The sequence below is a fragment of the Heterodontus francisci genome, chromosome 44, assembly GCF_036365525.1.
Source record: "Heterodontus francisci isolate sHetFra1 chromosome 44, sHetFra1.hap1, whole genome shotgun sequence".
NCBI lineage: Eukaryota > Metazoa > Chordata > Chondrichthyes > Heterodontiformes > Heterodontidae > Heterodontus > Heterodontus francisci.
Window position 1 is genome coordinate 21,225,649 of NC_090414.1, and position 288,358 is coordinate 21,514,006.

At 50.1% G+C, this 288,358-nt stretch overlaps 5 protein-coding genes across 13 annotated transcripts in view; 2 read left to right on the forward strand and 3 right to left on the reverse strand.

The window, feature by feature from the left end:
* Positions 1-2,586: 2,586 nt before the first annotated feature.
* Positions 2,587-13,176, reverse strand: LOC137356001 (solute carrier family 35 member F4). The gene is made up of 6 exons (XM_068021701.1): positions 12,959-13,176; positions 10,365-10,584; positions 9,262-9,387; positions 8,274-8,466; positions 7,495-7,584; positions 2,587-2,870 (listed from the first exon to the last, which is right to left on the reverse strand). The coding sequence occupies exons 1-6, from the start codon at positions 13,174-13,176 to the stop codon at positions 2,587-2,589; spliced, it is 1,131 nt and encodes a 376-aa protein (XP_067877802.1).
* Positions 13,177-30,310: 17,134 nt separating this feature from the next.
* On the reverse strand, positions 30,311-35,330 carry LOC137356002 (potassium channel subfamily K member 1-like). Its single transcript, XM_068021702.1, has 3 exons — positions 35,006-35,330; positions 32,487-32,882; positions 30,311-30,811 (listed from the first exon to the last, which is right to left on the reverse strand). Exons 1-3 carry the CDS (start codon positions 35,328-35,330, stop codon positions 30,546-30,548), a joined length of 987 nt encoding a protein of 328 aa, XP_067877803.1. The 3' UTR covers positions 30,311-30,545.
* A 5,558-nt stretch (positions 35,331-40,888) lies between these two features.
* Positions 40,889-117,754, reverse strand: LOC137356061 (mitogen-activated protein kinase kinase kinase 11-like). Its single transcript, XM_068021819.1, is given in 11 exon segments — positions 40,889-41,870; positions 41,872-42,121; positions 44,201-44,797; positions 44,994-45,085; positions 54,568-54,721; positions 54,945-55,067; positions 56,949-57,189; positions 57,728-57,903; positions 58,667-58,815; positions 59,876-60,056; positions 116,045-117,754. Coding segments are annotated over 11 exon segments (3,036 nt in total). The 5' UTR covers positions 116,790-117,754; the 3' UTR covers positions 40,889-41,542.
* Positions 117,755-125,878: 8,124 nt separating this feature from the next.
* Positions 125,879-184,779, forward strand: LOC137356058 (pecanex-like protein 3). Of its 4 annotated transcripts, none has more exons than XM_068021803.1 (35): positions 125,879-126,139; positions 131,223-131,428; positions 132,807-132,912; positions 133,349-133,388; positions 134,064-134,153; positions 135,517-137,007; positions 138,500-138,629; positions 140,277-140,446; positions 143,224-143,320; positions 144,074-144,209; positions 145,733-145,893; positions 147,554-147,707; positions 149,065-149,097; positions 149,873-150,044; positions 151,927-152,037; positions 152,364-152,455; positions 153,735-153,844; positions 154,912-155,017; positions 155,535-155,627; positions 160,472-160,622; positions 163,335-163,476; positions 164,387-164,564; positions 166,197-166,305; positions 167,746-167,875; positions 168,343-168,401; positions 170,571-170,786; positions 171,405-171,658; positions 172,842-173,072; positions 173,913-174,016; positions 174,707-174,857; positions 175,075-175,305; positions 175,962-176,236; positions 177,487-177,671; positions 178,239-178,681; positions 179,622-184,779. In XM_068021803.1, the coding sequence occupies exons 1-35, from the start codon at positions 125,987-125,989 to the stop codon at positions 179,808-179,810; spliced, it is 6,699 nt and encodes a 2,232-aa protein (XP_067877904.1). In that variant the 5' UTR covers positions 125,879-125,986; the 3' UTR covers positions 179,811-184,779. The 4 variants fall into 4 exon arrangements, with proteins under 4 accessions (XP_067877904.1, XP_067877905.1, XP_067877906.1 ...); XM_068021804.1 differs by having other exon boundaries at positions 174,710-174,857; XM_068021805.1 differs by lacking the exons at positions 132,807-132,912; positions 133,349-133,388; positions 134,064-134,153 and having other exon boundaries at positions 126,009-126,139.
* An 18,191-nt stretch (positions 184,780-202,970) lies between these two features.
* Positions 202,971-288,358, forward strand: part of sipa1 (signal-induced proliferation-associated 1) — a 153,401-nt gene continuing 68,013 nt past the window's right edge. For 3 of the 6 annotated variants that reach the window (XM_068021812.1, XM_068021813.1, XM_068021807.1), the window contains exon 1: positions 267,526-267,740. The gene's annotated coding sequence lies outside the window, so the exon portion shown is untranslated. Of the gene's footprint in view, positions 203,145-267,525; positions 267,752-268,132; positions 268,232-288,358 lie in introns of those variants that run through there. The other 3 variants (XM_068021808.1, XM_068021810.1, XM_068021809.1) reach the window with 3 other exon arrangements.

A 288,358-nucleotide genomic window follows, 5' to 3' on the forward strand; every position in this document is an offset into this window, starting at 1 on the left:
TAATTAAAGCTTCTTCACAAAAATGCACATTTGTTGTTGTTTTGATTAATAGTAAGATAAATTTTTAATGCCTTTATCTTTCCAAAATTGTCTCACCGCGCCCCCCCCCAACCCCCCCCCCCACCATGTAAGACAAAAATTGTAATGTGCCCCCTCACATGAAAAGGTTGGACACCCCTGGTATAGAAGCAGCACTCTGTGGGGGAAAGGACTAAAGTTCAGGAGAGGTTTGTGGGGGCAGCAGCAACTGGTCCATCAGCCCACGCTTGAAGGAGCCTGGTGGCCGGGGGCGGGGGGGTGGTGGTTGGTGCTTTCAGCAGTAATTCTCAGTCAGAAGAGAAAAGGCTTGGAGCCTAGACATACGTAAGAACATAAGTAATAGGAGCAGGAGTAGACTTCCCGATCCTGCTCCGCCTTTCAATAAGGTAGTGGCTGAACTTCTACCGCAAATCCACCTTCCCGCCCTTCCCCCATAATCCCTCGATTTCCCTAGAGTCCAAAAATCCATTGATTTCAGCCTTGAATATACTCAACGGCTGAGCATCCACAACCCTCTGGGGGTTAGAGAATTCCACAGATTCTCATAACCTTCTGAGTGTAGAAATTCCTCCTCCTCCCAGTCTTAAGCGATTCATCCCTTATCCTGAGACTAGGGCGGAGTGTACATGGGTTGTGGGAGGAGATTGAATGGGTGGGTAGAGTCCATGGTGAGGTAGAGTGTGCATGGGAGGAGGTTCAGTAGAATGAGAAGCCTGGTGTAGAAATTAATTGGATTAGTCATTGGCTCTCGCCACTTACACTATAGGTACTTATATCTGTAATCCAATATGTATCAAGCCAACATCAGCATCCGCTCAAAATAACACCCAGAGCCTCTGCTGTAATGAATGTTTTATTTGATTTAAAATGATAAAGCTGTTGTTCCAAAGGTACAGTGTCTGAGTATTTCACATATGGTAATAGTCTTTGTACTACATATCTACCTTTACAGATTCAGTATTTCCCCACCAGTCTCGAGGCAGAGGATGTTTTTTTGGAAGCAGTAACTCTAGTGGATAAGAGGCCATGGGCCCTTCTTGCTCGTGCTGAATTTAGACTGCTGTTGGTGTCTGGTTTTACGCAGTTCCATTCCCCTGCTTTCTCCCCAGAACCTTTTCCTATTTCTTCTTTGACTATCTAGTTCCTTTTCTGTAGTTCACGACCACTTGGGACAAATCGCACCACTTTCTCTTCCCAACTGTGTGGAGAGGTTTCTTCTGATCTGCTGTCTCGTGCATCTTGTGCCTCTCTTAATATCACAGCCTCTCGGTTGCAATTTGCCTCCCAACAGTGATTATTTATATTTATTTTGGCCCATTCCTGTTATCTAACAGTGCACAATAATTTTATGATATTAACTGGAGTTATAGTACAAACCCATTCACAGTTTACAAACCCATTCAATTTATACACCCATTCACAAAAGACAGACCCCATTCATGTTTCATTCGTGGGACATGGTAGTCCATTCAGTCCTAGGACATTGAGTGAAATACTTTTGATCATGGCATTGTGGGGGTTCTAGGGCTCTCTGCCTAACCAGTCGGGAAGAACATACATTGAACTAATATAAATTACTAAGAATCTTTGAGTGTAAAATGCATTTACTCCCAAAACTGGAAATCTGCATTACACCCAAATACTAAAACATATCTAAAATCCAGTTAGAAACAGGAGGAGGACATTCAGCTCCTCGACATTGTTCCACCATTCAGTTTGATCATGGTTGATCTGCACCCTAACTCCGTAACCCTTAACACACTTGCCTAACAACAATCTGACAGTAATGCAAAAAGAAAAGGCTGGAAATACTCGGCAGGTCTGGCAGCATCTGTGGAGAGAGAAACAGAATTAATGGTTGAAGGTTCTGATGAGAGGTCATCGACCTGAAACCTTAACTCAGTTTCTCTCTCCACTAACCTGCTGAGCATTTCCAGCATTATTTTTTTTTTTTTGGTTTCTGTTTCAGATTTCCAGCATCTTCAGTAATTTGCTTTTGTAAAAATCTAACCATCTGTTTTGAAATTTTCAATTGTCCCCCGTCCCCAGCCTCAACAGCTTTTTGGGGGAGAGAGTTCCAGATTTCCACTCCCTTTTGTGTGATGAAGTGATTCCTGACATTACCTCTAAATGGCTTGGCTCTAATTTTAGTTATGCCCCATCCCCGTTCTGGGCTCTCCCCACTTGAGGAAATAGTTTCTGTCTTAGCGACCCTGTTGAATCCAATAATCATCCTAAATATCTCGATTAGATCACCGCTTGTTCTTCTACATTCAAGGGAATACAAGCCGAGCCTAGGCAACCTAACCTCACAAATTAATCCTGTTAATTCTTCCTAGGTTTGAAGTACACTCAAAAATTTATGGGAACAAGTTTTTTTTTAAACATCTGGAGGTTCTGTGAAAGAAATGCCCATATAGTGCACATGAATTCTGCCAGAAATATCAAGCCTGGTATTCTCCCCCCCACACCCCCCCCCCCCCCCCGCCACCGCCCCATAGGAAGGAGGCTCTCTTCCCCATTGTCATGAGTGAGACCCCATGGTCTCTATGCTGCGGGGAAATCCCTTGTCTCCGAGCATCTCAGATCAGAGACCGAGGAGCCCATTCCGGCCACTCTGGTTCGACCTCCCGCCTGCGACCCGCCCTCGGCGCTTTCTGGCCCTGGCTCCTCCTTCACCGTCTCCCCTCTGAGCTTGGTCAGCAGCTCCAGGCTGATTGAGTCCCACTCCTCCGGTAGCAGCAGCAGCAAGAAAGCAATGCAAAGGACAAGCAGGGCGGCCAGTCTCACGTTGCCAAGGCCCAGCACCACGCCACGGTAAACATCGGTGGCTGCGGAGGAAAAGGGAGAGAGATGGCAGTGAACGAAAGTCATAGAATTACCGGCCAACTGGTCTACTGGGTCATTCCCCCTTCAATCATGCTTGGAGACCACACCACTGTAAGTGACTAGGATTGACTTTCTGCTCACGATTTCTATTTTGTAACTATCCTCCACTCACTGAATTTGCCAGTGAAATTACCTGCTTTTATGGGGAGACTTTAAATGTAGTTTCATTCATGAGTTCCGTTTGCTGTAGTTCGTAGAGACTCTTTTTAAATGGACTCTGTAGATTGTTTGCTGTAGTGCGCCATTTAAATAGACTCTGTAGACTGTTTGCTGTAGTGCGCTGTTAATTAGGCTCTGTAGATTGTTTGCTGTAGTGCGCTGTTAATTAGGCTCTGTTCAAGTTAGCGTTCAAGTCCTCTGAAGAAGGAATTTTCCTCCACACAAGATCAGGGGGCAAGTTGTTCAACCTTGCCCGTCTAAGAGCGAAGTCCAAAGTACGGAAAGTCCTCCTCAGGGAACTCCTCTTTGCTGATGATGCTGCTTTAACATCTCACACTGAAGATTGCCTGCAGAGTCTCATCGACAGGTTTGCGGCTGCCTGCAATGAATTTGGCCTAACCATCAGCCTCAAGAAAACGAACATCATGGGGCAGGACGTCAGAAATGCTCCATCCATCAATATTGGCGACCACGCTCTGGAAGTGGTTCAAGAGTTCACCTACCTAGGCTCAACTATCACCAGTAACCTGTCTCTCGATGCAGAAATCAACAAGTGCATGGGAAAGGCTTCCACTGCTATGTCCAGACAGGTCAAGAGAGTGTGGGAAAATGGCGCACTGACACGGAACACAAAAGTCCTGTATCAGGCCTGTGTCCTCAGTACCTTGCTCTATGGCAACGAGGCCTGGACAACGTATGCCAGCCAAGAGCGACGTCTCAATTCATTCCATCTTCGCTGCCTCCGGAGAATACTTGGCATCAGGTGGCAGGACCGTGTCTCCAACACAGAAGTCATCGAGGCGGCCAGCATCCTCAGCTTATACAAACTACTGAGTCAGCGGCGCTTGAGATGGCTTGGCCATGTGAGCCGCATGGAAGATGGCAGGATCCCCAAAGATACATTGTACAGCGAGCTCGCCACTGGTATCAGACCCACCGGCTGTCCATGTCTCCGCTATAAAGACGTCTGCAAACGCGACATGAAATCCTGTGACATTGATCACAAGTCGTGGGAGTCAGTTGCCAGCGTTCGCCAGAGCTGGCGGGCAGCCATAAAGATAGGGCTAAATTGTGGCGAGTCGAAGAGACTTAGTAGTTGGCAGAAAAAAAGACAGAGGCGCAAGGGGAGAGCCAACTGTGCAACAACCCCGACAAAACAAATTTCTCTGCAGCACCTGTGGAAGAGCCTGTCACTCTAGAATTGGCCTTTATAGCCACTCCAGGTGCTGCTTCACAAACCACTGACCACCTCCAGGCGCATATCCATTGTCTCTCGAGATAAGGAGGCCCAAAAGAAAAAGATTGTTTGCTGTCGCGTGTTGTTAAATAGACTCTGTAGACTGTTTGCTGAAGTGTGCTATTTAAATAGACTCTGTGGACTGCTTGCTGTAGTGTGCTATTTAAATAGACTCTGTAGACTGCTTGCTGAAGTGTGCTATTTAAATAGACTCTGTGGACTGCTTGCTGTAGTGCGCTGTTTAAATAGACTCTGTAGACTGCTTGCTGTAGTGCGCTATGTAAATAGACTCTGTAGACTGCTTGCTGTAGTGCGCTATTTAAATAGACTCTGTAGACTGCTTGCTGTAGTGTGCTATTTAAATAGACTCTGTAGACTGCTTGCTGAAGTGTGCTATTTAAATAGACTCTGTGGACTGCTTGCTGTAGTGCGCTGTTTAAATAGACTCTGTAGACTGCTTGCTGTAGTGCGCTATTTAAATAGACTCTGTAGACTGCTTGCTGTAGTGTGCTATTTAAATAGACTCTGTAGACTGCTTGCTGTAGTGCGCTATTTAAATAGACTCTGTGGACTGGTTGCTGTAGTGCGCTATTTAAATAGACTCTGTGGACTGCTTGCTGTAGTGTGCTATTTAAATAGACTCTGTGGACTGCTTGCTGTAGTGTGCTATTTAAATAGACTCTGTGGGCTGCTTGCTGTAGTGTGCTATTTAAATAGACTCTGTGGGCTGCTTGCTGTAGTGTGCTATTTAAATAGACTCTGTGGGCTGCTTGCTGTAGTGCGCTATTTAAATAGACTCTGTGGGCTGCTTGCTGTAGTGCGCTATTTAAATAGACTCTGTGGACTGCTTGCTGTAGTGTGCTATTTAAATAGACTCTGTGGGCTGCTTGCTGTAGTGTGCTATTTAAATAGACTCTGTGGGCTGCTTGCTGTAGTGCGCTATTTAAATAGACTCTGTGGACTGCTTGCTGTAGTGCGCTGTTTAAATAGACTCTGTGGACTGTTTGCTGTAGTGTGCTATTTAAAAAGACTCTGTAGACTGTTTGCTGTAGTGTGCTATTTAAATAGACTCTGTAGACTGTTTGCTGTAGTGTGCTATTTAAATAGACTCTGTAGACTGTTTGCTGAAGTGCGCTATTTAAATAGACTCTGTGGATGGCTTGCTGTAGTGTGCTATTTAAATAGACTCTGTAGACTGTTTGCTGAAGTGCGCTGTTTAAATAGACTCTGTAGACTGTTTGCTGAAGTGCGCTATTTAAATAGACTCTGTGGACGGCTTGCTGTAGTGTGCTATTTAAATAGACTCTGTGGACTGCTTGCTGTAGTGTGCTATTTAAATAGACTCTGTAGACTGCTTGCTGTAGTGTGCTATTTAAATAGACTCTGTGGACTGCTTGCTGTTGTGTGCTATTTAAAGAGACTCTGTAGACTGCTTGCAGTAGTGCGCTGTTTAAATAGACTCTGTGGACTGCTTGCTGTAGTGTGCTATTTAAATAGACTCTGTGGACTGCTTGCTGTAGTGCGCTATTTAAATAGACTCTGTGGACTGCTTGCTGTAGTGTGCTATTTAAATAGACTCTGTGGACTGCTTGCTGTAGTGTGCTATTTAAATAGACTCTGTGGACTGCTTGCTGTAGTGTGCTATTTAAATAGACTCTGTGGACTGCTTGCTGTAGTGCACTATTTAAAGAGACTCTGTAGACTGCTTGCTGTAGTGCGCTATTTAAATAGACTCTGTAGACTGCTTGCTGTAGTGTGCTATTTAAATAGACTCTGTAGACTGTTTGCTGTAGTGTGCTATTTAAATAGACTCTGTGGACTGCTTGCTGTAGTGTGCTATTTAAATAGACTCAGTGGACTGTTTGCTGTAGTGTACTATTTAAATAGACTCTGTGGACTGTTTGCTGTAGTGTGCTATTTAAATAGACTCGGTGGACTGTTTGCTGTAGTGTGCTATTTAAATAGACTCGGTGGACTGTTTGCTGTAGTGTGCTATTTAAATAGACTCTGTGGACTGTTTGCTGTCGTGTGCTATTTAAATAGACTCGGTGGACTGTTTGCTGTAGTGTGCTATTTAAATAGACTCTGGACTGTTTGCTGTCGTGTGCTATTTAAATAGATTCTGTGGACTGTTTGCTGTAATGTGCTATTTAAATAGGCTCTGTGGACGGTTTGCTGTGGTGTGCTATTTAAATAGATTCTGTGGACTGTTTGCTGTTGTGTGCTATTTAAATAGACTCTGGACTGTTTGCTGTAGTGCGCTATTTAAATAGATTCTGTGGACTGTTTGCTGTAGTGCGCTATTTAAATAGGCTCTGTGGACTGCTTGCTGTAATGTGCTATTTAAATAGACTCTGTGGACTGTTTGCTGTAGTGTGCTATTTAAATAGACTCTGGACTGTTTGCTGTAGTGTGCTATTTAAATAGGCTCTGTGGACTGTTTGCTGTGGTGTGCTATTTAAATAGATTCTGTGGACTGTTTGCTGTAGTGCGCTATTTAAATAGGCTCTGTGGACTGCTTGCTGTAATGTGCTATTTAAATAGACTCTGTGGACTGTTTGCTGTAGTGTGCTATTTAAATAGACTCTGTGGACTGTTTGCTGTAGTGTGCTATTTAAATAGATTCTGTGGACTGTTTGCTGTCGTGTGCTATTTAAATAGACTCTGTGGACTGTTTGCTGTAGTGTGCTATTTAAATAGATTCTGTGGACTGTTTGCTGTCGTGTGCTATTTAAATAGGCTCTGTGGACTGCTTGCTGTAATGTGCTATTTAAATAGACTCTGTGGACTGTTTGCTGTAGTGTGCTATTTAAATGGACTCTGGACTGTTTGCTGTAGTGCGCTATTTAAATAGACTCTGTAGACTGCTTGCTGTAGTGTGCTATTTAAATAGGCTCTGTGGACTGTTTGCTGTAGTGTGCTATTTAAATAGGCTCTGTGGACTGTTTGCTGTAGTGCGCTGTTTAATTAGTTTGCTTAGTAAATAAACACTGTTTGCTGTGAAATGGACTGCTTTCTGTGAGTTCTGCTGTAAGTCAGGAGCAAGAACCAGGGCTGATTCTCCCCTCTCCCTAACCCAGGGAGTACAAGGCCAATCACAGCCCCAACTGATGTCCGATATCTCACTCGACACATGCCGCACTATGAGGGCGACGGCGGGGTAGCCTTACCAGCGTTCACAGGTATGCTCAGGAAGACTCCCAGCGACACCAAGGCGGGGAAGGTTACGGCAACTCCGCAGTTGACAAGGACGTTGAACACTGGAAGAGAAAATAAAACAGAGATCTTGGATCAGTACACTGATCCACCAAATCACCTGACACCCAGGGCTACCATTACAGCTTGCAGGAGCAACACAAGACTCTCTACACTGTCCCCCATCAAACACTCCCAGGACAGGTACAGCACGGGGGTTAGATACAGAGTAAAGCTCCCTCTACACTGTCACCATCAAACACTCCCAGGACAGGTACAGCACGGGGTTAGATACAGAGTAAAGCTCCCTCTACACTGTCCCCATCAAACACTCCCAGGACAGGTACAGCACGGGGTTAGATACAGAGTAAAGCTCCCTCTACACTGTCCCCATCAAACACTCCCAGGAGAGGTACTCCAATAGTGCATGACTGTGACTATTTTACATTTCCCACACCAGCTATCATGAGGTCTCCGAATGAGTTGCTCCGTTGGTGCTATTTTATGGAGCAGACCAGGGCCCCCAGCAATTTTGCCTACACCTCTCACAGCCAGCAGTGAGGAAGGGGTTCATTATATCAGTCAGTGGCGGAGGCGGCTGATCTACCATGCCAGGCAGACCCAGTATCGGGCAATGGGCATCTTTTTGGCTATACCACCCCACATGGATGGCTGAGGGTTTGACCCTACACTGGGTGGCAGGAGGAAGGCGGAGGAAAGGCTACCGGCGCCCGAGGTGAGTGTGCACACCTACCTAAGAGGAGAGCAGCCAGCCCGCACAGTTGATCCCAGGGCAGGTCCCTGGCAGAGGGCCAGTGCTCCACCCTGGTGACGTACAGGACGACAGAGACCCAGGTGAAGAAGAGGAGGTTGAAGGTGCCCAGTGCAGTGAGGAAGAGTGTCACTTCCCCGAACCTCACGCTGCCGAGCAGGAGCTTAAACAGGACCTGTGGGCCGAGGGGAGAGACGTAGAGCGTTAACTCGGGACTAACAACAGCCGTTCTTCACCCATCTTGATGCCCTTTCGGCATCATGCCCACTCTGGTACCCCGTCCCGATTGGCTACTCCTAGAACCAGGAGGAGGTCATACAGCCCCTCAAGCCTACTCCGTCATTGCCGAACTACACCTCAAACTCCATCTTCCTGCCTTGGCACCGTAACCTTTCCTGTCTCAGCCTAATGTCTGTACACTTGCTCATCAGGAGCAGGAACACTGATTCACTGTTGATCCAGGGTCACTGCGGCCAACTGTAACAATGCCCCCACCCCCTCTCCAGCCTCCCACCATGTGCCTTCCCGGCTGAGGTCAACTCTCGAGTCTGAGTCAGGAGGTCGTGGGTGCAGAGACTCGAGCATGCAATCCAGGCCGACACTCCCAGTGCAGTAACGAGGGAGTGCTGCACTGTCGGGGGTGCCATCTTTCAGATGCCAGACTAAACCGAGGCCCCCGTCTGCCCTCTCGGGCTGACGTAAAAGATCCCCCGGATACTATTGACAGAAGAGCTGGGGGCGGGTGCCGGGGGGTTCTGCCTCAACCAACACAAAACACCAGATAATCTGGTCATTTACCTCATTGCTGTTTATGGGATCTTGCTGTGTGCATAATTTGGCTGCCTCATTTGCTACATTACAACCTCAAAGGAAAAGGCATTTTGGGGGGGGGGTGTGCTGAAGTTGTGCCAGGTGCTATGCAAATGCAAGTCTGTCTTTTTAAATCAGTCCCCCCGGGGGGGGGCCTTACCTTGTAAAGTGCAGAGGTGGACGCAGATCCCACGACCAGCGCCACGCCCACGATGGAATCGCGGCGGAACCCGTCGGCGTAAGCGATCATCACGATCCCGGTAATGGACAGGATCACTGCCACAATCTGCGCAGAGCAGAGCAACGAGAGAGTGATTCCACCTCCTCGATGAAGGTGCAGCGAGAGCAACCAAACCAATTTGTCTTCTTCGGACCAATCATGCAGCACAGCGGAAGGCCATTAGGCCCATCATCCCTGTGCCAGCTCTGTGAAACAGCTACCCAATCAGTCCTGCTCACCCCCTGCTCCTTCCTCTTAACTCTGTACATTTTTCCATTTGAAATATATACATCCAATTCTCTAAAACTTACTATTGAATCTACTTAGATTTACATAGAATTTACAGCAAAGAAGCAGACCATTCAAATCTAAGCCAGTGTTTCTGCTCCACACAAGCTTGATCTAACCCTATCCTTTCTCCCTCATGTGTTTATCCAGCTTCCCCTTAAATGTATCGATACTATTCACCTCAACCACTCCCTGTGGTAGCGAGTTCCACATTCTCCCCACTCTCCGGGGAAAGGAGTTTGCTCTTGGATTTCTGCCCAAGTATCCCCTTTCGAAACCCACTCCAGAGTGCTCTGAGCAGCAAGCTGACCCTCCCAGTGCCAGTACTGAAGGAGTGCTGCACTGTCAGAGGTTCTATGTTTCCGATAAGGCGTTAAGCCTCCCCCCCCCACCCCCCACCCCCCACCCCCCCACTTCAGGTGAACCTTTGACATCCATCTGAGAGGGTGGATGGGGCCTCGGTCTAGTATCGCATCTGAAAGACAGCACCCGCAACAGTGCGGCACTCCCTCAGTACTGCACTGTGTACTTGAGTCTTTGCAGTGGGACTTCTGACCCAGGCTTGAGAGTCAGGCTCCCTCCCCTCGGTCTGTATCAACTTCATCCAAGGGCCGGTGCAGCACTGGGAGCTTCAGTCAGCCCGGATGATGGGCTCAAACCTCTGGAGTGGGTCTCAACCCCACAGCCTGCTGACTCAGAGGCAAAAGAGGACTACCCACTGAGCCAAGTCTGACATCACAGGAGCACAGCCTTACCCGGACTCCCATAAACCTGTCCTTCAGCACAATCCAGGAGAGCAGGAAGACGAAAGCTTTGTTGCAGCAGAAGAGAGCAGAGGTGTCAGTGGTGCTGATGTTCCTCAGTGCCATTAAGTACAAGTAGTTAGACAGCATCCAGAGGATGTTGAAAGGGGCTGTCTGCTTAAGGAGGCTCCTGAGAGAGAAAACATCCTCACGTAGAAAATGACTGCATTCACTGTGGACAGGAAAACAAACAGTTTGGTTAACAGTAGTGTTTTCGTTATGTTCCTGGACTAATAGCTCCAGAGGCCTGGACACTGAGTTCAAATCCCACCAGAGGCAATGAGTGGAACTTGAATTCTGTTTTTTTAAAAAAATGATAAATAAAAGGCTGGTGTCAGCTGTTGGATTGTCATTTAAAAAGCCAACTGATTTACTAATCTCCCTGCAATTAAGGCAGTCGTGTTTGGTCCCACGGGGAGGGACTCTGCTCCAGTCTCGGGTGCTTGTACGCATGGCTCTTGGGACTGCTCCATAATCACCGGGCCATCTCCCTTCACTGCCTGTCCGATCTGGGCTTATCTGTTCGGCAGCCAATAATGCGATTTGCAGACTTTGTAAGATTTCTATAAGAGGATTTTGCAAATGGAATTAAAGTTCTACCTGCTCGGGGGCTGATCATGGGCGAGTGGGGCCCACCGGGGGCAAACTGGTCTGAAGGAGGTTGTCTTGTCACTGTGGTGTAATGACAGACAACCATATCCCTCAAATCCCACCTACCCTCCTTCTCCCCATATCACTCAACCCCACCGACCCATCTTCTCTCCATATCCCTCAAATCCCACCTACCCTCCTTCTCCCCATATCACTCAACCCCACCGACCCATCTTCTCTCCATATCCCTCAAATCCCACCTACCCACTTTCTCCCCATATCCAAAAACTCCACCTACCCACCTTCTCCCCATATCCCTCAACCCCACCTACCCACCATCTCCCCATATCCCTCAACCCCACCTACCCACCTTCTCCCCATATCCCTCAACCCCACCTACCCACCTTCTCCCCATATCCCTCAACCCCACCTACCCACCTTCTCCCCATATCCCTCAACCCCACCTACCCACCATCTCCCCATATCCCTCAACCCCACCTACCCATCTTCTCCCCATATCCCTCAATCCCACCGACCCACCCTCTCCCCATATCCCTCAACCCCACCGACCCATCTTCTCCCCATATCCCTCAATCCCACCTACTCACCCTCTCCCCATATCCCTCAATCCCACCTACCCACCCTCTCCCCATATCCCTCAATCCCACCCTCTCCCCATATCCCTCAATCCCACCGACCCACCTTCTCCCCATATCCCTCAATCCCACCGACCCACCTTCTCCCCATATCCCTCAACCCCACCGACCCACCTTCTCCCCATATCCCTCAATCCCACCGACCCACCTTCTCCCCATATCCCTCAATCCCACCGACCCACCCTCTCCCCATATCCCTCAACCCCACCGACCCATCTTCTCTCCATATCCCTCAAATCCCACCTACCCACTTTCTCCCCATATCCAAAAACTCCACCTACCCACCTTCTCCCCATATCCCTCAACCCCACCTACCCACCTTCTCCCCATATCCCTCAACCCCACCGACCCATCTTCTCTCCATATCCCTCAAATCCCACCTACCCACCTTCTCCCCATATCCCTCAACCCCACCTACCCACCTTCTCCCCATATCCCTCAATCCCACAGACCCATCTTCTCCCATTATCCCTCAATCCCACCGACCCACCCTCTCCCCATATCCCTCAACCCCACCGACCCTTCTTCTCCCCATATCCCTCAATCCCACCGACCCACCCTCTCCCCATATCCCTCAATCCCACCTACCAACCTCGCTATATCCCTCAACCACACCCACTCAACCATATCCCACAGTCCCAACTATCACCTTCTCTCTATATCCCTCAATCCTACCTACCAACCTCCCCTAAATCCCTCAATCCCACCCATCCACCATATCCCTCAATCCCACCTACCAACCTCCCCCTATCCCTCAATGACACCTACCCACCTTCTCTCTACATCCCTCAACCTTACTTTTCCCCACAAACCTCAATCCCACTGACCGTCCTTCTCTCTATATACCTCAACCCCACTTCTCTCCAAACCCCTCAAACCCACCTTCTCTCTATTTCCCATAATCCCACCTACCACCTTCTCCATATATCCCTCATTCACACCTTGTTTCCTTGTCCTGTTACCACCCTCTTTTACCTTGCACCGTCATCCCTTTTGTCATCTAACCACCTCCACCTTCACTGTTTCCCCGCATCCATTTCTCCCTGGCTCTGCACTTGCTTAAAAGCTGTTCAGTCTCTTAACATCTACCAGTCCTGATGAAAGGTCCTGGACCCGAAAGGTTGACCCTCCCCCACAGATGCTGCCTTAACCTGCCGAATATATTCCCCCAGAAATTCCTGATCTCCTTTCAGATTTCCAGCCTCAGCGAGCCACATTTTGCCAGTTTTCACCGCAGCCAGACGCTTCGAAGCCCTGTTGTAAGCACCTCCCCCCCAGCCGCCTGGAGCCGCCCCTCACCTGAACTGTTTCAGCGGCGACCTCCTCTCTCTCGAGGTCAGCAGGCGGCTGACGCAGTACATGGGGAAGAGCAAGAGGTTCCAGCTGGTCGAGTGCCAGGCTATGAAGAACGGAGCGTCAAGGTCCCTCAGCGCCGCCTTCGCCAGCTGCGTCGTGCCTGCCCAGGAGGCCGCCAGGCAGGCCGCCAGCGCCAGGCCACGCAGCAGCCTCCCCAGCATGGCGGGAGGGCAGGGTCCCTGGCAGGGTGCCACACGGTCCTCGCCGACCTTCAGCTCCCCCACTGGCGCCATGTGCATCGAAGCTTCCAGAGTCTGCTCATTGCCTTTGATGGGGCGGTGGGGAAGATAAGGGGAGAGTGGTGAGTTGGGTCAGATTCACAGGTCTGTGTCAAGTGTTACATTTTGGCCAGGTAAATGAGCAAAGGCGATTTAAACTAAATAGTACAATTTTAAAAGGGATGTAGGAACAGAGACCTGGGACATATATACATACAAATCCTTGAAGGTGGCGGTAAGTTCAATAAGGTAGTTATAAAGAATCCTCCGCTTTAATAATAGAGGCATAGAGTATAAACACAAATCATAGTGAACCTTTCTAAAACACTGGTTTGGCCCCAGCTGGAGAATTGTGTCCAATTCTGGGCACTGCACTTTAGGAAGGATGTCAAGGGTGCAGAGGAGATTTTTCAGGATGGGACCAGGGACGAGGGACATCAGTTACACAGAGAGACCGGGAGAAGCTGGCATTGTTCTCCTTAGAGCAGAGAAGGTTAAGGGGAGATTTAATCGAGGCGTTCAAAATTTATGAGAGGTTTTGTTCAAGTAAATCAGGAGAAGCTGTTTCCGGTGGCGGGAGGGTCGGTAACCAGGGGGACACAGATTGAAGATAATTGGTAAAAGACCCAGAGGGGGGAGACGAGGAGAATTTTTTTTTTTACGCAGCCAGTTGTCGCGATCTGGAACGCACTTCCTGAAAGGGCGGTGGAAGCAGATTCAATAGTAACTTTCAAAAGGAGAAGCGGATGAATACTTGAAAAGGAGAATGGCTATGGGGGAAAGAGCAGGGGGGCAGTGAGACTGATTGGACAGATCTTCCAAAGTGCTGGCACAAGCACGATGGGACGAATGGCCTCCTCCTGTGACATATGATTCTATGCTTAGAAATAATGGATCCGATCTAGCTCATGCTATTTAGTGGGTGGCACACACTCTCTCTCTCTCTCTCTCTCTCTCTCTCTCTGAGAGACCCACTCGAGAGACACGAGCACAGAGTCCAGGCTGACACTGAAGGAGTGCTGCACTGCCGGAGGTGCCGCCGCTCGGATGAAACATTAAACCGAGGCTCTCGGGTGGGTGTAAAAGATCCCTCGGCCACGATTGCACAAAGAGGAGGAGTAGGGGAGGTGGCGGGGGGGTGGGGGTGGGTATCCCGGTTTCCCGGGGCCAACATTTATCACTCAATCAACATCACTAGAAAAGAACAGATGACCTGGGTCGTTACCTCATTACTGTTCATGGGATCTTGCTGTGCGCAAATTAGCTGCTGCCTGTCATGGGCTGCAAAGAGCTCTGAGATATCCTGAGGTGGTGAAAGACGCTATAGAAATGCACTTGCTTTCTTTCCAAATAGCGGGCAGGGGGTTTTAATGCCGGTGGATTCAGCCGTGCCTTCCCGTGTTGCACAGCGACTACTGCCGGTTTTATTCAGAATAAAACCCCTCTGTGCCCTCTTTCAAATAATTTTCGCTGACAGTTGCCCCCCCCCCCCCCTTCCCCCCATCGATTTGTAATCAAATCGCACCTTTTTAATTGGGATTGGGGGAGGAGGGGGAAGAGTTTGAATTAGATTGGCCGTTCCTTCAAGTCCCACCCCCGTGCTGAAAGGTCCCTCGCTGTGCAACGCCCCCGATTCGAGGATCCCTTACCTTCTGCGCGAGTCAGTGACAGCACGGGACTGTTGCACGCTGTGAGAGGGACGACCCTTGCCGTGTGTTTCTTCATTCTGCACAGATCGCCTTCAGCAGCGCGGTTTCCCCCTCCCACTGCGAGCTCGAGCTGGCTAAGTCTCCATGTCAGATTGTCCTAAAAAAACGCTTATCTTCCAGCTCTGGAGACCCTTAAAAGGGCAATGCCCCCCTCCCCACCAGCTCCCCCCTCCCCACCTCCCCCAACCGAGCCTTCATCTCGCAACGCATAACTGAGTCCCAATTTGATGGGCAACCACCCTCAGTCAGCATTCCTCCCATGCAAGTGGGACGCACCGACACTTAATATCCGTGGTAGAGACTGATCACACTTGGACATTGATGTTGAATCTGCATATCCCAGATCACGACTGCTTGCTGTGCAAAATATTGTTTCCTCATCTCTCCTCTGGTTCATGTTGCCGATCAACTTAAATCTCCTTCCTCTGGTTACTGACCCTCCTGCCACTGGAAACAGTGTCTCCCTATTTATTCTTATCAAAACCCCTCGCAGTTTTGAACGCCTCCAGTAAATCTCCCCTCAACCTTCTCTGCTCCAAGGAGAACAAGCCCGGCTTCTCCCAGTCACTCCACATTAACTGAAGTCCCTCAGCCCTGGTACCATTCGGGTAAATCTCCCTCCGCACCCTCTCCAATGAGATGCTTCCTAAAGTGTCAAGACACAGCACTCAAACTGGGGCCGAACCACTGTTGTATAAGGTTTAAGCATAACTCTCTTGATTTTGTACAAGATCTCCCGTATGTTTTTAAAACGGCCTACCGACTTGTCCTGCCACCGTCAAAGATTTTTTGGATGTGAATCCCTCGGGACCTCTCCCTTTTTAAAAAAAAAACAGCCCATTCCCTAACTGTGATATTAACGAGCTCAGCGACAGCTTTTACAGTGTTTCCAGTACTCACTGATATCCGGGTTGCACGGGCAGTGCCTGTATTATCCAGAGATCCTTAATATCTGCACCTCAATGATGGAGAGACTTTTGGAGGAACAAGGCATGGGATACCTGCAGATCCTTTCATAGTATCATCCCCAGGCAGTTGATGTCGGAGAATCTCCTTGGACTGAACCCCGACAGTCTCCTCATCATAAAAGTACAAGGATTGATCAGATCAATCCAATAAATATCAGCCAACCATTTCCAATGGAAAATGGAGATGGACTGCAGATAACCTGCTGTACCTGTCCTGGGAGTGTTTGATGGGGACAGTGTAGAGGGAGCTTTACTCTGTATCTAACCCCGTTTTTTTTTGTTTTTTTTTTTTGTTTGATGGGGACAGTGTAGAGGGAGCTTTACTCTGTATCTAACCCCGTACTGTACCTGTCCTGGGAGTGTTTGATGGGGACAGTGTAGAGGGAGCTTTACTCTGTATCTAACCCCGTATGTCAGAAATGCTCCATCCATCAATATTGGCGACCACGCTCTGGAAGTGGTTCAAGAGTTCACCTACCTAGGCTCAACTATCACCAGTAACCTGTCTCTAGATGCAGAAATCAACAAGCGCATGGGTAAGGCTTCCACTGCTATGTTCAGACTGGCCAAGAGAGTGTGGGAAAATGGCGCACTGACACGGAACACAAAAGTCCGAGTGTATCAGGCCTGTGTCCTCAGTACCTTGCTCTACGGCAGCGAGGCCTGGACAACGTATGCCAGCCAAGAGCGACGTCTCAATTCATTCCATCTTCGCTGCCTTCGGAGAATACTTGGCATCAGGTGGCAGGACTATATCTCCAACACAGAAGTCCTTGAAGCGGCCAACATCCCCAGCTTATACACACTACTGAGTCAGCGGCGCTTGAGATGGCTTGGCCATGTGAGCCGCATGGAAGATGGCAGGATCCCCAAAGACACATTGTACAGCGAGCTCGCCACTGGTATCAGACCCACCGGCCGTCCATGTCTCCGTTATAAAGACGTCTGCAAACGCGACATGAAATCGTGTGACATTGATCACAAGTCGTGGGAGTCAGTTGCCAGCATTCGCCAGAGCTGGCGGGCAGCCATAAAGACAGGGCTAAATTGTGGCGAGTCGAAGAGACTTAGTAGTTGGCAGGAAAAAAGACAGAGGCGCAAGGGGAGAGCCAACTGTGCAACAGCCCCAACAAACAAATTTCTCTGCAGCACCTGTGGAAGAGCCTGTCACTCCAGAATTGGCCTTTATAGCCACTCCAGGCGCTGCTTCACAAACCACTGACCACCTCCAGGCGCGTATCCATTGTCTCTCGAGATAAGGAGGCCCAAAAGAACCCCGTACTGTCCCTGTCCTGGGAGTGTTTGATGGGGACAGTGTAGAGGGAGCTTTACTCTGCATCTAACCCCGTTCTGTACCTGTCCTGGGAGTGTTTGATGGGGACAGTGTAGAGGGAGCTTTACTCTGTATCTAACTCCGTTTTTTTTTTTTCTTTTTTTCTTTTCTTTTCAAGGTGGCCTTTATACCCCAGGCCCCTTTTATATTTTTCACGTCGAGGGGGCCTTTATTCCTCAGGCCCCCCTTTATATACATATTTACAGTTTTAAAATAACTTTATTAAAAACAGATAAATAAACAAAAAGCTCAAATTAAAATGCCATTCTCGGCGTCGACGATGCACTCCAGTCCCTGCGGTGCCCACCGGTCGCGGAAGGCCTCAAGCGCACCGGCGGACACCGCGTGCTCCTCCTCCAGGGACACCCAGGCGCGAACGTAACCGCGGAAGAGGGGCAGGCAATCGGGGAGGACGGACCCCCCCGACGGCCCGCAACCTGGACCTGTGAATTGCCACCTTGGCCAGGCCCAGGAGCAGACCGACGAGGAGATCCTCCTCCCGGCCCAAGCCCCTCCGCACCGGGTGCCCAAAGATCAGGAGCGTGGGACTGAAGTGCAGCCAGAATTTGAGGAGCAGCCCCTTCAGATACTCAAATAGGGGCTGCAACCTCGCACACTCCGTATAAACGTGGAACATGGACTCGTCCAGGCCGCAGAAAGTACAGGTGGCCTGGGAGTCCGTGAACCTACTTAAAATCCTATTGCACGGGACTGCTCTGTGCAGCACCCTCCACCCCAGGTCCCCGATGTAAAGGGGGAAGACTCCCGCGTAGAGAGACCTCCATCGGGGTTTCCCCTCGCCGCCAGATGGCAACACGGACCACCAGGGCGTGTCCGGCCGGCTGACGAGGGCGAGGAAGTGGAGAGTGTGCAGGAGCAGCCCGTACAGGAAACCCCTCCGCGCCGATTGGAATGGCATGGAGGGAATTTCCGAGAGGCGGCTCGGGTTGTGCGGGACCAGCTCCCGAGGGGGGTTTCGGGGCCTGGGTCCGATGAACAGTTCCGGCCGAGCGGGAGTCAGCTCGGCCGGGAGCGGTCCGCACGGAGCGTCCCCGGAGTCGGCCGCCCAGACAGCCGAGGCGCTCTCCTCCGCCGTCGGGGGAGCGCCCTGACTGGAGGCGACCATGTTCCAGACTCGGAATAGATCCCGGTAAAAGACAGGCAACTCCCTCAGAGAGGCGCGGCTAACGGACTCCACCGGGAGCTGCGTGTCGTCTTGAAGGCAGTGACACTGGCGGAAAAAATACGTCACCAGCGCACACCATCTGGGAGGACGCTCGACGTACAGGTATCTCTGCAGGGTCCGAAGGCGGAGAGTCGCAGCCTGGGTGCGGATGCACACCAGCGACTGGCCGCCCTCCTCAATCAGGAGACTCAGGACCGCGGCAGAGACCCAGTGGTTCCTCTTACCCCAGAAGAAATCGACGAGTTTCTTCCGGATCTTGTTGGCAAATGCAGGGGGCGGGGCCAAAGTGATACCACAACATGGAGGCCACCAGTTGGTTTATGACCAACGCTCGGCCCCTGTAGGAAAGCACTCGGAGCAGTCCTGTCCAGCGCCCCAGCCGAGCGGTGACTTTCGCCTCCAACTCCTGCCAGTTTGCCGGCCAGGCTTCCTCAGCGGGGCTACCTCCCAGGTAGAGGAGGTGCGTGGTGCTCCACGCAAAAAGTGTCATCTCCTCCGGCAGGGAGTACACCCACCACTGACCCACCAGGAGTCCGGAACATTTCTCCCAATTGATCCTCGCGGAGGACGCTGCAGAAAAGGTCTGCTGGCAGTCGCGCATCCTCCGCAAGTCAACGGGATCTGTGATTGCGAGGAGCATGTCGTCGGCGTAAGCCGAGAGGACGACCCGCATGGCCGGCTCGCGCAGAGCCAATCCCGTCAACCTCCTGCGAAGCAGACACAGGAAGGGCTCCACGCAGATGGTGTACAATTGGCTGGACATGGGGCATCCCTGACACACTCCTCTCCCAAAGCGAAGGGGCGCCGTCAAGGACCCGTTAACTTTGACTAGACACTCTGCGGTGGCATATAAAAGTCGGACCCGGGCCACGAAATGCGGCCCGAGTCCGAAAGCGCGCAGAGTCCCGAAAAGGTAATCGTGATCCACCCTGTCAAACGCAATCTCCTGATCGAGGGAGAGAAAGGCGACCGACTGACCAGTCCTCTGGGAAAGATGGATCAGGTCCCGGACCAGGTGGATGTTGTCCTGGATGGACCGGCCCGGGACCATGTAGGACTGGTCGGGGTGGAACATGTGGGCCAGCACGGAGCCCAGGCGGGTAGACAGAGCCCGGGCAAAGATCTTATAATCCGTGCTGAGGAGGGAGACCGGATGCCAGTTTTTAAGCAGGCGGAGATCGCCCCTCTTCGGCAGCAGGACGATGACCGCCCTGTGCCACGAGAGGGGCATCTCCCCGGTCGCCAGGCTTTCCCCCAGGACCCGCGCGTAATCGTCCCCCAGGAAGTCCCAGAACGCCCTGAGGAACTCCACGGTCAACCCATCCAGCCCTGGGGATTTGCCCCTTGAGAGCTGGTGGAGGGCGCCAGTCAGCTGGACGGATCCAGAGAGAACAACGCACTGTAATAAGTACGGACCAGGAGGCCCATTCCCTCCGGATCCGTGATGGAGGATCCGTCGTCGGCCAGCAGCTCAACGAGCTGCTTACGGACCCCCCGCCATTTTTCCAGCGAGTAGAAGAAGGGTGAGGCGCGGTCCAAATCTTCCAGGATCTGGATCCGCGACCTCACGTACGCGCCTCGGGACCCTATGAGCTGCAGGTCCCTCAGCGCGCCCTTCTCTTTGTACGCCTGCCACAGGGCCGGGTCCGCGACGGCATGACCGAGGCGGGACTCCAAGTCGAGCACCTCCCTCTCAAGGCGCCCGATCTTGGTTTCCCGCCTCTTGGTCGACCCCTTCGCGTACTCCTGACAGAAGACGCGGATGTGAGTCTTGCCCACATCCCACCATAGCCTCAAGGAGGGGAAGCCCCCCTGCTTCCTTTTCCAGTCGGCCCAGAATCGACAGAACGAGTCCCGAAATCGCTCGTCCTCCAGCAGCCGGTTGTTAAAGTGCCAGTACGCGGACCCCGCCCGCGTGCGGAGCGGAGTAAACTCCGCCCACACCAGGCGGTGGTCCGAGCACGGCACCAGCCGCATGGAGGCCGCCGAGACGCGGGAGACGTACGCCTGCGAAATGTAGAGGCGGTCGATTCGCGACCCCCCTCCTCCAGACCTCCACGTGAAGGCGCTGGAGTCGGGATGGAGATTCTGCCAGACGTCCACCAAGTTAAGGGAGCTGATCAGTCCCCTCAACTTCTCCACCGACGCTTGGCCGCGCTGGGGACCGGAGCGATCCCCCACCTCGAGGGTGCAGTTAAAATCCCCCCCGAGGATGATTCACTCGCCGCTATCGATGGAGCTCAAGAGAGCGGACACTTCTTCAAAGAAGCGCGCTTGCAATGCGCCGGGCCTGGGCGCGTACACGTTCACAAAGTGGAGCGGCACGCTACCCAGGCAAACGGCAGGGTGGAGCAAGCGGCCCGGCACTAGCTCCTTGACCCCCAAGATCTCCGGCTGAAAGGTCGGGGCCAACAAGATAGCCACCCCACTAGAAATAGGGGTGAGGTGACTCATGTAGACCCCACCCTGCCACTCCAGGAGCCAGGTGGCTTCGTCTCCCGGAACGGTGTGGGTTTCCTGCAGAAAGCTCACCGCATATCTCCCTTCCCTAAGGACTGAGAGATTGTGAAATCTGCGGTGAGCCCCTCTGCTGCCGTTGATGTTGAGGCTGGCTATGGTTATCTTCATGTCAAAGGTACTTAAAACCCGTCACAAACACCTCACTGTGAGGAGGGAGTGGAAGTGCACCTGGCCCTCCACTCCCCCAGCAACCCATTGAGGAACACATTAAAACGGCGCCTCTCAACCAGTTTCACGTCCGAGCGCTTGCCCGCTTTCTTCAGGGCGGCATGGACGGACTGGATGATCAGCGCCAGATTCGACCAACGGTCGAGGGCCAGCTGAACTTTATTGCGGCAACCCCTGCAAGCCGCGAGGAAATCCCGGAGTTCCGCCGTGGGGATGAGAGGAGATTCGGTGGGAGGCACGAGGGACTCCACCACCTCACTGGCGATGGAATCAAGGTCATCCTCCGTGCCCAACACCGAATCCCCATCCTCCTCCGGGTCATCACCGCCAGCGGCCGACACATCCACCACACACTGTGGGGCGGACGTCCCGGCCACGCCAACTGGTCCTGCCTCCGTCATGATCCCACCCCCAGGATCGATGGCGGAGGAGTCCTCTCTGGGTTCTGTTATGAAACTGGAGCCTGTGGGTGCCAGCAGTTCAGGACCCCCCTCCACCTCCGCCCCCAGGCCAATGTGTGGTCCAGGGGGGACAGAAGTTCTCGACTCCGGAAATCCAGCCGGAGCCCAGACCGGAGGCAGAGGGAGGAGGCTACCTCCCACTCCGCCAGCACCCACAGGCCCAGCAGATGGGGCAGCATTCTCAGTTATAACTGGGTCGGGTGTCTCCTGGTTGGTGGTGGACTCCAGCTGGGAGGCCCGACCCTCTGGGGCCTCGCCCTCCCCTTCATTCAGGGCACCCGACCCAGTAGCAGTGGCGGAATGGGCGACGTCCCCAGGCTCCCCCACCACAAGCAGGGCCCCACTTACTCCTTCAGGAGGGGCCTCAAGTACCGGGGCCTTCCCCTCCCCTCCATCCTGAGGAATAGAGCGCTCCTGCCCGGACTTTGCAGCCTTGGTGGTGGCGGTAGGGGAAACCTGGGGACCCGAAACAGGAGACAGCTCCCCTCCAACAGATGGGCCCTGCGCCTCAGGGGCCCTTGTTACCTCTGTGGAGGGGTGCCTTCTCTTTTTCCCAGTTGTGTGCGGAGGCTCAGAGACCTCCATATCATCAGAGGCCTCCACCTCCACACTCTCCTTTTTTTTAAATTCACCCTGGGCCTGAGCCCAGCCCTGGGGCAAGTTGACTTCCCGAGATCGGGCCTTGGGCTGAGCTCAGACTCGGGTAGTGTCACGGTGTCCAGGGGACGCGCCTCTCGATGTTTATTTCTCCTCCGCGCCTTCCTTCCACTTGGACGGTCACCCCCCTCCCTGCCGGAGGCCGTGAAGCCCACAGCCTCCGGTACCGACTGAATGGTATCTGGTGGTGGTGTAGGGGGGGTGGGAGGAGGTGCAGCGTCGCCACCCCGGGCCGCCGAGTTGGAGTTGGCAGCCGGGAGGTTGGGGCAGTTCTTATGAACATGCCCCACCCCCTTACAGACATGGCACCGCACCCCGTCCAAGGTCCAAAAGATGCGGTTGGCCGTCCCCTGGAATTCTACATAAAAGTGGCCCTCTGTCACCTCCTCCCGCGCCAGCTGCATGAATAACTGGCGGCGGAAGGAGTACACGTGTCGGAGGCTGTTCTCCCGAAGACCGAGCGGGACTGGGGTGAGCCCCGTCTTTACCTCCCCCAGATGGTGCAGGTGGGGAAGGAGGAGCTCACCAGGAATGAAGGGCGGGACATTGGATAGAATGAGCCTTTGCGCAGTGGCCTCCAGGGGGTCCACTGGCAGAAAGGTCCCGCCCACGGTGAGCCCCTTGCTCAGAGCCAGGGACACCGCCCGCTCGGTCTTCAGGAAACACACTGCCTTCCCGTACAATTTAGAGGCTGCAACAATGGCCGAAGGGCCGACAACCTCGGCCATTGCTTTCACGCATGCCTCTATAGTCATGTTCGGGTGGACGTAGCTCTTGACTCCATGCTTCGATGTTAATAAAGCAAACGGTGACGGGGCAACAGGTGCAGCTGCAGCAGCATATGAACGGGAAGGCCCCGCCACCGGCGAAGAGGGGCTTGCCATGGGGTCGCAGAGCTACGCCCACCTCCAAGAAACAAAGCACATGACAGTTTTCTTAAACACAAACAATATGATGGGGGAGGGGGGGATGGGAATAGAGGAGGATAGGGCTGAAAAGGACAAGGAGAGGAGAGGATAGGTGGCCGAGTGATGGAAGAGAGAGAACAGCTGCAAGGATGTTACACTTCAATTGGTGGTTGGAGCACCTTCCTGCAGAGTCGACACTCCACTCTTCCAGTTAGAGGAGGGTTCTTCGCCCGGGTTGGTTGGAGCCGCCCGGTTCTCTCCCTTTTCTGTTGTTGTATAAGGATTTTCTTCAGCCGGGCAGCTCCAGCCGTCCCGAGCCACACAGTTGGGGGTGGGGAGGGAGCCCCTTTTGTGCAGGATGGCAGATAAACACAAGACCAAATACAAGGGCTCCCTATAGAATTTGGCAGCCCCACCCCTGGATCTTCCGGTGCCTTCTCCCTCCCCCAACAGTCCAAACAACCAACAGTTCTCTGGTGCTCCAACACCCACCTCTCCAAAATGACTTGCAGGTCTTCTTAATCGTTGAAAAAGTGCAACAGTTCCTCAGCAAATGCAGCTGTCTCCACTCTATAGTCACCTCTTTGCAGTTATTCCACTCTCCTCTCCCCAGTTGCTGCAGCACAGGTGCAGCTGCTCCCCCTGATTGCTGGCAGGAAGTGCTCCAAAATTGCCCAGCCAATCCCAGTGCTGTACCTGTCCTGGGAGTATTTGATGGGGACAGTGTGGAGGGAGCTTTACTCTGTATCTAACCCTCTGCTGTCTCTGCCCAGGGAATGTTTGATGAGACACAAACTGTCACATTCTCACACAAGGCAACTAGAGTCACTGCCTTGTGAATCCGAGTGCGGCCAATTTCCACCCCCTCCCCCCCACCCCCCAAACCCCACACACCTTTCCCAGGGGGCTTGGAGACCAACTGCAGTCTGGGTTGTGATCGCTCAGTGGACACAGGCTGGGAGGGGATCGAACCTGGGACATTCGGGTGGTGCAATGCCCACTCCGAGCCACTGGGCATGGGGCAGTCACATTCTCAAGGAGGCAGACTGATCCCCACTGGTCTGAATTTTTAATTAATTCTCAGGTACTTAGTTTATTGCTTCAGTCGCCATTGGAAACGCTCGTGGCTTTCTTGCGAAGTTGCAGGTTATTTTTAGAACACTGCACTGTTGGTTTCATTCTTGGCCTGAAGCAAGCTGGGGCAGCTGCTCCTCTCTCTGGCCGAGATATATCAAGGGGAGGGGGGGGCTCCGTCTGACCTCTGACCCAAAGGGACAAAACAATTGAGCTCCCCGTCCGAAGGACAGGCCTCGTCACCATGTCCCTCAGAACTTCTGCAGGCACCTACCATAAATGGAAGTCATTGGGCGTTTGTGGGTCCCTTTCGGGCCCTGTGTTTGGTTTGGTGCCAAACTCAGCTTGTCTCCGTTACTATCAATCCCATCCGACTCTTCTCAAGAGATGTTCAAGCTCCCACTCCAGAGGCCTGAGCACACAATCCAGGCTGAGGGAGTGCTGCACTCTCAGAGGCACACCTTTCAGGATGAGACGTCAAACTGAAGCCCCTTCTGACCTCTTGGGTGGGTACAAACCACTCCATGGCCACTATTTTGAAGAAGAGCGGGGGGAGGTCTGCCCGATGTACCGGGGCCAATAATTATCCCTTTCGTGTGCGAGAGTGTGGGTTGTGCATCTGGGAGGGAGAGGGCACGATGAGAGAGTGATATATCACCACTGCAAGACAGTGTGACCAAGCCATATTCACAGTGTTTGAAACTGAGAAATTCCGGAGCGCAGGGGACCAGATGCTTGCAGATTCCAGCTGACCTCATTAAAATGCGTAACACTTACTGCCGTTTAATTCCCCAAGTGGTTACTGCTGACATTATTGAGGTGCTGGGATGGTCCTTTGAACCCAACACTGTGATGCAGTCAATAACGCGGGTAATGGGGAGGGGTTACTGAGTGACATTGTGAGGGAGAGGGGTTACTGAGTGACAGTGTGAGGGAGAGGGGTTACTGAGTGACAGGGTGAGGGAGAGGGGTCACTGAGTGACATTGTGAGGGAGAGGGGTTACTGAGTGACAGTGTGAGGGAGAGGGGTTACTGAGTGACATTGTGAGGGAGAGGGGTTACTGAGTGACAGTGTGAGGGAGAGGGGTTACTGAGTGACAGTGTGAGGGAGAGGGGTTACTGAGTGACAGTGTGAGGGAGAGGGGTTACTGAGTGACAGGGTGAGGGAGAGGGGTTACTGAGTGACAGGGTGAGGGAGAAGGGTTACTGAGTGACAGTGTGAGGGAGAGGGGTTACTGAGTGACAGTGTGAGGGAGAGGGGTTACTGAGTGACATTGTGAGGGAGAGGGGTTACTGAGTGACAGTGTGAGGGAGAAGGGTTACTGAGTGACAGTGTGAGGGAGAGGGGTGACTGAGTGACAGGGTGAGGGAGAAGGGTTACTGAGTGACAGTGTGAGGGAGAAGGGTGACTGAGTGACATGTGAGGGAGAAGGGTGACTGAGTGACAGGGTGAGGGAGAGGGGTTACTGAGTGACAGTGTGAGGGAGAGGGGTTACTGAGTGAGTGTGAGGGAGAGGGGTGACTGAGTGACAGTGTGAGGGAGAGGGGTTACTGAGTGACAGTGTGAGGGAGAAGGGTGACTGAGTGACAGGGTGAGGGAGAGGGGTTACTGAGTGACAGTGTGAGGGAGAGGGGTTACTGAGTGAGTGTGAGGGAGAGGGGTTACTGAGTGAGTGTGAGGGAGAGGGGTGACTGAGTGAGTGTGAGGGAGAGGGGTTACTGAGTGACAGTGTGAGGGAGAGGGGTTACTGAGTGACAGTGTGAGGGAGAAGGGTGACTGAGTGACTGTGTGAGGGAGAGGGGTTACTGAGTGACAGTGTGAGGGAGAAGGGTGACTGAGTGACTGTGTGAGGGAGAGGGGTTACTGAGTGACAGGGTGAGGGAGAAGGGTTACTGAGTGACAGTGTGAGGGAGAGGGGTTACTGAGTGACAGTGTGAGGGAGAAGGGTGACTGAGTGACTGTGTGAGGGAGCGGGATTAACATCTGTAAACATAGAAAATTACGAAACAGGAGCAGGAGGAGGCCATTCGGCCCTTCGGGCCTGCTCCGCCATTCAAAAAAGATCATGGCTGATGGCCTAATTCTAATTCAGTACCTTGTTCCCACTTTCTCCCCATATCCCTTGATCCCTTTGGCATTAAGAAATATATCTATCTCCTTCTTGAATATATATAATAATTTGGCCTCCACTGCCTTCTATGGTAGAGAATTCCACAGGGTTGCCACCCTCTGTGTGCAGAAATTTCTCCTCATCTCGGTTCTAAATGGCATACCCCGTATCCTGAGACTGTGACCCCTGGTTCTGGACTCTCCAGCCATCGGGAACATCCTCCCTGCATCTAGCCTGTCTAGTCCTGTTAGAATTTTATAGGTTTCTATGAGATCCACTGTCATTCTTCTAAACTCTAGTGAATATAGGTCTAGTCGACCCAATCTCTCCTCATACATCAGAGATACAGTCAGTAAAACAGGGTGCCGGGGGGAGAGGGGTTACTGAGTGACAGTGTGAGGGAGCTGGATTAACATCAGTAGAGATACAGTCAGTAACACAGGGTGCTGGGGGGAGAGGGGTTACTGAGTGACAGTGTGAGGGAGCTGGATTAACATCAGTAGAGATACAGTCAGTAACACAGGGTGCTGGGGGGAGAGGGGTTACTGAGTGACAGTGTGAGGGAGTTGGATTAATATCAGTAGAGATACAGTCAGTAACACAGGGCGCCGGGGGGAGAGGGGTTACTGAGTGACAGTGTGAGGGAGCTGGATTAACATCAGTAGAGATACAGTCAGTAACACAGGGTGCTGGGGGGAGAGGGGTTACTGAGTGACAGTGTGAGGGAGCTGGATTAACATCAGTAGAGATACAGTCAGTAACACAGGGCACTGGGGAGAGAGGGGTTACTGAGTGACAGTGTGAGGGAGCTGGATTAATATCAGTAGAGATACAGTCAGTAACACAGGGCGCTGGGGGGAGAGGGGTTACTGAGTGACAGTGTGAGGGAGCTGGATTAACATCAGTAGAGATACAGTCAGTAACACAGGGCACTGGGGAGAGAGGGGTTACTGAGTGACAGTGTGAGGGAGCTGGATTAACATCAGTAGAGATACAGTCAGTAACACAGGGCACTGGGGAGAGAGGGGTTACTGAGTGACAGTGTGAGGGAGCTGGATTAACATCAGTAGAGATACAGTCAGTAACACAGGGCACTGGGGAGAGAGGGGTTACTGAGTGACAGTGTGAGGGAGCTGGATTAACATCAGTAGAGATACAGTCAGTAACACAGGGCACTGGGGAGAGAGGGGTTACTGAGTGACAGTGTGAGGGAGCTGGATTAACATCAGTAGAGATACAGTCAGTAACACAGGGCACTGGGGAGAGAGGGGTTACTGAGTGACAGTGTGAGGGAGCTGGATTAACATCAGTAGAGATACAGTCAGTAACACAGGGCACTGGGGAGAGAGGGGTTACTGAGTGACAGTGTGAGGGAGCTGGATTAACATCAGTAGAGATACAGTCAGTAACACAGGGCGCTGGGGGGAGAGGGGTTACTGAGTGACAGTGTGAGGGAGCTGGATTAACATCAGTAGAGATACAGTCAGTAACACAGGGCACTGGGGAGAGAGGGGTTACTGAGTGACAGTGTGAGGGAGCTGGATTAACATCAGTAGAGATACAGTCAGTAACACAGGGCGCTGGGGGGAGAGGGGTTACTGAGTGACAGTGTGAGGGAGTTGGATTAATATCAGTAGAGATACAGTCAGTAACACAGGGTGCTGGGGGGAGAGGGGTTACTGAGTGACAGTGTGAGGGAGTTGGATTAATATCAGTAGAGATACAGTCAGTAAAACAGGGTGCTGGGGGGAGAGGGGTTACTGAGTGACAGTGTGAGGGAGTTGGATTAATATCAGTAGAGATACAGTCAGTAACACAGGGTGCTGGGGGGAGAGGGGTTACTGAGTGACAGTGTGAGGGAGTTGGATTAATATCAGTAGAGATACAGTCAGTAACACAGGGTGCTGGGGAGAGAGGGGTTACTGAGTGACAGTGTGAGGGAGCTGGATTAACATCAGTAGAGATACAGTCAGTAACACAGGGCGCTGGGGGGAGAGGGGTTACTGAGTGACAGTGTGAGGGAGCTGGATTAATATCAGTAGAGATACAGTCAGTAACACAGGGCGCTGGGGGGAGAGGGGTTACTGAGTGACAGTGTGAGGGAGCTGGATTAACATCAGTAGAGATACAGTCAGTAACACAGGGTGCTGGGGAGAGAGGGGTTACTGAGTGACAGTGTGAGGGAGCTGGATTAACATCAGTAGAGATACAGTCAGTAACACAGGGTGCTGGGGAGAGAGGGGTTACTGAGTGACAGTGTGAGGGAGCTGGATTAACATCAGTAGAGATACAGTCAGTAACACAGGGCGCTGGGGGGAGAGGGGTTACTGAGTGACAGTGTGAGGGAGCTGGATTAATATCAGTAGAGATACAGTCAGTAACACAGGGCGCTGGGGGGAGAGGGGTTACTGAGTGACAGTGTGAGGGAGCTGGATTAACATCAGTAGAGATACAGTCAGTAACACAGGGTGCTGGGGAGAGAGGGGTTACTGAGTGACAGTGTGAGGGAGCTGGATTAACATCAGTAGAGATACAGTCAGTAACACAGGGTGCTGGGGGGAGAGGGGTTACTGAGTGACAGTGTGAGGGAGCTGGATTAACATCAGTAGAGATACAGTCAGTAACACAGGGTGCTGGGGGGAGAGGGGTTACTGAGTGACAGTGTGAGGGAACTGGATTAACATCAGTAGAGATACAGTCAGTAACACAGGGTGCTGGGGGGAGAGGGGTTACTGAGTGACAGTGTGAGGGAGCTGGATTAATATCAGTAGAGATACAGTCAGTAACACAGGGTGCTGGGGGGAGAGGGGTTACTGAGTGACAGTGTGAGGGAGCTGGATTAATATCAGTAGAGATACAGTCAGTAACACAGGGTGCTGGGGGGAGAGGGGATACTGAGTGACAGTGTGAGGGAGCTGGATTAATATCAGTAGAGATACAGTCAGTAACACAGGGTGCTGGGGGGAGAGGGGATACTGAGTGACAGTGTGAGGGAGCTGGATTAATATCAGTAGAGATACAGTCAGTAACACAGGGCACTGGGGGGAGAGGGGTTACTGATTGACAGAGTGAGGGAGCTGGATTAAATTCAGTAGAGATACAGTCAGTAACACAGGGTGCTGGGGGGAGAGGGGTTACTGAGTGACAGTGTGAGGGAGCTGGATTAAATTCAGTAGAGATACAGTCAGTAACACAGGGTGCTGGGGGGGAGGGGTTACTGAGTGTCAGTGTGAGGGAGCTGGATTAACATCAGTAGAGATACAGTCAGTAACACAGGGCGCTGGGGGGAGAGGGGTTACTGAGTGACAGTGTGAGGGAGCTGGATTAATATCAGTAGAGATACAGTCAGTAACACAGGGCGCTGGGGGGAGAGGGGTTACTGAGTGACAGTGTGAGGGAGCTGGATTAACATCAGTAGAGATACAGTCAGTAACACAGGGTGCTGGGGGGAGAGGGGTTACTGAGTGACAGTGTGAGGGAGCTGGATTAACATCAGTAGAGATACAGTCAGTAACACAGGGTGCTGGGGGGAGAGGGGTTACTGAGTGACAGTGTGAGGGAGCTGGATTAACATCAGTAGAGATACAGTCAGTAACACAGGGTGCTGGGGGGAGAGGGGTTACTGAGTGACAGTGTGAGGGAGCTGGATTAATATCAGTAGAGATACAGTCAGTAACACAGGGTGCTGGGGGGAGAGGGGTTACTGAGTGACAGTGTGAGGGAGCTGGATTAATATCAGTAGAGATACAGTCAGTAACACAGGGTGCTGGGGGGAGAGGGGATACTGAGTGACAGTGTGAGGGAGTTGGATTAACATCAGTAGAAAGACTGAGGGTGCTATCAATACTGGGTGATAGCAGTTTCCGTGAGGAGAATGGAGCGTCATCAGGGTAATATTTATTATTTATATATATATATATTTTCATACAATATTGAATTTTTTTTTAAGATAAAGGCTGTAGGTTATGTTTGAGAAACGGTGGACAAGCAAGTCACAGACAATGCTCAGCACACAGAAAAGTAAGAAGGCTCGCAGGCCACGAGAATGGGACTTGACAGAAGCTTTCCCCAGGTGTGGCACCGTCAGGAGTCCCTGCATCCCACTCTCAGCCGCCCAGTCTTCACTTTAGCTGCAGGTGTGAGGAGTTGGGAAAAGGATGCAATCTGGATGGCTTGCATGGTGTTGTTCGAAGGGCCACAGTGGACTAGGCTGGGTCTCATTGTTCAGCTGAGAGCTCTGCTGCCTTGCCAGTCGAAGCCACCTCCGGACCTCTGCACCCTTTGCCTCTATTGCCATCATGTTCAGGGCAGCCCGCGGCGTCTAAATTCGAGGCGGTGATGACCACTTCCTGCTCACTGACGCCCAGATTGAGCTCCTTATGCGGGTGGTCCATGATGATGTGGACAAAATACTGCAGCTCCTGGAGTTTGTAGAAGGTCTCAAGCATCACCAGCAGAGCGACCAGCCCGATCACCAGGTAGCCTGCACATGGGCAAAGGCACAAGGTCAGTTAGGCAATGCCAGGACCATTTAACCAACCACCTCCCCTTCAAACACTCCCAGGACAGGTACAGCACGGGGGTTAGATACAGAGTAAAGCTCCCTCTACACTGTCCCCCATCAAACACTCCCAGGACAGGTACAGTACGGGGGTTAGATACAGAGTAAAGCTCCCTCTACACTGTCCCCCATCAAACACTCCCAGGACAGGTAGGTACAGAGACACAGAGTATGGCTCAATTGGAAGAAGGAAAAGGAGGTCTCCCGATGCCTTCGCCAACATCCCTCCCTCGTCCAACAAACAAACAGATCAGCTGACGAATGCTCGGCCTGGGATCTTCCTGTGCACTAAAGAGGCTGGTGCTTTTGCCGACATTAAAACAGTCACTGCAACTGCAATGTACCTAAATCTGCTTTGAAACATTTCTGGGAGATACAAGTTGGTCTTACATAAACACTGCTAATTGCATGGCCCTGTAACCCAGGAAGAAAATAGGCCTAATTTTAGGCTCCTTCCAGACTGTCCCATTTCAGGAACATTGACCATTTTTCCACAGAGAGAGTAAATAAATAGGGAGTTACATTTAAGGGCAACACTTTAAAGCAAAGTGTATTCTTACAAATGTAAAAAAAACTAAAACAGAGGCAGTTAAAAAGCTGAGCTTTTTTGATACTTCACCAAAAAACTGCAAACAACAAGCAATTTATTAACCTGTGTTGACAAATAATACATAGCTTTTGCTCACTGTACCAGAGGGTCCCTTGTCCCGGGCACCAGCTAGAATTATCTGGTTTAGATTGTCCCCTAGGGGCTGTGGACAGAGGGGTAGACAACAGAGGCAGTCTTTAAACAGAGGGATCCCAGGCTCAGAAATTTAGCATTCAGGACTATTTTGTTTGCCAAGTATGGTTAACCATTGATGTGAGGAGTTGTTAAGCATTTATTATTTTGGTATGCAAAGGCAGGTTGTACTGACTGAATGAAGTGAGTCTGGTCATTTGTTCAGTTCACCTTTAAAAAGTTTGGAGAGGGCACAAATATCCAGTTCAGACCACAAGGGCGTACTATTATTAAGACTTTTTGGTTTACATTATTGGGCAATATGGGGGCACTCCTGAACATAAGATTGTCAGACCACTTATGAGAGTGAGCAGCAGAGCAGAGACAACTTATGGCAAGAGATAAAAGAAAGACATGTAATTTAATGGGTGCCTTCCACGACCGTAGGACATCCCAAAGTGCTTTAGAGCCATACGTTTGCAGTGTTATGATGTAGGAAACGCGACAGCCAATTTTCACACAGCAAGATCCCACAAACAGCAATGAGATAATGATCAGATAATGTGTTTTTCAGCGAGGCTGGTTGAGGGATAAACGTTGGTCCAGGACAACGGGGGCGAACTGCCCCTGCTCTTCTTCAATGTGCACGTGAGAGGGCAGACAGGGACTTTGGTTTAACATCTCACCTGAAAGAGGGCACCTCTGAGAGGGCAGTGCTCCCTCAGTACTGGCACTGGGAATGTCAGTCTGGATTACAGGCTCAAGTCTTTCTGACCTTCTGACTCGAGAAATGCAAGTGTGCCGTGGCTGATATAAAGACGGACTTTTCTAAAAATGCAACAAGGGACCTCTATTCTGAGTGGCTGGAAGACTCACATGAGATGCCGACCTTGTAGAGGTGTTGAAGACTAGGGTAGCGGGACTTTCCCGGGACGTAGTCCCCGAGGCCGATTGTGCTGAGGGAGATGAAGCAGAAGTAGAGAGATTCCAGATAGTCCCAGTCCTCCTCCAAAGCCATGAATGCTGCTGCTGGGATCAAGAAGAAACAGCTGACAACAATGCTCCCGATCACAATTGCGTGGATCCATGCTGCAAGGTGCAGAGAGAGGCCACATTGACTGTGGATATAGGAAATGGGCGCCCAGTGCACATAGAACATGAGCCGCTGCACGAAGCTGGTGAGGAGCAGGAGGGTGACGGGGATCCCCAGCACAGAGTACAGCATGCAGAAGGTCTTCCCTCCATTCGTCAAGGGAACACTGTGTCCGTAACCTAGAGACAACCAGAAAATAATAGTGGCGACAGTTTAGGAAGGACTTGCACCTTTCAGCACCTCAGGAAGTGTTTCACAGCCAGTGTAGCACCATCGAACAGTAATCACTGTTGGAATCATACATAAGAGAAGGCCATTCAACCCATCATTTCCCTGCTGGCTCGTTGAAAGTGCTATCCAATTAGTCCCACTCCCCTGCTCGTACTCCACAGCTCTGCAAATATTTCCTTTTCAAGTAAAGTCAGAAACACGCCACTCAATCAGCCCTCAGCAAGGTCCGACAAAAAGTACTGAGATTAATTCACAGCACAGAAACAGGCCATTCAGCCCATCCGCTCCATGCTGCTGTTTCTACCCCACAAGAGCCTCCTCCTACTCCCTCTCCATCTCACCCCATCAACATCTCCTTCTATTCCTTTCTCCCTCATGTGTTTAACCAGCTGCCCCTTAAATGCATCGACTCCATTCACCTCAGCCCACTCCCTGTGGCAGCGAGTTCCACATTCTCCCCACTCTCTGGGGAAAGAAGTTTCTCCTGAATTCCCGGTTGGTTTTATTTGCGACTATCGACGGCCACTAGTTCTGGTCTCCCCCAACAAGTGCAAACAGCTTTTGTGATGTTGATTGAGGGCTGAATACTGGCCAGGACATTGGGGTTGGTTGGCAGTGGTGGTGGGGGGGGGGGAGGTGGTGGTGGTGGTTAGACTGGGTGCAATCAGGAGCCCACAGAAAACATAACACAGGAGGAGGCCATTCAGCCCATCAAGCCTGCTCCTCCATTCAATTAGATCATGCTTGTTCTATATCTCAACTCCATTGACCTGTCTTTGTTTCATATTCCTTGGAAGAGAGTTCCCGATTTCCACTCCCCTTTGTGTGAAGAAGTGTTTCCTGACATCACCGCTGAACGGCCCTGGCTCGAATTTTAAGGTTCTGCCCCCTTGTTCTGGACTCCCCCGACCCACCAGAGGAAATCGTTTCTCTCCATCGACCCTATCGACTCCTTTAATCATCTTAAACCCCTCGATTAGATCAACCCCTTCATCTTCTATACTTGAAGGAATACAGGTCTAGTCCATGCAGCCTGTCCTCGGAATTTAACCCTTTTTAGCTCCAGTATCATTCTGGTGAATCTGTGCTGCACCCCCTCCAAGGCCAATATATCCTGGGTAGAATCATACAGGCCATTCGACCCATCGTGTCTGTGCTGACTCTTTGAATCAGTCCCACTCCCCCCTATCGCCCTGTAAATTTCTCCTTTTCAAGTATTTATCCAATTCCCCTTTTGAAAGTCACTATTGAATCTGCTTCCACCACCCTTTCAGGCAGCGTGTTCCAGATCACAACAACTCACTGCGTTAAAAAACATTCTCCTCATCTCCCCCCTCTGTATTTGTTAAATCTGTGCCTCTGACTACAGACCCTCCTGCCAATGGAGACAGTTTCTCCCCATCTACGCTTATCAAAACCCCTCATGATTTTGAATCTCACTCTTAACATTCTGTGCTCAACGGAGAACAGTCACTTCAATCCTGGTATCAAAGCTTGTGCGCAAAAGTCAAACCCATCACCTTTTGATTCGGAGCAAACTGAGATAAGCAGAGACCCAGGGGAATCGATCCTTCCCAGTCAGGTCAAGAAATACCATAGATAGAGAAGAAGTTCGCTAAACTGGGGAGGAGTAGAGGGGGTAAGAGAGAGAGAGAGAGAGGAGAGAAAGACAAGGGTGAGTGAGAGGGTGGGAGAGACTGAGGGCAGAGAGTGGGGTGAGAGAGAGGGGAGCTGGGTGTGAGAGAAAGAGAGGGAGCAGGAGAGAGCGGTGAGAAGGAGAGGGAATGAAAGAGAATGGATCGGAGAGAGAGAGAGAGAAGGGGGTGTGAAAGAGAGGGAAATAGGGGGGTGGGAGAGAGGTGTTGCAAGATAGTGGGGGAGAGAGAGAGAGAGAGAGGGCAGGGGCTGAGAATGAGGGGAAAGAAGGCATAGGAGAGGGGAGCAAGGGAGAGAAACAGGGTAGGGGAGAGAAGGGGTGAGGGAGAGAAGGGGTGAGATGTAGTGGAGTAGTAGAGAATGGGGGGGGGGGGGGGGAAAGAGAGGAGAGAGAGAGAGACTGCACTATTCTTACCAGTCGTGGTCAGTACAGTGCTGACAAAGAACAGAGAGGAGGAGAGGTCCCAGTTCCGATCATCAGATGCATTCCCCAAGGCGGAGATGCCATAGTTACTGGCTGTCACTACTCTCTGCAGGAAAAGGTCCAACTCCAGCTCCTCCAGGCACTCGTGTTCCCGCAGAAACTTGGACTTGAGAGCGTCGATGTCTCTCCTCATCTGGATTTCCCAGGGCAGCTCCAGAGCAGAGAAAACGAAGGTGCCGAAGAGGGCGTAGGCAATGAAACAGATCATCAGCATCCAGAAATAGGACTTGCTGCATCTCCGGGAGACCTCAACCATGGCTGGAGGGGGGTGGGGGGGGAGCTCTCACAGTCCGGAACTCTTCCTTCGGCCCCAGGTGGGTTGTCTTGGAAGTCCTGGCTTAAACCCCATAGCAGAGGATTGACGAGGATCTGCAATCGGGGTTTGGCCCCATCTCCCTCACCAGTCAGAAGGGACCTGGATTTTTTTTATTGGGATGGGTGGGTGGGTGGGGGGGAGAGAAAAAAATGTTTTGTCAACTTTGGGAGAAGTTCCATAAAAGTTTTCTTGCTCCCCCCCCCTCCCCCTCCTCTGTTTTTCTCTCTCTTCTGGCGTCTCTGAGGGACGTCACAAAGAGACAAGGTCAAATACATTGGCAAGTGTTCGGAGAGATCAGAGATAGACAAGTGGCGTTCGGTTCTCCTGCTCTGTCCAGCCAGGGCACAAACACGCTGACCCTATGTCCAGGATTGTGCTGGTGTCTGCAGGAATTGAGGATCCAGCTCCTGACAACATTGCTGGGGTTAACAAGGGAGATAAGAGCATTTAAAAGCAGGAAGAAAAATTAATAACACCCCCCCCCCCCACCCCCCACCACCTCTCTGTTTAGTTAGATTGGCAGAGGCCATTCAGCCCTTCGAGCCTGTTCTACCATCCAATTTTTTTTTCCCATGGCTGATCTGTATTATGACTCCATAAGAAATAGGAGCAGGAGTGGGCCATTCGGCCCGTTGAGCCTGCTTCCCCCCATTCGATAAGATCATGGCCAATGTTCTACCTTCCTGCACTACCCCCCAATGCCCAAAAGTGTATCGATCGCAGTCTTGAAAATGCTCAACGACTGAGCACTCCACAGCTCTCCGGGATTAGAGAATTCCAAAGATTTACAACCCTTTAAAGTGGAGGAATTTCTCCTCACCTCAGTCCTAAATGACTGACTGCTTTCTTCTGAGACTGGGACTCTGTGTTCTAGCTTTGCCAGCCCAGCCACTTAAAAATGTTAAACGTTTCAAACAGGTGCACCGCTCCTTCTTCTAAGCTCCAGGGAATACAGGCCTCCTCTACTCAATATCTCCTCCTAGGTCAATTCGCTTATCCCAGAGGTCAGTCTGGTGAACATTTGTTTCGCCCTCTCTAGGGCAAGTCTGTCCTTCCTTTGGTAAGGAGATCAAAACTGCACACATTACTGCAGGTGTGGCCTCACCAATGCCTTGTATATTTTTTATTAGTTCCTGAGATGTGGGCATCGCTGGCTAGGACAGCATTTATTGTATAATTGTAGTAAGACTTCTTCACTCTTATACTCCAATCCCTTTGTAACAAAAGCTAACACACCATTTACCTTCCTAACTGCTCACCGTATCTACATGTTAACTCCATCTACCTGACTTGGTTATAAGCATGTTGTCTTTGCCATGCCCTCCAGGCTTGGGTTATCAACTCTGGTAGGATGCATTTCTGCAGATTTAATTTTTTTTTTCTCTCTCTCCCGATTCACTCTCTAGCAGCGCCGTGGAGATTAATTCCTGGAGATTCCATAGCTCCCCTTTTTACCAGGGCAGTTTTCTGAAGCTCGTGTTTTAACAGGCCGTCATAAAAATAACACAGGGTTGAACTGGCCAGTGTCAGGGTCAAGAGGAAGTCTTCCGATGGGACTCTATAACCAGTTGTTTGAGCCATTCAGTGATGGAAAGGTGATTGGCAGGTCAGCAGCCTCTCAACGGGGGCTGCGTGTTTCTATGTTGGGTGCCCTCATATCCGGCCAAGGTTACAACTTTTGTACCAAAAAAGTTATGGTGCAAAAAAGGATTACGTGAACTTTTTCCCTGGTGGTGCCCACTGCCTCATATCCTGGGTCAGCTGGTTGTGGGTTCATGTCCCACACCAGAGACTTTGAGCACAAAATTCAGGTCGACACACTCAGTGCTGAGGGCGTGCTGCACTGTTAGAAGTACCATCTTTCAGAGGAGCCATTAAACCGAGGTCCCATCTGCTTTCTCAGATGGACGTAAAAGATTCCGTGACCCCCGATTGGAGGGAGGCAGAGTGGGGGGGGGGGGGGCGTGCAGTTCCTCCTGGGGTCAATATTTTTCTTTCAAACAGATGATCCAGTCACCCACTTTCTCATCACTGTTTGTGCGAGCTTTCTATGTGTGACTTGAGAGTCATACTTCATACATTACCACAATGACTACACTTTGGAAACTCTGGAGGTCGTGAAAGGTTTCTGTACAAACTCAAGTCCTTTCTGCATTCTCACAGGTCAACAGGAGTGATTGGCACAGCTGTGAGATCGTGGAGGGGCAGGTTCAGGACCACGGATGGAGATATATTACCATTCATTAGATTGGTCTGAATGAACATTAGCTGACCCCCCGCACCATTGCTCATGGTTGCGGTGCACAGATAGATAGAACTGCGTTTTAACCTAGTTTCCCTTTAAGGCCATTCCTTGAATACTCCCCCCAAAAAAACAGGTGGGAGGATAGTGTCGGAAAAGATGCACCCTGTGCTCATTTACAGGTTAATCACTGAGGGATAGTTTTATAGACTGACAGGTGCTTGTAACTTCCAGGTTACTCATATTGGAGAGCAGCTAAGTTATCATCAAGGTCAGACAAAAACATTAGTTGGCTTACTTCCTGAGTTTTTAATCCTTTGGAGTAATGCTCCCTCTACAGCACGGGCTTAGATACAGAGTAAAGCCCCCTCTACACTGTCCCCATCAAACACTCCCAGGACAGGTACAGCACAGGGGTTAGATACAGAGTAAAGCTCCCTCTACACTGTCCCCATCAAACACGCCCAGGCCAGGTACAGCACGGGGGGTTAGATCCATCAAGCACTCCTATGGTAGGTACAACAGTTCTAATAAAAGGTCATCGACCAGAAACATTAACCCCCCCGTTTTTCTCTCCCCACTGTAAGTGCCTGACCTGCTGAGTATTTCCAACATTCTCTGTTTTTATTTCAGATTTCCAGCAGTTTTCAGATAGCGACAGGGAATTCAGTACTGCAGAAAACATGGGATCAGAGATGCAAGGGTATGAGGTTGCTCTGGCTACATATATCGGTCAGGGAAGAATTAATTCCCATGGAAACGATAGTTACCCTGTCCAGCAATCTGTTCCCATAGCAACACAGAAATTCCTGTCAATCGTTATCTCTATCCTGGAGATACCCCCACTTTTTCAAACAGTAATTTAGTCATTAACAGATAGCTTTGTTGTTGTTTTGCTTTTCTCTGCAGTTTGGAGGCTGTCCTGATTCATCCTTTTAGATCATTTCCAGCCTTCAGCCAAAGCAACTTGTCATCCCATTACTTTCCTCCTAATTTCTCCCCCTTCTATTCACCCTCCAAGGTACCAAGTCTCATTTGGGTGCAGTCTGCACTAGCACTGGCGGCTCTCCAGTATCTCACCTACCTGACTGTTATCCATCAAACAGCCCCCGACCAGGACTGTTACCAGCATACTCAACTCAGAGGGGTGCATCGCCCTCAACTAGACACACACGTGTATTCACAGCCACGTTCACCCCGATGTATAATCACACAACACACACAGCACCCAGCATGTCTCCACATGTCCCAAGAGAGATTGAGATACACCAGACGATGTACAGATATCTCCTTGAGGAAAATAGGACTGAGACACAGTAACTAGCATACAGATATCTCCCTAAGAGGGGACTGAGAGACACCAGTCAGTGTACAGATTCCCCTCTCTCTCAGGAAGGTATGAGAGACACAGTCAGTGTACAGATATCACCCTGAGAAAGAGGGGACTGAGAGGCACCAGTCAGTGGACAGATATCTCCCTGAGAGAAAGAGGGACTGAGACACACCAATCAGTGTACAGATATCACCCTGAGAGAGAGAGAGGGACTGAGACACACCAATCAGTGTATAGATATCACCCTGAGATAGAGACTGAGAGACACCAGTCAGTGTACAGATATCTCCCTGAGAGAGAGGGACTGAGACACACCAGTCAGTGTACAGATATCACCCTGAGAGAGGGGGGACTGAGACACACCAGTCAGTGTACAGATATCTCCCTGAGAGAGAGGGACTGAGACACACCAGTCAGTGTACAGATATCACCCTGAGAGAGGGGGGACTGAGACACACCAATCAGTGCACAGCTATCACCCTGAGAGAGAGAGGAGACTGAGAGACACCAGTCAGTGTACAGATATCACCCTGAGAGAGAGAGGGACTGACAGACACCAGTCAGTGGACAGATATCTCCCTGAGAGAAAGAGGGACTGAGACACACCAATCAGTGTACAGATATCACCCTGAGAGAGAGAGAGGGACTGAGACACACCAATCAGTGTATAGATATCACCCTGAGATAAAGACTGAGAGACACCAGTCAGTGTACAGATATCTCCCTGAGAGAGAGGGACTGAGACACACCAGTCAGTGTACAGATATCACCCTGAGAGAGGGGGGACTGAGACACACCAGTCAGTGTACAGATATCTCCCTGAGAGAGAGGGACTGAGACACACCAGTCAGTGTACAGATATCACCCTGAGAGAGGGGGGACTGAGACACACCAATCAGTGCACAGCTATCACCCTGAGAGAGAGAGGAGACTGAGAGACACCAGTCAGTGTACAGATATCACCCTGAGAGAGAGAGGGACTGACAGACACCAGTCAGTGTACAGATATCACCCTGAGAGAGAGAGGGACTGAGAGACACCAGTCAGTGTACAGATATCACCCTGAGAGAGAGAGGGACTGAGAGACACCAGTCAGTGTACAGATATCACCCTGAGAGAGAGAGGGACTGAGAGACACCAGTCAGTGTACAGATAGCACCCTGAGAGAGAGAGGGACTGAGAGACACAAGTCAGTGTACAGATATCACCCTGAGAGAGAGAGGGACTGAGAGACACCAGTCAGTGTACAGATATCACCCTGAGAGAGGGACTGAGAGACACCAGTCAGTGTACAGATATCACCCTGAGAGAGAGAGGGACTGAGAGACACCAGTCAGTGTACAGATATCACCCTGAGAGAGAGAGGGACTGAGACACACCAGTCAGTGTACAGATATCACCCTGAGAGAGAGAGGGACTGAGAGACACCAGTCAGTGTACAGATATCACCCTGAGAGAGAGAGGGACTGAGAGACACCAGTCAGTGTACAGATATCACCCAGAGAGAGAGAGGGACTGAGAGACACCAGTCAGTGTACAGATATCACCCTGAGAGAGAGAGGGACTGAGAGACACCAGTCAGTGTACAGATATCACCCTGAGAGAGAGAGGGACTGACAGACACCAGTCAGTGTACAGATATCACCCTGAGAGAGAGAGGGACTGAGAGACACCAGTCAGTGTACAGATATCACCCTGAGAGAGAGGGGGACTGACAGACACCAGTCAGTGTACAGGTATCACCCTGAGAGAGAGAGGGACTGACAGACACCAGTCAGTGTACAGATATCACCCTGAGAGAAAGAGGGACTGATCTCTCCCTAAGCAGTAGACCCCCCTACCCCCATTCCTGAACCTGGTAAGACATCTAACCTCATCGTCCAGAATACAGACACCTAAAGAAAAAATGTCAGCAGAGCGATATTGGAAGAATTTATTTAATAATTTTATTTTTTTTAAACCTCTTTTAAAAACTTTAATTTCCCTAAAAAATAACATATGCTCAGACAGGTCTGGCTCCCGACAGCCGGCGTGTCCTGTTCGATCCCATCGCCCTTCACCCGACCGCGAGGCACCCGAAAGAGACAGGGAGGGTGACATCGCCCCCACAGCTGCTGCCTCGGCGGAGGAGCCTGCTCGATCTACGTCCTCAGCAGTATTTGCACTTAGAAACGGTACAGAGTTCATGTGAGAAAGAATCTCTCGCCAGCAGGCCAGTCCCCACCTCTCCGAACACCACTTCCCACTGAACCACACCTGCTTCCCCACCCCAGCCCCCGGTCAGTTGACGTGACCCGACTCTGGAGTTGCCAACCCTCCAGGCTGGCCCTGGGAGTCCACAGGAATGAAAGATTAATTTCCAGGACATTGCTGTGAACAGAATCGTGGACGGTGGGGAGTGGGGGGGAGGGGGAATGGTATTACAAAATAGGTGTGTGTTTTTCTGATATCCGTTCTTTTATTCAGTAGAAAATGGATGTTCGACCGGGTGGGGCAGTTGGAGGAGCAAGGCCTTGTGGTTCAATCCTCCAGGAATTCGGCCAAGCACAGTTGGTGACACCCCTCCCACCGCAGACCCTACACTGATTTGCCCCCGTCCCGGCTTGGGGGGGTTGTCTCTTTGGTCCATATTTCTGTATCCAAGTCAATCAGGCTCTCATCTTTGGCTCCCTGCAACAGTAATGGCAGCTGCTTCATGGCAGGGTCGAAGGTCAGTCCAGAGAACGGGCAGCTCGAGAAACCAGCTCTTTCCACTGCGGCGCTGAAGGGGTCGGAGGTCGGAGGGGGGAAGGGGCAGAAGGCGGCGTCCCCCGTGGCGAAGGGGTTGTTGGGCCCCGGGGGGCAAAGCCGTATGGAGGGCGCTGCGCCCCGGCGGGGGCTGGCGAAGGGGTTCCTGGGGTGGGGGGGCCCTCAGCCCCGGCGTGCTGAAGGGGTCAGGGGGAGGGTCGGTCGCAGTCCGGCCCGGGTCGCCCGTGCCGGCCGAGACGAAACTCCAGGGGTCGATCCTGGCTCGTGTCTGGCAGGGCCGAGGTCGGGGGACGGCGCTGGTTTTGGAATGCTCCGCCTGGTGCCAGGGCTTGTGATGGGGACGGCCAGGGGCAGACGGAAATCCAACGCCGTCCTGATCCTGCACGTTTCCGGAAGCGAACACGTTTCCTGAAAGGAACAGAGAGAACGTAAGAAACGGGAGCAGGAGTCGGCCATTCGTGTTTACTCTGCCATTCAACAAGATCACCTACCTCAACTCCACCTTCCTGCACCCATCCCCAAATCCCTTCATTCCCAAACATCTATCAATCTCTATCTTGAATGTACTCAATGACTGAGCATCCTCAGCTCCCTGGGGTAGAGAATTCCAAAGATTCACAACCCTCCGAGTGAAGGAATTTCTCCTCATCCCAGACTGAAATGGATGACCCTTTATCTGGAGACTGTGGCACCTCCCCTCGTTCTAGACCCTCAAGCCCGGGTGGGGGGGGGGGGGGGGGGGGGAGAAACAGCCTCTCAGCATCTACCCTGTCAAACCCCTTAAGAATTTTATATGTTTCAATGAAATCACCCCTCATTCTTCTGAACGCCAGAGAATATCGGCCTCGTCTACTCAATCTCTCTTCGTAGGACAATCCCCTCATCCCAGGAACCAGTCTAATGAACCTTTGTTTCACCCTCACCAATGCCCAGTATAAGTGTAGTAAGATTTCATTCCTCTTATTTCCAGTCGCATTGTACCAGAAGCTAACATACCATTTGCTTTCCTAATTGCTTTCTGTCCCTGCATGAGAGAGGGGGAGGGAGATGTGACTCGGGCTGACTGGCGGCCACTGCAGATTAGTTTTCCAGCTTCTCCCCCATCCCCTCTTGAAGTCCCACAGGTGTCGGGGTGGCTCCACTACCTCACCCTAGTGAGCAACCTCCGTGTGTAAGCCCAGATGGTGAGTGGCCGTCGGCTATTTGACCCATGGAGGTCATCGCAGCCCACTGCCTTCACTCAACGTGCTGGCTTTCCAGCAGTTCCCACTGGGACTTGGTCCCCGAGGCAGAATCACCCCGACCCAAACCAAGCTAAGAAGCTTCTGCTATTTTTGCTGTTCTGCAGTATTCTGCTGTTTGTGCGATTGGACGCCTGTGACCAGTGGTGTACCGCTGGGATCGGTGCTGGGACCCTTGCTGTTTGTAGTGTACGTTAATGATTTAGACGTGAATATAGGAGGTATGATCAGTGAGTTCGCAGATGACACAAAAATTGATGATGTCGTAAATAGTGAGGAGGAAATCCTTAGATTACAGGACGATATAAATGGGCTGGTAAGATGGGCGGAGCAGTGGCAAATGGAATTTAATCCTGAGAAGTGTGAGGTGAAGCATTCTGGGAGGACTAATACGGCAAGGGAATATACAATGGATGATAGGACCCTAGGAAGTACAGAGGGTCAGAGGGACCTTGGTGTACTTGTCTATAGATTACTGAAGGCAGCAGCACAGGTAGATAAGGTGGTTATGAAGGCATATGAGATATTTGTCTTTATTAGCCGAGGCATAGAATATAAGAGCAGGGAGGTTATGATGGAGCTGTATAAAACACTAGTTAGGCCACAGCTGGAGTACTGTGTACAGTTCTGGTCACCACACGATAGGAAGGATGTGATTGCACTGGAGAGGGTGCAGAGGAGATTCACCAGGATGTTGCCTGGGCTGGAGCATTTCAGCTATGAAGAGAGACTGAAAGGCTAGGGTTGTTTTCCTTCGAGCAGAGAAGGCTGAGGGGGGACCTGATTGAGGTATACAAAATTATGAGGGGCATTGACAGGTTAGATAGGAAGAAACTTTTTCCCTTAGCGGAGGTGTTAATAACCAGGGGGCATAGATTTAAGGTAAGGGGCAGGAGGTTTAGAGGGGATTTGAGGAAAAATTTTTTCACTCAGCGGGTGGTTGAAATCTGGAACACACTGTGTGAAGAGGTGTTAGAGGCAAGAACCCTTACAACATTTAAGAAGTATTTAGATGAGCACTTGAAAAGCCATAGCATACAAGGCTATGGGCCAAGTGCTGGAAAATGGGATTAGAATAGATAGGTGCTTGATGGCTGGCACGGAAACGATGGGCCGAAGGGACTGTTTCTGTGCTGTATAACTCTCTGCTTATAGCTTCACTTGACACCAATGGGCATGCAATACAATGGCTGAGGCCCAGTTTGTGGCATAGCCCAGAGATCCGGTTACCATCGCGGTCTCTTACCTGTGGTCTCGGCGCAGCTCTCCGTTAGCCTCTCCCCGTTGCCGTGTTTCCTGTCCCTTCTCGGGGTCACCGGGGGTCCCAGCAGCAACTCGCCAGCCATTGGCGGGGCCTGACCTTCAACCTGACCTCCCTCCAAACTGACCGACAGGCCCGGCCAGCCGGCCCCGGCTCGGTCACGGTCACCGCCCCCGGCGGGGACCTCGGAGCCCGTCGAATCGATGAGCGTCCCGGTGGAGTTCAGGCCGGCAGGGAAACAGATCAGGTCGCCGGGCTCGCTGCTGTCGTCTGTCCGGGCCTTCTTGCAGTGCCTGACGTGTGGCGAGCTCTGGTTGCTATGGGAACCGCCCGGCGTCCCGGTGTCAGCCTCCCTGGCGTCGAGCAGGTGCAGCCTCCCCAGGTCACATCCCAGCCCGACTGACGCAAGCACGGCGGCGCTGCCTAGCAACGCCCCTCCCATGCTCTTAAGTTGGCATCGCTGGGGCCCCTCCGAATCGTCACCAGTGCCGGCGTCCTTGTACCGATTGTTGCTGGCGTGAGGTAGGTTATCGGCAGGACTGTGGTCGATGGTGACAAGGTCTCCATTCTTGGCATGGTCACCTGCACACAATACAAGGCAACAGGGCATCAGTCCCAGGTTTTCAAAAGAATGAAAGAGGGGTCAAAGTTTGACCTGGATAGGAGTGAGTCAGCCTCCTGTTATAGGCCCAGTGTAGACTCCATTATAATCAGCGCTCCCCTGGCCCATCTCTCCCGTCGTGCACCCTCGCTAGACTTAAACTCATCCTTCACATACCTGAGATAGTGTCTGCAATCAAGTTTGCTAAGGAGGGGGTTGGCCCTTCATCCCCAGTCTCTGCGTTCCACACATCCGGTCGAAGTCTTAGCCTGAAGATGAAATACTTTAGTTAAACTCAACACCGTAAACTTAACCGAGTCTCATCACCACCAAATGTCTACAAAATGATACCAGTCACCCCAACACCACGCCTCTAAAAGGGGCACCGAGGCCGGGTAAGCAAAACACGACCAGCCCTCCACTCGTTCGGTCGGTGTACAAATCGGGGTCGAGACATAGGAAAATAGGAGCAGGAGTAGGCCATTCGGCCCTTCGAGCCTGCTCCGCCATTCATTATGATCCTGGCTGATCTTCCAACTCAGTAACCTGTTCCCGCTTTCGCCCCATATCCTTTGATCCCTTTATACCCAAGAGCTATATCTAACTCCTTCTTGAAAACATACAATGTTTTGGCCTCAACTGCTTTCTGTGGTAGCGAATTCCACAGCCTCACCACTCTCTGGGTGAAGAAATTTCTCCTCATCTCAGTCCTGAAAGGTTTACCCCGTATCCTTAGACTATGACCGCTGGTTCTGGACTCCCCCACCATCGGGAACATCCTTCCTGCATTTACCCTGTCAAGTCCTGTTCGAATTTTATAGGTTTCTATGAGATACCCCCTCACTCTTCTGAACTCCAGCGAATATAATCCTAACCGACTCAATCTCACCTCATACGTCAGTCCCACCATCCCAGGAATCAGTCTGGTAAACCTTCGCTGCACTCCTTCTATAGCAAGAACATCCTTCCTCAGATAAGGAGAGGAAAACTGCACACAATATTCCAGGTGTGGCCTCACCAAGGCCCTGTATAATTGCAGCAAGATATCCCTGCTCCTGTACTCGAATCCTCTCGCTATGAAGACCAACATACCATTTGCCCTTTTTACCGCCTGTTGCACCTGCATGCTTACCTTCAGCGACTGGTGTACAAGAACACCCAGGTCTTGCTGCATATTCCCCTCTCTCAGTTTATAGCCGTTCAGATAATAATCTGCCTTCCTGTTTTTGCTACCAAATCTGCCATGCATTAGCCCACTCACTCAACTTGTCCAAATCACTCTGAAGCCCCTCTGCATCCTCCTCACAACTCACCCTCCCACCCAGTTTTATGTCATCTGCAAATTTGGAGATATTACATTTAGTTCCCTCATCTAGATCATTAATATATATTGTGAATAGCTGGGGTCCTAGCACCGATCCCTGCGATACCCCACTAGTCACTGCCTGCCATTTGGAAAAGGACCCTTTTATCCCTACTCTTTGTTTCCTGTCCGCCAACCAATTTTCTATTCATCATAATACATTACCCCCAATCCCACAGTTTTACACTCTAACCTCTTATGTGGGACTTTGCCGAAAGCCTTCTGAAAGTCCAAATAAACCACATCCACTGTCTCCCCCGCATCAGCTCTACTAGTTACACCCTCGAAGAATTCTAGTAGATTTGTCAAGCACGATTTCCCTTTCGTAAATCCATGCTGACTCTGCCCGATTCTACCACTGTTCTCCAAGTGCTCTGCTATAAAATCTTTGATAATGGACTCTAGAATGTTCCCCACTACCGACGTCAGGCTGACTGGTCTATAATTCCCTGCTTTCTGTCCACTTCCCTTTTTAAATAGTGGGGTTACATTAGCTACCTTCCAATCTGTAAGAACTGTTCCAGAGTTTATAGAATCCTGAAAGATGACCACCAATGCATCCACTATTTCTAGGGTCACTTCCTTAAGTACTCTGGGATGTAGGTTATCAGGCCCTGGGGAATATATCGACCTTAAATCCCATCCCATTCAATTCAATCCCCAACACCATTTCTCTACTAATACTGATTTCCTTCAGTTCCTCCCTCTCACTAAACCATGTGTTCCCCAACATTTCTGGTATGATATTTGTGTCGTCCTTTGTGAAGACAGAACCAAAGTATGCATTTAGTTGGTCAGCTATTTCTTTATTCCCCATAATAAATTCCCCTGTTTCTGACTGTAAGGGAGCTACATTTGTCTTCACCAATCTTATTCTCTTTACATACCTATAGAAACTTTTACAGTCAGTTTTTATGTTCCCCGCAAGCTTGCTCTCAAACTCTATTTTCCCCTTCTTAATCAATCCCTTGGTCCTCCTTTGCTGAATTCTAAACTGCTCCCAATTCTCAGGTCTGTTGTTTTTTCTGGTGAATTTGTATGCCTCTTCCTTGAATCTAATGCTATCTCTAATTTCCCTTGTAAGCCATGTTTTGGCTACCTTTCCCGTTTTACTTTTGCGCCAGACAGGAATAAACAATTGTTGCAGTTCATCCATGCACTCTTTAAATGTTTGCCATAACCTATCCACCGTCATCCCTTTAAGTAACGTTTCCCAATCCATCATAGCCAACTCGTGCCTCATACCTTTGTAGTTTCCTTTATTAAGATTCAGGACCCGAGTCTCAGAATCAACTACGTCACTCTCCATCTTGATGAAGAATTCTATCATATTATGGACGCTCGTCCCCAAGAGATCTCGAACAACTAGATTGTCAATTATTCCTCTCTCATTACGCAATACCCAGTCTAGGATGGCCTGCGGTATTGTGACTAATTTGATTTGCCCAATCTATATGCAGATGAAAGTCACCCATAATTAGAGATGTTCCTTTATCGCATGCATCTCTAATTTCCTGTTTAATGCCATTCCCAACATCGCCACTACAGTTTGGGGGTCTATATACAACCCCCACGAATGTTTTTTGCCCCTTAGTGTTTCTCAGCTCCACCCATACAGATTCCACATCGTCAGAGCTAATATCTTTCCTCACTATTGTGTTAATTTCCTCTTTAACCAGCAATGCAACTCCACCGCCTTTTACTTTTTGTCTGTCCTTCCTAAATACTGAATACCCCTAGATGTTCATTTCCCATCCCTGGTCACCTTGCAGCCATGTCTCCGTAATCCCGACTATATCATACCCATTTACATCTATTTGCGCGATTAATTCATCCACTTTATTGCGAATGCTCTACGCGTTAAAGCACAAAGCCTTAAGGCTTGTCTTTTTAACATTACTTGTCCCCTGCCCCCTATTTTTCACTGTGACCCTGTTTGATTCTGGCCCTTGATTTCTCTGCCTATTACTTTTCTTATTCCCCTGTCTTTTGTTCTTGTCTTTGATCCCCCCCTCCTCTGACTCCTTGCAAAGGTTCCCATCCTCCTGTCATTTTAGTTTAAACGCTCCCCAACCACTCTCGCAAATACTCCCCCCAGGACATCAGTCCCAGTCCTGCCCAGCTGTAACCCGTCCAGTTTGTACTGGTCTCACCTCCCCCAGAACCGATCCCAATGCCCCAGGAATCTAAAACCCTCCCCCTCACACCATCTCTTCAGCCACGTATTCATCCGATATATCCTGCTATTTCTACTCTGACTAGCACGTGGCACTGGTAGTAATCCTGAGATCACTACCTTTGAGATCCTACCTTTCAACTTACTTCCTAGCTCCCTATATTCTGCTTTTAGGACCTCCTTTTTTTAAGATTATCATTCATGGGGAGAAGTTGTCAGAACCAGTGCTGATCCTGTCCAAAATGAATCACAGGGATGCAAACAGCAGAAGAATTCTTTTGCCTAACTCTCCCAGCTTAGGTACAATAGAGAATAAAGCTCCCTCTACACTGTACCCCATCAAACACTCCCCAGGACAGGTACAGCACGGGATTAGATACAGAGTAAAGCTCCCTCTACACTGTCCCCATCAAACACTCCCCAGGACAGGTACAGCACGGGATTAGATACAGAGTAAAGCTCCCTCTACACTGTCCCCATCAAACACTCCCCAGGACAGGTACAGCACGGGATTAGATACAGAGTAAAGCTCCCTCTACACTGTCCCCATCAAACACTCCCCAGGACAGGTACAGCACGGGATTAGATACAGAGTAAAGCTCCCTCTACACTGTCCCCATCAAACACTCCCCAGGACAGGTACAACATGGGGTTAGATACAGAGTAAAGCTCCCTCTACACTGTCCCCCATCAAACACTCCCCAGGACAGGTACAGCATGGGATTGGCTGCTCTCTGATTGGGTGCCTCAATGAGGTGCTGCAGCCAGTTGCTGGAGGTGCTGCTGGAGAGCTGAGGAGCGAACTGCAAAAACTTTGAACAACTTTTGCAGCAGAGGAGGAAAGACTTTGGAATTAGCCTGTATTTCGAGGTGGGTGTCGAGCACCAGACTTTTATTTCAATTGGACTGTTGTGGGAGGTAGAAAAGGGCGGAATAACAAGGGGTGGGAGCTGTACAGTTCTGTAGGGAGCTGTGCAATTGCATTGGAGTACACAAGGAAGCTCCCTCCCCACCCCAATTGCCCAGCCTGGGTTAGCTGAAGCTGCCTGGTTATAGAGACAGAAGGATCTAGCTGGTGCCTGGGCAGCTTTCGGCTGACCCAGGTGAAGACCCCTCCCACAACCACAAGCAGAAGACCAGGAGTGGTTAGAGTGCTCAAAGTACCATCCTTTAAGGAAAAAAGGCAAAGTCATTGCTTGCAGCCTGTCTTTCCCCTTTCCTGTATACTCTCAGCCTCTCCCCAAACCTACTAGCTGCTTTTTCTTGGAAACGTTTGTTTGTTTGCCTGCAATTTGGGGGTGGGTTTGGCTCTTGAACCCATGGCAAGCCCATCATCACTGGTGGCGGGGCCCTCTCTTACCTATGTGGCTGTAGCCTCTGTGGGTGCCCGCGTGACCCCGTCACCTTTGAAATTAATTACATCGAGCCATGATATAGAGCTATCCCCACCCCAATATGTCTATAGAGGCCTATGTAAAAGCAATGGCCGAGGTTGTCAGCCCCTTGGCCATTATGGCAGCCTCAAAAATGTACGGGAAGGCTGTGTTCTTCCTGAAGACCGAGCGGGCCGTGTCCCTGGCCCTGAATAAACGGCTCACTGTGGGTGAGGCTTTTCTGCCGGTGGACCCTCTAGGGGCCACTGCGCAGCGGATAATGTTATCAAACGTCCTGCCCTTTATTCCCAGTGAGCTCCTCCTTCCCCACCTGCACCATCTGGGGGAGGTGAGGTCGGGGATCACCCCAGTCCGGCTTGGTCTTCGGGAGCACAGCCTCCAACATGTCTACTCCTTCCGCCGCCAGCTATTTGTGCAGCTGGCACGATGGTGGTCTTGGAGGGCCATTTCGATGTAGAGTTCCAGGGGACGGCCTACCGCGTCTTCTGGACCTCGGTCGGGGCGCGGTACCATGTCTGCAAGGGGGTGGGGCATGTTCTTAAGAACTGCCCCAACCTCCCGGCTGCCAACTCCACGTCTGCGGCCCAGGTTGGCGCCACTGCACCTCCTCCCACACCTCCTACAGACACTGCTCAGTCGGTTCCGCAGGCTGTGGTTTTCACAGCCTTCAGCAGGGAGGGGAGTGCCCATCCGAGTGGAAGGAAGGCGCAGGGGAAAGATAAACACCGAGAGGCGCGTCCCCTGGACACCATGACACAACCCGAGCCTGAGCTCAGCCCAAGGCCCGTTCCTGGGGAATCCACCTGTTCCAGGGCTGGGCTCAGGCCCAGAGTAACAAAAAAAAAAGAGGAGGGTGCGGAGGCGGAAGCCTCTGATGACATGGAGGTCATCCCTAGTGGGAAAAATAGGAGAAGGTATCCCTCCACAGAGGTAACACAAAGCCCTGAGGTGTAGGGCCCATTTGATGGAGGGGAGTTGTCTCCTGTTCCCCCTACCACCACCACTAACTCTGTAAAGTCTGAGCAGGAGCTCCCTACCCCTCAGGATGGAGGGGAGGGGGAGATCCCTGTTCACATGGCCCCTTCGGGGGGAGCCAGTGGAGCCCTGCTTGTGGTGGGGGAGCCTGGGGACGCCTCCCATTCTGCCACTGGGTCGGGTGCCCTGAGTAGGGGGGATGGCAAGACCCCAAAGGGTCGGCCCTCCCAGCCAAAATCCACCACCAACCAGGAGACACCCGACCCGGTTATAATTGAAAATGCTGCCCCATCTGCTGGGCCTGTGGGTGCTGGCGGAGCAGGAGATGGCCTCCTCTCTCCGCCTCCGGTCTCAGCTCCAGCTGGATTTCCGGAATTGGGAATTTCTGTCTCCCGTGGACGTTCATTGGCCTGGAGACGGAGGTGGAGGGGGGTTTCTGGACTGCTGGTAGCCACAGGCTCCAGTTCCATTCTAGAACCCAGAGAGGAGGACTCCGCCATCGATCCTGGGGGTGGGATCGTGACGGAGGCGGGACCAGCTGGCGCAGCCGGGACGTCTGCCCCACAGTGTGTGGTGGGTGTGTCAGCCACTGGTGGTGACAACCCGGACGAGGATGGGGATTCAGTGTGGGACACGGAGGACGATCTTGATTCCATCACCAGTGAGGTGGTGGAGTCCCTCTTGCCTCCCACCGAATCTCCTCTCATCCCCACGGCGGAACTCCGGGATTTCTTCGCAGCTTGCAGGGGTTGCCACGAAAAAGCTCAGCTGGCCCTCGGCCGTTGGTCAAATCTGGCGCTGATCATACAGTCCGTCCGTGCCGCCCTGAAGAAAGCGAGCAGGGTGCGGGTGTGAAACTGGTTGAGAGGCACCCATTTAATGTGTTCCTCAATGGGTTGCTGGGGGAATGGAGGGCCAGGTGCACTTCCACTCCCTCCTCACAGTGAGGTGTTGGTGACGGGTTTTAAGTACCTTTGACATGAAGATAACCATAGCCAGCCTCAACATCAACGGCAGCAGGGGGTCTCACCGCAGATTTCACAATCTCTCAGACCTCAGGGAAGGGAGATACGCGGTGAGCTTTCTGCAGGAAACCCATACCGTTCCGGGAGACGAAGTCACCTGGCACCTGGAGTGGCAGGGTGGGGTCTACATGAGTCACCTCACCCCTATTTTTAGTGGGGTGGCTATCTTGTTGACCCCGACTTTTCAGCCGGAGATCTTGGGGGTCAAGGAGCTAGTGCCGGGCCTCTTGCTCCACCTTGCCGTTTGCCTGGGTAGCGTGCCGCTCCACTTTGTGGACGTGTACGCGCCCAGGCCCGGCGCGTTGCAAGCGCGCTTCTTTGAAGAAGTGTCTGCTCTCTTGAGCTCCATCGATAGCGGCGAGTGCATCATCCTCGGGGGGGATTTTAACTGCACCCTCGAGGTGGGGGATCGCTCCAGTCCCCAGCGCAGCCAAGCGTCAGTGGAGAAGTTGAGGGGACTGATCATCTCCCTTAACTTGGTGGACGTCTGGCGGAATCTCCATCCCGACTCCAGCACCTTCACGTGGAGGTCTGGAGGAGGAGGGTCCCGAATCGACCGCCTCCACTTTTCACAGGCGTACGTCTCCCGTGTCTCGGCGGCCTCCATGCGGCTGGTGCCGTGCTCGGACCACCACCTGGTGTGGGCGGAGTTCACTCCACTCCGCACGCGGGCGGGGTCCACGTACTGGCACTTTAACAACCGGCTGCTGGAGTACGAGCGATTCCGGGACTCATTCCGTCTATTCTGGGCCGGCAGGAGAAGGAAGCAGGGGGGCTTCCCCTCCTTGAGACTATGGTGGGATGTGGGCAAGACTCACATTCGTATTGTCTGTCAGGAGTACGCGAAGGGGTCGACCAAGAGGCGGGAAGCCGAGATCGGGCGCCTTGAGAGGGAGGTGCTCGATTTGGAGTCCCGCCTCGGTCATGCCGTCGTGGACCCGGCCCTGTGGCAGGCGTACAAAGAGAAGAAGGGCGCACTGAGGGACCTGCAGCTCATAGGGTCCCGAGGTGCGTACGTGAGGTCGCGGATCCAGATCCTGGAAGATTTGGACCGCGCCTCACCCTTTTGTGGGAGGACCTGCCAAAGGTCAGCGCCGAAGGATTGGAGGCTCCGCTCACGTTGGCGGAGCTGACTGGCGCCCTCCACCAGCTCTCGAGGGGCAAATCCCCAGGGCTGGATGGGTTGATCGTGGAGTTCCTCAGGGCGTTCTGGGACGTCCTGGGGGACGATTACGCGCGGGTCCTGGGGGGAAAGCCTGGCGGCCGGGGAGATGCCCCTCTCATGGCGCAGGGCGGTCATCGTCCTGCTGCCGAAGAGGGGCGATCTCCGCCTGCTTAAAAACTGGCGTCCGGTCTCCCTCCTCAGCACGGATTATAAGATCTTTGCCCGGGCTATGTCTACCCGCCTGGGCTCCGTGCTGACCCACATGATCCACCCCGACCAGTCCTACACGGTCCCGGGCCGGTCCATCCAGGACAACATCCACCTGGTTCGGGACCTGATCCATCTTTCCCAGAGAACTGGTCTGTCTGTCACCTGTCTCTCCCTGGATCAGGAGAAGGCGTTCGACAGGGTGGATCACAAATACCTTTTCAGGACTCTGAGTGCATTCGGACTCGGGCCGCATTATGTGGCCCGGATCCGACTTTTATACGCCGTTGCAGAGTGTCAAGTCAAAGTTAGCGGGTCCTTGACGGCACCCCTTCGCTTTGGGAGAGGAGTGTGTCAGGGATGCCCCATGTCCGGCCAATTGTATACCATCTGCGTGGAGCCGTTCCTGTGCCTGCTTTGCAGGAGGTCATTGGAGGTCTGCGCGAGCCGGCCATGCGGGTCGTCCTCTCGGCTTACGCCGATGATGTGCTCCTTGCGGTCACAGATCCCGTTGACTTGCGGAGGATGCGTGACTTTTTCTGCTGCGTCCTCTGCAAGGATCAACTGGGAGAAATGTTCCGGTCTCCTGGTGGGTCAGTGGCGGGTGGACTCCCTGCCGGAGGAGTTAACACCTTTTGCGTGGAGCACCACGCACTTCCTCTATCTGGGAGTCCATGTTAGCCCCGCTGAGGAAGCCTGGCCGTCAAACTAGCAGGAGTTGGAGGCAAAAGTCACTACTCAGCTAGGGCGTTGGACAGGACTGCTCCGAGTGCTTTCCTACAGGGGCTGAGCGTTGATCATAAACCAACTGGTGGCCTCCATGCTGTGGTACTGGTTGGTCACTTTGGCCCCGCCCCCTGAATTTGCCACCGAGATCCAGAAGAAGCTGGTCGATTTCTTCTGGGGCAAGAGGAAACACTGGGTCTCTGCCGCGGTCCTGAGTCTCCCGATCAAGGAGGGCGGCCAGTCGCTGGTGTGCATTTGTACCCAGGCTGGAGGCCTTCCGCGACCGGTGGGCACCGCAGGGACTGGAGTGCATCATCGACGCCGAGAATGGCATTTTAATTTGAGTTTTTGTTTTATTTATCTGTTTTTAATAAAGTTATTTTAGAATGTATATAAAGGGGGCCTGAGGAATAAAGGCCCCCTCGACATAACATACATAAAAGTGGCCTGGGATATATGTAAAAATAAAACTAGGTTAGATACAGAGTAAAGCTCCAAAAGAAAAAAAAATGGGTTAGATACGGAATAAAGCTTTCAACATGGTTTAACCCAAGTTCAGAAGATTATCTAGTCCTGCATAGAGGTGACAGTTTTATTCTCAATTCCCTTCCTGTCTGGTTCCTTGCCCGCCCTTGCATCCCAAACACTCAGTCCCTCTCCCTGAAGCTCTCCTACTTAGTTCCAAATATTCCCCATTGTTTCCCCACAGGGAATTCCCACCTTCCATTGGCTGGTACTTCCCAGGGTTTTGCCAAGTTGTTTCCCCAGTTACGCCCTGGTCTCCTCTCTCCTTTCCCACATTCTTCCCCATCGGAATTTTCGGGGCCCCAGGCCGAATGCCGGCTCCATGCTCCGTTGGGCTCGATGGGAATCACTGCAAGGGAATGAGGGAAAAGAGATCGTCAATGGTGGGGAGAGAGCGTGTGCGTGAGAGAGAGAGAGAGAGAGAGAGAGAGAGACACACACAGATTCCAGAGGAAACGGGGTACAATGATTCTCAGAGAAGCTATGAATTGAGGGCGACAGAGCGAGAGAGAGAGATGATTATTCCGTCTCTGGGTTGATCAGGAGCTGGAATTTTTCCGTGCACTGCTTACACTGAATTGCCCTCAGGCGCGGGACGAAGGACGAGATGGTGGGTGACCCGGAGCCGACTTCAAACAAGCCCTTCTTCTTGTTGAGCACTGGAGAGGCCTGCACCGTGAGCTTGTGCTGGAAATCTGTTTCGGAAGATCACCAGGAGGTTCAGTGAGAATCCATGCATGTCAGTTAAAGGGACAGTCATCATTAAACAGGCTGTTAAAGGAACAGGCTCCAACACCGGGACTCATTACCTCCAAAGGCAAGTTCCAATTTCAGCCGAATCGGCAGAATTGACCAGTACTGAGATCAGTCCACTGGACCACGCTTGGACTACTGACTGATCGGCTGACGGGAAAGTGGCCGTGGTTTGGTACTGACTGATCGGCTGACGGTAAAGTGGCCGTGGTTTGGTAGTCACCGATCGGCTGACGGGAAAGTGACCGTGGTTTGGTATTGACCGATCGGCTGACGGGAAGGTGGCCGTGGTTTGGTACTGACCGTTCGGCTGACGGGAAAGTGGCCATGGTTTGGTACTGACCGTTCGGCTGACGGGAAAGTGGCCATGGTTTGGTACTGACCGTTCGGCTGACGGGAAAGTGGCCATGGTTTGGTACTGACCGTTCGGCTGACGGGAAAGTGGCCATGGTTTGGTACTGACCGTTCGGCTGACGGGAAAGTGGCCATGGTTTGGTACTGACCGTTCGGCTGACGGGAAAGTGGCCATGGTTTGGTACTGACCGTTCGGCTGACGGGAAAGTGGCCATGGTTTGGTACTGACCGTTCGGCTGACGGGAAAGTGGCCATGGTTTGGTACTGACCGTTCGGCTGACGGGAAAGTGGCCATGGTTTGGTACTGACCGTTCGGCTGACGGGAAAGTGCCAATGGTTTGGTACTGACCGTTCGGCTGACGGGAAAGTGCCAATGGTTTGGTACTGACCGTTCGGCTGACGGGAAAGTGCCAATGGTTTGGTACTGACCGTTCGGCTGACGGGAAAGTGCCAATGGTTTGGTACTGACCGTTCGGCTGACGGGAAAGTGCCAATGGTTTGGTACTGACCGTTCGGCTGACGGGAAAGTGCCAATGGTTTGGTACTGACCGTTCGGCTGACGGGAAAGTGCCAATGGTTTGGTACTGACCGTTCGGCTGACGGGAAAGTGCCAATGGTTTGGTACTGACCGTTCGGCTGACGGGAAAGTGCCAATGGTTTGGTACTGACCGTTCGGCTGACGGGAAAGTGCCAATGGTTTGGTACTGACCGTTCGGCTGACGGGAAAGTGCCAATGGTTTGGTACTGACCGTTCGGCTGACGGGAAAGTGCCAATGGTTTGGTACTGACCGTTCGGCTGACGGGAAAGTGCCAATGGTTTGGTACTGACCGTTCGGCTGACGGGAAAGTGGCCATGGTTTGGTACTGACCGTTCGGCTGACGGGAAAGTGGCCATGGTTTGGTACTGACCGTTCGGCTGACGGGAAAGTGCCAATGGTTTGGTACTGACCGTTCGGCTGACGGGAAAGTGCCAATGGTTTGGTACTGACCGTTTGGCTGACGGGAAAGTGCCAATGGTTTGGTACTGACCGTTCGGCTGACGGGAAAGTGCCAATGGTTTGGTACTGACCGTTCGGCTGACGGGAAAGTGCCAATGGTTTGGTACTGACCAATCGGCTAACGGGAAGGTGGCCGTGGTTTGGTACTGACCAATCGGCTGCCAGGAAGGCGCCCGTGGTTTGGTACTGACCAATCGGCTAACTGGAAGGCACCTGTGGTTTGGTACTGACCAATCGGCTAACTGGAAGGCGCCCGTGGTTTGGTACTGACCAATCGGCTAACTGGAAGGCACCTGTGGTTTGGTACTGACCAATCGGCTAACTGGAAGGCACCTGTGGTTTGGTACTGACCAATCGGCTAACTGGAAGGCGCCCGTGGTTTGGTACTGACCAATCGGCTAACTGGAAGGCACCTGTGGTTTGGTACTGACCAATCGGCTAACTGGAAGGCACCCGTGGTTTGGTACTGACCGATTGGCCGGCTGATGCGTTGACCATCTTTCACCTTCAGCTTGTTCTTCTTGAAGGTACCTCTCCTCTTCTTCACGTTGGGTTTCTCTGCGTTCATCTGGTAGATGAGGAGGCTGAGCTCCCGCTCGAAGACATCCAGCTCCCACTGCGCCAGGGCGTGCTCCCGCTGACGCAGCGACTCCTCGTGCGACTTCTGCTGCAGGGCCGCCCGCTTCAGCTCTTCCTCCCGGCACAGCAGCTCCTGGAACACAAAGTGGGGTGAGGGAGGATGGGGTCTAATGCAGAGCCAAGACCCCCTCTCCCCTGTCCCATGCTGCCGTCGGACTCCAACGCCTCCCCCAACCCCCAGCAAAGGCTTCGTGTCTCACTGGCGCCCGGGACCCTCTGTACCTGACCCCATTCCGTGCCAGTCAGATATTCCGTGGAGCGCATCACGGGCCAATGTTGCTACAACACTGATGTGCATTTATATAGCGCCTTTTTAACTGTGGAAGCCCCCCAGGCCCCCCACTTTTGATAGCAGCGTTAGTTTGCTGACTGGTTCCGCTGGTTAGTTGTATGCAGTCCACCCCTCCCTCCTTCCCCCCACCCCCTCCTTCCCCCCACCCCCACCCTCCCCCCCCCCACCCCCCTCCCTCCTTCCCCCCACCCCCCTCCCTCCTTCCCCCCACCCCCTCCCTCCTTCCCCCCACCCCCCTCCCTCCCCCCCCCACTCCCCTCCCTCCCCCCCCCCACTCCCTCCCCCCCCCCCCCACTCACTCTTCCAGCCCTCCCTGTACCTTCTCCTTGGCCCTCAGCTCGTTGAACATGCTCTGGATTTCCAGTTTCCAGTCATCCTGCATGGAGTGGAAGGAATCCTGTGGCATCTCCAGCAGCACCTGCTCTTCAATGGCTGTCAGCTGCTCCAAGATGGAGGTAAACAGCGGCCGGTGGTGAGGGTCTTCGTCCCAGCATTCTATTGGGGGGGGGGGGGGGGGGGGGGGGGGGGGCGGTGGGCGGTGGTTGCAGAGGGAGAGGAGAATAAGAATCGCTCGGGAGTACATCAAACAACAACAACTTGCATGGATAAAAGCACCTTTAATGCAGTACAACCTTCCACGGCAATGCATTATCAAACAAGAGGTGACCAGAGGCTTGGTTTTACACAGCGTCTTAAAGGAGGAGAGAGAGAGAGGCGGAGAGGTTTCGGGAGGGAATTCCAGAGCTCAGGGCCCCCCAGGCAGCTGAAGGCACGGCCGCCAATGGTGGAGCGATGGGAAATCGGGGGGACGGACATAGAGGCCGGAATTGGAGGAGCGCGGAGATCTCGGAGGGTTGTGGGGGCTGGGTGAGGTTACAGAAATTGTGAGGCGGGGGGTCGAGCGATTTGAACACGAGGATGAGATTTTTAAAAAATCGAGGCGTTGCTAGACCGGGAGCCAGTGTAGGTCAGCGAGCACAGAGGGGGTGATGGGTGAACGGGACTCGGTGAGAGTTAGGACACGGGGGGGGGGGGGGAAAGCAGAGCTTTGGATCAGCTCAAGCTTCTGCAGGATGGAAGACAGCAGGTTGTACTTTACAGCCTGCCCGTCTCACAGAGCCTCCTGTGCACACACCGTACACAGCTCCGAGCGCTGGTCACAGAGAGCGGGATAATCCCCGCCACCGACACAAGAACTGGGAGTCTGCCACCCATTTAACACAAGTACCACTGAACAGTCAGCAGCTCATCCACTCACCTGTCATGAGCTGAGCGAAAGGTTCTGGGCAGGTCGAGGGAATGGGGAGTGTCAGCTTGTTGACAGCAACTCCGTAGGCCACTGCAAGCCCGTCGATCCCTCTGTAGGGGACCTCTCCCGTTAGCAGCTCCCACAGCAGCACCCCGTAACTGCGGAGAGAACAACAGGCAAGCCATCAACAAGATACACTTTAAAAGAGCTGCATAAATGCAAGTTGTTTGATGTAGTAAAACGTCCCCGAGGTGCTTCCCAGGAGCGTAAATCAGACACAATTTGACACCGAGCCACATAGGGAGATATTAAGGACAGGCGACCAAAAGCTCGGTCAAAGAGTTCAGTTTAAAAGAGCATCTTAAAGGAGGAGAGGGGGAGGCGGAGAGGTTTAGGGAGGGAATTCCAGAGCTTACGGCCCCCAGGCAGCTGAAGGCAGGGCCGCCAATGGTGGAACAAAGGAAGTCGAAGATCCCCAAGAGGCTGGAATGAGACTGAATACTGAACTTGTTTGCAATATCGGGACACCCAATGCAGCACATAACACCCCGAGCAGGGCCACCTACAAATGCAACATCACTGCCTTGCTTTTCTCTACAGCGACCTGACATTTCACTCATTCTCATCCTATCCTCGAGTGTGCTAGCTTGGGTCCGTCAGTCTTGCTCTCACCCCCCCACCCCCCCCCCTCTCCCTCATGGGTTCAAGCCTCACTCCAGAGAAATCAAACCCCATAATCCAGGCCAAGGCTCCCAAATGCAGTATCGAGGGAGCACAGCACTGCCCAAGGTACTGTCCAAAGCCCCTTTTGGCTGGGCTATTAGAAGAGGGGGCAGGGAAGTTCTCCTCGGAGCCCCTGGGGCCAATGTAATCCGCACAACCAAAGCACCAGCAGATTAGCCATGAGATTGGCGCCTGTACTATTTGTGGGATCTTGCTGTGTTAAAAATGGCTTCACAGTAAATGTCAGTGCTCTTTGAAGTGTCGGAGATAAAGAAACATTGACCCGGGACACTGGAGGGAAGAACTCCCGTTCCAATAGTGGCTGTGGGTTCTTTGGCGTCCACCTGAGAGGCAGATGGGGGTGGGTGAGCCTCGGTTTAATGTTTCCTCCGCAGTACTCCCTCACTGTGAGCATCAGCCTGAATCACGGAGCAGGGTACGAACCCATGACGTCAGGTGCCGAGGAGGAGGGGATAACCCGCGCTGATAGCTCACCTCCACACATCACTTCCCTTAGAGAAAGTGGAGGTCTTGATCACCTCGGGGGCCATCCAGGCATAGGTGCCGGCTGTGCTCATCTTGGTCGTCTTGTGCCACTCTCGCGCCAGGCCAAAGTCGGTGATCTTCAGCACGTTGCATTCCATGTTGTCATCTTCAATGGGCTGTAACAGTAGAACTGGAGACACAAAGTGGAGCGATTGTCAGCAGGCTGTGACTAGTGGGGTACTGCAGGGACCAGTGCTTGGGCCCCAGCTGTATAAAATCAACGATTTGGATGTGGGGACCAAATGTAATATTTGCAAGTTCATGGCTAACGCAAAACTAGGTGGGAATGTGAGTTATGGGGAAGATGCAAAGAGGCTTCAAGGGGATTTGGACAGACTTACTGAGTGGGCAAGAACGTGGCAGATGGAATATAATGTGGAAAAATGTGAAGTTATCAATTTTGGTCGGAGGAACAGATGTGCAGAGCCCTGAATGGTAAGAGATTAGAAAGTGTACAAAGGGTGTCATCAATAAGTGACTGAAAGCTAACGTGCAGGTGCAGCAAGCAATTCAGAAGGCCAATGGTATGTTAGCCTTTATCGCAAGAGGATTTGAGTACAGGAGCAGTGAAGTCTTCCTTCGATTCTATCGAACCTTGGTTAGACCGCAGCTGGAGTACAGTGTGCAGTTTTGGTCCCCTTACCTTAGGGTGGATATTATTGTCATAGAGGGAGTGCAACGTAGGTTCACCAGACTTGTTCCTAGGATGGCGGGACTGTCCTACGAAGAGAGATTGGGGAAACTGGGCCTGTATTCTATAGAGTTTCGAAGAATGAGAGGTGATCTCATTGAAACCTACAAAATACTAAGCTGAGATGTTTCCCCCTGGTTGGGGAGTCTAGAACCAGGGGACACAATTTCAAAATAAGGGGGAAGCCACCTAGGACAGAGATGAGGAGAAATTTCTTTACTCAGAGGGTTGTGAATCTTTGGAATTCTCCACCCCAGAGGGCTGTGGAAGCTCAGTCATTGAGTATGTTTAAAGCAGAGATTAACAGATTTCTAAATACCAATGACATAAAGGGATATGAGGATAGTGTGGGGGGAAAAGGCATTAAAGTGGATGATCAGCCTTGATCATATTGAATGGCGGAGCATGCTCGATGGGCTGAATGGCCTGTTCCTATCTTCCTGCCCCCCTGACCACCACCCCCCAACCCCATGGCTCCTAGAGACACTGACTCTCACTGGAAATGGGTTGCACCTCACCTAGAGTGGCCATTCTTCACGTACGAGTCCAGACAGTGACCACTTGGAGGATATCCAACCGTGTTAGGCATCACCATCAAAGCCAATCTTGGACTCACTCGCGCTTGGCCTCTTTTGGCTGGCCATCAGCAGGGGGGAACCCCTGTCTTTTTTTTCTGAATAATATAAACCTTTATTCATCCTCCCTTTCCCTCATCCGGCCAGGACACGCCAAGGTTAACTTCAGTTTCAGGGAGCAGAAATGAAAATTTTAAAAGTTGCAGCCAGCGCAGTTTGGTGTTCCGCCACCAGGTGTCTGTCACAGTCCCACGTCCTGCAGCCGCACCAACTCCAAGCCGGCATGTCCTGAACGACCCCAAGAACAGGAGGAGGCCATTCAGCCCCTCGGGCCTGTTCCAGCATTCAACCTCTCCTTCATATCCCTCGAGATCCATTACTCAACAAAAATGAGTTAACGACTGCATTTAAACATCACAGATGGTCCCTTTCTCTCTCCTCTGTTTCTGTTTTTTTCCCCACTGCTCCCCTTCTGTTCATCTCTTCCCCCCCACCCCTCTCTTTTTTTTTTTATCTCTTGCTCCCAGTCATTCTTTCTTGCACCTTTTCCCCCATCCCAGTGTCTCACTCTCTTCCCCCACTCCCTGTTCTGACTGATGCAGGCCAACAGGAAACTGACACGGGCCCCAAAAACTCAGGCATATCCAAGGGCGAGCCTGCAACGTGTGAAAACACGTACCAACACGGGAGCCTTGCAACTTAAACCGGCATTCCTTCAACGTGCATCAGGAGACAGAAGGCACCAGCGCACGCAAGTTAGAAGGGAGTACAAATGATTTAATTCTTGCAGAGTCTGGGGAGGGGGTGGGGGGGTGGGGGGAGCCCCCGCAAAAACATGTCCATTTTTGACACATTACTCAGTTAAATTCCTCAGCGTTTTGGAACCTGAGGGCACGGACTTGACAGTTTTTAAACTCAGATAACCAAAGGCACACGCTGGATTGTACCGCAGTCTGCTCTCAATTGGGATTGAGTATAGGGGATGATGTTTTTGAGGTGTTTAAGATGATTAAGTGATTCTATAGGGTCGCTAAACTACTTCCTCTGCTGGGGGGAGTCCGGGGGTGAGAACGAGGGGGCTGAAATGAGAGCCAGGGCCGTTCAGGGGTGATGTCAGGAAACACATCTTCACACAAAGGGGAGTGGGAATCTGGAACTCTCTCCCCCCAGCGGTGGGAGGTCAATGAATAGTTTCAAACTGAGATTGACTGATTTTTGTTGGTTAAAGGTCTTAAGAATTATGGAAGCAAGGCAGTTAGATGGAGTTAAGATACAGATCAACCGTGATCCACTGAATGGTAGAACAGGCTTGAGGGACTGAATGGCCTGCTCCTGTATTCTTTGGGAATGAATCTCTACTCCTCATGTGATGAAACTGTTCCAGATATTCTGGCACTTTATTTAAAAAAAAATTAATTTGGCCTCTCCTCACCTCCCTCTCTCCTTTACCCAGCTTTCTACCTCCCTCCCCTTCACACCCCTCTACCCCACTCCTCTCCTTCTACCTGCTGTTGCCAAACTTGCTGCTGTTTGTCACTGATTCCACACACCCAGGCCTACAATACCCAGCATCGGCAGCCACTTCAACAGTCAGACGGGCTGCGCCACGGGTTACAGGACAGGCAAAACGCTGCTGCTTGGCATGTTTATTGGTTCGATGGCACCTGACAGTGTCTGAAGAGGGAGTTTCAGTCAAACAGGCAGAGTGAGTTTCAGTCAGCTCCGGTCCTGCCCTAAAGGGGATTCCAAGCTCCACAAATAGATCTGGCAAACAATTACTTCCTGTTTTTCTCCCTGAAGGAGGAAGGATTTAAAAAGTCACCGCAGAGGGAGCAAGAATGGGAACATCACCAACGTCTGTCACAGTATAACACTGGGGTACAGTACTGGTGGGTACAGGTCTGTCACTGGATAACACTGGGGTACTGTACTGGTGGGGACAGGTCTGTCACTGTATAACGCTGGGGTACAGTACTGGTGGGGACAGGTCTGTCACTGCATAACACTGGGGTACAGTACTGGTGGGGACAGGTCTGTCACTGTATAACACTGGGGTACAGTACTGGTGGGGACGGGTCTGTCACTGTATAACACTGGGGTACAGTACTGGTGGGGACGGGTCTGTCACTGTATAACACTGGGGTACAGTACTGGTGGGGATAGGTCTGTCACTGTATAACACTGGGGTACAGTATTGGTGGAGACAGGTCTGTCACTGTATAACACTGGGGTACAGTACTGATGAAGACAGGTTTGTCACTGTATAACATTGGGGTACAGTACTGGTGGGGACAGGTCTGTCACTGTATAACACTGGGGTACAGTACTGGTGGGGACAGGTCTGTCACTGTATAACACTGGGGTACAGTACTAGTGGGGACAGGACTGTCACTGTATAACACTGGGGTACAGTACTGGTGGGGACAGGTCTGTCACTGCATAACACTGGGGTACAGTACTGGTGGGGACAGGTTTGTCACTGTATAACACTGGGGTACAGTACTGGTGGGGACAGGTCTGTCACTGTATAACACTGGGGTACAGTACTGATGGGTACAGGTCTCTCACTGTATAACACTGGGGTACAGTACTGGTGGGTACAGGTCTGTCACTGTATAACACTGGGGTACAGTACTGGTGGGGACAGGTCTGTCACTGTATAACACTGGGGTACAGTACTGGTGGGGACAGGTCTGTCACTTCATAACACTGGGGTACAGTACTGGTGGGGACAGGCCTGTCACTGTATAACACTGGGGTACAGTACTGGTGGGTACAGGTCTGTCACTGTATAACACTGGGGTACAGTACTGGTGGGTACAGGTCTGTCACTGTATAACACTGGGGTACAGTACTGATGGGTACAGGTCTGTCACTGTATAACACTGGGGTACAGTACTGGTGGGTACAGTTCTGTCACTGTATAACACTGGGGTACAGTACTGGTGGGTACAGGTCTGTCACTGTATAACACTGGGGTACAGTACTGGTGGGGACAGGTCTGTCACTGTATAACACTGGGGTACAGTACTGGTGGGGACAGGTCTGTCACTGTATAACATTGGGGTACAGTCCTGGTGGGGACAGGTCTGTCACTGTATAACACTGGGGTACAGAACTGGTGGGGACAGGTCTGTCACTGTATAACACTGGGATGCAGTACTGGTGGGGACAGGTCTGTCACTGTATAACACTGGGATGCAGTACTGGTGGGTACAGGTTTGTCATTGTATAACACTGGGATGCAGTACTGGTGGGTACAGGTTTGTCACTGTATAACACTGGGGTACAGTACTGGTGGGTACAAGTCTGTCACTGTATAACACTGGGATGCAGTACTGGTGGGGACAGGTCTGTCACTGTATAACACTGGGATGCAGTACTGGTGGGTACAGGTTTGTCACTGTATAACACTGGGGTACAGTACTGGTGGGTACAGGTCTGTCACTGTATAACACTGGGGTACAGTACTGATGGGGACAGGTCTGTCACTGTATAACACTGGGATACAGTACTGGTGGGGACAGGTCTGTCACTGTGTACACTGGGTACAGTACTGGTGGGGACAGGTCTGTCACTGTATAACACTGGGGTACAGTACTGGTGGGGACAGGTCTGTCACTGTATAACACTGGGGTACAGTACTGGTGGGGACAGGTCTGTCACTGTATAACACTGGGGTACAGTACTGGTGGGGACAGGTCTGTCACTGTATAACACTGGGGGTACAGTACTGGTGGGGAAAGGTCTGTCACTGTTTTACACTGGGGTACAGTACTGGCGGGGACAGGTCTGTCCTGTATAACACTGGAGTACAGTACTGGTGGGGACAGGTCTGTCACTGTATAACACTGGAGTACAGTACTGGTGAGGACAGGTCTGTCACTGTATAACACTGGGGTACAGTACTGGTGGGGACAGGTCTGTCACTGTATAACACTGGGGGTACAGTACTGGTGGGGAAAGGTCTGTCACTGTTTTACACTGGGGTACAGTACTGGTGGGGACAGGTCTGTCACTGTTTTACACTGGGGTACAGTACTGGTGGGGACAGGTCTGTCCTGTATAACACTGGAGTACAGTACTGGTGGGGACAGGTCTGTCACTGTATAACACTGGAGTACAGTACTGGTGAGGACAGGTCTGACAAACTATGTACAATTCGAGTGAATAGATTAAGAGTTTTGGAAGGAAGCATACTGGAACGTTAAGTAGGATTTCTCCCATCATGAACTGAGTGATATTTAAGTAATCTATCTCCTGAACTGCTGCCACATCTGATGCCATATCACCAGTCTGTCATCATGCAAACCTGACACATTCCCTTCATTTATTTCCGGGGCACAAACCTGCTACTCTATCATTAACCATCAGCTCCCTTGTTCCCGATATTATCATGAGTATGCTGTTAGCAACACTGTGACATATCCCACTCTGGACACCAGTACTGAGGGAGTGCTGCACTGTCTGAGGCGGGTCTTTCAGATGAGACGTTAAACCGAAGACCCCGGTCTGCCCTCTCGGGTGGGTGTAAAAGATCCCACGGCCACTATTGGAAGAAGAGCAGGGGAGTTCTCCCCGGTGTCCTGGGGACAATATTTATCCCTCAACCAACATCACTAAAAACAGGTGATCTGAGTCATTATCACATTGCTGTTGTGTGGGATCTTGCTGTGCACAAATTGGCAGCTGTGTTTCCTACATTACAACAGTTACTGCACTTCATTGGCTGTGAGGGTATTTGGGACGTGCTGAAGTTGAAAGGCGCTGTAGAAATGAAAGGTTTTTTTTTTGTAAAAAGCATGAGGAGGATGGGGAGAACAACTAGAAGAAGAGAGCGTTGGCCCTCTCCTAAACTCTCTTCACAGACTGGGAGCACTGTCTGGCCTTGTGTGACTGTCTGTCTCGAGGAGGGGAGGGGAGGGGGAGCCAGCTGAACAAGGGGAGACGCCTGGCCAATTGGAGAGACGCTGAGCAGCCGGGATAACAATGAGTGTCTTTATCAGCCTCTGACCCTGATCATCGCCTGCAGCAGGAACCCACGGCCACGTGACAGCCGCCCCAGCTTCCTGCCCTGACCGCAAGACACGTCGTAAAGGGCAACTGGCATCCCCAGGCTCTCCCCTCCCCTTCCCTTCCCCCAACCCCTACTCCGGCCTGAGGTCCGAGGGGGAGGACTTGGGAGTTGCAGTGGTCTGGAAATTCAACCGTGGGAGGCGGCCGCTGAGTATCTGGATCGGGAAGGCCAGGACCTGTTGGGGAGATGTCGCACGCCTCGGGCTCAATGAAGGACTCCACCCCCCCACCCCCACCCTGACCTCTGCCCCAGCCTCCACCAACCCAAGCCCCCAATAATCTGCCGACTGCAACTGTAGTGGGGGGGAGGGGGGAGGGGCGGGGGGGGGTATCCAATGCGGGCTACCTCAAGTCAACAGCACAATCAGGCAGAGTCAAGCCCTCCTCTCTGCACCCCAAGGCCAAATAGCTCAACGTCACGTACAAAGGGCTGGGCTTGTGGGGGTGGGGGAGGGGCTTGAAGGGGAGCTACGGAAGCAGGTTAGCATCTGCAGGAATGGGGAGGGCAGAACATGATGATGATGATGAATACTTTCAGGCCTTCCTTATAGGCTGCGGCGCCCGACCCCATTGCCTCTGACAGGTCACCCCCGGTTTGTGGCAGGGGACCCTCCCACGCCTCAGCCACAGGAATCCACAACAGGAAGCGAGGAGGAAATGAAGAAACAAAGTCAGGGCGTTCAGGGCGGTGGGGGTTGGTTCGGCTGCTGCTTTGTTCAGCTCAGCTAGCGAGGGTCGGAGGTCAAAGCCAAACAAAGGCCGTTCCTTCCTGTCAGAGCAACACACAGCTTCACGCTGGTTGGACTGTGTACAATTGCTGCTCTCTGTGTCTGTGTGTGTACCTCACACTCACTTACACACACACACGCCAAAACAGTAGACAACAAGCTATGGTTTTTTTTTTGTATTGAAACATCGCATCCCCCTCCCCTCAGCTTCTTTCTGGGTGCCCGTCACTGATGCTGTATTTACACAGCTTCCAGCTACAGTTCTGTTGTATTCTTCCAAATCTTTTCTTTGGCTGTGGGTGTGAATTCACTCCTGGACTCAGGAGAGGGCAGGGGGGGGGGGGGGGGGGGGGGTGGGGGGAGGAGAAATAAAAAACACACAGGGTTCCTGCTTCTGATCGTTATCAGAGACTGCGCGGGAGATTGTGTGTCAGCATTGAGACAGGAAATGTTTGGTTATCTTCCCTCAGACTGACAAATCTTCATCTTCTCCACTCCTCTGGATCTCACCCCCGTTCTGTACCTGTCCTAGGAGTGTTTGATGGGGACAGTGTAGAGGGAGCTTTACTCTGTATCTAACCTCGTGCTGTACCTGTTCAGGGAGTGTTTGATGGAGACAGTGTCGAGGGTATCTAACCCCCGTGCTGTACCTGTTCAGGGAGTGTTTGATGGGGACAGTGTAGAGGGAGCTTTACTCTGTATCTAACCCCGTACTGTACCTGTCCTGGGAGTGTTTGATGGGGACAGTGTAGAGGGAGCTTTACTCTGTATCTAACCTCGTGCTGTACCTGTTCAGGGAGTGTTTGATGGGGACAGTGTCGAGGGTATCTAACCCCCGTTTTTTTTTTTTTTTTACTCTGTATCTAACCCCCCCGTACTGTACCTGTCCCTGGGTATGTTTGATGAGGACAGTGTAGAGGGAGCTTTACTCTGTATCTAACCCCCCGTACTGTACCTGTCCTGGGAGTGTTTGATGGGGACAGTGTAGAGGGAGCTTTACTCTGTATCTAACCCCCCGTACTGTACCTGTCCTGGGAGTGTTTGATGGGGACAGTGTAGAGGGAGCTTTACTCTGTATCTAACCCCCGTGCTGTACCTGTCCTGGGAGTGTTTGATGGGGACAGTGTAGAGGGAGCTTTACTCTGTATCTAACCCCCGTGCTGTACCTGTTCAGGGAGTGTTTGATGGGGACAGTGTAGAGGGAGCTTTACTCTGTATCTAACCCCCGTGCTGTACCTGTTCAGGGAGTGTTTGATGGGGACAGTGTAGAGGGAGCTTTACTCTGTATCTAACCTCATGCTGTACCTGTTCAGGGAGTGTTTGATGGAGACAGTGTCGAGGGTATCTAACCCCCGTGCTGTACCTGTTCAGGGAGTGTTTGATGGGGACAGTGTAGAGGGAGCTTTACTCTGTATCTAACCCCGTACTGTACCTGTCCCGGGTGTGTTTGATGGGGACAGTGTAGAGGGAGCTTTACTCTGTATCTAACCCTGTTCTGTACCTGTCCTGGGAGTGTTTGATGGGGGACAGTGTAGAGGGAGCTTTACTCTGTATCTAACCCTGTTCTGTACCTGTCCTGGGAGTGTTTGATGGGGGACAGTGTAGAGGGAGCTTTACTCTGTATCTAACCCCGTGCTGTACCTGTCCTGGGAGTGTTTGATAGGGGACAGTGTAGAGGGAGCTTTACTCTGTATCTAACCCCCGTACTGTACCTGTCCTGGGAGTGTTTGATGGGGGACAGTGTAGAGGGAGCTTTACTCTGTATCTAACCCCCGTACTGTACCTGTCCTGGGAGTGTTTGATGGGGACAGTGTAGAGGGAGCTTTACTCTGTATCTAACCCGTGCTGTACCTGTCCTGGGAGTGTTTGATGGGGACAGTGTAGAGGGAGCTTTACTCTGTATCTAACCCCGTGCTGTACCTGTCCTGGGAGTGTTTGATGGGGGACAGTGTAGAGGGAGCTTTACTCTGTATCTAACCCTGTTCTGTACCTGTCCTGGGAGTGTTGTTTGACAGGGATATTTATTTCCTCTGTTATATTGAGCAGAAACCATTTAGAAACCAGTGGTTGGTAACCGTGAGTTGTGGTTTGGGCAACAGCTCGACAGCAGAAAGCTATCGATATCTAGTCGGGAGCCGAACTGAACTCCTGACAATGTTGAAACGGATTCAGCCAGGTTCAGTCTTTCTAATGCAGCAGCCCCCAGTTACGGGACAAACTCTCCCAGATCTATTTATAGGCCAGGATGGTCAGTGAAAACTTAAAACAAATAAATTGGATGTTGGTGAACACAAAGGCAACCTTTATTTAAAGTGCTTGTTTGCCAAACTTGATTTCCCCTTGCAGATCAGATGCACTTCCTGCCATTGTTAACATGGTGTTGCACTGTTAGGGTCTCACTGCAAGGGTGGGTTGTTGGAAATTTTCCACCCAGGAGGTGGAGGCCTGTGTTTTTTTTTCCTTCCCATTCTTCGTTGCCCAATTAAAAAGGGGCTTGCTTCCTCTCCTGAATGCCTGGGGGAAGAGCAAAAGCGTGTGGGTCAATCCTCCAAGGTGGGCCTCAGGCTCCTCTTCGGTCGAGGCCTGCTGATAGGCCTCAGGCCTAAACCTTGCCTGTAATGGCGCCAACACTTTGGAAGCTCCAGGACTGCAGCTTTCATCACGTCACACCCACCCACCGCCGCACCCAACCACCGCCGCAGCCCCCCCACCTCCCCCTGCTGAGGGGGGTTTGGGGGTGGAAATCGATCTTTATTTCCTGCAAACTCCAGGGCAATCCTGGGGGAGTTGGTAGGCCTATCCTCTAGGCCCGAACTGAGGTCAAAAACCACTGAGATTGCGGGTGGGGGAATTTTAAAACAAAAAGAGACAACTCCCCGGTAATCAAACATGCAATCAAACGCACATCACCACAAACCCGAGCCCTCGGGCGGCACCGACGGCAGATTGCTTCTGTACTTTAACAGAGAAGCTGGACTGTGACAGGCAACTGACAAAAATAGCATCAGTGCAACACCCTCCTGAAAGCGGTTAGAGATTCGCAGCCTCAACAGCAGCCAGTTCGAGGGGAAAAAGCCACACACCCACAGTCTCATTCTCCTCAACCAGTAAACAGTCCACAATCTTTCCCTGGGATTAACTTGCTGCATCCCCTCGTTCCGCTTGCAGTCCCCCAGGATTGATTTTCTCCTCCTCCTGTTCCTTCCCCTGTCACTCCTCCATCTAATTCCTTCTTTTCTGTTCTCACCTCCTTAACCCTCCCCTCCCTACCACCACCATCTGGTCCCAGATTTTACATTTTGCCTCAGATGGGTCCTCGAGCTCGACAGGGCACTCATTACTGAGACCACAAAAGTGCATATCCAATTTCTACGTAAATCTCTGGATAACACTAGGATACAGTACTGGTGGGTACAGGTCTGTCACTGCATAACACTGGGGTACAGTACTGGTGGGTACAGGTCTGTCACTGTATAACACTGGGGTACAGTACAGGTGGGGACAGGTCTGTCACTGTATAACACTGGGGTACAGTACTGGTGGGTACAGGTCTGTCACTGTATAACACTGGGGTACAGTACTGGTGGGGACAGGTCTGTCACTGTATAACACTGGGGTACAGTACTGGTGGGTACAGGTCTGTCACTGCATAACACTGGGGTACAGTACTGGTGGGGACAGGTCTGTCACTGTATAACACTGGGGGACAGTACAGGTGGGGACAGGTCTGTCACTGTATAACACTGGGGTACAGTACTGGTGGGTACAGGTCTGTCACTGTATAACACTGGGGTACAGTACTGGTGGGGACAGGTCTGTCACTGTATAACACTGGGGTACAGTACTGGTGGGGACAGGTCTGTCACTGCATAACACTGGGGTACAGTACTGGTGGGTACAGGTCTGTCACTGTATAACACTGGGGTACAGTACTAGTGGGGACAGGTCTGTCACTGTATAACACTGGGGTACAGTACTGGTGGGTACAGGTCTGTCACTGTATAACACTGGGGTACAGTACTGGTGGGGACAGGTCTGTCACTGTATAACACTGGGGTACAGTACTGGTGGGTACAGGTCTGACACTGCATAACACTGGGGTACAGTACTGGTGGGTACAGGTCTGTCACTGTATAACACTGGGGTACAGTACAGGTGGGGACAGGTCTGTCACTGAATAACACTGGGGTACAGTACTGGTGGGTAAAGGTCTGTCACTGTATAACACTGGGGTACAGTACTGGTGGGTACAGGTCTGTCACTGTATAACACTAGGATACAGTACTGGTGGGTACAGGTCTGTCACTGTATAACACTGGGGTACAGGACTGGTGGGTACAGGTCTGTCACTGTATAACACTGAGGTACAGTACTGGTGGGTACAGGTCTGTCACTGTATAACACTGGGGTACAGTACTGGTGGGTACAGGTCTGTCACTGTATAACACTGAGGTACAGTACTGGTGGGTACAGGTCTGTCACTGTATAACACTAGGATACAGTACTGGTGGGTACAGGTCTGTCACTGTATAACACTGGGGTACAGTACTGGTGGGTACAGGTCTGTCACTGTATAACACTGGGGTACAGTACTGGTGGGTACAGGTCTGTCACTGTATAACACTGGGGTACAGTACTGGTGGGTACAGGTCTGTCACTGCATAACACTGGGGTACAGTACTGGTGGATACAGGTCTGTCACTGTATAACACTGGGGTACAGTACTGGTGGGTACAGGTCTGTCACTGCATAACACTGGGGTACAGTACTGGTGGATACAGGTCTGTCACTGTATAACACTGAGGTACAGTACTGGTGGGTATAGGTCTGTCACTGTATAACACTGAGGTACAGTACTGGTGGGTACAGGCCTGTCACTGTATAACACTGGGGTACAGTACTGGTGGTGACAGGTCTGTCACTGTATAACACTGAGGTACAGTACTGGTGGGTACAGGTCTGTCACTGTATAACACTGGGGCAGAGTACAGGTGGGGACAGGTCTGTCACTGTATAACACTAGGGTACAGTACTGGTGGGTACAGGTCGGTCACTGTATAACACTGGGGTACAGTACTGGTGGGTACAGGTCGGTCACTGTATAACACTGGGGTACAGTACTGGTGGGGATCGGTCTGTCACTGTATAACACGGATACAGTACTGGTGGGGACAGGTCTGTCACTGTATAACACTGGGGTACAGTACTGGTGGGTACAGGTCTGTCAGTGTATAACACTGGGGTACAGTACTGGTGGGTGCAGGATTGTCACTGTATAACACTGGGATACAGTACTGGTGGGTACAGGTCTGTCACTGTATAACACTGGGATACAGTACTGGTGAGGACAGGTCTGTCACTGTATAACACTGGGATACAGTACTGGTGGGTACAGGTCTGTCACTGTATAACACTGGGGTACAGTACTGGTGGGTACAGGTCTGTCACTGTATAACACTGGGGTACAGTACTGGTGGGTGCAGGATTGTCACTGTATAACACTGGGATACAGTACTGGTGGGTACAGGTCTGTCACTGTATAACACTGGGATACAGTACTGGTGAGGACAGGTCTGTCACTGTATAACACTGGGATACAGTGCTGGTGGGTACAGGTCTGTCACTGTATAACACTGGGATACAGTACTGGTGAGGACAGGTCTGTCACTGTATAACACTGGGGTACAGTACTGGTGGGGAGAGGTCTGTCACTATGTAGCACTGGGGTACAGTACTGGTGGGTACAGGTCTGTCACTGTATAACACTGGGGTACAGTGCTGGTGGGTACAGGTCTGTCACTGTATAACACTGGGATACAGTACTGATGGGTACAGGTCTGTCACTGTATAACACTGGGAAACAGTACTGATGGGTACAGGTCTGTCACTGTGTAGCATTGGGGTACAGTACTGATGGGTACAGGTCTGTCACTGTATAACACTGGGGTACAGTACTGGTGGGGACAGGTCTGACACTGTATAACACTGGGGTACAGTACTGGTGGGTACAGGTCTGTCACTGTATAACACTGGGGTACAGTACTGGTGGGGACAGGTCTGACACTGTATAACACTGGAGTACAGTACTGGTGAGGACAGGTCTGTCACTGTATAACACTGGGGTACAGTACTGGTGGGGACAGGTCTGTCACTGTATAACACTGGGGTACAGTACTGGTGGGTACAGGTCTGTCACTGCATAACAATGGGGTACAGTACTGGTGGGTACAGGTCTGTCACTGTATAACACTGGGGTACAGTACAGGTGGGGACAGGTCTGTCACTGTATAACACTGGGGTACAGTACTGGTGGGTACAGGTCTGTCACTGTATAACACTGGGGTACAGTACTGGTGGGTACAGGTCTGTCACTGTATAACACTAGGATACAGTACTGGTGGGTACAGGTCTGTCACTGTATAACACTGGGGTACAGTACTGGTGGGTACAGGTCTGTCACTGTATAACACTGAGGTACAGTACTGGTGGGTACAGGTCTGTCACTGTATAACACTGGGGTACAGTACTGGTGGTGACAGGTCTGTCACTGTATAACGCTGAGGTACAGTCCTGGTGGGTACAGGTCTGTCACTGTATAACGCCAGGATACAGTACTGGTGGGTACAGGTCTGTCACTGTATAACACTGGGGTACAGTACTGGTGGGTACAGGTCTGTCACTGTATAACACTGGGGTACAGTACTGGTGGGTACAGGTCTGTCACTGCATAACACTGGGGTACAGTACTGGTGGTGACAGGTCTGTCACTGTATAACACTGAGGTACAGTACTGGTGGGTACAGGTCTGTCACTGTATAATACTGGGGTAGAGTACAGGTGGGGACAGGTCTGTCACTGTATAACACTGGGGTAGAGTACTGGTGGGTACAGGTCGGTCACTGTATAACACTGGGGTACAGTACTGGTGGGTACAGGTCGGTCACTGTATAACACTGGGGTACAGTACTGGTGGGTACATGTCTGTCACTGTATAACACTGGGGTACAGTACTGGTGGTGACAGGTCTGTCACTGTATAACACTGAGGTACAGTACTGGTGGGTACAGGTCTGTCACTGTATAACACTGGGGCAGAGTACAGGTGGGGACAGGTCTGTCACTGTATAACACTAGGGTACAGTACTGGTGGGTACAGGTCGGTCACTGTATAACACTGGGGTACAGTACTGGTGGGTGCAGGTCGGTCACTGTATAACACTGGGGTACAGTACTGGTGGGTACAGGTCTGTCAGTGTATAACACTGGGGTACAGTACTGGTGGGTACAGGTCTGTCACTGTATAACACTGGGGTACAGTACTGGTGGGTACAGGTCTGTCACTGTATAACACTGGGGTACAGTACTGGTGGGGACAGGTCTGTCACTGTATAACACTGGGGCACAGTACTGGTGGGTACAGGTCTGTCACTGTAGAACACTGGGGTACAGTACTGGTGGGGACAGGTCTGTCACTGTATGACACGGATACAGTACTGGTGGGTACAGGTCTGTCAGTGTAGAACACTGGGGTACAGTACTGGTGTGGACAGGTCTGTCACTGTATGACACGGATACAGTACTGGTGGGTACAGGTCTGTCACTGTATAACACTGGGGTACAGGTATGTCACTGTATAGAATTGTGGTACAGTATTGGTGGGGACAGGTCTGTCACTGTATAACACTGGGGTACAGTACTGGTGGGTACAGGTCTGTCACTGTATAACACTGGGATACAATACTGGTGGGGACAGGTCTGTCACTGTATAACACTGGGATACAGTACTGGTGGGGACAGGCCTGTCACTGTATAACACTGGGATACAGTACTGGTGGGGACAGGCCTGTCACTGTATAACACTGGGATACAGTACTGGTGGGGACAGGCCTGTCACTGTATAACACTGGGGTACAGTACTGGTGGGGACAGGTCTGTCACTGTATAACACTGGGGTACAGTACCGGTGGGGACAGGTCTGTCACTGTATAACACTGGGGTACAGTACCGGTGGGGACAGGTCTGTCACTGTATAACACTGGGGTACAGTACTGGTGGGGACAGGTCTGTCACTGTATAACACTGGGGTACAGTACTGGTGGGTACAGGTCTGTCACTGTATAACACTGGGGTACAGTACTGGTGGGTACAGGTCTGTCACTGTATAATACTGGGGTACAGTACTGGTGGGTACAGGTCTGTCACTGTATAACACTGGGATACAGTACTGGTGGGTACAGGTCTGTCACTGTATAACACTGGGGTACAGTACTGGTGGGTACAGGTCTGTCACTGTATAACACTGGGGTACAGTACTGGTGGGTACAGGTCTGTCACTGTATAACACTGGGATACAGTACTGGTGAGGACAGGTCTGTCACTGTATAACACTGGGATACAGTGCTGGTGGGTACAGGTCTGTCACTGTATAACACTGGGATACAGTACTGGTGGGTACAGGTCTGTCACTGTTTAACACTGGGATACAGTACTGGTGAGGACAGGTCTGTCACTGTATAACACTGGGGTACAGTACTGGTGGGGAGAGGTCTGTCACTATGTAGCACTGGGGTACAGTACTGGTGGGTACAGGTCTGTCACTGTATAACACTGGGGTACAGTGCTGGTGGGTACAGGTATGTCACTGTATAACACTGGGATACAGTACTGATGGGTACAGGTCTGTCACTGTATAACACTGGGAAACAGTACTGATGGGTACAGGTCTGTCACTGTGCAGCATTGGGGTACAGTACTGATGGGTACAGGTCTGTCACTGTATAACACTGGGGTACAGTACTGGTGGGGACAGGTCTGACACTGTATAACACTGGGGTACAGTACTGGTGGGTACAGGTCTGTCACTGTATAACACTGGGGTACAGTACTGGTGGGGACAGGTCTGACACTGTATAACACTGGGGTAGAGTACTGGTGGGGACAGGTCTGACACTGTATAACACTGGGGTACAGTACTGGTGGGGACAGGTCTGACACTGTATAACACTGGGGTACAGTACTGGTGGGGACAGGTCTGACACTGTATAACACTGGGGTACAGTACTGGTGGGGACAGGTCTGACACTGTCTAACACTGGGGGTACAGTACTGGTGGGGAAAGGTCTGTCACTGTTTTACACTGGGGTACAGTACTGGCGGGGACAGGTCTGTCCTGTATAACACTGGAGTACAGTACTGGTGGGTACAGGTCTGTCACTGTATAACACTGGGGTAGAGTACAGGTGGGGACAGGTCTGTCACTGTATAACACTGGGGTAGAGTACTGGTGGGGACAGGTCTGTCACTGTATAACACTGGGGTACAGTACTGGTGGGTACAGGTCTGTCAGTGTATAACACTGGGGTACAGTACTGGTGGGGACAGGTCTGTCTCTGTATAACACGGATACAGTACTGCTGAGGACAGGTCTGTCATTGTATAACGCTGGGATTCAGTACTGGTGGGGACAGGTCTGTCACTGTATAACACTGGTGTACGGTACTGGTGGGTACAGGTCTGTCACTGTATAACACTGGGGTACAGTCCTGGTGGGTACAGGTCTGTCACTGTATAACACTGGGGTACAGTACTGGTGGGTACAGGTCTGTCACTGTATAACACTGGGGTACAGTACTGGTGGGTACAGGTCTGTCACTGTATAACACTGGGGTACAGTACTGGTGGGGACAGGTCTGTCACTGTGTAACACTGGGGTACAGTACTGGTGGGTACAGGTCTGTCACTGTAGAACACTGGGGTACAGTACTGGTGGGGACAGGTCTGTCACTGTATGACACGGATACAGTACTGGTGGGTACAGGTCTGTCACTGTATAACACTGGGGTACAGTACTGGTGGGGACAGGTCTGTCACTGTGTAACACTGGGGTACAGTACTGGTGGGTACAGGTCTGTCACTGTAGAACACTGGGGTACAGTACTGGTGGGGACAGGTCTGTCACTGTGTAACACTGGGGTACAGTACTGGTGGGGACAGGTCTGTCACTGTGTAACACTGGGGTACAGTACTGGTGGGTACAGGTCTGTCACTGTAGAACACTGGGGTACAGTACTGTTGGGGACAGGTCTGTCACTGTATGACACGGATACAGTACTGGTGGGGACAGGTCTGTCACTGTATGACACGGATACAGTACTGGTGGGTACAGGTCTGTCACTGTATAACACTGGGGTACAGTACTGGTGGGGACAGGTCTGTCACTGTATGACACGGATACAGTACTGGTGGGGACAGGTCTGTCACTGTATGACACGGATACAGTACTGGTGGGTACAGGTCTGTCACTGTATAACACTGGGGTGTACAGGCTGTTGAGAGTAGTGAGGTAGGGGATAAGGTTACAGGGACGCAAGAGGGCACTGGCAAGCAAGAACCTGGTTTAAAGTGTGTCTACTTCAACGCCAGGAGCATCCGGAATAAGGTGGGTGAGCTTGCAGCATGGGTTGGTACCTGGGATCCTGATGTTGTGGCCATTTCGGAGACATGGGTAGAGCAGGGGCAGGAATGGATGTTGCAGGTTCCGGGATTTAGATGTTTCAGAAAGAACAGAGAAGAGGGTAAAAGAGGGGGGGGTGTGGCATTGTTAATCAAGGAAAGTATTACAGCGGCAGAAAGGACGTTTGAGGACTCGTCTACTGAGGTAGTCTGGGCCGAGGTTAGAAACAGGAGAGGAGAGGTCACCCTGTTGGGAGTTTTCTATAGACCTCCGAATAGTTCCAGAGATGTAGAGGAAAGGATAGCGAAGATGATTCTCGACAGGAGCGAGAGTAACAGGGTAGTGGTTATGGGGGACTTTAACTTTCCAAATATTGACTGGAAATACTATAGTTCGAGTACTTTAGATGGGTCTGTTTTTGTCCAGTGTGTGCAGGAGGGTTTTCTGACACAGTATGTGGACAGGCCAACCAGGGGCGATGCCACATTGGATTTGGTACTGGGTAATGAACCCGGCCAGGTGTTTGATTTAGATGTAGGTGAGCACTTTGGCGATAGTGATCACAATTCGGTTAGGTTTACCTTAGCGATGGGCAGGGACAGGTATATACCGCAGGGCAAGAATTATAGCTGGGGGAAAGGAAATTATGACGCGATTAGGCAAGATTTAGGATGTGTAGGATGGGGAAGGAAACTGCAGGGGATGGGCACAAACGAAATGTGGAGCTTATTCAAGGAGCAGCTAATGCGTGTCCTTGATAAGTGTGTACCTGTCAGGCAGGGAGGAAGTTGTCGAGCAAGGGAGCCGTGGTTTACTCAAGAAGTTGAAGCGCTTGTCAAGAGGAAGAGGGCGGCTTATGTTAGGATGAGACGTGAAGGCTCAGTTAGGGCGCTTGAGAGTTACAAGCTAGCCAGGAAGGATCTAAAGGGAGGGCTAAGAAGAGCAAGGAGAGGACACGAGAAGTCATTGGCGGATAGGATCAAAGAAAACCCTAAGGCTTTCTATAGGTATATCAGGAATAAACGAATGATAAGAGTTAGAACAGGGCCAATCAAGGATAGTAGTGGGAAGTTGTGTGCGGAATCAGAGGAGATAGGGGAAGCGTTAAATGAATATTTTTCGTCAGTATTTACAGTAGAGAAAGAAAATGTTGCCGAGGAGATTACTGAGATACAGCCTACTAGGCTAGATGGGATTGAGATTCACAAGGAGGAGGTGCTAGCAATTTTGGAAAGAGTGAAAATAGATAAGTCCCCTGGGCCAGATGGGATTTATCCTAGGATTCTCTGGGAAGCCAGGGAGGAGATTGCAGAGCCGTTGATGTTGATCTTTAAGTCGTCATTGTCGACAGGAGTAGTGCCGGAGGACTGGAGGATAGCAAATGTTGTCCCCTTGTTCAAGAAGGGGAGTAGAGACAGCCCTGGTAATTATGGACCTGTGAGCCTTACTTCGGTTGTGGGTAAAATGTTGGAAAAGGTTATAAGAGACAGGATTTATAATCATCTTGAAAAGAATAAGTTCATTTGCGATAGTCAGCACGGTTTTGTGAAAGGTAGGTCGTGCCTCACAAACCTTATTGAGTTTTTCGAGAAGGTGACCAAACAGGTGGATGAGGGTAAAGCCGTGGATGTGGTGTATATGGATTTCAGTAAGGCGTTTGATAAGGTTCCCCACGGTAGGCTATTGCAGAAAATACGCAAGTATGGGGTTGAAGGTGATTTAGAGCTTTGGATCAGAAATTGGCTAGCTGAAAGAAGACAGAGGGTGGTGGTTGATGGCAAATGTTCATCCTGGAGTTTAGTTACTAGTGGTGTACCGCAAGGTTCTGTTTTGGGGCCACTGCTGTTTGTCATTTTTATAAACGACCTGGATGAGGGTGTAGAAGGGTGGGTTAGTAAATTTGCGGATGACACGAAGGTCGGTGGAGTTGTGGATAGTGCCGAAGGGTGTTGTAGGGTACAGAGGGACATAGATAGGCTGCAGAGCTGGGCTGAGAGATGGCAAATGGAGTTTAATGCGGAGAAGTGTGAGGTGATTCACTTTGGAAGGAGTAACAGCAATGCAGAGTACTGGGCTAATGGGAAGATTCTTGGTAGTGTAGATGAGCAGAGAGATCTTGGTATCCAGGTACATAAATCCCTGAAAGTTGCTACCCAGGTTAATAGGGCTGTTAAGAAGGCATATGGTGTGTCAGCCTTTATTAGTAGGGGGATCGAGTTTCAGAGCCACGGGGTCATGATGCAGCTGTACAAAACTCTGGTGAGGCCGCACCTGGAGTATTGCGTGCAGTTCTGGTCACCGCATTATAGGAAGGATGTCGAAGCTTTGGAAAGGGTGCAGAGGAGATTTACTAGGATGTTGCCTGGTATGGAAGGAAGGTCTTACGAGGAAAGGCTGAGGGACTTGGGGTTGTTTTCGTTAGAGAGAAGGAGGAGGAGAGGTGACTTAATAGAGACATACAAGATAATCAGAGGGTTAGATAGGGTGGATAGTGAGAGTCTTTTTCCTCGGATGAGGATGGCAAACACGAGGGGACATAGCTTTAAGTTGAGGGGTGAAAGATATAGGACAGATGTCAGAGGTAGTTTCTTTACGCAGAGAATAGTAGGGGCGTGGAACGCCCTGCCTGCAACAGTAGTAGACTCGCCAACTTTAAGGGCATTTAAGTGGTCATTGGATAGATATATGGATGTAAATGGAATAGTGTAGGTCAGATGATCGGCGCAACATCGAGGGCCGAAGGGCCTGTACTGCGCTGTAATATTCTAATTCTAATTCTAAAAAACACTGGGGTACAGGTATGTCACTGTATAGAATTGTGGTACAGTACTGGTGGGTACAGGTCTGTCACTGTATAACACTGGGATACAATACTGGTGGGGACAGGTCTGTCACTGTATAACACTGGGATACAGTACTGGTGGGGACAGGCCTGTCACTGTATAACACTGGGATACAGTACTGGTGGGGACAGGCCTGTCACTGTATAACACTGGGATACAGTACTGGTGGGGACAGGCCTGTCACTGTATAACACTGGGGTACAGTACTGGTGGGGACAGGTCTGTCACTGTATAACACTGGGGTACAGTGCTGGTGGGTACAGGTCTGTCACTGTATAACACTGGGATACAGTACTGGTGGGGACAGGTCTGTCACTGTATAACACTGGGGTACAGTACTGATGGGTACAGGTCTGTCACTGTATAACACTGGGGTACAGTACTGGTGGGGACAGGCCTGTCACTGTATAACACTGGGGTACAGTACTGGTGGGGACAGGCCTGTCACTGTATAACACTGGGGTACAGTACTGGTGGGTACAGGTCGGTCACTGTATAACACTGGGATACAGTACTGGTGGGGACAGGTCTGTCACTGTATAACACTGGGGTACAGTACTGGTGGGTACAGGTCTGTCACTGTATAACACTGGGGTACAGTACTGGTGGGTACAGGTCTGTCACTGTATAATACTGGGGTACAGTACTGGTGGGTACAGGTCTGTCACTGTATAACACTGGGATACAGTACTGGTGGGTACAGGTCTGTCACTGTATAACACTGGGGTACAGTACTGGTGGGTACAGGTCTGTCACTGTATAACACTGGGGTACAGTACTGGTGGGTGCAGGATTGTCACTGTATAACACTGGGATACAGTACTGGTGGGTACAGGTCTGTCACTGTATAACACTGGGATACAGTACTGGTGAGGACAGGTCTGTCACTGTATAACACTGGGATACAGTGCTGGTGGGTACAGGTCTGTCACTGTATAACACTGGGATACAGTACTGGTGGGTACAGGTCTGTCACTGTTTAACACTGGGATACAGTACTGGTGAGGACAGGTCTGTCACTGTATAACACTGGGGTACAGTACTGGTGGGGAGAGGTCTGTCACTATGTAGCACTGGGGTACAGTACTGGTGGGTACAGGTCTGTCACTGTATAACACTGGGGTACAGTGCTGGTGGGTACAGGTCTGTCACTGTATAACACTGGGATACAGTACTGGTGAGGACAGGTCTGTCACTGTATAACACTGGGGTACAGTACTGGTGGGGAGAGGTCTGTCACTATGTAGCACTGGGGTACAGTACTGGTGGGTACAGGTCTGTCACTGTATAACACTGGGGTACAGTGCTGGTGGGTACAGGTCTGTCACTGTATAACACTGGGATACAGTACTGATGGGTACAGGTCTGTCACTGTATAACACTGGGAAACAGTACTGATGGGTACAGGTCTGTCACTGTGTAGCATTGGGGTACAGTACTGATGGGTACAGGTCTGTCACTGTATAACACTGGGGTACAGTACTGGTGGGGACAGGTCTGACACTGTATAACACTGGGGTACAGTACTGGTGGGTACAGGTCTGTCACTGTATAACACTGGGGTACAGTACTGGTGGGGACAGGTCTGACACTGTATAACACTGGGGTATAGTACTGGTGGGGACAGGTCTGACACTGTATAACACTGGGGTACAGTACTGGTGGGGACAGGTCTGACACTGTATAACACTGGGGTACAGTACTGGTGGGGACAGGTCTGACACTGTCTAACACTGGGGTGCAGTACTGGTGGGGACAGGTTTGACACTGTATAACACTGGGGTACAGTACTGGTGGGGACAGGTCTGACACTGTATAACACTGGGGTACAGTACTGGTGGGGACAGGTCTGACACTGTATAACAATGGGGTACAGTACTGGTGGGTACAGGTCTGTCACTGTATAACACTGGGGTACAGTACTGGTGGGTACAGATCTGTCACTGTATAACAATGGGATACAGTACTGGTGAGGACATTTCTGTCACTGGAAGAGACACAGAATAGAGGCAGTCTGTGATTACAAATTATACCGAGAGATGCACCTGGAAATATTAGCTGCAAAGGAGACTTGAGGAAAAAGCATTCACAGGAGGAGATGGAATGTTACAGCTGGGAGCTGCTTTTTATGACCCTTTCTGCGAGTTGTTCCGAGCGGGGCTGGGTCTGCCAGCGGAAGCTGCTGTTTCAGGAGTACAGATGGTGTGGGTGTGATAAGAGGGTTACTGCAAAGTCACACTTATCTAAATGAGCATTTAGCAAAATAAAAAAACCTAACTCAACCAACCAGCATGTTTCTGTTTTTCTGAGATTGACACAGATTACAGGGGACATGAGTGGAAACTTGCATTTCTTGTCGGCCCCTTTTTACGACTTCAAGCCGTCCCAAATCTCTTTGCAGCCAATCAAGTCCTTGCTTTGGAAGTACTGTCGTGTCGGAAAGCTGCCAGCCAAATTGTGCACAGCAAGCTCCCACAAACAGTGATCCAAGAATGAACGGATCATCTGTTTTAATCATAACTAGTTCGATGAATATTGGCCCCAGGACACTGGGGAGAATTTTCCACCTGCTCCTCTTTGAAAGAATAGCTGTTGGATCTTTACATCCACCTGAGAGGACAGACAGGAGCCTCAGTTTAAACATCTCATCTGAAAGACGGCATCTCTGACAGTGCGGCACTCCCTCAGTACCGACCCTCCGACAGTGCAACGCTCCCTCACTACCAACCTTCCGACAGTGCGGCACTCCCTCACTACCGACCTTCCGACAGTGCGGCACTCCCTCAGTACCGACCCTCCGACAGTGCAACGCTCCCTCACTACCGACCTTCCGACAGTGCAGCACTCCCTCAGTACCGACCCTCCGACAGTGCAACGCTCCCTCACTACCGACCTTCCGACAGTGCAACGCTCCCTCAGTACCGACCCTCCGACAGTGCAAAGCTCCCTCACTACCGACCTTCCGACAGTGCGGCACTCCCTCAGTACCGACCCTCCGACAGTGCAACGCTCCCTCACTACCGACCTTCCGACAGTGCGGCACTCCCTCAGTACCGACCCTCCGACAGTGCAACGCTCCCTCACTACCGACCTTCCGACAGTGCGGCACTCCCTCAGTACCAGCACTGGGAGTGTCAGCCTGGATTTTGGGCTCAAGTCTCTGGAGCAGGGACTCGAACCCTCGACCTTCTGCCTCAGAAGCGCTACCCACTGAGTCATGACTGATAATGCCAGGAGCAGAAACCCTGGCAGTTTATTTCCCACCCCCACACCCCCCCCCGCCCGCTCTCGCCAACTCAAACACAGGTTTTCAATATTCCAGTTCACTGGGGGCTCCAAAGTTATGAGACTTCTCAAGTAAGGGGGTATGGAAGGAGAAAGGACAAGGGTTCAGTGTACTGCCAGCACACAGAGCAGTGTCTTTATGGGTTCAGCACACAAACACAATAGAGTGTAGGCTAACCCTGGAACAATCAAAGGGCTGGTGGGAAGCAGTTGCCAACGGCAACCCTGCAATTTTTGACATCCACCCACTCCCAGGCTGCGCATGCTGCTGGAAATTGGGATAAATCTGGCTCCTGGACAAGGAGGAGAAGTGCTGCTTTCGAAGGCCCCGTGCTACGTCTATGTCCGCCGGGCTGGTACTGAACCGTTAAGCAGGAAGCCTGGAATGCTAGGCCTCGCATGGCAACACAAAGTGCCTGGCCTTGGAGCAGGGAGAGCAGGCCAGCTCAACAAACGGAGGCCTGCTGATGCGAAGGGGCTCCTTGGTGAGTTGCCACAGCAAGAACCGAGTCCCAAAGGGCTTGAATTATTTCCCTCTCCCCAGGACACCTTCCTCTCCTGAAGATGCTGACTGCCGCCAGGACACCACAGAAACCAGCCGCTAAGGAGCCCCCAACTCAGGGCCGAGGCAGGGCGTGGTGTGCCAGGGCCTCAATTACTGGACCGGCTCAGACTGACTCAGCACAGACTGCCCTATATTTAAGAATTCCGAGGGAGGAAGTCGATTTGAAGAGCAGAAACCTTGTGGGAGGAAGAATAAACGAGGCCTTCATCGAAGGCACTTCCTTCAACAAGAACCTTCTGCCTTCCACACAGACACCATCCATAACTCAACACTCTGTGCACACAAGTCACTCTACACAACATCCTCTGATATACCCCACACCCCTCACTGTAACGCTCTCCAATATACCCCACACCCCTCACTGTAACGCTCCGATATACCCCACACCCCTCACTGTAACACTCTCCAATATACCCCACACCCCTCACTGTAACACTCTCCAATATACCCCACACCCCTCACTGTAACACTCTCCAATATACCCCACACCCCTCACTGTAACACTCTCCAATATACCCCACACCCCTCACTGTAACACTCTCCAATATACCCCACACCCCTCACTGTAACACTCTCCAATATACCCCACACCCCTCACTGTAACACTCTCCAATATACCCCACACCCCTCACTGTAACACTCTGATATACCCCACACCCCTCACTGAAACACTCTCCAATATACCCCACACCCCTCACTGTAACACTCTGATATACCCCACACCCCTCACTGAAACACTCTCCAATATACCCCACACCCCTCACTGTAACACACTGATATATCCCACACCCCTCACTGTAACACACTGATATATCCCACACCCCTCACTGTAACACACTGATATATCCCACACCCCTCACTGTAACACTCTGATATACCCCACACCCCTCACTGTAACATTCTCTGATATACCCCACACCCCTCACTGTAACACTCTCCAATCTACCCCACACCCCTCACTGTAACACTCTCCAATCTACCCCACACCCCTCACTGTAACACACTGATATACCCCACACCCCTCACTGTAACACTCTCCAATATACCCCACACCCCTCACTGTAACACTCTCCAATATACCCCACACCCCTCACTGTAACACTCTCCAATCTACCCCACACCCCTCACTGTAACATTCTCTGATATACCCCACACCCCACACTGTAACACTCTCCAAGATACCCCACACCCCTCACTGTAACACTCTCCAATATACCCCACACCCCTCACTGTAACACTCTCCAATCTACCCCACAGCCCTCACTGTAACATTCTCTGATATACCCCACACCCCTCACTGTAACACTCTCCAATATACCCCACACCCCTCACTGTAACACTCTCCAATATACCCCACACCCCTCACTGTAACACTCTGATATACCCCACACCCCTCACTGTAACACACTGATATACCCCACACACCTCACTGTAACACTCTGATATACCCCACACCCCTCACTGAAACACTCTCCAATATACCCCACACCCCTCACTGTAACACTCTCCAATCTACCCCACACCCCTCACTGTAACATTCTCTGATATACCCCACATCCCTCACTGTAACACACGGATATACCCCACACCCCTCACTGTAACACTCTCCAATATACCCCACACCCCTCACTGTAACACTCTCCAATATACCCCACACCCCTCACTGTAACACTCTCCAATATACCCCACACCCCTCACTGTAACACTCTCCATCTACCCCACACCCCTCACTGTAACATTCTCTGATATACCCCACACCCCTCACTGTAACACTCTCCAATATACCCCACACCCCTCACTGTAACACTCTCCAATCTACCCCACACGCCTCACTGGAACACACTGATATACCCCACACCCCTCACTGTAACACTCTCCAATATACCCCACACCCCTCACTGTAACACTCTCCAATATACCCCACACCCCTCACTGTAACACTCTCCAATCTACCCCACACCCCTCACTGTAACATTCTCTGATATACCCCACACCCCTCACTGTAACACTCTCCAATCTACCCCACACCCCTCACTGTAACATTCTCTGATATACCCCACACCCCTCACTGTAACACTCTCCAATATACCCCACACCCCTCACTGTAACACTCTCCAATATACCCCACACCCCTCACTGTAACACTCTCCAATCTACCCCACACCCCTCACTGCAACATTCTCTGATATACCCCACACCCCTCACTGTAACACTCTCCAATATACCCCACACCCCTCACTGTAACACTCTCCAATCTACCCCACACCCCTCACTGCAACATTCTCTGATCTACCCCACACCCCTCACTGTAACACTGATATACCCCACACCCCTCACTGAAACACTCTCCAATATACCCCACACCCCTCACTGCAACACTCTGATATACCCCACACCCCTCACTGTAACACTCTGATATACCCCACACCCCTCACTGTAACACTCTGATATACCCCACAACCCTCACTGTAACACTCTGATATACCCCACAACCCTCACTGTAACACACTGATATATCCCACACCCCTCACTGTAACAAACTGATATATCCCACACCCCTCACTGTAACATTCTCTGATATACCCCACACCCCTCACTGTAACACTCTCCAATCTACCCCACACCCCTCACTGTAACACACTGATATACCCCACACCCCTCACTGTAACACTCTCCAATATACCCCACACCCCTCACTGTAACACTCTCCAATATACCCCACACCCCTCACTGTAACACTCTCCAATCTACCCCACACCCCTCACTGTAACATTCTCTGATATACCCCACACCCCACACTGTAACACTCTCCAAGATACCCCACACCCCTCACTGTAACACTCTCCAATATACCCCACACCCCTCACTGTAACACTCTCCAATCTACCCCACACCCCTCACTGTAACATTCTCTGATATACCCCACACCCCTCACTGTAACACTCTCCAATATACCCCACACCCCTCACTGTAACACTCTCCAATATACCCCACACCCCTCACTGTAACACTCTGATATACCCCACACCCCTCACTGTAACACACTGATATACCCCACACCCCTCACTGTAACACTCTCCAATCTACCCCACACCCCTCACTGTAACACTCTGATATACCCCACACCCCTCACTGTAACACTCTCCAATATACCCCACACCCCTCACTGTAACACTCTCCAATATACCCCACACCCCTCACTGTAACACTCTCCAATATACCCCACACCCCTCACTGTAACAGTCTCCAATATACCCCACACCCCTCACTCTAACAGTCTGATATACCCCACACCCCTCACTGTAACATTCTGATATATCCCACACCCCTCACTGAAACACTCTGCAATATACCCCACACCCCTCACTGTAACACTCTCCAATATACCCCACACCCCTCACTGTAACACTCTCCAATATACCCCACACCCCTCACTGTAACACTCTGATATACCCCACACCCCTCACTGTAACACTCTGATATACCCCACACCCCTCACTGTAACACTCTCCAATATACCCCACACCCCTCACTGTAACACTCTCCAATATACCCCACACCCCTCACTGTAACATTCTGATATATCCCACACCCCTCACTGAAACACTCTCCAATATACCCCACACCCCTCACTGTAACACTCTCCAATATACCCCACAACCCTCACTGTAACACTCTCCAATATACCCCACACCCCTCACTGTAACACTCTGATATACCCCACACCCCTCACTGTAACATTCTGATATACCCCACACCCCTCACTGTAACACTTTCCAATATACCCCACACCCCTCACTGAAACACTCTCCAATATACCCCACACCCCTCACTGTAACACTCTGATATACCCCACAACCCTCACTGTAACACTCTGATATACCCCACACCCCTCACTGTAACACACTGATATATCCCACACCCCTCACTGTAACACACTGATATATCCCACACCCCTCACTGTAACACTCTGATATACCCCACACCCCTCACTGTAACATTCTCTGATATACCCCACACCCCTCACTGTAACACTCTCCAATCTACCCCACACCCCTCACTGTAACACACTGATATACCCCACACCCCTCACTGTAACACTCTCCAATATACCCCACACCCCTCACTGTAACACTCTCCAATATACCCCACACCCCTCACTGTAACACTCTCCAATCTACCCCACACCCCTCACTGTAACATTCTCTGATATACCCCACACCCCACACTGTAACACTCTCCAAGATACCCCACACCCCTCACTGTAACACTCTCCAATATACCCCACACCCCTCACTGTAACACTCTGATATACCCCACACCCCTCACTGTAACACACTGATATACCCCACACCCCTCACTGTAACACTCTCCAATATACCCCACACCCCTCACTGTAACACTCTCCAATATACCCCACACCCCTCACTGTAACACTCTCCAATATACCCCACACCCCTCACTGTAACACTCTGATATACCCCACACCCCTCACTGTAACATTCTGATATATCCCACACCCCTCACTGAAACACTCTCCAATATACCCCACACCCCTCACTGTAACACTCTCCAATATACCCCACACCCCTCACTGTAACACTCTCCAATATACCCCACACCCCTCACTGTAACATTCTGATATACCCCACACCCCTCACTGTAACACTTTCCAATATACCCCACACCCCTCACTGAAACACTCTCCAATATACCCCACACCCCTCACTGAAACACTCTCCAATATACCCCACACCCCTCACTGTAACACTCTCCAATATACCCAACACCCCTCACTGTAACACTCTCCAATATACCCAACACCCCTCACTGAAACACTCTCCAATATACCCCACACCCCTCACTGTAACACTCTCCAATATACCCCACACCCCTCACTGTAACACTCTCCAATATACCCCACACCCCTCACTGTAACACTCTCCAATATACCCCACACCCCTCACTGTAACACTCTCCAATCTACCCCACACCCCTCACTGTAACATTGTCTGATATATCCCACACCCCTCACTGTAACACTCTCCAATATACCCCACACCCCTCACTGTAACATTCTGATATACCCCACACCCCTCACTGTAACACTTTCCAATATACCCCACACCCCTCACTGTAACACTCTCCAATATACCCCACACCCCTCACTGTAACACTCTCCAATATACCCCACACCCCTCACTGTAACACTCTCCAATATACCCCACACCCCTCACTGTAACACTCTCCAATATACCCCACACCCCTCACTGTAACACTCTCCAATATACCCCACACCCCTCACTGTAACACTCTCCAATCTACCCCACACCCCTCACTGTAACACTCTCCAATCTACCCCACACCCCTCACTGTAACACTCTCCAATCTACCCCACACCCCTCACTGTAACATTCTCTGATATATCCCACACCCCTCACTGTAACACTCTCCAATATACCCCACACCCCTCACTGTAACATTCTGATATACCCCACACCCCTCACTGTAACACTTTCCAATATACCCCACACCCCTCACTGTAACACTCTCCAATATACCCCACACCCCTCACTGTAACACTCTCCAATATACCCCACACCCCTCACTGTAACACTCTCCAACATACCCCACACCCCTCACTGTAACATTCTGATATACCCCACACCCCTCACTGTAACACTTTCCAATATACCCCACACCCCTCACTGTAACACTCTCCAATCTACCCCACACCCCTCACTGAAACACTCTCCAATCTACCCCACACCCCTCACTGAAACACTCTCCAATCTACCCCACACCCCTCACTGAAACACTCTCCAATCTACCCCACACCCCTCACTGTAACACTCCGATATACCCCACACCCCTCACTGTAACACTCCGATATACCCCACACCCCTCACTGTAACACTCTCCAATATACCCCACACCCCTCACTGTAACATTCTGATATACCCCACACCCCTCACTGTAACACTCTCCAATATACCCCACACCCCTCACTGAAACACTCTCCAATATACCCCACACCCCTCACTGTAACACTCTCCAATATACCCCACACCCCTCACTGTAACACTCTCCAATATACCCCACACCCCTCACTGTAACACTCTCCAATCTACCCCACACCCCTCACTGTAACACTCTCCAATCTACCCCACACCCCTCACTCTAACACTCTGATATACCCCACACCCCTCACTGTAACACTCCGATATACCCCACACCCCTCACTGAAACACTCTCCAATATACCCCACACCCCTCACTGCAACACTCTCCAATATACCCCACACCCCTCACTGCAACACTCTCCAATATACCCCACACCCCTCACTGCAACACTCTCCAATCTACCCCACACCCCTCACTGTAACACTCTCCAATATACCCCACACCCCTCACTGTAACACGCTGATATACCCCACACCCCTCACTGTAACACTCTCCAATATACCCCACACCCCTCACTGTAACACTCTCCAATATACCCCACACCCCTCACTGTAACACTCTCCAATATACCCCACACCCCTCACTGTAACACTCTCCAATATACCCCACACCCCTCACTGTAACACTCCAATCTACCCCACACCCCTCAATGAAACACTCTCCAATATACCCCACACCCCTCACTGTAACACTCTCCAATATACCCCACACCCCTCACTGAAACACTCTCCAATATACCCCACACCCCTCACTGTAACACACTGATATACCCCACACCCCTCACTGTAACACTCTGATATATCCCACACCCCTCACTGTAACACACTGATATACCCCACTCCCCTCACTGTAACACACTGATATACCCCACACCCCTCACTGTAACACACTGATATACCCCACACCCCTCACTGTAACACACTGATATACCCCACACCCCTCACTGTAACACACTGATATACCCCACACGCCTCACTGTAACACATACTGATATACCCCACACCCCTCACTGAAACACTCTCCAATATACCCCACACCCCTCACTGTAACACTCCAATATACCCCACACCCCTCACTGTAACACTCTCCAATCTACCCCACACCCCTCACTGTAACACTCCAATATACCCCACACCCCTCACTGTAACACTCTCCAATCTACCCCACACCCCTCACTGAAACACTCTCCAATATACCCCACACCCCTCACTGTAACACTCCAATATACCCCACACCCCTCACTGAAACACTCTCCAATATACCCCACACCCCTCACTGTAACACTCCAATATACCCCACACCCCTCACTGTAACACTCTCCAATCTACCCCACACCCCTCACTGTAACACTCCAATATACCCCACACCCCTCACTGTAACACTCTCCAATATACCCCACACCCCTCACTGTAACACTTTCCAATATACCCCACACCCCTCACTGTAACACTCTCCAATATACCCCACACCCCTCACTGTAACACTTTCCAATATACCCCACACCCCTCACTGTAACACTCTCCAATATACCCCACACCCCTCACTGTAACACTCCAATATACCCCACACCCCTCACTGTAACACTCCAATATACCCCACACCCCTCACTGTAACACTCTCCAATATACGCCACACCCCTCACTGAAACACTCTCCAATCTACCCCACACCTCTCACTGAAACACTCTCCAATCTACCCCACACCCCTCACTGTAACACTCCGATATACCCCACACCCCTCACTGTAACACTTTCCAATATACCCCACACCCCTCACTGAAACACTCTCCAATCTACCCCTCACTGTAACACTCTCCAATGTACCCCACACCCCTCACTGTAACACTCCAATATACCCCACACCCCTCACTGTAACACTCTCCAATATACCCCACACCCCTCACTGTAACACTCTCTGATATATCCCACACCCCTCACTGTAACACTCTCCAATATACCCCACACCCCTCACTGTAACATTCTGATATACCCCACACCCCTCACTGTAACACTTTCCAATATACCCCACACCCCTCACTGTAACACTCTCCAATATACCCCACACCCCTCACTGTAACACTCTCCAATATACCCCACACCCCTCACTGTAACACTCTCCAACATACCCCACACCCCTCACTGTAACATTCTGATATACCCCACACCCCTCACTGTAACACTTTCCAATATACCCCACACCCCTCACTGTAACACTCTCCAATCTACCCCACACCCCTCACTGAAACACTCTCCAATCTACCCCACACCCCTCACTGAAACACTCTCCAATCTACCCCACACCCCTCACTGAAACACTCTCCAATCTACCCCACACCCCTCACTGTAACACTCCGATATACCCCACACCCCTCACTGTAACACTCCGATATACCCCACACCCCTCACTGTAACACTCTCCAATATACCCCACACCCCTCACTGTAACATTCTGATATACCCCACACCCCTCACTGTAACACTCTCCAATATACCCCACACCCCTCACTGAAACACTCTCCAATATACCCCACACCCCTCACTGTAACACTCTCCAATATACCCCACACCCCTCACTGTAACACTCTCCAATATACCCCACACCCCTCACTGTAACACTCTCCAATCTACCCCACACCCCTCACTGTAACACTCTCCAATCTACCCCACACCCCTCACTCTAACACTCTGATATACCCCACACCCCTCACTGTAACACTCCGATATACCCCACACCCCTCACTGAAACACTCTCCAATATACCCCACACCCCTCACTGCAACACTCTCCAATATACCCCACACCCCTCACTGCAACACTCTCCAATATACCCCACACCCCTCACTGCAACACTCTCCAATCTACCCCACACCCCTCACTGTAACACTCTCCAATATACCCCACACCCCTCACTGTAACACTCTGATATACCCCACACCCCTCACTGTAACACTCTCCAATATACCCCACACCCCTCACTGTAACACTCTCCAATATACCCCACACCCCTCACTGTAACACTCTCCAATATACCCCACACCCCTCACTGTAACACTCTCCAATATACCCCACACCCCTCACTGTAACACTCTCCAATATACCCCACACCCCTCACTGTAACACTCCAATCTACCCCACACCCCTCAATGAAACACTCTCCAATATACCCCACACCCCTCACTGTAACACTCTCCAATATACCCCACACCCCTCACTGAAACACTCTCCAATATACCCCACACCCCTCACTGTAACACACTGATATACCCCACACCCCTCACTGTAACACTCTGATATATCCCACACCCCTCACTGTAACACACTGATATACCCCACACCCCTCACTGTAACACACTGATATACCCCACACCCCTCACTGTAACACACTGATATACCCCACACCCCTCACTGTAACACACTGATATACCCCACACGCCTCACTGTAACACACTGATATACCCCACACGCCTCACTGTAACACATACTGATATACCCCACACCCCTCACTGAAACACTCTCCAATATACCCCACACCCCTCACTGTAACACTCCAATATACCCCACACCCCTCACTGAAACACTCTCCAATATACCCCACACCCCTCACTGTAACACTCCAATATACCCCACACCCCTCACTGTAACACTCCAATATACCCCACACCCCTCACTGTAACACTCTCCAATATACGCCACACCCCTCACTGAAACACTCTCCAATCTACCCCACACCTCTCACTGAAACACTCTCCAATCTACCCCTCACTGTAACACTCTCCAATGTACCCCACACCCCTCACTGTAACACTCCAATATACCCCACACCCCTCACTGTAACACTCTCCAATATACCCCACACCCCTCACTGTAACACTCTCCAATCTACCCCACACCCCTCACTGTAACGCTCCGATATACCCCACACCCCTCACTGAAACACTCTCCAATATACCCCACACCCCTCACTGTAACACTCTCCAATATACCCCACACCCCTCACTGTAACACACTGATATACCCCACACCCCTCACTGTAACACTCTGATATATCCCACACCCCTCACTTTAACACACTGATATACCCCACACCCCTCACTGTAACACACTGATATACCCCACACCCCTCACTGTAACACACTCTGATATACCTCACACCCCTCACTGAAACACTCTCCAATATACCCCACACCCCTCACTGTAACACTCCAATATACCCCACACCCCTCACTGTAACACTCTCCAATCTACCCCACACCCCTCACTGTAACACTCCAATATACCCCACACCCCTCACTGTAACACTCCAATATACCCCACACCCCTCACTGAAACACTCTCCAATATACCCCACACCCCTCACTGTAACACTCCAATATACCCCACACCCCTCACTGAAACACTCTCCAATATACCCCACACCCCTCACTGTAACACTCCAATATACCCCACACCCCTCACTCTAACACTCTCCAATCTACCCCACACCCCTCACTGTAACACTCTCCAATCTACCCCACACCCCTCACTGTAACACTCCAATATACCCCACACCCCTCACTGTAACACTCCAATATACCCCACACCCCTCACTGTAACACTCTCCAACATACCCCACACCCCTCACTGTAACACTCTCCAATATACCCCACACCCCTCACTATAACGCTCCGATATACCCCACACCCCTCACTGAAACACTCTCCAATATACCCCACACCCCTCACTGTAACACTCTCCAATATACCCCACACCCCTCACTGTAACACACTGATATACCCCACACCCCTCACTGTAACGCTCCGATATACCCCACACCCCTCACTGTAACACTCTCCAATATACCCCACACCCCTCACTGTAACACACTCCAATATACCCCACACCCCTCACTGTAACACTCCGATATACCCCACACCCCTCACTGTAACACACTCTGATATACCCCACACCCCTCACTGTAACACACTCTGATATACCCCACACCCCTCACTGTAACACACTCTGATATACCCCACACCCCTCACTGTAACACTCTTCGATATACCCCACACCCCTCACTGTAACACACTCCGATATACCCCACACCCCTCACTGTAACACACTCCGATATACCCCACACCCCTCACTGTAACACTCCAATATACCCCACACCCCTCACTGTAACACACTCTGATATACCCCACACCCCTCACTGTAACACTCCAATATACCCCACACCCCTCACTGTAACACTCTCCGATATACCCCACACCCCTCACAGTAACACTCTCCGATATACCCCACACCCCTCACTGTAACACTCTGATATACCCCACACCCCTCACTGTAACACTCCGATATACCCCACACCCCTCACTGTAACACACTCTGATATACCCCACACCCCTCACTGTAACACTCCAATATACCCCACACCCCTCACTGTAACACTCTCCAATATACCCCACACCCCTCACTGTAACACACTCTGATATACCCCACACCCCTCACTGTAACACTCTCCAATATACCCCACACCCCTCACTGGAACACTCTCCAATATACCCCACACCCCTCACTGTAACACTCTCCAATATACCCCACACCCCTCACTGTAACACTCCGATATACCTCACACCCCTCACTGTAACACTCTCTGATATACCCCACACCCCTCACTGTAACACTCCAATATCCCCCACACCCCTCAATGTAACACTCCGATATACCCCACACCCCTCAATGTAACACTCCAATATACCCCACACCCCTCACTGTAACACACTGATATACCCCACACCCCTCACTGTTACACTCTGATATACCCACACCCCTCACTGTAACACTCTGATATACCCCGCACCCCTCACTGTAACACGCCGATATACCCCACACCCCTCACTGTAACACTCTGATATACCCCGCACCCCTCACTGTAACACTCTGATATACCCCACACCCCTCACTGTAACACGACGATATACCCCACACCCCTCACTGTAACACGCCGATATACCCCACACCCCTCACTGTAACACTCTCCAATATACCCCACACCCCTCACTGTAACACTCTGATATACCCCACACCCCTCACTGTAACACGCCGATATACCCCACACCCCTCACTGTAACACTCTCCAATATACCCCACACCCCTCACTGTAACACTCTCCAATATACCCCACACCCCTCACTGTAACACTCTCCGATATACCCCACACCCCTCACTGGAACACTCTCCAATATACCCCACACCCCTCACTGGAACACTCTCCAATATACCCCACACCCCTCACTGGAACACTCTCCAATATACCCCACACCCCTCACTGGAACACTCTCCAATATACCCCACACCCCTCACTGGAACACTCTCCGATATACCCCACACCCCTCACTGTAACACTCTCCGATATACTCCACACCCCTCACTGTAACACTCTCCGATATACCCCACACCCCTCACTGTAACACTCTCCGATATACCCCACACCCCTCACTGTAACACTCTCCAATATACCCCACACCCCTCACTGTAACACTCTCCAATATACTCCACACCCCTCACTGTAACACTCTCCAATATACCCCACACCCCTCACTGTAACACTCTCCGATATACCCCACACCCCTCACTGTAACACTCTCCGATATACTCCACACCCCTCACTGTATCACTCTCCGATATACCCCACACCCCTCACTGTAACACTCTCCAATATACCCCACACCCCTCACTGTAACACTCTCCAATATCCCCCACACCCCTCACTGTAACACTCTCCAATATACTCCACACCCCTCACTGTAACACTCTCCAATATACCCCACACCCCTCACTGTAACACTCTCCGATATACCCCACACCCCTCACTGTAACACTCTCCAATATACTCCACACCCCTCACTGTAACACTCTCCGATATACCCCACACCCCTCACTGTAACACTCTCCAATATACCCCACACCCCTCACTGTAACACTCTCCGATATACCCCACACCCCTCACTGTAACACTCTCCAATATACCCCACACCCCTCACTGGAACACTCTCCAATATACCCCACACCCCTCACTGTAACACTCTGATATACCCCACACCCCTCACTGTAACACTCTGATATACCCCACACCCCTCACTGTAACACTCTCCAATATACCCCACACCCCTCACTGTAACACGCCGATATACCCCACACCCCTCACTGTAACACTCTGATATACCCCACACCCCTCACTGTAACACTCTGATATACCCCACATCCCTCACTGTAACACTCTGATATACCCCACATCCCTCACTGTAACACTCTGATATACCCCACACCCCTCACTGTAACACTCTGATATATCCCACACCCCTTACTATAACACTGATATACCCCACATCCCTCACTGTAACACTCTGATATACCCCACACCCCTCACTGTAACACTCTCCAATATACCCCACACCCCTCACTGTAACACTCTCCAATATACCCCACACCCCTCACTGTAACACTCTCCAGTATACCCCACACCACTCACTGTAACACTGATATACCCCACATCCCTCACTGTAACACTCTGATATACCCCACACCCCTCACTGTAACACTCTCCGATATACCCCACACCCCTCACTGTAACACTCTCCGATATACCCCACACCCCTCACTGTAACACTCTCCAATATACCCCACACCCCTCACTGTAACACTCTCCAATATACCCCACACCCCTCACTGTAACACTCTCCAATATACTCCACACCCCTCACTGTAACACTCTCCAATATACCCCACACCCCTCACTGTAACACTCTCCGATATACCCCACACCCCTCACTGTAACACTCTCCAATATACTCCACACCCCTCACTGTAACACTCTCCGATATACCCCACACCCCTCACTGTAACACTCTCCAATATACCCCACACCCCTCACTGTAACACTCTCCAATATACCCCACACCCCTCACTGTAACACTCTCCGATATACCCCACACCCCTCACTAACACTCTCCAATATACCCCACACCCCTCACTGGAACACTCTCCAATATACCCCACACCCCTCACTGTAACACTCTGATATACCCCACACCCCTCACTGTAACACTCTCCAATATACCCCACACCCCTCACTGTAACACGCCGATATACCCCACACCCCTCACTGTAACACTCTGATATACCCCACACCCCTCACTGTAACACTCTGATATACCCCACACCCCTCACTGTAACACTCTGATATATCCCACACCCCTTACTATAACACTGATATACCCCACATCCCTCACTGTAACACTCTGATATACCCCACACCCCTCACTGTAACACTCTCCAATATACCCCACACCCCTCACTGTAACACTCTCCAATATACCCCACACCCCTCACTGTAACACTCTCCAATATACCCCACACCCCTCACTGTAACACTCTCCAATATACCCCACACCCCTCACTGTAACACTCTGATATACCCCACACCCCTCACTGTAACACTCTCCGATATACCCCACACCCCTCACTGTAACACTCTGATATACCCCACACCCCTCACTGTAACACTCTGATATACCCCACATCCCTCACTGTAACACTCTGATCTACCCCACACCCCTCACTGTAACACTCTGATATACCCCACACCCCTCACTGTAACACTCTGATATACCCCACACCCCTTACTATAACACTGATATACCCCACATCCCTCACTATAACACTCTGATATACCCCACACCCCTCACTGTAACACTCTCCAATATACCCCACACCCCTCACTGTAACACTCTCCAATATACCCCACACCCCTCACTGTAACACTCTCCAATATACCCCACACCCCTCACTGTAACACTCTGATATACCCCACACCCCTCACTGTAACACTCTCCGATATACCCCACACCCCTCACTGTAACACTCTGATATACCCCACACCCCTCACTGTAACACTCTGATATACCCCACATCCCTCACTGTAACACTCTGATCTACCCCACACCCCTCACTGTAACACTCTGATATACCCCACACCCCTCACTGTAACACTCTGATATACCCCACAGCCCTCACTGTAACACTCTGATATATCCCACACCCCTTACTATAACACTCTGATATACCCCACACCCCTCACTGTAACACTCTCCGATATACCCCACACCCCTCACTGTAACACTGATATACCCCACACCCCTCACTGTAACACTGATATACCCCACACCCCTCACTGTAACACTCTGATATACCCCACACCCCTCACTGTAACACTCTGATATACCCCACACCCCTCACTGTAACACTCTGATATACCCCACACCCCTCACTGTAACACTCTGATATACCCCACACCCCTCACTGTAACACTCTGATATATCCCACACCCCTTACTGCAACACGCCGATATACCCCACACCCCTCACTGTAACACTCTCTAATATACCCCACACCCCTCACTGTAACACGCCGATATACCCCACACCCCTCACTGTAACACTCTCCGATATACCCCACACCCCTCACTGTAACACTCTGATATATCCCACACCCCTCACTGTAACACTCTGATATACCCCACACCCCTCACTGTAACACTCTGATATACCCCACACCCCTCACTGTAACACTCCGATATACCCCACACCCCTCACTGTAACACTCCGATATACCCCACACCCCTCACTGTAACACTCCGATATACCCCACACCCCTCACTGTAACACTCCGATATACCCCACACCCCTCACTGTAACACTCCAATATACCCCACACCCCTCACTGTAACACTCTGATATACCCCACATCCCTCACTGTAACACTCTGATCTACCCCACACCCCTCACTGTAACACTCTGATATACCCCACACCCCTCACTGTAACACTCTGATATACCCCACACCCCTCACTGTAACACTGATATACCCCACACCCCTCACTGTAACACTCTGATATATCCCACACCCCTTACTATAACACTCTGATATACCCCACACCCCTCACTGTAACACTCTCCGATATACCCCACACCCCTCACTGTAACACTGATATACCCCACACCCCTCACTGTAACACTGATATACCCCACACCCCTCACTGTAACACTCTGATATACCCCACACCCCTCACTGTAACACTCTGATATACCCCACACCCCTCACTGTAACACTCTGATATACCCCACACCCCTCACTGTAACACTCTGATATACCCCACACCCCTCACTGTAACACTCTGATATACCCCACACCCCTCACTGTAACACTCTGATATATCCCACACCCCTTACTGCAACACGCCGATATACCCCACACCCCTCACTGTAACACTCTCTAATATACCCCACACCCCTCACTGTAACACGCCGATATACCCCACACCCCTCACTGTAACACTCTCCGATATACCCCACACCCCTCACTGTAACACTCTGATATATCCCACACCCCTCACTGTAACACTCTGATATACCCCACACCCCTCACTGTAACACTCTGATATACCCCACACCCCTCACTGTAACACTCCGATATACCCCACACCCCTCACTGTAACACTCCGATATACCCCACACCCCTCACTGTAACACTCCGATATACCCCACACCCCTCACTGTAACACTCCGATATACCCCACACCCCTCACTGTAACACTCCGATATACCCCACACCCCTCACTGTAACACTCCAATATACCCCACACCCCTCACTGTAACACACTCCAATATACCCCACACCCCTCACTGTAACACGCCGATATACCCCACACCCCTCACTGTAACACTCCAATATACCCCACACCCCTCACTGTAACACACTCCAATATACCCCACACCCCTCACTGTAACACGCCGATATACCCCACACCCCTCACTGTAACACTCCGATATACCCCACACCCCTCACTGTAACACTCTCCAATATACTCCACACCCCTCACTGTAACACTCTCCAATATACCCCACACCCCTCACTGTAACACTCTCCGATATACCCCACACCCCTCACTGTAACACTCTCCAATATACTCCACACCCCTCACTGTAACACTCTCCGATATACCCCACACCCCTCACTGTAACACTCTCCAATATACCCCACACCCCTCACTGTAACACTCTCCGATATACCCCACACCCCTCACTGTAACACTCTCCAATATACCCCACACCCCTCACTGGAACACTCTCCAATATACCCCACACCCCTCACTGTAACACTCTGATATACCCCACACCCCTCACTGTAACACTCTGATATACCCCACACCCCTCACTGTAACACTCTCCAATATACCCCACACCCCTCACTGTAACACGCCGATATACCCCACACCCCTCACTGTAACACTCTGATATACCCCACACCCCTCACTGTAACACTCTGATATACCCCACATCCCTCACTGTAACACTCTGATATACCCCACATCCCTCACTGTAACACTCTGATATACCCCACACCCCTCACTGTAACACTCTGATATATCCCACACCCCTTACTATAACACTGATATACCCCACATCCCTCACTGTAACACTCTGATATACCCCACACCCCTCACTGTAACACTCTCCAATATACCCCACACCCCTCACTGTAACACTCTCCAATATACCCCACACCCCTCACTGTAACACTCTCCAGTATACCCCACACCACTCACTGTAACACTGATATACCCCACATCCCTCACTGTAACACTCTGATATACCCCACACCCCTCACTGTAACACTCTCCGATATACCCCACACCCCTCACTGTAACACTCTCCGATATACCCCACACCCCTCACTGTAACACTCTCCAATATACCCCACACCCCTCACTGTAACACTCTCCAATATACCCCACACCCCTCACTGTAACACTCTCCAATATACTCCACACCCCTCACTGTAACACTCTCCAATATACCCCACACCCCTCACTGTAACACTCTCCGATATACCCCACACCCCTCACTGTAACACTCTCCAATATACTCCACACCCCTCACTGTAACACTCTCCGATATACCCCACACCCCTCACTGTAACACTCTCCAATATACCCCACACCCCTCACTGTAACACTCTCCAATATACCCCACACCCCTCACTGTAACACTCTCCGATATACCCCACACCCCTCACTAACACTCTCCAATATACCCCACACCCCTCACTGGAACACTCTCCAATATACCCCACACCCCTCACTGTAACACTCTGATATACCCCACACCCCTCACTGTAACACTCTCCAATATACCCCACACCCCTCACTGTAACACGCCGATATACCCCACACCCCTCACTGTAACACTCTGATATACCCCACACCCCTCACTGTAACACTCTGATATACCCCACACCCCTCACTGTAACACTCTGATATATCCCACACCCCTTACTATAACACTGATATACCCCACATCCCTCACTGTAACACTCTGATATACCCCACACCCCTCACTGTAACACTCTCCAATATACCCCACACCCCTCACTGTAACACTCTCCAATATACCCCACACCCCTCACTGTAACACTCTCCAATATACCCCACACCCCTCACTGTAACACTCTCCAATATACCCCACACCCCTCACTGTAACACTCTGATATACCCCACACCCCTCACTGTAACACTCTCCGATATACCCCACACCCCTCACTGTAACACTCTGATATACCCCACACCCCTCACTGTAACACTCTGATATACCCCACATCCCTCACTGTAACACTCTGATCTACCCCACACCCCTCACTGTAACACTCTGATATACCCCACACCCCTCACTGTAACACTCTGATATACCCCACACCCCTTACTATAACACTGATATACCCCACATCCCTCACTATAACACTCTGATATACCCCACACCCCTCACTGTAACACTCTCCAATATACCCCACACCCCTCACTGTAACACTCTCCAATATACCCCACACCCCTCACTGTAACACTCTCCAATATACCCCACACCCCTCACTGTAACACTCTGATATACCCCACACCCCTCACTGTAACACTCTCCGATATACCCCACACCCCTCACTGTAACACTCTGATATACCCCACACCCCTCACTGTAACACTCTGATATACCCCACATCCCTCACTGTAACACTCTGATCTACCCCACACCCCTCACTGTAACACTCTGATATACCCCACACCCCTCACTGTAACACTCTGATATACCCCACAGCCCTCACTGTAACACTCTGATATATCCCACACCCCTTACTATAACACTCTGATATACCCCACACCCCTCACTGTAACACTCTCCGATATACCCCACACCCCTCACTGTAACACTGATATACCCCACACCCCTCACTGTAACACTGATATACCCCACACCCCTCACTGTAACACTCTGATATACCCCACACCCCTCACTGTAACACTCTGATATACCCCACACCCCTCACTGTAACACTCTGATATACCCCACACCCCTCACTGTAACACTCTGATATACCCCACACCCCTCACTGTAACACTCTGATATATCCCACACCCCTTACTGCAACACGCCGATATACCCCACACCCCTCACTGTAACACTCTCTAATATACCCCACACCCCTCACTGTAACACGCCGATATACCCCACACCCCTCACTGTAACACTCTCCGATATACCCCACACCCCTCACTGTAACACTCTGATATATCCCACACCCCTCACTGTAACACTCTGATATACCCCACACCCCTCACTGTAACACTCTGATATACCCCACACCCCTCACTGTAACACTCCGATATACCCCACACCCCTCACTGTAACACTCCGATATACCCCACACCCCTCACTGTAACACTCCGATATACCCCACACCCCTCACTGTAACACTCCGATATACCCCACACCCCTCACTGTAACACTCCAATATACCCCACACCCCTCACTGTAACACTCTGATATACCCCACATCCCTCACTGTAACACTCTGATCTACCCCACACCCCTCACTGTAACACTCTGATATACCCCACACCCCTCACTGTAACACTCTGATATACCCCACACCCCTCACTGTAACACTGATATACCCCACACCCCTCACTGTAACACTCTGATATATCCCACACCCCTTACTATAACACTCTGATATACCCCACACCCCTCACTGTAACACTCTCCGATATACCCCACACCCCTCACTGTAACACTGATATACCCCACACCCCTCACTGTAACACTGATATACCCCACACCCCTCACTGTAACACTCTGATATACCCCACACCCCTCACTGTAACACTCTGATATACCCCACACCCCTCACTGTAACACTCTGATATACCCCACACCCCTCACTGTAACACTCTGATATACCCCACACCCCTCACTGTAACACTCTGATATACCCCACACCCCTCACTGTAACACTCTGATATATCCCACACCCCTTACTGCAACACGCCGATATACCCCACACCCCTCACTGTAACACTCTCTAATATACCCCACACCCCTCACTGTAACACGCCGATATACCCCACACCCCTCACTGTAACACTCTCCGATATACCCCACACCCCTCACTGTAACACTCTGATATATCCCACACCCCTCACTGTAACACTCTGATATACCCCACACCCCTCACTGTAACACTCTGATATACCCCACACCCCTCACTGTAACACTCCGATATACCCCACACCCCTCACTGTAACACTCCGATATACCCCACACCCCTCACTGTAACACTCCGATATACCCCACACCCCTCACTGTAACACTCCGATATACCCCACACCCCTCACTGTAACACTCCGATATACCCCACACCCCTCACTGTAACACTCCAATATACCCCACACCCCTCACTGTAACACACTCCAATATACCCCACACCCCTCACTGTAACACGCCGATATACCCCACACCCCTCACTGTAACACTCCAATATACCCCACACCCCTCACTGTAACACACTCCAATATACCCCACACCCCTCACTGTAACACGCCGATATACCCCACACCCCTCACTGTAACACTCCGATATACCCCACACCCCTCACTGTAACACTGATATACCCCACACCCCTCACTGTAACACTGATATACCCCACACCCCTCACTGTAACACACTCCAATATACCCCACACCCCTCACTGTAACACGCCGATATACCCCACACCCCTCACTGTAACACTCCGATATACCCCACACCCCTCACTGTAACACTCCGATATCCCCCACACCCCTCACTGTAACAGGCCGATATACCCCACACCCCTCACTGTAACACTCCAATATACCCCACACCCCTCACTGTAACACACTGATATACCCCACACCCCTCACTGTGACACTGATATACCCCACACCCCTCACTGTAACACACTGATATACCCCACACCCCTCACTGTGACACTGATATACCCCACACCCCTCACTGTGACACTGATATACCCCACACCCCTCACTGTAACACTCTGATATACCCCACACCCCTCACTGTAACACTCTGATATACCCCACACCCCTCACTGTAACACTCTGATATACCCCACACCCCTCACTGTGACACTGATATACCCCACACCCCTCACTGTGACACTGATATACCCCACACCCCTCACTGTAACACTCCAATATACCCCACACCCCTCACTGTAACACTGATATACCCCACACCTCTCACTGTGACACTGATATACCCCACACCCCTCACTGTAACACACTGATGTACCCCACACCCCTCACTGTAACACACTGATGTACCCCACACCCCTCACTGTAACACACTGATATACCCCACACCCCTCACTGTAACACACTGATGTACCCCACACCCCTCACTGTAACACACTGATGTACCCCACACCCCTCACTGTAACACACTGATATACCCCACACCCCTCACTGTAACACTGATATACCCCACACCCCTCACTGTAACACTCTCCAATATACCCCACACCCCTCACTGTAACACGCCGATATACCCCACACCCCTCACTGTAACACTCCGAAATACCCCACACCCCTCACTGTAACACTCCGATATACCCCACACCCCTCACTGTAACACGCCGATATACCCCACACCCCTCACTGTAACACTCCGAAATACCCCACACCCCTCACTGTAACACTCCGAAATACCCCACACCCCTCACTGTAACACTCTCCAATATACCCCACACCCCTCACTGTAACACTCCGATATACCCCACACCCCTCACTGTAACACTCTGATATACCCCACACCCCTCACTGTAACACTGATATACCCCACACCCCTCACTGTAACACTCTCCAATATACCCCACACCCCTCACTGTAACACGCCGATATACCCCACACCCCTCACTGTAACACTCCAATATACCCCACACCCCTCACTGTAACACACTGATATACCCCACACCCCTCACTGTGACACTGATATACCCCACACCCCTCACTGTAACACACTGATATACCCCACACCCCTCACTGTAACACACTGATATACCCCACACACCTCACTGTAACACACTGATATACCCCACACACCTCACTGTAACACTGATATACCCCACACCCCTCACTGTAACACTCTCCAATATACCCCACACCCCTCACTGTAACACGCCGATATACCCCACACCCCTCACTGTAACACTGATATACCCCACACCCCTCACTGTAACACTCTCCAATATACCCCACACCCCTCACTGTAACACGCCGATATACCCCACACCCCTCACTGTAACACTCCGATATACCCCACACCCCTCACTGTAACACTCTGATATACCCCACACCCCTCACTGTAACACTCTCCAATATACCCCACACCCCTCACTGTAACACTCTCTAATATACCCCACACCCCTCACTGTAACACGCCGATATACCCCACACCCCTCACTGTAACACTCCAATATACCCCACACCCCTCACTGTAACACACTGATATACCCCACACCCCTCACTGTAACACACTGATATACCCCACACCCCTCACTGTAACACACTGATATACCCCACACCCCTCACTGTAACACTGATATACCCCACACCCCTCACTGTAACACTCCGATATACCCCACACCCCTCACTGTAACACTCTCCAATATACCCCACACCCCTCACTGTAACACTCTCTAATATACCCCACACCCCTCACTGTAACACGCCGATATACCCCACACCCCTCACTGTAACACTCCAATATACCCCACACCCCTCACTGTAACACACTGATATACCCCACACCCCTCACTGTGACACTGATATACCCCACACCCCTCACTGTGACACTGATATACCCCACACCCCTCACTGTAACACTCTGATATACCCCACACCCCTCACTGTAACACTCTGATATACCCCACACCCCTCACTGTAACACTCCGATATACCCCACACCCCTCACTGTAACACACTGATATACCCCACACCCCTCACTGTGACACTGATATACCCCACACCCCTCACTGTAACACACTGATGTACCCCACACCCCTCACTGTAACACACTGATGTACCCCACACCCCTCACTGTAACACACTGATATACCCCACACACCTCACTGTAACACTCTGATATACCCCACACCCCTCACTGTAACACTGATATACCCCACACCCCTCACTGTAACACTCTCCAATATACCCCACACCCCTCACTGTAACACTCTCCAATATACCCCACACCCCTCACTGTAACACACTGATATACCCCACACCCCTCACTATAAAACTCTGATATATCCCACATCCCCTCAATCTCCTTTGCTCCAAGGAGAACAACCCCAACTTTTCCAAACTAACCTTGTAACTAAAATCCTCCATCCCTGGAACCATTCTGGTAAATCTCCTCTGCACCCTCTCAAGGACCCTCACATCCTTCCTGTAGTGTGGTGACCAGAACAGGACACAATACTCCAGCTGGGGCCTAACCAGAGCTTTATAAAGGTTCAGCATAACTTCCCTGCTTTTGTACTCGATGCCTCTATTTATGAAGCCCAAGATCCCTATGCTTCACTAACCACTCTCTCAATATGTCCTGCCACCTTCAAAGATCGAAGCACATGCATCCCCAGGTCCCTCTGATCCTGCACACTCTTTAGAACTGTGTCATTAACTCTATATTGCCTCTCCCTATTCCTTCTGCCAAAATGTATCACCTCATACTTGTCAGTATTAAATTCCATCTGCCACCTCTCTGCCCATTCTGCTAGCCTATCTATGTCCAGTTACAGGCGGTTTGTATCATCCTCACTGTTTGCTACTCCTCCAAGTTTGGTATCATTGGCAAATTTTGAGATTCTACTCGGTATTCCAAGATCCAAGTCATTTATATATACCAAAAAATAGCAGCACTGACCCTTGGGGAACACCAACGTCTGCCATCCTCCAGACTGAATAACAAACATTTACTACAACTCGCTGTTTTCTGTCCTTAGCCAATCTTTTATCCAATTGGACATTGACCCTCCTATTCCACGAGCCTCGATTTTGTTAATTAGGCTTTTATGTGGTACCTTGTCAAACGCTTTCTTAAAATCCAAATAAACAACATCCACTGCATTACCCTCATCAACCTTCTCTCTTACTTCATCAGAAAAGACAATTACAAATCCGTGCTGGCTATCCTTAATTAACTCAAATCTCTCCAAGTGTCTGTTGATATTTTCCCGGATTATCGTTTGTAAAACCTTACCCTTCACTGATGTTAAACCAACTGGCCAATGGTTGCTGGGACTGTCCTTACACCCTTTCTTGAATAAGGGTTTCCCTTTGTCACTCTCCAATCTTCTGGCATCTCCCCATATCCAGAGAAGATCGGACAATTATGGCAAGCGCTTCCATTATCTCCACCCCCATTTCCTTTAGCAATCTTGGATGTAAACCATCCGGATCAGGTAACTTATCTACATTCAGCATAGCCAGCCTTTCCAGTACCTACCTCTCAATTTTTACCATATCCATTCCCTCCACTCTCTCTGATATTCCCCACAGCACTGATGTACATTACACCCCTCACTGTAACACTGATAATAATGTGGTATAACAGGACTATCTGTCGCCAAGTGACTTTGAAAATAGCCACCGACTGTGTAACTGTTTGCACACATCCTAAATTCCAATGTTAGCACCACATCATATCATTCACTCATCTGGATTAGAAGGTTGTGGTTCAGCCCCACTCCAGCACCTGTGGCATAATCCAGGCAGATATTGCCGGTGCAGTGCCCAGGGAGTGCCGCACTGCCGGAGGGACGGTGCCCAGGGAATGCCGCACTGCCGGAGGGTCGGTGCCCAGGGAATGCCGCACTGCCGGAGGGTCGGTGCCCAGGGAACGCCGCACTGCCGGAGGGTCGGTGCCCAGGGAACGCCGCACTGCCGGAGGGTCGGTGCCCAGGGAACGCCGCACTGCCGGAGGGTCGGTGCCCAGGGAACGCCGCACTGCCGGATGCAGTGAGACGTTAAACCCATCTGCTCTCCCAGGTGGGTGTAAAAGATCCTCTAGCTACTATCTAGTAGCAGAGCAGGGGTGGGGGGGAGTTCTCCCTGGGCCAACATTCTGCCCTCAACCAAATTTCACCTCCACCCCCCACCCCCAAAAAAAAAAAAGCTGGGCATTTATTATGTTGCTGTTTGTGGGATCTTGCTGTGTCTGAACTACAGGACAGCTATGTCGAAGACTCCACGATGGGAACAGAGCTGTGGTCAGCGACTCTCACCGGGGCACACATTCTGCAGTCATTGGCTGTTCTTCGGCTGGCTCAGACCTAAAGTGGCCCTCTTCCTCTAAGTGTTCGCCGAAACTGGCTATTCGACCACGTGGGGCATCGCCCCCGCCCCCCCCCCACCCCACAATGCCCAATCCTGCCTTCGGGCCAACAGCAGGGGGGTTGCTGGGAATGAAGCCGGGCACTTGGGGCTGCTACTTGATTGCCTGGGGAAGGTGCTGGCTGGGATAACCCTGGAAACCTGTTATAGGGTTAAGGATTCAGAGTTGCCGGGTGTTTCCTCGAGGCTGCCAGCCAGCTCCTGCTCACCCGGTCCAGTAACTCGTCACCCTCTTCCTCGTGACGCAACTTACAGCCCAACAACATCCTTCCCACAATGCAGCTGCAGACTAGCCAATAATATTATGCTGCATTGCCTGTTCTGTCTCAGCTTCCTGTTATTTTACACAACTGTTTAGAAAAACAGGCACAGGCACAGACGGACACGCAGCCAGACACAAACATGCTCCATTATACTGGTGAACATGGGGCCCAGGTGCTGAACTGTAGCTGAGAAACTGGGATTGTGTGTTACCGACAGTAGCGTGACAGCAGTGTTCCCGACTAGCTGCGAGCAGGATTCCTATACCATTGGGATCTGGGAATACTGGGATCAGGAGTTCTTTAGAAATGCGAGTTATTGGAACAGGAGGAGGACATTCGGCCCTTTCGAGCCTGTTCCTCCATTCAATGAGATCATGGCAGATCTGTGATCGGTGACCTAACTCCAGAATTCCTGCCTTTGCCCGATTTCCCCAAATACCTTCGGTTAACAACAATCTATCAGATTTAACATTAACAATTGATCCAGCATCCGATTGCCGTTTGTGGAAGAGAGTTCCAAACTTCTCCCACCCTTTGTGTGTGGAAGTGTTTCCTCATTTCACTCCTGAAAGGTCTGGCTCTAATTTTTAGACTTTGCCCCATAGTCCTCAACTCCCCAAGCAGCGGAGATCGTTTCTCTCTATCGACCCGATCAGTTCCCCTTAATATCTTGAAAACTTTGATCAAATCACCTCTTAACCTACTAATTTCCAGGGAACAGAACCCTAGTACCCCCTTGTATTCTAGTCCCCCCTTGCATTCTAGTCCCCTGGATTTAAAGGCCAGAATTCCATTAGCCTTTTTGATTATTTTCAGTACCCGTTAAAGGAAGATCTGGACCAGAGTTCTGATGGTATCTCAGTCCCTTCTGAGACGACCCTCTGAGAGGGTCGATTCAAACTGGGATCTGTTTCACTGCAGTGTGGCACTGGCTGAAAGCCCCTGTTGCCCGAGAGGCGGGCCAGTGCCAGTCTCGGACCAGTGGCTATCGCACCCTCGCCCGGGAGTCCCCCCCCCCCCCCCCCCGAATTCCACACAGGTCGACGCTGTCCCCGGCGGGGAATCATTCTCCCGTCAGAGAGGAAGGGGACCCCAAGGGGCCTCATTCGTTCGGTGGAAGCCCAGCCGGACATCTGACTGTGTGGGGGGCCAACTTCACACCTCAACTCGATGCTATCACCACCTGACCAACATCAACCTGCTTCCCCCACATTAAGATCAGCTTAACACAGCACAGACCGTTTAAACCTGGGCTGTCCCCGACACGTCAGCCTCAGGGACTCCCTGGATTAACCCTCTGGAACTACAGTTTCAATGGAGAACTCCCACTACTCGTGCCAATTCTGGGATCGTCCTGCCTCCATGGTACTCTCTTATGCCCCGGCATTGCCATACCCTGCAACATAATAGGGTGGGGGTGGGAGGGGATGGGGAGGGAAAAGAGAGAGAGAAATGCACAGCAAGAGAAAGAGAGGAACAAGAGGGGGAGGGTGTGAGGGAGAAAAACAGAGTGAGACAGAAGAGAGAGACAACCAAAACAATTCAGAGAGAGACACACAGAGAATTAGAGAATGAGAGAGAGACTGAGAATATGAGAGAGAGAGAGAGCGATGGCGAATGAGAGAGACAGCAAGAGAGAGAGACGGCGAATGAGAGAGAGAGATAGAGAGTCGGAGAATGAGTGAGAGATAGAGAGAGAGGGAGAATGAGAGAGAGAGATAGTTGACGCCTGCAGCTCACGTGATGGATGCAGGTCACCAAGTACAGGAGAAACATAGAAAACAGGAGCAGGAGTAGGCCATTCGGCCCTTTTATGGCCATTTTTGTTCTGCCACTTGCCACACACACGCACAACTTGCAGCTGCTGGTTTCTGGTCATTTATCTCATTGCAGCTTGTGGGATCTTGCTCTGCAACAATTAGCCCTGCATCCTACGTCACAACAGTGACACGGCTTCACACTTCCTTCACTGGCGGCACAGCGCTTTGGGATGTCCTGCGGTTCGGAAAGACACGAGTCTCTCTCCCCGCTTCTGCGCATACGTTTTAAAACAATATTAAATACTAAAAACGATAAAATAAGGAAGCTGGCTTTCCCACGAGGCCTGCTGTGCCAGGCCTCACCTCCATCCAGCCAAACAGGCCATTCGGTCAACTGGTGCTGCTGGTGTTTCTGCCCCACACGAGCCTCCTCCCACGCCCCCCTCTCCATCTCACCCTTCTATTCCTCTCTCCCTCATGTGTTTATCCAGCTTCCCACTTAAATGCATCGATACTATTCACCTCAACCACTCCCTGTGGTAGCGAGTTCCACATTCTCCCCACTCTCTGGGGACAGAAGTTTCTCCTGAATTCCCCACTGGATTTATTAGTGACTGTTTTATATTGATGGCCCCGAGTTCTGGTCTCCCCCGTAAGTGGAAACATCTCTGACACTGACCCGGTCAAATCCCTTCACGATCTTAAAGACCCCTATTTGGTCACTCCGCAGTCTTCTCTTTTCTAGAGAAAAGAGCCCCAGACTGTTCAATTCTTTCCTGATGGCTATAACTTCCCAGTCCTGGTATCATCCTTGTGCAGGAAAAGATTTACCTTTTCCACTGCCTCGATATCCTTTTCATAATATGGTTACCAGAACCACACGCAGTGCCCCTAGTGTGGTTTTATACAAGCCTAATCTCCAGAACACTGCTCCGAGTAGGAAAATGATAGGGGCGTTAAAATAACTTTGTTTTCCCCCTCAAAAATGCTGTTTCAATGACAGACAAGAATAACGCACAGTACGTTCACTTTCTGATTGGTTGGGAAGGCGGGGCACCGCAAGGATGGACGCGTCAGGCAACCAATGTCGGGCGGGTGAAGGCGCAGAACAGTCGGAGGTGAGAGGCCGTGGGGTGAACCTCCGGGGTTACGTCTGGCAAACCCCCGAATCTGGGCAGTGCCCGCTTCCCTACCTCCTGGACTCGGTCAATGGGATTGCACGCCAGGCTGGCCGCAGTTCCCATGGCGATCTACGGGGCCAATCGCAGGTCAGCACTGTTGCCCCTTGACCTGGGTCTCAGTCACCGGGCCAGTCGACAAAGGCACTTGGAGATGTGGAATTGTAACATTACATTCCTCATCGTTCTTTCCCTTCTCCACCGGCAGTCTCCAGCCTCACTGTCTTCTCACCTTTCTCCTCCCTCCCTCTGCTGATCCTATTCAGCTCAGTCCTCCCTGAACGAACATCTTGCTCCTCCCAATCTCCACCGTCCCGTGTTGGAAGTGGGACCACATCGCACAGACTCCTACACATAATCGCTCTTCTCAGTATCAAAGCACTGGGTGATCCTGTGCTCACGAGTGTACACCAAACAGCGAAACGCTGGGTGCAGGAAACTTTCACAGTGTCCATGAAACTGGGAAAAACGTCAAACTCTACATCATGTCATTCCTAACCCCAGCTGTGCCTGGAGAGATTTTAGTATAACTCTGGGGTACAGTACTGGTGGGGACAGCTCTGTCACTGTATAACACTGGGGTACAGTACTGGTGGGGACAGGTCTGTCACTGTATAACACTGGGGTACAGTACTGGTGGGGACTGGTCTGTCACTGTATAACACTGGTGTACAGTACTGGTGGGGAAAGGTCTGTCACTGTATAACACTGGTGTACAGTACCAGTCAGGACAGGTCTGTCACTGTATAGCACTGGGGTACAGTACTGGTGGGGACAGGTCTGTCACTTTAGAACACTGGTGTACAGTACCAGTCAGGACAGGTCTGTCACTGTATAGCACTGGGGTACAGTACTGGTGGGGACAGGTCTGTCACTGTATAACACTGGGGTACAGTACTGGTGGGGACAGGTCTGTCACTGTATAACACTGGGGTACAGTACTGGTGGGGACAGGTCTGTCACTGTATAACACTGGGGTACAGTACTGGTGGGGACAGGTCTGTCACTAACACTGGGGTACAGTACCGGTGGGGACAGGTCTGTCACTGTATAGCACTGGGGCACAGTACCGGTGGGGACAGGTCTGTCACTGTATAGCACTGGGGTACAGTACTGGTGAGGATAGGTCTATCACTAACACTGGGGTACAGTACCGGTGGGGACAGGTCTGTCACTGTATAACACTGGGGTACAGTACTGGTGGGGACAGGTCTGTCGCTGTATAACACTGGGGTACAGTACTGGTGGGGACAGGTCTGTCTCTGTATAACACTGGGGTACAGTACTGGTGGGGACAGGTCTGTCTCTGTATAACACTGGGGTACAGTACTGGTGGGGACAGGTCTGTCACTGTATAACACTGGGGTACAGTACTGGTGGGGACAGGTCTGTCACTGTATAACACTGGGGTACAGTACTGGTGGGGACAGGTCTGTCACTGTATAACACTGGGGTACAGTACTGGTGGGGACAGGTCTGTCACTGTATAACACTGGGGTACAGTACTGATAGGGACAGGTCTGTCACTGTATGACACTGGGGTACAGTACTGATGGGGACAGGTCTGTCACTGTACAACACTGGGGTACAGTACTAGTGGGGACAGGTCTGTCACTGTATAACACTGGGGTACAGTACTGGTGGGGACAGGTCTGTCACTGTATAACACTGGGGTACAGTACTAGTGGGGACAGGTCTGTCACTATATGACACTGGGGTACAGTACTAGTGGGGACAGGTCTGTCACTGTATAACACTGGGGTACAGTACTGGTGGGGACAGGTCTGTCACTGTATAACACTGGGGTACAGTACTGATGGGTACAGGTCTGTCACAATATGACACTGGGGTACAGTACTGATGGGTACAAGTCTGCCACTGTATAACACTGGGGTACAGTACTGGTGGGGACAGGTCTGTCACTATATGACACTGGGGTACAGTACTGATGGGTACAAGTCTGCCACTGTATAACTCTGCGGTCCAGTATTGGTGGGTACAGGTCTGTCACTGTATAACATTGGGGTACAGTACTGGTGGATAAAAAATACCATGATACATGCGTAAGGCCAATGTTTACTGGGAGACTATTCAACTGCAGGAGGCATCGTGCACTGCCAGTCCCATTCTCACCCAATATTCCACCGGTGGAATTAGTGAGCCAGGCAATGCTGTGGGCAGTTGCAGCCCTACGTCTCCCAGACACCAGCAGCAATGGGGATGGTGAACAGTCCCTGGTGAACTTTGTTGCTCAGCACCGCACCCCGCCGGGTGGGGGTGGGGGGGGTCACTGACCCACTGAGACCCAGTTAGCAAAGCCGAAGAATATACTCCAAGCCCCTTGGCGTAGTTGTCCCAACCAGATACTAGATCCAACCATTTCCCAAACCATACACCACAGGAGGAGGCTATTCATCCCCTCATGGCTGTGCCAGCTCTTTGAAAGAGATATCCAATTCTTCCCAATCTCTTCAGCACTTTCCCCCACAGCCCTGCAAATTTTTCCTGTTCATCGATTTATCCAATTGCCCTTTTGAAAGTTACTATAGAATCTGCTTCCACCGCCCTTTCAGGCAGCGCGTTCCAGATCACAACAACTCACTGTGTAAAAATATTATCCCTCATGTCACCTCTGGTTCTTTTACCAATTATCTTCAATCTGTGTCCCTCTGGTTACCGACCCTCCCACCACTGGAAACTGCTTCTATCTACTCTTCCTAATTTTGAATGCCTCAAAAATCTCCCCTTAACCTTCTCTGCTCCAAGGAGAACAATCCCAGCTTCTCCCGGTCTCTCCACATTAATGCAAGTCCCTCATCCCTGGTAACATCCTGGTTAATCTCCTCCGCACCCTTCCGAAAGCTGGGGACACAATTCTTCAGCCAAGGCTGAGGTTTTATTGCTGCAACCTCGAAGGTGAGAAGCAGAAGGCTGGCGACCCTTACCGTTGTTTGACTTGAGGTCCCGATGGATGACGGGCACTATGGCGCCATCGTGAAGGTACTTCATCCCCTTGCCAATCTGCACGGCCCAGTTGACCAGGACGTGGGGCGGGATCCTGCGGCCTGCCAGCGCCCGGTTGAGGGGTCCGCCCGACGCGTACTCGATGATGAGGCAGAGGTTGGGCTCCTGCAGGCAGACCCCCAGCAGGGCAATGATATTGGGATGCCTGAGCATGGCAAACAGCCGGGCCTCCTGCTTGACGTTCTGGGCCGTGGCGCTGATGTCCTCGTCGGGGTCCTGCCGGGCCGCCTTCACCGCCACCAGCTGCCCCTTCCAGGTGCCCCTGTAGACCTTGCCAAAGCCGCCGACCCCAATCACCTCCTGCAGGGTCAGCTCCTGGAAGGCCACCTCGCCGGGCAAGGCCAGATCCTCGGCCCGGCCCACTGGCAGCTTGGTGTAACCGGCCGGCTTGAAGGAGACGTAGTTGGAGGGGAGGATGCCCACCTTGTCGTGCAGCTTGCCCGCCCACCAGCCCTCGTCGCCTGAGATGGCCGAGTCCCGGGACAGGATCTCTACCAGGTCCCCCTTACGAAGGGTCAACTCATCCTTGCCGTGGGCCTCGTAGTCAAACAAGGCGGTCCAGATGGGGTTGGTGTAGGCTCCCTCGGCCTCCTCAAGCCCAAGAGGCTTGGAGGATGTCCAGGAGCTCAGGGGAGTCCTGCTGAAAATGTTCTTCCAAGGCTCCATGGGGGAGGAGGAGGAGGGGGGGGGGGGGGGGGGTAGAGAAGTAATAGCGTTTGGTTTCACCTGGGCAGTTCCATCTCTGTCAGACTCTCCCCAGCCTTGAGTACCAAAACTGTTCTGATAAATTATGTTGCTTATTAATTTCTGACCCTCTCTTCCCTTTAAAAACTCTCCCCCTCTCACACCCAGGTACAATGGTCAGGCGTTCATGGGGGGGCTGCTGGAATCAGGAAAGCCATTAAACGCAGTCCAAAGCCACTTTAAAGCTCAGTCGCCAAGTCAGAATCCAAGCGGTCAACTTCCATTCAATGAGAGAAAACTTTTTTGTATGTGTTTGTTTGTTCTTCCTCTTCCCTCCCTCTCTTTTCAAACTTTCCCGCAAAAAATAAAATAAAACTCACATTAAATAAATAAGTTAAGTGAAACTCGACTTGAGAGAACTCCCAAAACAACAAAAAAGTTTGGTTGGTTGGTTGTGGGGGGGGGGGGGGGGGAAAGTTTTGTTCCCAAGTAAAAACTTTTTTTTTGCCTGTTTCCGATGCCGGTTTCTCTCGTGTCTGCTTAATTTTCTCTTGTAAGTTGCTGTTCAGTTTCTGCTCCCCTTGTAGATTGCTGGTTACTTCCCTGTTAAGTTTCAGCTCAATTTCTCTTGTAAGTTGCCAGCCGACTTCTTTTTCTCCTTGTAAAAGTTTTGCTTGTTTTTTTTGTTGTTGTTGTTTCTCTTAAGTTTCGGATCAGTTTTCTCTTCTTAAAGTTCCGCCTCAAATTTCTCCTGTCTTTCTTGTAGGTTTCCTGTCGATTTCGTCCGCCCCTGTTCTGGATTCCTTCCACAAGTTTCACTTCACTCCTGGGAGTTTTTTGGACTGGGATTTCTGTCGCTCCGCCATTAGTGACACTGCACTCTACTGCTGGGGATCTGCACTTTAACCCACCCCATCACATCAGGGTGTGGTTTGACTTTTTTCTCTCTCTCTCTCTGCATGCACACAGGAAAAGGACCAGCTGACACAGGGCGATAATTTCACTCCTGACATGGGAATGACACTCTGGGAAATATCTGTGCCCTGCCTAAAGAGCAACTAGAGAAGCCCGAATTGCTTAGGGCGACAAATAATTTAATGTAAGGGAATTGAAATAGAATGCAAACGAAATTATCGTTATTATTTTTTTTAAAGCATCTTAAAAAAGCCTCAGCTGATGGAGAGAGGTTACAGTGCCAAGGGGAACAGGCTTTGCATACAGTGATTAAGATTAATTCTCCAGTGAGTTTCCTGCTGGTCTGAATTTGCAAACAGCCTCTGCCACCTCCTGGCAGTTTGCGGGATTCTCAAAAGACAGGGTGAAGTTGCATTTGTATAGGACCTGGCACGACCTCAGGGAGTCCCAAAGTGCCTCACAACCAATTAAGTCTTTTTGTTTTAAGTAGAGTTTACTGGGGTAATGTGGGGAGCACAGCAGCCAAGTTGCGCACAGCAAGCTCCCACAAGCAGCAATGTGATAAATGATCAGATAATGTGTTTTCTTTTTCCTGTGGTGTTGGTTGGGGGATAGATACTGGGCCGAGGACATGGGGGGAGGGGGGGTGGACATGGGGGGAGGGGGGGGTGGACATGGGGGGAGGGGGGGGGTGGACATGGGGGGAGGGGGGGGGTGGACATGGGGGGAGGGGGGGGGAGGTAAGAGCCCTCCTGCTCTTCTCCCAATTGTCCAGCAACCTGCCTTGCTCATTCTGTCAGCAGCGGCGATAGCGAACGCAGGCCAGCTATTCGACCACGAAGGGCATCGCCGGCAATCCCATCCTCTCTCACACACACACACACACACACACTCCCCCCAACCGGCGTCAGAACACTGGCTGATCGTTCCCTCCCACCCCTCCATAGCCCAGTTGCAACATCCCTTCCCCACAAACCCAACTCCTGCCCGCCTGAGTTCTGCTAGCTCCGGATTTGAAGTCGAGTGAAGTTATTCTCATTGCCATTTTAAATAGAACCCACCAGGTATTCAACAACCCCCAGCCCAGCCTCTAAATATACACTCAGAAAGCCCCTGGCTAGTTTACGTGGACCAGTTCGAGAGCCGTAGTTGGTGGGGTGACCGTTAGTGAAGAAAATGGCCAACTTACTATTTACAGGGGCGGTTATTATTCCCCCACAATGTGGAGGTTTCTGCTACTGGTATGAGAGGATCTTTCACATCAACAACAGCAGCAGCAGTGAGGAGAAGTTCAACTCAAAATGCTTTCCACATTGATGTATTTCTCCTGAAAGAGCAGACTGAGGAGGAGCTGAAGGGGCTCATCCCACTTGTGGGCAGAGTCCAAAACTGGGCGGGGGGGGGGGGGTCATAAATATTACGATAGCCATCAATAAATCCAGTCGGGAATTCAGGAGAAAACTCCTTTTCCCGGAGAGTGGGGAGAATGTGGAACTCGCTACCACAGGGAGTGGTTGAGGTGAATAGTATCGAATCATTTAAGAGGAAGCTGGATAAACACATGAGGGAGGAAGGATATGCTGATGGGGTGGGAGGAGGCTCATGTGGAGTAGAAACACCAGCACGGAGCAGATGGGCCGAACGGCCTGTTTCTGTGCTGTAAATTCCGTATAATATTTACCTTTATTTTTGTAAAGAAATAATTCACTGATCAAAGAAATGTACAAATGTTCTTCAGCTCATTCAAAACAATGTGTTTTCTCTCCCCTGTTCCTGTGGGTCTACCTACCCCATACGGACTGCAGCGGTTCAAGAAGGCAGCTCACCACCACCTTCTCAAGGGCAATTAGGGATGGACAATAAATGCTGGGCCTAGACAGTGACCCCCACATCCCATGAATGAATTAAAAAATACATGAAAAAAATTGTTGTTAATGCTGTTCTAAGTATGGCACCTTTTTCTCCCTGTTTAATATCTTTCTTTTAATTGTCTATGTGCGTTTTGTTCAAGTGTGCAATTTTTATTTAATTATCCCATTCTTGCCCGCTTTTGCTGATGGTGCCAACTCTCACTTGAGGAGGGTGGGGTCCGAGATCCACAGCCTCTGGGGTGTCAGTGTTCAGCTGCAAGCTGTTTAAACCTGGGTGCAGGGGGGGGGGTGGAATGTGAGGATATGGTGAGAGAATCAGGCCACGTCCAATCCCACACTTGCTGACATCCAGGCACAGGCAGATCCCAGTTGGGGTGAGGAGGTAAGCGGGTATTTGGGTGGTGATGAGGAGGGGGCATTCTAGCTGATTCGCTTCCCCCCCCCACCCCCCAACCACCCACACCTCCTTCGTCCAAGGTACTGAGGCCAACAGTCTGTTTGTATTTACTCTGCCCGGACTTTAATAATAATTTTAAAAACCTCCCTGAATTCGCCCCTTAATCTTTTCTGTTTTAATAAAAACAGCCCTGACTCTCCAGCTCTTAGTTTGAATTTCCACATACTGGGTCGAATCCGAGTGATTCTGTGCTGTACCCTCTCTATTTTCTCCACATCCTTCCTATAGCGCAGAGCTCAAAACTGCATTCAGTCCTCCTCATGAGGTCTTGCTGCATCTCAATTTGAATATTCTTACCGTAAATTCCAGGACTCAGTGATTCTTATGGCCCTGTGCATTTGAGATGCCACCATTGGTGGCCGTGCCTTCAGCTGCCTGGGGGAACTAAGCTCTGGAATTCCCTCCCTAAACCTCTCCGCCTCTCTCTCTCCTCCTTTGAGACTCTCCTTAAAACCTGTCTCTTACACCAGGTTTTTGGGTCACCTGTCCCGAATATCTCCTCATGTGCCCTGGTGTCTGATTTTGTTGATAGCACTCCTGTGGAGCGCCTCGGGATGTTTTACTGCATTAACGGGGCTATATAAATGCAAGTTTGTTGTTGAACCTGAGCCCCAAATCTCTCTGCTCCTCCACATCACCCCGCCTTACCCCACTCAAAGCAGCATGTACCCCCTTGTCTGTGGTGCTTTGTAGAGGCAAAGGCAGCTTTGATAATGGACCAAAAAGGTTTCACACGTTGTTATGTTAAAGGCTCTATATAAAGATACCCCTCAGATACTGAAGCAGCCCCTGTCCATATGCAGCAAGACCTGGACAACATCCAGGCTTGGGCTGATAAGTGGCAAGTAACATTCGCGCCATACCATTCTCAAACAAGAGAGAATCTAACCGTCTCCCCTTGACATTCAACAGCATTACCATCGCTGAATCCCCCACTATCAACATCCTGGGGGCTACCATTGACCAGAAACTGAACTGGAGTAGCCATATAAATACTGTGGCTACAAGAGCAGGACAGAGACTGGGAATTCTGTGGTGAGTAACTCACCTCCTGACTCCCCAAAGCCTGTCCACCATCTACAAGGCACAAGTCAGGCGTGTGATGGAATACTCTCCACTTGCCTGGATGGGTGCAGCTCCAACAACACTCAAGAAGCTCGACACCATCCAGGACAAAGCAGCCCGCTTGATCGGCACCCCATCCACAAACATTCACTCCCTCCACCACCGACACACAGTGGCAGCAGTGTGTAACATCTACAAGATGCACTGCAGCAACTCACCAAGGCTCCTTCGACAGCACCTTCCAAACCCGTGACCTCTACCAACTAGAAGGACAAGGGCAGCAGATGCATGGGAACACCACCACCAGCAAGTTTCCCTCCAAGCCACACACCATCCTGACTTGGAACTATATCACCACCCGCGACCTCTACCAACTAGAAGGACAAGGGCAGCAGATGCATGGGAACACCACCACCAGCAAGTTTCCCTCCAAGCCACACACCATCCTGACTTGGAACTATATCACCGTTCCTTCACTGTCACTGGATCAAAATCCTGGAACTCGCTCCCTAACAGCACTGTGGGTGTACCTACCCCACATGGACTGCAGTGGTTCAAGAAGGCAGCTCATCACCACCTTCTCAAGGGGCAATTAGGGATGGGCAATAAATGCTGCGCCTGGCTAGCGACACCCACACCCCAATGAATTAAAAAGAATAAATGCAAGTTGTTTAAAGTTGTGAATACATTTTCTAATCGTGGATTCACACCAGAAAGCTGCTGTGTCACTCATTTATCTTAAAAATTCAACTGGTTAATTATTATCCATCAGGTAAAGGAATCTGTTAACTCTCTCTGTTCTGATCTACACACAACTCCAGGCCCACACCACCTCTTTAGGTAACACTATATGGTTGACTCGGAGTCTCTCCTGAAAAAAAAAATTACATTTCTAGAGCGCCTTTCACGACCTCAGGACGTCTTAAAGCACCTTGCAGCCAACTGAGTACTTTTTTCAGCACGGTCACTGTGGCAGCCAATTTGCGCACAGCAAGATCCCACACGCAGCAATGTGATAAATGACCCAGATCGCCTGTTTAAGTGATGTTGGTTTAGGAACAAATATTGTTCAGGTCCCCAGGAAGAACTCCCCCCCGCTCTCCTTCCAAATATTGGCCGCGGGATCTTCAACACCCACCTGAGAGGGCAGACGGGGCCTCAGTTTAACGTCTCAACTGACAGTGCAGCACGAGCGTCGGCCTGCACAGTGTGCTCGAGCCTCTGGAGCGGGACTTGAACCCACAACCTTCTGATTCAAGAAGGGGGGAGAGAGCTACCCATTCAGACATGGATGACTGTACGCAGCGGGTGGTAATGACCTGGAACTCGCTGCCCACAAAGGTGGCGGAAGTGGAGAACGATGGATGACTTCAAAAGGAGGTTGGATGGCCACCCGAGAGAAATAGGCTTGCGGGGCTAGGGGGAAAAAAAATCGAGCCGGGGAGTGGGACCGGCTGGATAGCTCCGTGGCGAGCCAACATGGACTCGATGGGCCGAATGGCCTCCTTCTGTGCCGTATACGACTCCATGTAGAGGAAGAGCAAGCCACTATTTCCACAAGTCAGTTAAAGAGTGGTAATGAAGGTGACCACATTTTGAGAACAAATATACACATGTGTGTACGCGCGTGTGGAAAAAAACATGCACGTATGGGTGTGGTAGCATATTGGTGATGTTTTTGTAGTTCAGAGACCAGGTCTGATAATCAGGGAACGTGAGTTCAAATCCCACCATGGTGGAATGTGAACCCCAATCCCATAAAGTGAAGGTCATGACGAACCATTCCATTAACGTCCCTTACATAGAATGTACTGCGCAGACACGGGCCATTCGGTCCAACTGGTCCATGCTAGTGCTTATGCTCCACATGAGCCTCCTCCCACCCCCTCGTCACCTCAACCACTCCCTGTGGTAGCGAGTTCAACCTTCTCCCCACTCTCCGGGGAAAGAGGTTTCTCCTGAATTCCCCATTGGATTTATGAGTCACTGTCTTATATTGTGGTCTCCCCCACAAGTGGAAACATCTTCTCTACGTCTACCCGATCGACCCCCCTTCATCATTTTAAAGACCTCTTCAGAAAAAGAAATTAGCATTAAATATAATAATCACTAAGTCTTTAAGGGAAGGAAACCTTCCATTCTTACAGGGTCTAGGCCTAAATGTGACTCCAGTTCTACGCTCTCCTCTGGAAATAGCTACTCCCTGGTATTAAACAGAATTACGCCCACCTTCTCAGGGCAATTAAAGATGGGCAGCAATCGTGACGCCGCATCCTGGGAAAATAACAATGACCAACCCTCTGATTCAGCAGACTTGAGTTGCGACACTTACTCTGTAGATGGTGAGAAGTCTTTGAAATAAACAATGCCCCCACACCTTCTGCACAAAATATACTTTTAATTTACAAAACAAAAAATGTTGATTGCAGTCTTCGGGCGCTGGAGACCACAAGACCCCAGGTTCAGTTCCTAGTTTGCACTGTTAACTGTGAATAACCGATGCATTTATATTGCACTTTTTCTGTAGAATTATCGAATGGTTACAGCACAGAAAGAGGCCATTCGGCCCATTGTGTCCATGCTGGCTCTCCAAGAGAGCATCTCGCTTAGTCCCATTTCTCCCGCGTTTTCCCCTTAGCCCTGCAAATCTTTTCTCTTCAGATAATTATCCAGTTCTCTTTTGAAAGTCACGATTGAACCTGCCTCCACCACACTCTCAGGCAGTGCATTGCAGATCCTAACCACTCGCTGCGTAGAAAAGCTTTTCCTCATGGCCTCGTTGGTTCTTTTGCCAGTCACTTTAAATCGGTGTCCTCTGGTTCTCGACCTTTCCAGCAAAGCCAACAGTTTCTCCCTCTCTACTCTGACTAGACCCTTCATAATTTTGAGCACCTCTATCAAATCTCCTCTCAATCTTCTCTCTAAGGAGAACAGCCCCAGCTTCACCAATTTATCCAGGTAGCTGAAATCCTTCATCCCTGAAACCATTCTCATGGAACATTTCTGCACTGTCTCCAAAGCCTTCACATCCTTCCTAATGTGTGATGCCCAGAATTGCACACAATACTCCAGCTGGGGCTAAACTAGTGTCTTACTTAAGTTCAACGTAACCTCCTCGTTCTTCCTACCAAAATGTATCACTTCAAACTTCTCTGCATTAAGTTCCATCTGCCATGTCTATGTCCTCTTGAAGTCTATCGCCATCCTCCTCACAGTTCACAATACTTCCAAATTTTGTGTCATCTGCAAGTTTTGAAACTGTGCCCAGTACACCCAAATATAGGTCATTAATATAGATCAAGAAATGCAGTGGCCTTAACACTAACCCCTAGGGAACACACCACTCTACAACTTTCTTCAGTCCGATAAACATCTGTTCACCGCTACTCTCGGTATCCTGCCACTCGGCCAACTTTGTATCGCACTGCCACGACCCAATCCCATGGGCTTCAACTTTGCTGGCACTTTATCAAATGCCTTTTGGAAGTCCATGTACATCACATCAACTGCATTACCCTCATCAACCCTCTCTGTTACCTCTCTTACCCCTGAAATATCTCAAAGCTCTTCAGAATGAATTACTTGACCCAGGGAGGGACTAGTAGGTCAAGGCAGCAACACTCTCCAGGTTAAGGAGTGCGAGCTACTGATACTCTTTGAGGAGGATGGAAATGTGTGGACAGGAGATAGCTCAGCTATGATGCCTTGCAAATTCAACACTTACTGTCTAGGCTTCCACGCAAAATATACCCACTTGAGCAAGTGATCAGAGGGTGGCTGGTTGAGTTCTTCAGGGAGAAATTTCTGTCTGGCACAGGCACAATGGGCTATAAGGTTCAATAGTTCTAAATACAAGTTAAAAGAATTAAAATTTCTGCATTTGGTATTGTTGACAACACAGGTACTATTACATTGTGAAGAAGGCATGGCCCCACCTCACGTAAATCCAAGTTGGACACGCTTTAAGAAGCGATTGCCTTGGCTTCGATTAAACATGCCTTGATTTACTCTTCCTCCCGCCCCCCAGTTTCCAATCTCCAGCAACAGGTGTGCCATGACGTGCTTTGATTGCCAGCCCATTGGACCAATAATAATAGATGACGGAATGATGGACGTTTCCACCATCCAATCATAGCTGGGCAAGGTGATCCGTCCCGCCCTCATCCTCAAAAGGGGCCAATCATCAATATCACCCAACTGATTGTGAATGGCCGTCTCGCAATAGGTGAGGTGGGGGAATGATAATATTTACAGCCGGAGCCCCGGGGTAATCCGCAGTGACGGGCCGGCGCTTCAGTCCCGCCCATTAGTGGGATGGACGGGCCCTCTGACTGAGTGACAGCCCCGTTGGCCAATCAGAAACATATGCCAGATGCTGGACAGGGGTCCGAGCCAATGAAACACCGCGGGAGGCGGGCCCGAAGAAAAAAAAGCTATTTAATTTCAACTCACATTTGGAAGATAAACAGTCACCTCGGAGTTAACCGTAAAAAGTCTCCCCCCATTTAGCGAACTATATCCATTTAAAAAAAAATATAACGCTGAATTTTAATCTCAGGGCGACCTCTCGCGCGCCGACTTACGGTGGGCTGAGCGAGGTGCTCGCGCTGCCGTGACGGGCGCGGCGACGGGCCAATGGGAACGGAGGACAGCGGAGACGGACGTGGCGGGGAGCCAATGGACGCCGGGGCCCCGCCCCCTGGCTGGGGGAGCAGGCCAATGGGAGGGTGAGGTGGGCGGGGACCTCCGCTCGGTGAGGGAGGGAGGGGGGTGTCGGGAAGATGGGGGCCTGGAGTCGGTGAGGCCGCGACGGTGGCGGTGGATGGCTTGGATCGGTGTCTAAGGGCGGCTGGGCCGGCTGGCCGGCGAGGATGGGTTCGCAGGTGCTGCAGATCCTCCGCCAGGGAGTGTGGGCCTCGCTGACGGGCGGCTGGTACTTCGACCCGCACCAGAGCAAGTTCTCCAACTGCTTCCACCTCTATGTCTGGCTCTTCCTGCTCTGCTTCCCCTTCCTGCTCTTCATGGTGAGTGGGCCGGGCCAGGGCCTCCCAACCCCCCCCCCCCCCCCAACACCCCCAAACCACCTCCCTCCCTCCCTCCCCTAACACCCCCATCCCTGGGGATCAGCGGGGGCACAGGGCCAGTCTGCACCCATTATTAGGGTTAGTTCCCTGTGTGTGGGGACCTCCCCCCTCCCCCATACTGGGGGTCTACTTGCCTCCCCCTCCCCATGTGGGGAGGGGGAGAGGGGGGGGGCTCTCTCCACACCCCACTGCGTTTCGGGGGGCTCTCTGCGACCCCCATGTTTGGAGGGCTATCCGAGTCTCCCCCCACTGCGTTCCGGGGGGGCTCTCCGAGTCTCCCCCCACTGCGTTTCAGGGACCCCCCCCCCACCCCATTGTGTTTCGGGGGTCTCTCTGCGACCCCCATGTTTGGAGGGCTATCAGAGTCTCCCCCCACTGTGTTTCGGGGGTCTCTCTGCGACCCCCATGTTTGGAGGGCTATCAGAGTCTCCCCCCACTGTGTTTCGGGGGGACTCTGCGACCCCCATGTTTGGAAGGCTATCCGAGTTTCCTCGCACTGCGTTTCGGGGGGCTCTCTTTCCCCCCCCTTGTTCCTCATGTTTGAGGTTGATACTTCTGCAACACTTAGGTGGGGGGGGGGGGGTGCAACAGTGACTGTGATTTTATTTTAAACAATTGTCTCTGATGACTGTATTCCTCGAGATAAGTTTTGTGTCTGTATTTGATTCCTGTCTGGAGGGGGCAGATTCCTTCACCCTGTTTTCTGGGGGGTCTCGCACCCTCTTGGTTTCCCCTGATAATTACACATATTGAGTTGTCGCACATTTGTGGTCATGCTGACGAATAGAATTTTTTTCACTCCATTTTGGGTGCCTTTATCCCATTTTTTTAGGCATTTCCAGGGTGTCTCTGGCCCTACTTTGTGCTGCTCCACATTTATCCATCCCAGCTACGCTGGTAGGTGTGGTAAAATGTGGCGATTTATTTTGTATCATATTTCTTTTTCGGGGGGGTGGGGGGGGGGGCGGGTTTGGAGCCTATCTCCTTTTTTGGAGGGTCTCGTAATTTACATTTTACTCATTTATGGAAGTTTCTCTGTCCCAACTTTCAGGAGGGTGTCTCACTGTTTCTTTTGCAGGGCTGCGTGTATCTCACTTAACATTATGATGTGTTTTGAGTCTGTTTTTAAAAATGTCAATCATTCCCACTCCATTTTTTTGGAGACCAGGTCACCCTCCCACCCACTTGAGGCACCCATAGAAACATGTGGCTCGAAGCTGCTAAATAGGAACAGGCCATTCGGCCCAACCAGTCCATGTTGGTGTTCTCCCGCCACGCAATTTAGAGTGACACAAATTTCTCCCCTTTTACGACTTCCCACGATTCTGCAGCATGGAGTGAGGCCGTTTGTCCCATCGTGCCGATGCTAGCTCTTTGGAACAGCCTGATCAAGGTCACGATTTGTCGTGGGTTCGATTCCCACTCCTGAGCCCATAATCCTGGCCAATTCTCCCTGTGCAGTCCTGAGGGGAGCGCTGCACTGTTGGAGGTGGCGTCTTTCGGATGAGACGTTAAACCGAGGGTCCCGTCTGCCCCCTTAGAGGGGCATGAAGGATCCCACAGCCACGATTGGAAGAGGAGCGGGGTGAGGTGGGGGGAGAGAGAGGAGGGAGGGAGTCCTGGGGCCAATATTATCCCTCAACTAACATCACCAAACTGATGATCTGGTTATTATCACGTTGCTGTTTGTGGGAGCTTGCTGTGCGCAAATTGGCTGCCGGGTTTCCTGCATTATAACGGTGACCACGCCTCAAAAATAGGTCGGCAGTAAAGCACTTTGGGACGTCTTGAGGTGGTGACAGGTGCTATATAAATGTAAGTTCTGTCTTTCTGTTCTCCATTTGTAATCTGTCCTTTTTTAATTTTTGGGATGTGAGCAATCACTGGCAAGGCCAACATTTATAGCCCATCCCTAATTGCCCTTGAAAAGGTGGATTATGTGTCTTTTGTGGTTGGAAGGTTGTGGGAACTGAGGAATGTAGACCATGAGTCTTCAGGGTTTTTAACTGAATGAGAAATGTATTTTCAATATGGATTTATTTCGATTTTTACCCTTCCTCCTCTTCCCCTCACACCTTTAGGGGTGTTTCTCATTTGGGTTCTGCGATTGTTTTTAAAAAAATATATAAATGACTATATCATGATCAGTCACAACACTGCCACAGCTACAATACTGGCATCTACCCTGCAATGTGGAAAATTGCCCAGCTATGTCCTGTGCACAAAAAGCAGGACAAATCTAACCCGGCCAATTACCGCCCTGTCAGTCGACTCCCGATCATCAGCAAAGCGATGGAAGGGGTCATCGACAGTGCTATCAAGCGGCACTTGCTCAGCAATAACCTGCTCGCTGATGCTAAGTTTGGGTTCTGCCAGGGCCACTCAGCTCCTGACCTCATTACAGCCTTAGTCCAAACATGGACAAAAGAGTTGAATTCCAGAGATGAGGTGAGAGTGACATTTGACCGAGTAAGGCAGCAAGGAGCCCTAGCAAAACTGGAGTCCATGGGAATCAGGGAGAAAACTCTCCGCTGGTTGGAGTCATACTGAGCACAAAGGAAGATGGTTGTGGTTGTTGGGGGGGTCAATCATCTCATACCCAGGGCATTACCCTGAGGAGTTCCTCAGGGTAGTGTCCTAGACCCAACCATCTTCAGCTACTTCATCAATGACCTTCCCTTCAGTCATAAGGTCAGAAGTGGGGATGTTCACTGATAATTGCACAATATTCAGCACCATTCGTAACTCCTCAGATAATGAAGTAGCCCGTGTCCATATGCAGCAAGACCTGGACAACTTCCAGGCTTGATCTGATAAGTGGCAAGTAACATGCGTGCCACACAAGTGCCAGGCAATGACCATCTCAGACAAGAGAATCTAACTATCTCCCCTTGACATTCAATTACATTATCATTGATGAATCCCCCACTATCAACATCCTGAGGTCACCATTGACCAGAAACTGAACTGGACCAGCCACATAAATACTGTGGCTACAAAAGCAGAGATTGGGAATTCTGCGGTGAGTAACTCACCTCCTGACTCCCCAGAGCCTGTCCACCATCTACAAGGCACAAGTCAGGAGTGTGATGGAATACTCTCCACTTGCCTGGATGGGTGCAGTTCCAACAACACTCAAGAAGCTCGACACCATCCAGGACAAAGCAGCCCGCTTGATTGGCACCCCATCCACAAACATTCACTCCCTCCACCACCGACGCGCAATGGCAGCAGTGTGTACCATCTACAAGATGCACTGCAACAACTCACCAAGGCTCCTTCGACAGCACCTTCCAAACCCGCGACCTCTACCAACTAGAAGGACCAGGGCAACAGATGCATGGGAACACCACCACCTGCAAGTTCTGCACCAAGTCACACACCATCCTGACTTGGAAATCAATCGCTGTTCCTTCACTGTCACTGGGTCAAAATCCTGGAACTCCCTTCCTAACAGCACTGTGGGTGTACCTACACCACACGGACTGCAGCTCACCACCACCTTTTCAAGGGCATTTAGGGTTGGGCAACAAATGCTGGCCCAGTCAGCAATGCCCACGTTCCCCGAACAAATTAAAAAAAAAAAAATCTAATTGAATTGTGGAACAGGGGCTGAATGGGGTGCAGTGATGTCGGGGCTAATGGGTGAAATTGTGAGGACAGTTTGCATAAACTAGGCTTGTATTTCCTCTAATATAGAAGATTAAGGGGTGATTAAGATGATGGAAGGAATTGATGGGATAGATAGGGAAGTGGAAATGTGGAACTGTCCCCTAGAAAGCTGCTGAGCTGGAGTGGGGCGGTGGGGGGGGGGTGGTCACTGAAAATTTCAAAGCTGAGATTGATAGATTTTTGTTAGGTTAAAGGTATTAAGGATTACAGAATGAAGAAAGGTATGGTGAAGTTATGACTAAGAACTGAATGGCCTCTTCCTGGTTTTATGTTCCTATAAGCTGTACTTGACTTTCAGTTGTGCTGTCTCTGTATATATGGTGGGTGGGGTTATGTGGTTTATAGAGTAGTAGGCATTATTGTGGGAGGCATGTGAGGAATTTCCCCCATGATTCCAACCCCCATATCCTTTCCATCACCAAAACTGCCTATTTTTGACTCCTTAAAATCGCCTCTCTCCTAGTCACCTCAGCCCATCTGCTGCTGAAACCCTCATCCATGCCTTTGTTGCCTCCAGTCTCGACTAGTCCAGTCCTCTCCTGGCCGGCCTCCCATCTTTCACCCTCCATAAACTTCAGCTCATCCAAAACTCTGCTGCCTGTATCCTAACTCACACCGAGTCCTGTTCACTCACCCACTCTGCTCACTGACCGACATTGCAACAGCTCGACTTTAAAATTCTCATCCTTGTGTTCGTACCCCTGCATGGCCTCCTCTTCCCCCTCCCTCTCTCTGTAACCTCCTGCAGCCCCACAACCCTCCTCGATCTCTGCACTCCTCCAATTCCGGCCTCTTGCGTGCCCCCGATTCCCATCGCTCCACCATTGGCGGCCGTGCCTTCAGCTGCCTGGGGGCCCGAAGCTCTGGAATTCCCTCCCTAAACCCCTCCGCCTCTCTCTCTCCTTCTTTAAGATGCTCCTTAAAACCGACCTCTTTGACCAAACTCCAGATCTTTTTATGTGACTGGGTGTCAAATTTTGTTTGATTTTCACTCACGTAAAGAGTCTTGGAAGGTTTTACTACTTAAGTGGTGCTATATAAATGCAAGTTGGTGTTGCTAGGGGTAGCGTTTTAGTAGCGTAGAGGTTCTTTGGGATAAGCAGTGGCTCTCCTCTTCATGTGTGTGTGTGTGTGTGTGGGGGTTGGTTATAGTGATGGGCTGTAACTTGCAGTATTCTGAGGCAGTATTCAGAGGTTCTTTGGGATAAGCAGTGGCTCTCCTCTTCGTGTGTGTGTGTGGGGGGGGGTTGGTTATAGTGATGGGCTGTAACTTGCAGTATTCTGAGGCAGTATAACCCGTGGATTTGCTTGGGCGCTCAATGTTTTGTCTTTTATTTCCATCCTGTCCCAGGCTTTGCCACCCAGCACCTCTATTGCTGGTATCTACTGTGCCATCGTTGCCCTCTTCTTCACCATGGTCAAGTCCATCAACTACCGGCTGCACGCCATGTTTGATGAAGGGGAGATCGTGGAGAAGAAGAATCCCTCGCTCGCCGCAGAGTGTGCCAAGCTTGAAGAGGGCGAGCTGGGGGTTGGCGAAGACAACAGCACCATCAGGTGAGAGCTTACGGAGGAGAAAACCCAAGCGTTAGCACAAAGTTTCCAGCAAATGAACCCCCTCCCTTCATTACTTTGTCCCACCCTCGCCCAACTCTGTGGGGCTGTGTGTGGGGGCGCCCAATTAGGGGATGGGGTATCGACTGGGGGGGCTTTACAACCCCCCCGCCCCCCGATTCAGAGAGGAACGAGATAGCGACCAAGACTGCTCAATAAGTTTCATGACCAGCAGTGAGAAGCCCAGGAATCGAGCGACACGGGGTGAAAATGACTCTGTGGGGCACACATCCTGAATGTACATCCCCCAACCCCCACCCCCACTGCAGGCTGCCCATTCTCTTCCTTGGCAGTCGATTATGGCTGTGTATAGTGACACCACAAGTCCCAGCCAGAATAGAGACGATCGGCTAATTCCTCCGCCCGTCACCGGTGCAAGTGATTCTGATTGATTTGTGCGTGCATAATTTCTGTTGCGTAACTATCCTCCACTCATTGCATTTTTTTCTGGCAAAATTGGGAGACGTTGCTGCAGTGTCGGTCGGTAGTTCACTTTGCTGTAGTTCGTAGAGACTCTGTTTAAATAGACACTGTAGACTGTTTGCTGTAAGTCGTGCCCCACCTCCAACTCACTGGTCGACACTGTTTTGAACAGCCCGGGACCCGCTCGTTGAAGATGCCCATACTGCGACTGCTGTGGTTGTTAGCAGTGCAACGAGCTGAAGAAGACAGCAGGCAGCTTCAATCAGCTGCTCCACCAAATAGTTTTTGATCTAGCATGGTGTGGTGCAGTCCCCGCCAACCTTTTAATCAGCGATCCTAGATCCTTACTTCTACAGAACCTTAGGCACTTGGGAGTCCAATGGATTAACTTGCTGCTATATCGTAGAATCTTACAGCGCAGAGTGAGGCTGTTCGGCCCATCGTGCCTGTGCTGGCTCTTTGAAAGAGTTATCCACATCCCTGCTCTTTCCCCTTCGTCCTGAACATTTTTCGCCTTCAAGTATTTATTCATTTGTCGTTTTGAAAGTTACTGCTAAATCTGCTTCCGCTGCCCTTTCAGGCAGCGCGTTCCAGATCACAACAACTCGCTGCGTTTAAAAAAAAAAGTCTCCTCGTCTCCCCCTCTCGTTCTTTTGACTTTTATCTTAAATCTGGGTGGTCTTGTTACCAACCCCTCCTACCAGTGGAAACACAGTTTCTCCACATCGAAACCCCTCATGCTTTTGACTGCCTCTGTTAAATCTCCCCTTAACCTTCTCTGCTGTAGAGAGAGGCACCCCAGACTCTCTGTGTGAATTCCTTTGTGGGTGATGGGGACTGTAGCTGTGAGGTCCCGGAGCAGGGATGTGTTATTGATCGCTCTTCCTGTAACCCACAGGGATCCGGGTGGAGGAGTGGAGATGACAGTGTTTCGAAAGGCTAACACCACTCCACCCGTGCGATGCAGCTCACAGCATTCCGTCTTTGGGTTCAACCAGGTGTCGGTGAGTACCCTGCGTGTTGGGGCAGGAGAGGTGGTGAAACTCGGAGCTGGTGTGTGAGCGCCGTGTCTCTGTCACAGCGTGAAACAGTAATGTTTAGGGGTGGGTGGTAATGCCCCACACCCCGCCCGCTGTCTTTCTCGGTCACTCATTCACGGGGTGTGGACTCTTCGCTGTCTAGTGCTCACTCTGTTTCTCGTCGGGCGAGAGTTGGGCCACAGCAACTCGAGCCGCAGAGTGGGGGTGTGCGCGGGAGGGCAGAATGGGATTGGACATGAATTTGGAAAGTGGGGCGAGGCCACAGAGGGACTGGCAGACATGCACAAAGATTCTGCAGCGGGTTTAATGGGGATTTCCAGTTCGAAAGCATTGCTGTTCTATCTGTTCGTACAGTATCATCGGGTTTTGATCAAAACTGCCCTTTCTCTTCTGATTGTAGGAATTGTTGCCTCACCTGGAAGACAATGGAACCTCTAAAGGTAGGTTGGCTTTCCTGCTGGTTCAATGAGGGGCAGCCAGGCGTCTTGTAGCACGGCCCAGCCCTGAAGATTGGGTTCATTTCTTGGGTTCTTGGCTGCAGTTCCACTGGAGCGATGGGCTCCCAGTACCTTGTCCGTGAGGGCACCCTTCACATATGAGACTAGATGGCAGTGTCGAGTCTGACTTACTGGTGGGGTGGAAGGAGCAGGAGCACCATCTGCCAGCCCAAGCCTGCCCGGCCGAACTTGAATGCATGTGTTCCGCCTGCCTGTCTCTGTCGTAACGTCTCCTTTAGCTCAGTGTTAAATTTTATCTGATTATGCTGCTCAGAAGTGCAGTGTGAACGCGCAAGTGTACTGCATGTCTTGCCTCATCACTAAATAGTGATCAGGAGTAGAATTCTGATGGATTTTCCGCTCCCCTCCCCTCCCCTCCCCTCCCTATCTCCCATAGTGCTGAGTTGAGCTAGCGTAGCACAGACTGGCAGCAGCTCCCGTGCATTTCTGGTGCTTTTTACTCGGATGCCTTCACTGTGAATCTGGGGCCCTTTAAGGGTTTGCTAGGGCTTGTCGCTCCCTTCAGTCTCAGCGGTGGGCGTTGGCTGTCTTGTATCTGAGCAGGACATTCTCGGCTGTGTTCGTGTCTGGACTCAGTGTTTCTTGTGCATTCAACAGGCATCAGAGAATTGGTTCGGGAACAAGGCAGTAAAAATGTAATCGTCACATCGGCTGACAGGGAGTTTCTAAAGTTGCTGGATACAGCAGGTGAGGCATTGACACAGTTCTCTTTACCGCTCCTAAGTCTTTGTCTCACTCGGATTTTGCAAAGTCTCATGTTGGGTTCGTTACTTAGCTTGCGCTGATCAGTGGCAAGTAACATTCGCTTCACACAAGTGCTAGGCAATGAGCATCTCCAACAAAAGAGAATCTAACCATCTCCCCTCGACGTTTAATGGCATTACCATTGCCAAATCCCCCAGCATCAACATCCTCGGGGGTCACCATTGACCAGAAACTAAACTGGACCAGCCACAGATATACTGTGACTACAAGAGCAGGTCAGAGGCTGGGAATTCTGCAGTGAACAACTCATCTCCTGACTCCCCAAAGCCTGTCCACCATCTCCAAGGCACAAGTCAGGAGTGTGATGGAATACTGCAATAAAAACAAGAAATGCTGGGAATACTCAGCAGGTCTGGCAGCATCTATGGAGAGAGAAGCAGAGTTAACGTTTCAAGTCAGTGACCCTTCATCAGAAGTGGGAAAGAATACTCTCCACTTGCTCCAACAACACTCAAGAAACTCAACACCATCCAGGACAAAGCAGCCCACTTGATTAACACCCCATCCACAAACATTCACTCCCTCCACCACCGACGCACAGCAGTGTGTACCATCTACAAGATGCACTGCAGCAACGCACCAAGGCTCCTTCGACAGCACCTTCCAAACCCGTGACCTCTACCGCCTAGAAGGACAAGGGCAGCAGACGCATGGGAACACCACCACCTGCAAGTTCCCCTCCAAGCCACACATCATCCTGACTTGGAACTATATCGCTGTTCCTTCACTGTCACTGGGTGGAACTCCCTAACAGCACTGTGGGTCTACCTACACCACACGGACTGCAGCGGATCAAGAAGGCGGCTCACCACCACCTTCTCAAGGGAAATTGAATGGGAAATAACACTGTAGCCCTGTAAATTTTTTCTCTTCGGGAAATGATACAGTTCCTTTTTGAAAGCCATGATTGAATCTGCCTCCACCACGCTCTCAGGCAATGCATTGCAGATACCGACCACTCTCTGTGTAGAAAATGGTTTTCCTCATGTCGCCTTTGCTTATTTTGCCAATCCCCTTAAATCGGTGCCTTCTTGTTCTTGATCCTTCCACCAATGGGAACAGTTTCTCCCTATCTGTTCTGTCAGGACTCCTCATGATTTTGAACACCTCTTTCAAGTCTCCTCTCAACCTTCTCTATGCTCGTGCCGAAACTGGCATGGGCTTTTTGGGCCGAATGGCCTGTTTCTGTTCTGTATGTTGTATGTGTAGATTGAAGCATGAATTGAAGAGGAAACAGCTGTTGGCTAACTTGACATCTTTTTTTTTTATCTCCTTGCCATTTCAGATCTGCAAATGCCACAAACACCCGACGAGCGCCCGCTGCTGTCCGAAGTGGATGCACGTGTCTCGGGTAAAAGACTGCCCTCGTTACCTGCCCAGGCGATGCTCCCCTCCTGTCGGGGCCTGGGACCTGCCTCCCCCACCTCTCCCTGCGGCCCTCCCCAGAACCCGGCATCCGATCTGCGCGTGCACCCCTCGCCCCTCAGCCTGCTGGAGCAGATCGGGGCCTGGCGCCCGGGCGAGTCGGAGAACCTGTGCGACACCTTGCTCGGCCCCCTGCTGTGCGACCGTCTCCGAGGAGATGACGACAAGCTGACGGCCTCCACCCCGGCACGGGGCAGCGGCGGCAAGGACGGCGGCGGCAGGCAACCCGGGGCGCTGGACGCCCAGGAGCCGGCGGGCGGCTTCGAGAGACTGGGAGCCAAGGCGGCCGGCTCCACCGACAGCTGCTTCAGCGGCACAGACAAAGAGACACAGAGCACGGTCAGCAGCTACCGGAGCGAGAAGACCAGCTCCACCCGCCTGGAGAGCCCGTCACTCACCCCCCAGCCAGATGCCGCTGGCGGTGACGCTGGCCCACCGAGCGCTGACGGGCAGATGGATCTGCGTGGCAGGAAGGCGGGCAGCGACACAGACAATTTCTCCGACAGTGAGATGGCTGCCACACCCGACCTCAGTGACCCAGGAGACGGGCGGTCGCAGTTCACCTTTACCAGCCCGAGCGATGAGCGCCTGGCGGGGGGCGTGGCCGACCCCTTGACCTCCTGGCTGACGGACAAGCTGAGCGCCCCCTCGACTGTGACCTTTGCCCCCGGCGGCCAGGCCGATAACTCCCAGCCAGTTCTGCTGGAGGCCGAGCAGGTGGTGAGGCCCAAAGACTTGAACTTGCTGCGGCGAGGCTCCGGCCATAAGTCAGGCCGGAAGAAGGCTGCCAAGAGGCACAGTGGCAGTGGGGGCAGCTTCGATTACCGCCGGGAGTACGTGCCGGTCAGGACGGCCCTTGGCGCCAAGGCCTACAGCGAGAGTTTCTTCGAGGACGAGGACTCGAGTGACCAGAGTGACTTGAGCCACACTTCCAGCCTGCGCTCGCAGCCCAACTACAGCAGCTCCTCCAGCACCTCGAGTGCCACCTCCAAGTCCTGCTCCTCGCCCGATGCCACGCGGCACAAGAGGCGGCGGGCGAGGCGGCGCCCGACGCGGACTGAGTCTGAGCCTGCCGCGGTCCACCCCCCGCTCGTGCCCGACGGGGCCTTCGCCCAGCGGGCGCCCGCTGGCCCTGCCAGCGCCAAGACGCATGCCCGGGTGCTGAGCATGGACGGCAGTGGTGGCGGGCAAGCGAGTGAGGGTGCCAGGGAGGGCAGCACCCGGACATTGACCGCCTCCAAGCCGGACCTGGAGGCGCGGGAGGGCGAGCCGCGGGGGCGGGATCGCTTCGCGTGCCGACTGGAATCCGTCGGGAGCTCATGGAGCCAGTCAGAGGGCGCAGTCGGAGGAGGTGGGTCAAGGGTCAGATGACGTTTGGTTGACAACAATTAATCCTCTTATTTACGTTGAACAGCGAAGGGGTGAAGTGGCAGAGAGGAACAATGTAGTGTTTGATAGAATGAATGGGAAGCTAGGGGGTATAGCATCATGACTCTCCGACACTGGGCTTCTTAGCTGCAGGGTCACAGTGCATTGTGATCAACTGCTGATGGATCTGTATTGTATAAATCCATGATCACCTGAAGGGGAAAAGACAGATTAACGCTTGGGGTTGGGACCACATGCGATCGCCCCCCCTTCTCTCCCCTCTTTTCTCCCCCTCCCCCCCCCACACCTCTTGACTGAGCTGCCGGGATTATTATTGCTACATTTGACCACGAGTTGGCTGGAGTTAAGGCTTTTCACTATCCCTGTTCGAAACAGGAGTCAGTTTGGATACCTGGAGTTTTTAAACTCTTTCACTATCTGAGATACTCTCTTTTGCCTGTGTATGTGCAGTACAGTCATTCACCGCCATTCCTTGCACACCACTCCGCAATGTCGGTTTAGCTTAGTAGGTGTCATTCTCTCCTCTGAGTCAGAATGCTGTGGCCTCAAGTCCTACTACAGAAACCTGAGTACAAAATCTAGGCTGCTACTCCCCTTGCAGAACTGAGGGAGCGCCGCACTGTCGGAGGGTCAGTGCTGAGGGAGCGCCGCACTGTCGGAGGATCAGTGCTGAGGGAGCGCCGCACTGTCGGAGGGTCAGTGCTGAGGGAGCGCCGCACTGTCGGAGGGTCAGTGCTGAGGGAGCGCCGCGCTGTCGGAGGGTCAGTGCTGAGGGAGCGCCGCGCTGTCGGAGGGTCAGTGCTGAGGGAGCGCCGCGCTGTCGGAGGGTCAGTGCTGAGGGAGCGCCGCGCTGTCGGAGGGTCAGTGCTGAGGGAGCGCCGCGCTGTCGGAGGGTCAGTGCTGAGGGAGCGCCGCGCTGTCGGAGGGTCAGTGCTGAGGGAGCGCCGCGCTGTCGGAGGGTCAGTACTGAGGGAGCGCCGCGCTGTCGGAGGGTCAGTGCTGAGGGAGCGCCGCTCTGTCGGAGGGTCAGTGCTGAGGGAGCGCCGCTCTGTCGGAGGGTCAGTGCTGAGGGAGCGCCGCTCTGTCGGAGGGTCAGTGCTGAGGGAGCGCCGCTCTGTCGGAGGGTCAGTGCTGAGGGAGCGCCGCTCTGTCGGAGGGTCAGTGCTGAGGGAGCGCCGCTCTGTCGGAGGGTCAGTGCTGAGGGAGCGCCGCTCTGTCGGAGGGTCAGTGCTGAGGGAGAGCCACACTGTCGGAGGGTCAGTGCTGAGGGAGCGAGAGCTGTAATGTCAGAATCTTTCGGATGAGACTTTAAACCGAGCCCCCGTCTATCCTTTCAGCTGCATGTTTAAAGATTCCATGAAGCTTTGGGGTGGGAAGAATTGTTTAAATAGGTTCTGTTTACATTCTGTTTTTGACACTCACTGGGTTCTTCATTTATCATCCTTCCCTCCCAGCTCCGGCCCCTGAAGATACTGGGAAGCGGGAACACAGCAGCAGCGTGAAGAGGACGCAGGCAATAAGGCGAAGACACAATGCAGGCAGCAACCCAACTCCACCACCCTCCATCATGGGCTCACCGCCAAGGTACTGTAGTGTGTGGCAGCGCGGGGCGGGGTGGGTGGTGCTGCAGTTACAGGCGTGTGGTGAAGAGTTTTGCAGCATGAGCCTATTCAGTAATGCATGTGTAAAGGAACTCCTGGGAATATTGGCATGGTCCTGGGAACTCCCTCCGAAAGTATTGACGTGGTCGTGGGCTGATACAACAGGCATTAGATACAGAGTAAAGCTCCCTCTACACTGTCCACATCAAACACTCCCAGGACAGGTACAGTACGGGGTTAGATACAGAGTAAAGCTCCCTCTACACTGTCCACATCAAACACTCCCAGGACAGGTACAGTACGGGGGTTAGATACAGAGTAAAGCTCCCTCTACACTGTCCACATCAAACACTCCCAGGACAGGTACAGTACGGGGTTAGATACAGAGTAAAGCTCCCTCTACACTGTCCCCATCAAACACACCCAGGACAGGTACAGTACGGGGTTAGATACAGAGTAAAGCTCCCTCTACACTGTCCACATCAAACACTCCCAGGACAGGTACAGCACGGGGGTTAGATACAGAGTAAAGCTCCCTCTACACTGTCCCCATCAAACACTCCCAGGACAGGTACAGTACGGGGTTAGATACAGAGTAAAGCTCCCTCTACACTGTCCCCATCAAACACTCCCAGGACAGGTACAGCATGGGGTTAGATAGAGTAAAGCTCCCTCTACACTGTCCCCATCAAACACTCCCAGGACAGGTATAGAATGGGGTTAGATACAGAGTAAAGCTCCCTCTACACTGTCCCCATCAAACACTCCCAGGACAGGTACAGCACGGGGGTTAGATACAGAGTAAAGCTCCCTCTACACTGTCCCATTAATGTATCTAAGTCCTCTCCTAATACTCCTGTGTGTGTCACTTCTGTGGCTTACCTGTGTGAGATTGCTGATTACTGCTGAATTAGGGGGAGGTTTGAGCTGCAGGACTGTGCCCACAGGCTTGATACAGCCCTGGACCTTTACAGACCAGGGAGCCTTTCATTTCTTTGCAATGTGCTGATCCTTTGGTGAAAAGCGATGTTTTTTTTTTAATATGTTCAAATGTCTGCAACATCTCGATTTTAGAATTTTCATCCTCAGTTTCAAATCCCTCATCGTCCTCCCACCCACACTCTACAACTCTCAGCGATCTCTCTGCTCCTCCAATTCCGGCCTCTTGTCCACCCCCCGATTCCCATCGCTCCACCATTGGCGGCCGTGCCTTCAGCTGCCTGGGGGCCCCTAAGCTCTGGAATTCCCTCCCTAAACCTCTCCGCCTCTCTCTCTCCTTTTAAGATGCTCCTTAAAAACCGCCCTCTTTGACTGAGCTTGTCGTCACCTGAACCTAATATATCCTTATCTGACAACTCCGTTTCTCTCTTCACAGGTGCTAACATTTCAGGTTTGCGAGTCTTTTGCGAGATCTGCTGAGTATTTCCGGCACTTTCTGTTCTCCTTTCAGAGTTCCAGCATCCGCAGTATTTTGCTCTTATATCCTTATGTGCGCTTGGTATCATATTTCTGTCCGATCGTTGCTCCTGTGAAATGCCTTGAGACGTTTAACAATGTTGACAACGCTGCATAAACGTCATCTTCGTGATCGTTCACTGTTTAACATTGTGCCCAATTCTCCTCCGTATAGCCTGCAGGACATCCAGCGGAACCGGGCAGCCTCCCAGTCGCGGACACACACGCTACCAGCGGCCCTGCAGTTCGCCAGCTCGCTGCTGCTGCCCCGAGGGCCTGTACACGAGGCTTCCAACTTCGATGACACCTCGGAGGGGGCAATTCATTACTTCTACGACGAAGCTGGTAGGCGCACTTCATCTCCAAGGGAAGGTGTGGGGTGCTGCTCAGATGAATCGTTCCCTCTAATTAATGGCATCGAACCCAAGCCAGATCTTAACACTTAAAGCAGCTGAGCCGAGTGCTTCATCCTTGAGCTCTCTATATAGCCTCTTACCCCTTGGCAAGCATGTGTCTCCTCCTGCCCCACTATCCCCAAATTCTTCACGCCTTAACCTTGTTCAGTTAGTGTGAATTAGCCTCTCAGAGTCGGAAGGTCCTGGGTTCAAGCCACTCCCTCAGAGACGTGGGCGCTTAATCCTGTGCAGGATTGAGGGAGAACTCTGCCATCAGAAGTGATGTTAAACCGGGACCCCGTCTATCTCTCGGGCAGATGCTAACTGGGTTGTGCTTGAGTCACTGGGTTGTGTTTGTCCACGTGTTCATAGATCTTGTTGATGGCCGCCCAAGGATATGTTGCCTGTTAACCTGTCGTGCAGATTGGTGTTCTGTGCACTTTAGCCCTCTCCCCTTGGTTTGTTTTTGATTGTCTATATTCTTGTGGGTCTCCTTGGCTCAGTTTCTAGAGCTACATAAGGACTGGCATTGGGTGCGAGTGGGTAGCAACAGTCTGTTGTTTGAGTATCTGAACACTGACACCTCCCCCGCCCCCTTTTTGTAATGTTTGTCCAATACAGGTCTGCAGTTGTCTGTATTTACACTCTGCATTTTGCTCCAGAATGAATCCGGATTGGGTTTCACTCTGGCGGAGGGTGTTGGGTGGAAAGAGGTGAGTGTGAACCTGCCTGAAACACCCTTCCTTTAACTCATCCACCTGCCCCCTAGCTGGAGTTAACTAGAGAGTACATGACACTGGAACCCAGGTCTCTTTTTTTTACCCCCCCCTCCCACCATTGGTGTGATTGGTAACCAAGGATTTCCTCTTCCCATTGGGTGAACTCTGACCCAAGGCCTGAGAGTGGTGAAACTTTCAGGTTCCTTACCATTTTTAACTAGAGGTCTGATGAGTGCTAATGCATCAAGATTGTGGCCATCTATATTTGGGCCACTCACTCCCGGCAATCCAACCCAAGGAGACGCAGTCCTACATTTCCTGCTCTCCAGTGTGCCTTGTGTGAATCCTGTGAGCCAGGATGGTTTGTGAAAGTCTGCTCTCAGTGCTGTTGGAAGCTGACTCCTCAATCACAACATATGTATGCACGTTAATGGGGAACATTTGACTTGTGGGGGGCACTGCAACTCTCCAGCGCGTTCATCTGTCTGGCTCACCAAACTATGGAGGCTTGTAATGTGTTGAGCTGCAGAACCTCTTTGAGCCCGTTAGAAACCGTGAGCTCCCTCAGAATTTCCGTCTTCTACGCAGGTCTGACTGCATCTCCCCTTGCCAGCTCCGAGTGTCCGTGGAGACATTCTGTGGCTCCCAGTGTTGGGGACAGTGGAATTATCCCACTCCTGTAATGTGGCTTGTCTTTATCAGCTTCTGTCTCGTCAAACTTTTTTTTTTTGCTTCTGTGTGTTTCTTCAATAAGCCTTTGCAGTGTCTTAAAATTGTAATGTGGTGTGTATTGTGTCTTTAATTTTAAGAATCTCCTTATGACACTTTGCCTCAACACTCCTAACTAGGGATAAATCTACTCTGCTTCCTGCTACACAGAAATTACGGCAGAGAAACAGACCGTTCGGCCCATCTGCTCCATGCCAGTGCTTGTGCTCCACATGAGCCTCTTCCCACCCTATCAACATCACCTTCTATTCCTTTCTCCCTCATGTGTTTATCCAGTTTCCCCTTAAATGTATCGATACTATTCACCTCGACCACTCCCTGTGGTACCGAGTTCCGCATTCTCCCCACTCTCTGGGGAAAGGAGTTTCTCCTGAATTCCCGATTGGATTTATTAATGACTGTCTTATATTTACAGCCCCCTAGTTCTCCCCCAAAAGCAGAAACATTTTCTTTACATCTATCCTATAAAGAAAGACTTGCATTTATTTAGGAACTTTCACAGCCACCAGTTGTCTCCAAGTGCTTTACAACCAATGAAGTGGGTTAAACCTCTATCACATCAACCCTCAAGCCTTCTCTTTTCTAGAGAAAAGAACCCCATCTTGTTCAGTCTTTTCCTGACCGGTGTAACCTCTCTTCTAATCTCAGGTAATAAGTTTTCCAACTTTCTTAGTGCCTCCATCTCTCACCCAATCCCCCTTTCCCCGCAAGCTAAGGGCATGAACAAGTGTTTACCTGGCTTGAGGGCAGGATTCGGCTTGATTGTGATGTCTTCTGCTGCTGAATAGCCTGCTACCGCTCGGTGCCTAGACTCCGCAAGTGAGAGACAGCAGCCTGGTGTGGTAATGGAGGGCCATGCTGCTCATAGGGCTGTACATGCACCCAGCACAAATGTGGGGAAGTGTGGAGGGGAGGGTGTGATGAGAGTGAATTTACCTCCCTTGGTGAATTGCAGGTTATTACAACTTCTATCTCACTGCATATGTAAGTCTGAAAACATGTGCTGATGGGATGAAGGGAGCAAGTTGAGAAGTACCAAGGCAGGTAAATGGAGTTAACGTACAGATCCGTCAAGATCTAATTGAATGAGTGGAACAGGCCCCTAGGGACTGAAAGGCCTCAATCCATTCCTATGTTAGGTGAAGTGGGACACTGCTTGTTTTAAAGCTCCGCCGTTCTTTTCCGATCAGTAATAGGCTAAATAAACCTGGACTGTGAGGCTTTAGCTCGGCCTTAAACTCCCACTTAACTACTGATCCTTCCTGTCCTCCTTTTCCAGGTGTCCGCAGGTCGTACACCTTTGGCCCGACAGGAGGTGGCTACGAGAATCCAGTGGGGCAGCAAGTGAGCCTGGAGCACATTTCCAACAACGCATGGCAAGTTGAACCCGGGCTTCCGTGTCCCCTTCACCACTTGCATATCTCCTGCTTGAAAAGAAAGCCCTCCCGTTTGTGCAGCACCTTAGCGCACCCTTGGGGCATCCCAGAGAGCTTCACAGTCAAGGCATCATGTTTGAAGTCCAGTCACGTTTGACACAAATGCAGAAGATGCACAGCAAGATCCCATAAACATGGGGGTGCGGCGTGGAGGTGGAGAGTGAGCTATTGATATAGGGAGGAATGTTGATCCAGGACCTGGGAAAACTCCCTCGCTTCTCTTCCAACGGCGGTGGAATCTTTTACTCCTGACAGAACAGGCAGCCAGGCCCTCGGTTTAACGCTGACAGTGGGGCACTCCCTCAGTACTGCCCTGGGAATGTCAGCCGAGATGGTGGGCTCAAGTCTTGTGGAGTGGGCCTTGAACCCCCCCCCCCCCACCCCCTCGCGACCATCTGACTCCCTGGTGGGAAGAGGCATACCGATCTGAGCCAGGCTTGGATTGCTTAGACAGTTCGTTGGGCTCAAGTCGAGGGAATTTAGCCCTCCTATCTCACCGGCGTTGTCTCTGGCCTTGGCATGGGGGTAATGCTCTGCTCACTGTGTTTGGGCAAAAGGAAAAGGATCCATTTTGTCTTCTCCAACTCAACCCTGCCAATCCACCAATTTAAGGAACATAGAAGTTTGACACCGTTTATATGTTCAACGATCTGTGGAATGTTAATTGCGATTTTTCCTTTCTTTGGGATCTAGGGATCACCAGTCCCACTCTTCCAGCTTCACCTCTGCCGACGTTCCAGAGGGAATGCCAGCGCTGTCACTCCTCCAGCCCCGGCCGGTGGTACTTCAAGGAATGCAGGTCCGTAGGGTGCCGTTGGAAATTCCTGAGGTAACAATATTAACTCCAGTTAAATAGCCTCTTTTTTCTGTTCCCTCTCCCTCTCCGTGTGTCGCAGTGCCCCTTGGCCTTGACAGAAGTTGCCCTTCCTCGTTCGTGAGCCGACCAGATTATTTGACTGCAGGGGGCATCATGATACAGTACGAAAGAAGGGTCCTCCTCCTGAATGGATACACATTGACCCCTGAAGGAGCTGGTTTATATATCCCAACCCTTGCTGACCCAGCTGGTGCCAACTCTCTCTGCTCGGTGCAAGTGACAAGCTGGCATGTTCTTGTGGCAAGTGTGGCTCTCGTCAGGCAGAAAATCACAGCCATTTACAGCACAGAAGGGGGCCATTTGGCCCTTCTAGTCCATGCCAGCTCTCTGCGGAGCAATCCAGTCAGTCCCAGTCCCACACTCGATCCCGTTAGCCCTGCTTCCTTCGAGTGCCCATCCAATTTCCCTTTGAAATCACTCATCGTCTCTGCTTCCACCGCCCTCATAGGCAGTGAGTTCCAGGTCATTACCACTCGCTGTGTTTAAAAAAAAATTCTTCCTCGTATTTCCCCTACATTTCTTGCCCAAAATCTTCAATCTGTGTCCTCTAGTCCTTGTACCATCAGTTAATGGGAACAGTTTTTCCTTGTCTAATTTAAGCCTGTCATTATCTTGCACACCTCTGTCAAATCTCCTCTCAATCTCCTTTGCTCCAGAGGGAATAACCCCAGCTTCTCCAACCTAACCCTGCAGCTAAAAATCCCTCCATCCCTGGAACCATTCTGGTAAATCTCCTCTGCACCCTCTCAAGGACCCTCACATCCTTCCAGAAGTGTGGTGACCAGAACTGGGCGCAGTACTCCAGTTGGGGTCTTACCAGAGCTTTCTAAAGGTGGCACAACAGCCTCTTCTACCTAATGTTATGCTGTCCAGTTCTACCTAAAGCTGTTGGATGATGTGCTTTGTAATGGAGACCTGCCCTAGTTGATCAATGTGGCTATCCATCACATAGAAAGAGGAAGCCAATCAGCGCTCTCAAGCCTGTTTCAATGGCTGACCTCTATCTTAATTCCATTTACCCATCTTAATACCTTTACCTGACAAAAATCTATCAATCTTTGTTTTGAAACTTTCAGTTGACTCCCAGCTTCACCAGTGTTTTGGGGGAGCGAGTTCCAGATTTCCACTACCCTTTGTGTGAAGGAGTGCTTCCCAATATCAACTCTGAAGAGGAAATATATTCTCTCTATCGGCCCTATCAACTTCTTAAATCATCTTAACAGCTCAATTAGATCATCCCTTCTTCTTCCACACTCGAGCGAATACAAGTCCAGTCTGTGCAACCTGTCCGTCTAATTTAACCCCTTCAGCTCTGGTGTGACGCAGTCACGTGTTGCTGGATTGGTTGGAGATGAGTTACTGGATGTCTTTATCCCTTTTCCATCTCACCCCAGGTAATGTGTTAAATGCCGACAGCGGCGCATCAAGTAACCTCTGCTCCTGTTTTGTTTGTTTGTTTTTTTTAAATTTCCTAGTTGGATTTTCTGGATCAGGAATCTCTCCACGAATCCCAGGAGAACACGCTGATGATTGAAGAAAAGAGCAGAAGCAAACAGTACTACAAGTTCTGGCTGCTGCCCTGCAAGTGGACGCGGATTCGCTACGATCGGCTTGCGTTGTTGGCCTTGCTGGACAGGTTCGGTGTGAAAGAGGAATGAAAATCCTCGGGAGATGCGTCTAAACCTTTCCAAGTGCCTTTGAAACGGAATTTGGGAAAGCTGGGGCCCCAGTAACTTCCCCCCCCCCCCCCCCCGTTGAGCATCGGCTGCGATTTAAAACTTTTCCATTTGTGGGAATTACAGCTGGAACTATGGAATTCCATCTCCCAAAACATCACTGCGGATCTAACAAAGACCAGATCTGACTTCAATTCAGAACTGCTTCATTGGCTGTGAAGCACTTTGGGGGATCTTAAGATTGTGAAAGGCACGATGAAAATGCAAATCTTCCTATCCAATGTCCTGGGAACTGACCCAGCCCTGGGTTTAAAAATAAAAAGACCTGCATTTCTATAGCGTCCTTCACAACTACAGGGTGCCTCTAGCGCTTTACAGCCAATGAAGTGGAGTCACTGTCATACTATAGGAAACGCAGCAGCCAAATTGGGCACAGCAAGCTCCCACAAAGGGCAATGTGATAGTGACCAGATATCTGTTTTTAATGGCGTTGGTTAAGAGATAGCTAATTGGCCAGGACACCAGGGAGGCCTCCCCTGCTCTTCTTCCAGTAGTGGCTGCAGGATCTTCTGCATCCTCCCGAGAGGGAAGGCAGGAGCCTCGGTTTAATGTCACGTCCAAAAGACAATGTCTTGGATCTGTGCAGCATTGTTGGCACTGAGAATGTCAGCACATTTTGAGCTCAGGTCCCTGGAATGGGACTTGACAGCACAATCTTCTGACCCCATCCCCACTAGTGCTGTAAACCTAGCTCACACAGGGGAGTGCTGCTGTTCCCCTGCTGTGTAGGGGCACTTAGTGCTTGCCTTGAGCACGGGTTAGCACAATGCTGAGATTCTTGGCTTCTCATTACACAGATACGTTGCTTGGCTTTGAGCTGCCGAAACTGCTTGGTTTACCAGCTCAGCACTGGGTAAACCCCCAGTGTTTTTGTGCAGCCAGGAATGCCCTGCCTGCTCTGGCACCGACTTGCGAGGTTATCCGGATTTGAGCGGGAATGGTTCCCAGCTCCACGTGACCATTCTCCTCAGCCCAGGCGGACTGGGACATCTGAGCGCTGCATTGGCTATTGATCGGGGCTGACCCTGCTGCATTCTCCAGTCACTGGCTGACTAGACCATTTCAGAGGACAGTTAAAAGTCAACCACATTGCTGTGGGTCTGGAGTCACATGTAGGCCAGACCAGGTAAGGACAGCAGATTTCCTTCCCTAAAGGACATTCCAGATTTTTATTAATGAGTTGAATTGAACTTCCACCAGCTGCTGTGGTGGGATTTGAACCCCTGCACCCAGGGCGATAGCCTGGGTCCTCTGGATTACTAGCTCAGTGACATTACCCCTGCAACTCAGTCTCTCCAACCCAACACCCTGGCTTTTTCAGCATTTTCTGTTTGCTTCCATTTCTAAACCAATATCGCACCCCCTCCCACCATTTCTCAACTCGCCCATCCCCACCCCGTTTCTTCCCCTGACCCCCATTGGTATGATGTGCATTACAAGCTGTTTTCGCTCTCGCTCTCGCTCTCTCACTCACACTCTCTCTCTCACACTCTCTCTCTCTCTCACACGCGCTCTCGCGCGCGCACTCTCTCTCTCACACTCTCTCCGTATCCCTTGCAGAAATCGGCAGGCCTGTGAGAACGTGATGGCGGTCGGCCTGGCTGCGCTGGTCGCTTTCCTGGGCTTCATGTTGCTGCTTGAGGGCTTCTTCCGGGACATCTGGGTGTTCCAGTTCTGCCTGGTCATCGCTAGCTGCCAGTACTCGCTGCTGAAGGTACCGTCTGTCGCGCGAGGTTTGATGCTGAGTCGGATTCTGACACCCGACCTGGAAATGGTGCTGTTCGTGAGCTTCGGGTCGAGATAAACAACTTGCGTTTATATAGCGCCTTTACTGTGGTACCGAAATGGCCCAAGATGCTTGACGGGTATCAGACACTGAGTCATGTAAGCAGGTTTAGGGCAGGTGACGAAAAGCTTGGCCAGGGAGGTAGGAAGGTCTTCGTGAAGGAGAGGGAAGTGGAGAGGCAGGGAGGGAATTCCAGGGCTTAGCTTCATAACTGTCAATGGTGGAGTGATTGGGGGATGCGCAAAAGGCCAGGATTGGAGGAGCACAGGGATCTTGGAGGAATGTGGGGCTGGAGAAAGTTACGGGGGGCGTTGGGGGGAGGTGCGAGGAGACCATGGAGGAATTTGAAAACAAGGATGAGAATTTTAAAATCGAGGTGTTACCATACCAGGAGCCAGTGTAGGTCAGAGTATTGGTGGTGATGGGTGAACGGGACTTGGCACAAGTTAGGATAAAGGACGGCAGAGTTTTATTTGCCGACGGGGAGAATGATTTGGTGAAACACAATCTCCGACGCCCATTGCCACATAATTCTACTTGCTGGTTGACTGCCAGTGTTTCACGTTTATTCAGAAAGCTGTGAAGATGCCAGTTACTGGAAATCCGAGGGGGATAGCTGGTGCAGTCTGTGTGGTCGGGAGTTCTAGGATTTGGATCTAGCAACGACGAGGACATGAGTTTTGCGAGGTGTTTTCTGAAACGTTATCTCATCTCCTCCTCTCGCCACAGACGCTGCCTGACCTGCTGAGTATTTCCAGCACACTCTGTTTTTTGACATATGTCGCCGTTCCTTCATTGTGGCTGGATGTAAATCCCTAGCTAGCAGCGCGCAGTGTGCAGTAGCTCACTCAAGGGGCAACTGGGAAAGACTCCCACATCACAAAACCGAATTGTACAAAAAAAAAAGTTTTTCTATGAAAAAATTCATCTAACCTCCCCGGGTACAATCTAGTCAGGTGAACGTGGGCACTGTTAAATCACCGCCACTGTTCCATGCAGCACACTCGGGCTTAACTGATTTTTTTGTTTAATTCTCCATTCCCTCCCTCCCTATTTGCTTCTTTTGATCCTTTTTTATTTTCGACTGCAGAAAGCATGCAGCCCGTTTGCTTGCGGAACCCCCCCCCCCACTTTTTTTTGTCCCTAATTCGGATTCCTCCCCCCGCAGAAAATCAGACCACCGCACCTAATCATTGCAAGAGAGGGCGAGGAGGAGGAGGAGGAGTGTCGATTTGTCAGCATTTGAAACCACTCGGACTGACTTTCCTGTGTTCTTATTTTTCAGAGTGTTCAGCCAGATGCAGCCTCTCCAATGCACGTGAGTAGTGTGAATTAATGGGGGGGGGGACAACTTGCATTTCTGTCCCGCCTTTCACAATCTCAGGACGTCCCGCAGTGCTTCTCAGCCAATGAAACGCTTGTTTGACGTTTGGTTACTGTTGTAATTGCGGAAGCCAGTTTGTGCACCGTAAACATTCACAGATAGTAATGTGATAATGACCAGATCATCTGCTTTAGATGTTGGCTCAGGGATAATATATTGCACCCCCACCCACCCCCAAGACAAGCTCCCCTGCTCTTTAAGATGGTGGCCAGGGGATCTTTTACGTCCACCTGAGAGGGCAGCCTTTAAAACAGCACCTCGGACAGCGCAGCACTCCCTCCACTGCATTGGGGTTTCTGTCTACATTATGTACTCAAGTCTCTGGCCTGGGACATGAATCCACAACCTTCTGAGCAAGAGAGTGTGCTGCCCACTGCGCTGCGGCTGACGCCTCCTGTATCTCACACTGAGGGGAGAATGTGAGCTGTTCGAGTAACTGTGCAGTTGTCCTCAATCCGAGAAAGTCCTTTACTCGTTTGATCTAATCATTCCCACTGCCACTCCTACTGCCTTCCTGTTACGACGATTCGCACTTATCTCGCGCCTTTTAACATATGACCCCCTTCCTGGGGAACTCTGGCTGGGGTACAGGGTTGGGTCGCCCGGTCATTACGATGCGGAGGATGTGCTCGGGGCGCGCGGCGCGGCTGGGGGTGTCGGGTCATCCTGTGACTGTGTCCCATGATCCGATCTGAGGTGTTTCCCACAGGGTCACAACTGGATCATTGCCTACAGCCGGCCGGTGTACTTCTGCATGTGCTGCATGCTAATCTGGCTCTTCGACTTCGGAAGCCAGAGTAACCACCTCCAACCCATCAGCCTGTACGGAATCACCCTCTTCTCTGCTCAGTCCTTTGCTTGTGCCCGGGACGTGGTGATTGGTGAGTTTATGTGACGGGATGTCTGTAATTACTTGAGATATCAAACTTGCAGCACATTCAGCTCAACTGGTCCATGCTTCTGTTTATGTTTCACACGAACCTCCACCCACCCTACTTTCTCACACCCTATACCATATCCTTCTCTTCCTTTCTCCCTCTAGTGTTTATCCAGTTTCCTCTTAAAAACATCCATGTTACCAACCACTCCCCGTGGTAGTGAGTTCCGCATTCTCACCACTCTCTGGGTAAAGAAGTTTCTCCTGAATTCCCGATTGGATTTATTAGTGACTGTCTTATATTGATGACCTGTAGCTTGAGACTCCCCCACAAATGAAAACATCTCTGTACATCTACCCTATCAAAATTCATCATCATTTTCAAGACCCCCAACAGTTCACCCCCTCTGCCTTCCGTTTTCTAGGTCAAAAGTCTTCCTGATGAGTGCAAACTCTCATTTCCGGTTTCATCTTTGCCATATAACCCAAGCAGGGGTGCGTGCGTGTAGCTGCATACACCCCTATTCAGTGCAGACGGACTAGGCAGGGACGATCAGAGAAGGGAAGCTAGCGAGCCACTCCATAGGCTTCCACTTGTGTAACACAGGGACAGGAGGAGACCATTCAGCCCCACCAGTCTGTTCTGCCATTCAGTTATATCAGGGCTGATGTAGACCTCAACTCCATTTCGCCACCTTTGCTCCACATTTCTCGATACTCAACAAAAATTGATCCTTCTCAGTCTCCAGTTGTTCCCCAGCATCCACAGCTTTTTTGGGGGAAGAGAGTTCCAGATTTCCACTCCCCTTTGTGTGAAGAAGTGCTTCCTCACATTACCCCTGAAGGTTACGGTTATTTCCCCCTCGTTCTGGACTCCCCCTCACCACCAGAGGAAATAGTTTCCCTCTATCGCAACCTTATCGAATCCTTTTACTAGTTTAAACACCTCGATCAGATCTTAATCCTCTAGACTCCAGGAAATACACTCCCAAGACTATGCAACCTGCCCTCATAATTTAACCCTTGTAGCCCTGATTTCATTGTCCAAGGCCAGTATATCCTTCCTGAATGCTGTACTGCAGATGATGTCTGACCAAGGCACTCTCCTACTTTCCTATGCCCAGTTTAATTAGACATTTTTAGATCCTGTGTAAACTGAAAGGAAGAGATTCATTTATTTTACTAACATGCCACACACAGTTTTTTCACACGCACATACCAATTCCCGCTTGCCTTTTCTAATCTTTGATTCACTTCTCGATAACGACGATGGCTTCAGGGTATCCAGGCCTTGGAGAAGGTAAATAGGAGGTTTACCAAAATATTCCCAGGGGTGAGGGACTTCAATTCTGTGGAAAGACTAGAGAAGCTTGGATTGTTCTCCTTAAAAGCAGCAAAGGTTGAGGGCGATTTAATAGAATGTTCAAAATCATGAGGGGTTTTGCTAGAGTAGAGAGGGAGAAGCTGTTTCCAGTGGCAGGAGGGACAGTCACCAGAGGTGACCGATTTAAGATAATTGGCAAAAAGAACCAAAGTGGGAGATGAGAATTTTCTTTTTAACGCAGTGTGTTGTTGTGATCTGGAACGCACTGCCTGAAAGGGTGGTGGAAGCAGATTCAATAGTAACTTTCGAAAGGCAATTGGATAAATACTTGAAAAGGAAATATTTGCAGGGCTGTTGGGGGAAAGAGTGGGGTGGGGAGTGGGGTTAATTGGATAGCTCTTTCAACGAGCCAGCACAGGAACGATGGTCTGAATGGCCTCCTTCTGTGCTCTGATTCTGTCTACTTTTAACTGGAGACGGAATGGGGGTTCACAAACTTCAACTGTTGTGTCCCTTGGTGCGTGTCTCCTCGTTGTTAATTTCTTTCTGGTTTTGCTTGCAGTTTTCACACTGTGTTTCCCAGCCATCTTCCTCTTTGGGTTCCTGCCTCAAGTCAACACTTTCTTCATGTACCTATTGGAACAGCTTGACATGCACGCCTTTGGGGGCACTGGTAGGTAAAGAGGCCTGTCGACTTCAAGTCAAACATGGCCTTGTGTTTAATGTGCTTGTTGAGCCCTAATTATGTCCGTTGAGAGTGGGGAGAGAGTTGAGAGACAAACGTTTTTTTTTCTCTTTTACTCCCTCTCTCACGCTTTTTCTTGTGCTCTCGCTGAGGTACAAGTGGGGTGAGCGACAGCGCAGCACGCAAGTGCTCTCACGGCAAAAAAAGCTGTCTGACTGGTCCTCGTGCTCCTCGATGTGTGTTGTGAAACAAAGCGGGTGAGGTTGGGACGTCGGTGCCCAATACTGATCCACTCTGTCCCGTTCTCTTCACAGCTACAACCAGCCCCGTGTCCGCACTTTACAGCTTTGTCCGCAGTCTACTGATCGCTGCCCTCCTGTATGGATTCTGCTTTGGGGCCGTGAAGGTAGGGGGGCAGGAACGGGGCGACGGAGGAGACTGGGTGATGGTGGGGGTGGTGGTGTGGGTTGGAATCATTCAAAGCACAAAGGAAGATGGTTGCTTTTGTTGGAGGTACATCGTCTCAGCCCCAGGACATCACTGCAGCAGTTCCTCAGGACAGTGTCCTAGGCCCAACCACATTCAGCTGTTTCATCCATGACTTTCCCTCCATCATAAGGTTAGAAATGGAGATGTTTGCAGCTGATTGCACAATGTTCAGCACCATTCACAATTCCTCATACTGAAGCAGTCCATGCCTGCTTGCAGCAGGACCTGGACAACATCCAGGCTTGGGCAGATAAGTGGCAAGTAACATTTGTGCCACGCGAGTGCCAGGCAATGACCATCTCCAACAAGAAAGAATCTAACCATCTCCCCTTAACATTCATTGGCATTACCATCGCTGAATCCCCCACTTTCAACATCCTAGGGGCTACCATTGACCAGAAACTGAACTGGAATAGCCATATAAATACCGTGGCTACAAGAGCAGGTCAGAGGCTGGGAATCCAGCTGCGGGTAACTCGCCTCCTGACTCCCCAAAGCCTGTCCACCATCTACAAGGCACAAGTCAGGAGTCTGATGGAATACTCTCCATTTGCCTGGATGGGTGCAGCTCCAACAACACTTATGAAGCTCAACACCATCCAGGACAAAGCAGCCCGCTTGATTGGCATCCCATCCACAAACATTCACTCCTCCACCACCGACACACAGTGGCAGCAGTGTGTACCATCTACAAGACGCACCGCAGCAACTCACCAAGGCTCCTTAGACAGCACTTTCCAAACCCGCGACCTCTACCGCCGAGAAGGACAAGGGCAGCAGATGCATGGGAACATCACCACCTGCAAGTTCCCCTCCAAGCCATCCTGACTTGGAACTATATCGGCCGTTCCTTCACTGTCACTGGGTCAAAATCCTGCAACTCCCTTCCTAACAGCACTGTGGGTTTACCTACCCCACATGGACTGCAGCTGTTCAAGAAGGCAGCTCACCACCATCTTCTCGAGGGCAATTAGGGATAGGCAATAAATGCTGGCCTGGCCAGCGAGGCCCACATCCAACAAATGAATCAGAAAAAATAGGTGGTGTCAGAGGAGACTGGGCAATGTTGGGGATGTAAAAGGGTGGGGGGGGGCGGGCATTCTTTCAAAAGAACCAGAGCAGTGATGATGGGAAGAATGGCCTCCATCTGTTGTCTGATTCTCTGTGTCTGTCTCGCTCTTCCCTCCCCTCCACAGGTTCCTTGGGAAGCCCAACATGTGCCAATTTTGTTCTCCGTCTTCTGTGGCCTTCTAGTCGCACTCTCGTACCACCTCGGCCGGCAGAGCAGTGATCCCACCACCCTCTGGTAAGTGGGTCTGGGTGGGTTGAGTTTACTTTCCTGCCTTGAAGTGACTGAGATTGGGGTTGTACGAGACGAGCAAGGTCAGGGTCGAACCCACAAAGGCAAAGTGCCCTGGGGGTGCTGCATTGTTGGAGGTGCCATCCTCTGGGTTATGTGGTGAACCAAGATGCCAATCAGATGGGGCATTGAAATTGTACTGTGGGTGTGTTGGTATTCTGGCAGGGCAAGGACGTCGCCTTCAGCTGTGGCTCAGTGGGTAGCGCATTCTCCCCTCTGAGTCACAGTTCCTCTGTCCAGAGACTTGTGTGTGTAATCCAAGCTGACACTTCCAATGTAGTACTGAGGTTGTGCTGCAGTGTCAGAGATGCTGTCTTTTGAAACAGACATTAAACTGAGGCCCCGAATACCCTCTCAGGTGGATGTAAGAGATCTTACGGCCACTATTGGAAGAAGAGCAGGGGTGTGCTCCCCGGTGTCCTGGACCAACATTTAACCCTCAGTCGACAGCTTAAAAAAAAAACAAGCGATCTGGTCATTATCTTATTGCTGTTTATGGGATCTTGCTGTGTGAAAATTGGCTACTGAGTTTCCTGCATTACAACAGTGACTACACTTCAGAAGTACTTTGACTGTGAAGCGCTTTGGGATGTCCTGAGGTTGTGAAAGGCGCTATGTAGATGCAAGTCTGTCTTTTCTTTTTGCTACAGAACCACCTCTGGTGGAAGGGTGTAATTGCAGCATGACATGTTTACATAGACAGTTTCCATTGTAAACAGGAGAATAGGGTATTGGAGGGTTGCACCCTTGGGCATCTAGATATCTGATCAGGGAGCTGGGTAAAAGTACACTGGGTAGTGTCGCAGAGGCTCTACTAGTGGGCTTGATTGACCACTTGACTCAATATTATCGGAGAAGCTGCAGTATCGGCGAGAAGACCAGTAGCCCTTGGGGGAAGCGTGGTCAAGAGTGTCAGTGGACAAGGGGGCTGAGGGTGAGTGATCGCTGCTGGTTACTTATCGAGGGTGTGCAGATCATTGACACTCTCTCTCTCCTCATTCCAATGATTGTAGGGCCCTGATCCGGTCAAGATTTTTCCCTCAATTGGAGAATCGTAATCCTGAGGATCCACTACTGGAAATCCAGGATCCACTCCCAGCAAAGCTGAAGAGCTCAGTGGTAAGTCCTCATTCTGTGGGACGGGCCTATCTTCATTGTTACTTCAGTGTCCCTGTTTATGTCCAGCTGAGTCGTGCGGTCCCGGGATTCATTCTCAGCCTGTGCTGACCTCTGCAAGCCTTAGTCAGGGGGAATAAACCTGGGTGCCCTCTCCTGATGGCTGCCCTCTGTATATTGACATTGATTGAGGGCACATCTAGGCTTGGCTGTGATGCTGCACTTGGTCGAATAGCTCACTGCTGTGCATCGTCTAGGATCTGGCGATTAATGGACATTTGGGGGTTGCTGGGGTGAGTGTGAGTGGCTGCCCTCACCCCCATTCCTCGTCTTCCTATCCACCTCTTCTCTTGCAACCCCACCTCCCCGTCACTCATTTACACTGCATGATGAGTGCATGAACAATTCTGTCTTACTCCTGTTCCTCCACCGAATCGACAGTGGCACTGCAGTGAGAACCCTGTACACAACTGATCCTGTTAATTGGTTATCTCTCTCTTTTCACCTCCACCATATCTAGCGAGAGGTTCTTCACTCAGACCTGGTCATGTGCCCAGTGATTGCCATCATAACCTTTGCAATCAGTGCCAGCACCGTTTTCATTGCACTTCAGGTAAGTGTTCTAGATCTCTCCCCTAATCCTGGTCAGTGAGTGGAGACCTGGCAACTGGCATGTGTGAAGTGCCTCATCGAATCTAATGCACTTGAGCAAGCAATACACTTCCATTGTGTAACCAGTACTGTACCCCAGTGTTATACAGTGACAGACCTGTCCCCACCATAACTGTACCCCAGTGTTATACAGTGACAGACCTGTCCCCACCAGTACTGTACCCCAGTGTTATACAGTGACAGACCTGTCACCACCAGTACTGCACCCCAGTGTTATACAGTGACAGACCTGTCCTCACCAGTACTGTACCCCAGTGTTATACAGTGACAGACCTGTCCTCACCAGTACTGTACCCCAGTGTTATACAGTGACAGACCTGTACCCACCAGTACTGTACACCAGTGTTATACAGTGACAGACCTGTCCCCACCAGTACTGTACCCCAGTGTTATACAGTGACAGACCTCTCCCCACCAGTACTGTACCCCAGTGTTATACAGTGACAGACCTGTCCTCACCAGTACTGTACCCCAGTGTTATACAGTGACAGACCTGTCCCCACCAGTACTGTACCCCAGTGTTATACAGTGACAGACCTGTCCCCACCATAACTGTACCCCAGTGTTATACAGTGACAGACCTGTCCCCACCAGTACTGTACCCCAGTGTTATACAGTGACAGACCTGTCACCACCAGTACTGCACCCCAGTGTTATACAGTGACAGACCTGTCCTCACCAGTACTGTACCCCAGTGTTATACAGTGACAGACCTGTCCTCACCAGTACTGTACCCCAGTGTTATACAGTGACAGACCTGTCCCCACCAGTACTGTACCCCAGTGTTATACAGTGACAGACCTCTCCCCACCAGTACTGTACCCCAGTGTTATACAGTGACAGACCTGTCCTCACCAGTACTGTACCCCAGTGTTATACAGTGACAGACCTGTCCCCACCAGTACTGTACCCCAGTGTTATACAGTGACAGACCTGTCCTCACCAGTACTGTACCCCAGTGTTATACAGTGACAGACCTGTCCCCACCAGTACTGTACCCCAGTGTTATACAGTGACAGACCTGTCCCCACCAGTACTGTACCCCAGTGTTATACAGTGACAGACCTGTCCCCACCAGTACTGTACACCAGTGTTATACAGTGACAGACCTGTCCCCACCAGTACTGTACCCCATTGTAATACAGTGACAGACCTGTCCCCACCAGTACTGTACCCCAGTGTTATACAGTGACAGACCTGTCCCCACCAGTACTGTACACCAGTGTTATACAGTGACAGACCTGTCCCCACCAGTACTGTACCCCATTGTAATACAGTGACAGACCTGTCCCCACCAGTACTGTACCCCAGTGTTATACAATGACAGACCTGTCCCCACCAGTACTGTACCCCAGTGTTATACAGTGACAGACCTGTCCTCACCAGTACTGTACCCCAGTGTTATACAGTGACAGACCTGTACCCACCAGGACTTTACCCCAGTGTTATACAGTGACAGACCTGTACCCACCAGTACTGTACCCCAGTGTTATACAGTGACAGACCTGTCCTCACCAGTACTGTACCCCAGTGTTATACAGTGACAGACCTGTACCCACCAGTACTGTATCCCAGTGATATACAGTGACAGACCTGTACTCACCAGTACTGTACCCCAGTGTTATACAGTGACAGACCTGTACCCACCAGGACCTTACCCCAGTGTTATACAGTGACAGACCTGTCCTCACCAGTACTGTACCCCAGTGTTATACAGTGACAGACCTGACCCCACCAGGACTTTACCCCAGTGTTATACAGTGACAGACCTGTACCCACCAGTACTGTACCCCAGTGTTATACAGTGACAGACCTGTCCTCACCAGTACTGTACCCCAGTGTTATACAGTGACAGACCTGTACCCACCAGGACTTTACCCCAGTGTTATACAGTGACAGACCTGTACCGACTAGTACTGTACCCCAGTGTTATACAGTGACAGACCTGTTCTCACCAGTACTGTACCCCAGTGTTATACAGTGACAGACCTGTACCCACCAGTACTGTATCCCAGTGATATACAGTGACAGACCTGTACTCACCAGTACTGTACCCCAGTGTTATACAGTGACAGACCTGTACCCACCAGTACTGTATCCCAGTGATATACAGTGACAGACCTGTCCTCACCAGTACTGTACCCCAGTGTTATACAGTGTCAGACCTGTACCCCAGAGTTATACAGTGACAGACCTGTACCCACCATTACTGTATCCCAGTGATATACAGTGACAGACCTGTCCCCACCAGTACTGTATCCCAGTGTTATACAGTGACAGACCTGTACCCACCAGTACTGTACCCCAGTGTTATACAGTGACAGACCTGTACCCACCAGTTCTGTACCCCAGTGTTATACAGTGACAGACCTGTACCCACCAGTACTGTACCCCAGTGTTATACAGTGACAGACCTGTCCCCACCAGTACTGTACCCCAGTGTTATACAGTGACAGACCTGTCCCCACCAGTACTGTACCCCAGTGTTATACAGTGACAGTCCTGTCCCCACCAGTACTGTACCCCAGTGTTACACAGTGACAGACCTGAGAATTGTTTAAATGAATCTGAATAGATTGTGGGGAGGGCTGGGGTTCTTGAAAAGCACTATTGTAAAGCTTGTGAAGGATGATTGAGCTTGCTGAACTGAACTGTCGGCCACAGCTCAGTGGGTGACACTCTTGCCTATGAGTCAGAATATCATGGGATCGAGTCCCACTCCAGAGACTTGTGCACAATAACCCAGGCCAACAATCCCAGTGCCAGTACTGAGGGAGTGCCGCACTGCGGAGGTATCGTCTTTCAGGATGTGACGTTAAACCCCGTCGGCCTTTCGGGTGGGTGTAAATGATCCCACGGCCACTATTGGAAGAAGAGTCGGGGTGTTCTCCCCGGTGTCCTGGGGCCAATATTTATCCCTCAATGAACATCACTAAAAACAGTAGTAACTGGTTATTCATCTCATTACTGTTTGTGGGAGCTTGCTGTGCGCAACTTGCCTGCCGTGTCTGTCTGCAGAACAGCAACTGGCCTTAATGATAAGTTGGACTTGAAGTGCCGTGTAAGGTCCTGATCAGGTTCAGTTTATAGAATGCAGGTTCATAATGATATGGGCTGATGGGGACTGAGACTGGGTTGCTGAGCTGCAGTAATATTTAATTTTTTTAAATTTCCAAAATATACTTTATTCATAAAAATCTGTAAAACAATACATGACAAAACAGTTCCAAACAGCACCAAGTCAAAAAAATACAGAGTGCAAAGGAGATCAGTTTCCTTCAATACAGGAGTGAGTTGCCTCACAACCCTTCCATTTCATTTGTCATGCCATATACATTTTACAGCAAATGAAAATTTTCCCGATACAGTTCGAGGGGTTTCCCATGGATCCAGCCCCTCAGTTCAGCTTGGTGGGGGGACCTTACATTGTGGTCTTTCCCCATTGAGCCTTTGCTGTGGCTGCCCCAAGCTTTAGTGCGTGCCTCAGCACGTAGTCCTGGGCCTTGGAATGTGCCAGTCTGCAACATTCGGTCTGGACAACTCTTTGCGCTGGAAGACCAGCAAGTTTCGGGCAGACCAAAGGGCGTCTTTCACCGAGTTGATAGTCCTCCAGCAGCAGTTGATGTTTGTCTCGGTGTGCGTCCCTGGGAACAGCCCGTAGAGCACAGACTCCTGTGTTACAGAGCTGCTTGGGATGAACCTCGACAAAAACCACTGCATCTCTTTTCACACCTGCTTTGCCGAGACACATTCCAGAAGGTGGTGGGCAACCGTCTCTTCCCCACCACAGCCACCACGAGGGCATTGTGCGGAGGGGGTGAGACTTTGGGCGTGCAGGAAGGATCTGACGGGGAGGGCCCTTCTCACCACCAGCCAAGCTACATCTTGGTGCTTGTTTGAAAGTTCTGGTGATGAGGCATTCCACGCTGCAGTAATATTTAATTGCCACTGGATGGGGCCCTAATCTGTACCCAGTTTACTGAGCTGGTGTCTCACCCAGCTCCCCTAGTTTTACCCTCGCTCTAGGCTGCCCTGCGCGCCACCCTGTGAGAAGTGGCCAGGAAATGTTTGTAATTACCCGCCACGCAGCGGGTAAGATGCAAACTCCACCAAAACGGAGTCAGCGGGAGGAATGAGTTGCCTATTGGGAGCTGCAGACGTGCGGGCTGTGTGCCCGGGTACCTGGAGCTGTTCCATTCTCCCCTGGCATGGTCACTCAGCTGAACTGATCCTGGGTTACATTTCGCTTCAGTGCTTTGTGCATTTATTGGGTAGGGTTTGTGTTTCTCATGCCAAGAAAGGCCTTTGAACCACAGTCACTGTGGTACCAGCAGCATCTGGACTCCGCAGTGAGAGGAGTGGCTGTTACTCTGCGTTGCCTGAGAGGGGAAGGTCAACCCCAACACATTTCCCTGCCCTTCTTCCAACAGTGCCCGTGCAATCTGCAGCATTGATTTGAACTGTTCAACGTCCAATCTGAAAGACAGGCCTGCAACAGTGCTGCACTCTCTTGGCACTGCACTAGATTGTGGGCTTGAGTCTCTGGAGCAGGGCTGGAACCCACAACCCTCTGTTGGGGAGGGACTGGTTGTAGCATTCCCGGTTTAGACGAGCAGTTCGACATAGCCTGCAGTTGGAAGCCGGACGCCTGCAGTGGGAGCATGCTCCATATTGGTAAGTGTGAGAATTGGACCCACACAATGGGCTGATCTGCAGTGTCCTGCTGTGCCTCCTGCCTCACGGCCTTTTCTTTTCCTGTTTCCCCCCCCCCCTCTCTCGCTGCAGCCGGTCCTGAGTTACGTGCTATATGCCCTGGCTGGTCTGGTTGGTTTCCTGACGCACTACCTCCTCCCGCAGCTCCGCAAGCAGCTCCCATGGTGCTGCCTCTCCCACCCGATGCTGAAATCCAGAGAGTACAGCCAGTTCGAAGTCAGAGGTGAGTGCGGTCGCTGTCGTCTGAACCTGTGGCACCACTGCAGGACACGGGCCTGCAGTGGGAGCAGCTTCTCTGGTGATGTACGTGTGCAAGTGATGTTGAACACAGAGGGGTACTGAATGATCAGGTGACGGCAGGAGAGTTTGAACCAAGTAATGGAGGAGTCTGGGATGTTAGTTGACTATCATCGTTCCTGAATCATTCCGATATCAGGCTGTAGCTGACAGCTCTCCTACCTGGAGCAACAGCTCCCAGATGTTAGTGAGGAGGAGTTTGAGGTGGACTGAGCTAGGTTTGCCTCAGTCTCCTGATACCATAGGCCCCACAGATTTTCTGTCTGAACCTTGTAGCAACTGTTTTACACAGAGAAGTCTGGGTGAGAGAGTCATTAATAAATCCAATGGGGAATTCAGGAGAAACTTCTTTCCCCAGAGAGTGGGGAGAATGTGGAGCTCGCTACCACAGGGAGTGGTTGAGGTGAATAGTATCGATACATTTAAGGGGAAGCTGGAGATACTGTAAAGTAACTTGCTTATTGGGAGACTTCAGCGGACACTGTATGGGATTGTCGAGCTGGGAGATTCCCTCTCTGAATCATAAACATTTGCCAGCTTTCACGGTCAGTTTTTTTTTCCACTGATGAAAGATTTAGTAAATCCAGTCATCACAAACTGCCCCAGTAGGATGAGAACTGCCTGATCTGGGTCACGACTGCAGATCCATCACCATTGGGCTACCAGTCTGGTACTGGCACCTTCTGATTCGCTATTTGTCCCATCGAGCTATTCCTCCCAGCCCCTCCCTTCCTGGCTGTCAATCACCCCCTCCCCCAACCACATTCACCCATCAGCATTAAATGTGCCCTTCCTAACTGTGAACCTGTTACTTCCTGTCTGGCTGGCATAGCATGGAATGATACATTACAGGAGGAGACCGTTCAGCCCATCATGCCTGTGCCAGCTCTTTTGTAGGGCTGTCCAATTCATCTGACTCCCCGCCCCCCCAGTCCATTGAGCCTTCTCTCTGGCAGCAGTGATCAGTCCCACTGCGCTCTATCTTAGGTCTGGATGTGACTGTGTCAGTGTGACCAGGTGAACTCTACCTCATTCTAGTTTTAAAAAAATTTCGGTTTTATTTAATACTGATTTGAACGTTTGGCTGCTTTTTAGTTCCCCATCCTCAAAGGGGGAAGTACACTCAAGTTGTCGTGTGTTGCTTAACGCTCGGTTTCTACACAGTTCCTGTTGCTACTCCCCTTCTTCCCGCCTGTGGCTGCTGCCATTTAAAGGGATGGTCACTGACTGGCTGGGAGCAGAGATTGCATTGAAACTTCCCCTTCTGTGCGCTGGGGTAGGGAGGAGAGTTAATCCGAGGAGACTGTGTGTTGTAGGTTACCTTCCTCTTCTGCATCCTGATGAAGTGTGGGGAGGGAAGGAAATTAAACCAAGGAGACTGTGGGTTACCTTCCCTTGTCTGTGTCTGTGTCTCTAGCTGTGTATAGAACATATGAATTAAGAGCAGGAGTAGGTCAATCGGCCCCTCGAGCCTGCTCCACCATGCAATAAAATCATGGCTGAGCTGATTGTAACCTCAACTCACATTCCCGCCTACCCCTGATAACCTTCCACCACCTTGCTTATTAATAATCTATCTCCCTCTGCCTTAAAAATATTCAAAGACTCTGCTTCCACTGCCTTTTGAGGAAGTGAATTCCAAAGACCCACGACCCTCTGAGAGAAAGAAATTCTCCTTATCTCTGTCTTAAATGGGTGACCCCTTTATTTTTAAACAGTGACCCCTAGGTCTAGATTCTCCCACAAGAGGAAACATCCTTTCCATATCCACCCTCAGAATCTTGTATGTTTACATAGCAGCAGTTTAATGATACGGGATACTGCCCATCACCACAAAATCTTCTGCTGTTCTAACAGTGGCCGTAAAATGTCCAACGTCCACCTGGGTGGGCTGACAGGCCTTTGGTTTAACATCTCCATAAACCTGAACAAACTGAACTCTGCTGCCTGTATCCTATCTTGCACCAAGTCCCAGCACCACTTTTTGCTGGTCTGTATTGGCTCCTGGTCTGGCGATGCCTTGATTTTAAAACTGACATCCTTGTTTTTCAAATCCCACAGTGCCATCCCCTGTTGCTGTAACCTCCTGTAGACCTCCGAGATCTCTGCGCTCCTCCAATTCCGGCCTCTTGTTCACACCCCCCCCCCCCCCCCCCCCCGATTTCCATCGCCCCACCATTGACGGCTGTGCCTTCAGCTCCCTGGGGCCCTAAGCTCTGGAATTCCCTCTCTAAACCTCTCCGCCTCTCTCTCTCCTCCTTTTATGACGCTCCTTAAAAACTCTTTGACTGAGCTTTTGGCTGCCTATCTGAATATCTCCTCGTGACCTGGTGTCGTATTTTGTTTGACAATGCACCTGGGGATGTTTTACAAGGTTAAAGGTGCAATATCAATGCAAGTTGTGTTTTATCCGAAGGGTGGCACCTCTGACAATGTTGCACTCCCTCAGCACTCCACTGGGATATATGAGAATATCCCACATAAACCCAACAGGCTTGAGAATGTGATAGGATGGCTGGGGGCAGCAGGAGTGGATGAATGTCGGAATGAATTTTATCTTGAGCAGTAACTATTGGCGACATTGTGTGAATTCCAGGTGACCTGTGTGTTTTGTTTGGTCCCCTCCCTTCCCCCTCAGATGCAGCACAGCTGATGTGGTTTGAGAAAGTCTACGTCTGGCTCCAGTGCATGGAGAAGTACTTCATCTACCCAGCTGTCATCCTCAGCGCCCTCACCACGGACGCCAGTGTTGTCAGCAGCCGCCACAAGCTGGGCAAATAGTGAGTAACGGAGTGGGGGAGAGGTGTCAGTTTGCACCTCCCGGCCCAGGTGGGAATGGCGAGAAGGGAAAGAGTCCAGGAAGCCTGGGCAGCGAGTCTTTCCCTTTGTGAACGGTGACGAGAGGGCTGAGGGTCAGGTTCCTCCGTGGCGCAGCGGATTACCCCTCGGAATGCCGAGACTGTCACATGGGTCAGTGCTCCCACAGCACAGCTCTGCTGTCACCAAACGCCCTCAGTAAGAAGCCAAACCATTCCCAGCGTTCTGCATCCTGTAACCTGATCACCAGCCTCTGCGCGTGACTCAGTCAGTAACACTCTGTCTCTGACCTCAGAGTCGAGAGGTCAAGGGCTCGAGCCCCACTCCGGACTTGAGCGCACGATCCAGGTGGACGCTCCCGGTGCCAGTACCGATGGAGCGCCGAGCTCTCGGACGAGACATTAATCTGCCATGTCGGGTGGATGTAGAAGGTCCCTTGACCTCCAGTGGAAGAAGAGCAGGTGAATTCTCCCCAGTGTCCTGGGCCAGCATTCGTCCCTCAACCAACAGAGGCGGGGGGGGCGGGGGGTGCGTGCTGGGGGAAAGAAGAGATTATCCAGTCACTATGGTGTTGCTATTTGTGGGATCTTACTGTGCACAAATTGGCTGCCACATTTCCTACGTTTACAACAGTGTCCACACTTCGAAATTATTTCAATGGCTATAAAGTGCTTTGGGATGACCTGAGGTCACGAAAGGTGCTCCAGAAATTGGAGTCCCACTGTTGATGTGCAGTGACTGTTATGTGGGGCGATGCTGCACTCCCCCGATTGCCAGGTTCAAGGTTTGAAACGGTTTGCGTCAACCCCCTCTTCCCCCCCACCCCCCCCCCCCCCTCTCCTCACACCTCACTCTTTCTTTACCCTCTTGCAGCAGTGACCCACTCTTTATAACAGTGGCCGGGATGAAACTTCTCCGTTCGTCCTTCTGTTGCCCCTGCCATCAGTACGTGACCCTCAGCTTCACCGTCCTCTTCTTCCGCTTCGACTACAGCCACTTCTCCGAGACCTTCCTGCTCGACTACTACTTCATGTCCATCCTCTGCAGCAAGGCAAGTAAAGAAAACTAAAAACCTTGGACATTTCCCTTTTCCCAGGAAAATTTGGATTCCCAGCCGCCTTCACCAGGACATTGCCTTGTAAGGGGCTGCTAAACATTACAGGGACATGGGGACGAACTGAATCGCTCTTCGAAAGAGCTGGCGCAGACTCAGTGGCCTCCTGGCGTGCTTACCATTCAGTGGTTCTTCACTCAGTGAGTTGTTGTGATCTGGAACGCGCTGCCTGAAAGGGCGGTGGAAGCAGATTCAATAGTAACTTTCAAAAGGGGAATTGGAGAAAATACTTGACACGACTGGTATTCAGGGGCTTGGAGTTTGGATACAGATCAGCCATGATCTCAAGTGAATGGTGGAATAGCTTTGAGGGGCTGAATGGCCTGCGTTCTGGGATTGAAAGGTTAAGGAGGGTGAATTGTTGCTGAAGAACTCTCACCAACAGCGTGCTGTTGGAGATCGAGACCTTTAACTGTGTAGAGAGGTTGTTATTCACTGGGATCCTGGACATGAGCTCCTGTAGTATAGATGGCTGTGTCCACTCTTGCGCACTCTTAGTAACAGAGCACGTTCTTCAATCCTGGTTTTTATTTGACACTTTGTGTTACTCCCTCCTCAGGTAATCCATGGGCCTAATCCCTGGAATGCTACTACTCCTGCATCCCTTTCACAACCATCCTGAAAAAGGAAATTCAAGGGATGTTAAGGAAGCAGTGAACTAGCTCTCGGGTTCTCCATTTAATCGGTGTTAATGAATGTGAGGCTGCTTGGTGTGTTAGTGCATTATTGGAGGGAGGGAATTGCCCAGGTAATGTCTTCTGACCTGTGCTGTACCTGCCCTGGGAGTGATTGATGGGGACAGTGTAGAGGGAGCTTTACTCTGTATCTAATCCCGTGCTGTACCTGTCCTGGGAGTGATTGATGGGGACAGTGTAGAGGGAGCTTTACTCTGTATCTAATCCCGTGCTGTACCTGTCCTGGGAGTGATTGATGGGGACAGTGTAGAGGGAGCTTTACTCTGTATCTAATCCCGTGCTGTACCTGCCCTGGGAGTGATTGATGGGACAGTGTAGAGGGAGCTTTACTCTGTATCTAATCCCGTGCTGTACCTGTCCTGGGAGTATTTGATGGGGACAGTGTAGAGGGAGCTTTACTCTGTATCTAATCCCGTGCTGTACTTGCCTTGGGAGTGTTTGATGGGACAGTGTAGAGGGAGCTTTACTCTGTATCTAATCCCGTGCTGTACCTGCCCTGGGAGTGATTGATGGGACAGTGTAGAGGGAGCTTTACTCTGTATCTAATCCCGTGCTGTACCTGCCCTGGGAGTGATTGATGGGACAGTGTAGAGGGAGCTTTACTCTGTATCTAATCCCGTGCTGTACTTGCCTTGGGAGTGTTTGATGGGACACTGTAGAGGGAGCTTTACTCTGTATCTAACCCCCGTGCTGTACCTGCCCTGGGAGTGTTTGATGGGACAGTGTAGAGGGAGCTTTACTCTGTATCTAACACACTCCAAGAAAATTTGTACAGGGCTCCTCAATAAATCCATTAACTAAAGATGAACCTTCTCTGTGTTCACCTGTGTGTTGGGGTGGGGTTTAATGCTGGCTCTGCCTTCCTTGTTTCCAGCTCTGGGACTTGCTGTACAAGCTGCGTTTTGTGCTGACGTACATCGCCCCTTGGCAGATCACGTGGGGATCTGCGTTCCACGCCTTCGCTCAGCCATTCGCCGTCCCTCGTATCCTTTCTGTTTCCGATTATCATCTGTACTTGGTCAAACCAGGTCTCGATAAAGTGAATGTATTCAGTCAATGCACACCAAGGGGAAAAATAGATATCAGGAGGACATAGACTGGTGGAATTGACAGACGCATGGCAGAGGACGTTTAACACTGAAGTGTGAAGTGATTCATTTTGGTAGGAGTAATGAGCACAGGCAATATAAACTAAATGGTGCATTTTTAACAGGGATGCAGTAACAGAGACCTGGGGGTGTGAAGGCACAAATCTTTGAAGGTGGCAGGGCAAATTGTGAAGGCTTTTCTAAAGAAAGGCATATGGAAACCTGGGCTTTATAAATGGAGTCATACAAAGACAAAAGCAAGGAACTTGCGCTGAAGCTTTGTGAACACTGGTGTATTGTGTCCAATTCTGGGCACCACACTTTAGGAAGGATGTCAAGGTCTTGGAGAGGGTGCGGAGGAGATTTACCAGAATGGGACCAGGGATGAGGGACGACAGTTACATGGGGAGAGACTGGGAGAAGATGGGAGGAACAGAGAAGGCCAAGAGGATAGAGGCATTCAAAATCATAAATAGAGTAAATAAGGAGAAACTGTTTGTACTGGCAGGAGGTTTGGTAACCAGAGGATGTAGGTTTAATATAATTGATTTAAAAAAATTGCAGAAGGAAGAGTTTTAAATTTACTGTTATGCAGCGAGTTGTTGTGATCTGGAACGGGCTGCCTGGTAGGGAAGCAGATTCAATAGCAACTTTCAAAAGGGAATTGGATAAATACTAAATGGGGGAAAATTATGGGGAAAGAGTAAGGGAGTGGGACTAATTGGATAGCTCTTTCAGAGCTGGCACAGGCGTGATGGGCTGAATGGCCTCCTGTGATGCATGATTCCTAACGTCAGTGGGTTTTCACTAACCGTCATTATAAATGCCACAGTGGCGGAGGTAGGGGGTTGAAATTACTCTGTGCCCGTGTCAGTAGTGAGCGTAGTTACATGTTGGCGGTGAGGCAGGGTGCTTTTGTGTTTGTCAATATTTTTTTTAATATAGCTCCTCTTTAGACCTACTGCTGACTTGGTAAAATTCACACAGTTTACAATGAAGGATGAAAGTCTCAATTGATTTTTTTAACGTTAGAGGTACTGAATCTTGCCTGGAGTGGAATTCCACAGGTCCCTTCATGCGCAAAGGGAGAGTTGACTGACTATTCAGGCATTGAGGGAGTGAGGAGTGGGTGAGGTGGGGTCGCGTTGCGGACGAGCACAATTCCTTCTATCACCAGCTGCTAAGATCAGACATCTGGAAGAAACATAGTGATCGGGCCCATGGTTCATTTCAACTCAACTGTTTATATATCATTTGAGAACTGCAGGGAGCAGTGGGAGGGCTGTTAGGTGGCCTTACCATTGTGTAACTTCCTTAACCAGATCCACCTTGCAGACTCTGCAATGCTTTTTGTACAGGCTGTGCTCTCGGCCCTTGTTTCCACCCCTTTGAACCCACTCCTCGGCAGTGCTGTATTTATCACCTCCTATGCCAGGCCGGTGAAATTTTGGGAGCGAGATTACAAGTAAGGCACTCACCGTCCAAGTATTGCTTTGTAAAAATATTTGCATGTGCTTCAGGTCTGAGAGTAGTAAAGGAGCCATCTGCTCCTTACTCTGTACTGTACACAGGCAACGTTAAGGGGGAGTAAAGGGGTGATTTACTCCTTATCCTATACTGCGTTCAAGGTTTGTGTTAGCAGGATTAAAGGGGTGGTGCCTCCAGTGGGTATAAACCCACAACTGGTTGAGGCTGCTTCCTAGTGACCTCGCACTATGCTAAGCCGCACTTGAGCTACTGCACAGCTGCTGCTTCTCTTTCGTCCTTGGGGTAACTGGCTTGACGCCCACTACCGAGTCCTTCAGTTGTAGATGGCTGCCGCATTGGACACGTTTATAGGGCAGACAGACTTCCAGCCGATCCCGTCTATGCTCTGTACCACAGCCGCTGGGCAGTCAACTGACTTGCTTCTCTCTGTCTCCTTCCATTCAGCACCAAACGGGTCGACCATTCCAACACTCGACTGGCCACACAGTTGGACAGGAACCCAGGTACCGCTCGGCTCGTTTAACTCTATGGGGGGGGGGGGGGGTTTGTTGTTGTTTTTGATTTGCCGCTGCCTGCTTGAGGGTTTGGTGGGACTGTGCGTGGTGTGTTCCCTTCCTTCAATGGTCTTTGTGTACCTCATGTCACCTGTGGTGGATTGTGTGCCAACCTGCAGCCCGCCACTCGTGGGCGCCCTAGAGTAGTGCACGCTGGACTTGCTCTATTTAGATGACATTTGGTCCGTGTAATCTCCTGGACAGTGTTTCGATTGCCTGACCAGATCTTTTTTTTGTCCCTTATTATTCCTGAGCTTTCTCTCTAGTTCTTTGCCTCTCCCAAGAGATTAGAGGGTTGTGGAGGGGAGGTGGGGAAGTGTTATAGTTACCATGCTCCAGCCATCTTGGTGTGAGGCAGGCTCGATGGTGTTTTCCTGGCCATCAATTTCATATGTTTGTAATTGCCAAACACAAGTTAATGTCCTGGCAGTTGGGGTGGTCCCGGCATGTTTGGGTGGTTTCTGGACAGCAAGAAGTTTCCTATTGATCTGCGCTGGGAGGCTAGACGTGGGTGAGGGCAGGGGTGGCGAGTCTCTGAACCTCAGCCCTGTCGCCCTGTACTTGAATTGCCCCGGTTTCTTGCCCTGAGAGAGCGAGTGAGTGTGCACTCTGGTGATTGGCCCGAAGCACCCTGTGGCCAACTATCCTAATGTTTACAAAGGACCTCTCACTTATGGGGATTGGGGGAGGGGGATGGGGAGTGGGGGGAGGATGGGAGCTGAGTGGGGGGAGGAGCAGAGGATGGGGAGTGTGGGAGGGGGATGGGGAGTGTGGGAGGGGGATGGGGAGTGTGGGTGTGGGAGGGGGATGGGGAGTGTGGGTGTGGGAGGGGGATGGGGAGTGTGGGTGTGGGAGGGGGATGGGGAGTGTGGGTGTGGGAGGGGGATGGGGAGTGTGGGTGTGGGAGGGGGATGGGGAGTGTGGGTGTGGGAGGGGGATGGGGGGTGTGGGTGTGGGAGGGGGATGGGGAGTGTGGGTGTGGGAGGGGGATGGGGAGTGTGGGTGTGGGAGGGGGATGGGGAGTGTGGGTGTGGGAGGGGGATGGGGAGTGTGGGTGTGGGAGGGGGATGGGGAGTGTGGGTGTGGGAGGGGGATGGGGAGTGTGGGTGTGGGAGGGGGATGGGGAGTGTGGGTGTGGGAGGGGGATGGGGAGTGTGGGTGTGGGAGGGGGATGGGGAGTGTGGGTGTGGGAGGGGGATGGGGAGTGTGGGTGTGGGAGGGGGATGGGGAGTGTGGGTGTGGGAGGGGGATGGGGAGTGTGGGTGTGGGAGGGGGATGGGGAGTGTGGGTGTGGGAGGGGGATGGGGAGTGTGGGTGTGGGAGGGGGATGGGGAGTGTGGGTGTGGGAGGGGGATGGGGAGTGTGGGTGTGGGAGGGGGATGGGGAGTGTGGGTGTGGGAGGGGGATGGGGAGTGTGGGTGTGGGAGGGGGATGGGGAGTGTGGGTGTGGGAGGGGGATGGGGAGTGTGGGTGTGGGAGGGGGATGGGGAGTGTGGGTGTGGGAGGGGGATGGGGAGTGTGGGTGTGGGAGGGGGATGGGGAGTGTGGGTGTGGGAGGGGGATGGGGAGTGTGGGTGTGGGAGGGGGATGGGGAGTGTGGGTGTGGGAGGGGGATGGGGAGTGTGGGTGTGGGAGGGGGATGGGGAGTGTGGGTGTGGGAGGGGGATGGGGAGTGTGGGTGTGGGAGGGGGATGGGGAGTGTGGGTGTGGGAGGGGGATGGGGAGTGTGGGTGGGGATGGGGAGTGGGGGAGGGGATGGGGAGTGGGATGGTGAGTGTGGGAGGGGATGGGGATGGGGAGTGTGGGAGGGGAGGGGGAGTGGGGGAAGGGGAGGGGGGGTGGGGGGAGGGGGGTGGGAGTGTGGGAGGGTGGGGTGGGAGTGTGGGGTGGGAGTGTGGGAGGGTGGGAGGGGATGGGGAGTGTGGGAGGGGGATGGGGAGTGTGGGAGGGGGATGGGGAGTGGGGATGGAGATGGGGAAGGGGAGTGGGGGGGGGGAAGGAAGGGAGATGGGGCGTGGGGACGGAAGTGGGGACGGTGAGTGGGGGGGGAAAGGAGGGTGAAGGGGAGGGAGGGGAGAAAGAAGAGAAGCTGTTTAACGTAAGGCGCTTGTGTTACAGGAGCGGATGACAACAACCTCAACTCCATTTTCTATGAGCACCTAACCCGCTCCCTGCAGCATAGCCTGTGCGGGGATCTGCTCCTGGGTCGCTGGGGTAACTACGCTATGGGTGACTGCTTCATCCTGGCCTCAGACTACCTGAATGCCCTGGTGCACCTGATCGAGATCGGCAATGGGATTGTCACCTTTCAGCTACGAGGCCTGGAGTTCCGAGGTATTTACCAAAGTGTCCATTTAAATTACTCGTCCCGCGCTCTTTGGCAGCCCAGCTGATGGGAAGATATTCCAGTATCTGTGGGGCAAAGGCGGGTTAGTGTCTGGGCTGTGTCTCCTCAGAAGGAGTTTGAGATTAACTCCCTCAGGTACCAGCCATGGCTGTGTGGGCAGCACCTTGTGTTTTGCCTGAGTCAGGGAGTGGGCTGCAGCCTCACTCCAGTGACTTGAGTAGATTTATTCAGTCTGACGCTCCTAGAGATAGTACGGAGGGAGTGCTACATTGTCTGAGCTTCGGCCTTTCAGTTGAGACGTCAAGCCGAGAGCCCCATTGGTTTCTCACAGAGCACCTGGTGCTGACAAGCTGCAAGGTTGGAGGGGCCAGAGGGGGATGGAAGAGCGAGCGGGTTTGAGCTAGATGGCTGGGAGCTGGTGGAACACAAGGTACGCGGACAGTTTTTGTTCTTGGATGAGAGTGACTCCGCGAGACTGAATTCATTACCTGCCCCTAACTGCCCTGAGAAGGTGGTATCGGGGCTTGGGCTCGGGCTCCTCCCCACCCACTGTATTCCAGTTACTCACCGCCTTGTTTTAACCTGTGTGTCTCCTGTTCCGATAGGCACGTACTGCCAGCAGCGGGAGGTAGAGGCCATCACGGAGGGCGTGGAGGAAGACGAGGGCTGCTGCTGCTGTGAGCCTGGCCACCTGCCCCACATGCTGTCTTTCAACGCTGCCTTCGGCCAGCGCTGGCTGGCCTGGGAGGTTGCAGCCACCAAGTACGTCCTGGAAGGCTATAGCATCAGTGACAACAATGCAGCATCCATGCTGCAGGTGTTCGACCTCCGCAAGATCCTCATCACTTACTACGTGAAGGTACCGCACCACTGGGTTAAACTGGGCACCCACCCACCCACCTCTGATAGATAACCAACCCCCTTTCAGCCAGCGATACGTAGGAGGGAGCATAGAAATTGGAGCCCCCCCCCCCCCCCCACTGCCCCGCTCCAATTCCCAAGGCTTCTGAATTGAAATGTAAACACTTTCGCTCAGAGGCCTCTGACTGTGATCTCTCCGTTTAATCATTATGGGTATCTTCACGCACGCTTGTCGGATGGAAGGCACCTCTTAAGCACTCAGTACATTTAGGCCCCGCACATTCCCTGTTTTGGTGCCAGCGTTATCTCCATTGAGTTTTATTTCTAAGGCTTTTGGATGCATCTGGAAGGAATCCAGCCCTGTCAAAATGTAATTGCAGTCTCTTAACAGTAATACGTTAAGTAATACGTCAATCCCTGCAATACGTGAGTGTTGTACATCCAACCAGCAACAGTGACGCTCAATGAATGAGAATATCCAGGCATTGAAACTCTTAGTTCTGATGTTAGGAATATTGTTGGCTGATTTGCAGGCTGTTTATTTGCATCATTTCTTGAGCTCAGTGTAAAGGAATGGGATACAGTCCTATGCCAGATACCCAGTGACACCATCAGTCATTCCCAGGGCAGGTGCCGTATGAGTTAGATAAAAGAAAAAGGACAGTCTTTCGCGACCACAGGACATCCCAAAGTGCTTTACAGCCAATTAAGTACTTTTTGAAGTGTAGTCACTGTTGAAATGTGGGAAACACAGCAGAGAATTGCACACAAGTTCTGACAAACAGCAACATGATAAATGATAGATAATCTATTTTTATTGTTGTTGGTTTGAGGGATAACAGGACACTGGGGAGAACTCCCCGCTGTTCTTCCAGCAGTGGCTGGGATCTGGCTGAGAGGGGAGTCGGGTCTAGGCTTAATATACTCATCCGAAAGATGGCACCTCCCGAGGGTGTAGCACTCCCTCAGTACTGGGAGTGTCGGCCTAGATTATGTGCTCAAGTCTTTGGAGTGGAATTCAGACCCATGAACTACTGTCTCTGAGAGAGAGAGCTACCCACTGAGCCACGGGTGAAGGGCAGGTTTGAGGTGGCTTCAAAGCAGGTGTGCATTGTGAGGTCCTAACCTTGCTTCTCCTGTGTGTGTGTCTCTCTTTCCCCACCCTCTCACCCTATCCACAGAGTATTGTCTACTATGTAATCCGCTCTCCAAAGCTGGAGGAATGGGTGAGCAACGAGGCAATCCAGGAAGTGCTGCGGCCCTGCTCCAACCCCAACTACGCCGACAGCGACCCCACCTTCAACCACAACATCGACGAGGACTACGATCACCGCATGCAAGGCATCTCCCTGATCTCCTTCTGCAACGTCTACCTGGACTGGATCCAGTACTGCGCCAGCCGGAGGGACAAGGTGAGGCATAGTAACAGCACAAGCATGACGGGCTGAACAGCCTCCTTGTGCACTGTATCATTCTTTGATAACAGGAGGAATCCATACAGCCCCTCGAGCCTGCTCTGCCGTTCCGTCAGACTGTGGCAGATCTGTATCTTAACTCTGTTAAACCTGCCTTAGTTCCTTTAATACACTGACCTAACAAAAATCTGTCAAAGAATTACGTTGAGCTTACAGCACAGAAATAGGCCAAATTCGACCCAACTGGTACATGCTGGGGTTTATGCTCTGTACAAGCCTCCTCCTAACCCCTCTCCATCTCACTCCATCACCATATCCTTCTGTTCCTTTCTCCCTCATGTGTTTATCCAGCTTCCCCTTAAATGTATCGATACTATTCACCTCAACCACTCCCTGTGGTAGCGAGTTCCACATTCTCCCCACTCTCTGGGGAAAGAAATTTCTCCTGAATTTCTGATTGGATTTATTAGTGGCTATTTTATATTTTATGGCTCATAGTTCTGGATATGCAGAAGTGGAAGCACTGGGCCAGCCCCACACATTAGGAAGGATATATTGGCCTTGGAGCAAATCTAACATGATCACTTCACAGGGATCATGGGCTGGAGATCGGCCATTGGGAAAACAGCAAGATTCCCCAGGCCCAAACCATGTTCTCTCCCAATGTCCAGCTCTTGCCAGCAGGGCATTGCTGCCTAGCAATCAGGAGCAATTGTATCTGAAGTGTTACAGGACTAAATATGTCCAAGACAATACTGAATTTCTGGTCTGAATCGGTGGCTAACTATCCCTCTCTATCTTTGTCCAATACCTCTCCCCCCCGCCCCCACCTTGTAGTCTGTGGAGAGCGACAGGAACTCTCATCTGGTGACCTTGTGCTTCGGACTCTGCATCCTGGGCCGGAGAGCCCTGGGGACGGCCTCGCATAGCATGTCGGCCAGGTAAGTGAACGGGTAGAGTGGGGCAGACACTCAGCCTGTGTGTGGGGACCTTTCACGTCACCGAGCCTCCACAGTTCAAAGGATGGAATTGGTGAGCTGGGATGTGGTGTGATTAAAGTGGGAAGGTGGGTGAGGGTTCCAGTAGAGTTGAGGGAGAGCTGGGATTTAGAAATTTTGTCGCATAAGGAGACATTGGGACAGGTGATCAAAAGCTTGGTCAAAGAGGAAAGTTTTAAGGAGCATCTTAAAAGGAGGAAAGAGGTTTAGGAAGGGAATTCCAGAGCTTAGGACCCAGCAATGGTGGAGTGATGAAAATGCGGGAATGCACAAGGGCCAGAATTGAAGGGACACAGAGACCTCAGAGGCTTGTAGGACTGGTAGAGATTAGAGATAGGGAGTGATGGAGGCATTTTAACAGGGAGGTGCGAATTTTAAAATCGAGGTGTGGCCATTGTAGGTCAGCAAGCACTGGGGGTGATTGATGAACTGGATTTGAAGTGAATTAGGATGCAGGTGGGATATGGTGCAGGAAGGGACTGGAGCATTGGTGCTTCCTGTAGCCGAGTGAGAATCCCACTACAAATACCATGGATCTTTTTTTAAGAAGGGCTGCACAGTCTTCATGTCCTTTGACACTAATCCTACTGTACCCTTCTCTCCTCTCCCCTCCCTCCTCGCTCTCTTTCGTAGCAGTCTGGAGCCGTTCCTGTACGGGTTGCACGCCCTGTTTAAAGGCGATTTTCGAATCACCTGCCCCCGGGACGAGTGGGTCTTTGTCGACATGGAGTTGCTCCAGAAGGTGGTGGCCCCTGGGGTCCGGATGTCACTGAAACTGCATCAGGTACGGATCGAGTTTACAATGGCCAAGGGATTCAACACTGTCAAACTGGATACAGAGATAGGGCGGTGGGGGAGCAGCCCGATGTTGAGGCCTAGGGGTGGGGGAAGGGGGTAGTGGGCCATGTTGTCTGGGGGCATCTCTAGGCCGCGGTCCAGTCCCGGTGGTTTTGGGGTTCGGAGTTTGTCTGACGAGTGGCGACTCCTCTTCCTCTGCCCAGGATCACTTCACCTCCCCCGACGAGTATGATGATCCAGCTGTGCTGTACGACGCCATCACCAGCAACGAGGAGAAGATGGTGATCTCCCACGAGGGTGACCCGGCCTGGCGCAACGCCATCCTCACCAACACCCAGTCGCTGCTGGCACTGCGCCACGTGATGGACGACGGCAGTGATGAGTACAAGATCATCATGTTGAACAAGCGGTACCTGAGTTTCCGTGTCATCAAGGTATCTCTTACTCTGTTCTGCACTACATTACGTCATATTACACAGCATTGCGTGGCATCGGGGGAGACCGGAACTCCAATGCAGTCTAGGAACAGGAGTAGGCCATTCAGCCCCTTGTGCCTGTTCTGCCATTCAATGAGATCATGGCTGAACTCCATTCCCCCATTATCCCTTAATACCTGTGGTTAACAAAATCTATCAATCTTTGATTTAAAATTGACAATTGATCTAGCATCAGTTGCCATTTGTGGAAGAGAGTTCCAAACTTCTACCACCCTTTGTGTTTCCTAATTTCACTCCTGAAAGGTCTGGTTCTAATTTTTAGACTCTGCCCCCTAGTCCTAGACTCCCCAACCAGCAGAAATAGGGTAGATGGAGAGAATCTATCAGTTCCCCTTAATATCCTGAAAACTTCAATCAAATCACTCCTTAACCTTCTAAGTTCTAGGGAATACAACACTAATTTGTGCAAGTCTCTCCCTGTAATTTAAGCCCTGATTCTAGTACATCTACACTGCACTCCCTCCAAGGCCAATATATCCTTCCTAAGGTTACCAAGGTATTGTATAAATTCAAGAAGGAAAATGGATGCAGGAAGGATGAAAGTTGTTTGTTTACATTTTATTTTGTCTCCCTTCACCCTCCTTTGGCTACAGGTGAACAGGGAGTGCGTGCGGGGCTTGTGGTCGGGGCAGCAGCAGGAGCTGGTGTTCCTGCGGAACCGAAACCCAGAGCGCGGCAGCATCCAGAACGCCAAGCAGGCCCTGCGCAACATGATCAACTCCTCGTGCGACCAGCCCATTGGCTACCCCATCTACGTCTCACCGCTGACCACCTCGTACGCGAGCCAGCACAGCCAGCTCCGCAGCATCTGGGGAGACCCCATCAGCCTGAGGAACATCTCCAGCTGGTTCATCTCCAGCTGGGAGAGGTAAGGCTTAAACCGGAGGGAGCTCAATGTGGAAAATAGAAATAGGAGGAGGCCATTTGGCTCAATGATCCTCTTTTGCCCTCATGCAGCTGATCTGTATCTTAACTCCATCTACCCAACTTGGTTCACACAGAGGATTGTGAAGATCTGGAACACTACATGAGAAGGTGGTGGAAGCAAATTCCACAGGAACTTTTAAAAGGCAATTGGGCGTGTAAGTGAAGAGGACTAATTTGCAGGGGAAAAGGGCTGGGCTTCACGACTAAATTTGACAGCTCTTTCAAAGAGCGATAGAGTACAAAAGTAAGGAAGTTACGGTGAACCTTTTATAAAACACTCATTAGGCTGCAGCTGGAGTATTGTGTCCAATCTGGAGGCATCACACTTAGGCAGGATGTTAAGACTTTGGGGAGGGTACAGAGAAGATTTACTGGAAAGGTCCCAGGGATAAGGGTCTTCAGTTACGTGGAGAGACTGGAGGAGCTGGGATTGTTCTCCTTAGAGTAGAGGTGTTCAAAATGATGAGGGGCTTTGAGTAAATACAGAGTAACTGTTTCCACTGGTGGAGGGTCAGTATAGATTTAAGGTAATTGGCAAAAAATCTCAGGGGGAGATGAGAATTTTTTTTTTAACGCAGCGAGTTGTGATCTGGAACGCGCTGTCTGAAAGGGATCCAGTAGTAACTTTCAAAAGGGAATTGGATAAATACTTGAAAAGGAGAAATTTACAGGGCCAAGGGGGAAAGAGCAGGGGGGAGTGGGACTGATTGGATAGATCTTTCAAAGAGCTGGTACAGGTACGCTGGTCCGAGTGGCCTCCTTCTGTGCTGTATGATTCTCTGACTGAAGGTGGTGGGGCTTAATGATGAATAATTATACTTTAATGAGGTGCCAAGAGCTGCATAAAATGTCTGAAATAGTCAGAAGGGTTGTTTATAGGGTGCAAGTGGCACATTTGTAAAGGCTACCTATGGTAATGGCAAACGGTCAGTGGCACATGCCTGATAATCAGCGGGTATGGTGGAAGTGGTGGGGACTGTATTCAGACTCCCACTGAAGAACAATTTGTAGTCTCCAAAAAGCTCAAGCTTGGCATTATCCAATCGCCCCCTTTGCACTCCCCACACCAAACCTGGTACCCTGCTCTTTGGGGCGTTGCCCCTTCGAGCCCTGCCAAAGGAGCGAAGCTGGCGACAGATCGAGTCGTATCTTCTTACCTCTCTCGTGTCTTTCTTTCTGTGTTTCCACCAGGCTGCAGAAGGGATGTGGCGCCGGCTGCAACAGTGGGGGCAACATCGAGGACTCCGACTGTGGAGGGGGCTCTTCTTCCATCAGCAACAACCCGACAGTGCACGTGACCCACAGCAGCACATCGCAGAGTGGGGTGGGGGCTTTAAACCCCCAAGGGCCTGTCGCCACCAACCAGCCTCAGACAGGTGAGCTGTTCCCCTCCCAGGATCAATATAGACAATTACAACGTTCCTGGCCAGTGGCTCCCACTCTCCTGTAAACTCCAGTTCATTCAAAACTCTGCTGTCGCCATATCCTAACTCTTGCAAAGCTCTGTAAACCCATTGCACCTCCTCACTCCGCACTGTTCTCGCCTACTTAGATTGGTAATACCTCGATTTTGAACTTCTCATCCTTGTATTCCTGGTTCCTTGCATCCATGGCCTTGCCCCCCTCCCCCTCTCTGTGACCCCCTGAGATCTCTACACTGCTCCAATTCTGGCCTCTTGCGCATCCCCAGTTTTACTCACCCCACCATGGGCAGACATATCTTCAGCTGCCTTGGCTCCTAGCTCTGGAATTCACTCCCTAAACCTCTGCACTTCTCTCTCCTTTTGAGATATGTGTTAAAATCTACCTGTTTGAGCTTTTGGTCACCTAATTTCTCCTATGAAGCACCTTGGGATGCTTTTGCTATGTTAAAGGTGCTATATAAATGCAATTTGTTGTAGTAGTGGACGTCGCCACTTACTTGAAGCCATTCCTATCCACAGGAAGTGATCCGAACTCTCAGCTGGGACTGCCCTGGAGCGTTAGGCCGCAGCCTCTGCAGCTGTCACTCTTGGCCCAATCGGAACCTCGGCGAGAGAGCAACAATTCCTTACAAAGGACTGCCTCCATTCAGGGACTCCTCGGTCAGAGGTTGTCTTCTAGCCAGCTTTCTTTCAACAGCTCCCTGGTCTCCATGGCCTCGCAGGCAGACCGTTTCCCGACGGGTGCCCAGCTGGACGGATCAGGACCGCTCCGGGTCCTCCACCGGGCTGGCTTAGCCTCCTCCGTCAACTTCACCTACGATGGGCCTCATGGGAAGTGGAGCCTGCCGGGCCGAAGAGGGGCCAACGGGCTGTCAGGTACTGACTGGGACAACGGCTCTGGGACCCAGTCCAACGGCAGCGCGATGGGAACGCCAGCCAAAGGAAACCTGCCGAGGTCCCAGGTATGTTCCCAACGGGGTGGGTGGGGGGGGAAGGCAAGTGACTGAGGGCTGGGATAGTGGTTTAACGTCACCTGAAAGATGATCCCTCCGACAGTGCAGCTCTCCCTCAGTACTGGCAGTGTCAGCTGCCATTATGTGTCTCTGGAAGGGGCAGAACCCACAACCTTCTGACTCGGGAGGGTGTGCTACCCACTGAGCCTTGGCTGACATCAAGCGATGACTTGAGGACGGGGAAGTAGGAACAAGAGGAGGCGATTTAGCCCCTCGAGCCTGTTCAGCTATTCAGTGGGATCATGGCTGATCTGTGACCTGACTCCATATACCCACCTTTGTCCCATATGCCTTAATACCTTTGGTTAACAACAATCTATCAATCTCAGATTGCAGTTTAACAGTGACCCAGCATCAATTGCGGTCCATCTGCTCCACACTGGTGTTGATGCTGCACACGAGCCTCCTCCCACCCCTGTCATCTCGCCCTATCACCATATCCTTCTATTCCTTTCTCCCTCATGTGTTTATCCAGCTTCCCTTTAAATGTATCTAAACCATTCACCTCAACCACTCCCTGTGGTAGCGAGTTCCACATTCTCCCCACTCTCTGGGGAAAGAAGTTTCTCCTGAATTCCCCATTGGATTTATTAGTGACACTTTTATATTTTAAAGCCCTTAGTTCTGGTCTCGCCCAGAGTGGAAACATCATCTACTTCCACCCGAACAAACCATCGCAATTTTCAAGACATCAATGAGGTCTCTCTTCAGCTTTCTCCTTTCAAGAGAGCAGAGCCCCTTCCTGTTCAGCCTTTCCTGTAATTTCTAACCTCTCAGTTCTGATATCATCCTTGTGAATCTTTTTTTTTGCACCTTCTCCGGTGCCTCTCTGTCCCTTATTGCAATAATTTGATTCTAAGTTGACATTTGTTCCCTTTCTCTTCTCAAGGCACCTTGTCATCAGTCCTGTGATTTAAGCCAAGTCCCCGAAGCGGACGTCTCTTCGTTGAGATCGGAGCAGGTACCCGCAGACGGTACCCCACTGCCCAGAGGAGGGGGACACGACCTGAAGCAATGGGAGCAGAAGGAGGAGCCTGAGGCCACAGCAGTGCAGTCACTGCTAGACCACCAGTTCTAACTCTGGAAGCACTGCCGAGGTGCAATTGACTCTCCACTTCATGTGCCCAGACAGCTGCTTCTCTCTCTCTCTGTCTCTCCGTGCGCAGCACTTGTGAGAAGTCTTTAAATTAAAGATGTGATCATGTGGGGTGAGCAGCATCTTCTGACCGCTGGCCGGACAGCAGCCTTTTGCTGCAACGGTGCGTCAGAGATGTTGGATCTGTTGAGTGTAGAATTCTTACACTTAGGTTAGCACTCCACATTAATAAGATCACTGAAAAGCTTGGGCAGTCCGAGGCCTCCACTGCATCGACACCAACTCTCACAATCCAAACCCTGAATGAATTGGTGGCCTGGTGCCCAAGGACTTGTGGGCAAGTTGGGCCCAACCAACGGGGCAGTGGCCGAGCCAGACCAGCCTGAGTTAAGTCAAGATGATAATGCCGATTCTTTCTGGTTCAGTTGCACCTTTTTCTCTTTTCGTAAAGCCCATTTAAATCCTCAAATTGTTGTCCTTTTTTTTTTTTTGTCAGTCAGGGGCTGTATGCAGGGGAATGTTCCCCTGTGGACACAGCTCAAGCTCCCGAGTTCCATTCAGTAGGAGCACAGCATGTGGTTTGAATGAACAATTGGCTGTGTGGGACGGTTGTCATTCTGATGCCTTCCAGGTCTCCTGCACGCTCTGGTTGTCTCCCATACCAGCCTCTTCTATCTGAAGGCCGATAAATCTTCTTGAAGCTAGGGAGCTAAGTGAGATGATCCATCACAAGTCCCTGGGCCAGTTCCTCCTAACCCTTTGAACTGAACATGGTGAGCGCCTTCTCGCCCACAATCTTGTAGATACCAGTTCTCTTGTTTTTTTGTGGATCCACTTGGACTGGAAGCTTTGTATAACCATACACCGTGAGTGCAGTGGTGGGAGGGGTTTGTTCTTCAACTGGCTTTGTACCTGGTGAGAAATGTTAACAATTGTTCTTTTGAAGGGATGCCACAGATTAAAATCTAACCAGGCCACTTTGTATTTGGTGGAAGATTTCTTTTTATCTTCAACACCTTGGGCCTGTTTGCATAATGTGTCGAGGTTGCAGCAAGAAGCCCTTTTGCTGTCATAGGTGCGTTGGCCCATATGTCACCATATTGGTGTCTTGGTGAAGGGCTGAGCTGCATTCATTGCAGAGGTAGCTGACGATGGAGGTCACTTCAGATCTGTCTGGGGGCAGGACCAACTGAGGCTCCTTGCCAAGGGTTCTGAATGCCAGGCACCGGGATGGGTTGAATCCATCCAAGTTGTCTCCGTGGTAGAGCTGGGGAGGGGGGGGCAGAGCTGCAGTATTGGGGTTTGGACCCTTCCTCTCGTCTGTCAATGTCCGCAGCCGACAAGTGGCAAGGGCAGCAGGTCATGTCCAATAGCCCTCGGTGGTTGACGATTAAGCCTCTCGGTGGCCGTGTTGCATAGCAAACCCACTGCCGCTGTCTTACAAGGGTCTGGTGGAAGCTCCAGTGGGTTTTCTCTGTTCTCGAGAAAGCTGGCACGCGGTTCCATGGGCACTTTCCTGTACCCCTCAAACTACTATCATTCAACGGGAACCTGTGCTGCATGTATCTGCAGCCTAGGGGAGAGAAGTGGGGGCGTATGGAAGTTGAGTCTAAACTTGTCCAACTGGACAAGAGTAGAGAGCCATAATTGTGATCTACAGTCACCCCTCCTGTCCCTGATCCCCTCTCTAGCCCAGGAGCTCTTGAGGTCAGTTATACCCTCTGATACTATCAGAGCTGAGATCAGTAAACTCTGTATAGCCTAGGGAATTAAACCTACCGGTTTCCCGATCCTGGGATCGACTCGATAGTTTCAGGATTCCGCCCCCACTTCAGTGAGTCATGTAAACCGTAAACGTCACCCTCTTAGAGGGCGTTGGAGGAGTCCAGAGGGAGCCTGTGCTGACAAGTGTTCTTCTGCCACCTCCACTAGTTACTGCAATGGATCACCATTTGGCAGGCTTGCTCTGCTGTGAATCTTGCACCTTAGCCAACGTTCTAGTTGGGAACCCATGATAGATGTTCGATTTAATACTTTGGTTTAAAGCGTACTTTCTTACCACGAACAAAAATTGAGCTAAAGGGTTTCTTTCTGATTTTGTTTTTTTTTTAAATTGTTTTATCTCTGAAATCAGATGGCTTATGATTGTATTGGAAATGTTGACCGCCGCGCCCACCCCCCCCCCCTTCCCCCTTCACCCCCTCTTTGCATTCAAGCGCGTGTATTGCCCAGCAGAGCCCTGAGTTCAGGACAGTAGCTGCTTTGTAGTGAAAACCTCAGTAAAGAGACAGTTTTTATCAGTGTGGAAGGGGGATGCTGGGGATTGGGGCACTTCATCGTTGTATAAGGTTTGACTTTGGACATTAGTTCATTTTATTGGGACACCTCAGCGAGGTGTACCTTTTGTATCTTGTAGGAAGTTTTGTTCCTGAAGGTTGACTAGGTCGAATCTTAAAAGGGAATGCAAGTATAGCAGGAGAATTCTTCCATACCCTTTCGCTTCCCTCCTCTATTTTAATTACGTGTGCAGAAGTGCGTTTTTCCTGTCCACAAGCCTCAATTCCTGTGGTCATTTCTGATTGTGCTGTTTTTTCCCCCCATTGTAACTTGCTATATCAAAATTTCCCATTCATTTTTTTCTATGTCATCTGTCACAGTGCAGTTCTGGGCTTTGGCCACCAGACGGTTCTGGGGACTACATTTTGGAAGTCTCCCTCCCGCAGCTCTGTTGCCATCTTGTGTATAGAAAAATGCTTATTTCTGAAGGCAGTGTGGCCATTTACTAGTGTGTTGAAGTTACATATATTTTAAAGACATTTTTGGCAACACATTTCTAACTCTTACTCCCCCCACCCCCCCCCCCACCCCACTCCGTCCCAGGCGCACACATCCCAGGTCAGATCTCCTTACTGTCAGACCCCTCAATGACAGATTGCTCTGGGAGTGATCGAAACTTGCTGTTCTTAAAACTTAATCAATGCTTAAGCATTGATTTTTTTTTCAATATAACTGTGGAGAAGATGTTGAACAGACTTGCCTGCCTCTTTTTTATTTTTACTTTTTATTCCTCCCGATCCCATGAAAGATTCCTGCCTGTTTATCTAACACCATTCATCGAATCTTACAGCACCATTCAGCCCATCGTGCCTGTGCTGACTGTTTGAAAGACTTATACAATTAGTCCCATTTCCCCCCTCTGCTCTTTTCCTGTAACCCTGCATGGTTTCGGCCTAAATTGAACAAAATTTATCTGGGCCTCTCCTGAGTTAGTGCTTTCTCTCTGGCCCTCGAACCACACCCATACTCCTGCTCTTCATACAGAGCACACTTGTATTTACAAATGCTGATTTATTTTAGACTCCAGGTCAGTGGCTGGCTTGTACATGGTTTCTTTTAAAAGATTATTTTGCATCTGTCACAGGCAACTAACTTATGTCACCAGTGTAATTCCTTTAGCTCAGTCCCCCCCAGAGTTAGCTATGTTTAGCTGACACTATTCCAGGCAGAAGGTTAGGCTTTGTCGCTAATCTAGAAATGCCTCCAGCTTGTAAGACAAATCCAGTTCGATTTAGTTTGTGGTTTTATAGATTTTAGCAATTTCTGAGAAGCTGCCCCCTTCCTACCCAGACAGGCCGACGTCTCCCATTCCTCTCCCTCCACCTCATCCTGGGAGGGACTAACAGTCGTTCCCAGGTGGCAGTAGGGACTCGGTCTGGACTCTAAGATGGTTGCGTGCATCTTTGATGGGAGTGGAATCACTGTCAGGGTGGGGTTGGGGGCAGTGGGTGGGATTGCGGTTAGTTGTCCCAGTGCAGAATCCCAACAGGAATGAGAAGGTGTTGGGGAATACACAGAGCCACTCCCCTTCCTAAACGGGCATAGATTGGGAGGATAGATTAATGGCCAGCCGATTTTGCCCCCTCCTGCACTGCGATTGATCTCCTGCACTCTGCCTGCCTGCCAGGTGCTGTGTGTCGATGGGAGGCCATTTCTGCAGTAGGTATCCCTGCAGTGAGATGTGTGGGGGAGTTGTATGTTTCCTTCCCTCCACCGTCACCCATCCCTGCCCCCACCACCGAACAGACAAGGGAACAACTGGGTCGTTGCACTACAGCTCACTTGTATCCATACAGAAACCTCAATAGTCCCATTGGTAATCAAAAGACCACAAAGGATATTATCACTAACTCCATGTTCTTATCTGCTCACAGCTGCTTTCTAGGGCAGGGTCAGGGCATCGTGCTGGGAATTGCAGTCACGCCACTCAGTTTTATCGGGGGAGAACAGGAGGCCCCTGAAGCAGTCAGCTGTCACCTCACACCCGCCTCATTGCGCCTTCCTTAGTGACAGTTTCCCAGCAAGGACTCCCACTGACACACTCTGGAATGTTCCTTTAAACGGCCACCACCTCCTGATGGCAGCAGCCTACGGGGAAATGTGGTTCCAGGTGTGTGCGGACATCCTGACCTCGACTGACCTTTCACCCCTCAACTGGGGCTGCCCGGTGAGAAGCCTGTTTTGTCGATCATTTTTTTCCTCTTACAAGTTGGCACGGGAAGCGAGAGGGGCTGGGAGGAAGGCATGAGTTCAGGAAAGGGCTGCTGGATGTCTTGATAACCCGAGTGCAGATTGGGGAGGTGTTCCACTCAGACCTGGACAATCTTTTTTTTAAATCAATATACATGTGATGGGGCTGGGTTTGACCCCTCTGCCTGGTCTTGACACAGGTTTTTGCTTTATTTATGTTTCTCTTCTCCTGAGGTTAAGAGTTTTTTCTGCCTCCTTTTCTGTTGTTTTGTAGAAAAAAGTTGCACACAATTCTCTGTACATATCTTTGAAAGAAAAAAATATTGTCCTGTAAACTTTGAAATGACAACTTGTTTTATACGGTATCGTAAAGAGAGCTTGTACAATATAAAGCATTGTTCAAACAGTACTGTAATAAAAGTTGATTTATAAATTTTAAAATGTTTTCTCCTCCGCTCGTTTTGCATTTTAGGCATCGAGGATGCATGTCCAACTCTCCCAGGACAGGTACAGCACGGGGGTTAGATACAGAGTAAAGCTCCCTCTACACTGTCCCCCATCAAACACTCCCAGGACAGGTACAGTACGGGGGTTAGATACAGAGTAAAGCTCCCTCTACGAGAAAAAAAAAAGAAAAAAAAAAACAGTAAAGAAAGGATAGTTATATAAAACCTTTCAAGACCGCAATTCGTCTCAAAGGGCTTTTCAGTGTCAGCCTAGATTATGAACTCTGATGTGTGGAGTGTGACTGGTTACCCACAAAAAAAAAATGGGGGTTAGATACAGAGTAAAGCTCCCTCTACGAAGGCTGCAATTGTTTTGGAGAGGTGGGTGTCAGGGCACCTGAAAGACTCTTAAGTTTGAACTGCTTGGGGGAGGGAGAAGAGGCTGAAGACTCGGGTGGGGCAGCCAAATCCAGTAGGGGCCCCTGTATTTGTATTGGTGCTTGCACACAGGGAGCTCCCTCCCCACCCCAACTGCCTGCTCGGGACAGCTGGAGTTGCCCGGGTGAAGACTGTCTTGTTAAAATCAGAAGAGGAGAGTACCGGGCGGCTCCAGCCGTCCCAGGCGAAGAAGCCTCCCCCAACTGGAAGACAACAAACAGTTTTGGACTAATTTGATAAAGGTGCTCCAACTGGCAGTTGGATCAAACATCCTTTTCAGCCTTTCTCTCCCTTCCTCCACTCAGTCGCCTCAGTCACCTATCCTCCCCTTTTCCTTTACCATCCTACCCCATCCTCCTCTACTCCCACTCCACTTTGTTTAAAGTTTGCTTTTTTTTTAAATTGTGCAAATTTGTTTTGTTTCTTGGGGGTGGACGTGGCTCTTAGACCCCATGGCAAGCCCTCCTTCGCCGGTGGCGGGGCCTTCCCGTACATATGCTGCTGCAGCTGCACCTGTTGCCCCGTCACCGTTTGCTTTATTAACATCGAAGCATGGGGTCAAGAGCTACGTCCACCCAAACGTGACTATAGAGGCATGTGTGAAAGCAATGGCCGAGGTTGTCGGCCCTTCGGCCATTGTTGCAGCCTCTAAAATGTATGGGAAGGCAGTGTTTTTCCTGAAGACCGAGCGGGCGGTGTCCCTGGCTCTGAGCAAGGGGCTCACCGTGGGCGGGACCTTTCTGCCAGTGAATCCCCTGGAGGCCACTGCGCAAAGGCTCATTCTATCCAATGTCCCGCCCTTCATTCCTGGTGAGCTCCTCCTTCCCCACCTGCACCATCTGGGGGCGGTAAAGACGGGGCTCACCCCAGTCCCGCTTGGTCTTCGGGAGAACAGCCTCCGATACGTGTACTCCTTCCGCCGCCAGTTATTCATGCAGCTGGCGCGGGAGGAGGTTACAGAGGGCCACTTTAATGTAGAGTTCCAGGGGACGGCCTACCGCGTCTTCTGGACCTTGGACGGGGTGCGGTGCCATGTCTGTAAGGGGGTGGGGCATGTTCCCGGCTGCCAACTCCAACTCGGCGACGATGCACCTCCTCCCACCCTCCCTACACTTCCACCAGATACCATTCAGTCGGTACCGGAAGCTGTGGGTTTCACGGCCTCCGGCAGGGAGTGGGGTGACCGTCCAAGTGGAAGGAAGGCGCAGAGGAGAAATAAACATTGAGAGGCACGTCCCCTGGACACCGTGACAGTACCCGAGTCTGAGCTCAGCACAAAACCCGATCTCGGGAAGGCAACTTGCCCCAGGGCTGGGCTCAGGCCCAGGGTGAATAAAAAAATAGAGAGTGTGGAGGTGGAGGCCTCCGATGAAATGGAGGTCTCTGAGCCTCCACACCCAAATGGGAAAAAGAGGAGAAGGCACCCCTCCACAGAGGTAACAAGGGGCCCTGAGGCGCAGGGTCCATCTGTTGGAGGGGAGCTGTCTCCTGTTTCGGGTCCCCAGGTTTCCCCTACCGCCACCACCAAGGCGACAAAGTCCAGGCAGGAGCACCCTATTCCTCAGGATGGAGGGGAGGGGAAGGCCCTGGTACATGAGGCCCCTCCTGAAGGAGTAAGTGGGGCCCTGCTTGTGGTGGGGGAGCCTGGGGACGCCGCCCATTCTGCCACTGCGACTGGGGTGGGTGCACTGAGTGAAGGGGAGGGCTAGGCCCCAGAGGGTTGGCCCTCCCAGCTGGAGTCCACCACCAACCAGGAGACACCCGACCCGGTTATAACCGAGAATGCTGCCCCATCTGCTGGGCCTGTGGGTGCTGGCGGAACGGGAGATGGCCTCTTCTCTCCGCCTCCGGTCTCGGCTCCGGCTGGATTTCCGGAGTCGAGAACTTCTGTCTCCCCTGGACCACTCATTGGACTGGGGACAGAAGTGGAGGGGGGTCCTGAACCGCTGGTGCCGACAGGCTCCAGTTTCACAATAGAACCCAGAGAGGACTCCTCCGCCATCAATCCTGGGGGTGGGATCGTGACGGATGCAGGACCAGCTGGCGCGGTCGGGACGTCCGCCCCACAGTGTGTGGTGGATGTGTCAGCCGCTGGCGGTGACGACCCGGAGGAGGATGGGGATTCTGTGTGGGGCACGGAGGATGATCTTGATTCCATCGCCAGTGAGGTGGTGGAGTCCCTCGTGACTCCTACCGAATCTCCTCTCATTCCCACAGCGGAACTCCGGGATTTCCTCGCGGTTTGCAGGGGCTGCCGCAATAAAGTTCAGCTGGCCCTCGACCGCTGGTCGAATCTGGCGCTGAGCATCCAGTCCGTCCGTGCCGCCCTGAAGATAACGGGCAAGCGCGCGGGCGTGAAACTGGTTGAGAGGCGCCGTTTTAATGTGTTCCTCAATGGGTTGCTGGGGGAGTGGAAGGCCAGGTGCACTTCCACTCCCTCCTCACAGTGAGGTGTTGGTGACTGGTTTTAAGTACCTTTGACATGAAGATAACCATAGCCAGCCTCAACATCAACGGCAGCAGGGGGTCTCACCACAGATTTCACAATCTCTCAGTCCTCAGGGAAGGGAGATACGCGGTGAGCTTTCTGCAGGAAACCCACACCATTCCGGGAGACGAAGCCACCTGGCTCCTGGAGTGGCAGGGTGGGGTCTACATGAGTCACCTCACCCCTATTTCTAGTGGGGTGGCTATCTTGTTGGCCCTGACTTTTCAGCCGGAGATCTTGGGGTTCAAGGAGCTAGTGCCGGGCCGCTTGCTCCACCTCGCCGTTCGCCTGGGTAGCGTGCCGCTCCACTTTGTGAACGTGTACGCGCCCAGGCCCGGCGCGTTGCAAGCGCGCTTCTTTGAAGAAGTGTCTGCTCTCTTGAGCTCCATCGATAGCGGCGAGTGCATCATCCTCGGGGGGGATTTTAACTGCACCCTCGAGGTGGGGGATCGCTCCGGTCCCCAGCGCAGCCAAGCGTCGGTGGAGAAGTTGAGGGGACTGATCAGCTCCCTTAACTTGGTCGCCATCCCGACTCCAGCGCCTTCACGTGGAGGTCTGGAGGAGGAGGTCCGCAAATCGACCGCCTCTACTTTTCACAGGCATACGTCTCCCGCGTCTCGGCGGCCTCCATGCGGCTGGTGCCGTGCTCGGACCACCGCCTGGTGTGGGCGGAGTTCACTCCGCTCCGCACGCGGTCGGGGTCCACGTACTGGCACTTTAACAACCAGCTGCTGGAGGACGAGCGATTTTGGGACTCGTTCTGTCGATTCTGGGCCGACTGGAGAAGGAAGCAGGTGGGCTTCCCCTCCTTGAGGCTATGGTGGGATGTGGGCAAGACTCACATCCGCGTCTTCTGTCAGGAGTACGCGAGGGGGTCGACCAAGAGGCGGGAAGCCGAGATCGGGCGCCTTGAGAGGGAGGTGCTCGACTTGGAGTCCCGCCTCGGTCATGCCGTCGCGGACCCGGCCCTGTGGCAGGCGTACAAAGAGAAGAAGGGCGCGCTGAGGGACCTGCAGCTCATAGGGTCCCGAGGCGCGTATGTGAGGTCGCGGATCCAGATCCTGGAAGATTTGGACCGCGCCTCACCCTTCTTCTACTCGCTGGAAAAATGGCGGGCGGTCCGTAAGCAGCTCGTTGAGCTGCTGGCCAACGACGGATCCGGAGGGAATGGGCCTCCTGGTCCGTACTTATTACAGTGCGTTGTTCTCTCCGGATCCGTCCAGCAAGGATGTGCGCAGAGTTTTGTGGGAGGACCTGCAGCAGGGCAGCCCGGAGGGCGCCGAAGGGTTGGAGGCTCCGCTCACGTTGGTGGAGCTGACTGGCGCCCTCCACCAGCTCTCAAGGGGCAAATCCCTAGGGCTGGATGGGTTGACCGTGGAGTTCCTCAGGGCGTTCTGGGACGTCCTGGGGGACGATTACACGCGGGTCCTGGGGGAAAGCCTGGCGACCGGGGAGATGCCCCACTCGTGGCGCAGGGCGGTCATCGACCTGCTGCCGAAGAGGGGCGATCTCCGCCTGCTTAAAAACTGGCGTCCGGTCTCCCTCCTCAGCACGGATTATAAGATCTTTGCCCGGGCTATGTCTACCCGCCTGGGCTCCGTGCTGGCCCACATGATCCACCCCGACCAGTCCTGCAGGTTCCCGGGCCGGTCGATCCAGGACAACATCCACCTGGTCCGGGACCTGATCCATCTTTCCCAGAGGACTGGTCAGTCGGTCGCCTTTCTCTCCCTCGATCAGGAGAAGGCGTTCGACAGGGTGGATCACGAATACCTTTTCTGGACTCTGCGCGCTTTCGGTCTCGGGGCGCATTTCGTGGCCCGGGTCCGACTTTTATACGCCGCCGCAGAGTGTATAGTCAAAGTTAACGGGTCCTTGACGGCGCCCCTTCGCTTTGGGAGAGGAGTGTGTCAGGGATGCCCCATGTCCGGCCAATTGTATACCATCTGCGTGGAGCCCTTCCCGTGCCTGCTTCGCAGGAGGTTGACGGGATTGGCTCTGCGCAAGCCGGCCATGCGGGTCGTCCTCTCGGCTTACGCTGACGACGTGCTCCTCGCGGTCACAGATCCCGTTGACTTGCGGAGGATGCGCGACTGCCAGCAGACCTTTTCTGCCGCGTCCTCCGCAAGGATCAATTGGGAGAAATGTTCCGGACTCCTGGTGTGTCAGTGGCGGGTGGACTCCCTGCCAGAGGAGGTGACACCTTTTGCGTGGAGCACCACGCACCTCCTCTATCTGGGAGTCCACCTTAGCCCCGCTGAGGAAGCCTGGCCGGCAAACTGGCAGGAGTTGGAGGCGAAAGTCACCGCTCGGCTGGGGCGCTGGACAGGACTGCTCCGAGTGCTTTCCTCCAGGGGACGAGCGCTGGTCATAAACCAACTGGTGGCCTCCATGCTGTGGTACCGGTTGGTCACTTTGGCCCCCCCCCTGAATTTGCCACCAAGATCCAGAAGAAACTCGTCGATTTCTTCTGGGGCAAGAGGAAACACTGGGTCTCTGCCGCGGTCCTGAGTCTCCCGATCGAGGAGGGCGGCCAGTCGCTGGTGTGCGTCCGCACCCAGGCTGCGACTCTCCGCCTTCGGACCCTGCAGAGATACCTGTACGTCGAGCGTCCTCCCAGATGGTGTGCGCTGGCGACGTATTTTTTCCGCCAGTGTCACTGCCTTCAAGATGACAGGCAGCTCCCGGTGGAGTCCGTTAGCCGCGCCTCTCTGAGGGAGTTGCCTGTCTTTTACCGGGATCTATTCCGAGTCTGGAACATGGTCGCCTCCAGTCAGGGCGCTCCCCCGCCGGCGGAGGAGAGCGCCTCGGCTGTCCGGGCGGCTGACTCCGGGGACGGTCCGGCGGGCGGAGGAGTAGCCGAAACCCCCGGGGCGCACCTCACTGCGGGTGGTGAGGGGGCTCGGGAGTGCGGAGCGATCCCGGCCAAGCTGACCGTCGCTCGGCCGGAACTGCTCATCGGACCCAGGCCCCGAAACCCTCCTCGGGAGCCGGTCCCGCATAACCCAATCCGCCTCTCGGAAATGCCCTCCGTACCATTCCAATCGGCGCAGAGGGGTTTCCTGTACGGGCTGCTCCTGCACACTCTCCACTTCCTCGCCCTCGTCAGCCGGCCAGACACGCCCTGGCGGTCCGCGTTGCCATCTGGCGGCGAGGGGAAACCCCGTTGGAGGTCTCTCTACGCGGGAGTCTTCCCCCTTTACATTGGGGACCTGGGGTGGAGGGTACTGCACAGAGCAATCCCATGCAATAGGCTTTTAAGTAGGTTCACGGACTCCCAGGCCGCCTGTACTTTCTGCGGCCTGGACGAGTCCGTGTTCCACGTTTATACGGAGTGTGCGAGGTTGCAGCCCCTATTTGAGTATCTGAAGGGGCTGCTCCTCAAATTCTGGCTGCACTTCAGTCCCACGCTCCTGAACTTTGGGCACCCGGTGCAGAGGGGCTTGGGCCGGGAGGAGGATCTCCTCGTCGGTCTGCTCCTGGGCCTGGCCAAGGTGGCAATTCACAGGTCCAGGTTGCGGGCCGTCGGGGGTTCCGTCCTCCCCGATTGCCTGCCCCTCTTCCGCGGTTACGTTCGCGCCCGGGTGTCCCTGGAGAAGGAGCATGCGGTGTCCGCCGGTACGCTTGAGGCCTTCCGCGACCGGTGGGCACCGCAGGGACTGGAGTGCATCGTTGACGCCGAGAATGGCATTTTAATTTGAGTTTTTTGTTTATTTATCTGGTTTTAATAAAGTTATTTTAAAACTGTAAATATGTATATAAAGGGGGCCTGAGGAATAAAGGCCCCCTCGATGTGAAAATATAAAAAAAAAACAGGTTAGGTACAGAGTAAAGCTCCCTCTACACGATACTGCAACAGCAATCTCGGCTAAGTGTGACATTCCTGCCTCCCACCCCTGCCATCCTGTGGGTTTAGAATGAACTCACCCTTTGTGTTCGGCACAGGAGAAGGCCATTCAGCCCCTCGAGCCTGTTCCGCCATCAATGTGATCATGGTTGATCTGTATCATAACTCCATCCATCCACTTTGGAGCTCTGGAACCCTCGATTCTCTTACCCAATCATTACTGCTGAATTCCAAAAGTTTTACTCAGCGGGGCCCACAGCCACTGGAGTTTTGACGGAGTCTGGACTCACGGGTAACAGATCGTGGAGCTTCTTCTCACTTGATCCTGGATTAAGATCTGACTGCAGTGGTGGAGCGAGGCAGGCATACAGCCAGTCTCAGAGCTGCATGGCAAAGGCTCTGAGCAAGTCAAGCCACGGATTGAGAGATGTAGTGTGGAAAGTGGCAGGGCTGCAGAAACTGAAGCAGTAGCTGCACACGGACAGCTGTTCACAACAGCAGGAGGTTAAATCTGTTCGCCATCGGCAATTCACTCGATCCCAAATAAAGTCACAAAAGTTTGGACCCTTTGCTCTTGAGTTCTCTCAACCAGTTAGTCCCTTCATCCATATTCCATTCCACAATCCCTTAGCCATGTTTCTTTTCTCAAATATTTATCCACTTCCCTTTTTAAGGCTTAGTGGGTAGCACTTTCTCACGAGTCAGAAGGTAATGGATTCAAGTCCCACTTCAAAGACTGGAGCCCATAATCACAATTGTTCACAATTGCCGGTACTGAGAGAGTGCTGCACTGTCAGAGGTGCTGTCTTTTTGACGAAATGTTACACTGAGGCCCTGTCTTCCCTCAGGTGAATGTAAATGATCTCATGGTCAGTATTGAAAGAAGAGCAGGGTGGTTCTGCCTGGTGTCAGAGGGTTAATAGTTAACGCTCATTCAACATAAATGGCAGACATGTTATCTGGTCATTATCACCCCGCCAACAGTGCAGCACTCCTTCAGTACTACCCGTCTGACAGTGCAGCACTCCCTCAGTACTGCCCCTCCGATAGTGCAGCGCTCCCTCAGTATTGCCCCTCCGATAGTGCAGCGCTCCCTCAGTACTGCCCCTCCGACAGTGCGGCACTCCCTCAGTACTGACCCTCCGACAGTGCGGCACTCCCTCAGTACTGACCCTCCGACAGTGCAGCACACCCTCAGTACTGACCCTCTGACAGTGCAGCACACCCTCAGTACTGACCCTCTGACAGTGCAGCGCTCCATCAGTACTGACCCTCTGACAGTGCAGCACACCCTCAGTACTGACCCTCTGACAGTGCAGCACACCCTCAGTACTGACCCTCTGACAGTGCAGCGCTCCATCAGTACTGCCCCTCTGACAGTGCAGCACTCTCTCAGTACTGCCCCTCTGACAGTGCAGCACTCCCTCAGTACTGACCCTCCGACAGTGTGGCACTCCCTCAGTACTGACCCTCCGACAGTGCAGCACACCGTCAGTACTGACCCTCTGACAGTGCAGCACTCCCTCAGTACTGACCCTCCGACAGTGCAGCACACCCTCAGTACTGACCCTCTGACAGTGCAGCACACCCTCAGTACTGACCCTCTGACAGTGCAACGCTCCCTCAGTACTGACCCTCCGACAGTGTGGCACTCCCTCAGTACTGACCCTCCGACAGTGCAGCACACCCTCAGTACTGACCCTCTGACAGTGCAGCACACCCTCAGTACTGACCCTCTGACAGTGCAGCACACCCTCAGTACTGACCCTCTGACAGTGCAGCACACCCTCAGTACTGACCCTCTGACAGTGCAGCGCTCCCTCAGTACTGACCCTCTGACAGTGCAGCACACCCTCAGTACTGACCCTCTGACAGTGCAGCACACCCTCAGTACTGACCCTCTGACAGTGCAGCACACCCTCAGTACTGACCCTCTGACAGTGCAGCGCTCCCTCAGTACTGACCCTCTGACAGTGCAGCACACCCTCAGTACTGACCCTCTGACAGTGCAGCACACCCTCAGTACTGACCCTCTGACAGTGCAGCGCTCCCTCAGTACTGACCCTCTGACAGTGCAGCACACCCTCAGTACTGACCCTCTGACAGTGCAGTGCTCCCTCAGTACTGACCCTCTGACAGTGTAGCGTTCCATCAGTACTGCCCCTCTGACAGTGCAGCACACCCTCAGTACTGACCCTCTGACAGTGTAGCGTTCCATCAGTACTGCCCCTCTGACAGTGCAGCACTCTCTCAGTACTGCCCCTCTGACAGTGCAGCACACCCTCAGTACTGACCCTCTGACAGTGTAGCGTTCCATCAGTACTGCCCCTCTGACAGTGCAGCACTCTCTCAGTACTGCCCCTCTGACAGTGCAGCACTCTCTCAGTACTGACCCTCTGACAGTGCAGCACTCTCTCAGTACTGCCCCTCTGACAGTGCAGCACTCCCTCAGTACTGACCCTCCGACGGTGTCGCGCACATTCATGACTGAACAAGGTGTGTGCATCTTGATTGAGCTTCTGGAGTGGTAATAGTTAAAGTAAAAGAGGAAGGAAAGAGAATTTTGGGGAAAAAGGAACTGTGGATATTAGCAGAAGTGTTCTTCTTTGAATTTATATTGTATTTTAATCCCCTGGTTTTATCTTTTGCGTCAATTTGGCCTAAATAAGAATGTTGTGGATTTGAGTCCCGTTCCAGAGACTTCAGCACATAATCTAGGAAGATTCTAGGCAGTCAGCACTGTCAGAGGGGCAATACTGAGGGAGTGCCGCACTGTCGGAGGGGCAGTACTGAGGGAGTGCCGCACTGTCGGAGGGTCAGTACTGAGGGAGTGCTGCACTGTCAGAGGGGCAATACTGAGGGAGTGCCGCACTGTCGGAGGGGCAGTACTGAGGGAGTGCCGCACTGTCAGAGGGGCAATACTGAGGGAGTGCTGCACTGTCGGAGGGTCAGTACTGAGGGGGTGCCGCACTGTCGGAGGGTCAGTACTGAGGGAGTGCCGCACTGTCGGAGGGTCAGTACTGAGGGGGTGCCGCACTGTCGGAGGGTCAGTACTGAGGGAGTGCCGCACTGTCGGAGGGTCAGTACTGAGGGGGTGCCGCACTGTCGGAGGATCAGTACTGAGGGAGCGCCGCAATGTCGGAGGGGCAGTACTGAGAGAGTGCTGCACTGTCAGAAGGGCAGTACTGAGGGAGCATTGCACTGTCAGAGGGTCAGTACTGAGCGAGCGCTGCACTGTCGGAGGATCAGTACTGAGGGAGCGCCGCAATGTCGGAGAGGCAGTACTGAGAGAGTGCTGCACTGTCAGAGGGTCAGTACTGAGCGAGCGCTGCACTGTCGGAGGGTCAGTACTGAGGGAGTGCTGCACTGTCAGAGGTGCTGTCTTTTGGATGAGGCGTTAAACCCTGTCTACCCTCTCAGGTGGACATAAAAGATCCGGCAGCCATTATTGGAAAAAGAGCAGGGGAATTCGCGCCAGTATCCTGGGGCCAGTATTTATCTCTCAACCACCATCACGGAAACAGATGATTTGAGTAATTATCACATTGCTGTTTGTGGGATCTTGCTGTGTGCAAATTGGCTGCCGGGTTTCCGACATTACAACAGTAACCGCTTCAAAAAGTACTTCACTGGCTCTCCGGGATGTCCTGAGGTTGTGAAAAACGCTGTCGAAACACAAGCGTCTCTCTTATTTTCTTTGTGCAAAGCTTCTTCATATCAGCTCTAAATTTGTCAGCTTAATTTGAATGAGGTGCCTGCTTTATTTATCCTAGTGTGATTTGTGTGCTGCCAACAAATGCGCCCATATGGTGGCTGTCTGTTCCAGTTTTGTAAGATAAATGGGCAGGGAGATTGGCCATGGGGTGCATTAGAGCTTATCTTTGCCCTGCTTCGCCCGCTATCCACACACACACACACTGTCCACGCCCGCTATCCACACACACACACGCACGCACACTTCCCACCAGAGGTCATTCGACAGTGATCAGGAGTGCAAACCCTGGCTCAATTCCAACCCTCCACTCACCCCCCTCTACCCAAGAAAGCAGTACCCTAGGGTACTGAGGCCAACTGTAGCCCCTCCCACTGTCCCCAACTAAAATCGAGCAGCTCAACACAGGGATCCTAGGCTTTCTGGTCTGTACAGCTCAGAATCACAGTAATCGGAGGGAGGACTGGGTGGAAAACTTACAGGAGAAGGCGCTGTAAATCCCACCCTGGATCTACCACCTTCATAACACTGAGGGTTCAAACACTCCAGGACAGTAATACTTCTGTGCATGAATCCCCAGACCGTCTGATGGAAGTTTCTAGAACATTACGTTCCTGTTTTGAATTCCATTTGGCTTCAACTGGAAAAATGCTGGCAACGCCCAGGTGAAGGCCTGGGGTGTTAGTTCAGGTCAGTGTTGGGAAGGGGAGAGGAGACAGGAGCAAATGAAGGCGATGGGAAACCTGGAGGTTATAGGGGCAAGGAAAGCCTGGAGGTTATCGGGGCGAGGAAAGCCTGGAGGTTATAGGGGCAAGGAAAGCCTGGAGATTACAGGGGCAAGTAAAGCCTGGAGAGTATAGGGGCGAGGAAAGCCTGGAGGTTATAGGGGCGAGGAAAGCCTGGAGGTTATAGGGGCGAGGAAAGCCTGGAGGTTATCGGGGCGAAGAAAGCCTGGAGGTTATAGGGGCAAGGAAAGCCTGGAGGTTATAGGGGCGAGGAAAGCCTGGAGGTTATCGGGGCGAAGAAAGCCTGGAGGTTATAGGGGCAAGGAAAGCCTGGAGATTACAGGGGCAAGTAAAGCCTGGAGAGTATAGGGGCGAGGAAAGCCTGGAGGTTATAGGGGCGAGGAAAGCCTGGAGGTTATAGGGGCGAGGAAAGCCTGGAGGTTATAGGGGGAAGGAAAGCCTGGAGGTTATAGGGGCAAGGAAAGCCTGGAGGTTATAGGGGCAAGGAAAGCCTGGAGGTTATAGGGGGAAGGAAAGCCTGGAGGTTATAGGGGGAAGGAAAGCCTGGAGGTTATAGGGGCAAGGAAAGCCTGGAGAGTATAGGGGCAAGGAAAGCCTAGAGGTTATAGGGGCAAGGAAAGCCTGGAGGTTATAGGGGCAAGGGAAGACTAAGGGAGATGAGGAGTTCGTATATTAAGGTGCTGATGGAGAATGAGTTAAAAACTCAATTTTAGCACAGGGCGAATTCAAGGATGAGAATGAGCAAGTGGGAATGACCATATAATAAAGCCATAAATAAATCCAACCTGATATAAATCCTCTGACGGCCTGTTTTTGTTGATGTTGAAGATCCCACAGATGCTTTTGGGAAAAAACACAGACAAGTTCTGCCCACTGTGCTGGGGTCAATACCCCTTCCTCAGCCAACCGCCCCAAAAAAATTAGAACAACTGGGCACTCATTTCATTGCTGTTTGTTGATTCACAGGATAGCTGCCACGTTTTATAACGCAACAACTGTGACTGTGCTTCCAAGTATTATGGAAGGGAAGGAGGAAGACAGGATTCTCACAGGAAAGCAGGGGGTGTCTATAATAGCTGTGTGTAGGCGTGTCTGTGTACATGTGTGCTTGCATGTATGTGGCGGGTACCGGGGTGCAGCCAGGACCGAGCTCGCCAGTGATGTCCCGCATGGTTTGAGCCTGAGTGGATTTGGATCAGTTTAGTCTCCACTGGGATCAATTCACTTGAATAAGATTAATGTTTAAAACTGCGAGTGAAATGTTTTGAACAGCAGCCATGATCAGAGCCAGCATCTCTCTGAGCTCTTTGCTCAGGAATGATCAGCTCCTTTAAAGAACGGCTGTGTGAGGATGGCTTCCTCCTCCTACTCTGGTTTCACATCTTACCTTCCAAAGGTGGGTCACTTTCAGGCCTCCTGACCGATATAGCAGAGGCGTGCAGTCTGTGACCTTCAATGGAGCTCCTCAATCTCAGACACAGCTCTGTGTTGCTGATGGCCAAATCAGCCGGGCTGTAGATGCTCATCTACATCCCAGAGACTTGAGCAACACAAAGCCAGGCTGACACTCCCAGAACAGTACTGAGGGAATGCTGCATTGTTGTAGGTGCTGACTGTTGGATGAGATGTTAAAACTGAGGCCCTGTCTGCCCTCCCAGGTGGATGTAGAAGATCACTTGGCAACCATTTTGAAGAAGAGCAGGGGAGACACACGCAGACACACCATGTACTCACGTCCACTCCCAATAATATCTGTATTTCAGGTTTAACTTATTTGGAAGACAAATTAGTGTTTTGAATAAATGGTTGGGTGGCTCAAAGTAACTCACTTTGTACACCGCAAGGGCTGTGGAGCCTCCAACATTGCAAGACCCAGTGACAGGCCAGCCTGAGCCTCCAACCCTATCGGCCCAGAGAATTTGAGACTCCATCTCATTGGCCCAGAGCGTCTGAGGCTCAATCCCATCAGCCCCCAGAAGGCAGAAAAACACTCGTAAGGCACTTCATTACACTTCAAAAGTACTCCTATGGCTGTAAAGTACTTTGAGATGCCCTGAGGTCATGGAAACGGGTCTATATAAATGCAGGAATGCTCTTTGCCTTCAGGAAAACAGGACACTAAGGTAAAGGAGATGTTAGGAGGTGGGTTTCAAGGAGGGTCAAGAGTGGAGCAGGGGAGAGCGTAAGGTCTTAAATCTTACCTGTGTTTCTATGTGTGTACGCATAACTGTACCCAAATGTGTTTGTGTGCATGAGAATGTGTGACAATGCACATGTACACGTTGGTTTGTGTGCGTTAATTATGTTGTACAGAACTCTGAATTTTAAAAAATAATTTAATGTCTCATTTGCACAGATTGCTTGGATGCTCAACCAGATTTTGAAACCCCACTTTTACATGCCCCAATTAACTGTCCTAATAACAATGTTGTGCTTTGGTGTTGGTGTGAATTCCCCGTCGTATGACTCACTGACTCTGAGCAGCTAGGTTTTTGAACAGAGTTTAGTGCAGCTTTGCACTTGAGCCTATTTTTAATTGCGCACCTTTCCGAATGACGAATAATCAGAGAACTGGAACTGGAGGGGTGCGGGGGCGGGGGCCGGGGGGGGGGGGGGGGTGCGCAGAGGAGTATCCAAACAGGTCGTTGCTAAACACAACCTAGGGTCAGTCAGAGTTGAATTGTTTGGTGGGGGGAGACTTTCCTGCATAGGGTCAGTCAGAGTTGAATTGTTTGGTGGGGGGAGATTTTCCTGCATAGGGTCGGTCAGAGCTGAATTGTTTGGTGGGGGGAGACTTTCCTGCATAGGGTCAGTCAGAGTTGAAGTGTTTGGTGGGGGGAGATTTTCCTACATAGGGTCAGTCAGAGTTGAATTGTTTAGTGGGGGGAGACTTTCTTGCATAGGGTCAGTCAGAGTTGAATTGTTTGGTGGGGGGAGACCTTCCTACATAGGGTCAGTCAGAGTTGAATTATTTAGTGGGGGGAGACTTTCCTGCATAGGGTCAGTCAGAGTTGAATTATTTAGTGGGGGGAGACTTTCCTGCATAAGGTCAGTCAGAGTTGAATTGTTTGGTGGGGGGAGACTTTCCTGCATAGGGTCAGTCAGAGTTGAATTGTTTAGTGGGGGGAGACGTTCCTGTATAGGGTCAGTCAGAGTTGAATTGTTTAGTGGGGGGAGACCTTCCTGCATCGATTCAATTGGAGTTTAATTGCCCTTTGAAGTTCAGGTCAGAACTCATGATAAAACACCTGTCTTTCTTTTAAGCACTTTTGCTAAGGTTTTTTTTTAAGTCATAGGCTGCAGATATTCTGTGTCCTGTGTCAATAAGGTGGGAAAATGTCTGTCCCTAGCTGGCATGCCCTTGAACACTTTCTCACTAAAACAGATTACTAGGCTGTTTTGTACCTGTGCACATATCTGCTGCCATGTTTTCCTTAATTCAGTCATTCCCGTCCCTTCCAACTCAGAGATCAGGGGAACTTGACATTTCAGTCCTTTCACACTGCCTCGGTCAGGTGTTCAAACAGCAGAATCTGTCCTATTTTAAAAAAAAGAAAGACTGACAATGTAAAGATCCAAGTCGCGCACAGTGAAGTGAGAGTCTAAAAACAAGCTGATTTCATTTAGAAATCACTTTTCTTCTTCTTCCCAATCTCTCCACTGACCCTCACTGAATAAGAAGCATTCCAATGTGTGGGGGTATCCTGTGCGTGACTGAACCGCACCAAGTCCCTTCCAAACGTCGCCCCACCACCCCCATGCTCGCTGCCCACGCTGATCCCGGCCCGGCGACGCCTCGATTTTAAATGTTTCATCCTTGTTTTCAACATCCTCCATAACTTCACCCCTCCCTATCTCTCTAACCTCCTCCAGCCCCTACAACCCTCCCTATCTCTGTAACCTCCTCCAGTCCCTACAATCTTCCCCATCTCTGTAACCCCCTCCAGCCCCTACAACCCTCCCTATCTCTGTAACCTCCTCCAGCCCCTACAACCCCCCCATCTCTGTAACCTCCTCCTGCCCCTACAACCCTCCCTATCTCTGTAACCTCCTCCAGCCCCTACAACCCTCCCTATCTCTGTAACCTCCTCCAGCCCCTACAACCCTCCCTATCTCTGTAACCTCCTCCAGCCCCTACAACCCTCCCTATCTCTGTAACCTCCTCAAGCCCCTACAACCCTCCCTATCTCTCTAACCTCCTCCAGCCCCTACAACCATCCATATCTCTGTAACCTCCTCCAGCCCCTACAACCCTCCCTATCTCTGTAACCTCCTCCAGCCCCTACAACCCTCCCTATCTCTGTAACCTCCTCCAGCCCCTACAACCCTCCCTATCTCTGTAACCTCCTCCAGCCCCTACAACCCTCCCTATCTCTGTAACCTCCTCCAGCCCCTACAACCCTCCTTATCTCTGTAACCTCCTCCAGCCCCTACAACCCTCCCTATCTCTGTAACCTCCTCCAGCCCCTACAACCATCCCTATCTCTGTAACCTCCTCCAGCCCCTACAAACCTCCCTATCTCTGTAACCTCCTCCAGCCCCTACAACCCTCCCTATCTCTGTAACCTCCTCCAGCCCCTACAACCCTCCCTATCTCTGTAACCTCCTCCAACCCCTGCAACCCTCCCTATTTCTGTAACCTCCTCCAGCCCCAACAACCCTCCGAGATCTCTGCGCTCCCTCCAATTCTGGTCTCTTGTCCATCCCCCGATTCCCATCGCTCCACCATTGGCGGCCGTGCCTTCAGCTGCCTGGGCCCCTAAGCTCTGGAATTCCCTCCCTAAACCTCTCCGCCACTCTCTCTCCTCCTTTAAGATGCATTCTTTGTCCAAGCTTTTTGGTCACATGTCCTAATATTGCCTTTTTTGCTGATTGTCAACGTTTTGTTTAATAAGGCTCCTGTGAAGCATTTTAGGATGTTTTTAATTTGTTAAAGGCACTATATAAATGGAACAGGTACAAGGATTATTTGGGAGAGATTTATCTTACCAGCAGGTGGTGCTGCTGAGCCTGATGCTGAAGACAGTGAAGGGAATTGTGCCATAAAATTCCTTAATCTGTGTCTAATATTTTAATGATTTGGGATTCACTTTCAAGAAATTAATGTATTGCTTGTGTTTGAGTATTTTAATGTGTGTCCACTGTGGCTCACTGGATTCGAGCCCAACTCCAGAGACTTGAGCACAAAATCCAGGCTGACACTCCCAGTGAAGTGCTACATTGTCAAAGGTACCGTCTTACAGTTGAGACATGAAACTGAGGGCCCTCTCAGAGATGTAAGAGATCCCACAGCCACGATTTGAAGAGGAGCAGCGGAGTTCTTCTTGCTATCCTGACCAGTTATTTATCCCTCAACCAACATCACTAAAAACAGATGATTCCATCATTAACACATTGCTATTTGTGCAAGCTTGCTGTGTACAAATTGGCTGCCATAGTTCCGACATTATAACAGTGACTACACTTCAAAAAGTGCATCATCGGCTGTAAAGCGCTTTGGGATAGCCTGAGACTGTGAAAGGTGCTTTAGAAATGTAAGTCTAGTTGGCTAGTTTGAAAATGGAAAAATATCACACTGGAGAAGTAGGGGGTGTTATAAGATTGGAATTGAGGGAGCTTTACTCTATATCTAACCCCTTTTTTTTTTCTTAGTGTAGAGGGAGCTTTACTCTGTATCTAACCCCATACTGTACCAGCCCTGGGAGTGTTTGATGGGGACAGTGTAGAGGGAGCTTTACTCTGTATCTAACCCCGTGCTGTACCTGTCCTGGGAGTGTTTGATGGGGACAGTGTAGAGGGAGCTTTCCTCTGTATCTAACCCCCGTTTTTTTTTTAGCCAGCAGCCAACCCCAGTGCTGTACCTATCCTGGGAGTGTTTGATGGGACAGTGTAGAGGGATCTAACCCTGTGGGAATGTTTGATGCTGGCAACAGGTGCCTGAAAAAGAAAGTGTTCTATTCCTGGAGCTGTGACCCTTCATCTGAATGAACACAATTTGATAAAAAATATTGTTTAAAAGATTATGAAAGAAGATATTGTGTGGGATTGAGCACTCATGTTTAAAAAAAAAACTAAATTATCAAATCAGGAAATCTCCTGTTAGTACAACAAAGGCTGACAGTTTCTGCAGAGATTGAATTGGTTGAGCACGGTTTGCAAAATGTTCCTGGAACGCAGACTTTGCTGGGATTAAATTTTAGTTGCACAAGATAAATTCCAGCAGGCATTGAAATGGGAGAGTAGGGATGAAAATAACCGGATTCAGGAGGAGGCAGGAAGATTTTCCAAAGGGGCAATACTGGAGTGTCTTTTCACTTTCAGATGCTGACTGACTTGCTGTGTTGTTTTCGTTTCAAAATCTGCAGCAGAGAGATGATTAGAAAGTGCAAGTTTAAATATCAGATGGGAAGGGAGAGGAAGGGAGACACAGAGAGGGAAGGAGAGAGATGGAAAGAAAGGAAGGGATAGAGGAGATTGAGAGAGAGACAGACATTTAGAGAGGCAGAGGGTAAGCGACACACAGACAGGAAGAGAAAGACACAGCAAGGAAGAGACAGATGAAGAGAGAGAGACACACACAGACAGAGAGAGAGAGAGAGGGGCAGAGGGTAAGAGAGACAGACAGAAAGGAAAGAGAGAGACACAAGGGAGAGACTAATGATGCGAGAGACACAAAAAGTGAGTGAGAGAGGGGATAAGAGAGACAGTCAAGAGAGAGAGGCGGGGAGAGGGAGAGACAAGGAGAGTGACACAGAGAAAGGGTGGGAGACAGAGATAGAGGGTGAGACAGATATTAAAAACAGAAAATGCTTAGAAATGCTCAGCAGACCCGACAGCATGGCTGCAGAGAAGGACAGAGTTAACGCTTCAGGTCAGTGACCTTTCCTCAGAATAGTGAGGGAGGCAGAGCGAGAGAGAAAAGGAGAACTGGAGAGCTCAAATGTTGGGAGCCTGGACATAGTAGCTTTAATTGAGGCAAAGTGTCACATGGCCGGTGTATGGGCCCTGGAGCAGAAACAGGCAGAGGAAAAGAGAGAGAGACACACACACATACATACATGCACACAGAGCAGCACCTGGCAAAATCTGAAGCTGGCTGTACGGACTCTAAGGTAAGCGGGGGCTGCTTAATCCTACATGAGGAGAGGAGAGGAGAGGCGGCCGGGAGAATGAAGTGTATAATGTGTTGGGGAAATGTATCGCTTTTAATCTGTCTCATTTTGTTACTGAGCTTTGCTGTGTTGTGTTCTGACCTGGTGTGTGTGTGTTTATAATATCACAGCCTGGGTTACAATGTATTCAGGACCTTCAACCCCCCCCCCCCCCCACCTCGCCCCCAAAAAAAAATACACAACTTTCTCCCAGCCATCAATAGATAATTAATTATCCTCTGCTTTTAATAGAAAATCCCAATTATTTGGGGTTTTTTTTTTGGCTGAATGAAGATTTAAATAGGGAGGTTTTATTTTAATGTTTAGACACAGGGTTGTTACTGGAGAGCCAGGGAGGTTGCAATCTCGGTTCATGTGGTTTTATTAATAATGTGTAATGCAATCTCCCCCCTTTTTATTTTGAAAGAATGATTTACAATCTGAAACTGACATTACATCTGGAGGATGTCAGTTTTTGGGGCTATTGTGAGATTTCCGCTTTCTTTCTGAAACTGATTGTTATTTTTTTTTAAAATGCAATCCAACCATCTCTTGTTTGTGTATCATCCCCTCTCCAGTCTGCTCGGCGACCTATTTAATTCGCGGAATCGGTCGCGATTTTAATTTTGTTTATTTATTTTGCATCTTCACCCACCCCCCTCTCCACCACAAAGCGAGCGACACTGCGGCTCTTAAAGGCATCGCTCAGCCAAAGGAAAGTGTATTTATGTCTTCGCCGACACAAAATTGCAAACTTTACAGCTGTCCTGAGCTTAATTTGTGCAAAAAAAAAATCAGTTTCGAATAAAATCTCACAAAGGCGCCACAAGAAGGTCTCAACATTTTCAAAATGTTACCATGGTCATTTTAATCTGTTAGTATGTATTTGTGATTATATCACCCGTTTATAAATCTCCCCTTTGGCTTTTGTGTAACCTATCACATTCCAACACTGGATATTCCCCATATATCGCCATCCGGCTGTGGATATTCCCTGTGTATCGCCATCAGGCTGTGGATATTCCCTGCGTATCGCCATCCGGCTGTGGATATTCCCTGCGTATCGCCATCAGGCTGTGGATATTCCCTGCGTATCGCGCTCCGGCTGTGGAAATTCCCTGCGTATCGCGCTCCGGCTGTGGATATTCCCAGCGTATCGCGATCCGGCTGTGGATATTCCCAGCGTATCGCGCTCCGGCTGTGGATATTCCCTGTGTATCGCGGTCCGGCTGTGGATATTCCCTGCGTATCGCCATCCGGCTGTGGATATTCCCTGTGTATCGCGGTCCGGCTGTGGATATTCCCTGCGTATCGCGGTCCGGCTGTGCATATTCCCTGTGTATCGCACTCCGGCTGTGGATATTCCCTGCGTATCGCGCTCCGGCTGTGGATATTCCCAGCGTATCGCGATCCGGCTGTGGATATTCCCAGCGTATCGCGCTCCGGCTGTGGATATTCCCTGCATATTGCGATCCGGCTGTGGATATTCCCTGCGTATCGCGATCCGGCTGTGGATATTCCCAGCGTATCGCGATCCGGCTGTGGATATTCCCTGCGTATCGCGATCCGGCTGTGGATACTCCCAGCGTATCGTGATCCGGCTGTGGATATTCCCAGCGTATCGCGATCCGGCTGTGGATATTCCCAGCGTATCGCGATCCGGCTGTGGATATTCCCAGCGTATCGCGCTCCGGCTGTGGATATTCCCTGCATATTGCCATCCGGCTGTGGATATTCCCTGCGTATCGCCATCCGGCTGTGGATATTCCCTGTGTATCGCGGTCCGGCTGTGGATATTCCCTGCGTATCGCGGTCCGGCTGTGCATATTCCCTGTGTATCGCACTCCGGCTGTGGATATTCCCTGCGTATCGCGCTCCGGCTGTGGATATTCCCAGCGTATCGCGATCCGGCTGTGGATATTCCCAGCGTATCGCGCTCCGGCTGTGGATATTCCCTGCATATTGCGATCCGGCTGTGGATATTCCCTGCGTATCGCGATCCGGCTGTGGATATTCCCAGCGTATCGCGATCCGGCTGTGGATATTCCCAGCGTATCGCGATCCGGCTGTGGATATTCCCAGCGTATCGTGATCCGGCTGTGGATATTCCCAGCGTATCGCGATCCGGCTGTGGATATTCCCAGCGTATCGCGATCCGGCTGTGGATATTCCCAGCGTATCGCGCTCCGGCTGTGGATATTCCCTGCATATTGCCATCCGGCTGTGGATATTCCCTGCGTATCGCGCTCCGGCTGTGGATATTCCCTGCGTATCGCGCTCCGGCTGTGGATATTCCCTGCGTATCGCAATCCGGCTGTGGATATTCCCAGTGTATTACAATCCGGCTGTGGATATTCCCAGCGTATCGCAATCCGGCTGTGGATATTCCCAGCGTATCGTGCTCCGGCTGTGGATATTCCCAGCGTATCGTGCTCCGGCTGTGGATATTCCCAGCGTATCGTGCTCCGGCTGTGGATATTCCCAGCGTATCGTGTTCAGGCAGTGGATATTCCCTGCATATCATGCTCTGGCTGTGGATATTCCCTGTGTATCGTGCTCCGGCTGTGGATATTCCCGCGTATTGCAATCCGGCTGTGGATATTCCCTGTGTATCGCGCTCCGGCTGTGGATATTCCCTGCGTATCATGCTCTGGCTGTGGATATTCCCTGTGTATCGTGCTCCGGCTGTGGATATTCCCGCGTATTGCAATCCGGCTGTGGATATTCCCAGCGTATCGCGCTCCGGCTGTGGATATTCCCAGCGTATCGCAATCCGGCTGTGGATATTCCCTGTGTATCGCGCTTCGGCTGTGGATATTCCCTGTGTATCATGCTCCGGCTGTGGATATTCCCTGCGTATCGCGATCCGGCTGTGGATATTCCCTGCGTATCGCACTCTGGCTGTGGGTATTCCCTGCGTATCGCGCTCCGGCTGTGGATATTTCCAGCGTATCGCGATCCGGCTGTGGATATTCCCAGCGTATCGCGTTCCGGCTGTCGATAGTCCCTGCATATCGCGATCCGGCTGTGGATATTCCCTGCGTATCGCGCTCCGGATGTGGATATTCCCAGCGTATCACGCTTCGGCTGTGGATATTCCCTGCATATTGCGATCCGGCTGTGGATATTCCCTGCGTATCGTGGTCTGGCTGTGGATATTCCCGCGTATTGCAATCCGGCTGTGGATATTCCCAGCGTATCGCGCTCCGGCTGTGGATATTCCCTGCGTATCGCAATCCGGCTGTGGATATTCCCAGCGTATCGCGCTCCGGCTGTGGATATTCCCTGCGTATCGCGATCCGGCTGTGGATATTCCCTGCGTATCGCGATCCGGCTGTGGATATTCCCTGTGTACTGCGATTTGGCTGTGGATATTCCCTGCCTATCCCTGTCTGGCTGTGGATATTCCCTGTGTACTGCGATTTGGCTGTGGATATTCCCTGCCTATCCCTGTCTGGCTGTGGATATTCCCTGCGTATCGCGCTCCGGCTGTGGATATTCCCTGCGTATCGCGCTCCGGCTGTGGATATTCCCTGCGTATCGCGCTCCGGCTGTGGATATTCCCTGCGTATCGCGCTCGGCTGTGGATATTCCCTGTGTATCACGCTCCGGCTGTGGATATTCCCTGTGTATCACGCTCCGGCTGTGGATATTCCCTGTGTGCTGCGATGCAATTTGTGTTATTCGGAATCAGCTGTGGATCTGTGGGTGGAAAACTGTCTCTCTCTCTGTTGCTGTCTTTCTCGCCCACTCTCTTGTCTCAGAAGCAAAAGGTTCAACTCCTACTCCAGAGACATGACCCCATAATCCAGGCCGACACACCAAGCATCAGTACTGAGGGAGCACTGCACTGTCGGAGGGTCAGTACTGAGGGAGTGCCGCACTGTCGGAGGGTCAGTACTGAGGGAGTGCTGCACTGTCGGAGGGTCAGTACTGAGGGAGTGCCGCACTGTCGGAGGGTCAGTACTGAGGGAGTGCCGCACTGTCGGAGGGTCATTACTGAGGGGGTGCTGCACTGTCGGAGGGTCAGTACTGAGGGAGTGCTGCACTGACGGAGGGTCAGTCATGAGGGAGTGCTGCACTGTCGGAGGGTCAGTACTGAGGGAGTGCTGCACTGTCGGAGGGTCAGTACTGAGGGAGTGCCGCACTGTCGGAAGGTCAGTACTGAGGGAGCGCCGCACTGTCGGAGGGTCAGTACTGAGGGAGCGCCGCACTGTCGGAGGGTCAGAACTGGGGGAGCGCCGCACTGTCGGACGGTCAGTACTGAGGGAGTGCTGCACTGTCGGAGGGTCAGTGCTGAGGGAGAGCCGCACTGTCAGAGGGTCAGTACTGAGGGAGCGCCGCACTGTCGGAGGGTCAGTACTGAGGGAGCGCTGCACTGTCGGAGGGTCAGTACTTAGGGAGTGCCGCACTGTCAGAGGGTCAGTACTGAGGGGGTGCCGCACTGTCGGAGGGTCAGTACTGAGGGAGCGCTGCACTGTCGGATGGTCAGTACTGAGGGAGCGCTGCACTGTCGGAGGGTCAGTACTGAGGGAGCGCCGCACTGTCGGAGGGTCAGTACTGAGGGAGCGATGCAATCGGATGGTCAATACTGAGGGAGCACTGCACTGTCGGAGAGTCAGTACTGAGGGAGAGCCGCACTGTCGGAGGGTCAGAACTGGGGGAGCGCCGCACTGTCTGACGGTCAGTACTGAGGGAGCGCTGCACTGTCGGAGGGTCAGTGCTGAGGGAGAGCCGCACTGTCAGAGGGTCAGTACTGAGGGAGCGCCGCACTGTCGGAGGGTCAGTACTGAGGGAGTGCTGCACTGTCGGAGGGTCAGTACTGAGGGAGCGCCGCACTGTCGGAGGGTCAGTACTGAGGGAGCGATGCAATCGGATGGTCAATACTGAGGGAGCACTGCACTGTCGGAGGGTCAGTACTGAGGGAGCACCGCACTGTCGGAGAGTCAGTACTGAGGGAGAGCTGCACTGTTGGAGGGTCAGTACTGAGGGAGCGCCGCACTGTCGGAGGGTCAGTACTGAGGGAGCGCCGCACTGTCGGAGGGTCAGAACTGGGGGAGCGCCGCACTGTCGGACGGTCAGTACTGAGGGAGCGCTGGACTGTCGGAGGGTCAGTGCTGAGGGAGAGCCGCACTGTCAGTGGGTCAGTACTGAGGGAGCGCCGCACTGTCGGAGGGTCAGTACTGAGGGAGTGCTGCACTGTTGGAGGGTCAGTACTGAGGGAGTACCGCACTGTCGGAGGGTCAGTACTGAGGGAGTGCCGCACTGTCGGAGGGTCAGTACTGAGGGAGTGCCGCACTGTCGGAGGGTCAGTACTGAGGGAGTGCTGCACTGTTGGAGGGTCAGTACTGAGGGAGTGCCGCACTGTCGGAGGGTCAGTACTGAGGGAGTGCTGCACTGTCGGAGGGTCAGTACTGAGGGAGCGCCGCACTGTCGGAGGGTCAGTACTGAGGGAGCGATGCAATCGGATGGTCAATACTGAGGGAGCACTGCACTGTCGGAGGGTCAGTACTGAGGGAGCACCGCACTGTCGGAGAGTCAGTACTGAGGGAGAGCTGCACTGTTGGAGGGTCAGTACTGAGGGAGCGCCGCACTGTCGGAGGGTCAGTACTGAGGGAGCGCCGCACTGTCGGAGGGTCAGAACTGGGGGAGCGCCGCACTGTCGGACGGTCAGTACTGAGGGAGCGCTGGACTGTCGGAGGGTCAGTGCTGAGGGAGAGCCGCACTGTCAGTGGGTCAGTACTGAGGGAGCGCCGCACTGTCGGAGGGTCAGTACTGAGGGAGTGCTGCACTGTTGGAGGGTCAGTACTGAGGGAGTACCGCACTGTCGGAGGGTCAGTACTGAGGGAGTGCCGCACTGTCGGAGGGTCAGTACTGAGGGAGTGCCGCACTGTCGGAGGGTCAGTACTGAGGGAGTGCTGCACTGTTGGAGGGTCAGTACTGAGGGAGTGCCGCACTGTCGGAGGGTCAGTACTGAGGGAGTACCGCACTGTCGGAGGGTCAGTACTGAGGGAGTGCCGCACTGTCGGAGGGTCAGTACTGAGGGAGTGCCGCACTGTCAGAGGGTGAGTACTGAGGGAGTACTGCACTGTCGGAGGTGCCGTCTTTCAGATGAGACATTAAACCGAGGCCCCTGTCTGCCCTCTCGGGTGGGTGTAAAAGATCCCACGGCCACTATTGGAAGAAGAGCAGGGGAGTTCTCCCCGGTGTCCTGGGGACAATATTTATCCCTGAACCAACATCACTAAAAACAGGTGATCTGGGTCATTATCACATTGCTGTTTGAGGGATCTTGCTGTGCGCAGATTAGCTGCTGCGTTTCCTGCATTACAACAGTGACCTCACTTCAAAAGTACTTCATTGGCTGTGAAGCGCTTTGGGATGTCCGGAGGTTGTGAAAGGCGCTATGGAAATGCAAGTCTTTCTTTTTAACAGCAAGCAGACCAGAATCGGATTTGAACCCTCAAGCTTATTTCTCCTGTTCCGTGACACCTTCCATCATCTCCCTGTCTCATTCCAGGACCTCAGCTTAATGGCTCTCTGAAAGATGGACCTCCTACAGTGTAGCACTCCCTCAGTACTGCACTGGGAGAGTCAACCTGGAATATATGTTGTGTGTTACTCTGTATATGGCACTCCAACAATCTATAAACGTCAGCTCATTCTGCTGTCCGTGTCCTAACTCACACCAAGTCCCATTCGCCCACCACTCGCTGTGCTTGCTCACCTACACTGGCTCCCTGTCCTGCAACACCTTCATTTTTCAAATTCTCAACCATTTTTCAAATCTCTCCGTGGCCTCGCCCCTCCCTATCTCTGTAACCTCCTCCAGCCTCTACAACCCTCCCTATCTCTGTAACCTCCTCCAGCCTCTACAACCCTCCCTATCTCTGTAACCTCCTCCAGCCCCTACAACCCTCCCTATCTCTGTAACCTCCTCCAGCCCCTACAACCCTCCCTATCTCTGTAACCTCCTCCAGCCCCTACAACCCTCCCTATCTCTGTAACCTCCTCCAGCCCCTACAACCCTCCCTATCTCTGTAACCTCCTCCAGCCCCTACAACCCTCCCTATCTCTGTAACCTCCTCCAGCCCCGACAACCCTCCCTATCTCTGTAACCTCCTCCAGCTCTTACAACCCTCCGAGATCTCTGTAACATCCTCCAGCCCCTACAACCCTCCCTATCTCTGTAACCTCCTCCAGCTTCTACAACCCTCCGAGATCTCTGCGCTCCTCCAATTCCGGCCTCTTGTCCATCCCCCAATTCCCATCGCTCCACCATTGGCGGCCGTGCCTTCAGCTGCCTGGGGGCCCTGAGCTCTGGAATTCCCTCCCTAAACCTCTCCGCCTCTCTCTCCTTCTTTAAGACGCTCCTTAAAAACCGAGCTTTTGTCGCATGTCCCTAATATCTCCTTCTGTGGCTCGGGGTCAAATTTTGCTTGATAACACTCCCGTGCTAAAGGTGCTATGTAAATGCAAATTGTTGTTGTGTACACGAATTCTCTTCAGTCTGTGCCCTCTGGTTGCTGTCTCTCTGGCCAGTGGAAACAGTTTCTCCTTATTTATTCTATTATCACCGCCCTTAATTTTTCATGTCCCTATTAAATCTCTGTTCGAAAATGAGAACAATCCCAGATTCTCTAGACTCTGTCTGTAATTGTTTTAGGTTTTTGGCCATGAGTGGGTTAATAATTTATTATTCCACTGAACGTATAATTTTGAAAAGCATGGGAGCAGAAATAAAAAATATGGGCTCCTCCGATTCTTCTTCTCGAGTAGATCATCTCAAACCGCTCTCTCTGTCTCTCTCACTCTCTCCTTTATTATGGCTATAATTCTCTGAGGGATCTGACCATCCCATAATCCTCTGCACAGTGTGGTCCCCAGGCTAATCTGTGAGAGCACTGTCAGTTCCAGCTTGGAAAGACTCTCTCTTTCTCTCTCCTAATGGAGGGAGGGAGGGAGGGAGGAGGGGGCCCAGAGGACAACCATCTGTCCTTGAGATTTCTCAGTACAGTTCCTGTCTGACGTTGTGTGTGAATCGGACAAATGGACTCGATGAGGGACAGAGCAGTGAGGGGGAAGGAGAGAGAGAGAGAGAGAGAGAGTGGGGAGGGAGAGGGGAAATCAGGACATGATTTGCCGTTTAAAATAAGACTGCCATTTTCTCTCATCCTGTGGTTGGGAGGCCACTGAACATCTTCACAATGTGAAGACCAAACAGCCTTAGGGGATACCCTGCTCTCTCTCTCTCACTAACTTCAGAAGTATTTCCTTATCTCTCCCTCAGACTCTCTCTCTCATTCCATCTCTCAGGCTATCTCTCTCTCTCTCTCTATGAATTTCTCAGTCCATCTCTGTGTTTTTCTCTCCCTGTCTCTTTCTTGCTCTCCCTCTTTTTCTACCTCCCTCTCTCTTTCTCTACCTCCCTCCCCCTTTCTCTACCTCCCTCCCCCTTTCTCTCTCTTTCCCCCTTTTCTCTCTCTCTCTCCCTCTCCATCTCTCTCTCTCTCTCTCTCTGACTCCCTCTCTCTCTGTCTGCCTCTGCGTCTCTCTCTCCCCCCTCTGTCTGTCTCACTGTCTGTCTCTCTCTCTCTCTCGGGTGGTGTTATTGGTGAAAGGATGTTTGGAGATTGTGGGATTTGTTCCACATTCAGGAGTAACTTCATTTGTCCAAGTAGAGGCTGTCAAATCAGTGCCGACTTTAGCAGAGGATTTGATCAGTCATCTGGAATGTACACAACAGAATTCACCAAATGCATATTAAGCTGTTTTCATGGGACATGATCAATCAAGGCTCAATTGATGGAAACTGTCACCGGGTGCCAGGATTCAGGGCTCGATTGAGGCAGACTCTCACCGGGTGTGGTGAATTGGGGCTCGATTGATGCAGACTGTCACCGGGTGTGGTGAATTGGGGCTCGATTGATGCAGACTGTCACCGGGCCTGGTGAATCAGGGCTCGATTGATGCAGACTGTCACCGGGTGTGGTGAATTGGGGCTCGATTGATGCAGACTGTCACCGGGTGTGGTTAATTGGGGCTCGATTAATGCAGACTGTCACCGGGTGTGGTGAATTGGGGCTCGATTGATGCAGACTGTCACCGGGTGTGGTGAATTGGGGCTCGATTGATGCAGACTGTCACCGGGCCTGGTGAATCAGGGCTCGATTGATGCAGACTGTCACCGGGTGTGGTGAATTGGGGCTCGATTGATGCAGACTGTCACCGGGTGTGGTGAATTGGGGCTCGATTGATGCAGACTGTCACCGGGTGTGGTGAATTGGGGCTCGATTGATGCAGACTGTCACCGGGTGTGGTGAATTGGGGCTCGATTGATGCAGACTGTCACCGGGTGTGGTGAATCAGGGCTCGATTGATGCAGACTGTCACCGGGTGTGGTGAATTGGGGCTCGATTGATGCAGACTGTCACCGGGTGTGGTGAATTGGGGCTTGATTGATGCAGACTGTCACCGGGTGTGGTGAATTGGGGTTCGATTGATGCAGACTGTCACCGGGTGTGGTGAATTGGGGCTTGATTGATGCAGACTGTCACCGGGTGTGGTGAATTGGGGCTCGATTGATGCAGACTGTCACCGGGTGTGGTGAATTGGGGCTCGATTGATGCAGACTGTCACCGGGTGTGGTGAATTGGGGCTCGATTGATGCAGACTGTCACCGGGTGTGGTGAATCAGGGCTCGATTGATGCAGACTGTCACCGGGTGTGGTGAATTGGGGCTCGATTGATGCAGACTGTCACCGGGTGTGGTGAATTGGGGCTTGATTGATGCAGACTGTCACCGGGTGTGGTGAATTGGGGTTCGATTGATGCAGACTGTCACCGGGTGTGGTGAATTGGGGCTTGATTGATGCAGACTGTCACCGGGTGTGGTGAATTGGGGCTCGATTGATGCAGACTGTCACCGGGTGTGGTGAATCACAGATTGATTGTTGGATGCAAAGAATCGAAGCTTGATTGAGGCCGACTGTTGCATGCAGAGAATCGGGGCTCGATTGATTAGACTGTTGCTGGGCGCGGAGAATCAGGGCTCGATTGAGACAGACTGTTGCGTGCAGAGAATCGGGGCTCGATTGATTAGACTGTTGCTGGGCGCGGAGAATCAGGGCTCGATTGAGACAGACTGTTGCGTGCAGAGAATCGGGGCTTGATTGAGACAGGCTGTTGCGTGCAGAGAATTGGGGCTCGATTGATGTAGACTGTTGCTGGGCGCGGAGAATCAGGGCTCGATTGAGACAGACTGTTGCGTGCAGAGAATCGGGGTTTGATTGAGACGGACTGTTGCGTGCAGAGAATCGGGGCTCGATTGATGTCGACTGTTGCTGGGCGCGGAGAATCAGGGCTCGATTGAGACAGGCTGTTGCGTGCAGAGAATCGGGGCTCGATTGATGTAGACTGCTGCTGGGCATGGAGAATCAGGGCTCGATTGAGACAGGCTGTTGCTGAATGCGGTGAATTGGAGGAGACGAGTGGAGTCTGGGTTTGCTGATTGGAGGTATGAGGGGTTTCAATTCTAGCCTGAGACCCGCCGAACAGGAATGCGCCGACTGGCCTTCTCCAGCATCCAGCTCTTCGGCCGTGAGGTGCCTCACAACTCTTGTATTGGTGAATGGGGCAGGTTAGGGTCACGGTGAAGGGGGTCCTGCAGTGTATGCCACGGCCTAAGGTGCTGCACCTTGCTGAGAGAAACTTCAGGCTCTGGCCGTGAACGGAAACACTGAGCTATTCAACTGCAGTGGGCATCGCATCTGGATCCTGTCCTCACCTGGCGATCAGGAAGTCCTAGCCCAGGGGCACTGTGGCAACCTTTCCCCTCCCCTACCCCACCCCGCCACCTCCACCCCCCCCCCCCCCCCCCGCCACCCCCTGCCAAAATAAAGAGCCTGCTTTGACGAGCCGTTTCTGCAAAGGCCAGGGCCTGAATCTGGGATCCTTCTGTTCTGTATGTGACTCAGTACCACAGTGAGTAACTGGAAACGGTGCTAGTGGAGGGAGGGCACATCAAACCCTCCGGCTGCTAAACCCTCTGCAGAAAACTCTAAGAACAACATATTTATATTTCAAAACTCAGACTGTTGTTGGGCAACAGTTACAGAACCAAGGCAGATAGTTATTCAGATTTGTCTGCTGTGATCTAATTGAATGGTACAGCAGCCTGAGGGGGTGGGGTGGGGGGGGGGAGCTGAATGGCCTGCTCATGTTCCGATGTTAATAACAACTTACATTTATGTAGAGCCTTTAACGCTTCGCAGGAGAATAAAAAATAGACACAATTTGACCCTGAGCCACATACGGAGATATTAGGGACAAGCGACCAAAAGCTCGGTTTCAAGGAGTGTCTTAAAGGAGGAGAGAGAGCGAGGCGGAGAGGTTTCGGGAGGGAGTTCCAGAGCTTAGGGCCCCCAGGCAGCTGAAGGCACGGCCACCAATGGTGGAGAGATGGGAATCGGAGGATGGACAAGAGGGCGGAATTGGAGGAGCGCAGAGATCTCGGAGGGTTGTAGGGGCTGGAGGAGGTTACAGAGATAGGGAGGGTTGTAGGGGCTGGAGGAGGTTACAGAGATAGGGAGGGTTGTAGGGGCTGGAGGAGGTTACAGAGATAGGGAGGGTTGTAGGGGCTGGAGGAGGTTACAGAGATAGGGAGGGTTGTCGGGGCTGGAGGAGGTTACAGTGATAGGGAGGGTTGTAGGGGCTGGCGGAGGTTACAGAGATAGGGAGGGTTGTAGGGGCTGGCAGAGGTTACAGAGATAGGGAGGGTTGTCGGGGCTGGAGGTGGTTACAGAGATAGGGAGGGTTGTAGGGGCTGGAGGAGGTTACAGAGATAGGGAGGGCTGTAGGAGGTTACAGAGATAGCGAGGGTTGTAGGGGCTGGAGGAGGTTACAAAGATAGGGAGGGTTGTAGGGGCTGGAGGAGGTTACAGAGATAGCGAGGGTTGTAGGGGCTGGAGGAGGTTACAGAGATAGGGAGGGTTGTAGGGGCTGGAGGAGGTTACAGAGATAGGGAGGGTTGTAGGGGCTGGAGGAGGTTACAGAGATAGGGAGGGTTGTAGGGGCTGGAGGAGGTTACAGAGATAGGGAGGGTTGTAGGGGCTGGAGGAGGTTACAGAGATAGGGAGGGTTGTAGGGGCTGGAGGAGGTTACAGAGATAGGGAGGGTTGTAGGGGATGGAGGAGGTTACAGAGATAGGGAGGGTTGTAGGGGATGGAGGAGGTTACAGAGATAGGGAGGGTTGTAGGGGATGGAGGAGGTTACAGAGATAGGGAGGGGCGAGACCGTGGAGGGATCTGAAAACAAGGAGGGGTATTTAAACTCTGTTAGTGCCCTACATCACCATTAATTTTATAACTCTCAGTATTTTTATGCATGTTTTGGGGGTGGAGATCAGGGGGTGGATATGCTGAGCTTGGATCCAGACAGGGAGAGACACAGAGGGTTGGTGAAGGAAGCGACAGCTGACTTGGGGAGCGGGGACGGAGAGGGGTCTGACACGGAGAAATTGGATGGTGAGTATAGACCAGCATGAGATATGGTCGTGTAAGAAATACTTGCATTTCTGTAGCGCCTTTCACCACCTACAGCCAATGACGCTTTTTTTTTGAAGGGTAGTGATTGTAGTAATATTAGGGAAATGCTGCAGCTGATTTGTACACAGCAAGAACCCACGAACAGCAAATGACCCAATAATCTGTGTGAGTTAGAGGGATATACAGGAAGTTTGCTTTATATAGAGGAACTTTGCTATGTTATTGATGTGCATACAGAGCTCCCTCCTCTTCAGCTGACGAGACTGAAATTCAAAACCATTCCTCAAAGCTCACTTCACTCCTTACACTTGGAATCATCCCAGTGCCCCTCTCTGAACCCTCCTCACTACCTGCCTGACCCCTTCTGCAAACCCTTCGTGTGCTCTGTTCATCCATGCTACAATCTCAGTGCTCTGCTCTTCCACAGTTCTAGCCTCGCGTTCCAGTGTTCAGTTTGGCTTTTTCCTTTAACTGACTGGCCAGGATTGTCGGGGGGGCGGGTGGTTTCAATCCCCGGCCTGTGCCGAACTCCCTGATCTCAGCCCAGGGCAGCAGATGGGGAAAAAATCGGCAGGGGTGATCCTGAGGCTGATGGCTTTCCAGCAGAAGTCTCTGGCTAGCTAATTCGTGTGTGTGTTCTGTTTCTCTGCATTATCTGTGTGAGTGAAATGAACAGAATGATTTTCATTTACACAGCTCCTTTCATGACCATGGGATGTCCCAAATCACTTTATGAAGAGCTTTTGAAGTGCAGTCGCTGTTGTAATGTAGGAAACGCAGCACCCAACATGTGCACAGCAAGATCCCACAAACAGCAATGTGATGATGACCCAGATCATCTGTTTTTAGTAATGTTGGTTGAGGGATAAATATTGTCCCCAGGACACCAGGGAGAACTCCCCTGCTCTTCCAGCAGCAGCCGTGGGAACTTTTACATTGACCTGAGAGGGCAGACGGGACGTCAATTTAACGTCTCATCCACTTGGTTTTGGCAGGTGCTGCGCTGTCAGAGGTGCTGTCTTTTGAACGGCACGTTAAAACTGAGGCTCTCACCTGCCCTCCGAGGCTGTGGATTTTGTGTTCAGGTTTCTGAAGCAGGCTCGAACCCACGACCTACTGACTCAGAGAGGAGAAAGTGTCACCCAGGCCTGACACTGTGGTAGAGGAGGAGGGAGGTGCGGACGGAGTAATCCTTGGTGTCAGAGCCTGTGAAGACGCACGGGCACCAGAACGTAGAGGGCACCAGTGGCACCAAATTGCAGCGAGGCAGGAGATGGCAAAGTGGATGTGTGCAATCCACCAGCAGAGTGGAAAGGGCTTTCATTAGGGATAGGATTAGCAGCCTTCAGAAGGGAATTGGACTGATCCTTGAAGGAGGAAACAAAAAAATGGCAGGGATATGGGGAAAGAGCGGGGGAGTGGGACTAACTTGGATTGCTCTTTGAAAGAGCCAGCACAGACCCGATGGGCCGAATAGACTCCTTCTGTGCCGTACTGTTCTATGATTCTATGAACACTGTGCAATGGAAACTCCCAGAGGTTGATCATGTCTCTCCATGTGATATATGGTATTGGTCTGCCGTTATCTTTAAAGCTTCTGCACTCTAATATTGATGCTATCCTTGGGCCTGTGGTTGACAGCAGCTGTGTGAACAATGTGAGGGCTCTCACGGTTGATTGGATCCACGCGTTTATCATCAACGCTGTGTTTTCCCCGATCTCTTTGAACCTTTTGCATTCCATAAGGTACAAGCATTAAATGTTCTCTATTGCGAGCACTCTGTCCACATCAAACATGACATGGTGAGATGAAGTAGGATGGGGGGAGGTTTGTGTGGAGCATAAATATCAGCATTGACCAGTTGGGCCAAATGGTCTGTTCCTACGCTGCAAATTCAATGTAATTCTCAGGACAGGTACAGCACGGGGGTTAGATACAGAGTAAAGCTCCCTCTACACTGTCCCCATCAAACACGCCCAGGACAGGTACAGTACGGGGGTTAGATACAGAGTAAAGCTCCCTCTACACTGTCCCCATCAAACACTCCCAGGACAGGTACAGTACGGGGTTAGATACAGAGTAAAGCTCCCTCGACACTGTCCCCATCAAACACTCCCAGGACAGGTACAGTACGGGGGTTAGATACAGAGTAAAGCTCCCTCTACACTGTCCCCCATCAAACACTCCCAGGACAGGTACAGTACGGGGGTTAGATACAGAGTAAAGCTCCCTCTACACTGTCCCTATCAAACACTCCCAGGACAGGTACAGTACGGGGGTTAGATACAGAGTAAAGCTCCCTCTACACTGTCCCCATCAAACACTCCCAGGACAGGTACAGTACAGGGGTTAGATACAGAGTAAAGCTCCCTCTACACTCTCCCCATCAAACACTCCCAGGACAGGTACAGTACGGGGGTTAGATACAGAGTAAAGCTCCCTCTACACTGTCCCTATCAAACACTCCCAGGACAGGTACAGTACGGGGGTTAGATACAGAGTAAAGCTCCTTCTACACTGTCCCCATCAAACACTCCCAGGACAGGTACAGTACGGGGGTTAGATACAGAGTAAAGCTCCCTCCACACTGTCCCCATCAAACACTCCCAGGACAGGTACAGTACGGGGGTTAGATACAGAGTAAAGCTCCCTCTACACTGTCCCTATCAAACACTCCCAGGACAGGTACAATATGGGATAGATACAGAGTACAGTTCCATTCAGTTGAACAGGAACCTGACAGGAGAGAGGAAGGAGATCTGGTGGCCAGTTGACGTGGAGAGGAAGTGGTAAATGAGGAAATTTTTCTGCAACAACACAGGAGCTCAGAAATGGGAAGTTTCTCTTCCCCCACACTCGCTCCGACCTGTTAGAGTGCTTGTATTGTTACTCTCGACACCTAGCTTGTGGCTTCACCCTTCCTATCTCTATAGCCTCCTCCTGCCCTAGGAACCTCCAAAATCCCTGCACTTCTCCAATTCTGGCCTCTTGTCCATTCCCCGATTCCCATCACTCCACCGTTGGCGACCGTGCCTTCAGCTGCCTGGGCCCTAAGCTCTGGAATTCCCTCCCTAAACCTCTCCGCCTCTCTCTCCCCTCCTTTAAGACGCTCCTTAAAAACTGACCTCTTTGACCGAGCTTTTGGTCGCCTGTCCTAATATCTCCTGATATGGCTTGGTGTCAAATTTTGTTTGATATGATGCACCTTGGAACATTAAAGCTGCTATATAAATGCAAGGTATTGTTGTTGTCTCAATCACATCACACCGTCCACGCGAATTAGGTAGAATTTTCTTTTTACACTACTTTCTCACTGGGAGTCAATACCAAGCGTAGTCTTCAGGTGAAGCAGGGCTGGAGCTTCCAATTTATACTGCACTGTTCATGACCCCAAGACATCCCAATGAAGTTTTTGTTGTGTAGTCACTGTTGTAATGTCAGAAACGCAGCAGCCCATTTATGCACAGCAAGATCCCACAAATGGCGCCGTAAACGACCAAATCATCTGTTTTTCGTGACATTGGTCCAGGGATAAATATTGGCCCCAGGACACCGGGGAGAACTCCACTGCACTACGTCTAATAGTGGCCGTGGGATCGTTTATATCCACCTTGAGAGGGCAGACAGTGCGTCGCTTTAACGTCTCAGCTGAAAGATGGCACCGTCAACTGTGCAGCATTCCCTTAATACTGCACTGGGAGTGTCAGCCTGGGTTACGGGCTCGAGTCTGTGGACTGGGATTCAAATTCATAACATTCTGACTCGTCCATAATCTGCCTGCTGGTGCATTGCGGATTCGCCTTGGGTATTTATGTGACTGTCTCCCTTGGGCATAGGGTTCCTGCTCCTGATCATCCAGTCTGTGACCCCCGGGTTAGGGAGAGGGGAAAATCAGCCAGGGTTCCTGCTCCTTGACACGGTCTGGAGTTGGAAAGTGTGACTGCATACGTGAGACTGAGGGAGAGAGGATGGACATTGGGTGAGAACAGTATCAGGCCCAGCTGTGATGCCCCCGGCAGGCGAATATTTACGTGGGGTGGCTGGATAAGGCCATTACCACCCTCCCTGAACTCATTCCTGAATTAGATTGAATTAACAGCACAGAAACAGGCCTTATGGTGTTTATGCTCCACATAAGTCTCGTCCCACCCTACGTCATTTCACCCCATCATCATATCCTTCTATTCCTTTCTCCCGCATGTGTTTATCCAGCTCCCCCTTAAATGTATCGATACTATTCACCTCGACTACTCCCTGTGGTAGTGAGTTCCACATTCTCCCCACTCTCTGCGTAGAGAAGTTTCTCCGGAATTCCCCGATTGGATTTATTAGTGACTGTCTTATATTGATGGCCCCTAGTTCTGGTCTCGCCCGCAAGTAAACATCTTCATGCCTGCCCTATCAAACCCCTCCATCATCATAAAGACAGGTCATCCCTCACCCTTCTCCTATCTGGAGAAAAGAGCCCCAGCCTGTTCTGCCTTTCCTGATAAGGTAAAACCTCTCATTTCCAGTCTGATTCTATTTTTTTGCAACTTCTCCCGTGCCTCTCCATCATTTTAGTAATATGGAGGTCAGAACTATGCACAATACTCCCAAGTCTATCTCCTTATGTATGAGTCTAAACTCCCAGACAAAGAATGGTCCCAATCATGGTGTGAAAAATATAATAAACCAAATGTATGTGGACAGGCGAAAACCTTCCTCTTACCCCAGCCCCCTCTTTAAGTCAATTCTCAGACTTCCCTTTTCTAGAGAAAAGAGGCCCTGCCTTTCCCATCTTTCAATTCACTGATGGACGGTGCAACATTTCAAAGCTGACATACTGTGTAATATTCACCCTTCCTGATCTGAGACTCGGGAATCACTGAGCCAGTGATTCATAAGCTCATCCTGCAAGCACACTCCTTCCCACTCTGTTCCTTCCTCTCCGCACACACTCCCGGGATTCTGTCCTTTCTCCTGCTTTCCCACCCTTCCCTTCCTCCACAGTGCACATCCGCAGCACAGCCTCCCCAGTTTTCAGGTCGCCTCGGCAAGCTCATCAACCACAGGAGGTTTTGCAATCACCCAGTGTCCACGTGTTCAATGTTGGCAAATGCCACTGCATACAGGTCAGGAGAGTGTTAGAGTGAGGGATGCCAGGTATAGCAGTGTTACAGTGAGAGGTATGGGGAATATCAGAGTGTTACAGTGAGAGGTGTGGGGAATATCACAGTCTGTTACAGTGAGGGGTGTGGGGAATATCACAGTCTATTACAGTGAGGGGTGTGGGGAATATCACAGTCTATTACAGTGAGGGGTGTGGGGAATATCACAGTCTATTACAGTGAGGGGTGTGGGGAATATCAGAGTGATACAGTGAGGGGTGTGGGGTATATCAGAGTGTTACAGTGAGAGGTGTGGGGAATATCACAGTCTATTACAGTGAGGGGTGTGGGGAATATCACAGTCTATTACAGTGAGGGGTGTGGGGAATATCAGAGTGATACAGTGAGGGGTGTGGGGTATATCAGAGTGTTACAGTGAGAGGTGTGGGGAATATCACAGTCTGTTACAGTGAGGGGTGTGGGGAATATCACAGTCTATTACAGTGAGGGGTGTGGGGAATATCACAGTCTATTACAGTGAGGGGTGTGGGGAATATCAGAGTGTTACAGTGAGGGGTGTGGGGTATATCAGAGTGTTACAGTGAGGGGTGTGGGGTATATCAGAGTGTTACAGTGAGGGGTGTGGGGAATATCAGAGTGTTACAGTGAGGGGTGTGGGGCATATCAGAGTGTTACAGTGAGGGATGTGGGGAATATCGGAGTGTTACAGTGAGGGGTGTGGGGTATATCAGAGTGTTACAGTGAGGGGTGTGGGGAATATCAGAGTGTTACAGTGAGGGATGTGGGGAATATCGGAGTGTTACAGTGAGGGGTGTGGGGAATATCGGAGTGTTACAGTGAGGGGTGTGGGGAATATCAGAGTGTTACAGTGAGGGATGTGGAGAATATCGGAGTGTTACAGTGAGGGGTGTGGGGTATATCAGAGTGTTACAGTGAGGGGTGTGGGGAATATCGGAGTGTTACAGTGAGGGGTGTGGGGAATATCAGAGTGTAACAGTGAGGGGTGTGGGGGACATCAGAGTGTTATAGTGAGGGGTGTGGGGTATATCAGAATGTTACAGTGAGAGGTGTGGGGAATATCACAGTCTATTACAGTGAGGGGTGTGGGGAATATCACAGTCTATTACAGTGAGGTGTGTGGGGAATATCAGTGTGTTACAGTGAGGGGTGTCGGGAATATCAGTGTGTTACAGTGAGGGGTGTGAGTTATATCAGGGTGTTACAGTGAGGGGTGTGAGGTATATCAGGGTGTTACAGTGAGGGGTGTGGGGAATATCAGTGTGTTACAGTGAGGGGTGTCGGGAATATCAGTGTGTTACAGTGAGGGGTGTCGGGAATATCAGTGTGTTACAGTGAGGGGTGTGGGGAATATCAGAGTTTTACAGTTAGTGGTATGAGGTATATCAGGGTGTTGCAGTGAGGGATATGGGGTATATCAGAGTGTTACAGTGAGGGGTGTGGTGTATATCAGAGTGTTACAGTGAGGGGTGTGGGGTATATCAGAGTGTTACAGTGAGGGGTGTGGGGTATATCAGAGTGTTTACAGTGACAGGTGTGGGGTATATCGGAGTGTTACAGTGAGGGGTGTGGGGTATATCAGGGTGTTACAAGGTCAGGGGGCAGATTGTTCAACCTTGCCCGTCTAAGAGCGAAGTCCAAAGTACGGAAAGTCCTCATCAGGGAACTCCTCTTTGCTGATGATGCTGCTTTAACATCTCACACTGAAGAGTGCCTGCAGAGTCTCATCGACAGGTTTGCAGCTGCCTGCAATGAATTTGGCCTAACCATCAGCCTCAAGAAAACGAACATCATGGGGCAGGATGTCAGAAATGCTCCATCCATCAATATTGGCGACCACGCTCTGGAAGTGGTTCAAGAGTTCACCTACCTAGGCTCAACTATCACCAGTAACCTGTCTCTCGATGCAGAAATCAACAAGCGCATGGGAAAGGCGTCCACTGCTATGTCCAGACTGGCCAAGAGAGTGTGGGAAAATGGCGCACTGACAGAACACAAAAGTCCGAGTGTATCAAGCCTGTGTCCTCAGTACCTTGCTCTATGGCAGCGAGGCCTGGACAACATATGTCAGCAAAGAGCGACGTCTCAATTCATTCCATCTTCGCTGCCTCAGGAGAATACTTGGCATCAGGTGGCAGGATCGTATCTCTAATACAGAAGTCCTCGAGGCGGCCAATATCCCCAGCTTGTACACCCTACTGAGCCAGCGGCGCTTGAGATGGCTTGGCCATGTGAACCTCATGGAAGATGGCAGGATCCCCAAAGACACATTGTACAGCGAGCTCGCCACTGGTATCAGACCCACCGGCCGTCCATGTCTCCGCTATAAAGACGTCTGCAAACGCGACATGAAATCCTGTGACATTGATCACAAGTCATGGGAGTCAGTTGCCAGCGTTCGCCAGAGCTGGCGGGCAGCCATAAAGGTGGGGCTAAAGTGTGGAGAGTCGAAGAGACTTAGTAGTTGGCAGGAAAAAAGACAGAGGCGTAAGGGGAGAGCCAACTGTGCAACAGCCCCGACAAACAAATTTCTCTGCAGCACCTGTGGAAGAGCTTGTCACTCTAGAATTGGCCATTATAGCCACTCCAGGCACTACTTCACAAACCACTGACCACCTCCAGGCGCGTATCCATTGTCTCTCGAGATAAGGAGGCCCAAAAGAAACAGTGAGGGGTGTGGGGGATATCGGAGTGTTATAGTGAGGGTGTGGGGTATATCAGAATGTTACAGTGAGGGGTGTGGGGTATTTCAGGGTGTTACAGTGAGGGGTGTGGGATGAATCAGAGTGTTACAGTGAGGGTTGTGGGGTATATCAGAGTGTTACAGTGAGAGGTGTGGGGTATATCGGAGTGTTATAGTGAGGGGTGTGGGGTATATCAGAATGTTACAGTGAGAGGTGTGGGGTATATCAGAGTGTTACAGTGAGGGGTGTGGGGAATATCAGAGTGTTACAATGAGGTGTGTGGGGAATATCAGAGTGTTACAGTGAGGGGTGTGGGGTATATCAGAGTGTTACAGTGAGGGGTGTGGGGAATATCAGAGTGTTACAGTGAGGGGTGTGGGGTATATCAGATTTACAGTGAGAGGTGTGGGGTATATCAGAGTGTTACAGTGAGGGGTGTGGGGTATATCAGAGTGTTACAATGAGGGGTGTGGGATATATCAGAGTGTTACAGTGAGGGGTGTGGGGTATATCAGAGTGTTACAGTGAGAGGTGTGGGGTATATCAGAGTGTTACAGTGAGGGGTGTGGGGTAGATCAGAGTGTTACAATGAGGGGTGTGGGATATATCAGAGTGTTACAGTGAGGGGTGTGGGGTATATCAGAGTGTTACAGTGAGAGGTGTGGGGTATATCAGAGTGTTACAGTGAGGGGTGTGGGGAATATCAGAGTGTTACAGTGAGGGGTGTGGGGAATATCAGAGTGTTACAGTGAGGGGTGTGGGGTATATCAGAGTGTTAAAGTGAGGGGTGTGGGGTATATCAGAGTGTTACAGTGAGGGGTGTGGTGCATATCAGAGTGTTACAGTGAGGGGTGTGGGGAATATCAGAGTGTTACAGTGAGGGGTGTGGGGTATATCAGTGTTACAGTGAGGGGTGTGGGGTATATCGGAGTGTTACAGTGAGGGGTGTGGTGTATTTCAGAGTGTTACAGTGAGGGGTGTGGGGTATATCAGAGTGTTACAGTGAGGGGTGTGGGGTATATCAGAGTGTTACAGTGAGGGGTGTGGTGCATATCAGAGTGTCACAGTGAGGGGTGTGGTGTATATCAGAGTGTCACAGTGAGGCGTGTGGTGTATATCAGAGTGTTACAGTGAGGGGTGTGGGGAATATCAGAGTGTTACAGTGAGGGGTGTGGTGTATATCAGAGTGTTACAGTGAGGGGTGTGGGGTATATCAGAGTGTTACAGTGAGGGGTGTGGGGTATATCAGAGTGTTACAGTGAGGGGTGTGGGATATATCAGAATGTTACAGTGAGGGGTGTGGGGTATATCAGAGTGTTACAGTGAGGGGTGTGGGGTATATCAGAGTGTTACAGTGAGGGGTGTGGGGAATATCAGAGTGTTACAGTGAGGGGTGTGGTGTATATCAGAGTGTCACAGTGAGGGGTGTGGTGTATATCAGAGTGTCACAGTGAGGCGTGTGGTGTATATCAGAGTGTTACAGTGAGGGGTGTGGGGAATATCAGAGTGTTACAGTGAGGGGTGTGGTGTATATCAGAGTGTTACAGTGAGGGGTGTGGTGTATATCAGAGTGTTACAGTGAGGGGTGTGGGGAATATCAGAGTGTTACAGTGAGGGGTGTGGTGTATATCAGAGTGTTACAGTGAGGGGTGTGGGGAATATCAGTGTTACAGTGAGGGGTGTGGAGTATATCGGAGTGTTATAGTGAGGGGTGTGGGGTATATCAGAATGTTACAGTGAGAGGTGTGGGGTATATCAGAGTGTTACAGTGAGGGGTGTGGGGAATATCAGAGTGTTACAGTGAGGGGTGTGGGGAATATCAGAGTGTTACAGTGAGGGGTGTGGGGAATATCAGAGTGTTACAGTGAGGGGTGTGGGGTATATCGGAGTGTTATAGTGAGGGGTGTGGGGTATATCGGAGTGTTATAGTGAGGGGTGTGGGGAATATCAGAGTGTTACAGTGAGGGGTGTGGGGTATATCGGAGTGTTATAGTGAGGGGTGTGGGGTATATCAGAATGTTACAGTGAGAGGTGTGGGGTATATCAGAGTGTTACAGTGAGGGGTGTGGGGAATATCAGAGTGTTACAGTGAGGGGTGTGGGGAATATCAGAGTGTTACAGTGAGGGGTGTGGGGTATATCAGAGTGTTACAGTGAGGGGTGTGGGGAATATCAGAGTGTTACAGTGAGGGGTGGGGGGTATATCAGTGTTACAGTGAGGGGTGTGGGGTATATCGGAGTGTTACAGTGAGGGGTGTGGTGTATATCAGAGTGTTACAGTGAGGGTGTGGGGTATATCAGAGTGTTACAATGAGGGGTGTGGGATATATCAGAGTGTTACAGTGAGGGGTGTGGGGTATATCAGAGTGTTACAGTGAGGGGTGTGGGGTATATCAGAGTGTTACAATGAGGGGTGTGGGATATATCAGAGTGTTACAGTGAGGGGTGTGGGGTATATCAGAGTGTTACAGTGAGGGGTGTGGGGTATATCAGAGTGTTACAATGAGGGGTGTGGGATATATCAGAGTGTCACAGTGAGGGGTGTGGGGTATATCAGAGTGTTACAATGAGGGGTGTGGGATATATCAGAGTGTTACAGTGAGGGGTGTGGGGTATATCAGAGTGTTACAGTGAGGGTTGTGGGGTATATCAGAGTGTTTCAGTGAGAGGTGTGGGGTATATCAGAGTGTTATAGTCGGGTGTGGGGTATATCAGAATGTTACAGTGAGAGGTGTGGGGTATATCAGAGTGTTACAGTGAGGGGTGTGGGGAATATCAGAGTGTTACAGTGAGGGGTGTGGGGAATATCAGAGTGTTACAGTGAGGGGTGTGGGGTATATCAGAGTGTTACAGTGAGGGGTGTGGGGAATATCAGAGTGTTACAGTGAGGGGTGTGGGGTATATCAGTGTTACAGTGAGGGGTGTGGGGTATATCGGAGTGTTACAGTGAGGGGTGTGGTGTATATCAGAGTGTTACAGTGAGGGTGTGGGGTATATCAGAGTGTTACAATGAGGGGTGTGGGATATATCAGAGTGTTACAGTGAGGGGTGTGGGGTATATCAGAGTGTTACAGTGAGGGTTGTGGGGTATATCAGAGTGTTTCAGTGAGAGGTGTGGGGTATATCGGAGTGTTATAGTCGGGTGTGGGGTATATCAGAATGTTACAGTGAGAGGTGTGGGGTATATCAGAGTGTTACAGTGAGGGGTGTGGGGAATATCAGAGTGTTACAGTGAGGGGTGTGGGGAATATCAGAGTGTTCCAGTGAGGGGTGTGGGGTATATCAGAGTGATGCAGTGAGGGGTGTGGGGTATATCAGAGTGTTACAGTGAGGGGTGTGGTGTATATCAGAGTGTTACAGTGAGGGGTGTGGGGAATATCAGAGTGTTACAGTGAGGGGTGTGGGGTATATCAGTGTTACAGTGAGGGGTGTGGGGTATATCGGAGTGTTACAGTGAGGGGTGTGGTGTATTTCAGAGTGTTACAGTGAGGGGTGTGGGGTATATCAGAGTGTTACAGTGAGGGGTGTGGGATATATGAGAGTGTTACAGTGAGGGGTGTGGGGTATATCAGAGTGTTACAGTGAGGGGTGTGGGGTATATCAGAGTGTTGCAGTGAGGGGTGTGGTGTCTATCAGAGTGTTACAGTGAGGGGTGTGGGGAATATCAGAGTGTTACAGTGAGGGGTGTGGTGTATATCAGAGTGTTACAGTGAGGGGTGTGGTGTATATCAGAGTGTTACAGTGAGGCGTGTGGTGTATATCAGAGTGTTACAGTGAGGGGTGTGGGGAATATCAGAGTGTTACAGTGAGGGGTGTGGGGAATATCAGAGTGTTACAGTGAGGGGTGTGGTGTATATCAGAGTGTTACAGTGAGGGGTGTGGGGAATATCAGAGTGTTACAGTGAGGGGTGTGGGGAATATCAGTTTTACAGTGAGGGGTGTGGGGAATATCAGAGTGTTACAGTGAGGGGTGTGGTGTATATCAGAGTGTTACAGTGAGGGGTGTGGTGTATATCAGAGTGTTACAGTGAGGGGTGTGGGGAATATCAGAGCGTTACAGTGACTGCCATCATTAACAACGAGCTCAGTAGACTCAATGTAGACATTGCAGCACTTCAGAAGACACGCCTCTCTGCGAGCGGATCTCTAAGAGAGCAAGACTACACCTTCTACTGGCAGGGTCGGGATCCTGAAGAACCAAGATAGCATGGAGTGGGCTTCGCCATCAGAAGCTCTTTGCTCAGCCTGATAGAGCCACCTTCAAATGGCGCGGAATGCATACCGTCTATCTGGTTGCTCACCGCCTCTGGTCCAGTACACCTCCTCAGCATCTATGTTCCAACGCTCTGCTCCCCACCTGAAGTTAAACACCAGTTCTACGAGAAACTCCATAATATCATTAGTAGCATCCCCAATACCGAACATTTGTTCCCGCTGGGGTCTTTAATGCCAGGGTTGGGGCCGACCATGACTCATTGCCCACCTGCCTTGGGTGCTATGGCATTGGAAGGATGAATGAGAATGGACAGAGACTGCTGGTGTTGTGTATATCAGAGTGTTACAGTGAGGGGTTCTTTCATACTAAACCCTGTCACCAGGTTTCATGGAGACACCCAAGATCACGTCATTGGCACCAGCTGGACCTCATCCTCACAAGGCGAGCCTCTATAAACAGTGTGCAAATCACACGCAGCTTCCACAGTGTGGTCTGCGACACCGACCACTCCCTCGTGTGCAGCAAGGTTAGACTCAAACCAAACAAGCTACATCACTCCAAGCAGAAGGGCCGCCTGCGCATCAACAGCTGTTACATAAGTTTCTAAATTCACTTGAAAAAGCCCTTCAAAACACTCCTGCAGGGGATGCAGAGACCAAGTGGACCCACATCAGAGACGCCATCTATGACTCAGCAATGACCGCCTATGGCAAACGTGTGAAGCAGAATGCAGACTGGTTTCAATCTCACTTTGAAGAGCTGGAACCTCTCATAGCCGCTGTTGAACTACAAGAAAGCCCCCAGTGAGTTAACAAGTAGCACTTAAAGTAGCCAGAAGCGTTGCACAAAGAACAGCCAGGCGCTGTGCAAATGACTACTGGCAACACCTATGCAGTCATATTCAGCTGGCCTCTGACACCGGAAACATCAGAGGAATGTATGATGGCATTAAGAAAGCTTTTGGGCCAACCATCAAGAAGATCGCCCCCCTTCAAGTCTAAATCAGGGGACACAATCACTGACCAATGCAAGCAAATAGACCGCTGGGTGGAGCATTACCTAGAACTGTACTCCAGGGAAAATGTCACTGAGACCGCCCTCAATGCAGCCCAGTCTCTGCCAGTCATGGATGAGCTGGACGAACAGCCAACAAAATCGGAACTCAGTGTTGCCATTGATTCTCTAGCCAATGGAAAAGCCCCTGGGAAGGACGGCATTATCCCTGAAATAATCAAGAGTGCCAAGCCTGCTATACTCTCAGCACTCCATGAACTGCTTTGCCTGTGCTGGGACGAGGAGCAGTACCACAGGACATGCGCGATGCCAATATCATCACCCTCTATAAGAACAAGGGTGACCGCGGTGACTGCAACAACTACCGTAGAATCTCCCTGCTCAGCATAGTGGGGAAAGTCTTCGCTCGAGTCGTTTTAAACAGACTCCAGAAGCTGGCTGAGCGTGTTTACCCTGAGGCACAGTGCGGCTTTCGAGCAGAGAGATCCACCATTGACATGCTGTTCTCCCTTCGCCAGATACAGGAGAAATGCCTAAAACAACAGATGCCCCTCTACGTTGCTTTCATAGATCTCACCAAAGCCTTTGACCTCGTCAGCAGACGTGGTCTCTTCAGACTACTAGAAAAGATTGGATGTCCACCAAAGCTACTAAGTATCATCACCTCATTCCATGACAATATGAAAGGCACAATACAGCATAGCAGTGCCTCATCAGACCCCTTTCCTATCCTGAGTGGCTGGAACAGGGCTGTGTTCTCGTATCTACTGTTTGGGATCTTCTTCTCCCTGCTGCTCTCACATGCATTCAAGTCTTCAGAAGAAGGAATTTTCCTCCACACAAGATCAGGTGGCAGGTTGTTCAACCTTGCCCGTCTTAGAGTGAAGACCAAAGTACGGAAAGTCCTCATCAGGGAACTCCTCTTTGCTGACGATGCTGCTTTAACATCTCACACTGAAGAGTGTCTGCAGAGACTCATCGACAGGATTGCGGCTGCCTGCAGCAAATTTGGCCTAACCATCAGCCTCAAGAAAACGAACATCATGGGACAGGACGTCAGAAATGCTCCATCCATCAATATCGGCGACCATGCTCTGGAAGTGGTTCAAGAGTTCACCTACCTAGGCTCAACTATCACCAGTAACCTGTCCCGCGATGCAGAAATCAACAAGCGTATGGGAAAGGCTTCCACTGCTATGTCCAATTGGCCAAGAGAGTGTGCGAAAATGGGGCACTGACACGGAACACAAAAGTCCGAGTGTATCAAGCCTGTGTCCTCGGTACCTTGCTCTGCAGCAGCGAGGCCTGGACAACGTATGTCAGCCAAGAGCGACGTCTCAATTCATTCCATCTTTGCTGCTTCTGGAGAATCGTTGACATCAGGTGGCAGGACCATATCTCCAATACAGAAGTCCTCGAGGCAGCCAACATCCCCAGCTTATACACACTACTGAGCCAGCGGCGCTTGAGATGGCTTGGCCATGTGAGCCACATGGAAGATGGCAGGATCCCCAAGGACACATTGTACAGCGAGCTCGCCACTGGTATCATACCCACCGGCCGTCCATGTCTCCGCTTTAAAGACGTCTGCAAATGCGACATGAAGTCCTGTGACATTGATCACAAGTCGTGGGAGTCAGTTGCCAGCGTTCGTCAGAGCTGGCAGGCAGTCATAAAGGCGGGGCTAAAGTGTGGCGAGTAGAAGAGACTTAGCAGTTGGCAGGAAAAAAGACAGAAGTGCAAGGAGAGAGTCAACTGTGTAACAGCCCCGACAACCAATTTTATCTGCAGCACCTGTGGAAGAGTCTGTCACTCTAGAATTGGCCTTTATAGCCACTCCAGGCACTGCTTCACAAACCACTGACCACCTCCAGGTGCTTACCCATTGTCTCTCGAGACAAGGAGGCCAAAGAAGAAGACAGTGAGAGGTGTGGGGTATATCAGAGTGTTACAGTGAGGGATGTGGAGTATATCAGAGTGTTACAGTGAGGGATGTGGAGTATATCAGTGTGTTACAGTGAGGGATGTGGAGTATATCAGTGTGTTACAGTGAGGGATGTGGAGTATATCAGTGTGTTACAGTGAGGGATGTGGGGAATATCAGAGTGTTACAGTGAGGGGTGTGGGGTATATCAGAGTGTTAAAGTGAGGGATGTGGGGAATATCAGAGTGTTACAGTGAGGGGTGTGGGGTATATCAGAGTGTTACAGTGAGGGATGTGGAGTATATCAGTGTGTTACAGTGAGGGGTGTGGAGTATATCAGTGTGTTACAGTGAGGGGTGTGGGGTATATCAGTGTGTTACAGTGAGGGGTGTGGAGTATATCAGTGTGTTACAGTGAGGGATGTGGGGAATATCAGTGTGTTACAGTGAGGGATGTGGAGTATATCAGTGTGTTACAGTGAGGGATGTGGAGTATATCAGTGTGTTACAGTGAGGGATGTGGAGTATATCAGTGTGTTACAGTGAGGGATGTGGGGAATATCAGTGTGTTACAGTGAGGGATGTGGAGTATATCAGTGTGTTACAGTGAGGGATGTGGAGTATATCAGTGTGTTACAGTGAGGAGTGTGGAGTACATCAGTGTGTTACAGTGAGGGATGTGGAGTATATCAGGGTGTTACAGTGAGGGATGTGGGGTATATCAGTGTGTTACAGTGAGGGATGTGGGGAATATCAGTGTGTTACAGTGAGGGATGTGGAGTATATCAGTGTGTTACAGTGAGGAGTGTGGAGTATATCAGTGTGTTACAGTGAGGGATGGAGTATATCAGTGTGTTACAGTGAGGAGTGTGGAGTATATCAGTGTGTTACAGTGAGGGATGTGGAGTATATCAGTGTGTTACAGTGAGGGATGTGGAGTATATCAGTGTGTTACAGTGAGGGATGTGGAGTATATCAGTGTGTTACAGTGAGGAGTGTGGAGTATATCAGTGTGTTACAGTGAGGGATGTGGAGTATATCAGTGTGTTACAGTGAGGAGTGTGGAGTATATCAGTGTGTTACAGTGAGGGATGTGGAGTATATCAGTGTGTTACAGTGAGGGATGTGGGGAATATCAGTGTGTTACAGTGAGGGATGTGGAGTATATCAGTGTGTTACAGTGAGGGATGTGGAGTATATCAGTGTGTTACAGTGAGGAGTGTGGAGTATATCAGTGTGTTACAGTGAGGGATGTGGAGTATATCAGTGTGTTACAGTGAGGGATGTGGGGAATATCAGTGTGTTACAGTGAGGGATGTGGAGTATATCAGTGTGTTACAGTGAGGGATGTGGGGAATATCAGTGTGTTACAGTGAGGGATGTGGAGTATATCAGTGTGTTACAGTGAGGGATGTGGAGTATATCAGTGTGTTACAGTGAGGAGTGTGGAGTATATCAGTGTGTTACAGTGAGGGATGTGGAGTATATCAGTGTGTTACAGTGAGGGATGTGGAGTATATCAGTGTGTTACAGTGAGGAGTGTGGAGTATATCAGTGTGTTACAGTGAGGGATGTGGAGTATATCAGTGTGTTACAGTGAGGGATGTGGGGAATATCAGTGTGTTACAGTGAGGAGTGTGGAGTATATCAGTGTGTTACAGTGAGGAGTGTGGAGTATATCAGTGTGTTACAGTGAGGAGTGTGGAGTATATCAGTGTGTTACAGTGAGAGATGTGGAGTATATCAGTGTGTTACAGTGAGGAGTGTGGAGTATATCAGTGTGTTACAATGAGGGATGTGGAGTATATCAGTGTGTTACAGTGAGGGATGTGGAGTATATCAGTGTGTTACAGTGAGGAGTGTGGAGTATATCAGTGTGTTACAGTGAGGGATGTGGAGTATATCAGTGTGTTACAGTGAGGAGTGTGGAGTATATCAGTGTGTTACAGTGAGGGATGTGGAGTATATCAGTGTGTTACAGTGAGGGATGTGGGGAATATCAGTGTGTTACAGTGAGGGATGTGGAGTATATCAGTGTGTTACAGTGAGGAGTGTGGAGTATATCAGTGTGTTACAGTGAGGGATGTGGAGTATATCAGTGTGTTACAGTGAGGGATGTGGAGTATATCAGGGTGTTACAGTGAGGGGTGTGGAGTATATCAGAGTGTGTGACAGTGAGGGGTGTGGAGTATATCAGAGTGTGTTACAGTGAGGGGTGTGGGGTATATCAGAGTGTGTTACAGTGAGGGGTGTGGAGTATATCAGAGTGTGTTACAGTGAGGGGTGTGGAGTATATCAGAGTGTGTTACAGTGAGGGGTGTGGGGTATATCAGAGTGTGTTACAGTGAGGGGTGTGGGGTATATCAGAGAGTGTGACAGTGAGGGGTGTGGAGTATATCAGAGTGTTACAGTGAGGGGTGTGGAGTATATCAGAGTGTGTGACAGTGAGGGGTGTGGAGTATAACAGAGAGTGTTACAGTGAGGGGTGTGGAGTATATCAGAGTGTGTTACAGTGAGGGGTGTGGAGTATATCAGAGTGTGTTGCAGTGAGGGGTGTGAGGTATATCAGAGTGTGTTACAGTGAGGGATGTGGAGTATATCAGTGTGTTACAGTGAGGAGTGTGGAGTATATCAGTGTGTTACAGTGAGGGATGTGGAGTATATCAGTGTGTTACAGTGAGGGATGTGGAGTATATCAGTGTGTTACAGTGAGGAGTGTGGAGTATATCAGTGTGTTACAGTGAGGGATGTGGAGTATATCAGTGTGTTACAGTGAGGGATGTGGGGAATATCAGTGTGTTACAGTGAGGAGTGTGGAGTATATCAGTGTGTTACAGTGAGGAGTGTGGAGTATATCAGTGTGTTACAGTGAGGAGTGTGGAGTATATCAGTGTGTTACAGTGAGGGATGTGGAGTATATCAGTGTGTTACAGTGAGGGATGTGGAGTATATCAGTGTGTTACAGTGAGGGATGTGGGGAATATCAGTGTGTTACAGTGAGGGATGTGGAGTATATCAGTGTGTTACAGTGAGGAGTGTGGAGTATATCAGTGTGTTACAGTGAGGGATGTGGAGTATATCAGTGTGTTACAGTGAGGGATGTGGGGAATATCAGTGTGTTACAGTGAGGGCTGTGGAGTATATCAGTGTGTTACAGTGAGGGATGTGGAGTATATCAGTGTGTTACAGTGAGGGGTGTGGGGAATATCAGAGTGTTACAGTGATGGGTGTGGAGTATATCAGTGTGTTAGAGTGAGGGGTGTGGGGTATATCAGTGTGTTACACTGAGGGGTGTGGAATATATCAAAATGTTACAGTGAGGGGTGTGGGGTATATTGGACTTTGGCACAGTGAGGGGTGGAGTATATCATAGTATTACAGTGAGTGGTATTTCAGAGTGTGTTACAATGAGAGCTGTCACTGCTCAGTTTGGGTTCCCCCAAGGCTACTCAGCTCCTGACCTCATTACAGCCTTGGTTCAAACATGCACAAAAGAGCTGATCTCAAGAGGTGAGGTGAGAGTCACTGCCCTTGACAACAAGGCAGTATTTGACCAAGTCTGGCATCAAGGAGCCCTAGCAAAACTGGAGTCCATGGGAATCAGGGAGAAAACTCTCCATTGGTTGGAGTCATACCGAGCACAAAGGAAGATGGTTGAGGTTGTTGGAGGTCAGTCATCTCAGATCCAGGATATCACTGCAGGAGTTCCTCAGGGTAGTGTCCTGGGCCCAACCATATTCAGCTACTTCATCAATGACCTTCCTTCAATCGTAAGTTCAGAAGTAGGGATGTTCGCTGATGATTGCACAATGTTCAGCACCATTTGCGACTCCTCAGATACTGAAGCAGTCTGTGTAGAAATGCAGCAAGAGCTGGACAATATCCAGGCTTGAGTCGATAAGTGGCAAGTAACTTTCACGCCACACAAGTGCCAGGCAATGACCATCTCAAACAAGTCAGAATCTAACGATCTCACCTTGACATTCAATGGCATTACCATCACTGAATCCCTCACTATCAACATCCTGGGGGTTACCATTGACCAGAAACTGAACTGGAGTAGCCATATAAATACCGTGGCTACAAGAGCAGGTCAGAGGCTAGGAATCCTGCGGCGAGTAACTCACCTCCTGACTCCCCACTGCCTGTCCACCATCTGCAAGGCACAAGTCAGGAATGTGATGGAATACTCTCCACTTGCCTGGATGGGTGCAGCTCCAACAACACTCAAGAAGCTCGACACCATCCAGGACAAAGCAGCCCGCTTGATTGGCACCCCATCTACAAACATTCACTCCCTCCACCACCGACGCACAGTGGCAGCAGTGTGTACCATCTACAAGATGCACTGCAGCAACTCACCAAGGCTCCTTCAACATGCACCTTCCAAACCTACGACCTCTACCAACTAGAAGGACAAGATAAGCAGTTGCTTGGGAACATCATCACCTGCAAGTTGCCCTCCAAGCCATCCTGACTTGGAACTATATCGCCATGAATGAATTTAAAAAAATCAGAGTGTTGCAGTGAGGGGTGTGAGGTATATCGGAGTGTGTTACAGTGAGGGGTGTGGGGTATATCAGAGTGTGTTACAGTGAGGGGCGTGGGGTATATCAGAGTGTGTTACAGTGAGGGGTGTGGGGTATATCAGAGTGTGTTACAGTGAGGGGTGTGGAGAATATCAGAGTGTTGCAGTGAGGGGTGTGGGGTATATCAGAGTGTTACAGTGAGGGGTGTGGAGTATATCAGAGTGTTGCAGTGAGGGGTGTGAGGTATATCAGAGTGTGTTACAGTGAGGGGTGTGAGGTATATCAGTGTGTTACAGTGAGGGCTGTGGAGTATATCAGAGTGTTACAGTGAGGGGTGTGGAGTATATCAGAGTGTTACAGTGAGGGGTGTGGAGTATATCAGAGTGTTACAGTGAGGGGTGTAGGGTATATCAGAGTGTGTTACAGTGAGGGGTGTGGAGTATATCAGAGTGTGTTATAGTGAGGGGTGTGGGGTATATCAGAGTGTTACAGTGAGGGGTGTGGAGTATATCAGAGTGTTACAGTGAGGGGTGTGGAGTATATCAGAGTGTGTTACAGTGAGGGGTGTGAGGTATATCGGAGAGTGTTACAGTGAGGGGTGTGGAGTATATCAGAGTGTGTTACAGTGAGGGGTGTGGAGTATATCAGAGTGTGTTACAGTGAGGGGTGTGGGGTATATCAGAGTGTGTTACAGTGAGGGGTGTGGGGTATATCAGAGAGTGTGACAGTGAGGGGTGTGGAGTATATCAGAGTGTTACAGTGAGGGGTCTGGAGTATATCAGAGTGTGTGACAGTGAGGGGTGTGGAGTATAACAGAGAGTGTTACAGTGAGGGGTGTGGAGTATATCAGAGTGTGTTACAGTGAGGGGTGTGGAGTATATCAGAGTGTGTTACAGTGAGGGGTGTGGAGTATATCAGTGTGTTACAGTGAGGGGTGTGGAGTATATCAGAGTGTGTTACAGTGAGGGGTATGGAGTATATCAGAGTGTTGCAGTGAGGGGTGTGAGGTATATCAGAGTGTGTTACAGTGAGGGGTGTGGAGTATATCAGAGTGTTGCAGTGAGGGGTGTGGGGTATATCAGAGTGTTACAGTGAGGGGTGTGGAGTATATCGTAGTGTTACAGTGAGGGGTGTGGAGTATATCAGTGTGTTACAGTGAGGGGTGTGGAGTATATCAGAGTGTGTTACAGTGAGGGGTATGGAGTATATCAGAGTGTTACAGTGAGGGGTGTGGAGTATATCAGAGTGTGTTACAGTGAGGGGTATGGAGTATATCAGAGTGTTGCAGTGAGGGGTGTGAGGTATATCAGAGTGTGTTACAGTGAGGGGTGTGGAGTATATCAGTGTGTTACAGTGAGGGGTGTGGAGTATATCAGAGTGTTGCAGTGAGGGGTGTGAGGTATATCAGAGTGTGTTACAGTGAGGGGTGTGGAGTATATCAGTGTGTTACAGTGAGGGATGTGGAGTATATCAGTGTGTTACAGTGAGGGATGTGGGGAATATCAGTGTGTTACAGTGAGGGATGTGGAGTATATCAGTGTGTTACAGTGAGGGATGTGGGGAATATCAGTGTGTTACAGTGAGGGATGTGGAGTATATCAGTGTGTTACAGTGAGGGATGTGGAGTATATCAGTGTGTTACAGTGAGGAGTGTGGAGTATATCAGTGTGTTACAGTGAGGGATGTGGAGTATATCAGTGTGTTACAGTGAGGGATGTGGAGTATATCAGTGTGTTACAGTGAGGAGTGTGGAGTATATCAGTGTGTTACAGTGAGGGATGTGGAGTATATCAGTGTGTTACAGTGAGGGATGTGGGGAATATCAGTGTGTTACAGTGAGGAGTGTGGAGTATATCAGTGTGTTACAGTGAGGAGTGTGGAGTATATCAGTGTGTTACAGTGAGGAGTGTGGAGTATATCAGTGTGTTACAGTGAGAGATGTGGAGTATATCAGTGTGTTACAGTGAGGAGTGTGGAGTATATCAGTGTGTTACAATGAGGGATGTGGAGTATATCAGTGTGTTACAGTGAGGGATGTGGAGTATATCAGTGTGTTACAGTGAGGAGTGTGGAGTATATCAGTGTGTTACAGTGAGGGATGTGGAGTATATCAGTGTGTTACAGTGAGGAGTGTGGAGTATATCAGTGTGTTACAGTGAGGGATGTGGAGTATATCAGTGTGTTACAGTGAGGGATGTGGGGAATATCAGTGTGTTACAGTGAGGGATGTGGAGTATATCAGTGTGTTACAGTGAGGAGTGTGGAGTATATCAGTGTGTTACAGTGAGGGATGTGGAGTATATCAGTGTGTTACAGTGAGGGATGTGGAGTATATCAGGGTGTTACAGTGAGGGGTGTGGAGTATATCAGAGTGTGTGACAGTGAGGGGTGTGGAGTATATCAGAGTGTGTTACAGTGAGGGGTGTGGGGTATATCAGAGTGTGTTACAGTGAGGGGTGTGGAGTATATCAGAGTGTGTTACAGTGAGGGGTGTGGAGTATATCAGAGTGTGTTACAGTGAGGGGTGTGGGGTATATCAGAGTGTGTTACAGTGAGGGGTGTGGGGTATATCAGAGAGTGTGACAGTGAGGGGTGTGGAGTATATCAGAGTGTTACAGTGAGGGGTGTGGAGTATATCAGAGTGTGTGACAGTGAGGGGTGTGGAGTATAACAGAGAGTGTTACAGTGAGGGGTGTGGAGTATATCAGAGTGTGTTACAGTGAGGGGTGTGGAGTATATCAGAGTGTGTTGCAGTGAGGGGTGTGAGGTATATCAGAGTGTGTTACAGTGAGGGATGTGGAGTATATCAGTGTGTTACAGTGAGGAGTGTGGAGTATATCAGTGTGTTACAGTGAGGGATGTGGAGTATATCAGTGTGTTACAGTGAGGGATGTGGAGTATATCAGTGTGTTACAGTGAGGAGTGTGGAGTATATCAGTGTGTTACAGTGAGGGATGTGGAGTATATCAGTGTGTTACAGTGAGGGATGTGGGGAATATCAGTGTGTTACAGTGAGGAGTGTGGAGTATATCAGTGTGTTACAGTGAGGAGTGTGGAGTATATCAGTGTGTTACAGTGAGGAGTGTGGAGTATATCAGTGTGTTACAGTGAGGGATGTGGAGTATATCAGTGTGTTACAGTGAGGGATGTGGAGTATATCAGTGTGTTACAGTGAGGGATGTGGGGAATATCAGTGTGTTACAGTGAGGGATGTGGAGTATATCAGTGTGTTACAGTGAGGAGTGTGGAGTATATCAGTGTGTTACAGTGAGGGATGTGGAGTATATCAGTGTGTTACAGTGAGGGATGTGGGGAATATCAGTGTGTTACAGTGAGGGCTGTGGAGTATATCAGTGTGTTACAGTGAGGGATGTGGAGTATATCAGTGTGTTACAGTGAGGGGTGTGGGGAATATCAGAGTGTTACAGTGATGGGTGTGGAGTATATCAGTGTGTTAGAGTGAGGGGTGTGGGGTATATCAGTGTGTTACACTGAGGGGTGTGGAATATATCAAAATGTTACAGTGAGGGGTGTGGGGTATATTGGACTTTGGCACAGTGAGGGGTGGAGTATATCATAGTATTACAGTGAGTGGTATTTCAGAGTGTGTTACAATGAGAGCTGTCACTGCTCAGTTTGGGTTCCCCCAAGGCTACTCAGCTCCTGACCTCATTACAGCCTTGGTTCAAACATGCACAAAAGAGCTGATCTCAAGAGGTGAGGTGAGAGTCACTGCCCTTGACAACAAGGCAGTATTTGACCAAGTCTGGCATCAAGGAGCCCTAGCAAAACTGGAGTCCATGGGAATCAGGGAGAAAACTCTCCATTGGTTGGAGTCATACCGAGCACAAAGGAAGATGGTTGAGGTTGTTGGAGGTCAGTCATCTCAGATCCAGGATATCACTGCAGGAGTTCCTCAGGGTAGTGTCCTGGGCCCAACCATATTCAGCTACTTCATCAATGACCTTCCTTCAATCGTAAGTTCAGAAGTAGGGATGTTCGCTGATGATTGCACAATGTTCAGCACCATTTGCGACTCCTCAGATACTGAAGCAGTCTGTGTAGAAATGCAGCAAGAGCTGGACAATATCCAGGCTTGAGTCGATAAGTGGCAAGTAACTTTCACGCCACACAAGTGCCAGGCAATGACCATCTCAAACAAGTCAGAATCTAACGATCTCACCTTGACATTCAATGGCATTACCATCACTGAATCCCTCACTATCAACATCCTGGGGGTTACCATTGACCAGAAACTGAACTGGAGTAGCCATATAAATACCGTGGCTACAAGAGCAGGTCAGAGGCTAGGAATCCTGCGGCGAGTAACTCACCTCCTGACTCCCCACTGCCTGTCCACCATCTGCAAGGCACAAGTCAGGAATGTGATGGAATACTCTCCACTTGCCTGGATGGGTGCAGCTCCAACAACACTCAAGAAGCTCGACACCATCCAGGACAAAGCAGCCCGCTTGATTGGCACCCCATCTACAAACATTCACTCCCTCCACCACCGACGCACAGTGGCAGCAGTGTGTACCATCTACAAGATGCACTGCAGCAACTCACCAAGGCTCCTTCAACATGCACCTTCCAAACCTACGACCTCTACCAACTAGAAGGACAAGATAAGCAGTTGCTTGGGAACATCATCACCTGCAAGTTGCCCTCCAAGCCATCCTGACTTGGAACTATATCGCCATGAATGAATTTAAAAAAATCAGAGTGTTGCAGTGAGGGGTGTGAGGTATATCGGAGTGTGTTACAGTGAGGGGTGTGGGGTATATCAGAGTGTGTTACAGTGAGGGGCGTGGGGTATATCAGAGTGTGTTACAGTGAGGGGTGTGGGGTATATCAGAGTGTGTTACAGTGAGGGGTGTGGAGAATATCAGAGTGTTGCAGTGAGGGGTGTGGGGTATATCAGAGTGTTACAGTGAGGGGTGTGGAGTATATCAGAGTGTTGCAGTGAGGGGTGTGAGGTATATCAGAGTGTGTTACAGTGAGGGGTGTGAGGTATATCAGTGTGTTACAGTGAGGGCTGTGGAGTATATCAGAGTGTTACAGTGAGGGGTGTGGAGTATATCAGAGTGTTACAGTGAGGGGTGTGGAGTATATCAGAGTGTTACAGTGAGGGGTGTAGGGTATATCAGAGTGTGTTACAGTGAGGGGTGTGGAGTATATCAGAGTGTGTTATAGTGAGGGGTGTGGGGTATATCAGAGTGTTACAGTGAGGGGTGTGGAGTATATCAGAGTGTTACAGTGAGGGGTGTGGAGTATATCAGAGTGTGTTACAGTGAGGGGTGTGAGGTATATCGGAGAGTGTTACAGTGAGGGGTGTGGAGTATATCAGAGTGTGTTACAGTGAGGGGTGTGGAGTATATCAGAGTGTGTTACAGTGAGGGGTGTGGGGTATATCAGAGTGTGTTACAGTGAGGGGTGTGGGGTATATCAGAGAGTGTGACAGTGAGGGGTGTGGAGTATATCAGAGTGTTACAGTGAGGGGTGTGGAGTATATCAGAGTGTGTGACAGTGAGGGGTGTGGAGTATAACAGAGAGTGTTACAGTGAGGGGTGTGGAGTATATCAGAGTGTGTTACAGTGAGGGGTGTGGAGTATATCAGAGTGTGTTACAGTGAGGGGTGTGGAGTATATCAGTGTGTTACAGTGAGGGGTGTGGAGTATATCAGAGTGTGTTACAGTGAGGGGTATGGAGTATATCAGAGTGTTGCAGTGAGGGGTGTGAGGTATATCAGAGTGTGTTACAGTGAGGGGTGTGGAGTATATCAGAGTGTTGCAGTGAGGGGTGTGGGGTATATCAGAGTGTTACAGTGAGGGGTGTGGAGTATATCGTAGTGTTACAGTGAGGGGTGTGGAGTATATCAGTGTGTTACAGTGAGGGGTGTGGAGTATATCAGAGTGTGTTACAGTGAGGGGTATGGAGTATATCAGAGTGTTACAGTGAGGGGTGTGGAGTATATCAGAGTGTGTTACAGTGAGGGGTATGGAGTATATCAGAGTGTTGCAGTGAGGGGTGTGAGGTATATCAGAGTGTGTTACAGTGAGGGGTGTGGAGTATATCAGTGTGTTACAGTGAGGGGTGTGGAGTATATCAGAGTGTTGCAGTGAGGGGTGTGAGGTATATCAGAGTGTGTTACAGTGAGGGGTGTGGAGTATATCAGTGTGTTACAGTGAGGGATGTGGAGTATATCAGTGTGTTACAGTGAGGGATGTGGGGAATATCAGTGTGTTACAGTGAGGGATGTGGAGTATATCAGTGTGTTACAGTGAGGGATGTGGGGAATATCAGTGTGTTACAGTGAGGGATGTGGAGTATATCAGTGTGTTACAGTGAGGGATGTGGAGTATATCAGTGTGTTACAGTGAGGAGTGTGGAGTATATCAGTGTGTTACAGTGAGGGATGTGGAGTATATCAGTGTGTTACAGTGAGGGATGTGGAGTATATCAGTGTGTTACAGTGAGGAGTGTGGAGTATATCAGTGTGTTACAGTGAGGGATGTGGAGTATATCAGTGTGTTACAGTGAGGGATGTGGGGAATATCAGTGTGTTACAGTGAGGAGTGTGGAGTATATCAGTGTGTTACAGTGAGGAGTGTGGAGTATATCAGTGTGTTACAGTGAGGAGTGTGGAGTATATCAGTGTGTTACAGTGAGAGATGTGGAGTATATCAGTGTGTTACAGTGAGGAGTGTGGAGTATATCAGTGTGTTACAATGAGGGATGTGGAGTATATCAGTGTGTTACAGTGAGGGATGTGGAGTATATCAGTGTGTTACAGTGAGGAGTGTGGAGTATATCAGTGTGTTACAGTGAGGGATGTGGAGTATATCAGTGTGTTACAGTGAGGAGTGTGGAGTATATCAGTGTGTTACAGTGAGGGATGTGGAGTATATCAGTGTGTTACAGTGAGGGATGTGGGGAATATCAGTGTGTTACAGTGAGGGATGTGGAGTATATCAGTGTGTTACAGTGAGGAGTGTGGAGTATATCAGTGTGTTACAGTGAGGGATGTGGAGTATATCAGTGTGTTACAGTGAGGGATGTGGAGTATATCAGGGTGTTACAGTGAGGGGTGTGGAGTATATCAGAGTGTGTGACAGTGAGGGGTGTGGAGTATATCAGAGTGTGTTACAGTGAGGGGTGTGGGGTATATCAGAGTGTGTTACAGTGAGGGGTGTGGAGTATATCAGAGTGTGTTACAGTGAGGGGTGTGGAGTATATCAGAGTGTGTTACAGTGAGGGGTGTGGGGTATATCAGAGTGTGTTACAGTGAGGGGTGTGGGGTATATCAGAGAGTGTGACAGTGAGGGGTGTGGAGTATATCAGAGTGTTACAGTGAGGGGTGTGGAGTATATCAGAGTGTGTGACAGTGAGGGGTGTGGAGTATAACAGAGAGTGTTACAGTGAGGGGTGTGGAGTATATCAGAGTGTGTTACAGTGAGGGGTGTGGAGTATATCAGAGTGTGTTGCAGTGAGGGGTGTGAGGTATATCAGAGTGTGTTACAGTGAGGGATGTGGAGTATATCAGTGTGTTACAGTGAGGAGTGTGGAGTATATCAGTGTGTTACAGTGAGGGATGTGGAGTATATCAGTGTGTTACAGTGAGGGATGTGGAGTATATCAGTGTGTTACAGTGAGGAGTGTGGAGTATATCAGTGTGTTACAGTGAGGGATGTGGAGTATATCAGTGTGTTACAGTGAGGGATGTGGGGAATATCAGTGTGTTACAGTGAGGAGTGTGGAGTATATCAGTGTGTTACAGTGAGGAGTGTGGAGTATATCAGTGTGTTACAGTGAGGAGTGTGGAGTATATCAGTGTGTTACAGTGAGGGATGTGGAGTATATCAGTGTGTTACAGTGAGGAGTGTGGAGTATATCAGTGTGTTACAATGAGGGATGTGGAGTATATCAGTGTGTTACAGTGAGGGATGTGGAGTATATCAGTGTGTTACAGTGAGGGATGTGGAGTATATCAGTGTGTTACAGTGAGGAGTGTGGAGTATATCAGTGTGTTACAGTGAGGGATGTGGAGTATATCAGTGTGTTACAGTGAGGGATGTGGGGAATATCAGTGTGTTACAGTGAGGGATGTGGAGTATATCAGTGTGTTACAGTGAGGAGTGTGGAGTATATCAGTGTGTTACAGTGAGGGATGTGGGGAATATCAGTGTGTTACAGTGAGGGATGTGGAGTATATCAGTGTGTTACAGTGAGGGATGTGGGGAATATCAGTGTGTTACAGTGAGGGATGTGGAGTATATCAGTGTGTTACAGTGAGGGATGTGGGGAATATCAGTGTGTTACAGTGAGGGCTGTGGAGTATATCAGTGTGTTACAGTGAGGGATGTGGGGAATATCAGTGTGTTACAGTGAGGGATGTGGAGTATATCAGTGTGTTACAGTGAGGGATGTGGGGAATATCAGTGTGTTACAGTGAGGGATGTGGAGTATATCAGTGTGTTACAGTGAGGGATGTGGGGAATATCAGTGTGTTACAGTGAGGGCTGTGGAGTATATCAGTGTGTTACAGTGAGGGATGTGGAGTATATCAGTGTGTTACAGTGAGGGGTGTGGGGAATATCAGAGTGTTACAGTGATGGGTGTGGAGTATATCAGTGTGTTAGAGTGAGGGGTGTGGGGTATATCAGTGTGTTACACTGAGGGGTGTGGAATATATCAAAATGTTACAGTGAGGGGTGTGGGGTATATTGGACTTTGGCACAGTGAGGGGTGGAGTATATCATAGTATTACAGTGAGTGGTATTTCAGAGTGTGTTACAATGAGAGCTGTCACTGCTCAGTTTGGGTTCCCCCAAGGCTACTCAGCTCCTGACCTCATTACAGCCTTGGTTCAAACATGCACAAAAGAGCTGATCTCAAGAGGTGAGGTGAGAGTCACTGCCCTTGACAACAAGGCAGTATTTGACCAAGTCTGGCATCAAGGAGCCCTAGCAAAACTGGAGTCCATGGGAATCAGGGAGAAAACTCTCCATTGGTTGGAGTCATACCGAGCACAAAGGAAGATGGTTGAGGTTGTTGGAGGTCAGTCATCTCAGATCCAGGATATCACTGCAGGAGTTCCTCAGGGTAGTGTCCTGGGCCCAACCATATTCAGCTACTTCATCAATGACCTTCCTTCAATCGTAAGTTCAGAAGTAGGGATGTTCGCTGATGATTGCACAATGTTCAGCACCATTTGCGACTCCTCAGATACTGAAGCAGTCTGTGTAGAAATGCAGCAAGAGCTGGACAATATCCAGGCTTGAGTCGATAAGTGGCAAGTAACTTTCACGCCACACAAGTGCCAGGCAATGACCATCTCAAACAAGTCAGAATCTAACGATCTCACCTTGACATTCAATGGCATTACCATCACTGAATCCCTCACTATCAACATCCTGGGGGTTACCATTGACCAGAAACTGAACTGGAGTAGCCATATAAATACCGTGGCTACAAGAGCAGGTCAGAGGCTAGGAATCCTGCGGCGAGTAACTCACCTCCTGACTCCCCACTGCCTGTCCACCATCTGCAAGGCACAAGTCAGGAATGTGATGGAATACTCTCCACTTGCCTGGATGGGTGCAGCTCCAACAACACTCAAGAAGCTCGACACCATCCAGGACAAAGCAGCCCGCTTGATTGGCACCCCATCTACAAACATTCACTCCCTCCACCACCGACGCACAGTGGCAGCAGTGTGTACCATCTACAAGATGCACTGCAGCAACTCACCAAGGCTCCTTCAACATGCACCTTCCAAACCTACGACCTCTACCAACTAGAAGGACAAGATAAGCAGTTGCTTGGGAACATCATCACCTGCAAGTTGCCCTCCAAGCCATCCTGACTTGGAACTATATCGCCATGAATGAATTTAAAAAAATCAGAGTGTTGCAGTGAGGGGTGTGAGGTATATCGGAGTGTGTTACAGTGAGGGGTGTGGGGTATATCAGAGTGTGTTACAGTGAGGGGCGTGGGGTATATCAGAGTGTGTTACAGTGAGGGGTGTGGGGTATATCAGAGTGTGTTACAGTGAGGGGTGTGGAGAATATCAGAGTGTTGCAGTGAGGGGTGTGGGGTATATCAGAGTGTTACAGTGAGGGGTGTGGAGTATATCAGAGTGTTGCAGTGAGGGGTGTGAGGTATATCAGAGTGTGTTACAGTGAGGGGTGTGAGGTATATCAGTGTGTTACAGTGAGGGCTGTGGAGTATATCAGAGTGTTACAGTGAGGGGTGTGGAGTATATCAGAGTGTTACAGTGAGGGGTGTGGAGTATATCAGAGTGTTACAGTGAGGGGTGTAGGGTATATCAGAGTGTGTTACAGTGAGGGGTGTGGAGTATATCAGAGTGTGTTATAGTGAGGGGTGTGGGGTATATCAGAGTGTTACAGTGAGGGGTGTGGAGTATATCAGAGTGTTACAGTGAGGGGTGTGGAGTATATCAGAGTGTGTTACAGTGAGGGGTGTGAGGTATATCGGAGAGTGTTACAGTGAGGGGTGTGGAGTATATCAGAGTGTGTTACAGTGAGGGGTGTGGAGTATATCAGAGTGTGTTACAGTGAGGGGTGTGGGGTATATCAGAGTGTGTTACAGTGAGGGGTGTGGGGTATATCAGAGAGTGTGACAGTGAGGGGTGTGGAGTATATCAGAGTGTTACAGTGAGGGGTGTGGAGTATATCAGAGTGTGTGACAGTGAGGGGTGTGGAGTATAACAGAGAGTGTTACAGTGAGGGGTGTGGAGTATATCAGAGTGTGTTACAGTGAGGGGTGTGGAGTATATCAGAGTGTGTTACAGTGAGGGGTGTGGAGTATATCAGTGTGTTACAGTGAGGGGTGTGGAGTATATCAGAGTGTGTTACAGTGAGGGGTATGGAGTATATCAGAGTGTTGCAGTGAGGGGTGTGAGGTATATCAGAGTGTGTTACAGTGAGGGGTGTGGAGTATATCAGAGTGTTGCAGTGAGGGGTGTGGGGTATATCAGAGTGTTACAGTGAGGGGTGTGGAGTATATCGTAGTGTTACAGTGAGGGGTGTGGAGTATATCAGTGTGTTACAGTGAGGGGTGTGGAGTATATCAGAGTGTGTTACAGTGAGGGGTATGGAGTATATCAGAGTGTTACAGTGAGGGGTGTGGAGTATATCAGAGTGTGTTACAGTGAGGGGTATGGAGTATATCAGAGTGTTGCAGTGAGGGGTGTGAGGTATATCAGAGTGTGTTACAGTGAGGGGTGTGGAGTATATCAGTGTGTTACAGTGAGGGGTGTGGAGTATATCAGAGTGTTGCAGTGAGGGGTGTGAGGTATATCAGAGTGTGTTACAGTGAGGGGTGTGGAGTATATCAGTGTGTTACAGTGAGGGGTGTGGGGTATATCAGAGTGTGTTACAGTGAGGGGTGTGGAGTATATCAGAGTGTGTTACAGTGAGGGGTGTGGAGTATATCAGTGTGTTACAGTGAGGGGTGTGGAGTATATCAGAGTGTGTTACAGTGAGGGGTATGGAGTATATCAGAGTGTTGCAGTGAGGGGTGTGAGGTATATCAGAGTGTGTTACAGTGAGGGGTGTGGAGTATATCAGAGTGTTGCAGTGAGGGGTGTGGGGTATATCAGAGTGTGTTACAGTGAGGGGTGTGGATTATATCAGAGTGTGTTACAGTGAGGGGTGTGGAGTATAACAGAGAGTGTTACAGTGAGGGGTGTGGAGTATAACAGAGTGTGTTCCAGTGAGGGGTGTGGAGTATATCAGAGTGTGTTACACTGAGGGGTGTGGAGTATAACAGAGTGTGTTACAGTGAGGGGTGTGGAGTATATCAGAGTGTGTTACAGTGAGGGGTGTGGGGTATATCAGAGAGTGTTACAGTGAGGGGTGTGGAGTATATCAGAGTGTTACAGTGAGGGGTGTGGAGTATATCAGAGTGTGTTACAGTGAGGGGTGTGGAGTATATCAGAGTGTGTTACAGTGAGGGATGTGGGGTACATCAGAGTGTTACAGTGAGGGGTGTAGGGTATATCAGAGTGTGTTACAGTGAGGGGTGTGGAGTATATCAGAGAGTGTTACAGTGAGGGGTGTGGGGTATATCAGAGTGTTACAGTGAGGGGTGTGGAGTATATCAGAGTGTTACAGTGAGGGGTGTGGAGTATATCAGAGTGTGTTACAGTGAGGGGTGTGGGGTATATCAGAGAGTGTTACAGTGAGGGGTGTGGGGTATATCAGAGTGTTACAGTGAGGGGTGTGGAGTATATCAGAGTGTTACAGTGAGGGGTGTGGAGTATAACAGAGTGTGTGACAGTGAGGGGTGTGAGGTATATCGGAGAGTGTTACAGTGAGGGGTGTGGAGTATATCAGAGTGTGTTACAGTGAGGGGTGTGGGGTATATCAGAGTGTGTTACAGTGAGGGGTGTGGGGTATATCAGAGAGTGTGACAGTGAGGGGTGTGGAGTATATCAGAGTGTTACAGTGAGGGGTGTGGAGTATATCAGAGTGTGTGACAGTGAGGGGTGTGGAGTATAACAGAGAGTGTTACAGTGAGGGGTGTGGAGTATATCAGAGTGTGTTACAGTGAGGGGTGTGGAGTATATCAGAGTGTGTTACAGTGAGGGGTGTGGAGTATATCAGTGTGTTACAGTGAGGGGTGTGGAGTATATCAGAGTGTGTTACAGTGAGGGGTATGGAGTATATCAGAGTGTGTTACAGTGAGGGGTGTGAGGTATATCGGAGAGTGTTACAGTGAGGGGTGTGGAGTATATCAGAGTGTGTTACAGTGAGGGGTGTGGGGTATATCAGAGTGTGTTACAGTGAGGGGTGTGGGGTATATCAGAGAGTGTGACAGTGAGGGGTGTGGAGTATATCAGAGTGTTACAGTGAGGGGTGTGGAGTATATCAGAGTGTGTGACAGTGAGGGGTGTGGAGTATAACAGAGAGTGTTACAGTGAGGGGTGTGGAGTATATCAGAGTGTGTTACAGTGAGGGGTGTGGAGTATATCAGAGTGTGTTACAGTGAGGGGTGTGGAGTATATCAGTGTGTTACAGTGAGGGGTGTGGAGTATATCAGAGTGTGTTACAGTGAGGGGTATGGAGTATATCAGAGTGTTGCAGTGAGGGGTGTGAGGTATATCAGAGTGTGTTACAGTGAGGGGTGTGGAGTATATCAGAGTGTTGCAGTGAGGGGTGTGGGGTATATCAGAGTGTGTTACAGTGAGGGGTGTGGAGTATATCAGTGTGTTACAGTGAGGGGTGTGGGGTATATCAGAGTGTGTTACAGTGAGGGGTGTGGAGTATATCAGAGTGTGTTACAGTGAGGGGTATGGAGTATATCAGAGTGTTGCAGTGAGGGGTGTGAGGTATATCAGAGTGTGTTACAGTGAGGGGTGTGGAGTATATCAGTGTGTTACAGTGAGGGGTGTGGGGTATATCAGAGTGTGTTACAGTGAGGGGTGTGGATTATATCAGTGTGTTACAGTGAGGGGTGTGGAGTATATCAGAGTGTTACAGTGAGGGGTGTAGGGTATATCAGAGTGTGTTACAGTGAGGGGTGTGAGGTATATCAGAGTGTTACAGTGAGGGGTGTGGGGTATATCAGTGTGTTACAGTGAGGGGTGTGGGGTATATTGGAGTGTGTTACAGTGAGGGGTGTGGGGTATATTGGAGTGTTACAGTGAGGGGTGTGGGGTATATCAGAGTGTGTTACAGTGAGGGGTGTGGAGTATATCAGAGTGTGTTACAGTGAGGGGTGTGGGGTATATCAGAGAGTGTTACAGTGAGGGGTGTGGGGTATATCAGAGTGTGTTACAGTGAGGGGTGTGGGGTATATCAGAGTGTATTACAGTGAGGGGTGTGGGGTATATCAGAGTGTGTTACAGTGAGGGGTTTGGGGTATATCAGAGTGTGTTACAGTGAGGGGTGTGGAGTATATCAGAGTGTGTTACAGTGAGGGGTGTGGAGTATATCAGAGTGTGTTACAGTGAGGGGTGTGAGGTATATCGGAGAGTGTTACAGTGAGGGGTGTGGGGTATATCAGAGAGTGTTACAGTGAGGGGTGTGGAGTATATCAGAGTGTGTTACAGTGAGGGGTGTGAGGTATATCGGAGAGTGTTACAGTGAGGGGTGTGGGGTATATCAGAGAGTGTTACAGTGAGGGGTGTGGAGTATATCAGAGTGTGTTACAGTGAGGGGTGTGGAGTATATCAGAGTGTGTTACAGTGAGGGGTGTGGGGTACATCAGAGTGTTACAGTGAGGGGTGTAGGGTATATCAGAGTGTGTTACAGTGAGGGGTGTGGAGTATATCAGAGATTGTTACAGTGAGGGGTGTGGGGTATATCAGAGTGTTACAGTGAGGGGTGTGGAGTATATCAGAGTGTTACAGTGAGGGGTGTGGAGTATATCAGAGTGTGTTACAGTGAGGGGTGTGGGGTATATCAGAGAGTGTTACAGTGAGGGGTGTGGGGTACATCAGAGTGTTACAGTGAGGGGTGTGGAGTATATCAGAGTGTTACAGTGAGGGGTGTGGAGTATAACAGAGTGTGTGACAGTGAGGGGTGTGAGGTATATCGGAGAGTGTTACAGTGAGGGGTGTGGAGTATATCAGAGTGTGTTACAGTGAGGGGTGTGGGGTACATCAGAGTGTGTTACAGTGAGGGGTGTGGGGTATATCAGAGAGTGTGACAGTGAGGGGTGTGGAGTATATCAGAGTGTGTGACAGTGAGGGGTGTGGAGTATAACAGAGAGTGTTACAGTGAGGGGTGTGGAGTATATCAGAGTGTGTTACAGTGAGGGGTGTGGAGTATATCAGTGTGTTACAGTGAGGGGTGTGGAGTATATCACAGTGTGTTACAGTGAGGGGTATGGAGTATATCAGAGTGTGTTACAGTGAGGGGTGTGAGGTATATCGGAGAGTGTTACAGTGAGGGGTGTGGAGTATATCAGAGTGTGTTACAGTGAGGGGTGTGGGGTATATCAGAGTGTGTTACAGTGAGGGGTGTGGGGTATATCAGAGAGTGTGACACTGAGGGGTGTGGAGTATATCAGAGTGTTACAGTGAGGGGTGTGGAGTATATCAGAGTGTGTGACAGTGAGGGGTGTGGAGTATAACAGAGAGTGTTACAGTGAGGGGTGTGGAGTATATCAGAGTGTGTTACAGTGAGGGGTGTGGAGTATATCAGAGTGTGTTACAGTGAGGGGTGTGGTGTACATCAGAGTGTTACAGTGAGGGGTGTAGGGTATATCAGAGTGTGTTACAGTGAGGGGTGTGGAGTATATCAGAGAGTGTTACAGTGAGGGGTGTGGGGTATATCAGAGTGTTACAGTGAGGGGTGTGGAGTATATCAGAGTGTTACAGTGAGGGGTGTGGAGTATATCAGAGTGTGTTACAGTGAGGGGTGTGGGGTATATCAGAGAGTGTTACAGTGAGGGGTGTGGGGTATATCAGAGTGTTACAGTGAGGGGTGTGGAGTATATCAGAGTGTTACAGTGAGGGGTGTGGAGTATAACAGAGTGTGTGACAGTAAGGGGTGTGAGGTATATCGGAGAGTGTTACAGTGAGGGGTGTGGAGTATATCAGAGTGTGTTACAGTGAGGGGTGTGGGGTATATCAGAGTGTGTTACAGTGAGGGGTGTGGGGTATATCAGAGAGTGTGACAGTGAGGGGTGTGGAGTATATCAGAGTGTGTGACAGTGAGGGGTGTGGAGTATAACAGAGAGTGTTACAGTGAGGAGTGTGGAGTCTATCAGAATGTGTTACAGTGAGGGGTGTGGAGTATATCAGAGTGTGTTACAGTGAGGGGTGTGGAGTATATCAGTGTGTTACAGTGAGGGGTGTGGAGTATATCAGAGTGTGTTACAGTGAGGGGTATGGAGTATATCAGAGTGTGTTACAGTGAGGGGTGTGAGGTATATCGGAGAGTGTTACAGTGAGGGGTGTGGAGTATATCAGAGTGTGTTACAGTGAGGGGTGTGGGGTATATCAGAGTGTGTTACAGTGAGGGGTGTGGGGTATATCAGAGAGTGTGACAGTGAGGGGTGTGGAGTATATCAGAGTGTTACAGTGAGGGGTGTGGAGTATATCAGAGTGTGTGACAGTGAGGGGTGTGGAGTCTCACAGAGAGTGTTAGAGTGAGGGGTGTGGAGTATATCAGAGTGTGTTGCAGTGAGGGGTGTGGAGTATATCAGAGTGTGTTACAGTGAGGGGTGTGGAGTATATCAGTGTGTTACAGTGAGGGGTGTGGAGTATATCAGAGTGTGTTACAGTGAGGGGTATGGAGTATATCAGAGTGTTGCAGTGAGGGGTGTGAGGTATATCAGAGTGTGTTACAGTGAGGGGTGTGGAGTATATCAGAGTGTTGCAGTGAGGGGTGTGGGGTATATCAGAGTGTGTTACAGTGAGGGGTGTGGAGTATATCAGTGTGTTACAGTGAGGGGTGTGGGGTATATCAGAGTGTGTTACAGTGAGGGGTGTGGAGTATATCAGAGTGTGTTACAGTGAGGGGTATGGAGTATATCAGAGTGTTGCAGTGAGGGGTGTGAGGTATATCAGAGTGTGTTACAGTGAGGGGTGTGGAGTATATCAGTGTGTTAGAGTGAGGGGTGTGGGGTATATCAGAGTGTGTTACAGTGAGGGGTGTGGAGTATATCAGAGTGTTACAGTGAGGGGTGTGGAGTATATCAGAGTGTGTTACAGTGAGGGGTGTGGGGTATATCAGAGAGTGTTACAGTGAGGGGTGTGGGGTATATCAGAGTGTTACAGTGAGGGGTGTGGAGTATATCAGAGTGTTACAGTGAGGGGTGTGGAGTATAACAGAGTGTGTGACAGTGAGGGGTGTGAGGTATATCGGAGAGTGTTACAGTGAGGGGTGTGGAGTATATCAGAGTGTGTTACAGTGAGGGGTGTGGGGTATATCAGAGTGTGTTACAGTGAGGGGTGTGGGGTATATCAGAGAGTGTGACAGTGAGGGGTGTGGAGTATATCAGAGTGTGTGACAGTGAGGGGTGTGGAGTATAACAGAGTGTTACAGTGAGGGGTGTGGAGTATATCAGAGTGTGTTACAGTGAGGGGTGTGGAGTATATCAGAGTGTGTTACAGTGAGGGGTGTGGAGTATATCAGTGTGTTACAGTGAGGGGTGTGGAGTATATCAGAGTGTGTTACAGTGAGGGGTATGGAGTATATCAGAGTGTGTTACAGTGAGGGGTGTGAGGTATATCGGAGAGTGTTACAGTGAGGGGTGTGGAGTATATCAGAGTGTGTTACAGTGAGGGGTGTGGGGTATATCAGAGTGTGTTACAGTGAGGGGTGTGGGGTATATCAGAGAGTGTGACAGTGAGGGGTGTGGAGTATATCAGAGTGTTACAGTGAGGGGTGTGGAGTATATCAGAGTGTGTGACAGTGAGGGGTGTGGAGTATAACAGAGAGTGTTACAGTGAGGGGTGTGGAGTATATCAGAGTGTGTTACAGTGAGGGGTGTGGAGTATATCAGAGTGTGTTACAGTGAGGGGTGTGGAGTATATCAGAGTGTGTTACAGTGAGGGGTGTGGAGTATATCAGTGTGTTACAGTGAGGGGTGTGGAGTATATCAGAGTGTTGCAGTGAGGGGTGTGAGGTATATCAGAGTGTGTTACAGTGAGGGGTGTGGAGTATATCAGTGTGTTACAGTGAGGGGTGTGGAGTATATCAGAGTGTGTTACAGTGAGGGGTATGGAGTATATCAGAGTGTTGCAGTGAGGGGTGTGAGGTATATCAGAGTGTGTTACAGTGAGGGGTGTGGAGTATATCAGAGTGTTGCAGTGAGGGGTGTGGGGTATATCAGAGTGTGTTACAGTGAGGGGTGTGGAGTATATCAGTGTGTTACAGTGAGGGGTGTGGGGTATATCAGAGTGTGTTACAGTGAGGGGTGTGGAGTATATCAGAGTGTGTTACAATGAGGGGTATGGAGTATATCAGAGTGTTGCAGTGAGGGGTGTGAGGTATATCAGAGTGTGTTACAGTGAGGGGTGTGGAGTATATCAGTGTGTTACAGTGAGGGGTGTGGGGTATATCAGAGTGTGTTACAGTGAGGGGTGTGGATTATATCAGTGTGTTACAGTGAGGGGTGTGGAGTATATCAGAGTGTTACAGTGAGGGGTGTAGGGTATATCAGAGTGTGTTACAGTGAGGGGTGTGAGGTATATCAGAGTGTTACAGTGAGGGGTGTGGGGTATATCAGTGTGTTACAGTGAGGGGTGTGGGGTATATTGGAGTGTGTTACAGTGAGGGGTGTGGGGTATATTGGAGTGTTACAGTGAGGGGTGTGGGGTATATCAGAGTCTGTTACAGTGAGGGGTGTGGAGTATATCAGAGTGTGTTACAGTGAGGGGTGTGGGGTATATCAGAGAGTGTTACAGTGAGGGGTGTGGGGTATATCAGAGTGTGTTACTGTGAGGGGTGTGGGGTATATCAGAGTGTGTTACAGTGAGGGGTGTGGGGTATATCAGAGTGTGTTACAGTGAGGGGTTTGGGGTATATCAGAGTGTGTTACAGTGAGGGGTGTGGAGTATATCAGAGTGTGTTACAGTGAGGGGTGTGGAGTATATCAGAGTGTGTTACAGTGAGGGGTGTGAGGTATATCGGAGAGTGTTACAGTGAGGGGTGTGGGGTATATCAGAGAGTGTTACAGTGAGGGGTGTGGAGTATATCAGAGTGTGTTACAGTGAGGGGTGTGAGGTATATCGGAGAGTGTTACAGTGAGGGGTGTGGGGTATATCAGAGAGTGTTACAGTGAGGGGTGTGGAGTATATCAGAGTGTTACAGTGAGGGGTGTGGAGTATATCAGAGTGTGTTACAGTGAGGGGTGTGGAGTATAACAGAGAGTGTTACAGTGAGGGGTGTGGAGTATATCAGAGTGTGTTACAGTGAGGGGTGTGGGGTATATCAGAGTGTGTTACAGTGAGGGGTGTGGGATATATCAGAGTGTGTTACAGTGAGGGGTGTGGAGTATAACAGAGAGTGTTACAGTGAGGGGTGTGGAGTATAACAGAGTGTGTTCCAGTGAGGGGTGTGGAGTATAACAGAGTGTGTTACAGTGAGGGGTGTGGAGTATAACAGAATGTGTTACAGTGAGGGGTGTGGATTATATCAGAGTGTGTTACAGTGAGGGGTGTGGAGTATAACAGAGTGTGTTCCAGTGAGGGGTGTGGAGTATATCAGAGTGTGTTACAGTGAGGGGTGTGGAGTATAACAGAGTGTGTTACAGTGAGGGGTGTGGAGTATATCAGAGTGTGTTACAGTGAGGGGTGTGGGGTATATCAGAGTGTGTTACAGTGAGGGGTGTGGGGTATATCAGAGTGTGTTACAGTGAGGGGTGTGGGATATATCAGAGTGTGTTACAGTGAGGGGTGTGGAGTATATCAGAGTGTGTTGCAGTGAGGGGTGTGGAGTATATCAGAGTGTGTTACAGTGAGGGGTGTGGAGTATATCAGTGTGTTACAGTGAGGGGTGTGGAGTATATCAGAGTGTGTTACAGTGAGGGGTATGGAGTATATCAGAGTGTTGCAGTGAGGGGTGTGAGGTATATCAGAGTGTGTTACAGTGAGGGGTGTGGAGTATATCAGAGTGTTGCAGTGAGGGGTGTGGGGTATATCAGAGAGTGTTACAGTGAGGGGTGTGGAGTATATCAGAGTGTGTTACAGTGAGGGGTGTGAGGTATATCGGAGAGTGTTACAGTGAGGGGTGTGGGGTATATCAGAGAGTGTTACAGTGAGGGGTGTGGAGTATATCAGAGTGTTACAGTGAGGGGTGTGGAGTATATCAGAGTGTGTTACAGTGAGGGGTGTGGAGTATAACAGAGAGTGTTACAGTGAGGGGTGTGGAGTATATCAGAGTGTGTTACAGTGAGGGGTGTGGGGTATATCAGAGTGTGTTACAGTGAGGGGTGTGGGATATATCAGAGTGTGTTACAGTGAGGGGTGTGGAGTATAACAGAGAGTGTTACAGTGAGGGGTGTGGAGTATAACAGAGTGTGTTCCAGTGAGGGGTGTGGAGTATAACAGAGTGTGTTACAGTGAGGGGTGTGGAGTATAACAGAATGTGTTACAGTGAGGGGTGTGGATTATATCAGAGTGTGTTACAGTGAGGGGTGTGGAGTATAACAGAGTGTGTTCCAGTGAGGGGTGTGGAGTATATCAGAGTGTGTTACAGTGAGGGGTGTGGAGTATAACAGAGTGTGTTACAGTGAGGGGTGTGGAGTATATCAGAGTGTGTTACAGTGAGGGGTGTGGGGTATATCAGAGTGTGTTACAGTGAGGGGTGTGGGGTATATCAGAGTGTGTTACAGTGAGGGGTGTGGGATATATCAGAGTGTGTTACAGTGAGGGGTGTGGAGTATATCAGAGTGTGTTGCAGTGAGGGGTGTGGAGTATATCAGAGTGTGTTACAGTGAGGGGTGTGGAGTATATCAGTGTGTTACAGTGAGGGGTGTGGAGTATATCAGAGTGTGTTACAGTGAGGGGTATGGAGTATATCAGAGTGTTGCAGTGAGGGGTGTGAGGTATATCAGAGTGTGTTACAGTGAGGGGTGTGGAGTATATCAGAGTGTTGCAGTGAGGGGTGTGGGGTATATCAGAGTGTGTTACAGTGAGGGGTGTGGAGTATATCAGTGTGTTACAGTGAGGGGTGTGGGGTATATCAGAGTGTGTTACAGTGAGGGGTGTGGAGTATATCAGAGTGTGTTACAGTGAGGGGTATGGAGTATATCAGAGTGTTGCAGTGAGGGGTGTGAGGTATATCAGAGTGTGTTACAGTGAGGGGTGTGGAGTATATCAGTGTGTTAGAGTGAGGGGTGTGGGGTATATCAGAGTGTGTTACAGTGAGGGGTGTGGAGTATATCAGAGTGTTACAGTGAGGGGTGTGGAGTATATCAGAGTGTGTTACAGTGAGGGGTGTGGGGTATATCAGAGAGTGTTACAGTGAGGGGTGTGGGGTATATCAGAGTGTTACAGTGAGGGGTGTGGAGTATATCAGAGTGTTACAGTGAGGGGTGTGGAGTATAACAGAGTGTGTGACAGTGAGGGGTGTGAGGTATATCGGAGAGTGTTACAGTGAGGGGTGTGGAGTATATCAGAGTGTGTTACAGTGAGGGGTGTGGGGTATATCAGAGTGTGTTACAGTGAGGGGTGTGGGGTATATCAGAGAGTGTGACAGTGAGGGGTGTGGAGTATATCAGAGTGTGTGACAGTGAGGGGTGTGGAGTATAACAGAGTGTTACAGTGAGGGGTGTGGAGTATATCAGAGTGTGTTACAGTGAGGGGTGTGGAGTATATCAGAGTGTGTTACAGTGAGGGGTGTGGAGTATATCAGTGTGTTACAGTGAGGGGTGTGGAGTATATCAGAGTGTGTTACAGTGAGGGGTATGGAGTATATCAGAGTGTGTTACAGTGAGGGGTGTGAGGTATATCGGAGAGTGTTACAGTGAGGGGTGTGGAGTATATCAGAGTGTGTTACAGTGAGGGGTGTGGGGTATATCAGAGTGTGTTACAGTGAGGGGTGTGGGGTATATCAGAGAGTGTGACAGTGAGGGGTGTGGAGTATATCAGAGTGTTACAGTGAGGGGTGTGGAGTATATCAGAGTGTGTGACAGTGAGGGGTGTGGAGTATAACAGAGAGTGTTACAGTGAGGGGTGTGGAGTATATCAGAGTGTGTTACAGTGAGGGGTGTGGAGTATATCAGAGTGTGTTACAGTGAGGGGTGTGGAGTATATCAGTGTGTTACAGTGAGGGGTGTGGAGTATATCAGAGTGTGTTACAGTGAGGGGTATGGAGTATATCAGAGTGTTGCAGTGAGGGGTGTGAGGTATATCAGAGTGTGTTACAGTGAGGGGTGTGGAGTATATCAGAGTGTTGCAGTGAGGGGTGTGGGGTATATCAGAGTGTGTTACAGTGAGGGGTGTGGAGTATATCAGTGTGTTACAGTGAGGGGTGTGGGGTATATCAGAGTGTGTTACAGTGAGGGGTGTGGAGTATATCAGAGTGTGTTACAATGAGGGGTATGGAGTATATCAGAGTGTTGCAGTGAGGGGTGTGAGGTATATCAGAGTGTGTTACAGTGAGGGGTGTGGAGTATATCAGTGTGTTACAGTGAGGGGTGTGGGGTATATCAGAGTGTGTTACAGTGAGGGGTGTGGATTATATCAGAGTGTTACAGTGAGGGGTGTAGGGTATATCAGAGTGTGTTACAGTGAGGGGTGTGAGGTATATCAGAGTGTTACAGTGAGGGGTGTGGGGTATATCAGTGTGTTACAGTGAGGGGTGTGGGGTATATTGGAGTGTGTTACAGTGAGGGGTGTGGGGTATATTGGAGTGTTACAGTGAGGGGTGTGGGGTATATCAGAGTCTGTTACAGTGAGGGGTGTGGAGTATATCAGAGTGTGTTACAGTGAGGGGTGTGGGGTATATCAGAGAGTGTTACAGTGAGGGGTGTGGGGTATATCAGAGTGTGTTACTGTGAGGGGTGTGGGGTATATCAGAGTGTGTTACAGTGAGGGGTGTGGGGTATATCAGAGTGTGTTACAGTGAGGGGTTTGGGGTATATCAGAGTGTGTTACAGTGAGGGGTGTGGAGTATATCAGAGTGTGTTACAGTGAGGGGTGTGGAGTATATCAGAGTGTGTTACAGTGAGGGGTGTGAGGTATATCGGAGAGTGTTACAGTGAGGGGTGTGGGGTATATCAGAGAGTGTTACAGTGAGGGGTGTGGAGTATATCAGAGTGTGTTACAGTGAGGGGTGTGAGGTATATCGGAGAGTGTTACAGTGAGGGGTGTGGGGTATATCAGAGAGTGTTACAGTGAGGGGTGTGGAGTATATCAGAGTGTTACAGTGAGGGGTGTGGAGTATATCAGAGTGTGTTACAGTGAGGGGTGTGGAGTATAACAGAGAGTGTTACAGTGAGGGGTGTGGAGTATATCAGAGTGTGTTACAGTGAGGGGTGTGGGGTATATCAGAGTGTGTTACAGTGAGGGGTGTGGGATATATCAGAGTGTGTTACAGTGAGGGGTGTGGAGTATAACAGAGAGTGTTACAGTGAGGGGTGTGGAGTATAACAGAGTGTGTTCCAGTGAGGGGTGTGGAGTATAACAGAGTGTGTTACAGTGAGGGGTGTGGAGTATAACAGAATGTGTTACAGTGAGGGGTGTGGATTATATCAGAGTGTGTTACAGTGAGGGGTGTGGAGTATAACAGAGTGTGTTCCAGTGAGGGGTGTGGAGTATATCAGAGTGTGTTACAGTGAGGGGTGTGGAGTATAACAGAGTGTGTTACAGTGAGGGGTGTGGAGTATATCAGAGTGTGTTACAGTGAGGGGTGTGGGGTATATCAGAGTGTGTTACAGTGAGGGGTGTGGGGTATATCAGAGAGTGTTACAGTGAGGGGTGTGGAGTATATCAGAGTGTGTTACAGTGAGGGGTGTGGGGTATATCGGAGAGTGTTACAGTGAGGGGTGTGGAGTATATCAGAGTGTGTTACAGTGAGGGGTGTGGAGTATATCAGAGTGTGTTACAGTGAGGGGTGTGGGGTATATCGGAGAGTGTTACAGTGAGGGGAGTGGAGTATATCAGAGTGTATTACAGTGAGGGGTGTGGAGTATAACAGAGTGTGTTACAGTGAGGGGTGTGGGGTATATCAGAGTGTGTTACAGTGAGGGGTGTGGAGTATAACAGAGTGTGTTACAGTGAGGGGTGTGGAGGATATCAGAGTGTGTTACAGTGAGGGGTGTGGAGTATATCGGAGTGTGTTACAGTGAGGGGTGTGGAGTATATCAGAGTGTGTTACAGTGAGGGGTGTGGGGTATAACAGAGTGTGTTACAGTGAGGGGTGTGGAGTATATCAGAGTGTGTTACAGTGAGGGGTGTGGGGTATATCAGAGTGTGTTACAGTGAGGGGTGTGGAGTATAACAGAGTGTGTTACAGTGAGGGGTGTGAGGTATATCGGAGAGTGTTACAGTGAGGGGTGTGGAGTATATCAGAGAGTGTTATAGTGAGGGATGTGGAGTATATCAGAGTGTGTTACAGTGAGGGGTGTGGAGTATAACAGAGTGTGTTACAGTGAGGGGTGTGGGGTATATCAGAGTGTGTTACAGTGAGGGGTGTGGAGTATAACAGAGTGTGTTACAGTGAGGGGTGTGGGGTATATCGGAGTGTGTTACAGTGAGGGGTGTGAGGTATATCGGAGTGTGTTACAGTGAGGGGGGTGGGGTATATCAGAGTGTGTTACAGTGAGGGATGTGGAGTATATCGGAGTGTGTTACAGTGAGGGGTGTGAGGTATATCGGAGTGTGTTACAGTGAGGGGGGTGGGGTATATCAGAGTGTGTTACAGTGAGGGGTGTGGAGTATATCAGAGTGTGTTACAGTGAGGGGTGTGGAGTATATCGGAGTGTGTTACAGTGAGGGGTGTGGGGTATATCAGAGAGTGTTACAGTGAGGGGTGTGGGGTATATCAGAGTGTGTTACAGTGAGGGGTGTGGAGTATATCAGAGTGTGTTACAGTGAGGGGTGTGGAGTATATCGGAGTGTGTTACAGTGAGGGGTGTGGAGTATATCGGAGTGTGTTACAGTGAGGGGTGTGGAGTATATCGGAGTGTGTTACAGTGAGGGGTGTGGAGTATATCGGAGTGTGTTACAGTGAGGGGTGTGGAGTATATCAAAGTGTGTTACAGTGAGGGGTGTGGAGTATATCGGAGTGTGTTACAGTGAGGGGTGTGGAGTATATCAGAGTGTGTTACAGTGAGGGGTGTGGAGTATATCGGAGTGTGTTACAGTGAGGGGTGTGGAGTATATCGGAGTGTGTTACAGTGAGGGGTGTGGAGTATATCAAAGTGTGTTGCAGTGAGGGGTGTGGAGTATATCGGAGTGTGTTACAGTGAGGGGTGTGGAGTATATCAAAGTGTGTTACAGTGAGGGGTGTGGAGTATATCGGAGTGTGTTACAGTGAGGGGTGTGGAGTATATCAGACGGGCGGCACAGTGGCGCAGTGGTTACCACCGCAGCCTCACAGCTCCAGCGACCCGGGTTCAATTCTGGGTACTGCCTGTGTGGAGTTTTCAAGTTCTCCCTGTGTCTGCGTGGGTTTCCGCCGGGTGCTCCGGTTTCCTCCCACATGCCAAAAGACTTGCAGGGTGATAGGTTAATTGGTCATTATAAATTGCCCCTAAGTAAATATCGGGACAGGTGGGGATGTGGTAGGAATATGGAATTAGTGTGGGATTAGTATAAATGGGTGGTTGATGGTCGGCACAGACTCGGTGGGCCGAAGGGCCTGTTTCAGTGCTGTATCTCTAAACTAAACAATCTATATCAGCATCGTTCCTTTCAGACTGATCTGGACTCGAGTAGCTGTGAAATGAGAAGTGGTCAGATGTGGGGCTTGGAACTAGCAAGGGGAATTTGGACTGTTGCCAGGGTAACAGAGCGATGTGTGTTTTTTTAATCCCATGATGCTGTTCCTGTAAACCTGCAGTAACACGTGTATGTGTGCGTGCAGATATATGCGTGTGTTGGAGTTGGGGGGTCTCCACTTTTGGTAACCGTTTTGTGTGAGTGCAGCAGTTGTGACTCAGAGGTTGCCACGTTATTTTACCCTTCCTACTTTGCGCCAATGACTACGGTTCAAAACTACACAGCAGGCTGTAAACCACTTCACATCCTGAGGTCGGAAAAGGTGCTGCAGAAAAGCAAGTCAGAATTTCTTTGACTTAAACCGTTCTGAGAATCCATAGCATCTATCGAAAGAGTTTTCACGCACTCTAGTGGAATCTCACGGTTAGATAGGAAAAGCTGACCCTGCTCCCAAGTCTCTTGCCTGCACCACAGTAACATCTCTATCTTTAGCAAGTTGGGAAATGCAGTCACCAGTTCCTGAGGATATCTAAACTGTGTTGACCTCTGAAACGACTTGTGGAAATTGGCACAATTTGACGGGAACAGATTCTCACTCATTTTTCCTGCAGTTCACCGTTAATTGGTAATGCTGATGGTCTCTCAAACCATGCTCCACCTGAACAGGGAGTCATACTGTGAATCTCATAATAGGCCTTCAGTTCAGCCGTGCTTAGCCAACTTCAGGCCAAGGGGCTGCTGTGTGATATACCACCTTTAGGCAGTAGGGTTTGGCCATATGCACATTAATGGGACAGTGTAGAGGGAGCTTTACTCTGTATCTAACCCCCGTGCTGTACCATAAATGGAAACATCTTCTCTACGTCTACCCTGTCAAACCCCTTTGTAATTTTAAAGACCTCTATCAGGTCACCCCTCAGCCTTCTGCTTTCTAGAGAAAAGAGCCCCAGCCTGTTCAATCTTTCCTAACAGGTATATCCTCTCAGCTCTGGTACCAGTCCAGTAAATCTATTTTTGCACCTTGTCCAGTGCCTCTTTATCCATTTTGTAATGTGGAGACCCAGAACTGTAGGCGATGTTATGGTTCATTAATGGGCCAGGCAGTGGATTTCCCAACCCAGCCAGCCTATTGGAATTGGAACAAGGCACCCCTCCAACACAGAGAGCAACTGCCGGCTTTGAGATCTCTTTAAACTGATGCTTCACTGGGGTGGGAGATGTGGTTGCTATGGCAATGCAGCTGGACGAGGCCTTGAAGTTGTACTAGACGGGAGAAGGTATGTGAGGAAGTCATCAAGGGCATTGTACTTCCAACTATTTGTTCTCCATGAGGTGGGGAGTTGTGCGGGGTGGTGGTGGTGGTGGGCGGGGCATTGGGTTCGTTGGTTCGGGACAGGCGAGTGGCAGGATGTCCTCTGTTCGTCAGTCTGTGGCCTACATTACGCAACAGCGAGCAGTTGTGTGCGTCGCCATTGTTCACTCACTGGGTCGGAGTTCACCAGGTCCATCAGGCCAGCTGCCAATAGTCTCTTCCTGCCTCTGAGCGTCCTGGACTCAGTGACTGACTGCCAAAGCACAAAGGCACTCTGATTTACAAAGCAGAGAGTAACTCTTAAAGAATCCAGCCTGAATTGCTGTCCGGCCTTGAATCGGGCAGCTAGTGGCAGTCGTTGTGTAAGGGAATGTGGCAGCCATTTGTACCCCACAAAGAGCAACTAGATGGAAGACAAGTTCATTGAAGGAAGATTGTTTTTATTTTATTTGTTTCTGGGATGTGGGCTTCGCTGACCAGGCCCAGCATTTATTGCCCGTCCCTAGTTGCCCTTGAGAAGGTGGTGGTGAGCCGCCACCTTGAACCGCTGCAGTCCGTGTGGTGTAGGTACACCCACCGTGCTGTTAGAGAGGGTGTTCCAGGATTTTGACCCAGCAACAATGTGTGTCGGTGGTGGAGGGAGTGAATGTTTAAGGTAGTGGCTGTGTTGGCCGTGGGATCAATTTTTGTCGGATAAACTCCTGTGAAGTGCCTTGGCATGTTATATTATGGTAAAGGCACTGTATAAATATGATTTCTGATAGTATATCTCTAATACCCAGACGGGTCCCTCAGTTTAACTCCGAAAGCTGGTGCTCCCTCAGTATAGCGTTGGGAGTGTTGGCCTGATTGTGGGTTCAAGTGTCTAGAATGGGACTCACATCCATGACCTCTGACTCTGAGAACACTGACCGAACCAAGCTGGCACACAATAAAAATGAGTGGAATGGTTATAAACTTAATTTAGAGTTGTACAAAATCCAAAAACGGTAACAAAAGAGTCTAAGGGTTAAGAGAAACTTCCCTCTGTACCTTTCCCTTTGTTCCTCTCGCTATATAAAACCAGATAGAGAAACAACACAATTCAATTTGTCTTTCATTGGCTTTGAAGCATTTTGGAACATCCTGAGGTTATGAAAAGTGTTGAATAAATACAAGTCTTCCTTCTTTGCTCTACCCTCTCTTTGTTTTGCCTCTCTTGTCAGTCTCACCCTCTGTATGTCTCCCTCTCTTTTCTCTCTCTCTCTCTTTGTCCCCCCTCTCTGTGCCTTTCTGTTTCTTTCTCTCTCTGTCCCTCACTTTACTCTTAGTCCCCCTCCTTCCCTCCCCCTCTCTCTCTCTTCCCTCCCCCTCTCTCTCTCTTCCCTCCCCCTCTCTGTGCCTTTCTGTTTCTTTCTCTCTCTGTCCCTCACTTTACTCTTAGTCCCCCTCCTTCCCTCCCCCTCTCTCTCTCTTCCCTCCCCCTCTCTCTCTCTTCCCTCCCCCTCTCTCTCTCTTCCCTCCCCCCTCTCTCTCTTCCATCCCCATCTCTCTCTCTTCCCCTCTTTGTCACTGTGTGTCTGTCTGACTCTGTCTCTCCCACCATCTCTCCTTCTCTCTCTCTCTTACCTCTCCATCTCTCTCTGCTTCCCTCCTCTCTCCCCCCTCCCTCACTCCTATTCTGCTCCATCTTATACCCTCCACTGACTGCTGTTGACCCCAGTCTTCATTACTATGGAAAGAGTGTTCTCCTTAGCCCTGGGGTTAATGGTGACCTCCTTATTCATTCACTGTGGTCTCAGCTAGGTAGTTGTCTCAGACTCCTTTTTGTTCAATTCAAGTGCAGTCTTCTAAAAAAATAATCAATAAAGTAATCCAATTTTTCCTTCATCATTTTATTTGGATTACGTTAATCCTGCCTATCACCCCTCTTCAATTGCTGCTCTCAGTCAGCCCTCCTCTGAAATGTCCTCTCTAGTTGGCCTGAAACTTCAATTCCTCCACCACCTCCCCCTCCCCTACCCCCCACTGATCTACACCCTCTTCCTCCTTTCTGCATTGAGTGAAGGCAGGATCACTTCTCCCTATGACACCCTGTGTAAAATATCCTGCCAATACCAAGACCTGGAAGAAGGGAGGGAAAATCGACGTTTGTTTTCTCCATCACAACAGTTAAAACATTTCAAAAGTACTCATTGGCTGTTTTGGATCGTCTTGAGGTCGTGAAAGGTGCTATATAAGTGTAAGACTCTCTTGTTAAGGCACCTGCCACCCTACTATGCTGTGTTAAGATGTATCAGTGGCATTCAGTTTTTCAGAACTTGGTCTGTGTGCAGCAGAACGGGGATGGTTATCCCCCCAGGCTTGCAAGGCAAGGGGGAGGGGAGAGAGTGCAGGGATTCAGTGGAGTGTGCAGGACAAGGTGATGGTTGTCAGCAGCTCTTTAAATGCTTCTGGCCCTCTCTGGGGTCCTCGTTGTTAATCTGGCCTGACAGCAGAGAACTGCCATGTGTCCGATGTGGAGTGTTTTTAAAGAAATTCTTTCTTGGGGTACTGGAGGGTATTTGAGGGATGCGTTTCGATGGGAGGGAGAGTGAGGGTACTAGAAAGATGGGCTTTGATGAGCTGAATGGCCTTCCCTTGTCCGTGATTGATCTTCTGTCCTCTAATGGGGGGCGAAATTTCGAGATATTGTGCTAGTTACTTAACAGGGAAGAGCGGAGCTGTTTGTCTGCCCTCTCTGTGCCTGAACCCACTTCCAGTTAAAGACACTGATTTAAGTAGCAGACCCTTGGAAGCAGGGTGATCTAATTTTGGCGATTCCTTTCTCCGCTGCTAGATCTTTGGTCAAATCAAAGAATCAGCAAATCTCGAAGGCTGAGAACGTTGTGTGTGGAACTTTCTGATTTGAAGAGGTGGGACAGAAGGTGAGAGAGGTCAGCTGGTCCTTTTCATAGAAAGCTACAGCCCTCCACCAACCCAATCACATAACTGCCTTATGAGTTTCTCGAGAGTTTTTCATCCATTCCCAGTTCTGGTCACCACACTTCAGGAAGGCTGTGAGGGCCCTTGAGAAGGTGCAGAGGAGATTTACCAGTATGGTTCCAGGGATGGAGCATATTGGTTACAAGGTTAGGTTGGAAGAGCTCGGTTTGTTCTCCTTAGAACAAAGGAGATTGAGGGGAGATTTAACAGTCGTTTACAAGATTATGACAGGCTTAGATAAGTTAGACAAGGAAAAACTGTTCCCATTAATAAATGGTACAAGGACTAAAGGACACAGATTGAAAGTTTCAGGCAAAAGATGCAGGGGGAATATGAGGAAGCGCTTTTTTACACAGTGAGTGGTAATGACCTGGAACTCGCTGCCCACAAAGGTGGTGGAAGCAGAGACGATCACTGACTTCAAAAGGAAGTTGGATGGGCAGTTGAGGGAACTAGACTTGCAGGGCTCTTCAAAATAGTTACACAGAATTGTTTACGTCCACGTGAGAGGGCTAGGTGGGGCCTTGGTTTAATGTCTCATCTGAAAGACGGCACCTCTGACAGTGCAGTGCTCCCTCAGTACTGCACTGCAAATATCAGCCTAGATTTTGTGCTCAGGTCTCTGGAATGGGACTCAAAGACACAACATTCTGACTCAGAGGCAGCCAACCTCAGTGTGCTACCAACTGAGCCACAGCCAACACTTCTAAGATTAAAATATTTTGGTAACACTGGTTCAGCCGCAACTGAAGTATTGCGTCCAGTTCTGGGCACCACACTCAAGGAAATATGTGAAGGCATTGGAGAGCGTACAGAAAAGATTCACGAAAATGGTTCCAGGGAAGAGCAAATTCAGTTCCCTGGATAGATTAGAGCAGTTGGGATTGCTTTCTTTTGAGAAGAGAAGGTTGAGAGGGGATTTGATAAAGGTATTCAAAATCATGAGGGGTCTGAACAGAGTAGAAATGAAAAAAACTGTTCCCATTGGTGGAGAGATCGAGAACGAGAGGGCACAGATTTAAGGTAATTAGCAAAAGAAGCAAAGGTGACGCGAGGAAAAACTTTTTCACGCAGCGAGTGGTTAGGATCCGGAATGCACTGCCTGAGAGTGTGGTGGAGGCAGATTCAATCCAGGCCTTCAAGAAGGAATTGGATTATTATCGGTAAAAAGAAGAATGTGCAGGGCTACGGGGAAAAGGCCGGAGTGTGTGGCACTAGGTGAATTTCTCCTTTGGAGAGCCCACTACACACGACGGGCTGAATGGCTTCCTTCTGTGCTGAAACAATTCTGTGATTCTGTAATCTAAAAAATATATAATAAATATATAAGGTGGCAGGGATTAAATCACAGAAAATGTGGCTTGGCACAAGATTTATCAGCAGACAGCAAGTATTTTTAATTAACTGTCAGGCATTAGAGAGGGTGCAGTGGAGATTTACGAGAATGACAGCACAGTGGCACAGTGGTTAGCTCCGCAGCCTCACAGCTCCAGGGACCCGGGTTCGAATCTGGGTATTGCCTGTGCGGAGTTTGCAAGTTCTCCATGTGACTGCGTGGGTTTCCGCCGGGTGCTCCGGTTTCCTCCCACAGCCAAAGACTTGCAGGTTGATAGGTAAATTGGCCGTTGTAAATTGCCCCTAGTGTAGGTAGGTGATAGGGAATATGGGATTACTGTAGGGTTAGTATAAATGGGTGGTTGTTGGTCGGCACAGACTCGGTGGGCCGAAGGGCCTGTTTCAGTGCTGTATCTCTAAATAAATAAATAATAAGACACTTCAATTAATGTGGAAAGACTGGAGAAGCTGGGATTGTTGTCCTCAGAGCAGAGATGGTTGAGGGGAGTCATAGAGTCGTACAGCATAGAAACAGGCCCACCGCATCCATGCCGACCATAATGCCTATCAATACTAATCCCACCTGCCTGCATTAATTTCATATCCCTCTAGGCCTTGCTCATTCAAGTACCTGTCCAGATGCCTGTTAAATGTCACTACTGTCCCTGCCTTCACCACCTCCTCAGGCAGCTCATTCCAGATACCCACTATTCTTTGTGTGAAAAATTTACCCCTTTGATCCCCTTTAAACCTCCTCCCTCGCACCTTAAATCTATGCCCTCTAGTTTTAGTCACTGCTCCCTCATCCCAGCACAGGCAAAGCAGTTCCTGGAGCGCTGAGAATATAGCAGGCTTGGCACACTTGATTATTTCAGGGGTAAAGCCGTCCTTTCCAAGGAGATTTAAAAAGGGTGTTCAAAATCATGAAGGGTTTTAATAATAGTAAACAAGGAGAAATTGTTTCCACTGGCAGGAAGGTTGGAAACCAGGGATGCAGAATTAAGATAATTGGTAAAAGTACCAGAGGGGGAGACGAGGAGAAATGTTTTGCTTCAGCCCGTTATGATGATCTGGAATGTGCTGCCTGAAAGTCAGTGGAAGCACTTTTAATAGTAACTTTCAAAAAGGAACTGGATAAATACTTGAACAGGCTGAAGTTGCAGTGTTATGGAGAAAGAAGGGGGAGAATGGGACTAATTGGATAACTCTTTCAAAGAGCTGGCATAGTCACAATGGGGCCAAATGGCTTCCTTCCTGCTGTATTATTCTATGATTCTAAGTGGTTGAGAGGGAGGGAACGAGAGGGACGGAGCGAGAGAGAGAAAGGAACTGGCTCTGAGAACAGAGCAGCTTGCTGAAAGAGGAAGTGGTTTGAAAGAACAAAAAAAAGACAACTTTGTCGGCTACGCAAAGCTGCCGGAAAAAAAAATTCCAGCCCCCCACCCCCCCCACACCGGTGACTTCCGTGCAGAAGAGCAGTGGGCTTCGGTCAGAACAGTTACCGTGGGAACCAGTCCGAGCATCTGCGGAGCTGAAGGTAGGAAGGAGGTGATCATCCTATAACTAAACAGGACAGAACTGCCCTTGTGCTCTGTTAAGATACATTAAAATTAAGTAAAGATTAAAACCACGGATTTTTTTTTTAACTCATCACCGTAGGAACTTCAGGTGACAGGCTGAGGCCTACACGCAGGTTACAAACTAAGCTTACGGGTTTTTCGGAGCCTGCAGAATGTGAGAGGAAAGGGAGACTGAGAGAAGATGAGGAATCCTGCAGTTTCCTTTGAGCACCCGGCAGACAACAGGTTCAATTTGGCTTCTGACACATCGATGATGTGGGGAAGGAAGAGGAGTATGGGATGCGAGGTGTGGGGGGGGGGGGGGGGGGGGTGGAGGGGGTGAACGAGAATGAGAGAGGAAGATTCAGAGGATGACGGAGACAAAGATCATAGAAATCTAAATTTTCTGATTAGACAGTACTCCAAACGGATGAAAGTGGAGGGAAAATCTGTGCGAAAGGAACTGGAGGTGAGAGAACAATCGACCGCTATCGGGCAAGGAACTTTTTCTATCAATGTGTGTGAGTTGTGACCCTCCATAACCACAATTTGTACCGAAATTTGTAGCAAAATGTTCCAAGGCGCTTCACAGGAGTATTAACAGACAGAATATTGGCACTGAGTCACTTTAGGAGATATTAGGACAGGTGACCAAAAGCTTGGTTGGGTAGGTAGATTTTAAGCAGTATCTTAAAGGGGGAGAGAGTGATGAAGCGGTTTGGGGAGGATAAAAATCTAACGATTTTACAAAACAAAAACGTCTAGTGCATACCAACGGCAAAAATAGAAAACTTCACCAGTTTCTATTGCAGGTGCAACAATATCACTTTGCCATCTGTTCTCTTTTTAGTGTTTAAATGTTCACTCAGTTTGGTTTGACGGCCTATTTCAAAGGGATTGGGCCCTGTTTTGTCGCCTCTGAGAGTGGTCTTATTGTAAATGATTGGCGAGAGATTCTCGCCGTCTGCAGGTATTCCTAACTGAGCTTCCACTCTGCTCAGTCTGTTGTGCGGCCATTTTGATTTTTGGGTTTGCTATTTTACTGTGGTCCTCCTCTTTCCTTCCCTCTCCAGAAGTCCTTCCGGTGCCCACCAGCATCTCCCACCACCACACCTCCCCAAATACCTCAGCCAAACCAGTCCCATTTTCCACGCTTGAACCCAGGCACCAAGAGTCAGTGGAATATTCGACCTTGGGAGGTATCATGACAAAACCCAATTCCCCCCCACCAGCCCCCCCACTACCTTACCGGTCCAATTGCTCGCCCAGCAATTACATAGGAATAGGAGGAGGGCATTTAATCCCTGGAGCCTGTTCTGCTATTCAGTGAGATTATGGCTGATCTGTATCTTAACTCCATTTAATCACCTTGGCTCCATATTCCTTAATACTCTTGGCTAGCAAAAATCTATCGATCTCAGATTTAAAATGATTAATTGAGCTAGCGTCCACTGCATTTTGTGGGAGGGCGATCCGCACTTTGCATGAAGAGATGTTTTATAATCTCTCCGCTGACCGGCTTTGATTTTAAGCTTCTGTCCCCTTGTCCTAGACTCCCCCCACCAGCAGAAATAGTTTCTCTCCATTTACCCTAGAAATGCCTTTCAAAATTCCAAAAAATCCTATATTAAATTACCGAAAGGGATTTACGAAAGGGAAATCATGCTTGACAAATCTACTAGAATTCTTCGAGGATGTAACTAGCAGAGTTGATGAGGGGGAGCCAGTGGGTGTGGTTTATTTGTCCCACATAAGAGATTAGCGTGTAAAATTAAAGAGCATGGGATTGGGGGTAGTGTATTGTGATGGATAGAAAATTGGTTGGCAGACAGGAAACAAAGAGTAGGAATAAACGGATCTTTTTCCGAATGGCAGGGCAGTGACTAGTGGGGTACCGCAGGGATTGGTGCTAGGACCCCAGCTATTCACAATATATATTAATGATTTAGATGAAGGAACTAAATGTAATATCTCCAAATTTGCAGATGACACAAAACTGGGTGGGAGGGTGAGTTGTGAGGAGGATGCAGAGAGGCTTCAGGGTAATTTGAACAAGTTGAATGAGTGGGCTAATGCATGGCAGATGCAGTATAATGTGGATAAATGTGAGGTTATCCACTTTGGTAGCAAAAACAGGAAGGCAGATTATCTGAACGGCTATAAACTGAGAGAGGGGAATGTGCAGCGAGACCTGGGTGTTCGAGTACACCAGTCGCTGAAGGTAAGCATGCAGGTGCAACAGGCGATAAAAAGGGCAAATGGTATGTTGGCCTTCAAAGCGAGAGAATTCGAGTACAGGAGCAGGGATATCTTGCTGCAATTATGCAGGGCCTTGGTGGGGCCACACCTGGAATATTGTGTGCAGTTTTGGTCTCCTTATCTGAGGAAGGATGTTCTTGCTATAGAGGGAGTGCAGCGAAGGTTTACCAGACTGATTCCTTGGATGGCGGGTCTGATGTATGGGGAGAGATTGAGTCGGTTGGGATTATATTTGCTGGAGTTCAGAAGAGTGAGGGGGATCTCGTAGAAACCTATAAAATTTTAACAGGATTGACAGGGTAGATGCAGTAAGGATGTTCCCGATGGTGGGGGAGTCCAGAACCAGGGGTCATAGTCTAAGGATATGGGATAAATCTTTCAGGACTGTGATGAGGAGAGATTTCTTCACCCAGAGAGCGGTGAGGCTGTGGAATTCGCTACCACAGAAAGCAGTTGAGGACAAAACATTGTATGTTTTCAAGAAGGAGTTAGATATAGCTCTTGGGTCTAAAGGGATCAAAGGATATGGGGGGGAAAGCGGGAACAGGTTACTGAGTTGGATGATCAGCCATGATAATAATGAATGGCGGAGCAGGCTCGAAGGGCCGAATGGCCTACTCCTGCTCCTATTTTCTATGTTTCTATGTATTATAGGGAATAGCACCCTCTGTATTATAGAGAATAGCAGCCCCTGTGTATATTACAGAGAATAGCAGCTCCTGTGCATATTAGAGAATAGCAGCCCCTGTGTATATTACAGAGAATAGCAGCTCCTGTGTGTATTACAGAGAATAGCAGCTCCTGTGTATATTAGAGAATAGCAGCTCCTGTGTATATTACAGAGAATAGCGGCACCTGTGTATATTAGCGAATAGCAGCTCCTGTGTATATTAGAGAATAGCAACCCCTGTGTATATTACAGAGAATAGCAGCCCCTGTGTATATTACAGTGAATAGCAAATTCTGTGTATATTACAGAGAATAGCAGCTCCTGTGCATATTAGAGAATAGCAGCCCCTGTGTATATTACAGAGAATAGCAGCTCCTGTGTGTATTACAGAGAATAGCAGCTCCTGTGTATATTAGAGAATAGCAGCTCCTGTGTATATTACAGAGAATAGCGGCACCTGTGTATATTAGCGAATTGCAACTCCTGTGTATATTAGAGAATAGCAGCTCCTGTGTATATTACATTGAATAGCGGCTCCTGTGTATATTAGAGAATAGCAGCCCCTGTGAATATTAGAGAATAGCAGCTCCTGTGTATATTACATAGAATAGCGGCACCAGTGTATATTACAGAGAATAGCAGCTCCTGTGTATATTGGAGAATAGCAGCTCCTGTGTATATTAGAGAATAGCAGCTTCTGTGTATATTAAGAATAGCAGCTACTGTGGATATTACAGAGAATAGCAGCTTCTGTGTATATAAGAAAATAGCAGCTTCTGTGTATATTACAGAGAACAGCAGCTCCTGTGTATGTTGCAGAGAATAGCAGCCCCTGTGTATATGACAGAGAATAGCAGCTCCTGTGTGTATCACAGAGAATAGCAGCTCCAGTGTATATTACAGAGAATAGCGGCACCTGTGTTTATTATAGAGAATAGCGGCTCCTGTGTATATTAGAGAATAGCGGCTCCTGTGTATATTAGCGAATAGCAGCTCCTGTGTATATTACAGAGAATTGGAGCTCCTGTGTATATTACATTGAATAGCGGCTCCTGTGTATATTAGAGAATAGCAGCCCCTGTGTATATTAGAGAATAGCAGCTCCTGTGTATATTACATAGAATAGCGGAACCAGTGTATATTACAGAGAATAGCAGCTCCTGTGTATATTAGAGAATAGCAGCTCCTGTGTATACTGGAGAATAGCAGCTCCTGTGTATATTAGAGAATAGCAGCTTCTGTGTATATTAAGAATAGCAGCTTCTGTGGATATTACAGAGAATAGCAGCTTCTGTGTATATTAGAAAATAGCAGCTTCTGTGTATATTACAGAGAACAGCAGCTCCTGTGTATGTTGCAGAGAATAGCAGCCCCTGTGTATATGACAGAGAATAGCAGCTCCTGTGTGTATTACAGAGAATAGCAGCTCCTGTGGAGATTAGAGAATAGCAGCTCCTGTGTATATTACAGAGAATAGCGGCACCTGTGTATATTAGCGAATAGCAGCTCCTGTGTATATTAGAGAATAGCAACCCCTGTGTATATTACAGAGAATAGCAGCCCCTGTGTATATTACAGTGAATAGCAAATTCTGTGTATATTACAGAGAATAGCAGCTCCTGTGCATATTAGAGAATAGCAGCTCCTGTGTATATTACAGAGAATAGCGGCACCTGTGTATATTAGCGAATAGCAGCTCCTGTGTATATTAGAGAATAGCAACCCCTGTGTATATTACAGAGAATAGCGGTTCCTGTGTATATAATAGAGAATAGCGGCCCCTGTGTATATTAGCGAATAGCAACTCCTGTGTATATTAAAGAATAGCAGCTCCTGTGTATATTACATTGAATAGCGGCTCCTGTGTATATTAGAGAATAGCAGCCCCTGTGTATATTAGAGAATAGCAGCTCCTGTGTATATTACATAGAATAGCGGCACCAGTGTATATTACAGAGAATAGCAGCTCCTGTGTATATTAGAGAATAGCAGCTCCTGTGTATATTAGAGAATAGCAGCTCCTGTGTATATTAGAGAATAGCAGCTTCTGTGTCTATTAAGAAAATAGCAGCTTCTGTGTATATTACAGAGAACAGCAGCTCCTGTGTATGTTGCAGAGAACAGCAGCCCCTGTGTATATGACAGAGAATAGCAGCTCCTGTGTGTATCACAGAGAATAGCAGCTCCTGTGTATATTACAGAGAATAGCGGCACCTGTGTTTATTATAGAGAATAGCGGCTCCTGTGTATATTAGAGAATAGCGGCTCCTGTGTATATTATAGAGAATAGCGGCCCCTGTGTATATTAGCGAATAGCAACTCCTGTGTATATTAGAGAATAGCAGCTCCTGTGTATATTACATTGAATAGCGGCTCCTGTGTATATTAGAGAATAGCAGCCCCTGTGTATATTAGAGAATAGCAGCTCCTGTGTATATTACATAGAATAGCGGCACCAGTGTATATTACAGAGAATAGCAGCTCCTGTGTATATTAGAGAATAGCAGCTCCTGTGTATATTAGAGAATAGCAGCTCCTGTGTATATTGGAGAATAGCAGCTTCTGTGTATATTAAGAATAGCAGCTTCTGTGGATATTACAGAGAATAGCAGCTTCTGTGTATATTACAGAGAACAGCAGCTCCTGTGTGTATCACAGAGAATAGCAGCTCCTGTGTATATTACAGAGAATAGCGGCACCTGTGTTTATTATAGAGAATAGCGGCACCTGTGTTTATTATAGAGAATAGCGGCTCCTGTGTATGTTAGAGAATAGCGGCTCCTGTGTATATTAGAGAATAGCGGCTCCTGTGTATATTAGAGAATAGCAGCTCCTGTGTATATTACAGAGAATTGGAGCTCCTGTGTATATTACATTGAATAGCGGCTCCTGTGTATATTAGAGAATAGCAGCCCCTGTGTATATTAGAGAATAGCAGCTCCTGTGTATATTACATAGAATAGCGGCACCAGTGTATATTACAGAGAATAGCAGCTCCTGTGTATATTAGAGAATAGCAGCACCTATGTATATTAGAGAATAGCAGCTCCTGTGTATATTAGAGAATAGCAGCTCCTGTGTATATTAGAGAATAGCAGCTTCTGTGTATATTAAGAATAGCAGCTCCTGTGTGTATCACAGAGAATAGCAGCTCCTGTGTATATGACAGAGAATAGCGGCACCTGTGTTTATTATAGAGAATAGCGGCACCTGTGTTTATTATAGAGAATAGCGGCTCCTGTGTATATTAGAGAATAGCAACTCCTGTATATATTAGAGAATAGCAGCTCCTGTGTATATTAGAAAATAGCAGCTTCTGTGCATATTACAGAGAATAGCAGCTGCTGTGTATGTTGCAGAGAATAGCAGCTCCTGTGTGTATTACAGAGAATAGCGGCTCCTGTGTATATTAGAGAATAGCAGCCCCTCTGTATATTACAAAGAATAGCAGCCCCTGTGTATATTATAGAGAATAGCAGCCCCTGTGTATATTATAGAGAATAGGAGCTCCTGTGTATATTAGAGAATAGCAACCCCTGTGTATATTACAGAGAATAGCAGCCCCTGTGTATATTACAGAGAATAGCAGCCCCTGTGTATATTACAGAGAATAGCGGCTCCTGTGTATATTAGCGAATAGCAGCTCCTGTGTAGATTACAGAGAATTGGAGCTCCTGTGTATATTACAGAGAATAGCGGCTCCTGTGTTTATTACAGAGAATAGCGGCTCCTGTGTATATTACAGAGAATAGCAGCCCCTCTGTATATTACAGAGAATAGCAGCCCGTGTATATTATAGAGAATAGGAGCACCTGTGTATATTAGAGAATAGCAGCCCCTTTGTATATTACAGAGAATAGGAGCCCCTGTGTATATTACAGAGAATAGCAGCCCCTGTGTATATTAGCGAATAGCAGCCCCTGTGTATATTACAGAGAATTGGAACTCCTGTGTATATTAAAGAGAATAGCAGCTCCTGTGTATATTAAAGAGAATAGCAGCTCCTGTGTTTATTACAGAGAATAGCGGTTCCTGTGTATATTAGAGAATAGCAGCCTTTGTGTATATTATAGAGAATAGCAGCCACTGTGTATATTGCAGAGAATAGCAGCCCCTGTGTATATTACAGAGAATAGCAGCTCCTGTGTATATTAGCGAATAGCAGCTCCTGTGTATATTACAGAGAATTGGAGCTCCTGTGTATATTACAGAGAATAGCGGCTCCTGTGTTTATTACAGAGAATAGCGGCTCCTGTGTATATTAGAAAATAGCAGCCCCTCTGTATATTCCAGAGAATAGCAGCCGTGTATATTATAGAGAATAGGAGCACCTGTGTATATTAGAGAACAGCAGCCCCTGTGTATATTATAGAGAATAGCAGCCCCTGTGTATATTACAGAAAATAGCGGCTCCTGTGCATATTACAGAGAATTGGAGCTCCTGTGTATATTACAGAGAATAGCGGCTCCTGTGTATATTGCAGAGAATAGCTGCTCATGTGTTTATTACAGAGAATAGCGGTTCCTGTGTTTATAAGAGAATAGCGGCTCCTGTGTATATTAGAGGATAGCAGCCCCTGTGTATATTACAGAGAATAGCAGCCCCTGTGTATATTACAGAGAATGGCAGCCCCAGTGTATATTACAGAGAATAGCAGCCCCTGTGTATATTACAGAGAATAGGAGCCCCTGTGTATATTACAGAGAATAGCTGCTCCTGTGTATATTATAGAGAATAGCGGCTCCTGTGTATATTACAGAGAATAGCAGCTCCTGTGTTTATTACAGAGAACAGCGGCTCCTATGTATATTAGAGAATAGCAGCCCCTGTGTATATTACAGAGAATAGGAGCTCCTGTGTATATGAGAGAATAGCGGCTCCTGTGTATATTACAGAGAATAGCAGCCCCTGTGTATATTAGCGAATAGCAGCCCCTGTGTATATTAGCGAATAGCAGCCCCTGTGTTTATTACAGAGAATAGCGGCTCCTGTGTTTATTACAGAGAATAGCGGCTCCTGTGTTTATTACAGAGAATAGCGGCTCCTGTGTTTATTACAGAGAATAGCGGTTCCTGTGTATATTAGAGAATAGCAGCCTTTGTGTATATTAGAGAGAATAGCAGCCCCTGTGTATATTGCAGAGAATGGCGGCTCCTGTGTATATTAGCGAATAGCAGCTCCTGTGTATATTACAGAGAATAGCGGCTCCTATGTATATTAGAGAATAGCAGCCCCTGTGTATATTATAGAGAATAGGAGCTCCTGTGTATATTACAGAGAATAGCAGCCCCTGTGTTTATTACAGAGAATAGTGGCCCCTGTGTATATTAGAGAATAGCAGCCCCTGTGTATATTACAGAGAATAGCAGCCCCTGTGTATATTATAGAGAATAGGAGCTCCTGTGTATATTAGAGAATAGCAGCCCCTGTGTATATTACAGAGAATAGCAGCCCCTGTGTATATTACAGAGAATAGCGGCTCCTGTGTATATTAGCGAATAGAAGCTCCTGTGTATATTACAGAGAATTGGAGCTCCCGTGTATATTATAGAGAATAGCGGCTCCTGTGTATATTAGCAAATAGCAGCCCCTGTGTATATTACAGAGAATAGCAGCCCCTGTGTATATTACAGAGAATAGCGGCTCCTGTGTATATTAGCGAATAGCAGCTCCTGTGTATATTACAGAGAATTGGAGCTCCCGTGTATATTATAGAGAATAGCAGCTCCTGTGTACATTAGAGAATAGCAGCCCCTGTGTATATTACAGAGAATAGGAGCTCCTGTGTATATTAGAGTATAGCGGCTCCTGTGTATATTAGCGAATAGCAGCTCCTGTGTATATTACAGAGAATTTGAGCTCCTGTGTATATTACAGAGAATAGGATCTCCTGTGTATATTAGAGAATAGCAGCCCCTGTGTATATTACAGAGAATAGCAGCCCCTGTGTATATTACAGAGAATAGCGGCTCCTGTGTATATTAGCGAATAGCAGCTCCTGTGTATATTACAGAGAATAGCGGCTCCTGTGTTTATTACAGAGAATAGCGCCTCCTGTGTATATTAGAGAATAGCAGCCCCTGTGTATATTATAGAGAATAGGAGCTCCTGTGTATGTTACAGAGAATAGCGGCTCCTGTGTATATTAGAAAATAGCAGCCCCTCCGTATATTACAGAGAATAGCAGCCCCTGTGTATAATACAGAGAATAGGAGCTCCTGTGTATATTACAGAGAATAGCAGCCCCTGTGTTTATTGCAGAGAATAGTGGCCCCTGTGTATATTAGAGAATAGCAGCCTCTGTGCATATAACAGAGAATAGCAGCCCCTGTGTTTATTACAGAGAATAGTGGCTCCTGTGCAAATGACAGAGAATAGCAGCCCCTGTGTTTATTACAGAGAATAGCGGCTCCTGTGTACATTAGAGAATAGCAGCCCCTCTGTATATTACAGAGAATAGGAGCTCCTGTGTATATTATAGAGAATAGGAGCTCCTGTGTATATTAGAGAATAGCAACCCCTGTGTATATTACAGAGAATAGCAGCCCCTGTGTATATTACAGAGAATAGCGGCTCCTGTGGATATTACAGAGAATAGTAGCCCCAGTGTATATTACAGCGAATAGCAGCTCCTGTGTATGTTACAGAGAATTGGAGCTCCTGTGTATATTACAGAGAATAGCGGCTCCTGTGTTTATTACAGAGAATAGCGGCTCCTGTGTATGTTAGAGAATAGCAGCCCCTCTGTATATCACAGAGAATAGGAGCTCCTGTGTATGTTACAGAGAATAGCAGCTCCTCTGTATATTACAGAGAATTGGAGCTCCTGTGTATATTACAGAGAATAGCGGCTCCTGTGTTTCTTACAGAGAATAGAGGCTTCTGTGTATATTAGAAAATAGCAGCCCCTCTGTATATTACAGAGAATAGCAGCCCCTCTGTATATTACAGAGAATAGCAGCCCGTGTATATTATGGAGAATAGGAGCACCTGTGCATATTAGAGAATAGCAGCCCCTGTGTATATTACAGAGAATAGGAGCTCCTGTGTATATTAGAGTATAGCGGCTCCTGTGTATATTAGCGAATAGCAGCTCCTGTGTGTATTACAGAGAATTGGAGCTCCTGTGTATATTACAGAGAATAGGATCTCCTGTGTATATTAGAGAATAGCAGCTCCTGTGTATATTACAGAGAATAGCGGCTCCTGTGTTTATTACAGAGAATAGCGCCTCCTGTGTATATTAGAGAATAGCAGCCCCTGTGTATATTATAGAGAATAGGAGCTCCTGTGTATGTTACAGAGAATAGCGGCTCCTGTGTATATTAGCGAATAGCAGCTCCTGTGTATATTACAGAGAATAACAGCCCCTGTGTATATTACAGAGAATAGCAGCCCCTGTGTATATTACAGAGAATAGCGGCTCCTGTGTATATTAGCGAATAGCAGCTCCTGTGTATATTACAGAGAATAGCGGCTCCTGTGTTTATTACAGAGAATAGCGCCTCCTGTGTATATTAGAGAATAGCAGCCCCTGTGTATATTATAGAGAAGAGGAGCTCCTGTGTATGTTACAGAGAATAGCGGCTCCTGTGTATATTAGAAAATAGCAGCCCCTCCGTATATTACAGAGAATAGCAGCCCCTGTGTATATTACAGAGAATAGGAGCTCCTGTGTATATTACAGAGAATATCAGCCCCTGTGTTTATTACAGAGAATAGTGGCCCCTGTGTATATTAGAGAATAGCAGCCTCTGTGCATATTACAGAGAATAGCAGCCCCTGTGTTTATTACAGAGAATAGTGGCTCCTGTGCATATGACAGAGAATAGCAGCCCCTGTGTTTATTACAGAGAATAGCGGCTCCTGTGTATATTAGAGAATAGCAGCCCCTCTGTATATTACAGAGAGTAGGAGCTCCTGTGTATATTATAGAGAATAGGAGCTCCGGTGTATATTAGAGAATAGCGACCCCTGTGTATATTACAGAGAATAGCAGCCCCTGTGTATATTACAGAGAATAGCGGCTCCTGTGGATATTACAGAGAATAGTAGCCCCTGTGTATATTACAGCGAATAGCAGCTCCTGTGCATGTTACAGAGAATTGGAGCTCCTGTGTATATTACAGAGAATAGCGGCTCCTGTGTTTATTACAGAGAATAGCGGCTCCTGTGTATGTTAGAGAATAGCAGCCCCTCTGTATATTACAGAGAATAGGAGCTCCTGTGTATATTACAGAGAATAGCGGCTCCTGTGTTTATTACAGAGAATAGCGGCTCCTGTGTATGTTAGAGAATAGCAGCCCCTCTGTATATTACAGAGAATTGGAGCTCCTGTGTATATTACAGAGAATAGCGGCTCCTGTGTTAATTACAGAAAATAGCGGCTCCTGTGTATGTTAGAGAATAGCAGCCCCGCTGTATATTACAGAGAATAGGAGCTCCTGTGTCTGTTACAGAGAATAGCGGCTCCCGTGTATATAAGAAAATAGCAATCCCTCTGTATATTACAGAGAATAGCAGCCCCTCTGTATATTACAGAGAATAGCAGCCCGTGTATATTATGGAGAATAGGAGCACCTGTGTATATTAGAGAATAGCAGCCCCTGTGTATATTGCAGAGAATAGCAGCCCCTGTGTATATTACAGAGAATAGCAGCCCCTGTGTATATTATAGAGAATAGCGGCTCCTGTGTATATTAGCGAATAGCAGCTCCTGTGTATATTACAGAGAATTGGAGCTCCTGTGTATATTACAGAGAATAGCGACTCCTGTGTATATTACAGAGAATTGGAGCTCCTGTGTATATTACAGAGAATAGCGGCTCCTGTGTATATTACAGAGAATAGCGGCTCCTGTGTTTATTACAGAGAATAGCGGTTCCTGTGTATATTAGAGAATAGCAGCCTTTGTGTATATTACAGAGAATAGCAGCCCCTGTGTACATTGCAGAGAATAGGAGCTCCTGTGTATGTTACAGAGAATAGCGGCTCCTGTGCATATTACAGAGAATAGCAGCCCCTGTGTATATTACAGAGAATAGCAGCCCCTGTGTATATTACAGAGAATAGCAGCCCCTGTGTATATTACAGAGAATAGCAGCCCCTGTGTATATTACAGAGAATAGCAGCCCCTGTGCATATTATAGAGAATAGGAGCTCCTGTGTATATTACAGAGAATAGCAGCCCCTGTGTATATTACAGAGAATAGCAGCCCCTGTGTATATTATAGAGACTAGGAGCTCCTGTGTATATTAGAGAATAGCAGCCCCTGTGTATATTACAGAGAATAGCAGCCCCTGTGTATATTACAGAGAATAGCGGCTCCTGTGTATATTACAGAGAATTGGAGCTCCTGTGTATATTATCGAGAATAGCGACTCCTGTGTATATTACAGAGAATAGCGACTCCTGTGTTTATTACAGAGAATAGCGACTCCTGTGTTTATTACAGAGAATAGCGACTCCTGTGTTTATTACAGAGAATAGCGGCTCCTGTGTATATTAGAGAATAGCAGCCCCTGTGTATATTACAGAGAATAGGAGCACCTGTGTATATTAGAGAATATCGGCTCCTGTGTATATTACAGAAAATAGGAGCTCCTGTGTTTATTACAGAGAATAGCGGCTCCTGTGTATATTAGAGAATAGCGGCCCCTGTGTATATTACAGAGAATAGCTGCTCCTGTGTATATTATAGAGAATAGCGGCTCCTGTGTATATTACAGAGAATAGCAGCTCCTGTGTTTATTACAGAGAACAGCGGCTCCTATGTATATTAGAGAATAGCAGCCCCTGTGTATATTACAGAGAATAGGAGCTCCTGTGTATATGAGAGAATAGCGGCTCCTGTGTATATTACAGAGAATAGCAGCCCCTGTGTATATTAGCGAATAGCAGCCCCTGTGTATATTAGCGAATAGCAGCCCCTGTGTATATTAGCGAATAGCAGCCCCTGTGTTTATTACAGAGAATAGCGGCTCCTGTGTTTATTACAGAGAATAGCGGCTCCTGTGTTTATTACAGAGAATAGCGGCTCCTGTGTTTATTACAGAGAATAGCGGTTCCTGTGTATATTAGAGAATAGCAGCCTTTGTGTATATTAGAGAGAATAGCAGCCCCTGTGTATATTGCAGAGAATGGCGGCTCCTGTGTATATTAGCGAATAGCAGCTCCTGTGTATATTACAGAGAATAGCGGCTCCTATGTATATTAGAGAATAGCAGCCCCTGTGTATATTATAGAGAATAGGAGCTCCTGTGTATATTACAGAGAATAGCAGCCCCTGTGTTTATTACAGAGAATAGTGGCCCCTGTGTATATTAGAGAATAGCAGCCCCTGTGTATATTACAGAGAATAGCAGCCCCTGTGTATATTATAGAGAATAGGAGCTCCTGTGTATATTAGAGAATAGCAGCCCCTGTGTATATTACAGAGAATAGCAGCCCCTGTGTATATTACAGAGAATAGCGGCTCCTGTGTATATTAGCGAATAGAAGCTCCTGTGTATATTACAGAGAATTGGAGCTCCCGTGTATATTATAGAGAATAGCGGCTCCTGTGTATATTAGCAAATAGCAGCCCCTGTGTATATTACAGAGAATAGCAGCCCCTGTGTATATTACAGAGAATAGCGGCTCCTGTGTATATTAGCGAATAGCAGCTCCTGTGTATATTACAGAGAATTGGAGCTCCCGTGTATATTATAGAGAATAGCAGCTCCTGTGTACATTAGAGAATAGCAGCCCCTGTGTATATTACAGAGAATAGGAGCTCCTGTGTATATTAGAGTATAGCGGCTCCTGTGTATATTAGCGAATAGCAGCTCCTGTGTATATTACAGAGAATTTGAGCTCCTGTGTATATTACAGAGAATAGGATCTCCTGTGTATATTAGAGAATAGCAGCCCCTGTGTATATTACAGAGAATAGCAGCCCCTGTGTATATTACAGAGAATAGCGGCTCCTGTGTATATTAGCGAATAGCAGCTCCTGTGTATATTACAGAGAATAGCGGCTCCTGTGTTTATTACAGAGAATAGCGCCTCCTGTGTATATTAGAGAATAGCAGCCCCTGTGTATATTATAGAGAATAGGAGCTCCTGTGTATGTTACAGAGAATAGCGGCTCCTGTGTATATTAGAAAATAGCAGCCCCTCCGTATATTACAGAGAATAGCAGCCCCTGTGTATATTACAGAGAATAGGAGCTCCTGTGTATATTACAGAGAATAGCAGCCCCTGTGTTTATTGCAGAGAATAGTGGCCCCTGTGTATATTAGAGAATAGCAGCCTCTGTGCATATAACAGAGAATAGCAGCCCCTGTGTTTATTACAGAGAATAGTGGCTCCTGTGCAAATGACAGAGAATAGCAGCCCCTGTGTTTATTACAGAGAATAGCGGCTCCTGTGTACATTAGAGAATAGCAGCCCCTCTGTATATTACAGAGAATAGGAGCTCCTGTGTATATTATAGAGAATAGGAGCTCCTGTGTATATTAGAGAATAGCAACCCCTGTGTATATTACAGAGAATAGCAGCCCCTGTGTATATTACAGAGAATAGCGGCTCCTGTGGATATTACAGAGAATAGTAGCCCCAGTGTATATTACAGCGAATAGCAGCTCCTGTGTATGTTACAGAGAATTGGAGCTCCTGTGTATATTACAGAGAATAGCGGCTCCTGTGTTTATTACAGAGAATAGCGGCTCCTGTGTATGTTAGAGAATAGCAGCCCCTCTGTATATCACAGAGAATAGGAGCTCCTGTGTATGTTACAGAGAATAGCAGCTCCTCTGTATATTACAGAGAATTGGAGCTCCTGTGTATATTACAGAGAATAGCGGCTCCTGTGTTTCTTACAGAGAATAGAGGCTTCTGTGTATATTAGAAAATAGCAGCCCCTCTGTATATTACAGAGAATAGCAGCCCCTCTGTATATTACAGAGAATAGCAGCCCGTGTATATTATGGAGAATAGGAGCACCTGTGCATATTAGAGAATAGCAGCCCCTGTGTATATTACAGAGAATAGGAGCTCCTGTGTATATTAGAGTATAGCGGCTCCTGTGTATATTAGCGAATAGCAGCTCCTGTGTGTATTACAGAGAATTGGAGCTCCTGTGTATATTACAGAGAATAGGATCTCCTGTGTATATTAGAGAATAGCAGCTCCTGTGTATATTACAGAGAATAGCGGCTCCTGTGTTTATTACAGAGAATAGCGCCTCCTGTGTATATTAGAGAATAGCAGCCCCTGTGTATATTATAGAGAATAGGAGCTCCTGTGTATGTTACAGAGAATAGCGGCTCCTGTGTATATTAGCGAATAGCAGCTCCTGTGTATATTACAGAGAATAACAGCCCCTGTGTATATTACAGAGAATAGCAGCCCCTGTGTATATTACAGAGAATAGCGGCTCCTGTGTATATTAGCGAATAGCAGCTCCTGTGTATATTACAGAGAATAGCGGCTCCTGTGTTTATTACAGAGAATAGCGCCTCCTGTGTATATTAGAGAATAGCAGCCCCTGTGTATATTATAGAGAAGAGGAGCTCCTGTGTATGTTACAGAGAATAGCGGCTCCTGTGTATATTAGAAAATAGCAGCCCCTCCGTATATTACAGAGAATAGCAGCCCCTGTGTATATTACAGAGAATAGGAGCTCCTGTGTATATTACAGAGAATATCAGCCCCTGTGTTTATTACAGAGAATAGTGGCCCCTGTGTATATTAGAGAATAGCAGCCTCTGTGCATATTACAGAGAATAGCAGCCCCTGTGTTTATTACAGAGAATAGTGGCTCCTGTGCATATGACAGAGAATAGCAGCCCCTGTGTTTATTACAGAGAATAGCGGCTCCTGTGTATATTAGAGAATAGCAGCCCCTCTGTATATTACAGAGAGTAGGAGCTCCTGTGTATATTATAGAGAATAGGAGCTCCGGTGTATATTAGAGAATAGCGACCCCTGTGTATATTACAGAGAATAGCAGCCCCTGTGTATATTACAGAGAATAGCGGCTCCTGTGGATATTACAGAGAATAGTAGCCCCTGTGTATATTACAGCGAATAGCAGCTCCTGTGCATGTTACAGAGAATTGGAGCTCCTGTGTATATTACAGAGAATAGCGGCTCCTGTGTTTATTACAGAGAATAGCGGCTCCTGTGTATGTTAGAGAATAGCAGCCCCTCTGTATATTACAGAGAATAGGAGCTCCTGTGTATATTACAGAGAATAGCGGCTCCTGTGTTTATTACAGAGAATAGCGGCTCCTGTGTATGTTAGAGAATAGCAGCCCCTCTGTATATTACAGAGAATTGGAGCTCCTGTGTATATTACAGAGAATAGCGGCTCCTGTGTTAATTACAGAAAATAGCGGCTCCTGTGTATGTTAGAGAATAGCAGCCCCGCTGTATATTACAGAGAATAGGAGCTCCTGTGTCTGTTACAGAGAATAGCGGCTCCCGTGTATATAAGAAAATAGCAATCCCTCTGTATATTACAGAGAATAGCAGCCCCTCTGTATATTACAGAGAATAGCAGCCCGTGTATATTATGGAGAATAGGAGCACCTGTGTATATTAGAGAATAGCAGCCCCTGTGTATATTGCAGAGAATAGCAGCCCCTGTGTATATTACAGAGAATAGCAGCCCCTGTGTATATTATAGAGCATAGCGGCTCCTGTGTATATTAGCGAATAGCAGCTCCTGTGTATATTACAGAGAATTGGAGCTCCTGTGTATATTACAGAGAATAGCGACTCCTGTGTATATTACAGAGAATTGGAGCTCCTGTGTATATTACAGAGAATAGCGGCTCCTGTGTATATTACAGAGAATAGTGGCTCCTGTGTTTATTACAGAGAATAGGAGCTCCTGTGTATGTTACAGAGAATAGCGGCTCCTGTGCATATTACAGAGAATAGCAGCCCCTGTGTATATTACAGAGAATAGCAGCCCCTGTGTATATTACAGAGAATAGCAGCCCCTGTGTATATTACAGAGAATAGCAGCCCCTGTGCATATTATAGAGAATAGGAGCTCCTGTGTATATTACAGAGAATAGCAGCCCCTGTGTATATTACAGAGAATAGCAGCCCCTGTGTATATTATAGAGACTAGGAGCTCCTGTGTATATTAGAGAATAGCAGCCCCTGTGTATATTACAGAGAATAGCAGCCCCTGTGTATATTACAGAGAATAGCGGCTCCTGTGTATATTACAGAGAATTGGAGCTCCTGTGTATATTATCGAGAATAGCGACTCCTGTGTATATTACAGAGAATAGCGACTCCTGTGTTTATTACAGAGAATAGCGACTCCTGTGTTTATTACAGAGAATAGCGACTCCTGTGTTTATTACAGAGAATAGCGGCTCCTGTGTATATTAGAGAATAGCAGCCCCTGTGTATATTACAGAGAATAGGAGCACCTGTGTATATTAGAGAATATCGGCTCCTGTGTATATTACAGAAAATAGGAGCTCCTGTGTTTATTACAGAGAATAGCGGCTCCTGTGTATATTAGAGAATAGCGGCCCCTGTGTATATTACAGAGAATAGGAGCTCCTGTGTATCTTAGAGAATAGCGGCTCCTGTGTATATTATAGAGAATAGCGACTCCTGTGTTTATTACAGAGAATAGCGGCTCCTGTGTATATTAGAGAATAGCAGCCCCTGTGTATATTACAGAGAATAGGAGCTCCTGTGTATATTAGAGAATAGCGGCTCCTGTGTGTATTATAGAGAATAGGAGCTCCTGTGTATGTTACAGAGAATAGCGGCTCCTGTGTATATTAAAAAATAGCTGCCCCTCTGTATATTACAGAGAATAGCAGCCCCTGTGTATATTAAAGAGAATAGGAGCTCCTGTGTATATTACAGAGAATAGGAGCTCCTGTGTATATTACAGAGAATAGCGGCTCCTGTGTATATTACAGAGAAAACCAGCTCCTGTGTTTATTACAGAGAATAGCAGCCCCTGTGTATATTACAGAGAATAGCGGCTCCTGTGTATAGTACAGAGAATAGCAGCCCCTGTGTATATTACAGAGAATAGGAGCTCCTGTGTATATTGCAGAGAATAGCGGCTCCTGTGTTTATTACAGAGAATAGCGGCTCCTGTGTACATTACAGAGAATAGAAGCCCCTGTGCATAATAGAGAATAGGAGCTCCTGTGTATATTAGAGAATAGCAGCCCCTGTGTATATTACAGAGAATAGCAGCCCCTGTGTATATTACAGAGAATTGGAGCTCCTGTGTATATTACAGAGAATAGCGTCTCCTGTCTATATTACAGAGAATTGGAGCTCCTGTGTATATTACAGAGAATAGCGGCTCCTGTGTATATTACAGAGAATAGCAGCTCCTGTGTTTATTACAGAGAATAGCGGTTCCTGTGTATATTAGAGAATAGCAGCCTTTGTGTATATTACAGAGAATAGCAGCCCCTGTGTACATTGCAGAGAATAGGAGCTCCTGTGTATGTTACAGAGAATAGCGGCTCCTGTGCATATTACAGAGAATAGCAGCCCCTGTGTATATTACAGAGAATAGCAGCCCCTGTGTATATTACAGAGAATAGCAGCCCCTGTGTATATTACAGAGAATAGCAGCCCCTGTGTATATTATAGAGAATAGGAGCTCCTGTGTATATTACAGAGAATAGCAGCCCCTGTGTATATTACAGAGAATAGCAGCCCCTGTGTATATTACAGAGAATAGCGGCTCCTGTGTATATTACAGAGAATTGGAGCTCCTGTGTATATTATCGAGAATAGCGGCTCCTGTGTATATTACAGAGAATAGCGACTCCTGTGTTTATTACAGAGATAAGCGACTCCTGTGTTTATTACAGAGAATAGCGGCTCCTGTGTATATTAGAGAATAGCAGCCCCTGTGTATCTTACAGAGAATAGGAGCACCTGTGTATATTAGAGAATAGCGGCTCCTGTGTATATTACAGAAAATAGGAGCTCCTGTGTTTATTACAGAGAATAGCGGCTCCTGTGTATATTAGAGAATAGCGGCCCCTGTGTATATTACAGAGAATAGGAGCTCCTGTGTATATTAGAGAATAGCGGCTCCTGTGTATATTATAGAGTATAGCGACTCCTGTGTTTATTACAGAGAATAGCGGCTCCTGTGTATATTAGAGAATAGCAGCCCCTGTGTATATTACAGAGAATAGGAGCTCCTGTGTATATTAGAGAATAGCGGCTCCTGTGTGTATTATAGAGAATAGGAGCTCCTGTGTATGTTACAGAGAATAGCGGCTCCTGTGTATATTAAAAAATAGCTGCCCCTCTGTATATTACAGAGAATAGCAGCCCCTGTGTATATTAAAGAGAATAGGAGCTCCTGTGTATATTACAGAGAATAGGAGCTCCTGTGTATATTACAGAGAATAGCGGCTCCTGTGTATATTACAGAGAAAACCAGCTCCTGTGTTTATTACAGAGAATAGGAGCCCCTGTGTATATTACAGAGAATAGCGGCTCCTGTGTATAGTACAGAGAATAGCAGCCCCTGTGTATATTACAGAGAATAGGAGCTCCTGTGTATATTGCAGAGAATAGCGGCTCCTGTGTTTATTACAGAGAATAGCGGCTCCTGTGTACATTACAGAGAATAGAAGCCCCTGTGCATAATAGAGAATAGGAGCTCCTGTGTATATTAGAGAATAGCAGCCCCTGTGTATATTACAGAGAATAGCAGCCCCTGTGTATATTACAGAGAATAGCAGCCCCTGTGTATATTACAGAGAATGGCGGCTCCTGTGTATATTACAGAGAATTGGAGCTCCTGTGTATATTATAGAGAATAGCGGCTCCTGTGTATATTACAGAGAATATCAGCCCCTGTGTATATTACAGAGAATAGGAGCTCCTGTGTATATTACAGAGAATAGCGGCTCCTGTGTATATTACAGAGAAAACCAGCTCCTGTGTTTATTACAGAGAATAGCGGTTCCTGTGTATATTAGAGAATAGCAGCCTTTGTGTATATTACAGACAATAGCAGCCCCTGTGTATATTGCAGAGAATAGGAGCTCCTGTGTATGTTACAGAGAATAGCGGCTCCTGTGTATATAAGAAAATAGCAATCCCTCTGTATATTACAGAGAATAGCAGCCCCTCTGTATATTACAGAGAATAGCATCCCGTGTATATTATGGAGAATAGGAGCACCTGTGTATATTAGAGAATAGCAGCCCCTGTGTATATTACAGAGAATAGCAGCCCCTGTGTATATTACAGAGAATAGCAGCCCCTGTGTATATTATAGAGAATAGCGGCTCCTGTGTATATTAGCGAATAGCAGCTCCTGTGTATATTACAGAGAATTGGAGCTCCTGTGTATATTACAGAGAATAGCGGCTCCTGTGTATATTACAGAGAATTGGAGCTCCTGTGTATATTACAGAGAATAGCGGCTCCTGTGTATATTACAGAGAATAGCGGCTCCTGTGTTTATTACAGAGAATAGCGGTTCCTGTGTATATTAGAGAATAGCAGCCTTTGTGTATATTACAGAGAATAGCAGCCCCTGTGTACATTGCAGAGAATAGGAGCTCCTGTGTATGTTACAGAGAATAGCGGCTCCTGTGCATATTACAGAGAATAGCAGCCCCTGTGTATATTACAGAGAATAGCAGCCCCT

Bases quoted from the DNA above. Each gene is read 5' to 3' on its own strand.
- LOC137356002 (XM_068021702.1), bottom strand. From the start codon at position 35,330: ATGGTTGAGGTCTCCCGGAGATGCAGCAAGTCCTATTTCTGGATGCTG. The intron at 32,883-35,005 runs GTAAGAATAGTG...GGTTGTCTCTAG, and splicing joins CACTGTACTGACCACGACTG to GTTACGGACACAGTGTTCCC. The intron at 30,812-32,486 runs GTGAGTCTTCCA...GCCCATGTGCAG, and splicing joins CTACAAGGTCGGCATCTCAT to GCTACCTGGTGATCGGGCTG.
- LOC137356001 (XM_068021701.1), bottom strand. From the start codon at position 13,176: ATGCTGGGGAGGCTGCTGCGTGGCCTGGCGCTGGCGGCCTGCCTGGCG. The intron at 9,388-10,364 runs GTAAGGCTGTGC...TGCTCTGCGCAG, and splicing joins ACAGGTTTATGGGAGTCCGG to ATTGTGGCAGTGATCCTGTC. The intron at 7,585-8,273 runs GTAGGTGTGCAC...TTTCTCTTCCAG, and splicing joins GCTGGCTGCTCTCCTCTTAG to TGTTCAACGTCCTTGTCAAC.
- LOC137356058 (XM_068021803.1), top strand. From the start codon at position 125,987: ATGGGTTCGCAGGTGCTGCAGATCCTCCGCCAGGGAGTGTGGGCCTCG. The intron at 167,876-168,342 runs GTAAGGCACTCA...CCTTCCATTCAG, and splicing joins TTTTGGGAGCGAGATTACAA to CACCAAACGGGTCGACCATT. The intron at 173,073-173,912 runs GTGAGGCATAGT...CCCACCTTGTAG, and splicing joins GCGCCAGCCGGAGGGACAAG to TCTGTGGAGAGCGACAGGAA.